A 283,326-nucleotide genomic window follows, 5' to 3' on the forward strand; every position below is an offset into this window, starting at 1 on the left:
TATCTATAGACTTCTGCACTTCATTGCATCGTGCCCTTATTAACGAAAACTAGATTTCTGCACTTCACTGCATCGTGTCCTTATTCACGAAATCTCTATAGATTTCTGCACTTTACTGCATCGTGTCCTTATTTATGAGATATCTATAGATTTCACTGCATCTGCCTTTATTCACGAAATCCCTATAGATTTTACTTTATGGCCAATTTACTGCCTTTGCCCTCAGGACACCACCTCTGCATGGCCCTTTCGCAACATCGTGCAGTTATTCACAAAATCCACTCCAGTAGTTCCGAACTGTCCTTCTGCATGAAATCTATATATAAATATTCCCGCATGGGTGGCCATTTTGATAATTCCGAATTTCCCTTGCCGGAATCCAAATACTGTCAATCCTGGTCTAATTTTAAGTATTAAATAATATGTTCTATATGTTCATAACAATGTTTAATTTGAAAAGCAACGATTTTGAAAAGAATCAATTTAGTCTCAAAGACCTATCTTACATATTCTTTATGAAATAGGTAAACAAAGAAAAAGTACTTGTTTCCTGCTTTCCCCGCAAAGATTGTGTTGTGATAAGTAGAAGAAAAATCCACACTAAATGTTTTAGTCAATTTATAAATGAAAGATGTTGGATATACCTAAATGATGACACATATAGTAAAGCTTTGTGAGTCAGTGTCACAAATACCTAGGGCAGTTACTTTGTTCTACTGTAACCTGAAGAGAGAAATCGTACACATTTGGCAAGCCTTACTCTCGCTTTAGTTTTTACTAATTACAGCCATATATCTGTGCTTGGTCGCGTCCCAGCTCAAATATTAAGCGTCGGTATGTCAAAGTTTAAACTTTATGATGATAGCTTTTTAAAAATTGTAAAGTATGATTAGGCCTACATTAATAAATTATAACAACTTTAACAATAAAACGTAAATATGTAGGCACTAGTTACTGAGTCAAGACTAAGGAGAATGATTTTTTACATCTTTTAAAATGTTGCGAGTGTTTTATGTTTTAAAAAGTGCTAGATATTGATGTAAGCATTTTATGAATGAAGTTGCGATAAGAGGCTAGATTTATTCTAGCCAGTGTGCTATACAATGCCTAAAACTTATAGTCCAATAAGGATTTCGTTGAAATAGTTGCCCCACCCCACCCCTGAAAGACAGAAAAACGTGGTCAGGCGATTGCTGCAACAGGGCTATTTCACTTCTTTCAGCAGAATTTGGTCCGAAAAAGTATTTTGGATGTTGTCTACTACTTCCTTTTAGAGCTCATAGTATTATAAAACAAGCATTGATCTCTTGTTGCTATAAAACGGAGGAGGCTAAGTGACCACGTGGTTAAAGTAGCTGATATGGAATCGCTTGCCCCTAACCGATGTGCGAAACTTCACTTGGGGTGTATAATTTTTCATGTGTGGAAGTTATCCACCAGGCTTTAAGAAGTTCGGTGGTACAACATAGGGGTCCGCCCATGCCTTAAACAATAGCTGTAGGGGCAACTGCGGTCTTCATTTGCCATTAAAGCTTCATACTACGATGTGGCTCTTAACGCACCACAAAATAAATAGATAAATAGATGAAAGAAAGAAAAAACGGTACACAGACTTCTATGGTATTAATTAGTGCCACGATTGTACTTGGCGGGAAAAAATATCAATAAATGAGCCGCGCCATGAGAAAACCAAAATAGTGCGTTTGTGACCAGCATGGATCCATACCAGCCTGCGCATCCGCGCAGTCTGGTCAGGATCCATGCTGTTCGGTAACAGTTTCTCTAATTGCAATAGGCTTTTAAAGCGAACAGCATGGATCCTGCGCAGCGGATGCGCAGTCTAGTCTGGATCCATTCTGGTCGCAAACGCACTTTGTTGATTTTCTCATGGCGCGGCTCAAATAATGAATAAACATACCTTTAAACTATATTCGCATGCAGCAAACACATTTTCAGTGCAAACTTTAGTTCTGTTACTTGATTATGTATTTGTAGTACAATATGCAAATGAGTCACTGGATATTCAGCAGCGTTATTTTTGTACATCAAATCTGTTTTGCGTTCCTTTATGCCAATCTGTATTTGATTGTTATAAATTAAACCTGCACATCAAATCAAGAAAGTAAGTAAAACAAACCACTGACAGCAATATTATAGCTTTTGTTAAAATCATATGATTTAATCTTTCTTCCCAAAGCTAAAGAAAAGTCTGAAAATTAAGATTCCATGTTGTTCGTAATACAATTTCTCTAAAATGTACAAATATTTCCTCCCCACATGCGATATGTTTCATCTTGTTGTAGATGCGACTGGCACAGTATCCATGTATCTGCTTTCCTTAAAGTCGGTATGTGAAAATATATAATTAATACAACGACCTCAGTAAATAGATGTTTATAATTTCGTATGGCCATCAACGCTTCAAGTTTTTCAAATGTGTCCGTGGTACACCGCGATTGTAGCAAACGACTACGCCCCTGCTTGAAAATCTCATCTAGTAACACCATATCTTCGTCATTGTTACAACAATATTAATATCCTCCCCGATAAAAAGAAACAACAGTTAACGAGAGCTTTATATCTAAATTATTTCCCAGGCAAACTGGTGTGGTACGTCGTTATTTTTATTTAATGTCCCCTTGGCCATAATGGCTGCCACTATACTAGTATACTGGCAAAAGTATCTACATCAAAGGTATGAACATTATTACTTGGATGTTTGTGCCTTTTGCCTAGTTTCTGATCTTACGTAGGACATACTTCAGACCATCTGTATTTACATTTTCTAGCATATTTAATCTTATTTATGTTAAATTAAGTTTTATTTGGTGAAAAGGTGTATACTAGTATAATATGAGCAAAATAAGCATAGAACTGTATATGATGAGATCAAAAACTAGACTGAAATCACATGTCTAGAGTTGTCCAACCGGTACAGACTTGAAAATGCTTGTGTAGGTCCACTCACCATGCAGTGAAATGGTTGAACGTGTTGAAAATGTTTTCATAAGTCTCGCTAAATCAAAAATGGAGACAAAATGAGGTAGAAAGTGATGGCAGAATGTGCTGGAATATAGTAACAAAATAGAAAATGTTGACAAAAATGCTAGAAAATTGTAACAAATATGCTTTATAAAAGGTGATGACATATGCTAGAAAATGGTGATAAAATATGCTAGAAAACGGTGATAAAATATGCTAGAAACTGATGACAAGATATGCTAGAAAGTGGTGACAAAATAGAAAATTGTGACAAAATTTGCTAGAAAGTGGTGGTAAAATATGCTAGAAAAAGGTGATAAAATATGCCAGAAAATGGTGACAACATATGTTAGAAAATGGTTATAAAATATGCTAGAAAAAGGTGATAACATATGCTTGAAAGTGGTGATTAAAATATTCTAGAAACTGATGACAAGATATGCTAGAAAGTGGTGACAAAATAGAAAATTGTGACAAAATTTGCTAGAAAGTGGTGAGAAAGTATGCTAGAAAATGGTGATGAAATATGGTAGAACGTTTAGACTAAAAATATGCTAGGAAATGTGTTGGAAAATGATTACAAAATGGTGAAAAAATATGCTACAAATGATGACAAAATATGCTAGAAGTGGTGAAAAAAATATGCTAGAACGTTGAGACTAAGAATATGCTAGGAAATGGTGAAACAATATGCTTACAAAATGCATTAGAAAATGATGACAAAATATGCTAGAAAATGGTGAACAAATATGCTACAAATGGTGACAAAATATGCTAGAAGTGGTGACAAAATATGCTAGAAATATGCTAGAAAATGGTGAACAAATATGCTACAAATGGTGACAAAATACGCTAGAAGTGGTGACAAAATATGCTATGAGTGGTGACAAATTATGTTAGAAAATGGGGACCAAATATGCTTGAAAGTGGTGATCAAATATGCTATCTTTATCTTTTAGTAGACATCTTTTCCTTCCGAGAGGAGAAGGAAAGTGCTTATTTTGCAAGAACACATTTGGCGTTAAGTTCCCTGTGACCATTGTTTGGATAAAACCTATATAGTAATGATATCCAGATTATATATTGTTGCGAATATATTGTAGTGAAATAGGTTGACATGACATTAATTAATATCATAATATGCGGTCATTTCCCCCTGTCTTCTTTTTTGTTCTTCCTGTAATAATAATAGTAGAAAATAATATAACAAGTTTTACAAATGCTCTTTAGTTAAATAATTAATTCTGCCCTGATATAGTAAACTTTATGCTCTGTGCTGAAGTCGAGAAGAGACTTTTTACCTCTTGCCGTTTTTTAAAACTAAGTAAGTTGAATTCGAGAAAATTTGGAAATGAATTCTACACCAATAGATGCGGTTTTCTTTTTTGCAATAGAGCACAACTTTTGTATATCACATTTAATAGTCGAAAACAATGCAAACTGGATGTAAAAATAGTGGTCGTTTTTTACTCTCACAAATTTAAAGTTTTGAAAAATAAATGATGAATGAATATAGCAAAGGCGTCCTAGTGTCGTAACCCCGAAAACAACGCGCAACATCGCTTCAAATATCTTTAGTATTGCTCATTATCTTAATACCAAAATGACCAAATGTGTTTTAGGAGCATTGCGCGGGAGGATACGCTGATATAACTGGTGTTTACCTGGTTTTGCACTTTAAAATGAAATAAAAATGAACCAAGTGCATCGAAAATTCAACCTTTTATGTCCGCTTCACAGTATTCTTTGCAACAAGACTGGTTTAAAAAAAGAATGATCTAAAACCCACTGCGATTAAATTTTGTTCATACCGTAACAAATGTCGATGCAATTAAGTTTTCTGCTTAACGTAATTAAGTTCTCTCCTTAACGTAACTAATTTTGGTGTAATTAAATTTTGTTCTTTACATAACTAACTGACAGACAGAGAGCTGAGTTACGGAAGGTCGGTGGTTCTACCCAGGAGCCCGCTTGTGATGAAATAATGCATGGAGGGGCACCTGGCCTCTTCCTCCAAAGTCGCCATATGACCTATAACTGTGTCGGCGCGACGTTTAACCCAACAAAAACAAAAAAGACAGATAATTGTATTTTTCACCCACGGTATTGTACAAATACAACATGCGGGTATGCAGATATGTTTGAATAAAGCCAAATGAAGTAATCAACTATATTATAATTTCAGTACATGTAACTATGTTCTTACCGTTACTCATTTCGGCGAAGAAAAAAAAATCTGTTCTTAAAGTAACTAATTTCGATGCAATGAAATTCTCTGCTTAACATAACTAATTTTGATGTAATTAATTTTTGTTCTTAACATTACTTAGTTCATAGCAATTAAATTGTGTTTTTAACGTAACATTCCGATGCAATTAACCGTTCCTACCGCAACTAATCTTGGTGCAATACGTAACTAATTTTGATGCAATTAATCTGTGTTCTTACCGTAACAAATTTATGTTTAATCTTCTGTTCTTACCATGACTTATTTCGGCGTAACTTTCTTCTGTTCTAAACGTAACTAATTTCTACGCAATGAAATTTCTGTGTTAACGTTTAGTTATAACTAATTTCGATGGAGTCAAAGTCTGTTCTACCATTATACCATCTACCTGTATTGTGTTGGTTATTTTAAATAATCATTAAAACTTTGTTTTGCCGCGAACATCTTAGTTTTTAAAAGCTCCTTTAAAACTGTTTCTGAAGAGACGGAAATGCAATGTTTCTCTTATAAATTGTATAAAAAAAGGAGGTAAAAACCTAAAAGACAAGTGTTACGTGACCTAATTAAAAACAACTACGCTGTTTTGAGGCGCGAATATTTCAAATATATGTTAAACGTGTTTGAAACAATTTTGTGTTTGTACGGACATGACTTTTGTTTACATAGGTACACTTGAACAGTTAAACTAGTTCTTATCTCGCAAAAGTAATAAAATATGGTCAGCAAACTTTGTCAATGTGGACATATATTATCTGATTAGAGCCCTTATCTTCTAAGGTACGCGTTATCTTACGTTACCAGGTAACGGTGAGATCTCGACTAGCTTTGACCACAACTTGTCCAAGGGCTAAATGACCACTACTGACATTATACATGATCGTAAACAGTTTTGATTGATGACATTGACCTATGGCGATTTTACTCGTGGACATCATAAACTGTACACGGCAATAAACACTATTACAAATATATGCCCGTACTTAGGTAAATATTTCCTAGAGTTAATGACATTTAACCTTGTTAACCCTGTTAACCTTGTAAATAACGTAAGATACTTTCAAGGAGCGCCAAAATAAATGGTGTTAAACTAGTATTGCGTAGCAAGCTAAGAATACATGTATGACTTTATATATGCATAATTCCATACTCCTTGTATACTTTTATCATATCTAAAAATACTGGATGAAAAGTGCTCCTTTTAAGCTGCAAACTAAAATAAGTTAATAACTTGTTAATATCTACCACCAGTTACATTTTCTGTTCCATGTTCGAATGAAATCAACTTTAAAATACAGAGTAAGGAGAAAAATAAAGAAATGAATATTAATTCACATCCCCTATGAGGTATATAAAACCAGTAAAAACACCAAATGTCTAAATCTGAATTTATACGGTGAATGAGACAAAGAGAATGTTTCCATTGTGTGTCTAAGTTTAAGTTACAACAAAAATGCAAATAAGCGTAAAGAGATTGACATCTTTCTTGTAGCAATTCACATAATTATGTAAAGACGATCGTATTAACTTATTTTGCCTTTTTGTTACTTTTAGGTAACGTTAACTAATATCAGCATAGAAGTTATCGAAATATCTGTAAGTTACATTTCTGAAGAAAATGCATAACATTAATTGCATAAAGTTACAATTGCGCATTAAATAATTTAAAGAAAGTAAGATTAAGGTACCTGATTATTTCCAAAGATTAACTGGTACTAATGAAATGTCCCTGCTCTCCATTCTCTGCGTGGTCCCATACTAAGTATTCACAAACAAAAATGTCGAGTACTATACATGAAAGGCCTGTACCCTTCTATTCCCTTATCACTGTCTTAACCGTAGATATGATACGCGTCCACTACCTACTAAAGTCCAACAAGCTGACCGTCACATTTTATGCTACGTCCACGTGGCGATAATGTCCACCTTTTCGCTTTGATAATTGCCTGTCCCCTTGGGGTACGCTATCCGCCCTAGCTTCATAGCTGTTATTTCTTCTCCCTTTAATTCATTAACGTCCTGTACTTAAAACAGGGAAACGTCGACGTAACGTGGGATAATTTATGTGTCTAGTCTTCCGAAAGTGGCCACCCTGAATATGTTACATTATGTGACACCGTTTGTAGACCGGAAGTCTGCTGCTTAAAAGAAAGTTCCGCGTACAAAGTCGCACTCCTTGACCATGTTTCATCTCAGAATTAATTAGACACTTTTCACACAGATTTTGTTTCATAATTCAAATATTCTAATATCATAAATAGACACATCTCTCGCGTTAAACCTTTGTTTGTTTTTAATGTTTGTCGTCCAACACTCTAAGTGGTCGTAAAACTAAAGGCTTACAGAAAGTTTTTCATTTCAAACATTTGAAAATAGACATATTTACCAAAAAAAGTAAACACACATACCTTTAAGATAAAGTGAAAACATCATGTAACAAGTGACAAGCGGCTTGCCAGTGTATGTAGCTGGCGGAGTGCTGTCAGTAAGATGAAAACTTTTATTTCATTTCCTCTGACAGTTTATTAATTACGGCGTCCTTTTCACCGTGCGATCTTAAACTCTGTCTTATAGTGACGGTTAAGTGTTATACTTAATAGATTTATCTTTTAAATATTCGGCTTTTAAATAAAATAGATTCTACAAATTATTTTTATACAGCTTTAGTTATATAAACTGCACTCAAATGAATATTACTGTACTTCAGTGCAAAAAAGTGGATAACTCCGTTGGCTTAAAGAAAGACTTAAAAAGTTCATTTTTTGCGCTAATATGACGGTATATATTTTTTACGACACAACTGGCCCGGATGGCGACATAACTGTCCAGTGAGACACAGAGAATCGATTCCAGAAACCTTTTATTTTCTATTGTGATGAAGTTTGCTTTATACAAATCATTTACATGCTTCGGCTGCAATCCAATAGCCTAATTTGGGAAACTGAAACACGTGTGTCATAGAAACGAACTATACTTTTTCAGTTCGCTTTAAAACAGTTCTGTATCGTACACCTTTAAAGTATAAAAGTAAATGCTTGATCAATAATAAATATTTGACTGATTGCTAACTTCTCAGCACTACAAAAAAAAAAAAAAAAAAAAAATTCTGCCGATGTCTAAGGCCATATAGAATGTAGCTGGTCATATACGTTTTTAAACAATTCGACCCAAAACGCCGGCTGCATAATGAACTCCGTTCACTTGGGATTTTTTTTTAGGAAGATCTTACCTTGTGTTAATCTTGCTATATGCCTTTGAAAGTTGTTCTATTCCAATAAAACCAAAAATTAAGAGAAAAAAGTCAGTTGTAAACGTAACCCATGTGTAAAGTAAAGCCCCGTAGTAATCTAGTAAACGTGAGCTCCATTTGTAGTATTGATAGACCAATATAGAATGATTCATTCACAGGGGGCTGTTAGCTTTCCATTAACTGTCGTCAAAAATGAAGAATATTCACGTTTGTTTAAGGTATAAAGGTAGGTAATTGGTTCAAATAATTACCGAACTAAAGATAGTTGAGTCGGTCACTAGAATTTTGCCGAACTGGTGCTAAGGAGTGTAGGGTTGTTGTACATGTTATGACCTTTCATGATCTGATTGCTATTTTTTTTTGCTTGGTTGCGTTCTGTGCTTCCATAAGAACTTCTTACATGAGCCGCGCCATGAGAAAACCAACATAGTGGGTTTGCGACCAGCATTGATCCAGACCAGCCTGGGCATCCGCGCAGTCTGGTCAGGATCCATGCTGTTCGCTTATTGCAATTAGAGAAACTGTTAGAGAACAGCATGGATCCTGACTAGACTGTGCGAATGCGCAGGCTGGTCTGGATCCGTGCTGGTCGCAAAGCCACTATGTTGGTTTTCTCATGGCACACATATTTTATTAACTGTCACAACAACCTTTAAGTGCCGTGTAGCAGCTGCAAAAGTCTCCACTAACTTGGACTAACTTAGTGTTGTCATATTTTTTGGGTCTTTGAAAACATAGAATCCATTCCATACATATTTTAATAGAATTCCGCTTATGGCTCTTATCAAAAGATTCTGCAATTATATTTTTCTTGTCACGGTTGTATTCTTTTCTTCCAAAGGATCGTCTTGATAATTTTTTGCACAATCTAGTTACAATATGGTCATTGTTGGGGAAGGGAAACATTAGGAAGAAAACATTCCATTCAAGAAACATAAAAGCATATTTCTAAACAGTATTAAACTAATAGATCTACATGATTTTATCAAAATAATTATTTTCATTCGTGTAATACCTGGCCATTTTACCAAATCTCCTCCCACTCATGCACACACATTCGTAAGCGCAATCACCCCCGTCCTTTACCATAATTGCTGTTTTTATTTATTAAGACTTCAGTACAGATATCAAGCCCCTGTGGTACTAGGCAAGTGACCCATTCAGTAATACTGACATTACTGTGTCACCAAGGAGTTTGTTGATATGACATTCTTTTATTTGATAATAAATTCACTGTGAAAAGAGGAGATAATATCGCATAATAACGGTGTATAAATTTTCCGCAACATTTTCCTCATACCAGTAGTAAACATAGTCTACAATTATTCTGGGTAAGAAGCAAACTTTAGTTTGGATATAGCGTAGAAATATTTCTTGTATCCACGACAGACACCCTCCAACATTATAAATGAATAAAGCAAATCAGACAAACAAATATTAAATAGAACTGTAATGAATATAGGAACAAGTCAGAAGCATGGTGTATAGGATCGAGTTAAAAATTGCACACGAAAGGTCAAGTGATATAGTTACGATAGGGCTTTTAAAACTTACTGATAAAGGTTATCGTGAGACAGTCTGAAATATTTATTGAAAATCAAATGGCTTTATTGATATAGTCACTGACCAAATGATAAAACACTGATAAGCGCCGACATAGCTTCTCTATAAGCTTCTACGAATAAATAGCCATTCTGTATATTAAAGCTACATACATGACATTGTAAATATGCAAATGGCTGTTCTACGTCACAATCCTCCTTTTGATATAGAAAGCACTATGACCATACACGTAATGACCATTCCATAACTAAAGTTCACATAAATGACCGTTTTGTTAGGTACTTAGTATACTCTAAGAATCTACATGCAAATGACCATTCTTTGAGGTACATAACGGAAATGACCTTTCTCTACATATAAACTGCTTACCGTAAATGACTTTCCTGTAGACACTGCATGTAACTGACCATTCACGTAAATGATCATTCTATCAACTACTTGCTTGTAAATGGTCTAAAGTGACCATTATATAAGGCACAAGTAAAACCATTCAATAAGCCAACTACAAGTAAATGACAATAACAGTAAAGTTAGCTATACGTAAATGACCATTCTATAAACTAACTACATGTAATGACCATTCCATAATTGAAATACATGTCACAAATGACCTTCCTGTCCGTTAATGCAAATGGCTATCCTATATAAATGACCATTCTATGGGGCACGTAATGAAAATTGCTTTTCTGTAAGCTATGTATCGTAAATGACCATTTTAAAAGAGAATTTCACGTAAATAACCATTCCATAAGTCAACTGTATGTAAATGACCATTTTTTCAGCTGATTGTACGTAAATGGTCATACACACTATAAGACTACGCATTGCACGGTCTCAAGATAGTACACTTCGCGGACAGATATTTACGCTTTGCACGGGATCAGGATAGTGAGCTTCGCGGCGAGGTATTTACACTTTGCACGGGCTCAGGATAGTACGCTTCGCGGCGAGGTATTTACGCTTTGCACGTGCTCAGGATAGTATGCCTCGCGGCGAGGTATTTACGTTTTGCACGTGCTCGGGATAGTACGCTTCTCGGCGAGGTATTTACGCTTTGCACGTGCTCAGGATAGTATACCTCGCGGCGAGGTATTTACGCTTTGGACGTGCTCGGGATAGTACGCTTCTCGGCGAGGTATGTACGCTTTGCACGTGCTCAGGATAGTACGCTTCTCAGCGAGGTATTTACGCTTTGCACGTGCTCAGGATAGTATGCCTCGTGGCGAGGTATTTACGCTTTGCACGGGCTCAGGATAGTATGCGGGTGCATACCAACACTGAGGCTCGGCATCAGATTTATCGCATGGTATGTATATAAATAGAAGGGCCGCCGGAGGTTGTGGCATGCAGAAGTAAAACAGTTGAATATGATCTTTTGTAGTATTCATTGATATTAACCCTTACCCTGCTAAATTTCTATAATGAACTTGTCCGTGTTTCATTTTGGACAGAACCATTAACAGTTAAAAGGGGTGTTTGCTGAAAATTTACTGACTGAATAGTGAACAGTGCAGACCATGATCAGACTGCACGGATGTGCAGGCTGATCTTGGTCTGCACTGGTCGCAAAGGCAAAGTCACTTGCCGCCAGCAGGCTAAGGGTTAATGACAACATAATTATGATGTGCATGCTATATCTTAAAGCAGTTATAGCTGCTATTATTTCATATTTTTGTGCATTTTTAATAATGTAAATCTATACAAAAATGTCACTAAGTCACTTTTTATTATTTAGATTTAAGTCATTAAATAAACCTAGTACAAATATGGACTTCCTGGAGTTATCTCAAGAAAACGGCGCCTTACTAAATCTATGTTTGATTACTTGTTTGATTAACTTGGTCTAAACAATGGGACATCCTTTGCCAAGTAGTGAAGAACGTTGCTCAGGGTATGTTACGAAGCTGTCCAGCTAGCTTACGGAAGGTCAATGGTTCAATCCAGGTGACAGCGTGTGATGTAATAATTCCCGGAGAGGTAACTAGGGTTTTCCTCCACCTTCAAAAGCTGGAAAAGTCCCATATTACCTATTATTGTGTCGTTATGACGTTAAACCAAGCAAAAAAGTAACTAACAACTTCTCCATACGACTCGGGTGTGGAGGACAATGACACACTGTCGTCAATGTCGTCAATATGCCTCGTACAATTTTCTCCCATTTCAGTAGTTTGATACATTGGTCCATTTTCTATCCAGTTTGCCAGGAACCCACATATTGTAAGAACTACTTTCAATCTCTTTCAGTGTGTGCACGAGTTGTAAAAGTTTTTAACAAGCTTTTAAAGTTGTCAGAACGGGCTTAAACAGTTATATGAGCCGTGCCACGAGAAAACCAACAACGTGGGTATGCAACCAGCATGGATCCAGACCAGCCTGCGCATCCGCGCAATCTGGTCAGGCTCCATGCTGTTCGCTTTTAAAGCCTATTGGAATTGGAGAAACTATTAGCGAACAGCATGGATCCTGACCAGACTGCGCGGATGCGCAGGCTGGTCTGGATCCATGCTGGTCGCATACCCACTATGTTGGTTTTCCCGTGGCACGGCTCATATGCCCTGTTTTTCGCCTAAAGTAAAACGGTTACCGCGGACATGCAAGTTCTTGAACGTATTTGAAATGACCATTCTATAAGACACAACATGTATATGACCATTCTGTTAGATAGATAACATAATGGAACATTCTATGAGCGAATAAAACGTTCCATAAAGAGAACTTCACGTAATGAACACTTCCGGCATGAAATGCATAGCAAAATGACCATTCTACAAGACATTACATTGGATGTCTTTGTCAAGAAACCTCTAAACAGTGTTCCCGGTCTTAGGTGACAAGTTTATCTATACAAAGTGGTTGTTTTTTTTAAAACCATGATAACATCTAACTACTGAACAATGTGTTCTGAAAGACTGTGAAAGTACAGTAGTATACAGTGTATAGATTAGAGTGATAATACCCTGATGTTTCAATTCTATGGGAACTGCATCAAAATCTGACATTGTTAACTGTTTGAGAGAACAGAAATAGCCCAAACCCCCAGTCGAAGGCCATATTTTTAACACATTTGGCATGATCTAAGTTTAAGACAACTTAAAATATGCTTACCTTAGAAAGAGCAAGATAAGTCTGTCAACGCAAGCGATCAATAATAGTTTCGAGTTGTTTCTCTTTATATCTGGTAAAAACTAACAACATAAAACGGGCATTCGTTTGGAGTCCATCCTTTAATACCTCTTTTCCTGCTAAAAATGAGAATAATAACTTTAGTGGAAAGGATTTTTTTTGAAATTTAAATTCATTACTGTACTTCCAGATACTCAGTATGCCATTTTGTTAAAAAAATAATTGTATTAAATTCGATTCCAAGTGCAACATTATGAAATTTTATACTCGTTCCCTTATCTAGGATGTCTAAGACTAAATTTTGCCAAATAGGACACACTTTATTACAGTTCTAAAACAAATGTATCAAAGCTAATGTCAATTCTTCTCAGAATTCCATATTGCGCATCATACGAGTCTGTTTGATAAATATTTTAGAGTTCAATCTATCTTATGTGAACACATGACGAAGGAATTTCTACTGAAATTGGGGCGCTTTTGAAGATGCAAACAATCTATACATGTTGTTTCATATACAATTTCAATTTATCATATAGATAATACTAAGTTTAATACTAAGTTTTTCCTCACATTTTGTTCCGTACCGAGATTGTTGCGCAAATGTTTCCTAGTGGTTGTTTAAAAGAAATTGTTTTGCCTTTTCTGTAAAACGTAAGATTTATTTTTCGATAGATATATCGGAGTTGCGTATATATCGGCTTTGGTGTATTTATAACAACCACATGTTGGCTATTCTCGTCAAGCCTGTAAGGAGACTTTACGTGAAACAAAACAAGAGCTTTTGGAAGACAGCAACACTCGACTGTTCAAAGGCTTTTTCACTAAAAAAAAACACATAAGCGATTTCTTCTCATGAGCCGCTTGGTGAATCTTCATCTACTTAGATCAGCAGCTTTTCTCATGTTAGAATTGATAAAGTAGTTCATAATGGAAACGGACAGACATAAGAAATAGAGAACTAACACTAATGTGTTTATGGATAATCTACAGAGGATTTAAAATGAGATTCTGCAAATCACAAGACAGTAACAAGAGGGTCATGATAGCCCTATATCGCTCACCTGTTAAACTTGGCCTTGGAATCATCAAGATAACATTCTTAGTTTCATGAAGATTGGGTCATAAATGTGGCCTCTACAGTCTTAATTAGCTTTTCCTTTGATCTGAGTGCTGACCTAGTTTTTGACCCCATATGACCCAGTATCAAACTTGGCCTAGGGAATCATCAAGGTAAACATTCTGACCAAATTTCATGAAGATATGGTCACAATTGTGGCCTCAAGTGTTAACAAGCTTTTCCTTTGATTTGAACGTGTGACCTAGTTTACGACACCATGTGACCCAGGTTTTGAACTTGGCATAGGAATCAGCAAGATAAACATTCTGACCAAGTTTCATGAAGATAGGGTTATAAATGTGGCCTCTAGGCTGTTAATAAGCTTTTCCTTGGATTTGACCTGGTGACCTAGTTTTTGACCCCACATGACCCAGTTTCTAACCTGGCTTACAGATCAACAAGATAAACATTCTATGCAGGTTTGTATCAAATCAAAGCACAAATGAAACCTCTATATGGCTGAAAGGGCCAAAATAAAAAATTTTGCCCCTTTCAGGAGCAGTAACTCTAAATTTTGGCTCTTTCAAGGGTCAATCAGGGGCTGTAAATATGGAACCTATGATTGGATCTGACAGATTCATCATGGAAACCAAGATCTATTATTGTAAAAGATATGTTGCAAGTTTGTATCAAATCAAACCATAAATGAAGTCTCTATATGGCTGCAAAAGCCAAAATAGCAAATTTTGGCCCTTTAAGGGCCCATAACTCTGGAATACATGATGGGATCTGGCCAGTTTAAAAAAAGGAACTGAGATATTATGCCAATACAAGTTGTGTGCAAGTTTGATTAAAATTGATTGCAAAATATGGTCTCTATCGTGTTCTCAAGCTGAAATAGCAAATTATGGCCCTTTAAGGGGCCATAACTCTGGAACCCATGATGGGATCTGGCCAGTTTTCTAACAGAACCGAGATATTATGCCAGTACAAGTTTGATTAAAATTGATTGCAAAATGTTGTCTCTATCGTGTTTACAAGCCAAAAATAGCAAATTTTGGCCCTTTAAGGGGCCATAACTCTTGAACCCATGATGGGATCTGGCCAGTTTTCGAAAGGAACCAAGATATTATGCCAATACAAGTTGCAGTTTCAGGTTGTAAATGTGGTCTCTAGAAATGGACTTTCAACAAAGGTTTTCTGTGGTTTAATCAAGGTTCTAATCAGGTATAAATGCGGCCTCTAGAGACAGGGTGCCCAACAAAGCCTTTCTGTCATTTCATCAAACCCTTAATCATGTTTCACGAAGATCATGTATACATGTAAATGTGGCCTCTGGGGTGTTAACAAAGTTTTTCTATGATCTTAGTGGTCTAGTTTTTTGACCCCAGATAACCTAGTTTCAAACCAGACCTAAATTTCATCAAGACAGCAATCTAGCCATTTTTTGTGCAGATCAGTTAGAAAAGTTGCCTATTGGGACAGAATGTAACCAACAGTATTTATAATCTGACCTAGTGACCTACATTTTGGCCTTACCAAGGTGAACCTGTTTTGAAACTAACTAAATTTCATAAGACTAACTAAATTTCATAAGACTAGGTTTCATGTATATCTGGTAAAGACTATGGCCTATGCAATGTTAACAATATTTTCACAACTTCACTTTACCTGTACATGTTCAAGATTTGACTGAGGCAAGCATTCTGACCTCGTTTGAGATTGGCCAACAATTGTGACTTTTAGAGTATTTACAGTAAATATGTAGATGACAGACAAAAGGCAGTCACACTCACTCAACCTGAGCACCATGTGCTCACTGTTCATGAGAGTTTAAATCAAATATACAATATAAACCAAATAAGTCCTTTTTATTACTACATAACATTTTCAAATGCATATTTCTTTTCATCAATTTTTAACAGAAGAAAATATCCGCACTGTATAATAACGAAATATCAAAATCTAACTGCAGATCCTTGGTATACGAGCTGTTATTAACCCTTAATTTCCTTCACAATTAGTATGGTTAATTATAAAACACCATGATAACTTATTAAATGTAATTTTCAATCTAACAAATTCTTCTGGCGTTGTTTTTCTTCTCTCTGTTCCTTAAGCACATGATAATGCAAGTATATTTCCGGGTATTTTGTGGGAGTTTCTTTACACCTGTCAGCTGTATAGGTGTTCTTAATCAAGTCTGACTGCCCACTTAGTTTAGCAATGGCAGCTCCTATTCCAAATACTGTACCGCCCATCAAGAAAAACTTCCATGTCTGCTCTGAAATAAAAGACCAAAAGTCTTTAAGTCTTAATCTTAAAAAAAATTCCAACAACACCAAATCATAGAAAGAAAGTGTTATTTTACATGAAATCAGAACAACATAATTATAAAGCATAAACATAAAACATGGTGGCCCTGTGGTCTAGTGGTAACAGCTTGACTGTCAATCCAGGGTTCGAAATCCTGGTCCTGGCACTGGAAATTTCTGAGATGCTCTTGAGTGTCTCCCACCTAACTAAGAGGCCAATACTGGTTCTTCCCAGGAAATGCGTCTTCGCGTGCATCGGTGCTATACACCTGGCATGTTAAAGAAGAAGACCGTCTATTTGCAAAGAACTAGGCTAAGCTAGCTGGACAGGCCTGTATTTAAAAGGATTTCTCTCTCTCTCTCTGTTCTGGGATGGTTTGTATCGCTCTGTCCGTCTGATCAGATCTCTCTGTTTCTGTACTAGTAGAGGATAAATTTGGCACCCTGAGTGGCTGCCTTTGCGCTATGTAAAGTGCCTTTGAACGTGTTTATCATGAAAAGGGTGCTGTATAAATCTGGTATAGTAATATAAATCTGGTATAATAATGTTTATTACTCTATAAAACAACTGTCAGTTTACAGATATACACTGTACTATGCATTGAATTCCGGAAGTTCATCGCCTTTTAAAACTCATCATTTTCAAGAACTGTTACATATCTTCATTTTAATGCATTTACAATAATAGTGCTAAAATTTCACATAGCTAAAGGGAACATAGTTTTCAGCAATTGTTTCTTTTTATTTCCATACAAATGGCATTCAAGTGTAAAGGGGGGACAACTTTTTGAGAATAACTTAAGTATCCAGTCATACAGGACAGTACGGTAGAACATGTATGGACAGGTAGATTCTTGGTAAAGAAATTGTTTATCAAATATTTCTATGTTTTGATAATAATTATACTCCTTAACCATAAGACCTTCTCATGTTGTTTACTGTGGATTTGGCAGTATCTTTGGAGGTTTTACTTTTCTCAGTAGTGTACCTCCACTAATGAAGAGAAGCATTAATATTTATAACAGCAATATGTCCAAAAACATGAATAATAATGAATAGAAAACAAATTCACACTGATTAATCAGTAATAAGATATGCAATTTCAATTCTAGAAAAATAAGTTGAAAAGTTACAACTATTTGATTTTGAGCAAACAAATCATTCTTAGTAAATGGCAATTTTAAACACAAGCCTATATATTGTCAAGTGTCAAAATAATGTCTAATAAGAAATCATTTTACCTGCACACTGACAGTTAAGAGTAACAATTTTGATAGTTTTATCTTATTTTGGGGGCATTAATCGAACGTAAAAACGTGTCAACAAAAAGGTTTAAGGGTCATTAAAAATGTCCATGACATGATCGTAAACGAAACATGTTATCATGGATGCATTTCGACTTTCCATAGATGCCTCAAAAAAGCTAAATCTAGCAAAGTTGCCACACTTAACTGCCAGTGTGAAGGTAAAATGATTAATCAGAAATCACTTTCCAACCTACAGTACAGTAGAAATGATGAAACACTAAAGTGGCATTAAACACTTTTATCTTAGATACCGGTATTATATTCTTTTTCTACAATAATGTTTTTATGAAAATCTAATACTTACTGAAAAGTACAGAGTATGGAAGAACTCCAGCATATGCCGCAGCAAAATGGTTGATCCAGTCATCCTTGTTACCTCTTAGACGACAAACCTGCTGCGCAGTTGCAACATACATACATCCAGAAAATGCTGTAACATAAATGTAGAAGAAAAATGTTCGAAAATTGATCAAAATCGTAGCTAGATGTGGTAAGTAAACATACTAACCTTCCTTGAGCTCTATAGTCTGTACCAGTATTAACTTCTCACTTTTATCAATTAAACCCTACAGGTCAGACTAAAATTAATGCCCTCCCATGCTGTAGGCAAAAATGGGGCATAATTTTGAAAATTTTCAACCAGTCAAATTAAAAATTTCAATAGCTTTATTTTGTTAGTTATCCAAACTGATCAATGACAGTATAATTTCATTTTTCTTTTCCAAAGTTATGACAAGCATAGTAAACTGACATTTGAAATCAATGCAGTTAAATCTAAAAACTAAATAATAATCAATGAATATCCTCTTAATTTTTGGTGCTAAAACGGTGCCCATTTCTTTTTTTCTTTTTTTTAGTAGAACTGGTGAATAGTTTTTGAACAACTTGTAATCATACTACAGTTTGTGTCAACTTTGTGAAAAGCCAAACCTATTTTCTACTCCTATGACAGCAAATAAAGAATTCACCCTGAAATTGTTGCTCTCCAATCTGTTACTGCAAATCATCACAAATCACCTTTTGGTTTGAGTGGCATCCCTTGATGTGATACTATATTTCCAATTATTAAAGTTTGCTAAATTCAATCAAGTTTGTGAGAAAAAGACAACAGACAGACAACTGACACCATACCATCCAAATTAGTCATCATCCTGGTCCAACAGTCTCATGTAAGCTAAACATTTTGATGCCATAACTCAGTGTAGCCACCATTACTAATAGCTCATCCTGAGTCTTTTGCTCAGGAAGGCTGAAAATTTGTAAATTTACATACCTCCTACCATAAAACCTTTAGATGTTGTTAGAAGTGCCCACATTTTTCTTGTATAAAGAATCTGTTCAAATGTTGTGTATGGTGTTAACAGAATATTGGCACATGAACCAGCTAGTCCTGCAACAAAAAAACCTGAATAAAATACAGAGATAAAAAACATTAGGTAACAATACTCTAAGACAACGGCTATTTTACAACAGATGTCAAAACAAGGCTCCGCAATAAATAGGAGCACTTGGACAGACACTGACTAAATTTCAGTTCTCCACTGAAAGATACCTAGAGACCTTACCGTCTAGTTTTAATAAGAGAAAAAATCATTAAAGTTTAATATACCTATAAATGATAAACAGCTCTTTATTATATAAATGACTGTTAAATATTCAATGAGATGGTATGCTGTTTCTGATTTTTCAATGTTTTTCATTTTAAAAAATTATTCAGTTATCCCGACTCTGATTAAAGCAAATATTCCCTAAATTTACAATGTAAATAGTAAACAATGGTCAGCTGGAAACATTGTTTACCCTCTAATACATCAGAGTCACCTGTTGAGATGACCCTGCTGGCTTTATTTTTATAACATGAAACATTCATTTTAATACATGAGCCGTGCCATGAGAAAACCAACATAGTGGCTTTGCGACCAGCATGGATCCAGACCAGCCTGCGCATCCGCGCAGTCTGGTCAGGATCCATGCTGTTCGCTAACAGTTTCTTCAATTGCAATAGGCTTTAAAACCGAACAGCATGGATCCTGACCAGACTGCGCAGATGCGCAGGCTGGTCTGGATCCATGCTGGTCGCAAAGCCACTATATTGGTTTTCTCATGGCACGGCTCACATGTAAATAAATACATTGATGATAGTAAGCTACCTTCTACAGTAGCACTTGTCTGCAACACTTCAAACTTGCACTAAAACTAATATAATGAGAGCGCCTGATATATCTAAATGGTCCTGTGGTCTAGCGGAAACACGCTTGACTGTCAATCCAGAGGTCCTGGGTTCCAATCCCATTCCAGGCACTGGGAGTTTCTGAGATGCTACAGTACTGGTTATTCCCAGGAAAATCTTTGCATGTACTGGTGCAAATACACCTGGCATGTTAAAAAACTACTGTCTATTCGCAAAGAGCTAGGCTAAGTTAGCCAGACAGGCCTGTATCTAAAAGGACTTCTCTCTGTTCCGGGGGGCTTTCTCTAACTATGTCCCTCTAATCAGATTGCTCCTAGTCTGTTCTAGCACACGGGACCCCAGGACCATCTCCTCTAATTACGCCCACAATATTGAACAGTTAATTGGAACATGTTAACTAAGTATCAGGTAGAAAATAATCAGTGATTGTACCAGAGTTAGTCTCCGATAAATTATGACCACACCCGTGACCTTGTGACCTTGTAATTTACTTGCAAAAGATCATATGTGTCCACTGCCCAGAGGAGTATATTTGCGACAATGCCAATGTTAACCATTTGTCAACAGTTCATATAAAATGTTTAATGACTTTCGAGTGTTCCTGTTAGTTAGACTTTTTAATGTTTGAATAATATTTAGTGTTCTATAGCCTATGATTGTTTTTAAGTACACAATGATTATTTCTTGGATGATGTCCGATTCATTTTTACACAGTTTTTGATGCATATGGCATGAAATATTGTGGTAAAGACCAGAAATACTTCACTGTGTTGCAGGGTTTCAGAAAACTGCAAATTTATTGGTAGCCCATTGGGCTACCAAAATTTTAATCTGGTAGCCCTAACATTTGGCAATGGCCATTTCGGTTTATTTACTATGTGCTTCTATACTACAGTGGATGGAATGATTAAATTATTAGAGGTTTCATAATTTTAGCCATACGCACATTGTTACATTGTTATAAATTTTGTTCTCTTAAATAGCGATTTTCATTACTCCTTTTAAAAAATAAAACTTCATGTATTTAAACTGAGAAATATTATCAGGAGTACTCCTGATAGCTATTGCAACATGGCAATATAAAAGAAATGCAAATCAATTTTTATAAACTTGCAAATTCGATCCTTAGAGCTGTATGAATTGTAATTTATCTCAAAATTATTTAAAGTTGACTTAATTATTCTGTCTGATTCTAAACATCTGTGTAGTTCAATAAACGGACTATAACTGCGTATATAACATCTCTCAGTTTCTTGGCACTGTGTATTCACTTAATATCCGAATTTATGTCTGTCCAAAATTCTGTACACTTTCTGATATTTTGCTAAATCATGGTCGCTTATGCAAATATTTAAATTGAAAAGCATAAACAATCAGTGTAAGCACTAAACTGAAATATCTGTTCTTTCTGATCGCTCGGTAAATATTGAGGTCAGCGAAACCGAAAGTACACTTTGGCAGGTGGCGCTAAAATGACGTAATTTTAAGACTGGTTTGCATATTGTTTTGAACAAAACCGATCAGCGACTTCAATGTTATTGGATCAGTCTAAAATCATTTGTGCACGTTTTTGTAAACATCTGCCTGAGGGTACGATGAAACGGTTAATTGTTTGCCGATCGTGACAGTAGGTGATAAGATAATTAAGCCTCGGGCGTGTATCTCTTGATAAACAAGGGGATTATAGACAACTGTCAAAATCGTATTTGAAGACTCCACTAAATTATTGATTTCCGGGCTACTCGATACAGAGTTTCAAGGTAGCCCGGCGGGCACACTCTGAAAAAATTAGTAGCCCGACAGAATTTTCTGGTAGCCCCCGGGCTCCAAACATAGGATTTCTGAAACCCTGCTGTGTTGCTTTTTGTTTAATATCGTTAAGTCGAATATCAAGTGCCATGACAATACAGGTGAACGGTATAACAATATGTTAAAAAATTTAGTCTGATGGATGAAAAAGTAATCAGCATGAATTTCCATGCACAATCATTGTTGTGCAAATAACATAAGTATTCAGCATGACTGTCGCACAAATAACGAAAATAAGTGGCACAACACTCATGAGGTCAAGGAAATCTAATGCCGTAACAGTCCTGCTGAATAGGAAAGATCGCCATGACGTCACGCATTAACATCTGTTTATCTGGTCATGCTGGTGGTGGGCAAAAACAATGTTTTTACATCGTCTGTGTATGGGATCAGAATTTTTAATAACTTTTTCGCTCATTTATGGATTTTCAAAATTTAAAAAGTTTTGGATGCCTACAATTTTCATATTTTCTTATTCAAATATCTTTTTTAAATCGATTTATAACCATTTTAAGTTTTAGTAGCGGCATAGTCATGATAGTGATGTTAAAAACTTTTAGAAAACACTGTAAGTTAAGCATTCATAATTAATCCATTTTATTTCGAAATGATAATTAAAAGTAATTAAATTGCTGGTTTTGTAACCTTTCCAATTTAATGATAAAAAAATATTGATAGAATTTGTATTTTAAAAAAGAATAGGCCGTTAGAAAAACATTACTGTTTACAAAAAACATGGACGTTTGGCGTCTGCCCACCCGATCACAGTCTTATCAGTTCTAAAAATAGAAAATACAACAGATTTGTATACAAACACCATCTCTGCTATTCTCGATATCGACATTATGGATAAAATCCCGTGTTCCGGTATAAACCACTAATAAACACCCGTTCCCGTTTTCACGGTGAGGGGGGTATTGGCCATTACGCTACATGGCGGTAGTGTTTAGATTATCCTTTTTTAAAGTTTTAAACAAAGAAAATGAATAAAAAAAGTATTGCAGATTATCATTAAACATTGTTGTAATTAAGATATAACAAAAATTAGTGATGTTCCGATTGTCGCCGATGTTCGATTAATCATCGCCAAAGTTTCAAAGTCGGCGACATCGATTCTGACCAAAAAGAATCGATTCTAGTCGATGATTTTGTTAAAAAATTAAAATCCCGCTTTCAGGACTTTTTCAGATATTCTCGCTGTTTAGCTTAAATACTTTTGCTTTTTTATAATCTTTGGGTTAGTATTTCAAAATATTTGCTCTTTAAATTGGAGAACGCTGTCAGACCAGCTGTCATGATCGTAACAATAATAAAAATTTGTTGCCCTGGCAGTAAAAAATCAGACGCCCTTAAATATTTTGGGTTCTGCATGAAGCCTGAATGCCGGGTGTTGGCTCCTTTTAAGGAAAACCTTGATACTACTAGAGTTGTTTGCAAAATATGCTTTAAAGCGTACATCAACGAAGGTACCCCACCCACTTTTTTCTCATTGGAAATAATTTTCAGATTTTATTTGTCAAGCTTTTATTATTCATTCAATACAAAATAGTGGATTTACTTAAAAAAAGATGATAAACTAATTCCAGACCTGCCAGCAATGTCACCAGCATATATTCCATGTCAAATTTGGCTGTGCATCTAGCATGACTTGAATCCCAGGCCTTGAGTCATAGATAAAAGATGAATTCTAGTTACTTTTGCATTTGGTCCAATAGTTCCTCCCAGATCGCAGTTCGGACTTATTTGTTCTCAACCTTTGAACAGCCGGTTAAGCTGTCGGTTGGTTAACTTTTAAGGCTATATGTCGACATTTTAGAAGAAGTTGAAAAACAAATCTTTGAGTTAAGGACTGCCTTTATAGTGAAATAAAAAAATCAATCAAGACAAATATTTTGAATCAAGATCTAACCAGCAGATAGGTTAACAGCCGGTTAAAGATTCGAACAACTGGGTCATAATTGCCCAGCAGTTGCTAAAGGCTGTACCGTACAGCAGCTGTGTCATAGAATTCTTCATAAAAAGTAATAAAAGTAGTCATAAAATAATCTTAAGGTCTTGAGAAAAGTTTGCTGTTACTACCATATTGCCACATTACCAAAGATCTTTCGGTTCCGATTCTTTCGATTAATCGAATCGGAGAGAGATCAGAATCGGACCGATTAATCGATTCTGCTTCAGCTGTCCGATTCTCATCACTAGCAAAACTATCCTCAAAGTTTACTTTATTTTTGAAATTTTATCTTTTACATCTACATCAACATCTACATCAGTACAATCAACAATCGATTTCCGATTATGACTGGTCGGCTTTTATTCTACACTGCCGCTTCCGTGGCTCGATACCGAAGGTGTGAAATTATTTGCATTTTTCAAGATAAACAGATTATTTTTGCAAAAAAAATGTTGCCACAGTCGTAGAATAGTATTTCCATTGTGAGAAAGTAAGATCTTTCATAAATTCTTATCTTCTGGCAAAAATAATCGCTCATTTTGTACACAGTCTTTATATCGGTTAATCTCGCTGACCCCCCTGACCCTATGTATGGAAATACCGGAAAACGGGATTTATCAATAATGTTGATATGGTCAATAGTCTTAAAATTGATTTTTATTCAGGACTCACAATATTCACGATATCGACATTATGGATAAAATCCCGTTTTCCGGTATAAACCACTAATAAACGCCCGTTCCCGTTTTCATGGTGAGGGGGGTATCGGCCATTACGCTACATGGCGGTAGTGTTTAGATTATCCTTTTTTAAAGTTTTAAACAAAGAAAATGAATAAAAAAAAGTATTGCAGATTATCATTAAACATTGTTGTAATTAAGATATAGCAAAAATATCCTCAAAGTTTAGTTTATTTTTGAAATTTTATCTTTTATTCTACACTGCCGCTTCCGTGGCTCGATACCGAAGGTGTGAAATTTTTTGCATTGTTCAAGATAAACAGATTATTTTTGCAAAAAACAATGTTGCCGAAGTCGTAGAATAGTATTTCCATTGTGAGAAAGTAAGATCTTTCATAAATTCTTATCTTCTGGCAAAAATAATCGCTCACAGTGTACACGGTCTTTATATCGGTTAATCTCGCCGACCCCCCTGACCCTATGTACGGAAATACCGGAAAACTGGATTTATCAATAATGTCGATATGGTCAATACAATTTCTTAAAAAAAAATGCAAGTGACAGTCATTTAAAATGGGTCCTGCTGCATGCTGCAGGCATTGGAAGTGTCTCAATATCATACAGAATAAAGAACAGCAGCTTTTTTTGTGGTATCATATGCCTAAAACCTATCCGAATACTGTAGCACCAGTTTAACAACAAACATGACCTTCAGAATCTCACCTATTTTGGCACCGATTCCAAAGCCGACAATCATTTTTTTTGATTGATTTATGTTGTCTGGCATAGCAAATAACAAATTGAAACTGCTATGTTTCTTTTCCCAGTCCTTGGGCACGACAGACGTCATTTTTGTATGTCTTGTATGCCGACGTCCAGAGAAATTTTTGTGCAGCGATTACCTCCCCTACCACTGCAGCTTAAGGGGAGATTACTGCGTAGGGCCAGACTAGGATAATTTCTGTAACGTACCGTGATACTTACGGACAATAACTACAGGCTGTACAGTAGTAAATAAATTTGCTACAAGTTCTATATAAAATTAACTACAATGTATCTTCTGAGAGCTGTAACGCATAGCCAGGCCCATTTCAAAGAAGATTACTAAAAGATATGTAAGGCCTTATGATATTGTATGACCTATAAACCACAAGAAACCACCAAGAAAAGTAGGATCTCCTAGAAGAGATTTTTTGTCTGACAGGTCAACACTATGGAAATCTTTCAAACTGACAGCTAAAATGTGGGTATGAACACATGAGTAATAAGGTTTGTTTACATTTCTATAAATGCAAAAAATCTCCTCGAAAATGCTACTAAAATGTCAAGTTTAGGCCCACAATGAAACAAAAACACGAACTGGCTTACATAAAACATGAAAATGCCACTTTAACTGGGAAAAAAATGAGGATTTTTTTCTTTCCGCCATTATCCGACTAGCCTGGAAGTGCTGCTTGATTACCTATTTAGTACTATTATGACTATATTAAGGTTGAACAGCATTAATTCAAGATAATATCAAATGAAGAAACCAACTGCTTGATAACATTATTTTGACATGTTCTAGAATATCAGATTTTCAGGTTCATATATTCCCATCAATGATTATTCCGTTTTTTGAAGGCCAGGTGTAAATTATATATACAAATTAAACCTTTCAGGATGGCTTCATATTTTATGATCTGATATTTCTTAGTTGCCACATTACTCTGACAGGACAGTGACAGTCAAAGTTATCACACTGTCTTCAAACATCATATAATTTGGACTACCATACACGTGACTCTTATCCAAAGTTAATAATACAAGTTGGAGGGTCAATCAGATTCAAACTCATGACCCCTGATTTCATAGTATGACAGTGTTACCACTCTCTCAATAGCTCAGTGGTAGTGTCTGCTTTGTGTGCGGAGGTCTGGGGTTCAATTACCGGCTGGTCATATCAAAGATGTGAAAAATCAGGTATGGGTATAGCTCCCTTGCTTGGCACTCAGCATTTAAAAGGGTTATACCAAGAGGTAAAATAAGCACAGGTAAGTACATGTATCTGTCACTGAATACCTACTTTGTAGTACAAGAGCTTTAATTGTAGCTTGTATTGTATGTTGATTATATGCGGGATTACTTTTCCTTTCACTTGTCCTAGTAAAATGAGTGTTAGCTTTGTTTTTCACAAGAAAGTTATATGTTTCATGAACTACAACTCTCTAAATTGACTGCTTATCTCTTTTGTTTTAATGTTATTCATGGTGTTAGAATTCTGCTTTGAACAAGAGAGTAAATGAAAAAGTTAAATAATAGGAGGTAACTTAAAAAGTTAGCAAGGCCGAGTCATGGTTCTTGTACACTGCACTTCCCTTCAATATCCTGTCTGTGAAATTTGAATAAATTTCCTTCAGTACTTGAAGATTTATGCCTCAATCAACTGTTAATAGAAAATAAAGCCGAGTACGATTTTTTAGCGTGGACTGTTTTAACAGATCATTTTAGTAGTTCTGGAGTTATGCTTTGAATGGAAGTTTTATGAGAAAATCAACCAAGGGAGATAATTAAGAGTAAGCCAGGTAGAGTTATATTTTCTGTACAATATACTTCCTTAAATTATCCTCTGTCATTTTTCGAGTTCTAACAATATCCCATTAATAGTGTTGGAGTTAGGTCAAGACAAAAGTGTTATTAGTAATTAAACAAGGGAGAGAAGTAAAAAAAAATAAGCAAGATGTGTTATTTTTCATGAACATTGTATTTCCTCTCAATAATCTCTGTCATTAACAAAATCTTTTCAAAAGGACTAGAGTTTTACTCAAGACAAAAGTGTTGTGAACTAATATCACAAAAACATGGAGATCGTTCAAATAGAAAGCAAGATGGAGTTACAGTTTTTATGCACTTGCTCTCAATGGTCTTTAGTCAGTCTGCGAAACACTTTAATAAAGATCATTTCAGTAGTTTTGGACTTTAGGTACATACTAGTGTTATGACCAAATCGACAACAGCTCACCGCCCTCTCCACTCCTTCTGTGGGGCAATTTACGCCCGAAGGGTCATATCTGAAGACGGAAGCAAAATTAAAGAAAAAGCAAAATTAAGTTTTTTTTTTGGTGGGCAGTGTTTATGGGGAGGAGGGGGTTGGAGAGTGGGGAGCAGGGTGTGTGCTTGGTGGTGGTGACAGGATACTAAAGGGCAAGAAGCTAAATGAAATTAAACAAGGACTTTAAAAGAATGCAAAGGATCAAGCACTTTATGAGAAGAAAAGTTTAAAGTATTCAGATTTTTAGCTCATCTGATCCAAGGGTTCAGGGTAAGCTATAAACAGATGGTCTGGTGTCTGTTGTCAACAATTTACTCAAACATTTTCTCTGAAACTACCCGTCAGAATCTATTCAAACTTGCTCTGTAGCATCCTGGCAAGGTCCGATCTTTATCTAAATGTGGGCACTTGGACTCTTTTAGGGGATGCTAGAGCTGAAAACAGAAACAAACATTTACAACTTCTTCTCATGAACCACTTGATAAATCTTTATCAGACTTAGTCTGTAGCCTCTTTCAAATTAATTCAAATGGGGCAGGGCTATAGGTCCCTTTTAGAGGTCACTAGAGCTATTAAAAGAAAAACCTTTAAACGGCTTCTTCTCATGAGCTGCTTGATGGATTTTCATAGAACTTTTCATTTTAAGGTTCCCTAAATTTGTAGATAATTCTGTAATTCTGTAGAAATATTGAAGTCTTCTCTCAATTTTGTTCAGATGAGGGAACATGGCCCCTTTTACTGGCTGCTAGAGTTATTAATAGAAAAACCTTCACATTTAAATGCTTGATGGATCTTCATCTTCATCAGTCTTGGTCTGTTGCAGCATTGTGTGCTCCTTTTTCATTTTTTATTTCAAATGGGCACTTGGCCCCTTTTAGGAGTGGCTAGAGTTATAAATAGAAAAACATGTCAACAACTTCTTATGAACAGCTTGATGGAGCCTCAACAAATTTGGTCTGTTTCATCATTGTAAGGTTCTCTCTCAATTTTGTTCAAAAAGGGACACTTGGCACTTGGATGTGCAGGCTGGCCTGAATCCATGCTGATCGCAGATGCGCTATGTTGGTTTTCTCATGATGCGGCTCTTTTATTGCACACAATGAAAGGTACAGGTGAAACAAAAGAAGTTAAATAACACAGCCCCCAAAAAGTGATTTTATTAAAGACATATGTTTAAATAAATAAAATATTATTTCTGCATTTTAAAAAGCCTTACCCATTACAAAAACTTAACAGCAATCACAAATTTAACAATATAACCTGTATTGTTTAGAAAACTTTTTCCTTAGTAAATTTTCAAAATCATTAGTGATTTGATACACAACACATAATAACACAACCTTTAACCTATAGGAGTAAAAGGCCAATTTGGAAAAACAGAGAATGGTGAGAATGGGTGAAAACTGTGCACACTGAAAGTAAAACCTAAATGTGGTAACATGTATCCTTTTCTTCCTTCAGCTATTTGTAAATTGTTTTACTCACAATGACATAAAAGTAAATATCAACAGAGTAGGTAAACAACATTTTGAGCAGCAGATTAAAGCAGATATTTCCAATACAAAAAGGAACAGTCTTTCATGAACACATATCTATTTTCCCCAATCCGCCAGAAAATGACTCTAGCAACTTCATATAATTAAATAGGGAGAATAAAAATATGCGGAGGAAAAAAATGCCCACACAATGAAAATTGCCGTCAACTGTCTTTTGACAAATTATCCAAGTTTTCTAATTCCGAGAGAGAAATGTCCACATCCTGATGACCACTATGATCTGCAGTAACTACAGGTGTAAATGCTTTTCTCACACTCTCCAACAGTTGACAGCTATCCTCTTCCTGGCAGTATGTCTTCAACGATTCTATCATCTGAAATATAAAAAAAAATAGTCATGCAATTATTTATCTATACACTGTCTCAATGCACCAACTGAAAAAAAAATGTAAATCAAGGCAGTCACACTAGGTCTTTTCCCGACGTAAGATAGTCTTGACATTTCTATTATTTTTGCTGTCCACCAGAAACCATTCTCAGTGATTCATAAGGTCACATGAGACCTGGATTTTTTACTTAAAGGCCATATACTACCTATCACAATCCAAGGATATCAAACAAACTATGGAATGGAATTTGCTGATTGTTAAGGTAACGGAATGGAATTTTTTGGCTGATAAGGTAACAGAGCTCCAAGGATATCAGACAAACTGCTGAATGGAATTTTTTGGCTGATAAGATAATGGAAATCCAAGGATATCAGACAAACTGTTGTATGGAATTTTTTGGCTGATAAGATAACAGAGCTCCAAGGATATCAGACAAACTGCTGAATGGAATTTTTTGGCTGATAAGATAACGGAAATCCAAGGGTATCGGACAAACTGCTGAATGGAATTTTTTGGCTGCTAAGATAACGGAAATCCAAGGATATCAGACAAACTGCTGAATGGAATTTTTTGGCTGATAAGATAACGGAGCTCCAAGGATATCAGACAAACTGTTGTATGGAATTTTTTGGCTGTTAAGGTAACGGAGCTCCAAGGATATCAGACAAAACTGCTGAATGGAATTTTTTGGCTGTTAAGATAACAGAAATCCAAGGATATCAGACAAACTGCTGAATGGAATTTTTTGGCTGATAAGATAACGGAAATCCAAGGATATCAGACAAACTGCTGAATGGAATTTTTTGGCTGATAAGGTAACTGAGCTCCAAGGATATCAGACAAACTGTTGTATGGAATTTATTGGCTGTTAAGGTAACAGAGCTCCAAGGATATCAGACAAACTGTTGAATGGAATTTTTTGGCTGTTAAGATAACGAAAATCCAAGGGTATCAGACAAACTGCTGAATGGAATTTTTTAGGCTGATAAGGTAATTGAGCTCCAAGGGTATCAGACAAACTGCTGAATGGAATTTTTTGGCTGTTAAGATTACGGAAATCCAAGGATATCAGACAAACTGCTGAATGGAATTTTTTGGCTGATAAGATAACGGAAAACCAAGGATATCAGACAAACTGCTGAATGGAATTTTTTGGCTGATAAGGTAACGCAGCTCCAAGGATATCAGACAAACTGTTGTATGGAATTTTTTGGCTGTTAACAGAGCTCCAAGGATATCCGACAAACTGCTGAATGAAATTTTTTGGCTGTTCAGATAATGGAAATCCAAGGATATCAGACAAACTGCTGAATGGAATTTTTTGGCTGATAAGGTAACGGAAATCCAAGGATATCAGACAAACTGTTGTATGGAATTTTTTGGCTGATAAGGTAACAGAGCTCCAAGGATATCAGACAAACTGTTGTATGGAATTTTTTGGCTGATAAGGTAACAGAGCTTCAAGGATATCAGACAAACTACTTAATGGAATTTTTTGGCTGTTAAGATAACGGAGCTCCAAGGATATCAGACAAACTGCTGAATGGAATTTTTTGGCTGATAAAATAACGGAGCTCCAAGGATATCAGACAAACTGCTGAATGGAATTTTTTGGCTGATAAGGTAACGGAGCTCCAAGGATATCAGACAAACTGATGAATGGAATTTTTTGGCTGATAAGGTAACGGAGCTCCAGGGATATCAGACAAACTGCTGAATGGAATCTTTTGGCTGTTAAGATAATGGAGCTCCAAGGATATCAGACAAACTGCTGAATGGAATTTTTGGCTGATAAGGTAACAGAGCTCCAAGGATATCAGACAAACTGTTGTATGGAATTTTTTTGCTGATAAGGTAACGGAGCTCCAAGGATATCAGACAAACTGCTGAATGGAATTTTTTGGCTGATAAGGTAACGGAGCTCCAAGGATATCAGACAAACTGCTGAATGGAATTTTTTGGCTGTTAAGGTAACGGAGCTCCAAGGATATCAGACAAACTGCTGAATGGAATCTTTTGGCTGTTAAGATAACAGAGCTCCAAGGATATCAGACAAACTGCTGAATGGAATTATTTGGCTGATAAGGTAACAGAGCTCCAAGGATATCAGACAAACTGCTGAATGGAATTTTTTGGCTGTTAATAAGGTAATGGAGCTCCAGGGATATCAGACAAACTGTGGAATGGAATTTGCTGATTGATATGGTAATGTACCTCCAATTATATTAAACAATGAAACATTATTTGCTGATAGATAAAGTAAATGATTGGCAATGTATCTTTTAAGTTTATACTTTTGGTATACAACCTTGGAAAGCCACATGCTTGATTGAGCTACATCAAACGGCTGAGGCATAATGAAACAGCATATACAACACTCCCATATACACAATTAAGAACTACATGGAAACTGTTTTGGGTTAGCATCATTTTTCAACAGTACTTCAGTTATATAATGGTGGGCAGTTAACCAAACCAGTGTTCCTGGACTCTGTACCAATACAAACCTGTTCTTCGTAAGTATGTCTTAACTTAACCAACATGAATCAAAGGTGAAGGACGAATGATTTCAGACACAGTCTTTAATCAATCAACACAAAGAACATACACCTTGCCTAAAGATCAAACTCGCAACCTTCTGAACTGTAAATTTGCCTCTCCCCATTTAGCTAATGGGGGCGGATACAGAATAATTACAATTTTTGCTATGCCTCACCTTTTCTAAAAAAGTAATTCCCCTTGATGAGCTGTATACTGAAGTAAGGTCAACTCTGTTTGGGTAGTTACTGTAGCTAGTTGCAAGATCCTGGGCTGTTAACACAATGTGGTTTATCTCAGAGGTGTCACAGGGTCTCGTCGTGTAACTAAACTTGTAAGGAATATCTGAAAATGTCAACAGTTCCCAAGTACTTGTATCTTATACAAAGATTGTTTTTGTTGTTTGTTTTTTGTTTTTTTTGTTGGTTTGGGTTCCGGTTAAAAAATCACCCCTCCAAAACCAACAAGGGGTCACAATAAGGGTTTTTAATGGGGGAACTTTCCCAAAAAGGCTTTAAAGGGTGGAGGAGGGGACCCAAGGGGTCCTCATGTGCCCATTATTTCATCTCAGATGGGAACATGGGTAAAACCACCGACCTTCCATAAGCCAGCTGGATGGTTTCCTCACTCGAAGAATTCAATGCCCCAAGTGAGCTCGAACCCACATCGGTGAGGGGCAAGTGATTCAAAGTCAGTGACCTTAACCGCCCTGCCACGGAGGCCCATTATACAAATCTTGTAAGATAAATTAAGATTGTATGATATAGTTATCAATAAATTACACAGTCTTCAATTTTACTTATATTACCAGAAAGATATGTTTGAAGTACTGTAAATCTGCATGCTGATAGTTTGTTTGTTTACTTGTGCTTAAATTAATGCTATTTTTCAACAGTATTTCAGTTATGCAACAGTAGTAAAATAACCTAACCAGTGTTCCTGGATTCTGCACCAGTAATGAGTTAGTGTCTGCAAAGAACTGTCAACTTCTCCACAAAAAGAATGACTTCAGAAACACACTGTCACCAAAAAACATATGTCATGCCAAGTGACTTAACTCGCATTGGTGCTGAGTTGATATAAACATTCTATGATCAACAGTGACAGAAAATACGGCAAATGTAACTGTAAATTACCAGTAACAATTTATTTAGTATGGCATGTCACAGCTTCTTTCTGTATATTTTCTAATGAATAGCTGTTTTTGCCAGTCGTAAGAGAGCCTTGTTGTGACATAAATTCTGTCAGGACCATTCATATTTCCCAAAGTTCGGAACCACAGATAAATTTAATGTAAGTAGATACATACTGCACCGAAGTTGTGGAAGTATCTCTTTACTAACAGTGAGGACATTCACTTCAGAACACATTCCAGAACTTCGCGGGTTGTACGGACTGACTATCACACCCACAAAATTACAACCACCTTTTGAAAACCAATTCTGCAAACAAACAATATAATATCTATTTAATAAAAAAACTTTAATGATGCAGCATTTTTCTGAGGCAAAATGAGGCTACTGTCTTGGTGTAAAAGCAATTTCATACGTAATATCAAATTACGTCAGCATGTCCAAGAACTTCCCTTCAAAACTGCGGTTAAAGTGTTTATCTTTCTTTCTGGCAACATCCCTTAACCTTGAATATACATTTAGAACTGCACAATTTTACATGAACTTCTCAGATAAAAAGTCATGTAACTTTCTGTCTTCAAATTAAAGGGTTTCTTCTTTGTGAAATAAAGTCAAACTTGACTTAAGCAGCTAGTCAAGGAGAGACTAGTGACCTTTAAAAACAGGTTGTTGCTAATACAGGTTATTTTGCTCTGCAAGTATAGAAATGGAAAATTGCAAATGTTGCTGCCTACAGTAAGTGGTAGCTAAACAGAGGTGACCGCTTACAGGTTTGACTGAAATACTCTATGTCTTGGTACTGAAAATGACAAAAATGATTTCCTAACAGTGTGAATGTTAAAAATTACCAGTTTGATTGAATAAACTTAACTTTTTTTTTAAAGTATGACACGAGAGCAAGGAAGAATGTTTGGTTGATCACAGCAGTTATTTATCATCTATTTTTTAATTGAAACAATATACCTGAAACTTGAGCTGTGTTTCAATATCTCTTACTGAAGGGTTTGGCACAAATGTAGGATGTGAGTGGTACCAGCCCACTACCTCCATACCCGAGCCCCTGATCTCCTCACTGGCCTGTGTCTGAGAAACTGAAATTGACAACCAAGATACACGATTATGAACAACTATATGTGACAGAACCAATAAGTATATACTAAATGGTCCCTCCAAAATTATTTTATTGAGCTTAATTTTTCACAAGAATTGCCCAGCAAACTATGCAAGTCGAGCTATGGAAGATCAGTTACCTCAATATATACTTTTTTGTTTTGTTAAGTTTAATGTCACACTAACAATTACAGATCAAATGGTGACTTTCCAGCTTTTGATGGTGGAGGAAGACCACAGGTGCCCCTATGTGCATTATTTCATCACGAGAGGGCACCTGGGTATAACATTAACTACCGACCAGCAAACTGGATGGCTTTGTCACGTGAAGAATTCAAAGCTCTGAATGAGGCTTGAACCCACATCAGTAAGGGGCAAGTGATTCGAAATCAGCCCCTTATCGACTTGGCCACAGAGGCACCTCTTTACATTTTAAACCTGAAAGTATCACACTATACAAAGAACTGCAGTATGCATACTCTTGAAGTTGAACAAGCATCGGTGAAATTCCAAAATCACAAAGCATTATTACAGAAAAAATAAAATCCTATGAGAAAAACTTACCTGGATCCATTTCACATTGCATTCCTGTACTAATGCTGTTACATGGTGTTGCCATGGTGATGATGAGTTTACCTTGTTCTGCACAGAACTTGCCTCCCAGCATGCCTATTACCTCAGTCTTAGATATATGGCTATGTATATCCATTACAATCAGTGCTGAACAGTGTACCTCCACCAGAAAAGGTGCCTGAAAAGTAGGCACAATAAGACATCCTATCTAAGACACTGTAAAAGGTATCAGGAAATTAATGCTTTATTTCTTTAGAAAGCTTTGAAACTTAATTACTGGCAGACTATATCATGTTAAGGAAACATACAACACGTTTTTACTAATTTTCATACTGAAAACGGTAAGTGTTTGTAACGCTTTACTCAAGGTAAACTGCCTTTATTATAAATAACTATATTTAATGGTTGTTAAATACATATTCCTCTGTGGTATATTGGTAAAGACAGAGGAAATTTTTTTATTGCCACGGCGGCTAGGGTTCGATTCCAGACTTGGGCATCTTTTTTTTCTTGACTTGGCAATTTTAAGACAGTTTAGAAACAAAAACTCATATTCTAATGTTCATAATATGATTAAACTTAACTTTTAAAGAAAGATAATTTTCAGCCAAAATCTGCAGATATAAGATAATACTCATTTTCAGTTTTTAAAAAAATAATTTGAACAGAGCTAGTATGACAGCTAAAAATCACTTTTATTTGTTTGTTTTGGGTTTAACGCCGTTTTTCAACTGTATTTCAGTCATGTAACGGCGGGCAGTTAACCTAACCAGTGTTCCTGGAAATTTTGTACCGTACAAACCTGTTCTCCGCAGTAACTGCCAACTTCCCCACATGAATCAGAGGTGGGGGACTAATGATTTCAGACACAATGTCGTTTATCAAATAGCACGGAGAACATACGCCAGCTCGAGGATCGAACTCACGCCCCCGCGATCCGTAGACCAACCTACTGAGCTAAGCGGGCGGGCTCGAAAAAAAAAAAAAAAAAAAATCACTTTAATAAGGTCTGTAAATCAGCAGTTTAGAAATAGTGTTTGTCAGTCAGGTGAGTGTAAAGATGTCTGTTTGTGTTTTGCCTTTGTTGGGTTATCATTGCATCAACACAATTATAGGACATATGGCAACTTTCCAGCTTTTCAAGGAGGAAGACTCCAGGTACAGCTCTGAGCATTATTTCTGGCATAGGCAGGCACGCGGGTAGAACCACCAACCTTCCAACTAGCAGGATCCCTTCTCAAAATGAAAAAATCTTACACCCAAAGCACTGTTTCAAACACAGCGGTGGAAGGTAAATGACATAAAGTCTGTTACCTTGAACCACTTGGCCACAGAGGCCCCTCAAAGGTGTCAGTATTAGAATGCTTCAAAGAAACTGACTGCCTTTATAAGCAATGCTTAAACCCTTTCGGGTATTGCAGAAAAAATAATATATTGTATACCTTAAAATATAAATCTGTATGAAAAAAATCCCAATTAAACGTTGTTTTGATCATGTTTACATTACACTTGTTACAACATAACATCACCTTAGCACAAAATCTGGATAACTGCTTCATTATGTCACTGCAGTTATCTAGTTTTTGAGTTGAGGTAATGATGCACTACCTTTCAAAGCATATTAAACTTACAGGACTCTCCTCACTAAATGAAAGACATGGTACCAGTTTGAAAGGATCATATGTTGTTTTTATCTGTTTTGGCTTTGCCTCTTTTGGCTGACTTTCTACCAAATTCCCATGCTGAAAAAAAAACGCCAAATAGATATATCAATGTTCATATTGTATTATACACATAAAAAGCTGCAGTATGCCTATGCTTTGCTGGAGCTATATTTATAATTTCCATCAATTAAGTATCAATAAAACATAGGTCATTTCCTAACAACAGTAGAGAGTGGTTGAAAATATCATGGCAACTCACTTCTAAATCATAAGAAGATCCACCAGTTTCTCTTAGTGGGGGATCAACCCATTTCTCCTAGAACAAGATTCACTTGAGCCATGCCATGGGAAAACCAACATAGTGGGTTTGCGACCAGCATGGATCCAGACCAGCCTGCCCATCCGCTTTTTTCGAACGGCTATTGCAATTAGAGAACCATTAGCGAACGCATGGATCCTGACCAGACGTGCGGATGCGCAGGCTGGTCTGGATCCTTGCGGTCGGCAAACCCACTATGGGTTTTTCGGGGTTTTCCTTTTTTTATGGGTGGCCAGTTTCCCTTTGGGTTAAATTTTTCTAAAAGGGCTCCCAAAGTCTCTTAGGGGGCTTCAAACATTTCTCTTAGAGGGGCTTCACAAATTTCTCTTAGAGGGGAAACTACATTTTTAGAGAGCGCTCCTTCAATTTCTCTTTTAGGGAGATCCATCCATATTTCTAACAAGGCAGACCAAGCCATCATTTTTATAATTTTAAATCCTAACATCTGCAGGAAATACAAGAACAATTTTACTGATGCAAAAGGAAAAGGATTAGTGCCTGTCTACCATACCTCGAAAGTCATTCCTTCAAGATCTTTTTCATCTATCCAAAATCCAAATGCATCTTTTACTTTTCTTTTCCTTGGCCTCTGCAATGAAAACAACATTTATAGTCTTCAATTATTGTTGTACTGTTACTTATCTTGCCAGCTCAAAATAAAGTTGATTTTATCTTTATTTAGTTTTAGCACTGACTTGGACATTTTGCATATTAAATCTCCATCAACAAAGACATACAAAAAAATTATGGTAGTTAAAGGACAAAGGCGAAGCCCTCAAAAGTAGAAACTTATCCTAAACCCTCTTTACACAAGGGAAACAATCTGTTTATAGAGTGACATTGTTGAGTGAACAGGGTTTGTCAATCCTAATCCTGTCTAATGCAATGAAAAAGTGACTAATCTATGCTGAATGCTATGTAAGATAACACAGTCAGGCATCTGACTGTCCTGAAATTGTTTTTTTTTGATTTTGTCATATTTCTATATATGTTCCCCATACTTTGACGCATATATATGGGTAGTAGAGATTGTTCTCTTCCCAGCAGTAGCTTTTTCAACATATCTTACCATGTGAAATTCTGTGGGTTTTCACTTTTTCAAAAAATCTGTCTGTTCGTTGACAAATTTCACAAGAAAAAAATATCATACCAGTACTTTCCCCAGGGCATTATCTGATTTGATTTTTACATAGTCTGTTAATCCTTGTAGTAATTATGTATGCTTTTTACATGACTAGAGGTAAACAGAGCATGGTTTACATGAGGTACTAGGTCAGTAGTCACCTAAGCCTACAATAAAGTCTTAGCAGAGTTGTCTTCATTTTTTCCAAAATTTTACCCAGGATCATTTTTTAAAGCTCAAATAACTCTTTCTCAAACAAGAGCACCGCCTTGCGGGTGCTGACGCTCATCTGATTTTTTTTTGTGTAATAGAAATATTGTCCTACCCATGATTTTCTAAGTCTAAAAAGGGGCATCATTCTTGCAAAAAGCAGGATAGAGTTATGTTTCTTGATGTTCAGTGTCCACTTATGATGGTGAAAAACTGTTGCAAGTTTTAAAGCAATAGCTTTGATAGTTTATGAGAAAAGTTGACTTAAACATAATACTCAACCAAGAAAATGATTTTCTAAGTCCAAAAGGGGCAATAATTATTGCAAAAAGCAGGATGGAGTTATGTTGCTTGTTGTACAGGGTCAGCTTATGATGGTAAACAAGTGTTGCAAGTTTCAAAGCAATAGCTTTGATAGTTTAAGAGAAAAAGTTGACCTAAACATCAAACTTAACCAAGAAATCTGATATTTTCTAAGTCCAAAAGGGGCCATAAATCTTGCAAAAAGCAGGATGGAGTTATGTTTCTTGCTGTACAGGGTCAACTTATGATGGTGAACAAGTGTTGCAAGTTTTAAAGCGATAGCTTTGACAGTTTAGGAGAAAAGCTGACCTAAACATAAAACTTAACCAAGAAAACTGATATTTTCTAAGTCCAAAAGGGGCAATAATTCTTGCAAAAAGCAAGATGGAGTTATGTTTCTTGATGTACAGGGTCTGCTTATGATGGTGAACAAGTATTCCAAGTTTCAAAGCAATAGCTTTGATAGTTTAGAAGAAAAGTTGACCTAAACATAAAACTTAACCAAGAAATCTGATATTTTCTAAGTACAAAAGGGGCCATAAATCTTGCAAAAATCAAGATGGAGTTATGTTTCTTGCTATACAGGGTCAGCTTATGATGGTGAACAAGTATTCCAAGTTTCAAAGCAATAGCTTTGATAGTTTAGGAGAAAAGCTGACCTAAACATAAAACTTAACCAGGCAACGCCGACGCAGACGCCGACGTTGACGCTGACAACCGCTCAAGTGATGACAATAACTCATCATTTTTTTTCAAAAAATCAGATGAGCTAAAAATGATATCTTAATCATCAGCTGCTACACATATTGAAAAAAGGTTGTGCCTACTTAAGTTTGTATTTTTAGTTCCACTGCCTACTAAAAGGGCTAACTATTTGTAAAATTCACAATGTTGAACATCTGTAATAGGCTTAAGAGAATTTAGCAGACAAAGGTGTTAAGGAAGGTGATCTGAAGCTAGCAACTGGCACTTCAGCTATATTTTACAGTAAACTTACCATGGCTTCTAACTTAGCAGAGTTTACTTCAAACGTTGAATCTTTGCTGACCTTTTCTCTACCTAGCAGTGAAAATATAGACCGTGGATGCTTGTATGCTGCTTGTTCTGAAATTACAAAAAAAAGTTTGGCAAGGAACAGAATTACCAGGGTACACTTTTGCTTGATTGCTCATTTGAATCTCTCTTGATCCATTTCCTGAGAAATTCAAGAACTGGTGTATATGAAGTGTACATCATCATGAGTGTTTTGTTCATCTCCACAACCTACCAACCAAGCAGCTGTCATGTTAACCATTAGACCACTGCTGCCTTTTTGCAAAAAGTTGTAGATTTATGTATTTTTAGCGTCCGCTTCTTTTTTTAGGAATTTTGTGCTTAACAGCCTCATTTGTGGTGCTAAGAATTAGCAAAATGTGTTTGTGTTTTAGGACATGATGCAGATTAATATTCATGAATGTTCTGAATTTGCTAGTGGCAAAAATAACACCATCACCAACTTTACCCAATCTGCAGTATTGAGTCAAAAAAAGTAATTTGGACAAACAGAAGTATGATTCAAATTACTATATGTCATATTAAAGAACCTGTTTGGAGAATAGCAAGGAATGCCCTGTGATAGTTTGCCTACCTGGTAGTCAACTTACCACAATCAAAGTTAATGGCCCCTATACATTCCAGGTATGAATGTACTCTGCCTATACTGTTAACATCTCCACAGTTCTTCAGTCCTGGTCGTACTGATGTTTTGTTTAAGTAACTTGGCCGGCATTTCTTCCTGAAACAATGTAGTCATATTTTTTTTTACTGTATACAGCTAGTAATATTATCCTTAATCACCCCCCTCACAACAGCCGCATTGTCTTACAGTTACCAGTGTACTGTATCTTTACAGATTATTAGAACTGGTCATGATTGCAGGGGGAATTTAATCAATTAAATTACAATTATTTTGCTTTTGAATTTTTATCAATTACATTGTGAGTTCCCAGTTTTTAAAAGTAATTGATTATGTTACAACTATTTCACCGATGTGTACTTTGAATACTTTATAATTCTAAACTCTGCATTAGTATGGCAGAGAAAAGAAGTTCAACTATTCACATCAGTTGGTCATTCATTTTTAGGTATGAGCAACAACATATATATGAATTAATCAAATAGTTTTTTCATATTTACTTTCATAAAAAGATAATCAGTCGATGATGATATTTCCATAAAATCCACATAAAAACTTTTTTTTAAAATTTAAAAACAAAATATTTCATAAATAATAGCTACATACCATGACTCAACAATGTAATTTCTAATTTTCAGATATCTTTCTGGTGTTTTAGACGGTCTGTTGTCAAAGAATTCTTTGAGAACATCTTTTTCCTGTTCTGTGATTATCTTTGGTTGAAGAGTAATTTCTGCAGTTGGCACCGAAAAATGCATGACTTCACCATCTTCTCGTACCACAGCATTTACTGAAAATTATAGTCCAAACTGCTACCAAGAAAACTTAACAAACTTCATTTCAGACAGCTAGTATGTCTGTCATACTACATATTCATTATTATTTCTTTGGCAACCACTAAAATCTTATTTACACAAAGTGGTTTTACATTATTAGTTAACATAGTATACAGTACTTTTTAAAAGCTGTGTGTTCAAAATTAAAATACACATGTGCTTCATTTGCCTACCAATAGCTTTTATACTGACTAAATAAATCTATCAATTTCATCAACAAAAGAAATCGTATTCATCTGATACACGTATCTTTAACCTTTACCCTGCTAAATTTCTAAAATGGACTGATCCATCATTCAATTTGGGAAATATCATTTATTTTTCAAATGGATGTTCACTGAAAATTTACTGACTGAAATAGCGAACAGAGCAGATCATGATCAGCCTGCAATGACGTGCAGGCTTATCTTGCTCTGTACTGGTTGCAAAGGCAGAATCACTTGCCGCCAGCTGGCTAACTAACACCATAACTGTTTAAGATTGGTTTAATGTGATACAATTACTGCTAAAAACAACAATAATCATTCACTTACCTAGAACCTTTTGAGAATCTATTTGTTTAACAGAAACCTCTTCCCTCTTAAAACTACTTTTTTCTTCCGATTTAGCTAAATTATTGTCTTTGTCCAAGTCCATGTTTGTATCATGTGAAACACTATTTGCTGTATATTCTTCCCCAGTTACTTCCACTTTATCAGCTGTAACTTTTGTATCAGTATCAACTTCTCCCTTAAGTTTTGTTTGAGATTCACAAGTTTTCCAATCTAGAAAGGTTTTGACAGAATTGTCTTTACTGCTCTCTTTAATACAATTTTTATCATCTTGCAGAACTTGCTCAACATTTTTCTCTTCACTACTATTTGTTTCATTTAAATTTGCTTCATTAAGTAATTTTTCATAAACAGAGTTTGGAGATGTAGATCGACCAATCAGAAATGGGTTACTATCATTATCATCATCATTTTCAATATCAACATGAATGTCATCATCGCTCTCATTGGTCGGCTTGGCTTCTTCATCATTTTCACCACTGATTATGTCTGCTACAGCACAAAATCCATCCAAATTTTCTATCAAACTTGGAGTTATGGTCAATTTCTTATCTAAAATAATCTCTGAATGTCCTGTGTCATGTTTTATTACTTGGTCAGTTTGTTTACTTACACCATTTACTTTACCATTCGCTTTTCCTTTGTATTTCAATTTTTTAATTCTTGAAATTTTCTTTGCAGTCTCAGAAACACTTGATTTAGTACTACAATTTTTTGATGGAAGAACTTTCGGCTTGGCTGATTTACGTTTCAATATATGTTTGTCTTTAGATGGTATTCTACCACGTTTCGGTACAATAGACTTTTTGGCAACTGCAACAGTAGGCTCTGCTGTGGTTACTGTTGCCATTGTGACAGTAAGTGGATCTTCACTATAGGATTCTGGAGAGCTAGTTGTAGAAGTTGTTGCTGTTGTTGCTTCAGATTTAGATGGTAAAACATCTTTGTCTTTACTCTAAAATTAAAAAGAAAAAATTCTATGAAATCATTATTCATGGGGAACTAATTTCAACGGATTTCATGTTTGTCATTCCATGAAATTAAATCATAACAAAGAAATGTAAGTCCCATTCATTTTACATGTAAAAGCTGAAATCCACAAAGTCATATCCCCATGAAATAGTTTTTTGGGTCAAAAACAGAAAATGTCATGCCTAAGAAATTAAATAATTTATAGTGTAAATATCTGTAGACAGAGTTTCAAAAGCAACCAATTGTAATGACAACCGTGTTTGAAATCCCCCAGAGACTCCTTTTGGAAAAAGCACGTATCCCAATACTGCTTCAGTGAATGGACATGCAATATTCAGTAATAGCACAAAAAAAGATATGCTAAACCTGGCCAGACTTGGTACAAAGTTTGGCTGAAATTCAATTTGCAGTTTCAGAAGATATGTCTTGACAAGCATTTGTGACAAACATATAGATGGACAGACTTGACTAAAACTGACACAACTTGCCTTGGTATTGTTTATTTCTATAAAATTTCATTCAAACCATCTAGACTGACATACACAGCAAGTAAAAGTACAACAGAATTCAAAGAAATAGCTATGCCATACTTACAAGTGTCCTGAACAACTGATGAGCAAAGTTTTTGATCTGAGTGCTGGTTCTTGTTGGTATTAGCTCAGCAATTTTTGTCCAGCTTCTTCCATATATCTCCTACAAACACATCAACCGATTTTTAATATCCATACCAGTCAGCATTACAACAGTAACTGTTCTTATGAAAGAAATCACAGTTTAATAGTTTCTTACCTTATTATTATGCATCATCTAAAAAGTATACAAACTACAGGGAAAACTAAATATTAGTAGTCCAGATTATTTAAAAGACTGTGAAAAACATTTCAATCAACTTCTGTTGGTTTGGCTCAATTAGAGAAGAGCATGAAACATCTAAGTTGTACATTATTATTTAACCTTTACCCTGCTAAATTTCTAAAATGGACTGGTCTATCATTAAATTTGGGCAAAACCATTATTCGAAAGGGTGTTTCCTGAAAATTTACTGACTGAATAGCAAAGTGTGCAGACCATGAACTGCACTGGTCGCCAAGGCAAAATCATTTGCTGCCAGCAGGCTAAAGGTTAAAATACACCTCAAAGAAAGGTCCCAGATTTGAACCACTCAAACTGCATCTCCCTACATGACACCAGGACTAATATTTTCAGAAAGCAGACTTGAGAAAGATTCACATAGAAAGCTTGATCATTAAAACGTATAAGCTTAACTAACACATGGCAATTTCCATATTACCCACCATTCCTCTGTGAAACATGTCCTTTTCTTCCTTTGTCCAAACAATCTTCTTTTGTTCTCCTTTTTTCCTTGCAAGTCCCACACCAACAGACATAGCCAACTGTTGCTTCCCTCTTGCTGACTTCCCACTAATGTAATATCTTAACCTTGGTTAAGGAAAATGCTAGTAATAAATCTACATAGTTGCAACTATTAAAGATGGTTCATCAGATTTGGTCAAGAAATGGATTTTTCCAAAACTATTGCATGTACTAACTCAAAAACATGGGAATGTTATCATTTTCCAAGTTTACTTAAAGGGGATACACAGAATCTGATGGAATAGTGCATGAAAAAATCAAATCGCCACTTTCTGTTTCCTTTAATTGGCTGAGTAATTTAATATTGATAAATCAACAGATATATGTCTTGAAAAATACCTTAGTATCCCATTAATGGAAATTATAATTTATGAAATGTCTAAAAGATCAAGAAATTCTGTGCTTAAAAGGTATACAGTAGTAAAATAAATCTGCTAAAGTAGGGGTCATGTATCTTCTAAGAGAGATTTTTTTGTCTGATAGGTCATTACTATGGAATATCTTCTAAACAGACAGCCAAAATGTGGGTATGAACACATTGTGAGATAAGGTTTGTTCACATTTCTATGAACGCAAAAAATCTCCTTGAACGTGTTACCAAAGTGTCAAGTATAGGTCCACAATGAAATAAAAACAGGAACTGACTTGAATACATAAAACATGAAAATGCCACTTATACTGGGATATTCTCTTTCAGCTATTATCTGACTAGCCCGGAAATGCTCCTTGATGACTTTTTTAGTACTATTGTACCTAAAGAGACTAACCTCAACTTTTGTGGTGAAAAATAATTGATCTCAAAAATCTATAAAACGTGAGTACTTTGACTAGTGGCAAACTTGACAGAAATTCAAGATATTCTTATAAATAACCAAAAAATATTGTGCAGAAGGCAGGTAGTACACTGTTGCAATGCTTTTGAAATAATGCAGAAAATTTACATTCTTCTTGCATTTTTACCAATATCTAACTTCTATTTTCACCCTCTTTATCATTTTTCAGTGTCATATATACATTCAATGCCAAACTTGGTGGAAATGAAGATGTTGAAAAATACCACCCAACCTGTGGGCGAGTAGCTTTAAAGCAGTACAGAAAATAAACATTATACAATTTTTAGCTTTAGTACAAGGATACTGTTCTTCTAAGAGCATTTTTTCTATGGTAGCTTTTGATTTCTCATCCATGCAACTGTTGTCTAGAGTCCAGCCCTGCTCCAACATCCAAGGAGGGTCTGTATATTCTGGCAACAAGTTGGCACTCTTTGATGGCAGTTCATTGCTGTCATACATGTTACTGTCTACCCTGAAATGATCATATTTTATGTAGATTACATAGAAAATGAAGCCTGTCGAGTGTAAGTAAGATTTTTTTTCATCTGACCTTATTTTGACTCATTTACAGATAAAGGGGTGGGGGTGGGAGTTACTGGAGGGAAGGAGGGGTATAATATTTATTAGATCATTATATTATGTTGTCTATTTGTGTTGTAAAGCAAGGGCCTACCAAGAGTGGAAGCAGTTTTCTTAGTCGGTGTTTGTGTTTACAAAATAAACAGGAGTCTGGAGAGAGCTGGTGGTGGTGGTGGTGGGGGGGGGGTGTATTTTGAGGTAAACAGAATTCACATGGAGTGGGTTTGTGTGTGTGTGTTGAGGGGAGGGGGAGAACAAATGCTGGCGTATTTGGCATGAGGCCTATGAATTGAATACTGTATAGACTTAAACTTACTTGTTCGGCTTTATTTTATGGTTGCCATCCCTCTAATCCTTACAGGTCTCTGTCTGCATTTTATTGTTAGGTAAACAAAGACAGTAAAAAACAAGACTGGGGATTGTTTCTCCTAAAGTAGACTTTGATAGTTAATAACTATTTTAAGTTTCAAGTCAAAAGCTTTGATAGTAACAGAGATATTTGACTATCAAAAACTTTAACCAAACAAGAGCTGTCTCCGTAGGATGACACATGCCCCCGATGGCACTTTGAATGAATAGTTATGGCCGATGTTAGAGTTTAGGACCTTTGACCTACGGAGCTGGGTCTTGCGCGCGACACATCATCTTACTGTGCAACACATTCATGCATAGTTATTTTAAAATCCATGCATGAATGAAAAAGATATGGACCGGACATGCCCATCAATGCACTATCATGAAAAACGATCTTTAACGTCTAAGTGTGACCTTGACCTTTGAGCTACGGACCTGGGTCTTGCGTGTGACACGTCGTCTTACTGTGGTACACATTCATGCCAAGTTATTTGAAAATCCATCCATTGATGACAAAGACATGGACCGGACACGCCCATCAATGCACTATCCTTTAACGTCTAAGTGTGACCTTGACCTTTGAGCTACGGGACCTGGGTCTTGCGCACTGCACGTCGTCTTACTGTGGTACACATTCATGCCAAGTTATTTGAAAATCCATCCATCGATGACAAAGATATGGACCGGACACGCCCATCAATGCACTATCCTTTAACGTTTAAGTGTGACCTTGACCTTTGAGCTACGGACCTGGGTCTTGCGCACTGCACGTCGTCTTACTGTGGTACACATTCATGCCAAGTTATTTGAAAATCCATCCAACGATGACAAAGATTTGGACCGGACACGAAAAATGCGGACAGACCGACAGACTGACAGACAGACAGACGGTTCAAAAACTATATGCCTCCCTTCGGGGGCATAAAAATTCTAAGTTAAAAAGGGGCATAACCTTTTCAAAATTCAAATCAGAGTTATGAGGATTGTTTCTCCGGGTGTAGACTTCGATAGTAAATAATATTTTAAGTTTCATGTCAATAACTTTGATAGTAACAGGGATATTTGACTTGACCAAAAACTTGAACCAACGGCGATGCCGACGCCAAGGCGAGTGCAATAGCTCTACTTTTTCTTTGGAAAGTCGAGCTAAAGTCATAAAATACTGGTCAGACTAACCTGCTCCAATAAATATCAACTTCAAATGAGTTGAATATCTACAGTCAGTTCTTTTTATTTGGCCATATAATACTACTGACTGAACAATCCTTCATTCACAAAATCAGTACCTTAGTTTATTTGGAATTCAATGATTATATATTTCAGATATGTTTATTTATTACATGTATTGTGTAAATATTAGCACTAATTTATTTTTGTCTTTGCCAAATAGTGGTTACTTTGAGTACAAACTTAAGACTTTTTATTATATTGTAATGCATCGAATATGGTGCTACATTTTTAATGTAACTTTTAAATTTGATGCAAGTTTTAAGGTCTTGAATTTATTCATCTTCAGCCGACTATGGTGCTTATTATTGTAAAAAAGGCCAAAGTTACGCTTTCTTTTGGATAACGGAAAGAAATAACTTGCAAAACTCTTACTTCACTTCAACAGTTTAGCAATAAAATGAGTTTTTACTAGATTTTAAAGAGAGATGCTTACTTATCTGCTAACCTCGACAATCAGTTTGTCGGAGGAAAATGACAGCGATACGTGGTACACCTGTGTGTGTTAAAAATTGATATTTGATTGGATCACAGATGTTTGATTGACACTTTTCACTATTCTTACGGGAGAACCGTAAGAATAGCCTGCAAGGCTATTCCTACGGGACCGTTAGAATAGCCACTTCCTCATATTATATTGTCCCCAGAAACTAAGTCAAAGTAATATTGGATCAAAACATAAAAAAATATTTCTGAGGGGTCTAAATGTCTCGGGGTTGAAATGTCTTTGGGGTTGAAATGTCCAAGGAAATTCAATTTTGTGTTCGAAATGTCTTAGGGTTGAAATGTCTTGGGGTCGAAATGTCATTCAGAGGACCAATAGTAGGCAATATGTCAATGACAGGCGGGACTAGTCAATTAGTTGAACTTCTAGACCTCTCGTCACTGCCGTTTTAGAATGTTGTATGAAAGGTGGAGAGGGGGATGTAAATGTGTTCGCAAGTGGAGGTAATTGGCCAGGTAATTTTCTTAAAAAACTGCTTCCTTGTGTGGGTGTAGATATAATTTTTTTGGAATACCCCATAAATTTTGAAGGGCTGTTCAGAAAGAAATGAATAAACATCTATCAATTTCCCTGTCATTTAAAGACTGATAGGGGATGAAAATCCCCGAGACGGTAACGTCCGTATATAGTTATTCGTCTTTGTTGTCTGCATATACTGAGGCAATTTTTTCGATGTTTTCCGGTTCCGGTTTATATACACACTGCAGACTGATCGTCTGCATGAGCATCCGAGCACCCTGAATCAGTCATAGAAATTCGTAAACCGCGCTAACATGATTATTTTACATCTTTTTTGTAATGAAAACTGCACATGCAACTGAAAAACACTTTTAAAACAGTAAGGAAGTGTAAAGGCCATCAAGTTTCTGCGTGGAGTGCAAACAAACAAAAAAATCCTAAAGCCAGTGCGAGAACGCTGAATGACGTCACCGTCACGGCTTCCCGTAAATTTTGCAAAGTATGATATTCGCTGTAAGAGGTATGATGACACTAAATGTAAACTACAGTTTAGAGCGAAGTTTCCCTTTCTTGAGCGTTGAATATTTCTTTCTAAGCAGATATATAAAAGATAAATCCCCATGCTAGGCGGTGCCTTAATTCATATTATTGGAACTGTTTTATCTGGTTTCATTGTCTTGTTTCTCAACATTTTTTGTGATAAATAAAGTAAATGGTTCTTTAATTACTCTAGTTTTAGATCAAAATCTCCAAGAACATCAATTTCGCCTTCCTCCGCCATTTTCGCCTAGCTTTATGAAATTTAAATTCGAAATTATTTTTTTTTTATCTCAGATGAAAGACAGCAATAAAATAACGGAAAAAACATTGTAATATCTAATGCTTAAATAAATTTAAGGTATAAATCGTATAACATTTGCCAAAGAGTTACAGTTACGTGCGGATTTTTTTCAACGAGATTGCGGCTTCATTTAGGTAAACAAGTGGGAAACACGTGTGTTGTGATTCTGTTATTATTTTCTACTTGAATCAGCAAATTTTAGTAAGGCAAATAAAGAAATGTGTAGAAAATTACTTATCCAATGCCATGAATTAGAATGAATATAACATGATAAATGGAAAACGCCATAATGTCTATTTGCTTCTGTTCTGTAGTATCTTTCGGACAGTACATTTTGGAATGCATGACTATGAGTGTTTCTTAATAATGTACAATTTAATAAGTTTCATGATTTAATGCAGCGGGCCAGGTTCCATTTTAATTTACATGAACACAGTCTGACGAATGCCACAAACACTTGGGGGGTACCCCTCCCCCTCCCAAACCGCCCCTGCCAACCTTCAGCCAGTATATTTTCGCCTTTTAAAACAAACTGAACACATGTCTCAATCATACAACAACTTCTGTTACAGTTTCAACTGTTTAAAAAACACCCATATTCTATTAATGCTCAGAAAAACAACTTTAACTCCGAGTGTTTCAGCACAAATTGCTTTTCCATTGCAAGGAATACAAAAATAGATCCGAGCTTGATGTTGCACACTGAAATTAACCAACAGTGCCGGGACACAGACGATATCATCAGTGGTTATCAGGGGGTTTTGGGAAAAGTACCCCTGGTTATATTGGGAATTTTTAACGCGGTTAATTGTCAAATTTGGGAAAATATACTGACAAAATTAAGTGAGTTTTTAATTCAATCTGACTAAAGTACTTGATCTTCTAAACGAAGATCTGAGAACGACCCATTCACATTCGTCTTCTGTATATTTTGGATTTCCAGTATTGCTATTTTTATCTTATCCAATCAGACGACTTGTTTGAATGTCAAAGAGTAAGAAAAATGTGCAGTCATTTCAGGGCTCGAACCCGGGACCCCTCGCTTATAAAGCAAGTGGCCTACCAACTGAGCTAACCGGCTATCTGATACATTATGACATAAGAATTATAAATATCAAAAGTCAAGGCTACAGGAAGATTTGCAAGATGTTGTAAGTTAGGCTCTGATTGGCTAGCGAAAGGGTCGTCAGAACGAGGCAATGAATAGGCCGTTCTCAGATCCTATGCGTAGCGTAATAGGATATGTACTTTAGTCAGATTGGTTTTTAATTAATAATATTAGTTTAAATCTTCAGTTTAAAATTTTACTGGTAGACAGTATCCCCTTGTGAAATTGAGAATTTTTTTTTCAGGATTGTTTTCCAATATTGCCTAAAAATACAGTAACTCTTCATTTGTCATGTTAAAGTCTTTGTTTACAGTTTGTTTTCACCAAAGTTATCAGGGCTCGAGCTAGGGAGCGACTTGAGCGAAATAGTCGCTTTGTAGCTCCCCACTTCGCTCTAATCTAACATCAAGTCAATTCAAGTCGCCCGATTTTTTTATTGACACACCTCCAGTTATCCGCTATCGGCCTGTTGACACTTGACTGGAATACACGAAAGCATAATTTAAGCTCCGCCTACTTCAGATTATGGAGAAGTGCAAAGGTGACACTTGTTTTGTAAACTGACTGTTGATAAACAAAGCAGTAGAGATTTATATTACATAAGCTTACACATTCTGTTTTGACCTTTAGAAAGTATCTTACCGTGACCAGCTCGAGTAATTTTCTCAAATCCACTTAATTTTACTCGTATTTTTCAAGGCCATTTTTCAAAACCCAAACTTTCGAAACATAATATTATCACTGACACTTTCTGTGAATAAAATAACGTAACTGAAATTTACGCAAATTTTTGACACCTGCCATCAGAAATTGGGTTAAACTAGTTTGACAACTGTTTCTTTTAATGTGTGCCGACACCAGCATATAAAAGAGACACCAGCAGATCAAAGAAGACGTGTATTCTGTGTGATGTCATAGTGTTGTCACTGCTATTGACATGTATTTAATTCATACTGTACACTGTCACTGACTTTGGGGGCTTGATTTATTTTTTGCTGATATGGAATTAACTTTTTTTTTTAAAATTCTTTTCATATTTAAAGGGTTTTCTTGGTTTGGGCAATCATTGCAAGGGTGAAAAAAAACTTGAATTTGCAGTTTAAGCACATTAGATTCACAAGGTTTAAAATGATAAGAAAACAAAATCACTGACATTTTCAGTGAATTTGTTATTTACTTTAAATTAATAAACAAAGACAGGAAATAATAAAAATAGTAACTTATATTAAGCATAATTAGTTCCTTTTTATACGCCCGTTTGAAAAACGGGACGTATTATGGGAACGCCCCTGGCGGGCGGGCGGGCGGGCGGGTTGGCGGGCGGGCGGGCGGGCGGCGTCCACAGACCTTGTCCGGAGCATATCTTCTACATGCATGAAGGGATTTTGATGAAACTTGGCACAGTTGTTCACCATCATGAGACGGAGTGTCATGCGCAAGAACCAGGTCCCTAGGTCTAAGGTCAAGGTCACACTTGGAGGTCAAAGGTCAAATTCAAGAATGACTTTGTCCGGAGCATATCTTCTTCATGCTGCAGGGATCAGCCTACAAGGCGATTTGAGCGATATCGTCGCTTTAAAGTCGGCCACTTCGCTTAATTATCGCCTCCGGGCGAAATCCAAATCGCCGAGTTTTTCAGCGAGTTATTATCTGTTTACTTAAGTTGCAAAACTTGATGCATATTCTAGATTAAATTATCGATAAATCCATAGTCAACCCCGCCTACTCGCCTGTCAAACTTCAGCCAATCGTAGCGTTAATATCTAACAGTGTCAATCAATAATATTGTAAGCCGCCGCCATTTTGAAAATTTTCAATCGGCGTGTAAAAAGCCGATAAACTTAACGAGAGCATGATTTTATGCAACAATTGTATATTATTCTTTCATTTTATTAAAGATTACTTCAAAAATTATTTCAATTACCATAATTACGGTCAATTTCTGTAAATGAACGGCACGGGTACTGTGGATAAAAAATGATTTCGCGGACGTCAGAACTGCCGTACAAAATATTGTAAAAAGATCGCCATTAACTACGAGTTTGGTATTATTTTCGAAAAAAATAATAAATGAATAAATTAAATGTATAAATCTGAACAAATTGGTGCAAAAATCGGGCATTATAAAAGTACGAGAATCGAAACATTAATGAAAATTTTCACGCCGTTTTGATCGTGCACCTGTTAAATTTACTAATTTCGGACATGTAAATTTCGGATAAAAATTTAAAGGCGACTTTTTCATAGCTAAGTTTATACTTTATTTAGAAATTCATGAAAATGATAATGCAAGAATCAATTTCCTTAAATATTTACTGTTTATAAGTTACAGCTAGACCCACAGAAAGTGGATATATATGGGCAGGAAACTGAATGCTATGCCGATTCTTCTCCTTAAATTTCTCAACTTCTCCCTAAATTCTGTGGAGGGAGAAGTCACTTCTCCCTAAAATTTTGACCTAGGCTGATCCCTGATGCATAGAGGGATTTTGATTAAAGTTGGCACAATTGTTCATCATCATGAGAAGGAGTGTCATGCGCAAGAACCAGGTCCCTAGGTCTAAGGTCAAGGTCACACTTAGAGGTCAAAGGATACAAGAATGAAAACTTTGTCCGGAGCATTTCTTCTTCATGCATAGAGGGATTTTGATATAACTTGGCACAAATGTTCACCACCATGAGGCGGAGTGTCATGCGCAAGAACCAGGTCTCTAGGTCTAAGGTCAAGGTCACACTTAGAGGTCAAAGGATACAAGAATGAAAACTTTGTCCGGAGCATTTCTTCTTCATGCATAGAGGGATTTGATATAACTTGGCACAAATGTTCACCACCATGAGGCGGAGTGTCATGCGCAAGAACCAGGTCTCTAGGTCTAAGGTCAAGGTCACACTTAGAGGTCAAAGGATACAAGAATGAAAACCTTGTCCGGAGCATTTCTTCTTCATGCATAGAGGGATTTTGATATAACTTGGCACAAATGTTCACCACCACAAGACGTAGTGTCATGCGCAAGAACCAGGTCCCTAGGTCTAAGGTCAAGGTCACACTTAGAGGCCAAAGGTCAGATACAAGAATGACTTTGTCCGAAGCATTTCTTCTTCATGCATAGAGGGATTTTGATGTAACTTGACACAACTATACACCATCATGAGACGAAGTGTCATGCGCAGTTCCCTTCTTTAGAATTACTTCCCTTTGTTGTTACTATAAATAGCTTATATTGTAACTTTTTCATTACTAGTCGTAGGGAAAAATCGAGACCACTTTTCTGTAGTACAACATGCATGCTACATCCAATTTTGAGGTGTATTTGACCAGTCTCTACCTGGTAAAGATTTTTGTGTGGACTTACAATTTTTTTTTTGATTTTTTTTTTTTTTTTTTTTTTTTTTTTTTTTTAAGATTAACTTCCCTTAGTTGTTACTATAAATAACTTATATTGTAACTTTTTTATAATTGACCGTAGGGAAAAACCAAGACCACTTTTCTGTGGTACAACATAGATGTTACTTTCCAATTTTAGGTGTATTTTAAGGTATCTCTACCTGGTAAGGAGTTTTTTTGTGGACTTAGAAAAACAAAACACTTAGTTATTACTAAACAACTACAAAATTAAAATTCCATTTGCAAATACAGGTGCTAGAGTAAAGAAATTTGCTGTGACGGGCGTATATTGTGACATTCTTGCACTCTTGTTCAACTTGCATGTCATGGTGCTAAAATCTTTCCCATTTTCCCTAAAATCTCGCCACTTCTCCCTAAAATCTCTCCACTTCTCCCTAATCTTAGCTGAGGGAGAAGTGACTTCTCCCTAAAATCTTAGCCTAGCTTAAGCCCTGAAGTTATAACTGAAATTATCCAAAAAGTAGAATGGCAAAGTGGGTGTATTTTCGAGTGCAAAAACTGGGTCGCGAAAATATGTGGCAATTGATTTTAATGGTGTAAGAACTACCTGTCAACATGTTTTGGGTACATTTTTCAATTAACATTTGTGTTTTTATGCATTTTGAGAGGTTTTTGCATACAAATCATACATTTCTTCAGCAAAATCATGTAATTATTTTTTTGCCGAGGTTGCAGACTGTCATGTTACTAAAAATAGAAACAAGTTGGTTTTTCCAACATTTTGTTTGATTTCCTTGGCAAACAAAACTAACTGTGCAAAAATTATCTTTGAAAAACAGAAAATAACTGATTTCAGTTGGGAAATTTTTCATTGGATTGGGAATTTTTTGCTCCAGATTGGGAAAAATAGAGCATATTTGGCATTGGGAATGGGGCCGAATATCGGCCCCGTGAGATAGGGTGAAAAAGTCCTGGTTATATTAAAAATACTCGTAATGAAAGTCAGCTTAATATCGCAGTGGCCGAGAGGGCAAAGGCCCCTTAGAATACTCTGTTTTTTGTCAGGGCGTGGGTTCGCTCCCCGCTATGGGCGATCCTTTTTTTTTTTTTTTTTTTTTAAATGTAAAGGGACATATTATGTTATACCCCCGGTGTCGTCTGTCTATCCGTCCTTCTGTCCGTTAGCAGTTTCAAGTCCGCTCTGTAACTCTTGAACCCCTTGAAGGAGTTCAAAGAAACTTGACACAAATGTTCACCAAACCGAGACGACATGCAGAGTGCATGTTTTGGATGTCTCTCTTCAAGGTCAGTGTCACATTAGGGGTCAAAGGTCATATCAGTTTGTTTCATGTCTGCTCTGTAACTCTTGAACTGCTTGAAGGATTTCAAAGAAACTTAGCACAAATGTTCACCATACGGAAGTGACGTGCAGAGCACAAGTTTTGGATGACTCGCTTCAAGGTCAAGGTCACACTTAGGGGTCACTGGTCATTTCCGGTACAATCCCGGACAATCCGGAACGGATCACATGTATGCATTAAAAAAAAAAAGATTGTCTATAGCGGGGAGTGGACCCGCGGCCCTGACAAAAACCTACAGTAATATGTACCAGCGCTTTAGACCTCTCGGCCATCGCAGCAGATGATGGAAATAGCGAGTATTTTTATCATAACCACTGATGATATTGTCTGTGTCCCGGCTCTGTTGGTAAATTTGACTGTGCAACCAGAGCGATTCTCGTATTCCTTGGACAAGCAATTTGTATTGAAACAAATAGACAAAAAGACGGACAAATACTTTATCTGTTCAGTAATACAATTTCACTGGGAACTATAAATGGATAGCAAGACTGGTTTGTATTGTAAATATTGTGCCCAGCATTCGATTTATCAAGTAATATTGCTTGATACAGATGTTCTGTGGTGCATAAAAAGCACCGGAGTCTGGCAAAGAAGTACAGCAACAATGTAACTAGGCAAAATAAAAAGCAAACTTATATCACAAGCAAATTCAATAAATGAGCTGTGCCATGAGAAAACCAACATAATGGGTTTGCGACCAGCATGGATCTAGACCGTTCAGTCTAGTCAGGATCCATGCTGTTCGCTAAAAGTTACTATAATTGCAATAGGCTTTGAAAGCGAACAGCATGGATCCTGCCATGAGAAAACCAACATAGTGGGTTTGCGACCAGCATGGATCCAGACCAGCCTGCACATCTGCGCAGTCTGGTCAGGATCCATGCTGTTCGCTAACAATTTCCATAATTGCAATAGGCTTTGAAAGCGAACAGCATGGATCCTGACCAGACTGCGTGGATGCTGGTTGCAAAGCCATTATGTTGGTTTTCTCAAGGTGGTCTCAAATTGGTATTCCCTGTCAAACAAGCTTCATGCGTAAGCACATCAAACTGATGAAAGCAAATAAGATTTATCAAAATGGATGTCAATATCAAAATTATATCTTAGATATACTAGTAATGTCCCAAAATACAGTTTCCCCAGATTTTTCAAATATAGAGAGTGTCCCTATACATGTATTTATTGTGTCCCAAAACTTAAGATAAAATATAGTACTGCTCATTTTGTACTTACAAACATTCCTGTATGTAAGCTTATAATATTATTACGTAGTAGAAGGCTGTGATAATAGTTTGAAACAATCAAGCTGCTGCATTGAGACCACTCTTGTTCAGGTATGTCACTAATTTTGTATCCCTAATTTACCTGGTAATAGGCTTTTTCTTTTCTTTCAGACGTCAAGATGACTTCTCTAGCAAAGCAGCTACAGCGTCTTGCCGTTCCCCACACCCAGACTATACTTGGTGAAGACAAAAAGAAAGCTTCTTTACTTTTTGACCCAAAAGAAGCAGCCTCTATTGACAGGGAAACATTCCACGCTCTTGGTATGTTTGTAATATATGTAATGAATGGTTTATCGGTTGATACTTGTGAGATGATTGTTTTATTTGGCATTTAGGAAAGTTAATTGATTTCATTTACGGACTGTATATCAGCATAATGAAGTATCATAAATACTTATGCAGCTACTATCTCCACAACAAATGCTTGCCTCAGTCTTTATTAACTGCAGACTTTAAGATTTCTGATATTCATTTATATTATGGAAGTGCATTAGTACTACATGTAAGTACACTGCATACACCTTGTGTACTGTGATGTTCTATTTTACATGGGTATAAACATGTGTGCTTTAAGCAAAAAAAAAACAAAAAAAAACCCTCTTATTTTTGAGGATCACAAAATTATGGACTTCAAGTAAAATAAGTGCCAATTTCATTCATTTGTTGGGATAGAATTTCCTGAGCAATGCAAGCAGTAAATTCATGAAAATTAGCAGAAATGATTATTTATGAAAATTAGCTCTCTATGAATACTGTGGAATCATTAATATTCGTGGGGGACTAATTTTCGTGGATTTCGTTGTCTAGTCAATCCACGAAATTTAATCCCAACGAACAAGTACAATTCCCATTTATTTTATGTTCAAAAGTTGAAATCCAAGAATTCATATCCCCACGAAATTGAGGTTTGGACCAAAACCACGAAATTTCATGCCCATGAAATAAAATGATTTTACAGTAGAAGTGATTTCTCATGTTTTAAACTTGTAAGGTACCATTAGAAAATTTAAGTGTTATGTAAATTTCAGTGCGGCAAAGGAGACAAATAATAAATTTATTTTTATATTTCAGGCTATGGAAATGTTTTTGGGTAATGCAGTGTGAACACTTGAAAAATATTTCATTGAGCATTACAAAATGTATAAGCAAATTAAATACCAGTGAAATCAATGTAATCTGAATTCAATAGAGAATCTCCTTAATATTTTTTATTTGACAGGTTTGAATGGTTTGGAGGAGCTGGAGACTATAGATGAAGATTTCAGTGACTTTGAGACAAGTTTGTTTGGAGATTCCTCATTGATGTTTGAGAGATCAGTCCAGACAAAAGATGTAAATGCAAAACTGGACAAAACCATACAAAGATTTCTGATACATGTGTCACCATATTGTCTGCTTAAACCTGCACATAAAGCTCTAGAATGGCTTGTACATAGGTAAATGTATCTAGGTTTAGTTATAGTCCCATCCTGGTTGCCACTTTGCCACTAGGGACAACTCCTCCAGAAGAATATTATTGATCTTACGTTCTGGAGACCAGTGCATGATGCAGCAGATTGCTCCAATGCCAGATATTTCCCAAGGTTCTATAACTTGCTAGGTGTAAAACACTTTATATGTAACCTGGACTATACTGAGTATATATTAGCGTTATAGTATGTTTGGAAAGATTTGGGGGTTTTTTTAGCTCACCTGTCACAAAGTGACAAGGTGAGCTTTTGTGATCGCGCGGTGTCCGTCGTCCGTCGTCCGTCCGTACGTCCGTGCGTCCGTAAACTTTTGCTTGTGACCACTCTAGAGGTCACATTTTTCATGGGATCTTTATGAAAGTTGGTCAGAATGTTCACCTTGATGATATCTAGGTCAAGTTCGAAACTGGATCACGTGCCTCAAAAACTAGGTCAGTAGGTCTAAAAATAGAAAAACCTTGTGACCTCTCTAGAGGCCATAATTTTCAATGGATCTTCATGAAAATTGGTCAGAATGTTCATCTTGATGATATCTAGGTCAAGTTCAAAACTGGGTCACATGCAGTCAAAAACTAGGTCAGTAGGTCTAAAAATAGAAAAACCTTGTGACCTCTCTAGAGGCCATATATTTCACAAGATCTTCATGAAAGTTGGTCAGAACGTTCACCTTGATGATATCTAGGTCAAGTTCGAAACTGGGTCACGTGCCATCAAAAACTAGGTCAGTAGGTCAAATAATAAAAAACCTTGTGACCTCTCTAAAGGCTATATTTTTCATGGATCTGTATGAAATTGGTCTGAAATGTTCATCTTGATGATATCTAGGTCAAGTTCGAAACTGGGTCACGTGCCATCAAAAACTAGGTCAGTAGGTCAAATAATAGAAAAACCTTGTGACCTCTCTAAAGGCCATATTTTTCATGGATCTGTATGAAAGTTGGTCTGAATGTTCATCTTGATGATATCTAGGTCAAGTTCGAAACTGGTCACGTGCGGTCAAAAACTGGGTCAGTGGGTCTAAAAATAGAAAAACCTTGTGACCTCTTTTGAGGCCATATATTTTATGAAATCTTCATGAAAATTTGTCAGAATGTTCACCTTGATGATATCTAAGTCAAGTTCGAAAGTGGGTCATGTGCCATCAAAAATTAGGTCAGTAGGTCAAATAATAGAAAAACCTTGTGACCTCTCTAGTGGCCATATTTTCCATGGGATCTGTATGAAAGTTGGTGTGAATGTTCTCTTGATGATGTCTAATCAAGTCGAAACTGGTCACGTGTGATCAAAAACTAGGTCAGTAGGTCAAAAAAATAGAAAAACCTTGTGACCTCTCTAAAGGCCATATTTTTCAATGGATCTTCATGAAAGTTGGTCTGAATTTCATCTTGATGAAATCTAGGTCAAGTTCGACACAGGTCATGTGCGCAAAAACTAGGTCAGTGGGTCTAAAAATAAAAAACCTTGTGACCTCTCTAGAGGCCATACTTGTGAATGGAACTCCATAAAAATTGGTAAGAATGTTCACCTTGATGATATCTAGGTCAAGTTCGAAAGTGGGTCACGTGCCATCAAAAAGTAGGTCAGTAGTCAAATAAGACAAAACGTTGTGACCTCTCTAGAGGCCATATTTTTCATGGATCTGTATGAAAGTTGGTCTGAATGTTCATCTTGATGATATCTAGTCAAGTTTGAACTGGTCAACTGCGACTCAAAAACTAGGTCAGTAGGATCTTGAATAGAAAAACCTTGTGACCTCCTAGAGGCCAGATACCCTTGAATGGATCTCATGAAAATGTCAGAATAACACCTTGAGATATCTAAGGTCACATTTGAAACTGGGTCACGGCCTTAAAAAACTAGTCACATAGGTCAAATAATAGAAAAACCTTGTGACCTCTCTAGAGAACCATAATTTCAATGATCTTCATGAAAATTGGTCAGAATTTTAATCTTGATATATCTAGGTCAAGTTCAAAACTGGTCACATGAGTTCAAAACTAGTCACTATGTCAAATAATAGAAAAAACGACGTCATACTCAAAACTGGATCATGTGGGAAAGGTGAGCGATTCAGGACCATCATGGTCCTCTTGTTTAGCTCAAATGAGCACAAAGCCCTCTGAGTGAGCTATTGAGACAATCACTGTCTGATTTCCATCTATCTGTTGTCCACACTTCATCAGAAGATGTCTCCAAAACCACTTGGCAGATTTCAGTCAGAAGTGTTCGTGGTTTAAAGAAACTCATTCCATGCAAAAGTCTGGTTTCCCTGGCAACAGACAGAAAGGTAAAAGGTTAAAAATATTCTTGCCAGATTTCAAAGTGGTCACCCAAGAATTTTCAGATTTTCCTTATTTGTCAAAAAGATAGCCAGTAGGGGGCATGATAACTTCATTCTATATGTATGTAGTGGAAGATTTAAAAATCTTGTCAGAAACCGCTATAATTTTGTAAATAATTCGATGTAATTTCGTACAAATATTCGTTTTGCAACCCTCTACTAAGAATTTTCATATACATGTACATGATAAAGACTCCTACTGTCTTTATTTTATTGGGTGTTAATTATCTACTTTTAATGATTATTTCAATAAATCATTTAACTCATTATTACAATTTTCTAGTAAATATTTTGATCTTTATATGTTTTTGGTATAATAAAATAAATATTGCATTCCTGAGAGGGTGATATGAAAATGTTCATCTCGATATGTATTAATATCGACCGAGGCATATATTTTATAATATAAATGTAGCTAACATTTAAAAATGACTTTGTATCTTAATATTATTTGTATTTCACACTTCTAGGTTTCATATTCATTTCTACAACACTGATGAACTGTTGCTGTGTTTCCTACCATACCATGAGAGTAAGATATTTGCAAGAGTTCTTCAGCTGATCAAATTTGACTCAAGGATTTCCTCAAAATGGGATTTCTTGGAACCTTTACAGGTATGAAAAACATTACCACACAGTAGCTTCTTTATTCTTAAATCAGTATCTCAGACAGACAGACGTTTTGTCTTTTAAAGAAACTGTTGTTGCCTTATTTCAACAGTATAACAAGAGTTTGTTAACTGGATTTAGAAGTTGAACTAATGTTTCATAATTTTTCTAATTTCATTGCTTATCAAAGTTTATTACATTTTATGAGAAACAAAACATAATGGAAACCAAGAGTATCTGCACTGACTTTCTGGTTAAAATAAAGGAACATAAGCTTTCATACTAGACCAGATATATTATGTTTAAAATTTTATTACTGTAACTTTTTGACCGAGCTGTTGAATTTTGATGAAAACCATACTGTTACAGTGTTTATCTATATTTTTAGAAATCCGGTGTTCATCTTTCAAGGATGACTTTAGTAAATCACTGTGCCACTGATCCAGCTTTCCTGTCTTTTGTTTGTGAGATGGTTCCAACAGCTGTCGAGGTTGGTTCAACTTTTAGTTGAAAATGTATAATAATGAAACATTCCCAGAAATAAAAAAAATGTCACATTTATTGACAGTTTCCTATGTCTGTAACATGTATGTCTTACAATTTTGAAAACATTGCTGATTTGTGATTAAAACTTACCTGTTAAGCTAGGAGTTTTAAAGTCTCTTCATATCTAGGAATGCAACAAATTCCCCAGAATATGTTTAAAATCATGTTAAGAAAAGCTTTTAAAAAGTAGTCAGTTTAGGTGTTGTGGCAGTTTTGCAGTTGGTGGTGTTGCCAGCGTATGTGTTTGTTTTGTATATTTTGTATGTTATCAATTACACACTAAATACTTTTATTACCTAGGTATTAACTGAGAAAGGAGAAGTCCCGAAGTGTAGAGTATTATTTTCCTTCTATGCTACAACAGTGATTGGTGTCCTTGAGACGACCTCTGTGTCAGAGGTCATCTTGTCAACCTTACTGCCCCACCTAACTACTGGAATGAAGTCTGCAGTGCTGGAATACAAGGCTGCCTCATATATGATATTTGCACAACTTCTCCACAAGACAAAACTAACTCCAGATCTTGTCAAATCTTTGCAGCAGATTTTAGCTAAGGTTTGTTATCAGTAGTATTGGGCATAAGTGTTAAATTTCCATGTTGATTAATCAGTACAAAAATACCAGATATATTTTCAATTCACCTTGATGAAAAACAGACGTAGCCCACCAATGTAAGATAAAAAAGCTAAAGTTTTCAAATTTGGGCAGTAACATGATTCAAGTTTTTTTTTCAGCAATTTCGAACACAACATCCAGGTATTGTTGATTGTCGGTATTCTGTGTATTTGGAAGACGATTTTAGTTCTGAATATTTACTTGCCCAAAAACATAATGTTACTAGTATACTTGTAGAAATGCATCCTTTCTAATGGATAGATTAGCTAAAAACAAAAACTTGTGTTTTTGACTGAATACCTGGTCAAATTTCTTGTTAATTTCTTCTTTGAAATTTCTTGATTTTCACCTAGTTTAGGATTCCTCTTGTTTGCATTAAGTTTAATGTCTTGTGGACTAATGGAAAGCACTTGCTTTTTTTTCAGAGTATGGTACCAGACTTGTTAGGAGAGGCTGTTTCATGTATGATACTCATGTTTCAAACTCAAGATGTCAGCAAACACCGTATCACTAAAAAGTAGGAATTCATATACATTGTACTTTATTCTGCATAGATTGTTACCTACTTCATTTTGCATAAATTTTAATGTCTGTTTTTTTGTTGTTGTTTTGTTGTATGTTATTATTGTTTGAAGGCTACTGTAATTTAACTGACAGTTTCAAAATATATGATAAGGGGAGTTCTTAGCATAAGAAATTACTTTTACATTTAGGGGACTCTGTGGCCAAGTGGTTAAGATCACTGACTTCAAATCAGTTGCACCATGCTGATTTGGGTTTGGAACCTCTCTTGGGCATAGAATTTTTCATGTGAGGAATCCATCCAGCTGGCTTACGGAAGGTTTGTGCTTCTACCCAGGTTCCCGCCTATGCCTGAACGACTGGTCTGAGGGGCACCTGGGGTCTTTATCACCATGAAAAGCTGGAATTATTACCATATAACTAAGATTGTGTCAGTGTAACTGTAAACAAGACAAAAACAAAAAATACTTTTAAATTTGTTGTGTTTCAGTCAGAATGAAACTAACCTATAGTATTTTATTTACATGATCGGCAGAGTGAGGCATGTGCTGTTGACAAATAATGAAGTTTTTTCTGTATGTTTTCAGGACATTCAAATACATGTGTCGGCACTACACTGTGGTAGATGTTATAGGCCAGCTTCATGCACAGTTTGAGGCCTCACAGTTTCTAACGTATTTCCTAGATAGGTTAATTCCTGCAGCCTTCCAGCATGCTGTTGGCATAGCAACAAGTGGAGAGAGTAGCGAGTCAGAGTCCTCTGGGGGCTTGAAAGAATATATGTCCATGTTGCACAGACTCTTGTCATCTGTCAGTCTTCCAGATGAAACAGCTGAAAATGCTGCTTAGTAAGAAGTTTTGTCTCGTTAATCTAAGAACTGTTTGATCTCTTTTTAGCTCGACTTTTTGAAGAAAATGTAGAGCTATTGCACTCGCCCCCGCGTCGGCGTCGCCGTTGGTTAAAGTTTTTGATAAAGTCAAATATCTCTGTTACTATCAAAGCTATTGACTTTAAACTTAACATAGTTATTTACTATCAAAGTCTACACCAGGTGAAACAATCCCCATAACTCTGATTTGAATTTTGACAGAATAATGCCCCTTTTTAACTTAGAATTTTTGGTTAAAGTTTTTGATAAAGTCAAGTATCTCTGTTACTATCAAAGCTATTGACTTGAAACTTAAAATAGTTATTTACTATCAAAGCCTAAAACCAGGAGAAACAATCCCCATAACACTGAATTGAATTTTGACAGAATTATGCCCCTTTTTAACTTAGAATTTTTGGTTAAAGTTTTTGATAAAGTCAAATATCTCTGTTACTATCAAAGCTATTGACTTGAAACATAAAATACTTATTTACTATCAAAGTCTACATCAGGAGAAACAATCCCCATAACACTGAATTGAATTTTGACAGAATTATGCCCCTTTTTAACTTAGAAATTTTAGTTAAAGTTTTTGATAAAGTCAAATATCTCTGTTACTATTAAAGGTTTTGACTTGAAACTCAAAATAGTTACATACTATCAAAGTCTACACCAGGAGACACAGTTCTCATAACTATAATTTGAATTTTAACAGAGTTATGCCCCTTTTTAACTTGGATTTTTTTTTTAGCTCACCTGTCACGAAGTGACAGTGTGAGCTTTTGTGATCGCGCAGCGTCCGTCGTCCGTCCGTGCGTAAACTTTTTCTTGTGACCACTCTAGAGGTCACATTTTTCATGGGATCTTTATGAAAGTTGGTCAGAATGTTCATCTTGATGATATCTAGGTCAAGTTCGAAACTGGGTCAACTGCGGTCAAAAACTAGGTCAGTAGGTCTAAAAATAGAAAAACCTTGTGACCTCTCTAGAGGCCATATTTTTCAATCGATCTTCATGAAAGTTAGTCAGAATGTTCATCTTGATGATATCTAGGTCAAGTTCGAAACTGGGTCATGTGCGGTCAAAAACTAGGTCAGTAGGTCAAATAATAGAAAAACCTTGTGACCTCTCTAGAGGCCATATTATTCATGGGATCTGTATGAAAGTTGGTCTGAATGTTCATCTTGATGATATCAAGGCCAAGTTCGAAACTGGGTCACGTGCTGTCCAAAACTAGGTCATTAGGTCTAAAAATAGAAAAACCTTGTGACCTCTCTAGAGGCCATATTTTTCAATGGATCTTCATGAAAATTGGTCAAAATGTTCATCTTGATGATATCTAGGTCAAGTTCGAAACTGGGTCACATGCGGTCCAAAACTAGGTCAGTAGGTCTAAAAATAGAAAAACCTTGTGACCTCCCTAGAGGCCATATTTTTCAATGGATCTTCATGAAAATTTGTCAGAATGTTTATCTTGATGATATCTAGGCCATGTTCGAAAGTGGGTCACGTGCTGTCCAAAACTAGGTCAGTAGGTCTAAAAATAGAAAAACCTTGTGACCTCCCTAGAGGCCATATTTTTCAATGGATCTTCATGAAAATTTGTCAGAATGTTTATCTTGATGATATCTAGGCCATGTTCGAAAGTGGGTCACGTGCTGTCAAAAACTAGGTCAGTAGGTCTAAAAATAGAAAAACCTTGTGACCTACCTAGAGGCCATATTTTTCAATGGATCTTCATGAAAATTGGTCAGAATGTTCATCTTGATGATATCTAGGCCATGTTCGAAAGTGGGTCACGTGCAATCAAAAACTAGGTCAGTAGGTCTAAAAATAGAAAAACCTTGTGACCTCCCTAGAGGCCATATTTTTAAATGGATATTCATTAAAATTAGTCAGAATCTTCATTTTGATGATATCTAGGTCAAGTTCGAAACATGGTCACATGCTTTCAAAAACTAGGTCAGTAGGTCTAAAAATAGAAAAACTTTGTGACCTCTCTAGAGGCCATACTTTTCAATGGATCTTCATGAAAATTGGTCAGAATGTTCACCTTGATGATATCTAGGTCAAGTTCGAAACTGGGTCACGTTTAGTCCAAAACTAGGTCATTAGGTCTAAAAATAGAAAAACCTTATGACCTCTCTAGAGGCCATATTTTTCCATGGATCTTCATGAAAGTTGGTCTGAATGTTCACTTTGATGATATCTAGGTCAAGTTCAAAAGTGGGTCACATGCAGTCAAAAACTAGGTCATTAGGTCTAAAAATAGAAAAACCTTGTGACCTCTCTAGAGGCCTTATTTTTCAATGGATCTTCATGAAAATTAGTCAGAATGTTCACCTTGATGATATCTTGGTCAAGTTCGAAAGTGGATGACGTGTGGTCAAAAACTAGGTCATTAGGTCTAAAAATAGAAAAACCTTGTGTCCTCCCTAGAGGCCATACTTTTCATGAGATCTTCATGAAAATTGGTCAGAATGTTCACCTTGATGATATCTAGGTCAAGTTCGAAACTGGGTCATGTGCCTTTAAAAACTAGGTCCTTAGGTCAATAAATAGAAAAACCTTGTGACCTCTCTATGTACTATTCATGAGATCTTCATGAAAATTGGTGAGAATGTTCACCTTCATGGTATGTAGGTTAAGTTCGAAACTGGGTCAAGTGCCTTCAAAAACTAGGTCATTTCGTCAGAATATAGAAAAACCTTGTGACCTCTAGAGGCCATATTTTTCAATGGATCTTCATGAAACTTGGTCAAAATGTTCATCTTAATGATATCTAGGTCAAGTTCGAAACTGGGTCACGTGCGGTCCAAAACTAGGTCATTAGGTCTAAAAATAGAAAAACCTTGTGACCTACCTAGAGGCCATATTTTTCAATGGATCTTCATGAAAATTTGTCAGAATGTTTATCTTGATGATATCTAGGCCATGTTCGAAAGTGGGTCACATGCGGTCAAAAACTAGGTCAGTAGGTCTAAAAATAGAAAAACCTTGTGACCTCCCTAGAGGCCATATTTTTCAATGGATCTTCATGAAAATTGGTCAGAATGTTCATCTTGATGATATCTAGGCCTTGTTCGAAAGTGGGTCACGTGCGATCAAAAACTAGGTCAGTAGGTCTAAAAATAGAAAAACCTTGTGACCTCCCTAGAGGCCATATTTTTAAATGGATATTCATTAAAATTAGTCAGAATGTTCATTTTGATGATATCTAGGTCACGTTCGAAACATGGTCACATGCTTTCAAAAACTAGGTCAGTAGGTCTAAAAATAGAAAAACTTTGTGACCTCTCTAGAGGCCATACTTTTCAATGGATCTTCATGAAAATTGGTCAGAATGTTCACCTTGATGATATCTAGGTCAAGTTCGAAACTGGGTCACGTTTAGTCCAAAACTAGGTCATTAGGTCTAAAAATAGAAAAACCTTATGACCTCTCTAGAGGCCATATTTTTCCATGGATCTTCATGAAAGTTGGTCTGAATGTTCACTTTGATGATATCTAGGTCAAGTTCAAAAGTGGGTCACATGCAGTCAAAAACTAGGTCATTAGGTCTAAAAATAGAAAAACCTTGTGACCTCTATTGAGGCCTTATTTTTGAATGGATCTTCATGAATATTAGTCAGAATGTTCACCTTGATGATATCTTGGTCAAGTTCGAAAGTGGATGACGTGTGGTCAAAAACTAGGTCATTAGGTCTAAAAATAGAAAAACCTTGTGTCCTCCCTAGAGGCCATACTTTTCATGAGATCTTCATGAAAATTGGTCAGAATGTTCACCTTGATGATATCTAGGTCAAGTTCGAAACTGGGTCATGTGCCTTTAAAAACTAGGTCCTTAGGTCAATAAATAGAAAAACCTTGTGACCTCTCTATGTACTATTCATGAGATCTTCATGAAAAATTGGTGAGAATGTTCACCTTCATGGTATGTAGGTAAGTTCGAAACTGGGTCAAGTGCCTTCAAAAACTAGGTCATTTCGTCAGAATATAGAAAAACCTTGTGACCTCTAGAGGCCATATTTTTCAATGGATCTTCATGAAACTTGGTCAAAATGTTCATCTTAATGATATCTAGGTCAAGTTCGAAACTGGGTCACGTGCGGTCCAAAACTAGGTCATTAGGTCAAAAAATAGAAAAACCTTGTGACCTACCTAAGGCCATATTTTCAATGATTTCATGAAAATTTGTCAGAATGTTTATCATGATGATAATCTAGGCCATGTTCGAAAGTGGGTCACATGCGGTCAAAAACTAGGTCAGTAGGTATACCTAAAAATAGAAAAAACCTTGTGACCATCCCTAGAGGCCCATATTTTCAATGATCTTCATGAAAATTGGTCAGATGATTCATCTTGATGATATCTAGGCCTGGTGTTCGAAAGTGGTTCACGTGCGATCAAAAACTAGGTCATAGGTCTAAAAATAGAAAAACCTTGTGACCTTCCCTATGAGGCCATATTTTTAAAATGTATTCATTAAATTAGTCAGAATGTTCATTTTGATGATATCTAGGTCACGTTCGAAACATGTCACATGTTATTCAAAACTAGGTCAGTAGGTCTAAAAATAGAAAAACTTTGTGACCTCTCTAGAGGCCATACTTATCAATGGATCTCATGAAAATTGGTCAAATGTTCACCTTGAAGATATCAAGGTCAAGTTCGAAACTGGTCACGTTTAGTCCAAAACTAGTCATTAGGTCTAAAAATAGAAAAACCTGTGACCTCTATAGAGGCCATATTTTTCCATGAATCTTCATGAAAGTTGGTCTGAATTTACACTTTGATGATATCTAGGCAAGTTCAAAAGTGGGTCACATGCGGTCAAAAATAGGTCATTAGGTGCTAAAAATAGAAAAACCTGTGACCTCTCTAGAGCCTTAATTTTTGAATGGACTTCATGCAAAATATGTCAAAATGTTCACCTTGATGATATCTTGGTCAAGTTCGAAAGTGGATGACGTTGGTCAAAAACTAGGTCATAGGTCTAAAAATAGAAAACCTTTGTGACCTCTCTAGAGGCCATACTTTTTCATGAGATCTTCATGAAAATTGGTCAGAATGTTCACCTTGATGATATCTAGGTCAAGTTCGAAACTGGGTCATGTGCCTTTAAAAACTAGGTCCTTAGGTCAATTAATAGAAAAACCTTGTGACCTCTCTATGTACTTTTCATGAGATCTTCATGAAAATTGGTGAGAATGTTCACCTTCACGGTATGTAGGTCAAGTTCAAAACTGGGTCAAGTGCCTTCAAAAACTAGGTCATTAGGTCAGATAATAGAAAAACCTTGTGACCTCTAGAGGCCATATTTTTAATGGATCTTCATGAAACTTGGTCAGAATTTTTATCTCGATATCTAGGTCAAGTTCAAAACTGGGTCACATGAGCTCAAATACTAGGTCACTATGTCAAATAATAGAAAAAAACGACGTCATACTCAGTTCAAAACTGGGTCATGTGGGGACAGGTGAGCGATTCAGGACCATCATGGTCCTCTTGTTTTTTACTGGCAAAGCTCAAATTCAGAGTCAAGCACTGAGAAAAGTCGGGCGCAATGTCTTACGGACAGCTCTTGTTAATATTTAAATGTTGGGGTGAAGTTAGTATTGTGTCTCCCAAAATAAATTACCAAAAACATTGGATTATGATATCACCCATTAGGGACAAACCATTACCCAACTGTAGAATTTTTATTGTATTCAGTTGATTCTTTCGAGGTCATACTCTTGTGCAGAATGTGTATAACTTTAATATCTAGGTCAAGCTATATATCCAGCAAGTCAAAACAAATGTCCCAAAAGTATTGTCCTTGACCTCAGAATTGCCTGAAAAATTAAGTGTCAACTGGCAGCTCAGTATCCTGAAAACATGTTATGAAAATGTCCACGGTTGACCTTAGAATTATGGGATATAGGAAGTACCAAGTGTCTGCACAATGACTCGAACCAAAAATGTGTAGTTTCTAAGTCTAAATTTAGTTTATTTCAAACAGTTGTAGGTATGTACAAAATATTAATTAACATTAAATAGATATATCTGTGACAGTTGATAAGATCCAGAAGCAAAGGCTTATTAACCTTTGGCCTGCTGGCGGCAAATGGTTTTGCCTTTGCGATCAGTGCAGACCAAGATCAGTCTGCACTGTTCGCTATTCAGTTAGTAAATTTTCAGTGAACACCCCTTCAAATAAAAAATGGTATGGCCCAAATTGAGTGATGGATCAGTCTGTTTTAGAAATTTAAGATGGTAAAGGTTAAGGCCTTTCCCAAAAATATAGAATCATGAAGTTATAAATGGCTGAGTACAATTATGCACATGTCTAAAAGCATATTGAATTGCTTAATTTTACTAAGAGTAACATGTTATAAGGTGGACTGCAAAAAAAAAGAAAATTATCTCACTGCAATATCTAGATTTAGTTTATTACCATTTCTGCAAACAATGGCATCTTCCCGATAACACTGTATCTTCATCATTATGCAGAATTTGTACATTCTATGTCTTTGGGTCATTATAGTCAAATGGTCAAGGTCACAGTGGGCATTCTTACAAAAATGAGTCTACTTTAAGTAGATACCAAACATCAGGAGAAATTGTTTCATAAGTGATATGAATTAAATATGACTGAATCAATTCTGGACTTTTACAGCAAAATATGTTCTGTATTAAAAGATTTCCAGCATGTTTCTGTCCTGATTAAACAGGTTAAGTTATATCTGTAATATTACTTAAATTTAATTTTTACAGCACATTCCTGGGTGTCTACATCAAGCATGGCAACAAACATCTGGATAATGACGTTGATGATAGAATCAAAGACAGTTTACAGGGCATTGTTAGGCAGCTGGAAGGAAAGTTAGTAGTTTTAGAGTTTTCCACAGAGTAATGTATTTTCTGTAATTTATGAATGACAGTAGATTATTTCAGGAGTAAGCAGATCATAGGTTAAGGGTTCAGTAAAGCTCATCTGTAAAGTGGTTTGTAAAGTTCACCTATTAAGAGATTGACCAATCACAAGTTTGCAGTTTGATTATGGCCTACAAAATCTGTTTTATGGTCCGAACTTTAATAGGTATAAACAACTAAACTGGAAGTCATGTTTATGTCTTGTATAGAGTAAAACTTTTTTCTGAGTTTACAAGTTCTACAGGTGCAGGAATGACAAGTTCTGTAATAATATACTGGTATGTATTTCAGACATTCGGCAGCTGTGGACAGGGCTGTCAGTAGAACACTGAAGGGATGTAAGAAATCCCAGGAGAAGAACCTTGTTAACGAGTTCCTCAACTTGTATGTGCTCTCGGTACCACATCAGCTGGTTACAGACAGTGAAACTAGCCTGGTTCTCTCATTGAACCACAGGCTACAATCCGTCAGGGAAAAGGCTGTCTCTATGCTTATACAGAATAGAAAGGGGGTTTGTACTTTTTATTAGCTCACCTGAGCAATCGCTCGATGTCTGGTGTCTTGTTGTGTGTCTGTCGTCTGTCAACATTTAACTTGTGTATGCGATAGAGGCTGTATTTTTCTACTGATCATCATGAAATTTTGTCAGAATGATAACCTTGATGAAATCTAGGCAAAGGTCGAAAATGGGTCATCTGGGATCAAAAACTAGGTCAAATCAAAGAAAAACCTTGTGTATGCGGTAGAGGCTGTATTTATGTCTCCCCCCCCCCCCCCCCCCCCCCCCCCCCCCCTGTTTTTGCCCTGTCCGTATGTACGTACGTCACACTTCATTTCCGATCAATAACTGTAGAACCATTTGATCTAGAACCTTCAAACTTCATAGGTTGTAGCGCTGCTGGAGTAGACGACCCCTATTGTTTTTGGAGTCACTCCATCAAAGGTCAAGGTCACAGGGGTCTGAACATTGAAAACCATTTCAGATCAATAACTAGAGAACCACTTGACCCAGAATGTTGAAACTTCATAGGATAATTGGACATGCAGAGTAAATGACCCAGTTAATTTTGGGGTCACTCTATTAATGGTCAAGGTCACAGGGGCCTGAACATTGATAACGATTTCTGATCAATAACTTGAGAACCTCTTGATCCGGAATGTTGAAACTTCATAGGATGATTGAACATGCAGAGTAGATGACCCCTAATGATTTTGGGGTCACTCTGTTAAAGGTCAAGGTCACAGAAGCCTGAACATGGAAAACAATTTCCGATCAATAACTTGAGAACCACTTGACCCAGAATGTTGAAACTTCAAAGGATGATTGAACATGCAGAGTAGATGACCCTATTGATTTTTGGGTCAGTCTGTTAAAGGTCAAGGTCACAGGGGCTTGGTCATGTTAAATCATTTCTGGAAAATAACTTGAGAACCACTTGACCTAGAATGTTGAAACTTAATAGGATGATTGGACATGCATAGTTGATGACCCCTATTTATTTTGGGGTCTATTGATCAAAGGTCAAGGTCACAGGAGCCTGAACAGTGACTTGAGAACCACTAGGCCAAGAGTGTTGAAACTTAGCGGGATGACTGGACATGCCAAGTAGATGATCCCTATTGCAGCCAACTGTCAGTGTCTCTTTGACTTTCGCTCCTGACCCCTATTGACTTCTTGCCTATACGACTGCATTGGGGGAGACATGCGCTTTTTTACAAAAGCATCTTCCAGTTTTCAATTGATCTTCATGAATTTTGGTTAGAATGATTACCTTGATGAAGTCTAAGCCAAGTTCAAAAATGTGTTATCTGGGGTGAAAAACTAGGTCACTAGGTCAAATCAAAGAAAAACCTTGTGTATGGGATAGAGGCTGTATTTTTCAACTGATCTTCATGAAATTTAATCAGAATGTTTGACTGGATGAAATCTAGATCAAGTTTGAATATGGGTCATCTGGGGTCAAAAACTAGGTCACCTGGTCAAATTAAAGAAAAACCTTGTGTACACAATAGGGGCTGCATTTTACACAGGATATTCATAAAATTTTGTCAGAATGATTGCCTTGATGAAATCTAGGTCAAGTTAGAATATGTGTCATCTGTGGTCAAAAACTTGGTCACTAGGTCAAATCAAAGAAAAACATTGTGTATGCGATAGAGACTGTATTTTTCAATTGAACTTTATGAAATTTGGTCAGAATGATAGCCTTGATGAAATTAAGGTCAAGTTTGAATATAGATAATCTGGGATAAAAAAACTAGGTCTCTAGGTCAAATCAATGAAAAACGTTTTGTATGCAATAGAGGCTGTATTTTTCAATTGAGGTTCATGAAATTTGGCCAGAATGATTGCCTAACATGTTTACACTGTTACGGTGTGTTTCTCAGGTGAGTGACCTAGGGCCATCTTGGCCCTCTTGTTTAATATAAGATTTATTGCTTATGCCGGAAAGATTACTTTTTGGATTTTGATTTTTTGTTGGAAGCCCGCCTGCTTAGCTGAATAGGGAGAGTGCAAACCCACAGATTGCGAGGTTGTGAGTTCGATCCCTGGGCTACAACTTGTAGGCATATGTTCTCCGTGACGATTTAAAAACAGATATAGTGTCTGAAATCATTCATCCTCCACCTCTGATTCATGTGGGGAAGTTGGCATTATTCGCGGAGAACCGGTTTGTACTGGTACGGAATCCAGGAACACTGCTTAGGTTAACTGTCTTGTCTTTACATAAATGAAATACTGTTGAGAATGACAATAAACCCTAACCCCCCCCCCCCCCCCCCCCCCCCACTTTTTATGCCCCAAAAGGGAGGCATATTAGTTTTCAACTGTCCGTCCATTCGTTAGTTCATCACAACGTTAATTTTTGCATGAAGGCACTTTACTCATGAACCACTGCACCCAGGACCTTCAAACTTCACATGCTAATAATACTTATTGAGTACACGACCCCTATTGACTTTGGGGTCAAAGGTCAAAGTCACCAGGTCAAAGGTCAAGTAGCTGCGGGGGCATTTGTCACCATTAGTGACAGCTCTTGTTTTAAATTTAACTTTTGATATATTTTCTGTTGTTTACCTGTCTTAATATCAAGTGGCTGAATTCAATGACTTGAGCAGTATTTGCTTGTCTTTTTATTTTGTTTAATACCAGCAAAAAAAAACAACACAAAAAACCCATATTTTGAAAAAAAGAGTGAAAAGAAGGAATGAATTCTAACTAGTAAAAAAACATTTCCTGTATTCAATGATTAAAATTTCAGCTTGAAGAAGAGACATTTCTGAAGGACTCCCTTACTTTACGACTCAAAGACGAGAGTCCTGGAGTTGTACAGGCAGCTTTATCTATTGGTCAGGTATGTATTAAATTGGTTTTGTTTGATTATAAATTTAGAAAATCCAGAAGCAGATCTTTTTTTAGATATGATCTTGAATCTCCTGGATCTAGAAACATTTACCTTGGGGATAAAAGTTCAAAATTTTCATAATAAATGCACTCTTTGGTTGCCAATTCTGTTGTAATATTTTAATGAAATCCATCAGATATGTTATGCCTCAATTTGTAATGAAATTTGAATGACAGACTTTGTTGAAACAGTAAATTTATGGAAAATAAGACACGGTGAAAATGTTCAATTTATTTTTCATGTTTTCATAAAAAAAATTGTTGTGCTAAAATGGCTATTTCAGGTGGATATAATTGCAGATTTCATCTTTTGAAGATAAAATGAACGGGAATTTTATTTTTATTTTTTTGGATTTAATTTCTTGGATTGATGCAACCACAAAATCCACATAAATTAATCTTCCAGTAATTTGTAATCAAGTCAATTCAGTTTCTAAGTTTTATTAGTTTTAAGCAGTATATGCACTGTCAGACATATTTCAGGAGTTATGGTCAGTTGTAGGGGATGATGTACAGACGGTGAAACTTCTGCAGAAACCTATCCTGAATGGCCTAGATGATAAGCAATGGTAAGTGGATATAGGTGCTTTATTTAATTTGTTCAGAGTTTACTGTAGATTGGTTAATATTCATGATGATTTTATTCAGAATATTTGAATATTAATCTGCTTATGTCCTAAAATAATATTTTTAAATTTCTATAAATTTTATATGGAAATAAAAAAGTGTTTGTTTCTGTGTAATAATATCAAGGACGGCCCTTTCCCCAGGATTGCCTGTGCAGTCTGACATCATTCACAAAAACATTTACAAAATGGTGTAGTTTGAAAAAAAGATTTTTGAAGATATAAATATAAGAATTGAATGCTATTTTTGTGCATTTATGTGGGTATAAACCACATTGGGACTTACTGTAAATTATCCAAGGATTGCTAGCACAATTCATGGATGTGCAAGAAGTCCCAGTTTGGTTTATACCCGTATAAACACACAAAAAATAGCATTCATTTCTTAAATACTTGTGTTCCTCAAATTCTCGACAATGTGAATAAGGTTGCTAATCTTGAAAAAGCTAATTAAAGCATGTATGAAAAATACCCAATCTAAAGTGAATAAAAATATTGGATTTCTTTATGTAAAATGAAATAGCAGTTTGCAGGACTGTTATTTTCTATGAAAAAAAAATATATTAGAGGCTCAGTGGGGTAGATACAACAGTGCAATTGTTTGTTTGTAATCTAGAGGTCGCAGGTTTGGACTGTAGTTAGATTAAAATTGTATTGCTGTCTCCGCAACTGTTTTTTTCCAGCCTGAAAGCGGGTCAGAAATTTAACATAATTTGATATTGAATATGTTTAAATTAAAGTAAACTGATAAAGTTTAAACCATATAACTTTATTTTCTTGATTAAGGTGTTACCTATAAGGGTTTTTCTGGGAAATATTGTTTCCCAAAAATGAAACATTTCTGCTTTTTAATTCTGCGTTCACATAGAAGAAAGAAATTCGCGTTTTTTGCAAGGGAGGTATTCCTCGCTGTTAGGCTTGTGAATGATAGCTTGAAACAATAAACTAATTAGAATGTATAAGTAATTCATTCAGGAATACATTTTGATATAAAACATATGAATAAATTATCTCACAACAATTGCCAAACAACAACTTTAAACTACGATATCGGCATACATTCACTATATAGTTCTAATAAGTTCAAGACTTCACAAGGATAATAAACAATAAATTCCTCAGTTTATTTCATTCACAAAGAAATGTTTTCGAGGATTAACGTTAGGACTTGTTGACCATCACACTAATATACCATTCGTAATTGCGACGTAATTTCCAGATTGACGCATTGAACTTCGGTTACTAGGACATACGTGAACAAGTGGTGAAAATAATGCAATTTTTGCTTTTAAATATTAATCTTTATTTATCTCTTTTGCAGACATCTATTCAGTGTACAATTACAACAACTATTGCAACATTCTATTTAGAGTTTAAGAACTACAAATATAATATAATTTCTGTACATATCATATAAAATATTCAAATAATTTACAGTTAAGATTCATAAATAACATGAATATTTTAAATGTTTGTTGGTGATATTCTTGAAATATATTTGCGATTCACAGAGAGTAGAAATCAAGTAACGAAATAGTTACCCATAGAACTATCCGATAAAGGTATATTAGATCAAAGATTTTCTAATGTAAGAGTAAAAGTTACCCAGGAAAACTCAAACATGATTCTGTTTCCAGGGAGAAGTCAGCATGTTTAGCAGCAGAGATATTAGGGAGTTACTCTGGTGACCTTGACATTGAAGTATTTACAAGTTGTCTCCCTTGTTTATTTGTGACTCATGAGTCTAAGGTGTCTTTAGAGATAATAGGGCTGTTGTTGAACTCTACGCTTACATCAGATCATCCAGTGCTAATGAAGATCAAGAAAGGTAAATGAGGAACTTATTATATACCTATGTACATTTGTATACAAGTACTGACATCAGTAGGTCATACAGAGCTTGATTAAACCTTCATCGTTTCACAATTTCATTCTTTAGTGAGCTTGTTGTGAGCGGTTCAGTGCCCATGTTCATCAACATTTAAATTTTGAAACTTAAGACTTAAAAATCGCAAATATTGAATTAGCCATAATTCTTTTGGTATGAATTTTCAAGAGTTATTTGCTCTTTATTTAGCAGAGGATCTTGATTGTAACATTTATTTAAAGTATAACACATGTATTACTATTTAAACTTAAAAATTTGATTTTATCTTAAAGGTTTTACTGCTTAACATTTACGAATATATTTCTCCCAGATTTTGTTGTTGTGATGTGACCAGATATTGCATATCCATATCATGCTGGGTAAATGAAATGGTATGTGGAGACATGCACCTTTTTCATGTTTTTGAAAAGCAGTCTCTAGTTATATATTAGAATTAGTACTGATGTGTTGAACAACCAGAATTTATAACTTCCTGTTAATTTTATACATGTGAATGATCTCTCCAAACTGAGTAAGTACATAGCATTTATCTTCCTTTTGTTTAGAATGGAACACTGTTTCTAAAACCATGAAGAAACAGTCAGCAGATGTTGGACTGTTGGATACCAGTACAGCAAGGTGCCTGGCTGAAGGTCTGTGTCAGGCTGTCACACAGAATCAAATTCAGATTGTGAGTAAAGATTTACTTCTTATTATTGTAAAACAGTTCAGAAAATGTATCTCCCTTTTTTCTGATACCAAGTATGGATGATTATGGATCTGGGCCCATGTTCATCGGTATTATGTCCCCCACCACACAGTGGTGTGGGAGACATATTGATTTACTCAGTGTGTGTCCGTGTGTCTGTCACAAATCTTGTCCGCGCTCTAAGTCCAATATTTCTTATCCGATCTCCACCAAACTTGAACAAAATATATTTGCCAATAAGTCCTTGGCCAAGTTCCATAACTAGCCAAATCGGCCCAGGCACTTCAGAATTATGGGCCTTGAATTACCGAAAATCGCTCTGTACCCACTTGTCCGCACTCTAAGTCAAACATTTCTCTTCCGATCTTCACCAAACTTGAACAAAATGTGTTTGCCAATAAGTCCTCGGCCATGCTTGATAACTGGCCAATTTGGTCCTGGCACTTCAGAATTATTGCCCTTGATTTACCAAAAATCGCTCTGTACAAACTTGTCCGCTCTCTAAGTCGAACATTTCTCATCCGTTCTTCACCAAACTTAAACAAAATATGTTTGCCAATAAGTCCTCGGACAAGTTCGATAACTAGCCAAATCGGCCCAGGCACTTCAGAATTATGGCCCTTGAATTACAGAAAATCACTCTGTACACATATGCCAGTGATACATCTATTGGTGCATGGTTGACTCAGATACATACCTATTCAGATGATTAGGCAGTTGTGGGAGACATGCGCTTTTCTCAAAAGCAGCTCTAGTTTAAAGTACGAATCTTGGACTTTAAACTGTTGTATTTTCATTTTGCTCTGCCCGTGGCAAATATGCATAGCTTGCAAGGAAACTTTGTAAGCTTCTTTATTCTGCAGTTTTTGATGATTCAGCAAATTATCCAGGGTTGAGCTAGGAGCGACTTGAGCGAAAAGTCCGCTTTTAGCTCCCCACTTCCTCTAATCAACATCAAGCGAAATCAGTCGCCCGATTTTTATCCACACACCTCCAGTTTCCGCTATCGCCTGTTGACACTGACTGGAATACACGAAAGCATAATTTAAGCTCCGCCTACTTCAGATTACGAGAAGTGCAAAGGTGACACTTGTTTGTAAACTGACTGTTGTAAACAAAGCAGTAGGATTTATATTAATAAGCTGCACATTCTTTTTTTACCTTAGAAAGTATCTTACCGCGCCACTCGAGTAATTTCTCAATCCAATATTTTACTCTATTTTTCAAACCCAAACTAAAACTATATTACACGATGTTCTGTGAATAAATAACTAACGAAATTTTATGCAAATTTTTGACACCTGCCTTCAGAAACTGGTTTAAACCTTTTACAACTGTTTCTTAATTTGCACACCACATATCAAAGGACACCAGCAGATAAGAAATGATTCTGTGGATGTCATATGATGTCACTGCTATTGACATGTATTTATCATAACTGTACACTTTTATTAAAGTGCAGCACTGGAGCTTGATTTATTTTTTGCTGATATGAATTAACTTTTTTAAATTTTTTTTCATATTTAAAAGAATTTCTTGGTTTGGCAAACATTGCAAGAGTGAAAAAAAACTTTGAATTTGCAGTTTAAGCACATTAGATCACAAGTTAAAATGATAAGAAAACAAAATCACTGACATTTTCATGAATTTGTTATTTACTTCAAATTAATAAACAAAGACAGGAAAAATAAAAATAGTAACTTATATTAACATAATTAGTTCCTTTTTCAACCCTAAAATCTCGCCACTTCTCCCTAAAATCTCTCCACTTCTCCAATCTTAGCTGGGGAGAATGACTTCTTCCTAAAATCTAAGCCTAGCTTAAGCCCTGTTATCAGCAGTATGGATTTGCTCAGACAAAGTTATGGCATATTGAAGATTTGCCGTTCTTTAGTCTAAGTGTTCAGTAAAGTATAAGTTTCAGACTAAAATGTTCATGGATATTGGCACAAAACATATAAGTGTATAGTGATTCTGGCAAAGTATCACAGAATTACTCACTAGAATCAGACAATTCATTGTCAGGTACTAAATCTGAATTTGACCATGTCTTGTAGTTTATTAGCGACTTGTGTTGTCTGAACCTTAAAATGATTTTACTTTCTGAGGACATTAAGTGTGTGTAGGAAATTTATGTACATAAGGAATCTTAAAAGTATCATTTCATGTTGAATGAAAAGTGTTTATACTACAAATATATAATCATATGATTTAGGAAAACAACATTTGTTTTTATTTTTAGGTCAAAGACTGGACTGAACTGGCTGGAAAAGCCGATAGTGCAAGAATTGCATGTTTGATGCTGGTAGTACTTGACAACCTTGTCTCCATGGTTACTGATCCCAGAAAGAGGCTAGAGATATGTTTGTTACAGTTACAGCTTGTAGATAGTCTTCAGAAAGCACAGGTATGTTCCAGTTTTCAATGTTACATAGACAGTAATGATTAGAGGTTAACATCTGTCAGTCCATTGCCTTCTAAACTTAACTTTATTAAACAATGGGATAGAATCTAGGCTTTTTTTTCTCAATTTGCAAAATGTTTCAAGGTAGTTGTGTCTGTTGATTCAAATGTATTTTAGATGAAAAAAAATGTAAGATTTTCTTTCTCTAGGCTGACTGTAAGTAAAAATATTTTCTTAGTTATTATTGGTCTGATAGGTAGATGAGGTTATAATTAAAAAAAAAAAATAATCTAAGCTTTAATGAGATGACATACGACTGATTTTAGGTGGTCAGACACCATGAAGTGGCTATGACAGATATTCAGAAGAGTTGGGATGAAATAATAGCTAGTGATCATAAAGTAACGAAGGCAGTAAGACAGGGTCAGGTATCTAGGTTACTGTGTCAGAAGGCAGTTGCTGGTCTTGTCCAGGTGTTAAAGATTCCACAACAGCTGATAAAAGGTATGTATTGGTATTGCGGTTTCCATGTCCCCTTGTAGGGTTTGAGATTTAAAATTTTAGTCATATTATTTTCTTTGTTATATATGCAATCTGTGTTGATTTGTGTAAGTACAAGAACAACAGTCTAACCCTTATCATGCTGGATAAGACTGGTTCTGCCTTTGCAACCAGTGTAGATTATGATCAGCCTGCACATCCATGCAGTCTGATCATCATCTGCACTGTTCGCCATTCAGTCCATATCTGTTTGGTAAGCACCCCTTTTAACATTTAATGATACTGTCCAAACTGAAAGATGGACAAGTTCATTATAGAAATTTAGCATGGTAAGGGCTAGTGTTCTATGTTGCTAATGATTTGTTGATATTACTAAAAGTTCAAAAAAGTGTTCATTGTGAAATCATTTGTCAATTGTAATGAACCGGTAGTATTATCTACAATTGATTTATCAGCAGTATTTCAAAGGTCATTAGCTCGACTATTCAAAGAAAAGTAGAGCTATTGGACTCACTCATGCGTCGGCGTCTGCATCGGCTGGTTAAGGTTTTGTATGTAAGCTGGTATCTCAGTAACCACTTGTGGGAATGGATTGAAACTTCACACGCTTATTCACTGTGATAAACTGACCTACATTGCACAGGTTCCATAACTCTGTTTTGCTTTTTTACAAAATTATGCCCCTTTTTCGACTTAGAAATTCTTGGTTAAGGTTTTGTATGTAAGCTGGTATCTCAGTAACCACTTGTGGGAATGGATTGAAACTTCACACACTTGATCACTGTGATAAACTGACCTACATTGCACAGGTTCCATAACTCTGTTTTGCTTTTTTTTCAAAATTATGCCCCTTTTTCGACTTAGCAGTTTTTGGTTAAGTTTTTGTATGTAAGCTGGTATTTCAGTATCCACTTATGGGAAAGGATTGAAACTTCACGCACTTGTTCACTTTATGAGCTGATAAGCACTGTAAAGGTTCCATAACCCTTTCTCCCATTTTTACAAAATTTTGCCCCTTTTTCGACTTTTGTATTCATTCAATTGACAAGGCTGTTGAATAGTCGAGCGTTGCTGTCCTCTGACAGCTCTTGTTTTTTATGTTGTTTTGTTTAAATTATTTATATTACCGGTACTGGGTAATGAATATTAATGAAAGAAGTTCAGGCAGTGCATTTGTAATTTCTATGTGTTTGATGTAATTTTTTTGTTTCTGTCAGTTTGTATTTGTTTAAAAATACAAGCTTTATTTTCTGCTGACAGTATATAGGTATATTATAAATATTTAAGCCAAAGGAACAAGCTCGAGTAATCATAATTTTATGTACATGTGTTGTAAACGAGATAATTTACATGAACTGCATACATCATGACTAGCACTTGTAATAGACTTGCATGACTTGAAACTTTTATAGCACTGGTATGGCAGTTGCAAGGGGATGACAGTGAGGGTGACCTGTTCCTGCGTGTTACAGTGCTTCTGTACAGACTTCTGGTTACTGAAGTTTCGAGAAAAGATGGACAGGTGTACAGAATGTTGTACCAGTCACTGCAGAAGGTATAGTGGTCAAATATTATTGAATTTCAGTGTTTTAAATTGCTTAAATATAATATATATTGTCAAAAATTTTATCACTGCTGTCTAGATGCTGTATTATGAAAGAATGCATTACTACATTTCTAAGACTAAGATGTTTGGATGTTGATATTTTCATGTATTTATGTGTCAGATTACTGTGAAATCATTAATATTCGTTGGGGACTAAATATTGTGGTTGAGTCAATCCATGAAATTTAATCCCAACAAACAAGTAAAATTCCCATTCATTTTATGTTCAAAAGTTGAAATCCACGAATTCATATCCCCACGAAATTGCTGTTTTGACCAAAACCACAAAATTTCATGCCCATGAAATTAAATGATTTTACAGTATTAGGATATGCTCAATTAAACGTAAATCATTTGTAACTGTTAAGAAAATACTCATTTCAAAAAACTTGTTTCTATACCCTGGCCTGTCATTTGCTGATATTCATGGAGAGGTTATTGGCACCACTTACCTGCAATCTGGCTGCATCCCACAACTTTTACCACCACTTTTTCCTGTACAGGAAAGGTAAAAACTGATAATTCTTCTTTTGGGAGATGGGAGTGGGAGGGGTAGGTAATTTGTTGGGGAATATAGATTCTGCCTCGTCTGTCTGTCCATTCCAAAATCATTGTCTGAATAACTCCTCTTATAGTTTTATATGACACTATGAAATGAAGGTGTGCATATTATTGTAAGCACATGAATGTACCTTGCGAGGTTTAGAAGTTACGGCCCTTTGAAATTTTTAACTTTATATCGTGCAATACTCTTATCAGCCTTGTCCTTGTTTTTTGTGGAGCCCGCTTGCGGAAGCGAAGACATAGTCGTCCAAATGGCTGTTTGGTGTATGTGCGTGCATATGTTGAGACAGATTAACAAGCGTTTCATCAAAGTTCCTAGGATTTTTATTGTAGGACCGCTCCTAGGATCTTCTTAAGATTTTCTTAAGTGCGTTTCAACAAAAGTTCCTAAGACAAAATACCGACTTAGGAGTTACTCTTCCGAAGGAAGTAAAATCAACGGACCCCGTTGAAATCAACATCCAGTGTTAAGATTATAGCTCTAACCCAAATATATGTAAAAAATATATGGCTGATTTTGAGGTGACATACTTTTAGTTTACCAATAAATGTAGATCTAGATTCTACGTAGATTATACTATGATTGGGAAACTTGGTTTTTTTCTGGCAATTTAGACTAGCTCTATATTTATCAGAATATCTTTGTGTCGGCAGATTGCAGTCTCATTATTTTTTCAACCAAAATTATACAAAAATATTGTTTAATAATGACAAAATAATAATAAGTAGCTCTACTCGGAAATTATTGCAGCCGTTGGCGTTGCACTTATTCGTGACTAGACAGAGTTGTTTATGGCAGATTTATCTCCCTGGACAGTTACTCTCTGTATCGATTTTCCAGGCAGGTGTAATGAAGTATTTCGACCCCCATAGAATAATGACCCCCTGGTCATTATTCTATAGAAAAAATGACCCCCCGGTCATAGTATTATGACCTCCAGATCATAATACTATGACTCCCCCATGTGAAGTAAACTGAACCTCACGAAGAATATTGACTCCCATAAAAAAACGACTCACGGTCATTTGGTCAAATTTAGTGATAACTCATGTATCTAAGGCCTAATTGCTGTATTTTATGCCCCCACTCAGGGGAGGGGGGCATATAGATTTGCCCTTGTCCGTCCGTCTTTCCGTTTGACCATTAGCCCCAGATACCATCACTTGACACAGAAATCAGAGCATTCCGCAACGGGAAAAGGGATTCTATTTCTAGACGCTGTATCTTGGTGTATACATTTTTTTTCAGGAAAATAACAATTCACAATACGTTCACAAAACACACCAGTGTCAATAATCCCTGCAAACTTCGGTATGATGTAATTCTTCAGAAGAAAACTTCACAAGAAACTGCTAGCATAGAACTGAGTATTAATAGAAGTTGCAATACTTAGCAGTGGCAGTAAAGTACGGTCGCAGCAACAATAGAAAGTAGTAGTAGTAGTAGTAGTAGTAGTAGTAGTAGTAGTGGCAGTGGCAGCGGCAGCGGCAGCGGCAGCAGCAGAGGAATAAGTGACAGCAACAACAGCAGCAGGAGAAGAAGTGGTAGATGTCAAGACGTATAAGTGGAAGCAGGTATAGTAGTATCAGTAGTAGCAGTTGTAGTAGTAGTAGTAGAAGTAGTAGTAGTAGTAGTAGAAGAAGAAGAAGTACATGTAGTAATAGCAATAGAAGTAGCGACACCAGTAGTATTAGTACAATCAAAATGTTAACTATTGGCAATGAGGGTATTAGAGTTGTAGATCCAGTAAAATTGTCCGTTAGGTTTGGTGGGAATCATTTTTTAATAGATATTATCATCGAAAGTCTTTTTAGGAGCTGGTGTTTTACACGGAAAGAGTAACTTTTTTAAATAGAATAATGTCCGGGAATCGATATTGTATGAGAGTTCGAATGTAGTAATTTTGGCAGTGAGTATTTTATATGGAAGGAGTCACTTTTTCTATAGAATAATAACCGGGGTCGTTATTCTATGAGATTCGAAGGGAGTCAGTATTTTACTTTGAGGGGTCAGTTTTTCTATAGAATAATGACCGGGGGGCCGTTATTCCATAGAGTTTTCAAAGGGAGTCAGTTTTTTATAAGGGGAGTCAATATTTTACAGGAAAGGAGTCACATTTTCTATAGAATAATGACCGGGGGGTCGTTATTCTATGGGGGTCGGAAAACTTCATTACACCGGCATTAGGGGTGACCTGTCGCTTTTTAATCCCCCGCCATGGCGGAGGGATTATAGGAATGGTCTGCGTCCGTCCGTCCTTCCGTCCGTAACAAAATCATGTCCGGTCCATATCTACTAAACCCCTTGAAGGATTTTCATGAAACTTGGGTCAAATGATCACCTCATCAAGACGATGTGCAGAACCCATGAGTCAGCCTTGTCGGTTCAAGGTCAAGGTCACAGCTAAAATCAAAGGGTTACCCCTTTCACTATCCATAGCAGTGGCGGGGATTTAGCTGTCTTTCAGACTGCCTTGTATTTTTAGATTTGGATTTTCCAGACTGTTCCATTTATTAAATAAGGGTTTACAAGATATTTGACTTATTTAAAACTATAAATAAATTTTGAATACTCAGTAGATCGAATTCGCATTGATAGCTCAGTTGGTAGAATTGAGGGATCTTACTAGTGATTCAACTTTTGCGATTAAGAGGCTGTGGGTTCAAATCTCAAACAGGGCGATTTGTTTTATGATTGAATTTGTTTTATTTATATTTTTCATGTTTTTTATTTCATTTTATTTTATCATTTCAATTTCATTTTTCATTCCATTCATACAATTTCAATACATTTCAAACACACGCACCCAATGGAGCATCCTTACACTCGCTGGCGGTGTCGGTTCCCTCCGAGTAAGTGTCATCAGCTAGTCGAATGACCGAACTGTCAAAGAGCTATGTCAACCATGTTGAATAATTCACAAACAAAAGGATATTTGAAAAACCTATGTTATAAGCGAAAATAGCAAAATGATACAAGTAATGCAATTCAAATACATCTTTAACATTATTATCATTTTAAATGTATGTTACCAAAACATAAAATGAAAAAAAAATAAAAAAAATATTGATCTCCATTGGAATTCGAACTCACAAAATTTAGATTCTAGAGCCGTCACGCTTACCTCTGCACCACTGCGTCTCCATCTCGAAGAGGCAGTAATTTAAATATTTATTATAGAAATAAGTTATAAAAAGGTAGGGTATCCCTTTACTGAAGTGGTTTATTCCAGTAACCTTTCAAATCTATTAATAAAAGTGACAGGTCACTCCTAAATGCTAGTAGCTACACTAACGCACGGTGTATTACTGCTTCGCTGTTTTTCCAAGATTATAAGAAAAATGATAAATTTGGAGGCGCCATCTTTTAAAGCATTTCTGACAAAGCTGAAGCTCTAAATAGTATTCCATTTTTATTAGAAGAAGACAATTAAAAAAGCCCTAATTACAAGTAATTATTGTGTAGATGTACTTAGCATCCAACAATGCATCAGACTTAGGATATAATTTGCACTTAGGATAACCCATGAGCACTCCTAAGTTAGGACCATTTTTGCACTTAGGAAAAACTTTAGGAATTTTGATGAAACGCATTTTGGGCAAAATGTAGGACTTAAGATGAAATTTTGTCCTAGGAACTTTAAAGAAACGCGCTCCTGGTGGTTCCTATCTCAAAGGTCAGTGTCACGGAGGTCAAAGGTCATGTCAGATCTTGTCCGGCCCATAACTTTGACATGCACTGAGGAATCTTGTCTATATTTGGCATGTATGTTTAACTCAATGAGACTGAGTGTCATGTGCAACCCCCAGGTTCCTTTCTCAAAGGTCAAGGTCACAGTTAGGGGTCAAAGGTCATTTTAGAACTTGTCCAGGCCATAACTTGGGCATCTAGTTTTAGCTTAGTATATTATTTAGATGTTCATGCACTACCATATAACCCCAATATAATTGTCCCACTGATGAATGCACCCCCCACCATTTATTTTACTACCCGAAATTCTACACAAGAAACAACTGCAATATTCACAGTTTACTACATGTTTATTTGTACATTTAGGTATTATGACATTCACATAGGCTATACTGATTATAGGTGCATATGATACTACAAGCAACAACTTCTAATTATGTAATTCATACTTATATATGAAAGTTATTATAAATAGTATGGCAGAGTTTGGCCACTCCATTGTTTGTAGTAACCCTGTCGACCGGGAGGAAACCAGACGCGCCTGTAAAGCACCACATCATTACTCCACGGTTTGCTGTGGAAGCAACAGTCAGCACCACGCGAACGCAAGGGATACCACAGTACACCTAAGTAAACCAAACCCCCATAACTCGACGGTTGGCTGTCAAAGTAATGAGGAATATTTAGCGTACCAACGGAGCCAGGCAACGTACTGTGATTCTAAGCAAAGCGAGCAAGGCTACAGTACACCACAATATTTAGCGGACCAACGGAGCAAGGCAACGTACTGTGATTCTAAGCAAAGCGAGCAAGGCTACAGTACACCACATATTTAGCGGACCAACGGAGCAAGGCTACAGTACACCACAGTAAATTAAACATTCCCCATAACTCGACGGTTGGCTGCCAAAGTAATGAAGGAATATTTAGCGGACCAACGGAGCAAGGCAACGTACTGTAATTTAAGCAAGGCAACTACACTATAATGAGCAAGGCTATGACATAAGCAAGGCTATGACACATTTAAGCAAGGCTAGTCAGATATTGCCAAAGCACTAGAGCAATACCTTTTACACAGTAACATCCATACTATGACAACGTTCGTAAGCATGCCCGATCGCCCCCGCGGTCGACCAGAATTTTCTCGGCCCTTAATATATTAGGAGTGACATCAGTATAAAGATAAAGAAGATTAATTTGAGTTTTAGATTCACTTTAAATAAATTCTTATCAGTATAACTAAAATGTCTATATTTTTCTTTTTTCTTTTGGTCCTCAATGCATAACTTGGTAAATTGTCATCTAGGTTTCTCATCATCAGCCATCTGGAAAAAGTTAATACCAAATTGGATTTGTCTGTTTCACGATTGATTTGTAGCCCAGGAATCTGTTCAATTTTGTATCTGTGTAAGGTGCCTGCATTCTGTTCACTTCCGATGTTAACATCCAAATGGCAGCATATCATCTGTAACATAAGTACTTCACAGAACAGTCAGATTGCAATAGCAGAATTTAAAATGCGATAATATAATTAGTTTTAGCATAACAACAGAAATTTTTATTATTGGGGTGTGGCGGGTGGGCAATTTAACATCGATCTGAAACGCTAGCCAGTACACCTTAAATTCAACTGTGAATATTGCACGTGATCCGAAGTTAATATAACGCTTGAGTGGTTCCCAGACGCTAAGGCGTTCATCATTACTCTATTGTGTTTAGACAGGTAACCAATAAATCACAAAACCAGATTACTTGACAACAAGGATAGTTTCTAGTTTACACACCTAGCAACAAGATATCCATTCATTTCGTGAGAAAATAAATGTAATTATTTTTAGGCAAAATAATTTTTATTATTTTACTATGTATTTATATAATTACTTAGTACACTCCCTGAGGCCAGCATTATTCATGGAGCATACATCAGCTCACAGATAGCTTTTGTTATTCGTATTCATAGATTTATAAACTTTGTTTTGGTATTTTTTGCCACAGACATGCTTCACTAATGCAGACATATACCTGAAGTTTTTATGCCTACTATGGACACAGCATGCTAATGACCAGGCCACTGACCTTGGACTGACCTTGACCTTACAGGCAAGGTCATTACATCTGGGACTGGCATTTGTGAAAAGTTTAGCAGGAAAGGAAAGAGAAAGGTGTTTGCAGTTGCCAACAGGTATACACTGTATTGAAGTATAGATTTGCTTAATCCTTTCTTCTAATATTCCTTTCTATCTTTATGTGTCTCAACATTCTTTATTTGTGTGATCATCGTAGTTAACTTCTTTGGCAAATTTCAGTGTTGTTAAAAATTATATTGTATCAGAAGTTTATGTTATAATATGAAATATCTTATCTGTAGGTTTCAAGCACATCAGATACAAAGAGGAAAACCTTTATTTCATCTTACTTCTTCAAAAATTTAACTACCAGTAATTGAAGATTTAGTTCCAAGCATTATTATGTTATAACTTGAGAACCACTAGGCCCAGAATGTTGAAACATGGTTGGATGATTGGACATGCTGAGTGGATGATCCCTATTGCAGCCAACCATCAGTGTCTCTTTGACTTTTGCTCCTGTCCCCTATTGACTTCTTGCATATTACTTCTATGCATTGGGGGAGACATGTGCTTTTCTACAAAAGCATCTTCTAGTTTATTAAAAAATACTCTGAAAGTCTTTGTAAATAGTTAGAAAAGCTTGTGAAAAGTGACACATAAAAATGAGCTGTAGAAATGAGCTGCAGAAATGAAGAAATGTAGAAAAAAAACTTTGCTGTACTTTTCTAAGAAAAACAAGGAAATTAAAATGAAGTTGCATTTCAAAAATATTCACAAGTAAAGATGTGGTACAGATATGTAACTATAACTGCTTTAACTTTTCAGTTGTGTCTAGTGTCCTGCTTTTACTTACAAGCGAGCAGGCTCACATCAGGCAAGCCGGGATCCAGTATACACAGGAACTACTTTCTAAGGCCAAGAAAGACAACTCGATGTTCTTTTCCCTCCTGAAGAAAGTAATTCGTTGTGAAGAAGAAATTAAGTCCGATTCATTGTACATTAATCAGGTTTGTATGGCTATGATGCTTGTTCTGCTGTCGTTATACGCCCGTCTCTGAAAGAGCGGGGCGTATTATGTGAACACCTGTGGCGGGCAGGCGTCGTCGAAAAGCATACATGTCCGCTTTCTAAGTTGAACAGTTTTCATCCGATCTTCACCAAACTTGCTGACAATGTTTTTTGGCATAATATCTCGACCAAGTTCGATAACCAGCCAAATAGCCCCAGGCACTCTTGGATTATGGCCCTTGAATTACTGGAAAAACTGTGAATTTAGCCTTCTGATCTTTAACAAACTTGGTGACAATGTTTGTGGGCATAATATCTCGGTCAAGTTCGATAACCAACCAAATCGCCTCAGGCACTGTTGGATTATGGCCCTTGAATTACTCGAAATCTACGAAATAAGCTTTGTCAGTTCAAACAGTTTGTCAATTTCATCACACATGGAACTGCACATATACCTTGATTCCGTCTTACCCTTTTTTTGGGTTAACAAGGTATATAACATCAACATTATTACCTTTATGATACGTAACTGAATATTTAGACCAGCGTATTTTGTGACGGTCTGGCACTCTTGTTTTATTTGACATATGCTGCGTTGTTCATATTATCAGATGGGTTGGCAGAGGATTTATAGGTCCCAGATGGGCACTATGTTCAGATGTAGATGGTCTCCATACTAGACATGTAACATTTGATGTTCAGTGTGGCATAAAAATCTACATTTTTTATTCGTCTTTTTTGTAAAATATTATGTTTTCAGAAAAACAAACAAGTTTTGGCCAAAATACATCTCACTATAACACAGCATTAAGGCAAAATGTTAGTCAGCCATTTTAATTGAAATTTAACCTTAAGTTGTGCAATAGGCAATCTAAATTGAAAAATACCTTTCTTATACTAATGCAGTGAAGGTGGTTAAACTGAAGTAGGAAAATTTCTTTAGTGTGTAAGCAGTCTCATATTTGGGAGTCTGTCGACCAATGGCAATTTAAGAAATTGATTCCAGTAAATATTCATTGATAGATGATGTGTAACAAGATATCAAAAGTTTTCACTATTTATTTAGTTTGTAATTTACAAATTTCAACTGTTTTCTTTAATCTGTTCTATTATGCAGCTAAGTAAATGTACTTATAAAAAAAATATCATTGATCATTTTCCTGTATTTTCAGATAATTGGTTCACACTTTAAACATACGCAACTGACAGAAGTTGTAGCCAAGAAATCTAAACAGAAAGAGAAAAGGAGATCAATGGATGGTGTGCAAGAGAAAGATGGCAGACAGTTGGCTCTGAAGGCGATGTTAGAATTGATTGTTAACCAGTCTACACCAGAATACATGCAGTACAAGATGTTGTACATTTTCTCACTGCTCAATAATAAGGTGAGTTATCTACCCTAGGCAGTATTCAGAAATCTATAGTATTTAGCAGGTTTCAGCAAGGACTAATTTAATGTACTGGATATATTTTATAAAACCTGTTAGTTGGAGGATTGTCTGGCAACTTGAATTTAATCATCTGCATATTTGAAGGAAAATTGTCATAACATTCAGAAGAAAGCCTAATTAGCTGTAGGTAGGAAACTTGTAACATAAGAGGATTTTCATATAGCATGTTAAGTTGTGCATGCCGGGTTCTGTTTTGGATTTCACTCAGCCAGACCAGAGTTATAGCCCTGAACTTGGTAAAAAAATATGCTTAAAGGGCTTAAAGGTTTGTGTCACATATGTCTCAAAAATATTTGAGCTAGAGTCATGAAATTATCCAGCATGTGAATTTGTGCACCTGGGATTTTGTTTGGGATTTCACTCCACAAGGCCACAGTTATGTCCCTTGACATATTCAAAAATATGCATTTAGGCCCTAAACGTTAATGTCCCACGTATCTAGAAGTGTTTGACCTGGAGCCATGAAACTTTATAGGAATGTTGTTCAAGCCTGTGAAGTTGTGCACCTGAGGTTTATTTTAAATTTAAACTTTCTACCCTTAACAATAAAAAAGCACTTTTCCCAACCCAAAATTATAATAAAAGTTTTCTTAGTCTTGACATTGTAAACAAGTAACATATGACACTACAGTGCCAGGAAGTGGGGGCACTAGTGTGCTCTGGACACACAACTTCCAGTAATTCTTTCTGAAATTATATATTTAAATATATATACAGAATTTATTGGTGCTTTTCAGGAAGTTTTAGATGCATTGATACCACTAATGGACAGACTACTGACTCAGCCCATTGACAGTATGCCAGAAATAGCCAGCAAATGTTTGAATCTGTTGGTTGAAAGGTTTACACTGGACACAAGTGATTGTCTGTCTAAGGATTCACAAGGACTTCAGCTGTTCACAAAGACACTAAAGCTACATCAGGAGGTTTCCGAGGGCAGTCACACTTCACAGATGGTTGCAGTTACTCAGGTTTGAATCCTTTTGTTAAAAGAGTTGTCCAGATGAGACAGTCTGAACAGTGGGGTACCGGTTCTCCTCCAGGAACCACTTGACCAGGGTTCCCAAGGTGATGACCTGAATCACCTGTTCCGTCATCCTCTGACATTCTAGTTTCTGAATATAATTGTGGTAATAGGTATGTTACAGTTGGCCTCTCAATTAAATCACAACATTGTCTTTTCCACTCATAAACTAGAGAATATGTTCTTGATTTTGGCTATTCAGAATATGTTTAGCTATAAAATCTAGGTCATGTTCAGTAAGTTTAACCTGCTAGTCCTGACCCCTTTTCCATGTTTATGGCCCTTGAATCAGTCAGGGCAATAAGTAAGGTATTTTAAAAGTCAAAATTAATTTGCTGTGACTGACATATATTCTGATTTCAGCAATTTAAGGGTTGATATGCAGGTCTTGTTATTCATGTTATTAAGAAAAACGATTTTTATCAACTGGTCTTCCAGTCAGAGAGGGAACGCAATTTTACATTTAAAGCCTTAAGAAGTGACTATGTTTAGAAAAATCTTTTTTTCAGGTAACAAAAGAGCTGTTCAGTGCACTAGAGGATGATTCCCAACATGAAATATTGAGGACATTGTTTGATGTATGTGTGGATACTAAACATCTTGTAGTGGCTAACCTTGTCAGGAAAACACTCAAACATGTAAGTTTTAACATAATTCTGTATATTTTGATAACTTCCTTTCTACACTAAAGAATTTGATTTAATCCTGATTTTTAGCACTCTAGGTAGTGTACAACATTGTTAACACTATAGAGATGAGTTTTTCTAACAGATTTTCGTGAGTTTTGTCAAAATATTTTTCTTAATGAAATCTAGGTCAAATACTGTGAAATCATTAATATTCGTGGGGGACTAATTTTCGTGGATTTCGTGGTTGAGTCAATCCACGAAATTTAATCCCAACGAACAAATAAAATTCCCATTCATTTTATCTTCAAAAGTTGAAATCCACGAATTCATATCCCCACGAAATTGCCGTTTTGACCAAAACCACGAAATTTCATGCCCACGAAATTAAATGATTTTACAGTATGAAGCTAGGTTTTCTGAGGTAGAGTCTAATTTACTTTTTGTAACACTCCAAAAAAACATGTTTTCTACCAAATCTTTTTGAAACTTTGTTAGAATAATTGTCTTGTTAAAGGATACTCAAGTTTGAAGAAGTAAGGAGGTTAGTAGAGCAATACAGGGGGCTTTATGACCCTCTTGTTTATTTTCATTTCAGCTGTCAGTAAATGGTGAGCATATAGAGAAAGAGTTAAGAAAATGTCTACACCAACCAACTGCTACTACTGTCAGGGAGGCAAAAAGGCTGAAAAAGTAAGAATTAGCAGTAGTGTTCACATTAAACATGGAAGTTATTTTTGAAAAGTTCTCTGAAGAAAATTTTGCATTCTTGTTTCATTGATGAATGCCATTATTTACATCTTACCATAAACATTTTCATTTCACCTGGAAATATTTTGTTCCTGATCTTCAAGAGACCTGACTGCATCGGTAGCCTGGTGGTAGAGTGCCCGCTTGGAGTGCAGAAGGTTGTGGGTTCGATCCCTGGTCGCATCATACCAAAGACATAAAAAATGATACTAGTAGCTTCCTCGCTTGGCACTTAGTATTAAGAGGATAGTGCTAGGACTGGTCAGCCCGGTTTCAGTATAATGTGACTGGGTGGGGTATCATGTCACGTGTCTACTGTGTGATATTCCAGTGAGGCAGCCCTATAAAGTTGGGCATTGTGCTCATTGCTACAAGTAGACACCGTCAATTATATGACTATAAAATTGTCGAAAAAGACATTAAACCCAAACACACACACTTTAAGAGACCTGTCTGGAATGTTTGTCTTCATGAAGTCTACAAACAAGTTTGGAACTTGGTCATCATGACATGTCCAGGTGTTAGTATCAAGACTGTAATGGCCCTCTTGGGTGTCTTGTTTATGTATATGGCCAGGAATAACAAACAATGATTATAACAGCTTAACATAATAACCTGGAATAAAAAGAATTGACTTAAGATAAATTTCACCTTCAGAAACTGTTGTGGTATCAGTGAATGGAGATATCTGTTCATCATGTTAACGGGTAACCCTTATTTTGCTAAATTTTATAAGGAACGTGTCCATCTTTCAATTTGGACAGTACCATTAACTGTTAAAAGGGGTGCTTACCAAAAAAATGATGAATGGCAAACAGTGCAGATCTTGATCAAACTGCATGGATGTGCAGGCTGATCATGATCTACACTGGTCGCATAGGCAGAATCGATCGTATCCAGCATGTTAAGGGTTAAAAGGATGTTTCTAACTCATTTAGACATACAAGAAAATAGAGCTGATCTAACCTCGTTGACAAATTTTAGACTGACACATTAACCTAACCAAACTTAAAAGATACATGTATAAGAAATATCAAACAATGGGCTCATTTTAATTCAAGAAACCAAGTAAAACTTTGTATATTGTTTCAGACCTGACCCAACTCCAGAGGCTGCAGGAGACACTGAGTTTGACTCCCGTACTTGGCAGAGAGTCACTGTTGTACTTGAGACTGTTCAGAATAAGAAGAAAATACAGAATTATACATGCCTGGTACCTGTGTGCTTTCAGCTAATGTCCAGGTAACTTCCATATTCCTGTTATATTTTACTCAGATGTGCCTTACTCTCAATGAAAAAAAATAGGCTGTATGGTAAAGGTTTATGAGTTTGACCTACTTGCTCTTCACTGTTGTGAAATTGAAACCTCCGACAGAAGTAAGTTCTACCCAGATACCCCTTATTGCCTAAAGTAATTTCAAGCGAGGATCTTATGGTCCTCTTACAGTGTTGAAAGCTGAAAAGCTGCCATATGACATAACCGTGTCTGTATGATGTAACACCTATGAAAAAAAAAAAAAAAACAGTGAAGAAGACTTAAGTTATTCATTTTCAGGTTGTCACTTTATCGTCAGCATTGGCATTGATTAAAATTTTTGTATAGGTCTGCCTTTTCTAAAAAACTGTAAGAGCTACAGCTTTGAAACTTTGCTCACTTGTTTACCATTATTGGGTGACTGTGTAAGACAAGAACCATAGCTCTGATATGCATTTTGTTAGCCTTATGGCCCTTCTGTACTTAGAAAATTTGAATTCCTTGGTTAAAATTTTTGTTTTTGGTCAACTTTTCTCAAAAACTATAGGAGCTAAAGCTTTGAAACTTTGCACACTTCCTTATCATCATTAGCTGATTGTGTAGCCCAATAGGCATAACTCTTAGCCTGCATTTTGTCAGAATTTTGGCCCTTTTTGTACTAAGAAAATCTGAAGTATAACTCTTTTCTTACATACTGTCCAGCACTTGCAGACGAGCAATGGCACATGTAGGCGGTGCTCTTGTTTTCTTTGCTGATTGTCACTAATCCTTACAAATAGCCATTTCCAGTTGATGTTTTTAGAATAGTATGTTTACTGGATATGTTGATTTATCTACTCTCTCCTAATTTAAATCATTTAATAATGTAATGTCCTTTTATTTAGTGGGGCATTTATTTGGGTATGTTTAGGAATACTCGTTCTATAATCTGATCCCAAACACATTGTACTGCTACATTGTATTTAGTTACTTTTATCAAACTTATATCACATCTAAAAAATTGTCTGAAATAACCAAGGACACAGCTTGAGGTACATAGAACTAATGCTTATGTTTTAATTCTTGGTTTATAATTCAGATGAAACAGTTAAAAAAAAGATTGAGGAAAGGAAATCTTTATCATCAATATTCTAAAGCTTGTTTTCTAGGTCTGATTTATGTCTTGTTTGATTTATGTGTTGCTTCATTTATGCCTTGTTTGACTTCTGTCTTGTTTGATTTACGTCTAGTTCTGATTTATATCTATATCTGATTTCAGCATACTAGAGTCTGACAACCATGTAGCTGTGGAATATATAAAACAGCTGATTCTTGCCTTACTCTACAATATCTGTACCAGAGTGGATAAACTGGAGGACAGTATGTATAGTTCTAAAATTATACAATGCCTTTGTTGGAAGGTTTTATACTGCAGCCCTTTTAAAGACACTTGCTGCAGTTCCTTGTATGAGAGATGGGGCAAAAATTTCCCAATTATAGAATTTGTTCAAACTTTGTATATGAATACAGTTTCATGTTAGAATTCTTGTTTAGGAGTTATCTGCCCTTAAAACTGGATTTTTCTTCAAATTTGCATATTAAAGGGCAGATAACTCCTGAACAAGCATGGTGACCTTAGATTTTGTGTTCATAATTCTGTTTCTAACATGACACTGTGTTCATATACAAAGTTTGAACAAATTCTATTACTGGGAAATTTTTTACCCCAAACTGCAGCATACGTCCTTAATATAAAAACTGTTTCGTAGAATTATTTTTGCTAGTTTTATTTCTTTCTAAATGGGATGGTGCTGTGTACTGTGCAGTCATGGACGAATCTGTTGTAAACTACTGAAAAAAGAAGCACTTGGGTGAAAGTACCATATTTGTAACTATTTGGATGTTTTCAGTAGATTTCTTTATATGCAGTTGCATTTGTGATTATTTAAGCGTGAGTAAACAGACTGACGTTTATACATTGCAGGTGATGTAGTACCAGAACAGCAGTTTAACATGGATTTAATTATCAGCTGTATACGTTCCTCTGACAATCCACAAACACACCATCATGCCTTGTTGTTACTTACTGCAGCAGCCAGAATATATCCTGTAAGTGTAGAGGTTAATTAGGACATAAATTTTAAAACATTTGTTCCTCTTGTTCCACTAGTGTCAATAGAATATTCTAACACTTTTAAGATTTTCTTTTATATAAACAAAGAAGGATTTTACTGTGTATTGTCTTGTTGATTAAAACACATTTCGCAAAATGACCTACTTTTGGCTATTTCGGTTTACTGCATCCATTTACGCCTGAAAAAGGATTCCAGATTAGTATCCCTTCCTTGTGTAATTCGAACGTGTTAGAATCGAAATAGATTTTAGTTTTGCATGCTTTGTTGGCAAATAAAACATGTTTTTTCATTCAGATGCCTTGTAATTGATCACTCAGGCATTCGGCCTTTGTGATTAGATTACTATGCATTTGAACTTGAAACCATGCTTTATTTGCCAACAGAGCACGCAAAACCAATATCTGTTTCCCAGATTAATTAGGGCATAAAATGTTTGTTTCCTTTTGTCCCATTCTTGAGGTTGTTGTGGGAGACTTAACATACCCAGTTTCTAGTCATAGTTAAGAAAAAAAGTAGTTGTCCAATGGTAAAGGGATAGGTACATTCAGGTTTTTTAGTGGAAAGAAGAATTTGTGTTAAAATGATATTTGATTCATCATGCTTTTATATATGCAGGGTTCGCACAGACCTTGAAAAGTCCTTGAATTCAATGGTAGTCTTTGAAAATGACATAAACCCTAAAAAGCTTGGAAAAGTACTTGAATTTTGAAAAAAAAACTGATTTTCAGTTAGACTCCTTGAAAACATTCTGTCTACTACATTGCTTTGCAGAAAGAATAACTAAAGGTTTAAATAATCGGAGAAAATGGTAATAAATTTTTGAAAACACTGGATTGGGTCACAAATTGATTTCCTCGTATGCTTTGATAGTGGTCTGTGGACGCATTTTATTGAGATTTACACAGTGTGCTATTATAATCTCTACTATGTCACTGTTTGTATATTTCTGTTTCTGTTTTTAACTGAAACACAGTGATTGTGATAGTAAACGTTAACTTGCAAATTTAAATTGCGAATGATTTCAATGAATAAAATGAGTAAAACCAATACATGAGTTTACTCTATAACAAGTGGGATACAAGTGACGAATATATACAGCGGCTGAAGCCATTTAAAGCTGACTAAACAAAGAGTATTTTTACGTCTTGTGACAAAATTGTGGAAATATCCAATCAGGAGAGAGTGCGTTTAAAAGCCACATGAAAAGTGTTTAACATCAGCAAAATAGTTACGAAAGCAATGCTTTTGTGTTGTTACTTTACACATGTTCTTATATAGCAGCCTTAAGTATAAAGCCATGCGTTTGGTCTGACAAGTGATGAGTATTTGCTGATACAATTTTGAATGTTGTTTAACTTTTGCATTACCATGATGAAAAAAATAGTCCTTGAAAAATTGTAAAAAGTCCTTTAAAGTCCTTGAAAAGTACTTGAATTTTGTCTCAGATGTTCTGTATGAACCATTATGTATATCATTTTCCATACACTTGAATAAAATAATATTACAGATTGTTAAAATGCAAGATTAAATTTTGGATCTGGGCAGGCAGATTGATTATTTCAGGTCAGGTGCCCACTTACGCCTAAATTACTGTCTATAAAGTGCATTCAAATTATGGGTGTCAGTATGAGAATTGTTTTTTCCAATTACAGGAGCACCTGTTACATAACATGATGTCTGTGTTCACATTTATGGGAGCTAACATAATGAGACAGGACGATGCCTACAGTTTTCTTATCATCAGTAAAATACTGGAGACAGTTATACCTGCACTTATCACTGTAAGTAGTTTCTTATCTTCAGTAAAGTACTGGAGACAGTTATACCTGCACTCATCACTGTAAGTAGTTTCTTATCTTCAGTAAAGTACTGGAGACAGTTATACCTGTACTCATCACTGTAAGTAGTTTCTTATCTTCAGTAAAGTACTGGAGACAGTTGTACCTGCACTCATCACTGTAAGTAGTTTCTTATCTTCAGTAAAGTACTGGAGACAGTTGTACCTGTACTCATCACTGTAAGTAGTTTCTTATCTTCAGTAAAGTACTGGAGACAGTTATACCTGCACTCATCACTGTAAGTAGTTTCTTATCTTCAGTAAAATACTGGAGACAGTTATACCTGCACTCATCACTGTAAGTAGTTTCTTATCTTCAGTAAAGTACTGGAGACAGTTATACCTGCACTCATCACTGTAAGTAGTTTCTTATCTTCAGTTAAATACTTAAGAGTTATACCTGCACCTGTATGTAGTTACTTATCATCTGTGTACCTGCACTCATCACTGTAAGTAGTTCTTATCATCAGTAGAATGCATTGGATAGTTATACCTGTAAAAAGGTTCCTTATGATCAATACTTGAGACAGTTAAAACTTGACATATCATTGGAAGAACATGTATAACATGTCTTTAATCTTCAGTCTGCTGATGTCAAGTGATTCTGCCTTTGTGACCAGTGCAGACCATCCATGCAGGCTGATCATGGTCAGGTCTGCACTGTTCGCTATTCCGTCAGTAAGTTTTCAATGAACACCCCTTGGAATAAGAAATGGTATTTATCAAATTGACTGATGGACCAGTCTATTTTAGAAATATAGCTGGGTTAAGGTTAATATAACCAAAGGTCTCACAGTAATGTATTTACTGTATAGACAGATGTTGCTGATACAGGCCTGTCTGTCTGGACATAAAATCAATTCCTTGAACTGCTAAAATTTGAACTTTACATATACATTATCAAAGTGACACATCCAGATTAACTATACTTCAAGCACTTTTCTCTAAGTTACTGCTTTAACTGCGAGAGATTTGAATTTACTTAACTAGTTTTAGTCTGTTTTGACAAATTGACATTAATATTTTGTTTGTTACAAGTTTTTGTTCATTTACAGGCTTGTGAGCAGAGAAAACGTGTACCAAAAGGAATCACAAATGACCCAGATGATATAATCACCATGGTGATACAGGTGTTTGTCGACTCGTACCCGTATATACCGGAACATCGACGACACCTTCTGTTTAACAAGCTGTTGACTGTAACAGGAGAGGATAGGTACCTCTGGAGGACACTGTTGCTCATGATGAAACATGTGGTTACAAAGGGAACGTTGAGGGCGGAGCTTACCACAGATTCGCAGGAGGTAATCAAGCATAACTTGCTTGTACTGTACTTGTATATTTGGGAAACAGTAAATAAATTATGCAAAGATTGCCTTCAGCATAGCAAAAACCAACTTGATCATTATAGAGAATAAAACATGCTCACCTGGAACAAAGGCCTCTTCAAATATCATCTCTTTGTTTTATGAAATCTTTGATTTTATGTGTCAGTCACTATTTTCAGTAATAGTTGCAGCCTAGAGCACATATGTCATGTGGCTTTTCACTCAGATCATGTTGATTTGGTTAAAAGTTTATAATTGCACTGGAGGCCTCTGTGGCCGAGTAGTTAAGGTGGCTGACTTCAAATCACTTGCCCCTCATAAATGTGGGTTCAAGCCTCACTCTCGGTGTTAAATTCTCCATCTAGCTGGCTTACGGAAGGTCGGTGGTTCTATCCAGGTGCCCGCTCGTGAGGAAATAATGCACGGAGGGGCACCTGGGGTCTTCCTCTACCATAAAAAAAGCTGGAAAGTCGCTATATGACCTATGATTATGTTGGTGTGATGTTAAACCCAACAAAATAAATAAATATAATTGCACTGATTGTAAATTGAACTGAGGAAATGTAAGAAATGGCTGGCTTAGATTTTATTAGGTGCATGGGCAGATAATCACAGGAATTACCTACCAGAGTATAATTCTTTCCTACCACAGAAAATACGCCCAATTCAAAGTTGAGCCCTTCTGCTGCACTTCATTCAAAATGTGTATTTGTATACTGCAACACTTAGCTCTAATGACGAGTTTATATATTTTTTCTATCTCTAGGTATCTAGTGACACAGAGTTTTGTCTGACAATGTGTGCAGAATTTACATCTGCTGTGCAGTTGTCGTCTGCTAGAGAAATGATGGAATATCTGCTTAAACTGCCTGATGACAAAGATGATGGTAAATTTTTGTTCTTTTCACTCATTTCTAAAACGAAGTCTTTGATGCTATATTACAAAGCGCAAATAATCTTAAATGTTTTTGAGAGTAGAGTTTTAGCTCACCTGTCATGAAGTGACAAGGTGAGCTATTGTGACCGCTTGATATCCGTCGTCCGTCAACAATTTCTAAAAAAAAATTTCTTCTTGAAAACCACTGGGCAGAATTACACCAAACTTCACAGGAATGATCCTTGGGTGGCCCCCTTTCAAAATTATTCAAAGAATTGAATTCCATGCAGAACTCTGGTTGCCATGGCAACCAAAAGGAAAAACTTTAAAAATCTTCTTGTCCAAAACCACAGGGCCTAGGGCTTTGAAATATGGTGTGTAGCATCATGTAGTGGTCCTCTACCGAAATTGTTCAAATTATCCCCCTAGGGTAAAATATGGCCCCGCCCCGGGGGTCACATGGTTTATATAGACTTATATAGGGAAAACTTTGAAAATCTTCTTGTACAAAACCACATGGCCTAGGGCTTTGATATTTAGTATGTAGCATCATCTAGTGGTCCTCTACCAAGATTGTTCAAATTATACCCCTAGGGTCAAATATGGCCCCGCCCCAGGGGTCACATGCTTTATATAGACTTACATAGGGAAAACATTGAAAATCTTCTTGTACAAAACCACATGGCCTAGGGCTTTGATATTTGGTATGTAGCATCATCTAGCGGTCCTCTACCAAGATTATTCAAATTATCCCCCTAGGATCAAATATGGCCCCGCCCCGGGGTCCCAAGTTTTACATAGACTTATATAGGAAAAAAAGTTTAAAAATCTTCTTGTCTGAAACCACAACACTTAGACCTTTGATATTTGGTTTGTAGCATAGTCTTATGGTCCTCAACCAAAATTGTTCAAATGGTACCCCTTGGGTGAAAAGAGGCCCTGCCCTGGAGGTCCCAAGTTTTATATAGACTTATATAGGAAAAAGCTTTAAAAATCTTCTTGTCTGAAACCATACGACCTTTGATATTTGGTATGATGAATTGTCTAGTAGTCCTCTACCAAAATTGTTCAAATTATGCCCCTGGGGTTAAAAGAGGCCCCACCCTGGGGTCACTTAGTTATTATGTGAGTTATATAGGAAAAATACTTAAAAAATCATCTGATCCTATTTCCAAGACTGTTTATTTATAATTACCTGATGACCCCAAGTAATATGATGTCATTTGACTGTGACCTTGACCTACTGACCTACTTTCTTGTTTTTTAAGATACAGCCTTGAAATTTTGATGACATACACAGATTTGCACACAAATCGTAAAACTGAATTTCATCGACCACGAATGTGACCTACTGACTTTCTTAATATTTAATCATCAGTTTGACATTTGAAACATGTAGCTCATATTACTCAGGTGAGCGATCCAGGGTCATCATGACCCTCTTGTTATATCTTCTGAGAAAGTTGTCATTTTTGTGCACCCAAAACTTTAAGGGGTGCACTTAGGTTTGGCCTTGTCTTTCAGTCTGTCCATCTATCCAAATTTGTGTTGTGCATATCTCAAAAAGTATTTGACCTATAGTCATCAAACCTCACTGATTGTTATTCAGCAAGTGAAGTACTGCACCTGGTGTTTTAACTGGGATGTCACACAGCAAGACCAGAGATATCCCTAGACTTACTCAAAAATATGCATACAGTAACAGGAGTGGAGCACCAGTGTCCTGCAGACACACATGCAGTTTTGATTCAGATAAAAAATCCATTTTTCATTTCATTTAACACCAGACATGGTATTTTAAAAAGACAATATAAATTTGAATTTTGATTTCTGAATAAATAATACTTTAATGTTTCTGTTAAACTAACCCTTATTATGCTGGACACGATTGGTTCTGCCTTTGCGACCAGTGCAGATCATGGTCAGCCTGCGTATTTGTGCAGTCTGATCAAGATCTGCACTGTTCGCCATTCATTCAGTAACATTTTGGAAAACACCCCTTTTAACAGCTAATAGTACTGTCCAAATTGATAGATGGACAAGTTCATTATAGAAATTTAGCAGGGTAAGGGCTAAGACTGTTTTACTGTGAAATGTTACAGATGCTGCAAAAACAGTCAGGAAAGGACAGAAGGCTCAGTCGTTTGGGAAACTTCATAAAGAGGATGCCCTTGTCTTCAATGTAGCTGTACATACAGGGAAACAACTACGACATTTTAAATATGCTACGATAAACCTGCTAGTGAACCTGTTCACAAGTACTGACTTTTTAATGCAGGTAAGTTTTCTAAACAAATGTCATTTTAGTATTTGACATGTTGAGATGATTCTATTGATTCTGTAATCCACGGAATGATTTTAAAAATACTTATCATAAATGTTAACCATAACATACCGACATATTACAGTTTAGACCGGTCCAAGAAAATAATATTACTGTATTATTTCAGAAATTACTTTTTCTTTTAACTATATCTTGATTTTTCTCACTAGCTATCTGAAAATGAGGAAGATTTGAGTGGAGTATTCCAGATGGTGCTTGAGACAGCCCTTAAGTTAGTGTCACATGTCACACATGCTGCTAACAGATCTAACACTAAACCTACCGCTAAATACTGGAGAGCCCTGTTGCATAAAACACATGACATGCTCGACAAGGTAATATAACTTGAATAGTTGTTTTAAGGTAAAACAAATTATAGAAATTTTGATACAGTAAATCACCTGGTATTCTCTACTTGGAGGAAAACTGTAGTCATAATGATATTATTGATATTATTAACCCTTACCCTGCTAAACTTTCAGTTTGGACAGTACCATTAAATGTTAAAAGGGGTGAATACATAAACATTGCATCAATGTTGTTTATGGTCAACTCTAAACTGAAACCATGTATCAATGTTGAAATGATATTATGTGCCTGATTGGCATTTATGGCCAGTTGAAGATGGAAACCATTATTATTTTGAATTCCAATAATGGCCATAATATTTGTATTCAATTGTATATTGCCTTTTTCAGTTTGTTTCCCTGTTACCTGACGGTTTGTTCCTCACTGTGATTGGTGGATTATTGTCACATGACCTTGCAACTATACAGAGGAAAGCCATGGATTTACTCAACACTAAGTTACAGCAACAGAAGGAGATGAAGGAGTCTGAGGTAACTCATTGATACTTTCCATACAAAATGTGCTGACTCGTGTACCAAGTTTTGAACCAGGTTTTTCAAAGATTAAAATAATAGCCATTTAGATGCCATAGGGTCAAGGTCGTTACAGTTACTAAGAACTGCATTCTTTTCCACTGGGATCATCCGAGTTGCTTTCTGGTTTATGAATTGAGTTAGAATTGACAATTTTTCAGACTTGATGTATAGCAAGCTTATATGAAGAACTAGATTTGGGTTTGCTCTTACTAAAATGGAAAAATGATTTCTGCTCAGTAAACTTGTTAGAGGTGAGATATTTCGATGGAACTTTGTATGTCGGTAGCTTAATAGTACAGAAAGGTTGGAGATAGATGTTTTTATGGTCTCTAGTTTCAAGGCCACTGTTAGGTCAAAAACACTGTTACACAAAACAGAAAATAATCGAAAATCTAGGCTTTGGGAGAATTTCCAAAACAACTATTTATGTCTCCCACACCACTTTGGTGGGAGACATATTGATTTACTCCTGTCCGTGTGTGTGTCTGTCTGTCACAAATCTTGTCCGCACTCTTAAGTCGAACATTTCTCATCCAATCTTCACCAAACTTGAACAAAATGTGTTTGCCAATAAGTCCTCGGCCAAGTTCGATAACTAGCCAAATCGACCCAGGCACTTCAGAATTATGGCCCTTGACTTACCGAAAATACTGATGCCAGTGATACAGGTCTTGGTGCATGGTTGAGTCTGATACATAATGGAGAAGAAATGCCAGTCTAGATGATTAGGAAGTTGTAGGAGACATGCGCTTTTCTCAAAAGCAGCTCTAGTTGACCCTTAATTTTGTCAGTGTGAGGTAAAACCCATCAAAAAACAAACAAAAAATAGCAAATTCAGACCCTCTCAAACTAAAAAACAAGACAGTACTGTATGTGAACAGTTAAAAAATATTAGATTTGAATTTTAGATTGGTTTGAATTATTAAAGTGCACATCCATGCAGTCTGATCATGATCTGCACTGTTCGCTATTCACTCAGTATCTTTTTGGTATTGCACCCCTTTTAACAGTTAAAATGGACCAGTCCATTTTAGAAATTTAGCAGGTTAAGGGTTAATTGTTAAGATGTATATCCACTGATATATACATACCAAGTATTGCCAAAAAAATGGTTTTAATAATAAATATATGCTTTACTATTTGTAAAGGAAACGTCTTAACTTTTCAGGCTGAAGCCATGTTACCCCTGGTAGATCAGCTGAGAGAACTGGTAACACAGCTGGCACTAGGTGGCACTGTCACCGAGGAGGGCTCTGTCAACTGCCAGACTGCATTTATCTCCCTTAAACTGCTGTGTAGACATTTAGGATATAATCACAAAGGAGAATTCAGTCAGGTAAAAAAGATTTTACGGGACACTCCTCAGAAATTGCTTGTCAGAATTCTACATAATTTACTTTTTATGGGCATTTTGGATCTTTACAAAATTTAGTCGTTAGCATTCAGATTATAGAACTCTCTTAAGCTGATTCAAAATGCAAGGTTTTTCTTTACAAGAGAAAAGCCATTTCAGAATCAGTAATGAAAGTAAATTTGAACTGACCTCTTATGAGTTACATAACATTGTCTAAAGAATATTGCACATACAGTCAAACTTTGTTAACTCGCACTCGGATAATTCGTACACCACCTTTCTCTTGAACTCGTCATCAGGTCCTGGAAAAATTCCTGTATAATGAATTTTGTTCAATAACTCGAACAACCAATCACTCGGACAACTTTTGCTGGTCCTGTCAAGTTCGAGTTAACGAAGTTCAACTGTACTTGTTTTACTGTAATGTTGTTGTTCTTCTTGTTTTTTTGCTGCACTTCATATCGGAATTTATGATTACCTTGCAGGTTTTAAAAACAGCTGTAGCTGTATTCCAGCACACCAGTACAAGTGTGCAGGTGTCATCTTGTGCACTGTTATGTATTGCCGAGGTTGTCTCAACATTGAAGATGCATGTTATACACCAGCTTCCAAAGTTCATGCCAGCACTGATAAAAGTAATGGCTGACAGGGAGAAACTGTTCAGGTAAGAATATATAATTGATATAGAATTGATCACGCAATGGCAAATAGCTGGCCTGCTTGACTCAATAGGAAAAGCACAGATTTACGGATTACAGACATGAGTTCAATGTCCGGGCGAGGCATATGTTCTCTGGCGACGGTTGATAAAGACTTGTATTTTTCTGCTTTTATTGTTATTTTACATAGGTACTTTGTATACTGGATATGAACTTCAAGTATATTTTAAGTTATCTTTTTTAAATAACCAGGTTTTCTCACTGAGTGGTACAAGATTGACTTGAACATATTTAGTTATAATAATTTTTTTTTTTTTTAAGCTCTGATAAATGTTTATTGGCAGAATAAAAATGTGTTTGTATTTCAGGAATGAGTTATATGTGATGAGTGTAGTAACAGCTGTGAACAAAGTTGTGGAAAATCTGTCCAATTTCCTCAGTCCCTTCCTGCATGATATACTTGTGAATGTAAGTTCTACCTTTCTATGGCATTCATACACAAAATATACTGGTAACAAAGGGCCTCTGTGAATGAGTGGTTAGGGTTGCTGACTTCCAAGTGGCCCCCAACAATTCAGATTCGAATTCCAGCTTTTGATATAGCATTCTTCATTGTGGGAGGGGGCTTACAGAAAGTCAGTGGTTCTACCCAGGTGCTTGCTCATGCTAAAAAACAATACTCAGCAGGGCACATGTGGTATTCGTACACTATCAAAGCCTATAGCCTGGATTAAAGCCAACAAAAACAAAACAAACAAATATAACAAAAAACTACTTTTTGATTTGACTGTGCATTCATTATTATAGATGTACATGTATTTTCATGCCATGTTCAAGCAAAACCATCAAGGAAAAGCATTTTACAAGAGTAAACACTTTAAAATTTATAAAGATTGTACAGTATTATTAGTTACACTGCTTGTTGGTGACAGGATATGGGATATATGCTGTCGTGGAAATCCATATCAGGCAAGATTTTATCTTGCCGACTACCTTTTACATCCTTGCTGTACTGATTGACACAATTTTTATAATGATAAAGCTACTTACAGTTACAGTGCAGACAGGAATCCTGAAATCTTCTCTGGTTTTCATGCTTTAATTATAGTTGATTAACACCAGCCATAAAATGCAAAATGAACTGTATTTTGACAGAATCACAAAACACAGAAGCTCATTTATACAGGTCATGAACTGGTTTTGAAAAACTTTTAATTTCCATCCTTTCGAAAAATCAGCTGATACACGATGTCAGAAATGTCCTAAAACTTCAGCTTTAGTCCCGTTTCCCAATAATTCCTTTATCTTGCAGGTAGATTAAATGATCCTACAACAAACTGCTGTCTTTCAAATGTGCTAATTCCTTTGCTTTTCGATGATTTAACTAAAACAACATTTCAACCTGTCAGTCGCGGCCGTGCGATACAGAGTTACTGTTCTTCTATATAATTTCAACTAACTTCACGAACCTTAATTAGATAGGAAAATGAGAGTGGCAAGAAAACACTAAATTCTTTTATCTCTGAAATGATATCTATAGCTTAGGCTCATGATCTGACTTGTTTGCTCGACTATTCGAAGAATAGTCTAGCTGTTCTACTCACCCTGGCGTCAGCGTCGGCGTCACACCTTGGTTAAGTTTTTGCATGCAAGTACATACAGCTATCATTTAAAGGCATATATCTTTGAAACTTATTTATTCTTTTTCTAGGTCAATTACCAACCTCACTGGGTCAAGTTCCATAACTCTAACATGTATTTTGAGCAAATTATGCCCCCTTTTGGACTTAGAAAATCCTGGTTAAAGTTTTACAATTTATACAGAATGTACAATATAACTAAGTGCATGTCTTATATTCTTATTATTTGAGATGCTTGGAGAAGAACTTTGATTAAAGCCTTTGCAACAGTTACAATTAAAGTTTAGTTTTCACGTTACATGCATTTATAGGTGTGTATGTTGTCAAGTGAGGCTTCACAATATGACATTCTACAGAAACCACAAGTGTCTCTTCGACTGAAAACTATCAGGTGAGTACATTGTATCACTATAACTTAACCCTTACCCTGCTAAATGTCTATAATGAAGTTGTCCATCTTCTAATTTGGACAGTACCATTAACTGTTAAAAGGGGTGCTTACCAAAAAGATACTGACTGAATGGCAAACAGTGGAGATCATGATCAGACTGCATGGATGTGCAGGCTGATCATGATCTACACTGGTTGCAAAGGCAGACTCAGTCGTGTCCAGCATGATAAGGGTTAAGTTCAGGTGGAAATGGCAATGCCATAAACCATTTTTCCAGGTAAAATGAGGTATTGCTTTCTAATTTTTTTTGTTTGAAAGTGTTTTTGATAGGGTAGCTTTTATTATGGCATTTTGTTACCAGAAAAAAGTACCTTTGCAAGAGAAATTCTTTTCTGCTGCTTATATTATATTTACTATATACTGTGCAAATACTGTGGAGTAACACTCCCTTGAAGACTTTATTGTAGGGAGCTTATTGCAGCTAAGAGGTTAATTAACTAAAGAAATGGGTCCAGTTTGAAAGAAAATATAATTATTGTATGCTTTTGTAGGGAGTTATTTTGCCTTCTAGAGATGCCATTAACAGAGGCCTGTCTTTATACAGAGTAATTTGCCCTCTAGGAGTGCCTTTGTAAGGAGGTAAGTACTCTCCAGAGGTGCCATGAACAGAAGTCTTGCCTTTGTAGGATTGTATTTTGCCGCTTTGAGAAGCCAGCATAAATCTGAGGTTGCGCCCCTTTACACACATCAAGCATTGTTGATACAACTGACATTTCAATCCTGAATTAAGAGTATTTTCTGTCTTTGAATTGTAGTCTTTCAAAGACTATTCAGTATTTGCTCTTGCAATTGCCGGGCAGATGGATCCTGCTTATAGAATATCTCTAAGAGAAAAGTTTAATGGATTACATTATTTTTGTTTTCAGGACTACATTGTCCACCAATATACCAACAAGAGTTTTGCTTCCAGTTGTTACGACTTGCTATACCAGCCTTGTAAAGTCAGATCTGGTAAATATAATCATATAGAATATGGAAGATACAATTTTTATGAATACTGATTTTTGTAAAATTTAAAAAAAAGATACTTTGCACATTACATTATACTGCATTTGCAGTCCCGCTGTTACATAACTGAAAATACTGTTGAAAAATGGAGGTAAACTCAAAACAAACAAACAAAGCATTTACAGTATTCATAAAAAAAAAAAAGAATACCTTGTATGGTAGAGGAAAATTTCCTGATAGAAAAATACACCATTCTGTAAGTAAAACTCCTCAGCATTTAACCATAGGAGTAACGGTTTCTTTAAAACAGTAGAATTTAGACTATTTTCTAGCCAAAACTACTTTAACTGACAATGTTAGAGGCTTTATTCCAGTAATAGTAACTGCAGTATTTTATACAATTTAGATGAGTGTGTCATCATTGATGTCACTGTTTGGCGAGCATGTGTCACATATTACACGAGAAGATCTCACCAGCCATCTCCCACAGCTACAGACGTTCTTCCTACATTGTCTAGATATACGCATAGACTTCCCACAGGTTGGTATATAGAAACCTTTTTTGTTCATTGAAATTTTTGCTGTTTGGTTTCATGTCATTTTCAAAAGTGTTGAATGAAAACTAATTGTCTATAAAACCAGTGAACCTTGATATCACATAAAAAACAAAACTTGTATTCAGCAAGTAATTGACAGTTTACCTACATGAAACAAAGGTAGATGTACTATCTCGGGTATATAACTTCCCCGCATGAAGCAAAGGTAGAAGATGTATACCTCGGGTATGTAACTTCCTCGCATGAAGCAAAGGTAGAAGATGTATACCTCGGGTATGTAACTTCCTCGCATGAAGCAAAGGTAGAGGATGTATACCTCGGGTATGTAACTTCCTCGCATGAAGCAAAGGTAGAGGATGTATACCTCGGGTATGTAACTTCCTCGCATGAAGCAAAGGTAGAAGATGTATACCTCGGGTATGTAACTTCCTCGCATGAAGCAAAGGTAGAAGATGTATACCTCGGGTATGTAACTTCCTCGCATGAAGCAAAGGTAGAAGATGTATACCTCGGGTATGTAACTTCCTCGCATGAAGCAAAGGTAGAATGTATACCTCGGGTATGTAACTTCCCCACATTAATCAAAGGTAGCAAATGTTTTACCTCAGGGTATATCATCTCTCATCGTTCCAGGCTGCATGTGTATGAAACTACCTTAAGAAAACTTGTGCCTGTAAAAGCAGTTTTCTTCTGCTTGCTCATTTCAGACTAGAATATTTGTTTCAGAACATTTATTATGATGTATTTAATATTAAGAAATGAAAAAAACCTCTAATTTGAATGTTTTAAGTGGATATTAGCAGAAATTTTGCAGAGGTTCTGCAGAGGTTTAACATCAGGAAAGATCTAGTTTATTGATATGTTTTCAGCTAAATCAAGAAAAGCTGGCTGAGTTAGAGAGTGTTACCATAGAAACGATTATCACCATGGTGATGAAATTGTCAGAGTCAACATTTAAACCTTTCCTGTTCAAAGTGAGTGCTTTACATTACAGAAAAATGATTGTAACAATTGCTGAATTTGTTAATAAAGTTGTAAAAGTTTCTTCGAATTTATGGCTGTTTTACTTGTATAACAGGGTTACCTTACACTTCTAAATTTCTATAATGAACTTGTCCATCTTTCAATTTGGACAGTACCATTAACTGTTAAAAGAGGTGCATACCAAAAAGTTACTGACTGAATGGCGAATAGTGCAGATCATGATCAGTCGTGTTCAGCATGATAAGGGTTAAACAACAAACATTGCCCTTATCAATAAAAATGTAAGTTTAAAATTCTCTAAGGATTGCTTTTACTAGAAATAGACACCTACTTAAATTGTTTAACCTTAGGAATATTGTGCTATATCAAAGTTGATTTTATGCAAAAACAAATTAGAAGGACATTCCATTTCCCAATATTGTAATGCACTTGCAATTTTCTGTTGAATACAGTTAAATTGAAGCTTATTGCTAATAAATACATTGTTGGTAGAAAATGATTTGTTTTATGCTACAGGTATTTGACTGGGCTACCACTAGTGAGGAGTTCAGAGAAAGAATACTGGTGTTCTACAAACTGGCTGAAAGGTAATGTCAGACTGTTTGAAATAATCCACTTGCTCCCTGAAAATTATTGATTTAATTTTTTACCTATAGTTCCTATTATTATGCACCTTTTCTAATTCATTGCATGTGGAACATTGGTGGTTCATCCCTGGTGCCCAGCCTTGCCAGAATTAATCACGAAAGGTGCACCTGATGCCATAGCTGGAAGGTAGACATTTGACCTAATATTTCAGTGTGACCTAAAACTCAAAAGCAGATCATGCATGAAATGAATATTTTGTATTGCAGATTGGCAGAGAGGCTTAGAAGTTTGTTCACATTGTTCGCTGGTCACATTATAACCCATGCTGCGAAAATGCTGGATGAAAATAACAATATGAAACAAGGTAGATTTGATGCTTTATATTAAGCTGATTTCAAATTCATGTGTTGATGTCTTCTAGTTTGCATGTGTAAGTTGTAACATGTAGATCCTGTATGAAATAGACTCAGGGAAATTGTTATTCAAGTATTGATAGTATGAATTATTATTCATTGGGAACTATTTTTATATGCGTAAAGGAACATAACATGTGATGGCGCTGGTCACCTGTCTGTTAGCAATTTCATATACCGTACCTTCATTAACTAGAGAATGCTTTGACCTATGGTCCTGAAACTTGATGTGCCATTAACTAGGCATTGATTTACCCCTTTTTAGCCCACCTGTCACAAAGTGACAAGGTGAGCTTTTGTGATCGCGCGGTGTCCGTCGTCCGTCGTCCGTCCGTCCGTGCGTGCGTGCGTCCGTCCGTAAACTTTTGCTTGTGACCACTCTAGAGTTCACATTTTTCATGGGATCTTTATGAAAGTTGGTCAGAATGTTCACCATGATGATATCTAGGTCAAGTTCGAAACTGGGTCACGTGCCGTCAAAAACTAGGTCAGTAGGTCTAAAAATAGAAAAACCTTGTGACCTCTCTAAAGGCCATATTTTTCATGGGATCTGTATGAAAGTTGGTCTGAATGTTCATCTTGATGATATCTAGGTCAAGTTCGAAACTGGGTCACGTGCGGTCAAAAACTAGGTCAGTAGGTCTAAAAATAGAAAAACCTTGTGACCTTCCTAGAGGCCATATATTTCACAAGATCTTCATGAAAATTGGTCAGAATGTTCACCTTGATGATATCTAGGTCAAATTCGAAACTGGGTCACGTGCCATCAAAAACTAGGTCAGTAGGTCAAATAATAGAAAAACCTTGTGACCTCTCTAGAGGCCATATTTTTCATGGGATCTGTATGAAAGTTGGTCTGAATGTTCATCTAGATGATATCTAGGTCAAGTTCGAAACTGGGTCACGTGCGGTCAAAAACTAGGTCTGTAGGTCTAAAAATAGAAAAACCTTGTGACCTTTCTAGAGGCCATTTATTTCATGAAATCTTCATGAAAATTGGTCAGAATGTTCACCTTGATGATATCTAGGTCAAGTTCGAAAGTGGGTCACGTGCCTTCAAAAACTAGGTCAGTAGGTCAAATAATAGAAAAACCTTGTGACCTCTCTAGAGGCCATATTTTCCATGGGATCTGTATGAAAGTTGGTCTGAATGTTCACCTTGATGATATCTAGGTCAAGTTCCAAAGTGGGTCACGTGCCTTCAAAAAAAAGGTCAGTAGGTCAAATAATGAAAAAACGTTGTGACCTCTCTAGAGGCTGTATTTTTCATTGGATCTGTATGAAAGTTGGTCTGAATGTTTATCTTGATGATATCTAGGTAAAGTTTGAAACTGGGTCAACTGCGATCAAAAACTAGGTCAGTAGGTCTTGAAATAGAAAAACCTTGTGACCTCTCTAGTTATTTTTAGGTTAGCATGTCAAAGGTCATTGTCGCAGTAACTGTTAGTAAAACAAAAATCCACTGAACAGCCTGACCTACATTCTCAAACTTCACAGGCACATTGTTCATGGTAGTTTATGACAATGATTTTGAGAGTAGAGACTCAAAGGTCAAGGTCACAGAAAGTGTTAGAACTAAAACCATTTCTACTCGATATCTTTAGAACTTCAATGGTCTAGTATTCTCAAACATGGCAGGCAGGTTGCCTTTGGGCAATGCATGACATCTATTGATTTTGAGGTATGTGGGTCATCGGTCAAGATCAGAGTGACTGTTAGTACAAAAACTGTTTTCACTGAATATTTTTAACCTCTTGACCTGCAATCCTCTAACTTGGTAGACACATTGCTCATGGGTAGTGTGTGACCCTTATTGATTTTGAGATTAGTGACTACTAAAACCATTTCTGCTCAGTATCACCTTAGCCTTCAGTCCTTAACTTGACAGACATCTTGCCATGGATGATGTATGACATGACCTGTTGATTTTGATGTCAGTAGGTCAAAGGTAATGGTCACAGTAACTGTTTGTTCAGACCATTTCCACTCTTAGTCTGCACTGGTCGTAAAGGTAGAATCACTTGCCACTAGCAGGCTAATGGTTAAAACGTGAACTTCATGCATTATATCCTAAGTATATAGTTCTATTGTCTAAAACCATGAAATTTTATGCCAACGAAATTGCCATTTCGCAAAGCCAAAATATAAATTGTCTTATATTTTTCAGAGGACAAGTTTTTCCAAGCTGATAATGCCAAGTACAGTAGATCATGCCAGTTATTGGAGTTTATACTTGACTGTATCAACAAGTGTTGTGTTTATGATACTGAGGGTTTTATCAATAAAGAACGATTTGATCTGCTGATGCAACCTCTTGTAGATCAGGTAGGAACTTGTTTATATACTTGCAATATTAAAATTTATATATTTCAACGATAGGACACTTTACACACGAATGTGTTAATATTCATACAAGCAGCTAAAATGAAAACAGTTCTTGGTATACTGTACACCTTTAAACCTGTATCGGGCAATATTTATAAAACATGAATGTGTTACATTACAAAGATAAATGTATTTTCCAGTGTCTTGAGCTTTTGTAATTAAGTTGTGTTCATTTGAATTGATTGAGGCTTATGCATGCTTAGGGAACAAGAGCTGCTTATTATTAAAATTAATCTTAGCTTACCTGAGCACAATGTATACTATTGTGATCACTCATTGTCAGTCTTTCCACATTTTTCTTCAAACAACATCTCTTCCGAAAGCATTTGGTGGAAGTTGAAAAAGTCAAAATTTGCCCTGCCCTTAGGGGTCACTTGTTTTACAAAAGACTTCTTGTCTAAAAGATGTAGCATTGTGTAGAGGTCCCCTACCAAGAAATTATGTACCCTTCTGAGTCAGGTGAGCAATGTAGGGCTATGATGTTATTCTATAGTATGTATAGAAAGTCATGTACTGGTTTTAGGTAAACTGATACCCAGGTGTCTTTTAGAGCATTGATTTATCTGTTACAGTTGGAGAACCAGCAAGGAGGTGAAGTGATGTACGAAAAGAGAATAAATGAGCATCTGGTTCCCTGCATTGTACAGCTATGTGTTGCTGCTCAAGATGATTCCTTATGGAGGGCTCTTAACTACCAAGTCTGCCTCAAAACCAGGAACCAGCAATCTACAGTAAGTCTTAGTTTGAGTTGAAGTTCAGTTTAAACACAGTCTGGTAGAACCACCAACCTTCTACAAGCTATTTGAGTCATTTCCACACTTGAATAACTCAAAGTCACAGTCAGAGGGGCAAATGATCCAAGTCAGTTGATCAGTCACAAAAACCCAACTCTAAGGTTAGTTTCTACACAGTGGCTATTAACTTTGTGTCAGTCTTAAAGTCACTTACTAGGCAAAATATTATTTTTTTATGTACCGGTATGTCTGGCTGCTGGTATGCCTTGTCTGCTGGTATACCTTTTGGTCTCCTATCAATTACTGGAAATTGATAATTAGGTCTTTCTTAATCTTAATTTTAAGAACCAGTATTTTACTTATTTAACTGATGGACTTTTAATAATCGATGATATCTTATATTTTAGTTTGTTCGTATTGATGTATGTATATAATGTATGTCCTGCATAATACTTCTAAATGCCAACTAGTTATTATGTGCTATGTTAAGTCGGTTCTAAAAGCTCACTAGAGCTTATGTTATTTATTATATTTGCACCGACTTTGTAAATAAAATTTACTTGACTCGACTTGACTACATTGTTATCATCAAGCTTCATTGATATGATGGTTGCTGCTGATCAGTAAATGTTATTTTTGGGTTAAGGTAGTTCTGCACGTTTGAAAAACACGAAGTGATGGCGTAACGTCATTTATCCGGAAAACGTAGAATAAAGCCTGGGTTCGGCGTACAAAAATGAAAATCAGTTTATGAATAAATCGAAACCTGTGCGTAAATTTATTACAATGGCACTGTTTCTATATTTCTAAAGTCAAAATATGATATTAAAATATAATGGTACGTTAAAATATTAAAAATAATGTCTTAAAATCAACGTGAAATGTCCGGTTCCCTTTAATCATGGTCAGATATCTCAAAAATAAGCACACAGACCTATACATTTTATTTCACCAAATTATAGGCTGTGTGTTTATTTACAACTGTGAAAAGTTTCATCAAAATCTACATTGTAGAAAAAATTCTATTCGCGAAAATGTTATGAAACTTATGATTTTCCCATAGACTCCCATTATGAAATATTGTGTGAGGTCCAAATTTTTCAAATCGGTCTAGCAAAAAATCAAGCACACGACCCTATCTTTTTTATTTGCTGAATTTTCTAGGTATATTCTGAAGTTTTAAAAAAATGGAGTTTAATCAAATTCTACCATGTAGAAAAAGTTTTGATCCAAACGTGCAGAACTACCTTAATAGATCAAAGGTCAAGGTTACATTGTACTTGAGACACTGAATATAGCTTGGGCTTTCAGTCATCAAACCTCATAAGATTATTACCTTTGGTCAGTAGATGACCTGATTGTTTTGGGGTTCAGTAGATCATGATATTGTCCTTTATATGCATCAGTTCACTAATATTTATTGATATAATTTATTTTGTGATTTCAGGTGAAACAGTCAGCATTGATTACTCTAGATATATTACACAAAAAGTTGGGCGAGGATTACATGCCTTTACTTCCAGATACTATACCATTCCTTGCTGAACTTATGGAAGGTATGGCATACATCTTAATAGTTTGGTTATACACTTTAAATCTAAATTTCAGCATAAAAATGCTCTGTGTGTACTCGGTATCAGTCTAACACATGTATTTAGATTTAGACAAGCTATGAAGCATAATCTGGAAAACACTGGTACTATGGTAGAGCAGGGGACCCCAGATCAGAGGTTTCAGATCTGTTCAAATCTCGGTGAAAGTAGAATTAGACTGTGTCTCTACTATACAGTTCCATACCACAGTGTAAGCATTTGTCAGAAAATGTAGGAAGCAGTCATTGAGCAGAAATTGTGAGGACTTTCTTTTCAGTTGATGAAAATTGAACAGGTTAAAATTAATTTCAGTTTATTGATTAAAAGGAAACTGATAAATGTTGAATATGCTCCATTTCAGATGAGTCAGAGGATGTTGAGAAGAAATGCCATGAAGTTATACGAGAAATGGAAAAAACTCTAGGGGAGCCTCTGCAGAAATACTTCTAGATTAGAGAACTGTTGAACAAATCTTTGGACTTCATATTATAATAAAATACCAAGAAACAACATATTGGCTGCAGATCCAGGAGTAATTTTGAAGATTTGAAAGAATAATTTTTATGTCTCCCCCAGGAGACATATTGTTTTTGCCCTGTCCGTCCGTCCGTCTGTCCGTCCGTACGTCACACTTTATTTCCGAGCAATAACTGGAGAACCATTTGACCTAGAACCTTCAAACTTCATAGAGTTGTAGGGCTGCTGGAGTAGACGACCTCTATTGTTTTTGGGGTCACTCTGTCAAAGGTCAAGGTCACAGGGGCCTGAACATTGAAAACCATTTCCGATCAATAACTAGAGAACACTTGACCCAGAATGTTGAAACTTCATAGGATGATTGGTCATGAAGAGTAGATGACCGCTACTGATTTTGGGGTCACTCCATCAAAGGTCAAGGTCACAGGGGCCTGAACATTGAAAACCATTTCCGATCAATAACTAGAGAACCACTTGACCCAGAATGTTGAAACTTCATAGGATGATTGGTCATGAAGAGTAGATGACCCCTATTGATTTTGGGGTCACTCCGTCAAAGGTCAAGGTCGCAGGGGCCTGAACATTGAAAACCATTTCTGATCAATAACTAGAGAACCACTTGACCCAGAATGTTGAAACTTCATAGGATGATTGGTCATGAAGAGTAGATGATCCCTATTGATTTTGGGGTCATTCCGTCAAAGGTCAAGGTCACAGGGGCCTGAACATTGAAAACCATTTCCGATCAATAACTAGAGAACCACTTGACCCAGAATCTTGAAACTTCATAGGATGATTGATCATGAAGAGTAGATGACCCCTAATGATTTTGGGGTCACTCCGTCAAAGGTCAAGGTCACAGGGGCCTGTACATCGAAAACCATTTCCGATCAATAACTAAAGAACCACTTGACCCAGTATGTTGAAACTTCATAGGATGATTGATCATGAAGAGTAGATGACCCCTATTGATTTTGGGGTCACTCCATCAAAGGTCAAGGTCACAGGTGCCTGAACATGGAAAACCATTTCCGATCAATAACTGGAGAACCACTTTAACCAGAATGTTGAAACTTCATAGGATGATTGTACATTCAAAGTAGATGACCCCTATCGATTTTGGGGTCACTCCATTAAAGGTCAAGGTCACAGGGGCCTGAACATTGAAAACCATTTCCGGTCAGTAACTTGAGAACCACTTGACCCAGAATGTTGAAACTTAATAGGATGATTGGTCATGCAGAGTAGATGACCCCTAACGATTTTGGGGTCACTCTATTAAAGGTCAAGGCCACAGGGGCCTGAATATGGAAAACCATTTCCAATCAATAACTTGAGAACCTCTCAACCCAGAATGTTGAAACTTCATAGGATGATTGTTCATACAGAGTAAATGACCCCTATTGTTTTTGGGGTCACTCCGTTAAAGGTCAAGGTCACAGGGGCCTGAATATTGATAACCAGTTCCGATCAATAACTTGAGAACCTCTCAACCCAGAATGTTGAAACTTCATAGGATGATTGAACATGCAGAGTAGATGACCCCTATTGATTTTGGAGTCAGTCAATTAAAGGTCAAGGTCACAGTGGCCTGTTCATGTAAAATAATTTTTTGGAAATAACTTGAGAACCACTTGACCTACAATGTTGAAACTTAATAGGATGATTGGACATTCAGAGTAGATGACCCCTATTTATTTTGAGGTCACTTGATCAAAGGTCAAGGTCACAGGAGCCTGAACAGTTACTTGAGAACCACTAGGCCCAGAGTGTTGAAATTTAGCGGGATGACTGGACATGCCAAGTAGATGATCCCTATTGCAGCCAACCATCAGTGTCTCTTTGACTTTCCCTCCTGACCCCTATTGACTTCTTGCCTATAGGACTTTGCATTTGGGGAGACATGTGCTTTTTTACAAAAGCATTTTCTAGTTTTCTCAATATTTAGGACTATTTTTAGCTCACCTGAGTATTTTGAATTACACAAAACTTGGTTTCCATATTTGGAAACCCCTTGTTACGAAAAAGATTAATCAAAACAGTAGCGTCAACGTTGTTAAGAAGGGCAATTTGTATGATATCATTTGGTTGTTAGGAATGTTTTATGTTAATGAAATGAGTAGACAATAAATTTGATTATTAAGCTAGCTGGTTTTAGATTTTACTGTCATGGAGTAATAAATATCAGTGTGTATATGTAGATCTATATGACATAACATGTATATGACATACACTTCACCAAGCCTCAAAAATAGTACACATACTTTCAAGTTGAGGTTAATCCTGTTGTTGTGAAAAGTGAGTTATACCACTTGTACAGTGTTTATTTTAGCTTCATTAATGGAATAAAGGTTTCTGAATCTCAAAACAAATCTAAGGAAAGGCAGAAACATTGGATAAAGAAACATCTTCAAGCAAAACTGTATACATTTTACAGTTTTGACATTCCATCTGCATTTTTATGCCCCCTTTCAATGAGGTGAGGGTGTATTGTTTTGCGCAATGTGGGTCAAGGGCACTGTATCATAGAGACAAAAAATGGTTTCCACTTAACTGAAGAATGGGTTGGCTTACAGTCGTCAAACTTCACAGGGTATTTGCCTGTGAACAGTAGATGACCCCCATTGTGTTGGGGTTATGTTCAGTAAGTTAAAGGTGAAGGTCACAGTGACCTTGAGACTGAAATTTCCACTCAATAAAGAAAGTTTTAGACTTTATAGGATGCTTGCCTGTGGTCAGTAGATGACTTCATATTGTTTTTGGGGTCTCTAAGTCAAAGTCACTGTGACATCTAGATTAAAAACTATTTCTGTTTAATAATTAACAAACACTTTTGGCTGTAAATCGTCATAGGATGGCTGTATGTACTGTAGGTAGTAGATGACCCCTGTTGTTTCTGAGGTTGTTTGATCAAGATCAAGGTCAAAACATACAAAGTACACACCCACTTGCGTCAGACAGGTCATTATGGAGGGCATATATATTTTACAAACAGTTCTTATTTTGATAATGCAAAGTGCCAAATCTACAACTACATTTTTCTTCTTGTTCCTTCTGCATGTAATAATTGATTAGACTTTTTTGGAGTTAGGATTTTAGTGTTTACAGTATACAAAATCCCTATCATTTAAAATTGGTTTATACTCTGCAAAAACAAAACCTAACCATGAGAAAGATTGAGAATGAATGAATCTAATCAGATTTTCGTGCCAAAGGCTACATGTATTCAGCTAGGGTGTGGCCCTTCATGATGTGGTCAGACAAAAACTATAAACCATTACACCTCAATAAGTATGTACATGTAGCATGAATCATTTTCACTGTAGCTTTACCACAATTACAAATAACGTGCTCAGTTTCACAACTAAATTGAGTTTAAATCAGTTTTTAACTACTAATAGACTTGTATTGCAAGAAAAGGTCTAATGAGGGTTTATTATTATACCTTATTTATATAGCAGTCTTTTAATGTATTATTTACATGTTCATAATGTACTTTCTAGAATACAGTCCAAAACAAAACAAAAATTGGGTTAAAATTTTCAGGTCGACTAAACATGAATATCAAACACATTTAGATATGAAATATAATCTAAAACAGGATTAAAACTATTTTACATTTTCATATGACAAGATGAATCAATCAGTTTGCGAAATGTTGCACAAGGAAATGGACTTCTTGCAGACTTAAAGATAGTCATTGTGCTTCTTTCCTTAAAATATGTTGATGAGAAGGGAGTCCCAAAGTCTAGGAGCATTGTAAGCAAAGATCCAGTTGCCATAGATCACTTCCCAGTTTGTACACTTTTGTCATATCCACTTTGGAATGATCATGTAGAGCCTTATAAATATTGGTCAGACTTCTGTACTGTGCTTTGTTTTTCATGGATAACCAATAGAGCTCCTTCAATATGGGGGTAATATAACTATGGCTGATGTGTTCTTGACATGTTGCAAGTTTTGTATACAACTTCACGGAATTTCACCAAACCTCCTGTGTGATGCATATTATGGTCATTTTCTAATTAAATGATTTTCAGAGTCATGACCCTTGGTTTGTCAAATTTTTGATCTGTGCTACTTCACTGGTTGGAATTCCACCAATCTTCACAGGAGTTATCACTTATTATTTAGCATGTGAACTTATGCACCAAATGTTCTGTTTAGGATTTCACTAAGCTAGACCAGAGTTACTGTCCTTGACTTAGTAAAAAATATACAAATGCTTAAAAATGTGTGTTGCATATGTCTTAAAACTACTTCACATAGAGTCATAGAAACATAGAAAGCGTACATGATTGTGCCACACCTCCCAGGGAAATCTCAGTCACCTTTGCAAAATAAAACAGAAACAGATTTTTTTAATAAGATATTGTAAAAAGTCACTATGTACAAATGTGCAAATTAAAAAAAAATATCTTTCTACTGATTTAAGGTAATTTCAAAGAAGGGTTCCCTATGTCGTTTACTTTACTTGAGGACGACAAGGGGCGTTTTAACTATAAATCGGTTATAGATACACTTATTGACAATCTAATGCATTAAGTTTTGCCTTCACTACGCTGCGCTCCATTTCAGCAAACTTAATTGCATTAGAAAGATCTATAACATTTTTATCAGGGCCTCACTAAAACTATATACGTTTATTCTGAAACTAAAAAAGGAGCACTTGTGCAAAGTTATTCCTTTAAGTGACAAGTAAAAATTGGTTCAAGATGTGGAACAATATCTACAAGTTTATTACCGCTAGAAGATCTGCGTAAACAAAGCAGATTTGCATATCAAACTGATATGTCACGTATGACTTCAGGTAATATTTGTTTCGTGACAAAAGAAGGATCCTTGAATATATACAAATAGATAAATATCTGAACAGTATTCAGTGTGAAGCTAGAGGTTATAGTGAGAAATAACACAACAAGTCTTTGTCCTCTATTGTTAAATGAACTTTAATTTGATTCGATCAAGTACAAAATAAATTTATGCATTTCTCACTCCAGGCAAACTTCAACCTTGAACATTTAAATAAACAATTTGCACATGATGTACAGTATATCCTTTATTTAACTTTTCATAAGTGAAAAGGCTTTTGAACACCAATAGTCGTGCCATGCCGTCCTCCGATAGCTCTTTTCTAATCTATTTATAATGCAAAGCTTATGAAGCATTCGACATTTGATTACTAACAAGGAACCTATGGTCACATTACATTTAGAATACAAGCTTGTGTCAGCTACATTAAATATGAATAAATACAAGAAGATGATTTGAGGCGTGCCATGAGAAAACCAACATAGTGGGTTTGCGCGCAGTCTGATCAGGATCCATGCTGTTCGCTAACAGTTTCTCCAATTCCAATAGGCATTAAAAGCGAACAGCATGGATCCTTGGTTTTCTCATGGCGCGGCTCATTTAGTTTCCTTACTATTAAAATTTCAACGCACTTTTATGGTAAGGGCGTATTGTACCTTTCGCTTATTTATGCTATGTAAATAATTTGTACTGTTTATATTTAAACATCTGTAGGGTTTGAAAACAAAAAATATCAATTAAATATCAAAGACTGATTGCAGCAAATGGCCAATTAAATGAAATGTCATCTCTTGCAGAATGACATGAAAAAAAGATAATATTTTGTCAATTTTATGCAAAGAGCTATAAAAATAAACGAGCTCACGCGAGATTACAGCCAGTTGCCATTCTGTGTACTTTATACTTCTTTGTTTTATGTTAACAGAATTTTGCATTAGTTTCTGCGAACGGCTTCAGCATTTAAGAAAATGTCGCTCATGGTTAAGAAAGAAATTATTTGAACTTGCTGATTACTTAAACTTTACCCTGCTAAATTTCTAATATGGATTGATCCGTCATTCAATGGGTAGTACCACTTGTTTATCAAAGGGGTGTTCTCTGAAAATTTACTAACTGAATAGCGAACAGTGCAGACCATGTCTGCTGATCATGGTTTGCATTGGTCGCAATGGCGGAATCACTTGCCACCAGCAGGCTAAATGTTAATGGACAATACCATCTTTACATGATATTTAACTAACATGCAAAGCATGAAAACATAAGTAGAACATAAAACCATAGGTCATTATGTGTCCGTCCTAAATTTCATTACATCCAGGTTATATTGAATAAGTCTTAAATCTGGAAGAAAATAAAAAAGCCAGTTCCATGTCTCCTACGTATAGTCTTTTCAGTACCCAATTCCGACTTCAACTTCTGGATACTGAGTAGGCGTCAAGTTGGTTTGTCTGGTTCACAAAAAGAAAACTGGAAAAATACGCTTTATCTCACGCTGAAGTAGAGGGATACAGACAGTGGGAGTTACTGTCACAATTTATGAGCACTGCCACAGCACATACATGAACAAAATATTGTAGCTGATGACTTAGTTTATATTTTGAAAGAAAATCACTTGATAACGATCCAGCCGCTCTCAATGTAGATAAAACAATCAACTGTCCTCCACGTTCAGTTCTTCAATACCACAGTCATTACACGCAGCTGGCTGTTTTTCCAGGGGCATTAACTCTTGGGATGGTGAATTTGGATCCATATTTTTATTTGTGTTATTTATAACAGTCTCGCAGTCTCCGGCACAGACAGGAACTGGCTTGAACTCTTTATGCCAGGCTAGGAGGAAGTAGCCTAGTGCTATACCCAGTATGGTGACGACAAAAACCCACACACTGTACGTCATTACAATGAGCATGAGGAGATAACTCACTAAGAACTCTGTCACGTATAAAACAGTCTGCAACAGGTGCTCTTTGCTCTTTATTGAGTGACTACAATAGAAAAAACTATGATGAATGGACATGAATTTGTTTGTTACTATTGGTGGAGATAAATATTATGCTGAAGCACTTGAGATCTGTCTTTGATTTTCAATAAACCCGATTTGGGTACAAAATAAGCTCCTGTTAGGCAGTTGAGAGATTTTAACTGAACTGTAAGATACCGAATTATTACGTACTCGTTTTCACTCTCAGTTAAGTTACAATGGAACCGGAAACGTCAATATTTTTCCATGTTGACGTCTGAATTTCATATCGGGTGCTTGACGTCGTTAAAAAAAAGATTATAAGCGTCGCATCGAGGAATGTGCACTCGTTCTTTAGATGAATATTAGTCTGCTCCAAAAGTTGCGCAATATTTCAGCTGTAGAACTCGTGTTTAATTCACGATACAAAGCTAATAAGCAATAATTATTGATACTATTTACTTACATTCTTCCTCCATAATGAACATGTAAATATTGTCTTAACCATTTTGTACCCTGGTAGCCTATTGCCAGAACAAACGTGCACAAACACGCCAGGAATATACCTGAAATTTATACATATCAAGTCTTGGCCTTTTCTTTACTCACAACTACAGCAAGCTTGGTTATAATGTTAAAGAAAGTGTTTTTTTTTTTGTGTTGGGTCGCACCGACACAATTATAGGTCAGATGGCGACTTTTCAGCTTTGATGGTGGAGGAAGACCCCAGGTGCCCCTCCATGTATTATTTCATCACGAGCTGGGTAGAACCAACGACCTTCCGTAAGCTAGCCGGATGGCGTCCTCACATGAAGAATTCAACGCCCCGAGTAAAGGCTCGAACCCACATCGGTGAGGGGCAAGTGATTCTAAGCAGCGACCTTAACCGCTCGGCCACGGAGGCCCCCAAGGAAAGTTAAATGCAAATACATGTATATGGTGTTTCTTGCGAAATCTAAATCCCCATCTTTGTAAGATAAAAGTGTAAAGTATATACTTCACCATCTCACAAGTGTATTTTATGATAATTTAATAGATGCATGAGCGGCTAATGCAACATTCCTTGTCAACAAGGATATGCAGCTTGAATATATTAACAAATGATAGTTTATATCTTTAAATGAGCCACATCATAGTGCGGCTCAATTATACACTATAAAGGTGAACTAATGCATAAAATTTGCTTGCCATTTAGTATAATCATAAAGCATTGTACCGAATAAGCAAAAAAATACACGTCAACAAGTTGAAGCTGTTTATTTGTTTACACTATTAAATTTTAACTTTCTCGTTTTTGTTGAAAAGTACAAGTTTTTGTCACGAGCGCTCATGATAAGCTATATTAATAAAATTTTTGCTTTCATTAATTTACATTTAAACGTCTGTTTTAGTTGATAAAAAACTATAATTTAGCATGTACATGTACCAAAAATTGTTATCTGCACACTCCTATAATTTATGTTGTGCCCTACAATATCAGTTAATAAACAGAATAGCAGAAAAACAGGCGTTACTTTTTATAAATTGTCTTATTTAACAAATTCATGTCCGTTGACAACAAACATTTTGTACATAAGAAGCATAATTCCGTTGTATTTGCAGTATGTTTTGCTCTATTTCAAAGACTACTGAACGCTCTATGTTGCTAAAAAATAAAACAGGAAAAGTTAAGTGTGTGTTCAAGTGTCCCACAGTCGTGGGGCATAAAGTTTAATACATAAACTTTACTATTTTCTGTTTCTTATGTTTCAAACTGCAATATTTACTTACTTCCTTTTGTATCTAACACCCAATTCTCAAACAATACTGTTGCATTCAACTTAGTATGGAAAAATGCTTGGTGGTCCTGAAAATAAATACGATATACATTGTATATTACAAAATATTATCTTATACTTCATACATCTCATATATTTTTTCTTTTTATTTTCAATCCTTACAAACTTAATAATATGTGACTTTATTGATGTTAAGCAACTTTTTTTATTTATTTTTTTCGTTTTTCATATGTTTTAATGTTTAATTAGAGAAATTTCAATTTAGTGATAATGAATCACAATCAGTAAATTAATGGTAATAATTATAATCAATTAATGCATTAAAATTAACATACATGTGAACCGTGTAGAGAATGATGGTCATGTGACTGCTCGTTTGTCACGTGGTACACGTGCTGATCTCCCTGATGATCCACGTGATTCTGATGGCCTATATGATGTTCATGTCCATCGTGCGTATGGTCCAAATGGGTGTGTGATGAATGATCCATAATCAATATAATATAAATCTTTGTCTGTGAGTTTCACCAAATCACATCTAGTGAAATAGTGTCAGAACTGTAACATTACAAAGAATCTATTGCCGTACTTCACATCCGACACTCACTGAAACTGCAGAAACGTTAACAGAATGAAAATTAAGTCAATACAATATTTTCTGGTAACACCGTAATGCTTAATACTGGCTAAATCAGGCAAATGCAGTATATATCATATAAATTTGACTTTGATTTGGTCGACTGATCTTATAATGTATCAACCTTCACAGGCTCATAGGCATTCGGCACATTTGTTTGGTCAATAATGATGCTACATATGATAATAAAACATCAATAGCCAGTCCAGGACCCAGAAATAAATACAGCACCCATTTAAGTTACTGCACGTGGTTGAATTTCATTTTTAGAAGCTTTTGAATGGCTGTTTAGTCGTGACATTCGAATCGTCACGATCGTTTTCGACTGACGTAATGGTCAAACTTTGTCAATGTTTAAAAACTCATTTCTCAGAAACAAACCGTGACATTTAAATGATCTACCCGGAAACTGAAAGATACATGCAATGGGTGTTATTGGCATGTGGACATTTGGTCTTATCCTTTTTGACTGAAAAAAATGACAGAGCTTGAAACGAAGGTCGATCGCCGTGAAATGCAGCATATTACTGCCGAATTATATATCTTTGATTCAAATAAAATATAGTAAATGAGTGCTGGATTTATTTTTGGGTCCCGGCCTGTCTATTGTTGTTTTTTTTTATCATGTATAGCACCATTATTGACCAAACAAATGTGCCGATTAACACCCTAAACTGGCAAACTTTAGAACAACGGCGCATACAACCTTCTCTCATCTATTTTTACAAAATCCGAACGAATCATGTATGCGTCGACCATAACCATCTAACTCCGACCAGAAACCTGAACTACCTAATTCCACAGTCCCGTACTCAATACCACATGAACTCCTTCTTCCCCCGTACAATCAGACTATGGAATGGCCTTCCTCAATATGTATAGTCCAGCCCCAGCTTCAACATATTTGCTGAGCAGCTGGCTACTGTACATCTGCAGTAACTTCCTTCACTATGTTTTTAATTTAGCACCTGTAATAATTTTTATTCTTTGCACCTAATGAGTTTTCTCATTTTTAACACTGCCCAGACAAGCGCCTTCCAGTCATAATCGTTAATGATTGTTGGAAGAATCATGTAGATGTAGATGAATGCCTATGCACAGGCGGACATGAAAACAGATTTTCCTCGTGAAAGATCTATGTAAGTCGCATGAAATCGATGCTCATAAAGCAAAAGCTAGGAAATTCGCCTCACTGTTTATATCACAGGCAATCGGCGTGTGACTATGACCCTTATGAATGATGACCCCCACCCTTTTCTCTACAACCCAATCCCCAACTAATAAGAAAAACACATTTCAAAAAAAAAAAAAAAAAAAAATGCTATTATAATAAAAATAAAGTATGGTACTTTACGGCAAATCTAAGGACAAATGGAATGGCCTCGTAACGATTCACTGCGTACACAATTTTTGGTCGATTTTTGAAAATCTGGTCTAATCACGCATAAACATAAATCTTAACGGTAAACATGCACTTTGGTCTGAAGGACGCATCATTTTGATGCAGCGAGACCTATCTTGACAAAATCATCTGTACACGAAGTGGACCTAACCGTATTTCTGTTGCGCAATAGACAAGTCAATGGCAAGCCACCTATTCCTTCGTTATTTCCAAGCACAATCGTGGCCAGACTTTAAGAAACATAAATAATTAGTCGCTTACCTATATTACTCGTCAGTTTCCGTCAATAACGATGCATCCAGCGCTGGGAAATTTCTCTCAAAACATCGCTGCCATGTTTACGGCGACCGGAACTGGTTTTTACTACGTAGCCTTTTTGCGATTGGTCGATTCTGGAGGTGTGTTCTCCACGTGAGCTGGTTTAAACATGGCAGCTGATGTTTTGAGAGAAATACAGCGTTGGGAAATTGACTGGATGCATCGTTAATGACGGAAACTGGACGAAGTAATTATAGGTAAGCGACTAATTATTTATGTTTCTAAAGGCTGGCCACGATTGTGCTTGGAAATAACGAAGGGAATAGGTGGCTGCCATTGACTTGTCTATTGGCCCGAGAAATATACGGGTTAGGTCACATCGTGTACGAGATGATTTTGTCAAAGAATAGCGTCTCGCTGCATCAAAATGATGCAGCCTTGAGACCAAAGTGCATGTTTACCGTTAAGATTTATGCTTTATGCGTTGATTAAGACCAGATTTTCAAAAATCGACCGAAAACTGTGTACGCAGTGAGATCGTTTACTGAGGCCATTCCATTTTTTCCTTAATGTTTGGCCATAAAGTACCATACCTTTATTTTTTTTATATATAGCATTTTTTTTTTTTTTTTTGGAAATGTGTTTTTCTGTTATTATGTTGGGGATCTGGGTTGTAGAGAACAGGGTGGGGGGTCCATCATTCATAAAGGGTCAAAGTCGCACGCCGATTGCCTGTGTTTATATCAGCTAGGAAATTTTATTTCTGGGTGAATGCACGTAAACGAATTCAGAATGAATTATATTTTAATTTCCTTATATATTTCCCGCTTACTAGGGACAGTAATAGCAGCCAGGTCACAGATGTAATTACAATACACTATTATGCTAGTGTCATTGTGAGAAACCTAAGTCAGCTGAGAGACGGACGTACGGACAAACGGAAAGTCTCCACTGGATTACTACTGGGCAAATATTAAAGCGTTCTGATTTCTAAAATATGTAAACTATAAACACTTAATAATACGTGCCTTCTGAAACACATGTGTTCCTATATCTAAAAAGCAATTATCGTCTGCACATGTGTTCCTATCAAAAAAGAAAGCAATTAGATTTCTATCTTAACGATAAGAAAATAGGATCACTGTAAAATATGTTCTGACATAGTATGAATCATCAAGAAATACAACATAAGTAAGTAATGTAAATATTTACTTACTTTCTAGTTTCTAATAACTATTCCTTCCATATGCGATGACGTATTTCAAAGATGTGCGTCAGATTTATTGATTTCAGATAATATGTTTTCTCCTATACTGAGCTACGGTACATCACCATGATCACAGGCAGTCTAGACAAAAGTGCACTGTTCAGTTACGCTAGGAATAAAGTTTCAGTGAAAAGTTTCGAGTTTCAAATTGAGTGAGGAAGCCTTGACCTTAGTCTGGCTACAGACTAGATAATCTTTTTTAACTGTTTTTCAGTCATTACTCATATATTCTGTCTAGTCTTTCTTGGCTCTGATTATCCAATGTTTTGAGAAAAATAGGGACATAATTATAGAACAGAACAGAACAGAACAGAACATATATTTTGTTTATGACTTGTACGTACATACATTGTCATTAGATAAAGAAAATATAATACACACATAGTCACGTATTTCTAATTAACAATAACATTTTTTTTGACATAGATATCGTTCTAGGTAAATCATTTTTAAATAAATGTGGTAACAGCTAATTCAGGGATAACTTATCACAAAAGCTCAAACCTGCATAATTTCATATCCGACTATTATGAGGATGAACTGCTATACACTTTTTCGTTTCTTATTGTTAATGCTTCCTTAACATATCTGGCTAATCTAATAAGCATGGTCTTATTTTCTGATTTAAGCAATTCTATAAATTTTAACATTGACGGTCGGTTGAAGAAGTACTTTTTAATATATTGTTTTCTTATTTGTCAGTTACAAGGGCAAATCAATATGAAACGGTATTCGTCCTCGATATCACGTAAATTAGAACAGTCACAGTAACGTTCATTTCTTGGTGTTCTGTTTCTATCATATCTACCTGTATGTATTTTAAGAGAATGGGCAGACAGACAAATTCGTGATAAAAAAATTCTTAAAATATTTGGTAGTACGTCAAGGTACCTTTCATGAGAGAAATCATTTTTACAACGTTCATATAGTTTCTAAAACGGTATTATTTTGTATTGAATTATGCCAGTCTTGCAAATAATCGTCAAAAACCGTCTGCTTAAATATTTTAGGAAATACATTAAAGTCTACAGATTCAGGATTTGAAAAAAACGTCTGCAAAACCATATATACTAAGTAACCTTTTAACATTAGCAGTCCAATTATTATAACCTTTGTTACAATCATTTAAACTTTGTTCATAAACCTTTTTCAAAATAATATTATCTGTGTACAATAATTTACACCAGTATTTTATAATCCTAACATATGTTACATTATATAAAGGATAACGCTGCAATTCACCATAAACACCTGTGCTGCTGGTACCTGTTCTAACATTTAATATCCTTTTACAAAACTTCAAATGAATACGTTCAATTTCCTCCGACTTTGAATATCCCCAGACTTCGCATGCATATCTTAATATGGAACCAACAAAGGAATTAAATAGTTGACATTGTAGTTTTGGCTTTAATTAAATTAAACTTTTTCCAGTTACACATTAATACATTCAGTACTTTAAGTGCTTTTCCGCTTAGGTGTTCCTGGTTCATTGCAAAATTACCAGTATAATTAAACACAGGACCTAAATAATTAAAGTTATCTACTATTTCTATCATAAACCCACTTTTCATTATACAAAATTTGAATAGCCTTTAGCCTAGGAGTTATCTCCTGTGAACAAAACATAGGGTCTGAACACAGACTACCTTGACCTTGAAATTATGACGTGCGAAATGTCTTCGATTAGCTAGCTGATGTAGAACTGCCATTTTTGCAGGGATCTATGTAAAATAGAAATACTATAGTAAAAACCCGGTACGGATGACGCGAACTTAAGCTTTCCCCCCCCCCCCCCATTTTACGCTTGCTGCTATTACTTGCTGAAAATTTCAACAGCGGTCTGAAAATGGTCAAATTGATCTATTTTTGGGTGATCAGATTTCGATACCTGGGGACAAAGAGCTATATAAAAATAAAGTTATACTTCGATCTTTGCTGGAGAACACAAAATTCAGGGCAAAGTGAAAACTTGATGGTCGCTGATCCTGCTGTGTCATAACCGTTTACTTTTTCACCAAATTTGAACTGAATCTGGATGGATGGATGGATGGATGGATGGATGACCGTTTCTATTTCGTCTGACTTCCGTTACCTCAGGTTAGATTTTAGACCCGGCCGTCTACATGGAGCTAGGAAAATTGATTCAAGTATTTATTTATTTTACACAATAATTACTCGTACACAGGAATCTTTAGTCCTATAAACACTATAAATAACCAGTTGAATATAAATGCCTTTAGAGTAGATCTACCTACTTAGTTTAAAGAACGTACCCGGGCCATATACGAAACTGGCCCTGCCACTTTAAGTTAGAGACCACCAATTGTTTTCCCATAGACTTACATTGTAACATTATGGCGTGTACGGCCTTCCATACATCGAAACATGTATATCTAAATTCAAGTTTTTCAAGAACTATCTTAGTTCTACCAAAATATCGGACGAAAAACATATGAATAGTGATACTTTATTTAAGTAATTTTCGTGTGAATGAGATGACCCCCTGTTTACATCATTGACATGGCGGGAGAAATTCGTTTGATAAAACTTTTTTTCAATACACATAAAATGTAGCAAATTTTGTCAGAATGTATAATAAAATACTGTAAATGCAGTGAAAAAATATCAATTTTGAAAAAATCATCACTTCCTGGGTTTGTTTACATGACTGACCAATCAGAACGCACAGATGTTACCTTATTCCCAGGTATACATTTACCTCTTTCCCAGTAAGTTCCCTGTACTTTTTTGAATTGGTGGTCTCTGACCTTTAATACACAGGTCCATTTTCATTGTAATAGAGCGACAAGCAGTTTAGATACAGCATGGTCAATTGATTCACCGTCAGTTTCATGTTTCTGAAAGGGGTATATAGATCTTGCGCAATTAAGTTCTACAAATGAGTGAAATTCTGGAAAGTAAGCAAAAAAACCCTGTGTTAGAATGTTACGCTTATACATAAAGAGCGGCATATCTTAGTGGTATATTATTCGTATAATCAAATCATAGTATCGTTAAATGCAAGATTCAGTAATTCTTTTCATTAGCAATAATGTTGACTAACAGTGTGACCGCACGTGGAATGTACTGTTCCATATTGAGTATCAATGTATGTAAGTTAATTCGAAAAAAAAACTGTTTACTGGGCTCCTGAACAGTTTAACGACAACGGGCACCTACGACTTCTACAAACAAACCAGTTTTATGATCATGGTGTCATTGTGAAGGTAAGGTGACGACCTTTCCACCAGTATATTACATTTGGCATTTGAAAACACATAATCGATAGTAAAATGGCAACAAAATCTGATAAGAACGAATCAAATGTCAGTTGGACAGATGAGCAAGAATCTTTCGTCATATTGACAAATGCTTGAATATCTAAGAAAGTAAATTGCAAAATACATGTCTACGTGGATCATTGTGACTGAACATAAGCTCCACCATTCCCATTTACAACATGGTTTTACATCCTAGACGCACTTTCATAGCATATCCTTTTCATAGCAGTAACGTACAAAAACGTATAAGCCTCTGGTGGCCCTTTCACGCTGCCGTAGTTTTAAAGCATGTGACCAGACAAAACTACTGGTGTGTCATAACCGTTTACTTTTTCACCAAATTTGAGCTGAATCTCGATGGATGGATGACCGTTTCTAATTCGTCTGACTTCCGTTACCGCAGGTTAGATTTTAGACCCGGCCGTCTACATGGAGCTAGGAAAATCGATTCAAGCATTTATTTATTTTACACAATAATTACTCGTACGCAGGAATCTTCAGTCCTATAAACACCATAAATAACCAGCTGAATATAAATGCCTTTAGAGTAGATCTACCTACTTAGTTAAAAGAACGTACCCGGGCCATATACGAAACTGGCTCTGCCATTTTGATACTCAGGTCTATTTTCATTGTAATAGAGCGACAAACAGTTTAGATACAGCATGGTCAATTGATTCACCGTCAGTTTCATGTTTCTGAAAGGGGTATATAGATCTTGCCAAATTAAGTTCTACAAATGAGTCAAATACTGGAAAGTAAACACAAAAACCCTGTGTTAGAATGCTACGCTTATACATTACATAAAGAGCGGCATATCTTAGTGGTATATTATCCGCATAATCAAGTCATAGTATTGTTAGATGCAAGATTCAGTAATTCTTTTCATTAGCAAAAATGTTGACTAACAGTCTGACTGCACGTGGAATGTACTGTTCCATATTGAGTATCAATGTATGAAAGGTAAGTGGAAACAAACTGTTAACTGGGCTCCTTAACAGTATAACGAAAACGAGCTCCTACGACTTCTACAAACAAACCAGTTTTATGATCAGGGTGTCATTGTGAAGCTAAGGTGACGACCTTTCCACCAGTATATTACATTTGGCATTCGAAAACAGATAATCGATAGAAAAATGGCAACAAAATCTGATAAGAACGAATCAAATGTCAGTTGGACAGATGTGCAAGAATCTTTCGTCATATTAACAAATGCTTGAATATCTAAGCAAGTAAATTGCAAAATACATGTCTACGTGGATCATTGTCACTGAACATAAGCTCCACCATTTCCATTTACAACATGTTTTTACATCCTAGACGCACTTTCATAGCATATCCTTTTCATAGCCGTAACGTACAAAAACAGTTAGCTTGGACTTACAAGAATCATTTTGAAGTGATTTAACAAATTGCAAAATCATCTATGATTTGGCTAACAAACACATTCTTAAAATTTTACAGATTCAAATCTTTGGACGTAAAAAGTAAACTTGGCTTACGCGCTAGTTAAGCAACAGACAAAATTTGTGCTAAATTACTTTTTCCATTTACTAATTTTGATCCTTTCTTTCTGCTTCCTTCCTAGTATTAGAGACGTATGATCTAGGATCTTAGCATTTTAACACAAATCTGTTAACTTATTTACATAAATCGTGATAGTTTCTTTGTTGACTCCTCTATTAACCCTTACACGCCTCATTAACAGATTTATTTATAATCACCGTTTATCATAATTATACCGTAATTATTTATAGGTAATCTGAAATAAAATCAGGTAAATGAAAGTTAAAAAAGCCTTTTATGTTAATAACAAGAGTTATCAGGTAATTATAATCATTTCTTAAGGATTATTCTTATTCATATGTGAAAGTAATGATAACTGTTAATTGATAATAAGGATTCATATTAAGTTACAGTATATCGTAAGCAGCTTTCAAATATTTGTACATTGAAGGAAGATTAAAGTATCATTTGATTGAAAAAATGTTATATGACAATAAGAAACATCTGATCAAATTTATACATTCATTAAAGTAATTGATTCATAATTCTTGATGACAAATCATCATTCAACTTTAAGATATGCAAACTTTGCAACGTAATACAAAGTTGTACTAGATGATTAATGATACTGTGTGCAACCGTTTACTTTACAAATTTGCTGAATCTGATGTGATGACCTTTTATTCGCTGATTCCGTTCAGTTAATTTTAGACCCGCCTCTACTGGAGTAGAAAACATTCAACATTATTTATTTTACAATAATATCGACGCGGAATTTCAGTCTATAAACACCATAAATACAGCTGATATAAATCCTTAGATAGATCTACCTACTTAGTTAAAAGAACTACGGCATATACGAAACTGGCCGCATTTTGATATCAGGTCTATTTTCATTGTAATAGAGCGACAAACAGTTAGATACAGCATGTCATTGATTACCCGTTCATGTTTCGAAAGGGTATATAATCTTGCCAATTAAGTTCTACAAATGAGTAAATACTGGAAAGTAAAACAAAAACCCTGTGTTGAATGTACGCTTATACATTACATAAAGAGCGATATTAGTGGATATTATCCGTAATCAATCATAGTATTCTTAATGCAAGATTCAGTAATCTTTTCATTAGCAAAAATGTTGATAACAGTCGACTGCATGAATGTACTGTTCCATATGAGTATAATGTAGAAAGTAATGAAAATGTTAACTGGGCTCCTAACAGTATAACGAAACGAGCTCCTACGACTTTAAAACAAACCAGTTTATGATCAGGGTGTCTTGTGAAGCTAAGGTGACGACCTTTCCACCAGTATATTACATTTGGCATTGAAAACAATAATCGATAGAAAAATGGCAACAAATCTGATAAGAACGAATCAAATGTCAGTTGGACAGATGGCAAGAATCTTTCGTCATATTACAATGCTTGAATATCTAAGAAGTAAATTGCAAATACATGTCTACGTGGATCATTGTACTGAACATAGCTCCACCATTTCCATTTACAACATGTTTTACATCCTAGACGACTTCAAATACCTTTTCATAGCCGTAACGTACAAACTAAAGCTCTGGTGGCCTTTCACGTCCGATTTAAAGCAGTTGACCAACGAACTGGTGTGCATAAGTTACTTTTACCAATTTGAGTACTGATGGATGGTGACCTTTCATTGTGCTTCTTAGGTAGATTTTGACCGGCTCTACATGAGCAGAAATCTTCAACATTTATTTATTTCCAAATTACTGTACCAGAATCTAGTCTATAACAAAAAAACGTTAATATAAAGTTTTAGAGTAGATCTCTACTAGTTTAAGAACGTACGGCCATTGAACTGGCTGCCTTTACACAGTCTATTTCATTTAAAACACAACGTTAGATAAGGCAATTATTCACCACATTCGTTGAAAGGTTATATTTGCAATTAATCTACAAATGAGTGAATCTGAAAGTACAAAAACCTTGTTAGATGTACTTAATAATAGGCGCATATCTGTGTATATTATCGATAATCAATCATAGTCGTTAATGCAGATTCAGTAATCTTTTTTCAATAATTTCTACATTGACGCTGGAAGATTCCATATGTACGTTTATGTAAGTAAGTGAAAAACACGTTAATGGGCTTGAAAGTATACGACAACATCTAATTTACAAAAAACCAATTTAGAATTGTCATTTGAACTAAGTGACACCTTTCATCATTTTAAGGATTTGAACAACAATAAGAAGTAACGGCACAAATCTGATACGCAAATCAAAGTCATTGACAATGGAAGAACTTTAGCATTTGACAAATGCTTGAATATCTAAGCAAGTAAATGCAAAAGTTTACTGGCATTTGATGACATAAGTCAATTTCCATTTACAAATAAACCTGACGCACTTTCATAGCAATCTTTTATGATAACGTACAAAACATAAGCTCTGTGCTTATACGCAGCCGTATTTTAAGCATATGACAACAATACGGTGGATAACGTTATTTTTCACCAAATTTGAGTAATTGGATGATGACCTTTTATCGTCTGACTTCCGTACCTCTAGATTTTAACCGCATTACATGGGCTAGGAAGTCGATTCAAGCATATATTTTACCAATAATTACTCTGGAAAATATCTAGTAATAAACACCATAAATAACAGGATATAAATGTCTTTAGAGTAGATCACTACTAGTTTAAAGAACTCCCGGGCATATAGAAATGCCCCAATTTTAACGGTCATTTCATGAATAGCGACATTCATTTAAACGATGGTCAATTGATTCACCTCAGTTTCATGTTTCTGAAAGGGTAAAATCTGCAATTAAGTTCTGTGTGAAATCGGAAAGTTAAACAAAAAACCCTGTGTTAGATGTTACGCTTTACTTTAGACGCAATTTGGGATATTATCGATATCAATATGTATTTAATCAGTCAGTAATTCTTTTCATTAGAAAGTTGACTAACAGTGTGCACGTGGAATGTATGTTCCATATTATATCAATTATGTAAGGAATTCGAAAAAAAAACTTAACGTCAACAGTATAAGAAACAGCTCTAGATTACAAACAACCATTTTAGACACGGGTCATTGAAGGTAGGTGAGACTTTCACATATATTAATGGCATTTGAAACACATAATCGATAGTAAAATGGCACAAAATCTGATAAAGAAGATCAATTAGTTGACAGAATTGAAAGTTACTCATACTGAAATGCTGAATCTAAAAATAAATGCAATACATGTATGGATCATTTGACTGAAATAAGTCAGATTTCCATTACAAATGTTTTTACATCTAGGACTTTCATAGCATCTTTCAGAGTAACGTCAAAAAGTATAAGCTAGGTGGCTTCACTGCCGTAGTTTAAGCAGTGACCAACAAAACTACTGGTGTTCATAAACCGTTTACTTTCACAATTTGAGCTGAATGGAGGATGGAGACCTTTCATTTTCATTGTTTCCAGTTAGATTTAGACCGGCCAATGGTGAAAACGATCAAGCATTTATTATTTACACAAAATACTTAGCAGACTTCAGTCTATAAAAATAAATACCGTAAATATAAATGTCCTAGATAGTCACCATTATTTAAACGTACCCGGCCATATACGAAATCTGCCATTTTATACCGTATTTCATGTAAAACGAAACGTTTAGTACGCTCGTGTCAATTGATTACCGTCATTTCATGTTTCTAAAGGTTATATTTCCAATTAAGTCTAATGTGGAATTGGAAAGTACCAAACTTGTTATGTAGTTTAAACAGGCGGCATATCTTAGGTAATATCGTCAAATTATATCAATGTTAATGCAAGTTCAGTAATCTTTTCATTACAATAAATGTTGACTACAGTTGACTGCACTATTAGTCATATCGGTATCAATATGAGGTAATAAAAAAACTGTTACTGGCCTGAACAGTAAACGACAACGAGTCCTACGACTTCTACAACAAACCAGTTTTATGATCAGGTGTCATGTGAGTAGGTACGTTCCCAGTATTAATTTGGATTTGAAAAACTATCGTAGAAAATGGCAACAAATCTGATAAGAACGAATCAATGTCAGTTGGACAATAGCAAAATCTTTAGTCATATTGAAAATGCTGATTCTAAGAAGTAAATTGCAAATACATGTTAGGATCATGTGACTAACATAAGCCCACATTTCATTTAACTGTTTTTAATCCTAGACCATTATGATAATCCTTTTCATAGCGTAACGTACAAAAGTATAAGCCCTGGTGCCCTTTCACGCTGCCGTAGTTTTAAGCATGTGACAGACAAACTACTGGTGTGTATAACCGTTTACTTTTTCACCAAATGAGCTGAATCTGGATGGATGGATGACCGTTTCTATTTCGTCTGACTTCGTTCCTCAGGTTATTTTAGACCGGCTCTACATGGACTAGGAAGATCGATTCAAGCATTATTTATTTTACCAATAATTACTACGCGAATCTTTAGTCTATAACACCATAAATAACCATTAATATAAACTTTAATAGTCTACCTACAAGTTAAAGAACGTACCCGGGCCATTACGAACTGGCCCTGCCATTAATACACGGTTATTTCATTGTAATAGAGCGACAAAGTTTAGATACAGCAGGCAATTGATTCACGTCAGTTTCATTTCTTGAAGGGGTTATAGATCTTGCCAATTAAGTTCTACAAATGAGTGAAATCTGAAGTAAGCAAAATAACCTGTGTTAGAAGTACGCTTATACATAATAACGCATATCTTAGTGGATATTACGATAATCAAATCATAGTTGTTAAATGCAAGATTCAGAATCTTTTCATTAGCAAAATTGACTACATTGACGCACGTGATTATGTTCCATATGAGTATCAATTAGTAAGGTAATTCGAAAAACAACTGTTAACTGGCTCCTGAACAGATAAGACAACGAGTCTACGACTTCACAAAAAACCAGTTTATGATAGGTGTCATTGTGAAGTAAGGTGACGACCTTTCCACCAGTATATTACATTTGCATTTGAAAACAATAATCGATAGAAAATGGCAACAAATTGATAAGAACGAATCAATGTCAGTTGGACAGATGTCAAGAATCTTGTCATATGACAAATGCTTGAATCTAGAAAGTAAATTGCAAAATACATGTCTACTGATCATGTGACTGAACATAAGCTCCACATTTCCATTTAAACTGTTTTTACATCCTAGACCATTTCATAGCATATCCTTTTCATAGCGTAACGTACAAAAACGTATAAGCCTGGTGCCCTTTCACGTGCGATTTTAAGCATGTGACCAGACAAAATACTGTGTTCATAACGTTTACTTTTCACCAAATTTGAGCTGAATCTGTGGATGGATGACCGTTTCTATTGTCTACTTCCGTTTCCTCAGGTTAGATTTTAGACCGGCCTTACATGGAGCTAGGAACGATAGTATTTTTTTACACATATACTGCGATCTTCCTAAACAAAACTAAACTTATAGATTCTACTAGTTAAGATCCGGAATCGAATGGCCTGCCATTACAGGTCTTTCATATGCCACGTTTATCCATGCATATCCGTAGTCAGTCAGGTATAGCTCATATAATGTATATGATAAACACAAACGTGTAGATCACATACATTAAGCGCATTGTCTGCCGTAGTTTTAAAGCATGTGACCAGACAAAACTACTGGTGTGTCATAACCGTTTACTTTTTCACCAAATTTGAGCTGAATCTGGATGGATGGATGACCGTTTCTATTTCGTCTGACTTCCGTTACCTCAGGTTAGATTTTAGACCCGGCCGTCTACATGGAGCTAGGAAGATCGATTCAAGCATTTATTTATTTTACACAATAATTACTCGTACGCAGGAATCTTTAGTCCTATAAACACCATAAATAACCAGTTGAATATAAATGTCTTTAGAGTAGATCTACCTACTAAGTTTAAAGAACGTACCCGGGCCATATACGAAACTGGCCCTGCCATTTTAATACACAGGTCTATTTTCATTGTAATAGAGCGACAAGCAGTTTAGATACAGCATGGTCAATTGATTCACCGTCAGTTTCATGTTTCTGAAAGGGGTATATAGATCTTGCGCAATTAAGTTCTACAAATGAGTGAAATTCTGGAAAGTAAGCAAAAAAAACCTGTGTTAGAATGTTACGCTTATACATAAAGAGCGGCATATCTTAGTGGTATATTATTCGTATAATCAAATCATAGTATCGTTAAATGCAAGATTCAGTAATTCTTTTCATTAGCAATAATGTTGACTAACAGTGTGACCGCACGTGGAATGTACTGTTCCATATTGAGTATCAATGTATGTAAGGTAATTCGAAAAAAAACTGTTAACTGGGCTCCTGAACAGTATAACGACAACGAGCTCCTACGACTTCTACAAACAAACCAGTTTTATGATCATGGTGTCATTGTGAAGGTAAGGTGACGACCTTTCCACCAGTATATTACATTTGGCATTTGAAAACACATAATCGATAGTAAAATGGCAACAAAATCTGATAAGAACGAATCAAATGTCAGTTGGACAGATGTGCAAGAATCTTTCGTCATACTGACAAATGCTTGAATATCTAAGAAAGTAAATTGCAAAATACATGTCTACGTGGATCATTGTGACTGAACATAAGCTCCACCATTTCCATTTACAACATGTTTTTACATCCTAGACGCACTTTCATAGCATATCCTTTTCATAGCCGTAACGTACAAAAACGTATAAGCCTCTGGTGGCCCTTTCACGCTGCCGTAGTTTTAAAGCATGTGACCAGACAAAACTACTGGTGTGTCATAACCGTTTACTTTTTCACCAAATTTGAGCTGAATCTGGATGGATGGATGACCGTTTCTATTTCGTCTGACTTCCGTTTCCTCAGGTTAGATTTTAGACCCGGCCGTCTACATGGAGCTAGGAAAATCGATTCAAGCATTTATTTATTTTACTCAATAATTACTCGTACGCGGGAATCTTCAGTCCTATAAACACCATAAATAACCAGTAGAATATAAATGCCTTTAGAGTAGATCTACCTACTTAGTTTAAAGAACGTACCCGGGCCATATACGAAACTGGCCCTGCCATTTTGATACTCAGGTCTATTTTCATTGTAATAGAGCGACAAACAGTTTAGATACAGCATGGTCAATTGATTCACCGTCAGTTTCATGTTTCTGAAAGGGGTATATAGATCTTGCCCAATTAAGTTCTACAAATGAGTGAAATACTGGAAAGTAAACACAAAAACCCTGTGTTAGAATGCTACGCTTATACATTACATAAAGAGCGGCATATCTTAGTGGTATATTATCCGCATAATCAAGTCATAGTATTGTTAAATGCAAGATTCAGTAATTCTTTTCATTAGCAAAAATGTTGACTAACAGTCTGACTGCACGTGGAATGTACTGTTCCATATCGAGTATCAATGTATGTAAGGTAAGTCGAAAAAAAACTGTTAACTGGGCTCCTGAACAGTATAACGACAACGAGCTCCTACGACTTCTACAAACAAACCAGTTTTATGATCAGGGTGTCACTGTGAAGCTAAGGTGACGACCTTTCCACCAGTATATTACATTTGGCATTTGAAAACACATAATCGATAGAAAAATGGCAACAAAATCTGATAAGAACGAATCAAATGTCAGTTGGACAGATGAGCAAGAATCTTTAGTCATATTGACAAATGCTTGAATATCTAAGAAAGTAAATTGCAAAATACATGTCTACGTGGATCATTGTGACTGAACATAAGCTCCAGCATTTCCATTTACAACATGTTTTTACATCATAGACGCACTTTCATAGCATATCCTTTTCATAGCCGTAACGTACAAAAACGTATAAGCCTCTGGTGGCCCTTTCACGCTGCCGTAGTTTTAAAGCATGTGACCAGACAAAACTACTGGTGTGTCATAACCGTTTACTTTTTCACCAAATTTGAGCTGAATCTGGATGGATGGATGACCGTTTCTATTTCGTCTGACTTCCGTTACCTCAGGTTAGATTTTAGACCCGGCCGTCTACATGGAGCTAGGAAAATCGATTCAAGCATTTATTTATTTTACACAATAATTACTCGTACGCGGGAATCTTCAGTCCTATAAACACCATAAATAACCAGTTGAATATAAATGCCTTTAGAGTAGATCTACCTACTTAGTTTAAAGAACGTACCCGGGCCACATACGAAATTGGCCCTGCCACTTTAATACACAGGTCTATTTTCATGATAATAGAGCGACAAGCAGTTTAGTTACAGCATGGTCAAAATATACCGGGTGATTACTTTGAGCTTTCACAAAACGTATCCGTATAGGGCTCAACGTATATGAGGACCTCTCATGATATTAAAAACCTTAGTAATTCATGCTACTGTGACCTGAGACAGCTTTCACAAATCGCATCCGTATACGACTCAACCACATGAACGAAAATCGTATTACAAGCCTGTTTTAGTCCCGGTCTACAGTGCCTTATGTGTTTGTCTCTCCCGGTCATTAAAGGTAAGATTGTGATCTACTATTTGAGGGTTTACATTGCCGATTCGGTGCTTTGGTTAGGGCAGGGTGACTATATTAATTCGGTGTAAAATTATATAGATCTATTTACAGAGCAAATGTTTTCTATACGTTGCTTATGAAAACATATTGTACCAGGTGATAACATTGAGCTATCGTATATGAAAGATATATGGTACCGGGTGATTACTTTGAGCTTTCACAAAACTTATCCGTATAGGGCTCAACGCATGGACGAAACTCGTATTACAAGCCTGTTTAAATACCGGACTACAGTGGCTTATGTATTTTTTCCTCCCTGTCCTGGAAGGTATATCTTTGAAGGTAAGATTGTGATCTACAATTTGAGGGGTGACACTGCCGATTCGGTGCATTGGTTAGGGCAGGGTGACGGTATAAATTCAGAGTAAAATTATATATTTACAGAGAAAATGTTTTCTATACGTTGCATATGAAAAAATATATGGTACCGGGTGATTACTTTGAGCTTTCACAAAACTTATCCGTATAGTGCTCAACGTAAATGAGGACTTTACACGATATTAAAAGTCTTAGTAATTCATGCTACTGTGACCTAAGAAATATGTCACTAGTTCATATTTTTCAGCTTTCAGAAAGCGCATCCGTATACGACTCAACGCATGAACGAAAATCGCATTACAAGCCTGTTTTAATCCCAGGCTACAGTGACTTATTTGTTTTTCCCTCCCTGTCCTGGAAGGTTAGGGACCACCAATTGTTTTCCCATAGACCTACATTGTAACATTATGGCGTGTACGGCCTTCCATACATCGAAACATGTATATCTAATTACAAGTTTTTCAAGAACTATCTTAGTTCTACCAGAATATCGGACGAAAAACATATGAATAGTGATACTTTATTTAAGTAATTTTCGTGTGAATGAGATGACCCCCTGTTTACATTATTGACATGGCGGGAGAAATTCGTTTGATAAAACTTTTTTTCAATACACATAAAATGTAGCAAATTTTGTCAAAATGTATGATAAAATACTGTAAATGCAGTGAAAAAATATCAATTTTGAAAAAATAATCACTTCCTGGGTTTGTTTACATGACTGACCAATCAGAACGCACAGACGTAACCTTATTCCCAGGTATACACTTACCTCATTCCCAGTAAGTTCCCTGTACTTTTTTGAATTGGTAGTCTCTGACCTGGAAGGTATATCTTTGAAGGTAAGGTTGTGATCTACAATTTGAGGGGTTATATTGCCAATTCGGTGCATTGGTTAGGGTAGGGTGACGGTATGAATTCGGAGTAAAATTATATATTTACAGAGGAAATGTTTTCTATACGTTGCATATGAAAAAATATATGGTACCGGGTGATTACTTTGAGCTTTCACAAAACTTATCAGTATAGGGCTCAACGTAAATGAGGACCTCACACGATATTAAAAGCCTTAGTAATTCATGCTACTGTGACATATGATATACGTCACTTCTTCATTTTTTTCAGGTTTCACAAAACGCATCCGTATACGACTCAACGCATGAACGAAAATCGCTTTACAAGCCTGTTTAAATCCCGGGCTACAGTGACTTATGTGTTTTTCCTCCCTGTCCTGGAAGGTATATCTTTGAAGGTAAGATTGTGATCTACAATTTGAGGGGTATATTGCCAATTCGGTGCATTGGTTAGGGTAGGGTGACGGTATGAATTCGGAGTAAAATTATATATTTACAGAGGAAATGTTTTCTATACGTTGCATATGAAAAATATATGGTACCGGGTGATTACTTTGAGCTTTCACAAAACTTATCCGTATAGGGCTCAATGTAAATGAGGACCTCACACGATATTAAAAGACTTAGTAATTCATGCTACTGTGACCTAAGATATATATCACTAGTTCATTTTTTTCACCTTTCACAAAACGCATCCGTCTACGACTCAACGCATGAACGAAAATCGCATTACAAGCCTGTTTTAATCCCGGGCTACAGTGACTTATGTGTTTGTCCCGCCCTGTCATTGGATGACAAGTTTCTACAAAACCCGGTAAAGCCTGCTAGTTTCAATGTGTTCCCACGATTACCAGTATCAATAGACGCATGCAGTATTTAAACGGCATTACTTGAATTAAGTTGGTATAGCCTGTTAACTTTCCGCCCCACATACACATCCCTTATTAGATGTTGTGCGCATGAGATAAGATGTCTTGCGCTCGAGATAAGATGCCAAGCGCTCAAGATAAGATGTCGTGCGCATGAGAAAAGATGTCGAGCGGTCGATATAAGATGTCTTGCACTCTAGATAAGATGTCGTGCGTACGAGATAAGATGTCGAGCGCTCGAGATAAGATGTCGTGTGCTCGAGATAAGATGTCGTGCGCACGACATCTTTTATTTAAAAAATATTTGCATGTCCTAAACATACCACCGTACGAAGCTGCTTTCCTGCAAATTTTCTATTATTTTTAAAGTTATAGACCCTATCTGGTTCAAATTTCTGCTGATATATCCGTTTTGATTTATATATAGAGAGCTGTATAAAGTCTATTAAATGGAGGACAGTAACCTGCGAATAAATTAAATGACATCTAGAAGTACACTACGGCAAACATAAGCAGATTCCCATATTGAATACTGAAATTTGAAACATATGGCTTCAGGTAATTTATTTAATAACAAAAGAAGAATAGGTGAATATAAATACATTGATGTATATCTGAGCAGTGTCCTATGCAAAGTAAGGGAGGATTGTGATACATAACATAACAATGCTGTGAACATGTATTTGATTTGATCAGTATAACAACTTTGTTACAGATTTGTTGCTCCAGGCAAAATTACCCTGAATATTTAAATGAATCATATAAAATCTATTCGCATGATATATACAGTATTTCCTTACTTAAGTTTCAAGAGTTATATCTTGTATCAAACGTATTTATCGAAGTGCTGGAAAAAGTAGATTCTTCTCAACAGTTAAGGCCCTGCTCCGCGGCTATTCAAATTCTATTGTGTGTGTATGCAACCCATGATTTCAATAGGTAACAGTTAACGGCCACGTGCCACACTTTAGCACGCAAAACCACAGGTATTTTATATAGAATTTTATACAAACAGACTCTATTTTGACAGGCATCACTGTTCATAGTCAGGATTTTCATGCTTTTTCAGTGACAATTTAAGATTAAAAGGTAGGACTGGAGCAGGTCTTTAAGTACGGCTCCGTCAAGATGGTAGGAACATTTTACTGTCGACAGGCAACCCTGGTTCGATTCCAGACTCGTACATCTTTTTCCTTGATTTAGCATTTTTAATATAGTTTGGGACCAAAAGCCATGTTCTAATGTTGATGAAATGACCAAACTTCAAGTTCAAAGAATGGTCATTTCAAACCAAAATCCGAAGCTCAATCTCTTTAAGATCTTTTAAAATATCCAGTACCTTGTGGAACAAGATATTTTTGCGGACTTACGGTTCCTTGCTGAAACATTAATTACAGTTTAACTAGTCAACTGCAATTCATCTGCGCTTTGTTAGTGCAAATTTCAATGTCTTTAGCAGGCCCCATGTTCACAAAACGTTTTGAGTTTGGTAGAGAAACTTTATTTTTCATTTAAATCTAAATTGCATGTTTAACATTGTATGTTAATTTAATGACACTTTTCAAGTGACTAATCAGTATTGATGATCAGTTTCAGTTTGGAATTTAATCTTGAAGTTCTAGTAAAATTTGCTATCAAAACTTAGCTAAGGCTGAAAATGTTATGGGGACATGGGGTCAGGTCAGTAAATTATCTACTAATATAACCTTGAATACTGTAACACAAGTACTTCCCGACAGTTATATGTCAATTAAACTTAACATATTGTTGCAAAATGTTTTTATGCAAATGCAAGCAAAAATTTTTAATGCTAAGGCTATGCAGGAACATTACAATCAGAGATGAAACCTCTTTAGAAATAAAAAAACACGATGATTAAAAAAAAATACTTCCAATCTTTAGATTTATAGAGAAAGCAGCAAATAAACTAGAAAAATATAAGCAAATAAAAAAATATTCACAACACTTGAAACTGATGCTTTAGTGTATGTTAGTGATTATTAATGTACATTTACAAAACTTAATCAGCCTCGCGGCTGCGCCGCTCGTAACTAATTAAACTTTGTAAATACCCATTAATAAACACTAACCTATACTTAGAACAAGTATATTTTGTAAATCTAATAATTTGCAGATAGGACAATATATTACTGTCAAAATTTATGAACACCGTAATGAACACAGATATTGTAGCTGATGACTAGGTCTGTATATGAGCCGCGCCATGAGAAAATCAACATAGTGGCTTTGCGACCAGCATGGATCCAGACCAGCCTGCGCATCCGCGCAGTCTGGTCAGGATCTATGCTGTTCGCTTTCAAAGCCTATTGCAATGAGAGAAACCAATAGCGAACAGACAGCATGGATCCTGACCAGACTGCGCGGATGCGCAGGCTGGTCTGGGTCCATTCTGGTCGCAAAGCTACTATGTTGGTTTTCTCATGGCTAGGCTAAATTATCTTCAAACAAAAAAGCACTTTACAAAAATCCCAGCACTTGCATTGTAAACTACACTTTCAAATATCCTCCTCGTCCAGTTCATCAATACTTTCAATATCGCAGCCATTACACGCGCCTGACTGTTTCCCCAGGGGCATTAACTCTTGTGACGATGAATTAGGATCCAATTTTTTATGGTTCACAACAATCTCACAATTTTCAGCACAGACAGGAACTGGCTTGAACTCTTTATGCCAGGCTAGGAGGAAGTAGCCTAGTGCTATACCCAGTATGGTGACGACAAAAATCCACGCATTGTACGTCATTACAATGAGCATGAGGAGATAACTCACTAAGAACTCTGTCACGTATAAAACAGTCTGCAACAGGTGCTCTTTGCTTTTTATTGAGTGACTGGAATAGAAAACGAACCAGAATTAGGTTTTATATTTGCTCAGGGAGTTTGAACTTCTTTTTATATCAAACTAAAACATATTATGTCTGCCTTGAGACCAAGCAAGCCAGGATCGTATCTACAAAATACCACGCCAGATTTTCTGCATGTATTGTACAATAATCACCCAGAATAGATAATACCTTATTTCTGGAGAATGTTCAATGCTCAGATTACATACATGGAATTTTGTACAGAATTATATTTACTTACATTTTTCCTTTGTAGTGAACATGTAAATATTGTCTGAACCATTTTGTACCCTGGTAGCCTATCGCCAGAACAAACGTGCACAAACATGCTAGGAATATACCTGAAATAAATTGTACAACTTCTCATCATAAGTGTGTTTTATTTAACTATAATCAAAGGCGCTTGAGGCTCTATTAATAAATAAATATGCATTATCATACCCACCCAATTAATATACTATGAGATCTAACCTATATATTTTATTGATTTGGCTTCAAACACCTGTGCTGTAGTATTAATGAAAATAAAGTATTTGCCTTTTTTCTCACAACTGCTGCAAAGATTGTTTTTTGAGGTCAATGACAGTCCATGTATAAGGAGCTGTTTGCTGTTCTGGTCTCGAGTAACCCAACGTAACATATTGTTCTAAATAAACAAAAAATGTCATCTGAAAATAGCACATTACATTCGCCATCTTTTAAGAGTATCTTATAATGACACTTTTCTCCTCAACTTCATATTATGAACAATGAAATGCAGCTAGAATACATTTAGAATGATAGTTTGTGTCAGCTACAATGAATATGAATGAATGCCCAAAGTTACTTAATTGTCATTTAATGTTTGTTTGTTTGTATTGTTGAATTTAAGGTCACACCGATACAAGTTTAGGTCCGATAGCGACTTTCCAGCTTTTCAAGGTGGCGGAAGGCCCAATTAAGGCACCTCTCCAGAAGGGCAGACTACATTTATACTACATTGTCAGTATGTTTGCCTAATTTGAAATACGGTCACCTTTGGTCAAAACTAGGTCACAAAGTCTTACCATGGAAAAAAAACTTAAAAGTATTTCAGAAAACATATCCAGAAAACCTTGTCACAAAATTTGACTTAGTGTTTAAACCTAGATCATCTTGGATAAAAACTAGGTAACTAAGTCAAAACATAGTAAGTTTGTCAGACGCATTTTCTGCCTGATCTGGATGAAACTTTTTCTTCGATATCAAAATGAAATAGGATCATACTGATTAAAAACTAAATCATTTTGTTGAATCATTAAAAACTAATAATTACTCCTTAATGACATACAATATGACGGTCAGAAAGTTATTTTTATTTGATACTTTATTTATTTTCTTATTATTTTAACTTGATACTGCTGCTTCTTAATTTAATTTAATGTGAACTAGCTTAGTGTTACATGTGCATTTAATGTAGTCGCTTTTATGTGACGTAATTACTCAGTATATTGTACTAAATACTATATATTGCATTATACTGTTAATGTTTTATGTATGTATATCTTGGCCATCTGAAATATTGTTTTGTAAATGGTACTTGGTCAAAATATAGAAACACATTGTAAACCTACGGTGGCACAGAGGTGATATAGGTGTTTTTATACCAATACGTTCGCACGTAATAACTAATAACAAATACGTGCGCAAGTATTAGTATAAAAAAACATCACCGCACATAAAGGCCCGGTCACACCGCCCGAACTTTGTTGGAGCGTTCCTTCAACGGTAGGGAGAGGGGGCGGAATTTAGACAACGCTCGTCACCGCGCACAAAATGGGAAAAAAATCGAAACACGGGCGTTGCCTTAGAGGTGCACCGCTGAAGCCGGCGTTGCTTTAGCGTTGGTTTAACGGTAGCGAGTGGTAGCGAGCATTGGTTTAGCGGTGACGCGAGCGTTGATAGAGCGGCGTTCCGCGCATGCGTGCGTTGGCTCGGCGGGGTTTTAAAGTTGGTTTAGCGGCATACCGCTTTTGACTACGGAGCTGAACGGATCGCTTTGATAGAAGTTCTGATAGATTTTTTTTTATAGAAGTCGATAGTGAAGTTCGGTCCCGCTCCGACACCTCCATACCAACGCCAAACCAAAGTTCATCACCGCAATGGATCGCTGCTTCAACGCCCGACACCGTTCCAGCAATCCCATGTCCGCTCGTAAAATGCTTACAACTGCTCCACCAAAGTTTGTTCAACGTTTAATCACCGCCTGGGCAAAGCTGGCGAAGCAGCGGTGGTCCAGCGTTCAAGATTTCTGCGTTGGCCTAGCGGACCCAAGCGTCCACGAACTTGCGTCTAGCGGTGCCAAACTTGACTGGGCGTTGTTAGAGCGGTGGTGAACTTTGCCGGAGCGGAAAATTGCCCGCTCCTCACCGCTCGCAATATTTTGTGCAGCTCAAAACTTTCGGAGCGGTAGGAGGGACCATCAGCGGTGGCCGAGCGTATACGGCGTTGCCTTAACGGGGGCCAACTTCTGTTAAACGGTGGTGAACGGTAACGAGCGGTGATGAAATTTTTTCACCGCTCCAGGAACGCTCCAACAAAGTTCGGTCGGTGTGACCGGGCCTTAAAGTAGAGAAAACATCTGCACATGTATAACTTATTGCGTGCGCACGTATTAGTTTAAAAAATATATGCGTACGTATTGGTATGAAAAACATATGCGCACGTATATCTTATAACGTGAGCACGTAATAGCTATTACGTGCGCACGTATTACTTTATACGTTCGAAGATGTTTTTATACTAGTACTTGCGCACGTACTGATATGTGCGGTGATGTTTTTTTTATACTAGTACGTGTGCACGTATTAGTTATTACATGCGCACGTATTAATATCAAAAACGTCTATGTCACCTCTGTGCCACCGTATAAACCTATTAGAAATAAAATTTTGTATGGATCTTACTAGTACTCTATCTAGTTTCATAATACACACAGTTGTTGCACTTATTGAAACAGCGCGTTATGACATTTTTTCAAGGTCAAATTGTGAAGGTCATGTGAACGATTTAGCGCAATCTTGACCCTCTGGTTAAAAATAGCGCTGTTTGTGTAATCATATGTTTATTTTTATGTTTGCATTTTGTAAACCGTAAATGAACATTCTTTTTTAACACGTACAGTATAGTAAATTAAAACAACTACTGTGAAACAACAAAAGGCTGCGTTTGAATTATGTGTCTTGTTATTCTAAGCAGTTGTGGCATGGCTGGGTTTGAACCTATGACCTCCCTGGATTTAGCTGAAACATGTTATTTTGATGTTACAATCTGCAAGAATCACTTACTTCCTTTTGTATCTAAGATCCAGTTCTCAAATAGTACTGTTGCATTCAGCCCAGAATGGAAAAATACTTGGTGTCCCTGAAAATAACAACGGTCATGTTACAAACTCTTTTCTTACACTTTCATGCCATATATTTTCTTTTTATTTCTGGGTTTTTACCTTCCCTTTCTAATAACCAATAGATGATTTTCTTCATTTGACTACAATATGCTTTGGTTCTATGTAAATGTCTTAGAATATCACTTAAAATATTTACAATTGCAGAATCAGCTTTTAAACCTCAGAAAATATTCATTCATATTTCACTGGTTAATGTTTTGCTTTCTCATGGCCATCTTCATTATTTTGACACAGTAAAGAAGTTGGAATAATAAATGTCAGTTTAAAGTTTACATCCAGTTTTCACTTAAATAAGTTTTGACATGACATCATAAATTACATTGTCAAGACAGACGATGAAACATCTATCATTGTATGTTTTGTTGCTGTCATCTTTCGTTTTTTTATCTGCTCTATGTGCCTTTAGTAATATGTATGAACATTTCATTGAGAACATAGGGGAAAAAATGAAAATCTGCCTAGCCTAGCTAGCCCAGATTCTAGACACTTTTCCATAATGACAAACCTAACTAATTCGGTAAGTCCTAGTCTGTGTTCAGATCTCATGTTTTGTCCACAGGAGATAACTCCTGAGGCTGTTCAAATTTTGTATTTTTGCTGTTCAAATTTTGTATTTTTACGTCCCTTTCCTTCTCAAAAACATAGATAATAAGAGTTAAGAAAGATCGGTCTGAATATATTAGAAGAACAAATGGAAAACAGAGATTATCTAGTCGGTGGCCGGGCTAGGTAAGTCCGATTATTTTAGTTTTCCAGCCAAAAATTTCTTATCTGAACCAGTATGCCCTTACGGCTAGACATTTTAAACTATGTTTTACTTCATTTAGATTAACGAATAACGAATATTCGTTACATTATTCTTAGAGTAAATATAAAGAAATCTATAATCTTTCCCTTTAACCAAAGTTTGCCTTGTAGCATGAATATTTAACTAAAGATATTTTAATCAGATAGTTTAGTTTAAACATATTTTATTGCAAACGAATCAATATATGTTTATAATACAAATAAACACATGGATTTTTTAACAAAGATTAATGAAAGTTTGAAAAGCATGTTACGTAATGTATACATTGAAATCAGAAGCAAAAGGGTTGGGCCACAAGTTTTCCCAACATAAGCGACGGCCCTTCCCCAAGAGTAGGTTAAGGTAACAGATGGATCTAGAATTTAGTATAAACATATATTGTTATATGATGATGATACAAAAAATACAAAAAAATCAATGTCTAGTTTAATAAAGAAAGACAAAAAGCTGAAGAAAGAAAAAAAAATATTGAAGATTTTGAAATTTGATCACCCTCGATTTCTCGTGCCTCGTGTGCCCCCGCAGTTTACTATATTGTTTGAAATCAACGACTAAGTAGTACTTACAATTATGGTAAGGTACATAAAGATAGTAATGATTTATAATCAAAGTAGAATTTAGATACATTGTACTTTAATGAAAACATTTACTCTGATATTAAACATGATTTACTTACATGTTCACTGTGCGAATGATGGTCATGTATATGCTCGTTTCCCACGTGATACACGTGCTTATCCCCCATGTGATCAGTATGACCCTGATGATCCACGTGATTTTGATGGTCCACGTGATTATGATGGTCCATATGGTGTTCATGTGTATGTGCTGAATGATCCATGATTAAAGAAATATCAGGATTTTTAAAATGATATGATCCAGTTGGTTTCTGTTTCGTGTCACAGAACCACAGTTACTAACAGAGCTTGTATTTAATCACATTTAAAACACACTTTTATAACAGAACAAGAAATCCACGTCATCGATCGTAACTCGCGAAGATGTCGCTGAAACAAGAAATGAATGACAAGTATAAAAACGATATACTAATATGATGATTAGAAAAATTGGCTTAATCCAGACAACACAACTACGTATAATATGGGAAAATCATGTACATTATTTAGTATAAATCGATGGATTGACGAACCACAAACTTAAATGTAAAACAACCTTTACATGTGTACATGATTATATTACCTGTCAACGAGGAAAAAGACTTAAATCCTACATATTTTCCTCAAGCAAGATGTATGTAAATATCACATTAACAAGCCGGTAAAACTGTGTTCTTATCAGGAAGTTTGCCTTACTGTTTAGAACAATAATCACTATTGTACCTCTATAAATATCAACTATAAGCGAACGAGTGTTGTTTGGTAATAATAAGATCCTTTTGTTTTGCCTCTGGGCAGATGCACGTTAACTGGATATCATACTTTAATGATATATTGGCGTTAAATTTAGATGACAGTATAGTAATTAACCTTTATTTTCATATCAGTGGTCACAATAATAAGACACGAGGTCTAAATAGTAACAAGAAAATTTTATTAATACCTGTTCACCGTGTCAGGAAAAAAAACTGTCTATAAAGACCTCCTTTTTGAGCGTCAAAAAAGTGATCTTTATTTACAGGTGGTATTTAAAGTGAGGTTAAAATACACTGTAAATGTTTATATCTAATGAAAATGAAATTAGCGGTCTTTAGATCCAGGTAGATCGCGGGTACTCCTTAGCAGAAGTTTGACTGTATTTACTTTAGATAATAAGTTATCAAGGGATTTAGATAAAAAAAAGAAGACAGCTTTCCCATATGGAGGAAATAGAGCTTCATATTTCCGTATTTCAAACTGCTGGCTAACCGTCATGCAAAATGAGCCGCACCATGAGAAAATCAACATAGCGCATTTGCGACCAGCATGGATCCAGTCCCAGCCTGCGCATCCGCGCAGTCTGGTCAGGATTCGTGCTGTTCGCTAAAGGTGTCTGTAATTGCAATAGGTTTTGAAAGCGAACAGCATGGATCCTGACCAGACTGCGCGGACGCGCAGGCTGGTCTGGATCCATGCTGGTCGCAAATGCACTATGTTGGTTTTCTCATGGTGCGGCTCAAATATACTTTATGAGGCCCACATTAAGCTAGTAGATTCGGTGATTTGTGAGAACTAAGTCCGAGGATCGATATAATACATATAGACAGATAGACAGACAGGCAGATGGACACAATGAAAATATCTCCGAAATCGATGTTGGACGGACATTGTATCCGTGTTCTCTTCCAAAAGAAATCTGAGCTACATGTATATTCATGTATACTTAATTAAACTGTTTACTTTACCCTGTACGTAGTAATGATCCAGTTTAAAAGCACATGTGTTATCAATTTATCGTGGTAAGAAATAAAATCCTGGTGGTATTTTCTCTGTTATTGTTTGATTAATCTAGTACAAAGTCTTGCTATAATAAAACATAATAATATTGAAAATATTCCTTTCATAATTATAACGCGTAACTGCACAACAAGCTTATTGATTTTGTATTTAGATCATCAAAGATTAGCCTCTATACTACAAGCCTGGTGATCGATATGTCGTTCATTTTTGCACTTTTTCATAACTTCTGGTATATATAAAACTGCTAGAACTTCGAAACAATTTATTTAACTTTCCAAAATAATCATCTTTGCAACACAAGTGAAGGGACATAATAGCATACAATTTAAATAACTTCAGGAGTTATCTCCCATGGATTGAAAAAAAAAAACACCATTAGTTATCATTAGACAAAGTATAGCATTTCATGACCTTGAATAACTGCCTATTTAAATTGCACTATCATTTTGTAAGCTAAATCGCCAGTCCGAAACTCAGCTACAACTTTCATTTCAACGAATTTTACACAAATATAAGCATGATAAGAGGTCGGCGAGCTCAGTTGTCAGGTCTATACATTAAAAAGTCGGGCACTAACTCTAACCATAACACTCCATATCCCAGCTATACTGTTTAGACCATTCACAATGAAATGTTGCACAATCACAAATGTTAAGCATGATGAAGTATGTCCAGCACAATCTTCTTGACTTAGATCTATGCCTCCAGTGTTAATTCTGGGGAAGAGCACTGGCTATCCCTTATCCTGTAACTCATTGTTTCATCCATAACATTTAAATGATTCGAGTGATTCTAATGAAACTTTAAGCAAATGGTTTAGCGGAATGAGATGTGTCGCGTCAAGGAAATAGGCAACGGCAAATACTCATTCCCTAATCCTGAGTGACAGGTGTCCTTCCTTAGCCACTTTTGTCACGCTAATGCATTCTTTTTGTTTAATCTTGCATTTCCAAGTTTTCAAGTTTTTGTTATATTAACTTCTCAGTATGATATAATATACATAGATCACATTCATAATAAAGACACTGAATAGCACACAATTTATTCATTGTAAATGAATAATTATAAAAAGAACACGTGATCAATATGAGGAACAACTCTTATTCAATAAATTTTAGTTTATTATTTTGAGTACAAATATGTATGTGATAATGACATAATTTGCTTATATTTTTGGAGAAAAAATACATTATATACAAGATTGACTTTTCAGGTTGACTTTCATGAGAAAATGTGGCAATAAAGGTCCGAAATGAATATTTCTGTTGCAAAAGTCATCGACATGGTTCCTAGTTATTGCATCTGATATTATTTTATCATCACATAATTAAATACGTCTGTGGATAGACTGTATACACGGATGCAGTAATTCCACCCGTCAGAATATGAAATTTGCATGGTCACCATGGTGTTATACAAATACCGCGGGAAACATTCGCCAGCTGACAGGTTACATGCAAATAAATATGCAGGAAGGCCACAACTATACAATGGTGAATAACTGGACATTGACCATGTATTTGGTCTAAATTGGTACCCGTCTTTCTTTATACCTATCTCTTTTGCTATAACTTGAAGAGAAACCTCCTCTCACTGAAAAACATAGACAACACCGATAAATTCTGATTCTTGTTGTGACCAAAATTAAATTACACACAGAAATCTAACTTTTAGACAACCCTTGCATACCAATGAAGAACTTGACCATCTTATAAATTCTTGGGAATTTGATAAGCTCCATTTTTGTTGCATTATATATTTATGCACTGAATGGAGCTATCAGTAAAACAAATGAACCAAATTGTTAATCAGGATGTCAGTTACTATATAAGTAAGAACTCACTCTTCCAAGTAATCTGACTAACATTGGGATAAGACTCCCGTGTGGGTGTTGTATACCTGGCACGCTAAAGAACATTGAAACTTCTTCAAATGGAGTTTTCTGTATCTTGCACTATCCTTCAACTAAAATTACTAACAGTCTCATGCGGGTGTTGCCCAGGTGGGTTTCCAATGGCGATAGCTTACAAACATTCAACAATGGCAGTTAGTAATTAGCAGTCAATTACTGTTATATGCGGTAAGCAAAAGACTGGTTATATTGATATTAACGGAAATGTACTTTTAAAAAAACTGATGTATGTGATGAATTTCATTGTCTGTTTATATGTTAAAAACTGCTTTTTAGTTTACTTGTTATTTATTTATAAGGTACGTATGCCTCTGTTATTTACTGTATCTAGTGATGAAAATGTTTACTTTCGTGCAATGTGATATAAATGGTTAAAATCAGAGTTAAAAAATACACATGACAAAACCGTTATCAAATTTATTCAGTTCATTGAAAACTCTGGAAATTTGGAAGCTCGAGAAACAACACAGATCTAGATTATTGTGTTGTTTTTTATTTTCACACAATCAACATAACATGATAATTTTATTGAAGAAAAGGTCATAAAATAGGCATGTATAATTTGAGCTTGGTTTTGCTCTGCTTATTAGCAATGGTTGATTTATCATACATGTCCGAAAACATGGAAACTGAAAGTATACTGTGCGAGTCTAGACTCAGCATTTATAACAATTTGATGTGAAAACTTTTTTCCGACAGAAGTGGAATATACAACATGCTTCAGTCACAAGCATGCGTACACATTCATTCTGAAATTATACTGTGCAAGTCTAGACTCAGTATTTATATTAGGTTGATGGGGGAAAAATTTCCGACAAAAGAGGAATATACAAGATGTTTCAGTCATAAACATGCGTACATATGAACAGGGTTGACTTTTCCCTGACTAAACCATACTTTTCACTGACCAATACCACCAGATTTTTTTTCGGCCTTCTCTTCCCCTACATCCGTCCAATCCACCATTAACAAATACCAAAATTATATGAGTGTAAACATTATAATGATAATATTATTCAGTGACAATAATTGAATATACACAATTACACCAAAATGTGTTTGGAAATACTTATAAATACTGCTTGAAGACTGCCAGGGCCACTGGACATTTTAAACATCGACCCATAATTTCATTTTTCCCTGACTTTTCCCTGACTTTTCTAAAATTTCATTTTTCACTGACCATTATGAAGATTTCTCTGACAATTCAATGACCTTGAAAAAGAAATCATTTTCCCCTGACTTTTCGAGGTAAGTGGCAACCCTGATGATGACTGAAAATATACTGTGTAAGTCCAGATTCAGTGTTTACATGAGGTCGATGGACAACATTATTTTTCCTGACAAAACTGGAATATACAAGTTGCTTCAGTCACAAACATTCGTACATTATGCATCAAAAGTGGCAATTATCAGCTCATGGAATGATGCAGGCCAATAAATAAATAAATACAAATATAAATAGCAAAGAATTAAATTTGAACGTTATAAAATGTTTTTAAAATATATAAGAAGGGTTTGATATTTTAGAATGGAGGAATTTGTATTCTAGTCAGACTGTAAAAGAAGGACAATCCATAATTTCGTATATGCTATAAGTAATTGTAACTTTTCTTACTAAATCATAAAAATAAAGCATATTTTAATGACAAACATTTATAACAAATCAACCCTATACAAACCTGGACATTGCATGTTGCATTTGTACATACAGACTATACATGTATATATAAACATTTAAGTAGACAGGGAGAACACAAAAAGAGCACCGAAAAGTAGCAACATCATTATTACATTATACAATCAAAGTACTGATATTACAGTACTGACGGAAGGTGGTTTATGCTAGTACGTGTATGAGAACAATTCCTTCCAAAACTGGCACAAGCCCTAATAGCGCTTTGATAGTAGGAAACCCAATACATATAGGACCATATCATCAATATGATACAGCGATTTAGTGATACATTGTATATAAAGATCCTGTAAAGTAAAAAGATGTTAAGTAAATGCATGCAGCCGATAGTTATTTCGTAGTAAATTACTGCGCCATTGGTATATATTCAAAGTATGTTGAACTATTTTTACTGGGCATGAGTACTTGTAAGTCTGTGATCAAGTCCACGGCTGTCTCAAAGGTGGTGATAGAGTAGGCCAAATTTTCCGGTCTGTAACGATAATGACGTCAAAGGTTGTAAGTTATTCCGCATTGAACTACATTGTACAGCGGATAGATACGAAACAGTCTATTCCTGGTTAAATTCTGTGTGGTTACATAGACATCACCTTCCAAAAATTACGCAGACAGATTTATGAAAAGCACACTTCCCCAGCAAACTATACCTTTCAAACAGTCAAAAGGGTGGTTTTTCGAAATGGATAGAGTTGTAATACAACTCAAATGCTTACGATATAAGAAGTACTTCTGCAAATGAACCAAGTCCTGTAAACTACATGGCATGCCGAAAGACATGTCGGCCCGTCGTGAAAAAAAAAATACAACGGAATATGATTCTTTGTTTACTGGTTGGGAACCAGTAGCCAGACTGTATGCAGATTTGAAAAGATTGCGCTCGAAAGATGAATGATTTTATAAATGAATGATTCATTCAGAACAGCTTATTTACTCGTTCTTTAAACCTGTAGATGCTTTGCTCCTCATCTCTGTCGGTTCAAGCGCTGTTCATGACGCCATGTGAGGAAGCCATCCGTCTGGGCTGAGAGAGGTCGATGGTTCTATCAAGATGTCCACCAATACCAGCAAAAATGCAAAGATGGGATCCTAGGCTCTTAACAAGCCTCTACCATTTAAATAAGACTTAAACTGTATTTCGTTTTGACAAAACAAACAAATGTGGAACATTATCAAGTGCGACCAACCGTTTCCACCGAAGCTTAAATTCACACCGTATACAAGAATTCAAGGATGATGTTATTGCCTTTGGATCACATGTTTATTAATTTTCTCCACGACTACGGCAATATTCTGCTTATACAGCCGCTCATTGCTCAGGTCTATGTAACTCAGTCTGGCCAGAATCTTGCGGATTTGATCTGGAGCACTCTCTATAGGAGAGAACCGCAATAACACGGGTATTATAGGCTTATTGAAAGTCTCTGCAAGCATTAAGTCTTTTTTACAGTTATCACTTTGCAAATATTTTGGCGTGATACAAGTAAGCACCACGGAGGAAGATTTCATGTTACGTTGTATCAGTGACTGCAGGGTATCGCTACTGCCGTCATGTGCTGCCGTACTGCTCCGACCACTCTTACTGCTGTGTGTACGGTTTGGTTGCGGCGCCATATTGATATCAGCCCAGCAGTTCAATCCATTGGCTTCAAGAACTCGTTTGATGTCCTCTACCTTAGCTTGCATGTCCCACTGATAACTGATGAATACTTTGGGCTCACCGTCTCCGATGTACATGTTCTGCATCCCATCTGTAAACATAGTTATTTCCATACAACAAAACTTTGCAATAACGTATATTTCAGATGAATTTGATTGGTCAAAATGAAATAATCTCTAAAATATCTTTTCAAACATGTGAATGTTCTAGAGGCGTTTGGTGAAAATATATACTGACGTGTATGTCGCAAACCTAGCCTCACTGTTAAGTAGTGTACTAATAGAATGCTGATCAAAATTAACATTCGGCAATGGGGTTTTAACTATAAACGAGGGGGTGGGGTGTGTGTTTATTCTGCTTATCTTCAGGTAATGTACATGTTTATCACTTAGTGCAACAAATCATCCCTTAGCGACTTATAAACTTATAATTTATTTTACTGAAGTGAAAGCTTAATTAGGTGTGAACAAATACATTAATATGTCAACTTGAAGGACACAGTGTAAAATGTGTATTAAGGCAAAAGCGAAAAGAATCTTTTACTTCTTGAGTATGCCAGTGCTTCTAGCGGCTTCAGCCCATCCGCCATTTTGTTAAGGTATGCTTGCTCTAACACGACGCCAGGAACCCGACGGAGCGGCTTGATATGGTGCTCGAGCACGTCCAGACTCTCGTTGTACATCTTCGTCTCAAAATCTATTGCTGGACAGTCACCTGGAAACAATGACATAAATGTACATTACAAGCAGGCGACCATTTCATAGGTCGGCCTGGTCAGGCTAGAACTAGAACAAAATCGTTACACCTGACACGATATTAAACTTAATTAAGTCAGTCTATTGCTTCTCAATTAAAATTTATAGATTGTATATTTCTATGAACTGGTTTCGCATTCAAAGCATGCAAGTACAGTCGACCTCGTAGTCGCGACATTCGCGGCCAAGTACTTAAAAGCTTCCGAACTAAGTAGCAGACAAATACAAAATATGTAAATTTTTTGTGTATTAAATATTATAAGTAAATATTTACCGTTAACACATATTTAGTAGAGTGTACCAATAAAAGGTATGACGCTGACACCTTTTCAACAATAATCACTTCAAGTGCTTGTGGCGGAAGCCCAAATTAATTATTATACATTAAGCAGTAATAGACCTGGGTGATTTTAATGCCAAAATGCAATCTGAAGTGTTTGACATTTTATTGATAAGTCAACGTGAAGAGGTCGCAATGACAATGAAATATAATCAGGAAAGACTATTCAAATATTTATTTGAATATCATAGGATTCTGCTAACATAATTTCAGGGCGACGGAACCAAGGTCACTATTTAACTTAACAAACCCTGTCTAGAGAGTTTTTGGTAGGGTTCTTAAAGAATATACAATTAATGCATAGACGTATATTTTAAAAACTGGCAGTGCTCACCTAAAACAGCTTTGAGTGAAGGTCTTAACGTCGGCCAAATGTTTTTGAAGACGGCAGAAACAAGCTTCTTGCCCAGCCAGTCGGCAAATAAGACCTCGTGAAACACGAACGGTGATGACGAAGCTGCTTCGGTTATTAAGACAACCACGTGGGTCGCTGTCGCCATCTGGGGACCGTTAATCTCGAGAAACTCTTCTTTCGATTTTCCCAGTTTTATACTGTCGTGGTGAATTACCTATAGGAGAAACAAGTGTGTTTAATTTAATTTCTGAGAGAAAAAAAAAGTTTACTAAATAAAAAGTTTCGTAATGAATAGAGAGAATGCGTATTCAACAGGTGTTCATATAGTATACATGTAATCCCGAAATTTTAGTGCTATATATACCTTTGTAGAACAATATCGATGAAAAACCTGGAATATATTTTACAAAATACAAAATGTATGTTATTTCAAGCAGGTAAAATTTACCATGAGGCTTGCCTAGCTGGAATGGCAATGTTAGCTTCAGAACATGTGGAGGGACTCTTTTCATCAACGTAGTAATGGGACGCCTACTTAAGATAAAAGTTCAAACTGGTAAAAAAGTGAAATCTGGCAATATCATAGTTTTGTTACATGAACAAGTCTTATATAGGTTTTTCAAGTGTTTGGTAATCATAAACACCCAAATATAAACGCATATAAAATTTCAGTGTTCTGAAGTTGACATGCATAACTGAAAAATTAACATAAGAAACTTTTAGCATAACCGAACACGTATGAAATCTCAACCTCTTGTGAAAGTAACATCGTACAGATCTTTGTCAGTTACCAATCAGACTAGAATAAAGTGAAACATGAACAAATATGTTGATTTCAAATAGGGATGGAACTACTTTCGCTGTATTGTGAATGTTATGCTGTTTGGTCCATCATTGTTTTATCCCAGTAGATTGGTACGAGCGAAAGTACGATAAAAGGATACAAGAACGCAGGGATACGATGCGATGGTACGATGATACGACGGGAAATCGCAAAAATACGGGGCGAAGGCACGATATTAATACACCGCTTTTACGTCGTGTTTTCAAGTTTTTGCATCGTCTTATCGTAATATCACTCCTCGACGTGCATCATCGTAATATCACACCTCGACGTGAAAGCAATATTACGATTAGAAAGCACACCATCGTACTTTTGTAATATCGCCCTCAGAAGTGCGAAAATGAGTTATTCATACTGCATACCATCGCACTGTCGCCCTCACCAGTCTACAGGGCAAAACAACGAAGGCCTTAAAGTAACACAGTATTTGTGGAACATGTTAAATGCTATTGAACAAACAACTTGAATGTTACAAAAGCAAGAATATGTTGATTTCACACATGAACAATATCTAGAGTAAAGGTAACAAAAAGCTGAAATTATTTGTTGTTGTTTTTTAAATGTAAAAAACCAGCACCATTTCGCTACAAAATTAAAATGCATGTTGCATGACTATACTTTATCATTTTAGTATACACAGACTATAAACAGAAGATGAAATGTAAATTTAATCATAATGTACAGATTTGAAACTACCATACAAACGTGACAAAAACAACTAGGAAAGAGACACAATCCCAGAATAAACGGGAAATTCTGACTATAAAAGAGTAACTATCAAACATGTAAAAGAGTAACTATCAAACATGTAAAGCAAAGAGTCTATAGGCATTAAACATCACGCCGCGGCAGTGGCCACGCATGCGGCTGTGTGACATTCGCGCTAAAACGGGACATTCGCGCTGAAACGGACATCGCGGTAAAACATGTATCGGTACACGCGGAAAAATAATGAATACGCGGTAGGCCACACACCCGTAGCAGAGGCCGCGAAAAATGGAAGTTGAATTAGCGACAAATACCACGATATATATGGTATGAGTTACGTTATGACAATAAAAGAGAAAGAGATAGATGAAGGGAGGGAATGCTATATATATTCATGACTATAAGTTTACAAGCGATAGTCTTCTCCGTGTTGGATACCTTGCCATCCTTTGGAAACTGTCGACAGAAATACAAATACGTATGATATTCTAGTACATATATTTCACTAAAATGAAAGAGCAGTTTAAACAAATACACTCCAAATATTGCACGGAAGCATAAGTGTACATTTTGATTTCAGAGTTTGCAATTGATTCCTCAGAGTTTGCAACTGATTCCTCAGAGTTTGCAATTGATTCCTCAGAGTTTGCCTCGATTCCATGTAAGATATATTCTTAATCAATGTATGTAATAATGTATGATTTCAAGTATCATAGAATTGTATATTGTGTATTGACCTACTAACATATGGGTGACAGTTTAACGCTGAAAAGGCTGAAATAAAAATTCTGAAGATTTGAGTTGTTTTACGCAGTCACAAATGGAATTTTTTATCATTTCTCTATTGTCGTTTATTGCAATTTTGAAAGTGTCACATGTGTGTAAACTGCTCTCTTCCATGACAGATTATGTAGGCCTATTCCAAGATAAGAGTATATCAATATTTACTTTGTTTTTTGAAAGCAAATGTATTCTTGACATGTGCAAATAATTATGTTTGATTAAACATTCTGATATATAAGACTTCGATACATAAATTTGCATTTTATATACGATCCACTTTGATAGACGCCTTACCAAGCCTCCATTCAATTTTTCCCCCTATTCAGTTTGGGGACCCTTTATATTGAATTAAGATATATCATATTACAAGTTTCAATTTTGAATTCATTTGATTTAGGTTTATTTACATAATAATGTCTAAAATGTTACCATTGTAGCACTATAAAGTTAACTTATGTTCATATATGAGCCGTGCCATGAGAAAATCAACATAGTGGGTTTGCGACCAGCATGGATCCAGACCAGCCTGCGCATCCGCGCAGTCTGGTCAGGATCCATGCTGTTCGCTAATGGTTTCTCTAATTACAGTAGGCTTTAAAAGCGAACAGCGTGGATCCTGACCAGACTGCGCGGATGCGCAGGCTGGTCTGGATCCATGCTGGTCGCAAAGCCACTATGTTGGTTTTCTCATGGCACGGCTCATATACTTTTGTTTTTCATAAAATGGTACTGATTAATATTTTAGGTCCACTTACAGACTATTTCTAATTCTCTTTTCATTAAAATCCTTAATAATTTCCCTCATATTTTGTTCATTTTAAATATAGTCATCGACATTCTGATTAAAAATAACCTATAAAATGTACTTTATTTAGTTTGTTTGAAATTAATTGCATTCTCTATTTAAAAAAAAAATGCAAAAAAAAAAAATCAAAAATTATATAAATTGTTAAAAGTCATTGGAATAATATTAGTGTTCGGCGATTACACATTTCCATATAAGAATCGCTAACAATACACATCGGTACAATTTTTGAAATTTGACTTTTCATTACAATTTCAGCTAAAATTGTCCAAAAATGTTCTTAAAATGTGGGCTATTTTCCATAGACGTACTTTTTTGCTCCGCCATCAAGTTGCAAATCTCAGTAAGGTTTGGTATATTCTGAGTCAGTGTATCTGATATTTTCCATGGGAAAAATGTTATAAAGAAACTTCTGAAGAAATTTTTAAACCACAATAAATTTAAAAAAAATTATTTTAATGTTAACCTACTATATTAATAAGATATATATATATATATATCTTTTTAAAGCTGAAACTAGAACAGCTGATTTTGAATACGTTCTTATAATCACTTACTGATAAAATCTGTAAATCCATATAATGAAAATAACATTATATACCAACAATTATTTCGCTAGCTACTTACAATCGGATTAAAATAATCCGAAATATTTTTAATCCTTTCAAAATTTGACTTTCAAATTTGTTAGTCAGTATTCGCTGAAATTATTAACTTAATACATGTCGTCCCTGATTTAGTAACGATTTTCATCTTAAATATTTAATGTTATGGAAGATTACACATCGTTGTCATAATCTGTAATAGTAATCTACAAAACATAATACATGTATACATGTAGCCCTGGCCATCTAGTGACAGTCACACTTTATATTCTTGTCTATCAAAAACACACCCCAATAATCATGTTAATATATTTCTTTAAAATTTCTGCACCCTATATTTATTCTTTTATTTTGTCCATTCTTGTTTAATGATTTTCCATGTGCATAGCCCTTTTATGTCAAGTCATTGCATTGTAAGAGAGGAAACCATTGCGGACCCTTTCAATGTAACAATGGAAATTGTAAAATTTGCCGCGGCTTTCAGTCATGTCTAAAACAGAGTCCTGTATGTGACATCGATTGTAATAAAAAGAACTGTTTGCGCAGAAATTCCATTACTTTAACAACTGCAAACATTATTTATCTTGTAGAAAAGCATGTCACTAAATGGATTATCCGATCTTGGACTGACAATGGAATAACTAGATCACGAAGGCAAGCAAATCCGGTTTGGGGAAAGTTCAATATCCTTTCAATTGATGATACAACGTTTATCAATGATTTCCATACAAGTCCAATCAATTTGTCATTCATATCCACTGGTTTCAATAGATATTTGGATACATACGCATTCATTAATTTCTGCCGGATAGGCAAGCCTATTATCAATATGGAAATTTTAACACATTTATAACGAATTAAATACATCTATATACTTCTAAAGGTAATTACTCTAAAGAAATCGAAATTGTCGTCACACCAAAAATAAGTACTTCCAGTTTCTAAGCATATTTGTATCCATGGCATTAAAACTGGAAAAAACCTGCACCTTTCAGTTCTTAATATTTTAGCTCAGTTACTCAGTCCCACCCTCTTTAAAGGCACTGGCCTCCAGATCGTACGACAACAACAAAAATAAGGTATCAGGAAATAAATGCTACAGTTCTTAAGAAAGCTTTGGAACTTAATTACTGACAGAATCATATTCATATGAGAGTTGATTGTTTTACACGTAATTTTATTGCCGCCGCGGCCCGAGTTCGATTCCCGACGCGGGCATTTTTTTTCTTGATTTGGCATTTTTAAGATAGTTTAGAAACAAAAAACTCATATTATAATGTTCATAATATAACCAAACTTCAATTTTAAAGGAAGATCATTTTTAGCCAAAATCTGGAGGTTGAATGTTGAATTTACGTGGGTGCTTATTTTTGTGTTTTTGTCCATGACATTAATGCACTAAGTCAGAAATGTAGCAGTTCTATTGAAACCATATTGCAAGAGGTCAATGTAATAGAAATCATCTTTTAAAAGAAATAATTTGATAGGAATAACAGTGTTGTTTAGAGACATTTATTTTCATTCGGTATGTTTAAGAACATAATTAACTGTAATTTTGATGTCTGTGGGTATGGGGTAAACAATGTTATGGCTGAAATTTAATCGCTTTAAACAGATCATTTTTATCTCTTTTATGTTTTCAAAATTCGATAAATCGATCGGTTTTACAACTATTTTATAATTTAACAAAGTAGGTCATTCCTCAGTGATATCGCTTTCGGTTAGACATTTCGTTTTTATTTCCATTACATGAGAAGAAATGCTGCAAAGTGGCTATAGCTAGTGATACCACGGGAAGGTACCTTGTACCATACAGAGTCCTTGCGTTGACTGATCTAACCGAATAACTTTGACCGTAAATTAGAAACATTTATCATTGTGTTTAAGCACTTACAGTACGTTTAAGCACTTAAAATCCCTGTTTAAATAAGAACCTACGGGGAATTTATCAAGCATGTAGATTACAGATAGATAGTTCATTGTTCAAGTATATACATTAACAATACCTTTAAACTGATAGAATACAAATCATAATTTATACATACAACGAATGCCATATTTTATAATGTTGAAGATTTGTTGAAAGATTTTATAACTTAAAACCGATAGATGTTTTAGATTTTTTATGTTATGTGCTTAACAGGAGTGAAGCATGCGCTATATACACCCTAAATGAGGTTCTTGAAAATCGCTTAAGGAGATTGTACGCCCAAGAAAAAGTATTAAGGAACTATTGAAACACATCTGTAAATCGTATCAATAAGTGTTTACTTAGTGCCTTACAGTCGTATTTTTATAAGGTTTATATTTACCTTTACATTAGTCATTTTTGAGTAATCATTTTTAAGTTTACTTATCTCTAAAGCCTACCATTGCAGACAGCTGTTTCATTAACATTTTCAGACAATATGAAAATACAAATTTCGCTTTGTATACCTGCAGATTCTTCTTCCTCAGATCCATTTTCATATTCTGTGCGAGCCTAACGTCCGCCGGGTCGTAAATCATATACACAACGTCTGGTTTAGGTCGCTGGGATCGAGCCCGCAGGTGCCAGTTGTCGGGTATCTTGTGTTCTTTGTCCAAAGTCAACAAAATACTCTGCATTATTTTCTTCCTGACCACCCTACTGTCTATACCTAGTTGACTAATCATGTCGTGATCTGTGAGTGACATTAATAAAAACCCATCCACCATATTTTCCGCCAGACTCTGTCGGTAAAATTCTTTGATCCCAAGTTTATATAACCACTCTTGTAAGTCACTAGTGTCCCACTGGCATATTTTCTTTTTCTTATAATTTCCTGTGAATTCATTGTCCAGAGAAGTTATTTGTAAAGGAAGGTTCATCAACGCGTATTTTTCCAAGCTCTCCATGATAGTGCCGATCACTACTGAAGTTTTTTCGGCTAGACTTAATTTAGAGTAATCTCCTGTCACGTCTACAGCTTGTTTCATCATGGGAATAAATTCTTTCGGGGGCTCTGATTTTTGTATCGAACTGAACAAGATAGGAAATATTGCAACAGAATGGGGATTAGCTTTAGTCCGTTCTAGCAAGGTCTTACCTTCGTACACTGACACGGGACATAGAAAGTAATTATCTGACAAAAACAAAATAGCCGCCCGGCATTTTTCAACTGCTTCCATTCTCAATGAAAACCAGCACGGACTTCCCGTGTTTCCCTCATCCTTGTCAAACCATATATCCTCAGCTAGATTATTTTCCTTCAGCTGTTTGATTGTTTCAACAACAAATTTTCTTTCTACAAAACCCGCATCCGGTGAATAAGACACAAAAACACTTTTCTTTATTTTCTTTGGTTTTTGCGATGGCTGTCCTGACGGTGTCTGCTGAGGATGAGATGCCGGCGACGGCGTTTGGTCTGTATTCGGTAATTTTATAACTTCCTGTCGTTTAGAGGTCGGTGGATTTTTTTCTTGCTTTCCATGGTGAGAAACAGCATTTGATACAGAATCGAACTGATCTATATCTTCAGGGTCCTTTCCTTCAATATCACCATGAATGTTTACATTAGAAGTTTCTCCCGCATCCGCGTTCCCAACACCATTTTCCGGTTGCTGCTGGTGATTACCACCTGTGTTTTCTTTGTCACGACTTCCGGAACGCTCTCCAGCGTCTTCTTCCGTCTGAGCATTCGGGTTTTCAGCCCCCGTCACTGCCATATCCCCGTTTACGTTATCCTTATTATTGTTTACGTCTCCCGATTGAGGAGCGGTGCCTTGTTGTTGTTCGTCCTTTTCCGGGTCCACAGCTGTTAAATTAACTTCCTCCGCAGTCCCGTTTTCGGGAACTATATTTTCACTGATTTGATCAGTCATATTGTTTACTCCATGGATTTATGTCTTGTCATAGTTAACATTAATATCATATTATTCTCTTCACGTATTGAACCACCTATATCCATGTACACATTTCTAAAGACGCGCATAGAAACCAAACATTCAATCGCTTATGTCGTTCGATATCTACTGTAGGTAAAGTTTATTACACTCCTGGGATATATTGTCAAATATGGTTCTTAAAAGTTTCAATAAACCCGATAAAATTCCAACTTTTAATGTAATGCATGATAATATTATTCATTAATGAGAAATTTTGTTGTCTGTCGTTTGAATATTGGATATTTTAAGCTATATCTTTTTTACCTTATTTGTTGAAAGGATTAACGTATACCTGATTAATGCGTTCACACGAACCTACCGATAAAAGACTTTTTGATAAACCATGATCAACTTAAGAGATTAGTTCAGCGCTTAAAACATTAATGATTTAAAGATCGAAAACAAAATCGTTACCAGAGACAGTAAAGTGAGTTATACATTAAAGGGAAGATAATTAATCGTCTCTAGTGACGATTCGAAATGACTTTGATAGGGGCCAAAATTAAGTTCAAGTTAAGGGTGCATTTTGAGATTACGACTTCTATACTCAGGGTCACATTTTATTCCCTTAGATGCCTAGATCTATATCTCTTCTACGCCTTAATGACTATGATCCGTTTGGTTTTTTAAGAGATATTTCCAAAAAATTGTGTAGGTTAATATGCTTTCTGAATAGTATAATATATAAATAACACAGACCAGCGAGGGTGATATGGGATACTGTCAACCTGAGAAAAGTAATAAAACCCGAAACGCTATATCCCATATTACCCTAGCAGGCCTGCATTATTTGTTTTATTTTACACCAAAAAACAAATCTTGAGAAATTACCAAACGAAAAAGTTACCATCTTAAATCATTTGTTTTCTCCGAAATGGAAGGACTCGTTAGGTTTAGGTGTGATGTTTATAAGCGTCTCAAATGCCTTGTGACCTCATTGTAACGCCTAACGTCAAAGGGTTTTTTTAAACGAATATTACCGAGGATGTCATTAAAAAAATCGTCTTCTCCGTTACACCATCAAATCGTAGGAAGGGCTTTGGAAACGAATAACACCCGACCGGAAGATATTATAATTATAAACGATTATTACATCTTGATAGTGTTCGAAATTGAGTCTTTACTCGAGGTATAATAAAATGGATACAAACCTTTGAAGATTTTAGCGCAGGAATTTAAGCAAACAGTATTCTCGCAACCTTAGATGAAGTGAGGAAATTTCGGTTCAGTAGAACAAACTATATGTTAAAATAACAAAGTAGTAATGAAGTATATTATCAAGGAAAATTATGAAAGTTTGTAAAATATTAGCATTTTCGTAATTAGATATTCATTCGGTGTTTTGAGATCTACGTTTTACATTATACAATGTATACAGGCAAAGTTAAGAAAACAGTTTGTCAGAATATACCTATTGTAAAGTTTGCAACACCACGCTCTTCTATCTACAGAATGATTTCACAGTTTTACATTTGCGCAGTTTGCCGATTCCGTACGTTTGAATATAACAAGTTAAGGTGTTGTAAATACAGAAATTTACATTTTTCTTACATTGCCTTCCGTTTGAAATGAAAAATGTTTTGGTGACGCCATGGGCGATAAACATTCATTTTCAATTTCTTTTCTTCACAGGCTGAAGGTAGTGAGCAAGTTCCTTTATTCGATTCGTATATAATCTACTACAGTATACTACAATCACATATATAAATGTATGGTGGCTGATTTCTACCAGTGTCGTTCTTTTGTACCCCCGCCAGAACGAAAGAACGACGTTTTCACACTTGGCGTTGTCTCGTTCTGTCGTTTTCCTCTTTTGGCGTTGTTTCGTTCCCTTGTTCTGGCGCACCCGACATAACGAAGAATGCAACGCGACAGAACGAAAGAACGACACTTACAAACTTTGCCCCCAAAAAACGTCGTCTTGGCGTTCTGTCGTTTGTGAGGATTAATAATAGTAGCTACCTGTACGCAAAGTACACAGCGGCATGGCCATCAATGGAAACAGAGAGGGATAAAAATGCAGTTTAAACAGTGATGGGACAGCCTAGAGTATACTTGTTATATAGCTTAACCCGTTCCGGTTGCTTGCCGGAAGATTTATTTACACTATACCAGCAAACTTTAAATATGACATTGCATGGGTTAGTGAACCATTGAATCTCCTAGCATTTGTCTTTTAACAACACTCTTCCTTACGTTTTGTCAGTTTGCATGGTAGAGGTTTCGAAATGATGACCGCTCGATCCAGATGCTTTTCAAGTGACTAAGAAATTCGTTAACTATTTTCATATGTTAGTATCGTAGAGTAAAAAACATCTTTTTTTTTTCATTTAGACAATATGTCAATGGGCTTGATAGTTTTTAGCTCGACTACTCGACTATACGAAGTATGGAAAGCTGTCCTACTCCATCCGGCGTCGGCGTCCTTCCCCGTCCGCACTTTGGTTAAAGTTTTGGTGCACTTTCTCTTTATCTCTGTAATTACTTGATGGATTTGTTTCAAACTTAAAATAAATATTCCTCATCATCACCCACATCAAATGACACAAGAGCCATAACTCTTGCACCAATATTTCATGAATTATCCTCCCTTTTGACTTCGAATTTAAGGTCAAAGTTTTGGTGCACTTTCACTCTATCTCAGTTATTACTAAATGGATTTGATTCAAATTTAATATAGTTGTTACACATCATCACCCACATCATATGACACAAGGTCCATAACTCTGGAACCAATTTTCCATGAGTTATGCCCCCTTTTTTAACTTAGAATTTCAGGTTAAAGTTTTGGTGCACTTTCACTTTATCTCTGTTATTTTTAGTTGGATTTTATTCAAACTTATAATAGTTGTTCCACATCATCAATCACATCATATAACACAAGGGCCATAACTCTTGCACCAATATTTTATGAATTATCCCCCTTTTTACTTAAAATTTCATGTTAAAGTTTTGGTGCAGTTTCACTCTGTCTCAGTTATTACTAAATGGATTTGATTCAAACTTAAATTAGTTGTTCCACCCAAAGAACTATAAAATACATTATTTATTTTTATAGCTCTTTGTTCCACCTTATCACCCATATCATATGACACAAGGTCCATAACTCTTGCACCAATATTTCATGAATAATGCTCCTTTTACATAGATTTTAAGCCTTAATTTTGATACATTTCCACCCGATCTCTGTTAATTATTACAGAAAGGATTTGATTTAAACTTAAAATAGTTGTTCGGCATCATTATTCACATCATATAACACATGGACCATAACTCTAGCACCAGTATTTCATGAATCACCTCCCCTTTTTGCTTAGAAGTTCAGGTTAAAGTTTTGGTGCACTTTCACTCTATTTCGGATATTACTAAATTGATTTGATTCAAACTTAAAGTAGTTGCTATCATATGACACAAGGTGCATCACTCTTGCGCCAATATTTCATGAATTATGCCCCCACTTTGCTTAGAATTATACTTATTTAATGTTTTGATACAAGTTATCTTTATCTTTACTTAATTCTTTTTTGGTAATAACTGTAATGCACGGCAATATGTTTTCTGTAATCTTTCCTTGAAAATATACTTTCTGAAATTTAGGGGTAGATTCTATTTGATACTTCAAAATTAGCTCATTTGAAATTGTATTGTTTACTGATTTAATGCTTCCAAATTGCACCATAGAAGTTTAGATAACAAAAACTTTATCGGGGAAACATACTCCCAGACCCTTCTAGGTATTTTTGCGTACCCATTCTAGAAGCCCCCTGATTATTGTTGTAGTGGGCTGTGCTGAACTGGCTGGACATGTTGTTGAGTTGCATGTGCTTAAAGTTATAACTATGTTTTCTCTTTTTTAAAAAAATTGAAACTATGCTTAATAAAACGTAGATGCCCTTATTATTTCCATCTCTCACTGCCTTCTGCGTCACAATATTATGTGCGTATCCTGCATAGTTACTTCCCTTTATCGTCATTACGCCATTTGTCCCAGAGGAAAGAGTGGAAATACAAGTTATATCGATACCTGTTATGAATTTTACAGTTTAACTTGATATATTTGTGTCACATTTCCGCTGAAAATGATTCAGTATGTATGTTCCAATTATACCATGTTTTACTGAAAGATAACTGGACAATGAAAACAGGAAATGGCTGAGGTAAATTTGTACCAACATCACTGAACATAGTAATTTGTCTAAAATTTAATACATGCTATGCTGTCTGTTTTATCAAAGAAGTATAGTTATTTTTATAGCTCTTTGGTTTTATACAGGTCTAGGATTTTGTTGTTTTAAAGACATTTTGTAAATAAACATGCAGACAACCCTGAGATTTAAAGATTTTTACATTTTATTTTCAATTTGCATTGTAATCGATAGACGTCAAAATGTAAAATATGTTATATCAGGTCTTATTTAAAGGAGTCATAAGGACTACCTATAAATCATATAATTTTAAACTGCCGTTTTTAGTTAAATTGTATTTTCAACAGATTTCATATAGAGTCTGTATCCTCGAAGTACCAGTTTCAGTGACCCTAAGAATACCACTGAGAGAATTAGATAAATTCTTGGAGAAGAACTAGTCTCATTTATGGATTACTATAGTGTAATCTTTCCACAATTCAGATGATGTAAAATAAGAGTGGAAAATCTTTCAGCAAAATATTTGGTACTGTTTATCACAACATTTACCAACCCTGATCTGCCTTTAAGTTACAGATTTTCTGTGGCCACTACCTTATTTCTAAAATAGTCAAGGTAGCCAGTAATTGGCCTTTCGTCAATGTTAACTTACACAAACTGAACAACAAACCAAGTAAAAACAATGTTAGGCCTTGTTCATAATAAAGTACAGAGGAAAACGGTTATACTGGTCATGCAACATAAATATTCTATAAATTATAAGGGTGTGAGGTCTGAAGACTGGGCATTATATGCAAATCTGTTGGTAATATTCAAACATACTGTGTTGTATTATTCAAGAAGATGCTGTTTATCTCATTTAATAAAATATGGAAACACTGGCCACCTTATGTCAACAGTATAAGAAGCGAAAGTTAGTTGTCATTTTTCAGATTGGCTCAAATTTCTGGTTAAAAGATATATAAGCCAATCATGGATTTCAAAGCTGTATATTTCCTAAAAGTAATTGTTGGACTGTTTATCTGCATAAAAATCAGACAGAAAACAAGATGACATTTGCATCAAAACAGAAAATAAATCAAAATGTTACTTATAACCAAAGAGCTAGATCAGAATTTGAGGGCATAAAAAAGTAATAAGAAAAATGTGTCATAATTGGGGTTACCATGGAAATAACAATGACACCAAACTGTCATTGTCAGCACAACATTTTCTTTGAGTGTATCGTACTATAATTAGTTGCCTACAATATTGCACTTGGAAATGGCAGCAGATTTTCAGAAGGTCACTGGCACAGGTGCAATATTGTAGGCAACTAATTATAGTACGATATATATGTAGCTTGTATAAAAGTTTTTGAATTAGAATCGAGTTTTATGTTTACAACCTTGAAAAAAAACTTTACACTGTATACATCAAATCTGACAATTGTACATAACTAGTAGTTAACACATATTAAGTAAAAGAGAGATGTTGTAAAGTTGAACATATTACATATAACATGTCTAGGATTCTGCTGTTTTTACATTCTGTGAATATACGGACACTCCATAAATTTAAAGATAATTTATTGTAGGAGGACCTGTTTCAGCCAACTTATTATGAATTCATTTTTCTTAAAATCCTATACTGAAACTATTGATATTATTACACATGTACATGTAGATTCTCATATAAAAATTTTTGAACTTCTTTGAAATGTTACTACTACATCAGAACATTGTGTTATCATTTATCAACTCTTACAGTTTCCATCAAACTGAAATGAAACTTGGTACACATCATCAACATGAAGTGGACATGCACATATTTTCAGGACTTCTCTATCCAGTTATTTTTCTGGAGCTATGGCCCACTTGTGAACATTATTTATTCATCTATCAAGCTTTTACAGTAGCAGTGACTATGTATCATACATTGTTGACATCATTGTTGATGTTTAAAAAATGCTCCATGCAATCATTATAAGGCAAGAATTATCAAAACTAAACTTGACAGAATTATATTTAAAATAATGAATTTGTTTGTTATCATTTCCCCAAAATGTGTGTCTTTATTATTAAACATTTTCAGGCTAATGAGTTGTATGTATGCAGTGTGTCAGATCTTGGTACCCGAAACAGAAAGAGGATCACAGTGGCCGCCAGAGACATTTTTATTGTGAAAGCCGGGGATCAGTTTTATGCTCTTGATTCATTCTGTTACCGTGAGTAAAACAAAATATAATATAAAAAATGTATCTAGAGGATTTTTTTTTGTGTTTAACCCTTAGCCTGCTGGTGGCAAGTGATTTTTGCCTTTGCCACCAGTGCAGACCAAGATCAGTCTGCACCGTGCACGTCCGTGCAGGCTGAGCATGGTCTGCACTGTTCGCTATTCAGTAAATTTGTGAGTGAAAACCCCTTTAAATAATAAGTGATTATTACGGCAAAGATTTAGATTTTTATTATTACATTTATTAGTTTACAGTTTGTTCTTTAATAAGATAGACTTAAAAAAAATATTTTTTTTAGTTAGTCAGTTTGTCATTTTAATACCAAATAGCCTAGATTTTAATATGTTTGAAATAGCACATGATTTGTCTTCATTTTTACGATTTCAGATGCAGGTGGACCTTTGTACAATGGTGATATTGAGGTGAGATCCTGCAGCTTGTGTATAAATCAGCATTAACCCTTAGCCTGCTAAATTTCTAAAATGGATTGGTCCATCATTCAATTTTGGCAATGCCATTTATTATTCGAAGGGGTGTTCACTGAAAATTTACTGACTGAATAGCAAACAGTGCAGACCATGATTACCAATGTGCAGGCTGGTCTTGGTCTGCACTGGTCACAAAGGCAGAATAACTTGCCGAGCAGGATAAAAGGTTATAATGTCAAATATATGGAATTTTGTAAACATTAACATGTACAAAGCTTTAAAAACTTTTAAATGAATTTTGTTTTTGTTGACAGTGTAAGTTTTCAAGAACACTTACTGTTTGATATACACTTTGAGTGTTCGATGACTAGCCAAATCGGCCCAGGCACTTCGGAATTATGGCCCTTGAATTACCAAAAAACATTCAGATTTCTTGCGCATTTTTGACCTCAAACCTGCGCCTATACTACTTTTATAAGTAGTATAGAGGTCATTTTGATGTCATGCACATCTGCTCTAAGTAAACAGTACTGACTTACTAATTAGATGATTAGGCAGTTGTGGGAGGCATGTGCTTTTCTCAAAAGCATCTCTAGTTTCATAGGAGATAGAAACTAGATAATGTTTGAAAATCATGGTTAGATATTTAGACATAGTATTCAGAATTCTATGTACAACTTAGAACTTGCATGAAATTCCATGTGCAGCTTAACACTTGCACAGAATTCTATGTATATCACAAAACATCCATGAAATTATAGTTATATATAAAAATGAAATAGACAGCCTAATGGATATTTAAAGGCAACTGCCCCGCAATTGGGAGGTTGAAGATTCGAGCCCTGTCAGAGATGGGTCTTGTTACTGAAGAGATAATGAATGTGAGCCACCAGCTAGTTAGATAATGGTTACTGGTTGCCTGCCTGCCTGGTGCCTGGCATTAAAAAAAAATGGAATCTGGAAGTAATGCTGTTCAGTGTATGAAGGTGTCTCATAAGCCAATATGGCTGGCCCTTTCAGTAGTGGTGACACCATAATAAACAAACACTTTACTTTTTACTTTTGTTATGGTTTCTATAATGATGTGAACAAGTGCCTTGCTACACTGATTGAATGAATGGAAAGTCAGGTAAGATACATGTATTTACAGTTAAAAGGGAAGGTAATAAATGAGCCGTGCCATGAGAAAACCAACATAGTGGGTATGCGACCAGCATGGATCCAGACCAGCCTGCGCATCCGCGCAGTCTGGTCAGGATACATGCTGTTCGCTAACAGTTTCTCTAATTCCAATAGGCTTTGAAAGCGAACAGCATGGATCCTGATCAGACTGCGTGGATGCGCAGGCTGGTCTGGATCCATGCTGGTCGCAAACCCACTATGTTGGTTTTCTCATGGCACGGCTCAAATGAATATTAATTTCAGGATTTGGGTGGTAGAACATGCATGGTATGTCCATGGCACAAGTACAAAGTTTGTTTAAACACAGGACAAAATTATTACCAAGTAAGTTCATGATTTCATCCTTAAAGTTTGTAATTGTTGGCTGTCCAGCTCATATTTCATGTTTGGAATGTAACTCAACTGTTTAAGGTGTTGACATTAAACTTGGCATTAAGTAGATGGTGATGAGATGATGCGCAGAGCACATGAACCAGGTCAGTGGGTCAAAGGTCAAGGTCAGAAATTGAGCTTACAAGTCAATTTGTCCCTCATATTTCATGTCTTGGGCCTACCTTAGTAACTATTCGAGATTTTGAGTTTAAACCTGGCAAAAAAAGTAGTTGGCAATGAAATGAATATCTCACTTCTAGGTCATCTAGTAGAAAATTCTTGTGAAAGGGATAATCCTATCTTTAACCTTTAAATGCCTTTTCATCAGATGGATATTTGGTGAGCAACTATAGACCATTTCCCAATCCATTTGTTTGAAATATCTCAAAGAACTTTGGGCACAAATAACATAATGGTCTTCACACAATTGTCTGTCATATTTTGTATCAAGGGCATAGTTTAATAACCATACAAATTATTGTCGTAAAATTTGGCATATAGATAGGTGGTAATGACACGATGTGCAGAGCACATGGACTGGGATGGTAGGTCAAAGATCAAGGTCACGTGTTAAGTTCAAATCTGTCCATTTCATTTTTTGTCTGAAGCACAACTTTAAAACTAATCAAGGTACTGACTTCAAATTTAAGATATAAGTGGGTGGTGATGAGACAATTTGAAGAGTGCAACAAGCCACAATACTCTCCCCCCAGCCCCAACATGCACATTAATCTTCTTCCAAACACCCCATCTTTCTCCCCACCCCCACCCCCCGCTCCCCATCTTCTAAAAAATCACTTTAAGCCTTTTAGTTTGTGCCTTAGTATTCCATCACAGCCACTGTGCAACACCCCAGATCACCTACCATCCAAAGATTTTGAAAGTTTAGTTCTTCCTGTGGTCTAGACAGATTATTACAAAGTAAGTTCCTGATTTTATCTATTGTATTAGTTGACTGTTCGGATCTGTTGTATTAGTTGACTGTTCGGCTTACCGTCAGTGCTATCAAGGACCATTTGAAGGCATGAGAAAACTCCTGTAAGTGTACATAGATGACTGTGTTTAAAAACTTTGGATAAAAATCTGCAGCCATTGAAATCTCTGAATATTATTTTGATATTTTTCTGTTGATTAAAGCATATGGGAAGATGTATACTTTTATCAACAGTATCAAGTGATTTACCATACTTGTTACCACAAAATGAGAAACAAAATTGCGAGTAATCAAATGTCCATTGGTATAATATTTTTCAATGGAAATGGCTATTTTTGTTTTTACATAAATTTGCCTTTTTTGAGATATAAATCTTATAAGATCATTTGAAAGTATTATTTCTTTTGGCCCAGTTCATGTATATTTTAACAGGATTCCTTTTTTGTAAAGGATTTTGTGTCCCTTAAAACATTTTTACTTACGCCATGTAAAGAAGTGCTAGTTCACATTAAAGACAGGAACACACTGAAAATTTGATAATTTTTAGGAAATAATTTATATATATTTTTGCTACTTATTCCACTCCTCCCCTTTAATTTACCTATCTGTTGATATGCATGTTTTAAATTGCAAATTTCATGTAACTGTCCTGTGAACACATTATTCCAGAACTTCTTGTTTCCAGTACCCTATTCAAAGATATTGTATTGACAGAATATAAACTGAGACTTTATAAATTCTAATTTGCTTGTTTCTGTTAAAACACGCTTATGCTAAAATGACATCATATTAACAGGACATCAATGTTTTTGTTGTGACCAAGAAAGAGCACTACTATATTTTATCTTCTGCTTTAAGTAAAGAGCACATTAGAATTGAAATCATGTATAGCAAAATTGTGTCGACTTCAATTAGTACACTGAAAATCAGTTATATGTTGCAAGAATAATATTCACTCAGGCTACGCCCCTGTGAAATAATTACGCGGATGTATACCTCTTTTTCATATATTAATAACATTAAAACAAGATTTTTCTATACATTATTTCTTAAATAACACTATTCACAATCAGCTATCATAGTGCCTTATGTATTACAGTCTGTTGATCCACACAACCTGGATAAACCTCCAAAATGGACTGCTGGTGAAGTAAGACAGAGAACACACACAGTTACCGTCAGAGATGGAAATATCTATGTGACACTTTCATCATGTGATGGCACTCTTGACTCTGATCACTATAATAAACATAAAGAAAAATGAAGAATAACCAAAATTGTGATAGTGGATATGAAATGAATGTAAATTTAGAAGACAAAAATGTTGAAATATTTGCACTGGTTATTCGATAAATTCATTTATAATAGCACTTACATTGTTTATACAGTATTAGATTAGATCATCTATGGACATATGGATGCAATAAATGTTTCTCTGGATGCAATTTAATTGTCCGCTAAGACTCTTTGAGATTGAGTTGACTGTCCATTAAGACACTATGACATTATGGTTATTGTGTTAACTGAAGCTTGTTTACTTCGTCCTGAACTGTACTTAATCATCTGCAGTCACATTTTCTTCTTTCACCACATTAGCAGACTTTATTATATGTATTTAGTATAATGAATTGATTAGTGATTAAACAAGATACTGAATTATTTACTGACAATTTTTGGTGACATTGGAACAGAATTACTGGAGTATTTTTTTTTTATCCCCTGCTGAAGGTTGAGGGATATAGTTTCGGCATTGTCTGTCCAGCTGTTTGTCAGTCCAAGTTTGCTTCCCTTTGTCCATAGACATCTGTATGTCACTACAGGGTGTGCTGTGTGTACAATTTTGTTCAGTATCATTGCAGTAACTTCAGAGTTATTGCCCTTTAATTGTTATATCTTTCAAGATACAGTCCCCTCATTCACAAAATAACCTATTCTGCGGGGGATATAGATTCACAGAATTCGTGTGTTCAAACCCATCCTTTGTAAACCAATTTTTTAGACAAAATTTTAACCAGTTTTACGAGTAGCATTCTTTTCATGCATAAACACGATGAAAAGAGTGGATGAATGAGTGAATGCATATAGAAGTCTTTCTTAATAAGTTGTAGCCTTATATCTCTGTACACAATTCTTCGTTATGGAAACAAATGTTTTTGTTTATTTTTGATAAGTTTTAAATACCATTTTTCCTATTCAGTATTTACAGAGAATATAGTATGTTGGCCACATTTCATAAATATGTATTATGATTCCCACAGGAAATGTTTGTACCCCTGAAAAGTCACTTCTTGGAATAAGTGGTCACAAGTCTTAAGCAGTCAATTTGGCAATTTTTCTTGATAGGTTGCTTAACGCAAGTTTTAATATATATGATTAATAATGAATTTGTTGAATTGAATGAAATATACAACCGAACTCACTTTATACAAACTCATCAGGACCTGGGAAATATATTCGTATAAAACGAAATTTGTATTAATGCTTGTATGACTAACAGGATAATTTGTCCGAGCAAATTGGGCAGTTAAGAATAGCTTCCGATATATGGAAGTACAGTAGTGAATATATGTATTTTTAAACTGATTAAGTTAATTTATTCAAATTGCAATGAAATTACTCAACAAAAGTCATACTTAAACACCTAAAACTGTATGAAAATTAATTCTAAATGTTCAAATGTCTTGAAATTTTGCCAGACTTAGGCATAGCCATTTTTGTTACATGAACTTAGGGACATAAATAGATATCTATTTATGTCCCAAATGAACTACACTGCATGGTCCTTAGACGTACAATGAGAATATTTTTCATGGACAGTTGTACATAAAAAGTGAACTTCGCTCGATTGACATTATTACGTGGACTCGATTGTAATAAGTAAGATAACTGACTACATAGAGTTAATCTCATTATTATGTATTTATCGATTACAGGTGATAATCACATCGATTAAATACCAGCACTGTACAGTTTCAAACTATTAAATGATCAAGCGAAACAAGGGCAAAATGGCCGCCGACTTCTAAAATTAGTTCGTATCAAAAGATGGAAAATTATTACATTTAATCTAATTGGGACTTCCAAAATGTGTTTGTTTCTGCCGAGTATTTGTATAAAGCGAGTTCGCTATTACCAAAATAATGTTACAAAGGAAATAGAACGACTCGGTCGGGGAATCTGAATTTTGTTCATTATATCCGAAAGTTTGTATCAAGCGAGTTCGTATTAAGTGGACTTGACTGTATTTGCTTTATTAGTGCTTTGTCTATTCCCAGACTCTAAAGTCGAATGTAATAACTATGGCCTTCAAGCTTTGCACAGTGAGTAACACTGGGCCTGTGGCTGCATGGTCACAGGGACCCAAACTTGCTTTTTTAGTTTCTTGACTACTTAAAAGGAATCTTAGCTACTGCCATCTTGAATGCAGTTGCCTTGGTCCGTGGCTGTATCTCACCTATGCTTGAACTCTTTTTGAAGTCATTCCAAAATCCATATCAGTCTATGGTTTTGCTGATGATCATATAGCAAATAAAAGCTTTCATCCTACATCTGTTTCCTTAGAATCACAAGCGATCGGAGAACTTGAAAGGTGTGCAGTTATAATCAATGACTGGATGAATAGAAACAAACTGAAAATGAACACTTCCAAAACTGAATTTATTAAATTTGGTAGCAGACCTTAATTGAACAAAATGTTTTTTTTACAAATTCCATTAACATTGCTGGTGATGATGTCAAATGTGAAAGCACAATTAAATATCTCGGTGCATTTCTTGACGAAACCTTGAACTTTAAAGATCATGTAAATCACGAATGTCGTACAGCCATGTTGAATTACCTACGAATTAAGAACATACGAAAATACTTAACAAAAGCAGCCACTGAAATTTTCGTTTTGTCTCTAGTTATTTCACATCTGGATTATTACAATGTCATACTGTATGGTGTAGCTAACTGTGAGGTGCGTAAGATGCAATGTATTCAAAACATGTGCGCAAAACTTGTCCTTAACAGGAGGAAATTTGACAGATCTAAACAAGCATTGTATCACTTACATTGGTTGCCGGTGAAAGCAAGAATTGAGTTCAAGATACTTTCTTTCATGTATAGCTGTCACACTAGCAGAGCACCTCTGTATTTAACATAATTGCTTACAGAGTATATTCCTAGTAGACAAGGTTTGAGATTGTCTGAAAATTCTGAATGTCGTTATGTTGTTCCATACAACAAGTGCAAAACATTCAATGATAGAAGTTTCTTTACTATTGGTCCAAAACTTTGGAATAAACTGCCATTAGAACTACGCAAAAGTAAATCTGGATGCATTAAAAAAAAATCTTAAGACTGTATTTCAGAGATTTGGCGGCATTGTTTTAAATTTTTTGATAACTGTTTATTATGCGAAAACAGCAGGTGATACCGGTACCATTTACCGGGGGTGGGGTTGAACCTCTATATGCAGCTCATCTGGGCGTACCATGTGATGCTTTAAGCACTGGTATTCACAGTAGGGGTAAAATGACCTCAAGGGGAGTGGTGCGGTCATGACTGTTTGTTACAATAAGGCTGTTACTATTATTATTGTCATTATTAATATTGTTATAATAATAATTATTATTATTATGTACAATGCCATTAAATATGTCATTGTATAAAAATAGGCATTTAATCAAATTTTTCAGTTTCAGTTTCAGTCACGTAGATCAAGGTCACACTTGTAGGTAAAAGAGCAGAACTACAAAAGTACAGATGTTTCTGAGAAATTTGAAATATATATTGGGTATTATTAACTCTCAACTTTTTCAAATTATCTCTGTTTTTATACTTAATATTTTCTTGATAATGTCTTTACAACTGCTGGAGAAATTTTAATGATGGATGGCAATACCGATAAGAGGGGGTGCAAAATGTTAGTAATCTTTTCTTAAGTAAGTGCAGTAAGAATTCTCATTGGTACATGCAGTTTTAAAAGTATTCCTGTCACAAAGTGCATAAGGTCACTTGACAAAAGCCTGTGAGGGAGTACCCACTAGTTCCACAATTAACTTTGTTTACATGATGTACTGCACAAGAGAATTAGACAACAATTATACATTTAAAATTGTTTTGATTTAGCAGTATCCTTTGTATACTAGTTTTTCAAGTGTCTTCCTAGTCTGTTAAAAAATAGTTTGCATAGTAAAATTTGTGGGAATACTGTTATTATGTAATAATTAATTCCCTTTAATTTTGGACTTGATATCTTTTCCTTCATTCTGTCTATGATAAATATCAAATCTCTGTAACCATTTGGTGTCAGGCTTGTAAATTCACCAAAACAAAATGAGTCTCTCGTCTATGTCTTGGTCACTGATTCCATAATATTAAGTGTGGACTTTGTACACAATGTAAACATCTTTTGTTTCTTGCTGTTTTACTTTAAGGTAGTTCTGCACGTTTGGATCAAAATTTTTTCTACAATGTAGAATTTGATTAAATTATGATTTTTCAAAACTTCAGAATATACCTAGAAAATTCAGCAAATAAAAAAGGTAGGGTCATGTGCTTGATTTTTTTTTCTAGACTGATTTGAAAAAGTTCGACCTCATGCAATATTTCATAATGGAAGTCTATGGGAAAATCATAACTTTCATAACATTTTCGCGAATAGAATTTTTTCTACAATGTAGATTTTGATGAAACTTCTCATGGTTGTTAATACATATATGGATTATAATTTGGGGAAATAAAATGTAAAGGTCCGTGTGCTTACTTTTGAGATATTTGACCATGATTAAAGTGAACCGAACATTTCACGCTAATTTTAAGACATTATTTTGAATTTTTTAACGCACCATATGTTTTAATATCATATTTTGACTTCAGAAATATAGCAACAGTGCCATTGTAATAAAATGACTCACAGGTTTCGATTAATTCATAAATTAATTTTCATTTCCGTACGCCAAATCCAGGCTTTATTCTATGTTTTCCGGATAAATAACGTTACGCCATCACTTACGGTTTTTCAAACATGCAGAACTACCTTAAAGAAACATAATTTTTAGTGACCTACCACATTATCAGACAATTGGAAACCTGAAAACATAAGAAACTACCTGCTGTACATCATCTTTTCCCCTGCTTCATGCCTCCTTCCAATTTTTAGCTCGTGAATTTTTGAAAAAAAATGGTGAGTTATTGTCTCCTAAACTATCAAAGCTGTTGCTTTGAAACTTGCAACACTTGTTCACCAGCAATAGCTGACTCCGTACAGCAAGAATCATAACTCTATCCTGCTTTTTGCAAGAATTATGGCCCCTTTTGGACTTAGAAAATCAGATTTCATGGTTAACTTTTATGTTTAGGTCAACTTTTCTCCTAAACTATCAAAGCTTTTGCGTTAAAACTTGCAACACTTTTTCACCATTAATAGCTGATTCTGTACAGCAAGAAGCATAACTCTATCCTGCTTTTTGCAAGAATTATGGGCCCTTTTGGACTTGGAAAATCAGATTTCTTGTGTTTAGGTCAGCTTTTCTCCTAAACTATCAAAGCTATTGCTTTAAAACTTGCAACACTTGTTCACCATCAAAAGCTGACTCTGTACAGCAACAAACATAATTCCATCCTGCTTTTTGCAAGAATTATAACAGAAGGTATGACAATATTTCTATTATAAAGAGACAAAAAAAAAATCAGATAAGCGTCTGAACCCGCATGCGGTGCTCTTTGTTTGGAATGTTGAGGTAGTAGGGTGAACATTTAGATTTACCTTTGTCCGTATGTCAGTCTTGATGTCTATCTGAATTTGAGTTGTGCATATTTTAAGAAGTAATTGACTTAGGGTCTTGTGTGTGTGTGTGTGTGTTCGGGTTTAACGTCTTTCTCAACAATTTTCAGTCATATGAACGACGGTGTCTACTTGTAGCAGTGAGCACAATGCTCAACTTTATAGTGCTGCCTCACTGGAATATCACGCCGTAGACACATGGCATGATACCCCACCCAGTCACATTATACTGACACCGGGCTGACCAGTCCTAGTACTATCCTCTAAATGCTGAGCGCCAAGCGAGGAAGCTACTAGTACCATTTTTTACGTCTTTGGTAGAACGCGGCCAGGGATCGAACCCACGACCTCCCACACTCGAACTTAGGGTCTTGATTTAGCTTGTGAAGTTGTGCATCTGGTGTTAAGTTTGGGATTTCACTCATCCAGACCGAAATTTTGGCCCTTGTCTTTGTAAAACATATCCATCAAAGACTTCAATGTTTATGTTGCATATATCTCAAAAATATTTGACCTAGTCATGATCTAGGAACACAATTGCATTTTGCAAGACCAGAGTTATGACCCTTGACTTAGTCAAGATATGCATAAACGCCTAAATATTTTTTGTCTCATATTTCTAGAAGTATTTGACCTTGAGTCATGAAACTTTAAAGGGATGCTGTTTAGCATGTGAACTTATGCACCTATGTTTCTTTGGGGGGATTAAATCCCCTTCTGTCCCTCATCAAGCGTTTTTGATGATGTTTTATAGTATCTATACCACTCTTCCCATCTTATGACTCGCACCCCGAACACAAGCTAATGCGAAAGTTTACTTAGGCTTACACTGTCAACATATGACAGGGAGTTGGAGATAGAGTCCCTAAAGGTACACTTCTAGTTAAGGTGGCACTTAGATGAAAATCTATAGAATGTGTTTTTTAACAGAATTACGACTTTGATAGTGTAGACAGCAACATGGATGCTTTCCTCTTGGATGAAGAATAGAACGCCTCCTGCCTCTTCCAGTTATGTAGCTATCTCCGTCAACATTTGCCTTGTGAACACTCTAGAGGCCACAGTTTTGACCTAATCTTTATGAAACTTGGTCAGAAAGGTCAAGTTCGAAACTGGGGGGTCAAAAACTAGGTCAGTAGGCCAGATCAAAGGAAAATCTTGTTAACACTCTAGAGTCCACAGTTTAAGTTTGAAACTTGTGACAATTGGTCAGAATGTTTGCCTGGATGACCTCTTGGTCAAGTTCTAATCTAGGTCATGTGGGGTCAAAAACTAGGTCACTCGGTCAAATTAAAGGAAAAGCTTGTTAACACTGTAGAGGCCACAATTATCACCCTATCTTCATGAAACTTGGTCAGAATGTTTATCTTGATGAACTTTCGGCAAAGTTCGAAACTGGGTCATGTGGGGTCAAAAACTTGGTCACCCGATCAAAAATCAAAGAAAAACATTATGTTTGCAATAGGAGCTGCATTTTTCACGGGATCTTCATGAAACTTTATCAGAATGAAATCTAGGTCAAGTTCGAATATGGGTCATATGGGGTCAAAAACTAGGTAACCTGGTCAAACCAAAGAAAAACCTTGTTTATGCAATAAGGGCTGCACTTTTGGCTCACCATCTGTCTGTCCACACTTTCCTTTAAACAACATCTCCTCCTAAAGCACCAAGCAAATTTTGATGAAACTTCACAGGGATGTCCGTTGGGTGGTCTTTTTTAAAACTTATTGAAAGAATTGAATTCCATACAGAACGCTGGTTGCCATGGCAACCAAAAGGAAAAACTTTAATAAAAATCTTCTTGTCCAAAACCACAGGTCATAGGGATTTCATATTTGGTATTTAGCATCATCTAGTGGTCCTCTACCAAGATTATTCAAATTATGCCCCTGAAGTGAAAAGAGGCCCCACCCAGGGGGTCCCAAGTTTTACATAGACATATAGGAATTTTTTTTTAAATCTTCTTGCCTGAAAATTCAAGGCCTAGGCCATTGATATTTGGTATATAGCATTGCCTAATGGTTCTCAAACAAGAATGTTCAAATTATGCCCCTGCGGTGAAAAGAGGCCCCGCCCCGGGGGTCACTTGTGTACGAGTTATATAGGAAAAAGTACTTCAAAAATTATCTGATCATATTTCTTAGACTGTTTACTTTTAATTACTTGATGACCACAAGTAATTAGGGGTCACTTGACTGTGATATTGACCTACTGACATATTTTCTTGTTTTTTAAGATACAGCCTTGAAATTTGGATGACATATACAGTTTTGCACACCGATCTTAACACTTTTAGTGACCATGAATGTGACCTACTGACCTACTTTCTTAATATTTTAGCATCAGTTTGACATTTGAAACATGCACCTCATATTATTCAGGTGAGCGATCCAGGGTCATCATGACCCTCTTGTTCACTCAATATTCGTGCAAATAGGGGCTGCATTTTTCACTAGATATTTGTGAAATTTGATCAGAATGATCTTGATGAAATCTAGGCAAAGTTCGAATATGGGTCTTCTGGGTTAAAAAACTAGGTCACCTGGTTAAATTAAAGAACTACTTTAAGTATGCATTAGGGACTGCATTTTTCACTGGATATTCGTGGAATTAGAACAAATTGTTTGTCTTGATCAAATCTAGACCAAGTTTGAATATAGGTCATCTGGGGTCAAAAACTAGGTCACTGTCACATCAAAGGAAAACTTTGTGTATGCAGTAAGGGCTGCATTTTTCATCAGATGTGCATGAAACATGGTCAGAATGTTTGTCTCCATGAAATCTTGGGCAAGTTTTTATCTGGGTCACTCAGAGTTAAAAACTAGGTCACCAGGTCAAATCAAAGAAAAAGCTTGTTTACACTCTAGCATTTGGATTCAGTCTTCATAAAACTTGGTCAGAATGTTTGTTATCATAAAGTCTTGGATTATTTTGAATCTGGGTCACGTGGGGTCAAAAACTAGGGTATATTCAATATTCAATAATATTTTATAATGTAGACGAGGCTTCAAACCAGTTACACTACAGTTCATCGTAGTCCTGATAAATGTTATATGTAACCGTACATTGTATTCATTTATCAGTCATTGACATGTTTTATGATAAGATAACTTCACAATCAAAATTTTGTGAAAATCCAATTATGATTTCATTTTTTTCTATTACATGCATTATGAAGTCAGTTTTTAAAAGGATTGGATATATTTCTCATTCCCTTAATGTCATGTCATGTGTTTAAACATTGTGTTCATAATATATGTAAAAGATGATGGAATTATTATCTGACAGAGTTTCAATGAATAATTCATGCTGAAGTTTTAGTTCGATACAATTTACAGATGCGTAAGTAATTGCTTCTGTTTCTGTCTTTGGTCTTGCAGCTGAAATCGGGGATTAAGAGGCTTGGAATAACTTTCCCATACAGTTTGGGTTTAAACACTGCTTAGGATGTAGGACGAAATTACCCGATGAAACTAGCTAGCGGAAGGTCGATGATTTTCTACCCCCTCCATTAAAGCAGAAAGTCGACAATTGTGCCGTTGAACTAAAATACGTCGCTGTAGTACAGTCATGATCAGTGATTGGATCAGAGTGGGTCCTGGCCGAATCGAATAACATTTGTTTTGTCAGTCATGTATGTTTACTTGTATCATAGCTCGGTGTTTTTTCTTAACAAATTTGGTGCAGGTAATTCGTATACACAGTACAGGGTGCGGTAAAAAAAAGTGTGCAGGTATTAAATACCCGCACGCTAGTTACCGCACTGTTGGATAGGAAATTATGCCAACGTGTCTGGAAAAGTAGACAACGAAGTGTATTTTATTGATTTTCTGCTCTAGCATTGGTTTATTTTACCTGGGCTTTACCCGTTTGTAAAGCAAGGATTTTAAGTACTCACTGAACTGCTGTATATGGCAATATACGCCCCCTCGTACAAATCGTTTACCCTCGAGTTTCAATGCTCTTTCTATTACTTATTCTTCGAGAAATATATGAGCCATGCCATGGGAAAACCAACATAGTGGGTTTGCGACCAGCAAGGATCCAGACCAGCCTGCGCATCCGCGCAGTCTGGTCAGGATCCATGCTGTTCGCTAACAGATTCTCCAATTCCAATAGGCTTTAAAAGCGAACAGCATGGATCCTGACCAGACTGCGCGGATGCGCAGGCTGGTCTGGATCCATGCTGGTCGCAAACCCACTATGCTGGTTTTCTCATGGCGCGGCTCATATACAGTACGAGTACATTTAAAAATATTCTATCCTAGTTATGTATAAAATGCGACTCTCGGAAAAAGTAGGAATTGTTAGTGTCTAAACGTTCGAATGAATCGGACAGTAAAATTCGAACTAGCTGAAATTGAATAAAAGTTTATAAAAACAAATATGGAAACACTAATTTATAAATGCTACTTTCTTTTCATACAAAAGGACATAAATGGAGGAAGTCGAATTTTGAACCTGATGAAGTACCATCTAAAGTGAGATGTGGGTGACTGGTTCCTTAGTTTTGATTCTAACAGCGGCTCTCGTAGGTATGACAACCAGTCCATCTGACTATACAGTTGCCATCGTAGACTGCGCTTGCGCACCGCTAGAAAAAACTTCAAATGCCATCCTTACTGTTCTCAATGCTGCGCTAGATTTCACAGTATCGCCCGTTTTCATTTTGTCACAATTCGGGACGACATTCTTGGATTTATGTAAAGAGCTGTGTACAAAAATGGCGTGCTCGTTGCTGGACTTCGTAGAGTATTGTTTGCGAAACATTGTGGTTGCCCTACAAACTGTTATTAGTTACGCTACAAACTTAACACTGAAGGCTGCCAAGAAATTGGGTGCTGTTAAGACAACCGTGACACCAATTGTTTCGTTTAGTGGTATTGCACAAAAATATTGCTCGTCTATCAAGATGTTATTCGACCATATTCTGTATGACTTATTCATTCAGACATATATCAAAACATGCCTGATTTATATTTTTGAAGCATGCCATATTTTAACATCTTTTCCACTGTTGCTAATCAGGTACACAATGGACAAAGTCATAGTCGTTCTTAAATATCTTATAGCACTGCCATCCAGATGTTTGTTAAGTCTCATAAAGTATGTTCTTTACAGTTTTTTGCACCCTTACGTATGTGTGATATATTCCTCATGTACTGTTGGAATATTTGTTCTTGTGATTCCCGTGCTTATGCACGTGTGCAGAGTGAGAGATATCCGACCCCTTGTACGATGGCTGTGCACGGTGGCAATGAACTCGGAGTCTAGAAACAGAGTTTTGGATATTCTCTATCGAATGACAAATGAAGAGATCTCGAGAAGAGATGTAGGGTATATGATTGGCCAATCAGAAGACGCCATAGAAGGTGTAGTTCCGGAACCGGAAACTCGAGAAGAATGCGCAGTGTGTTATCAGACAGAGCGTCTCTTGAAAATTGTTCCTTGTGGCCATAAAACAACTTGCTTCAAGTGTTTGCAAGAAATTGGGAAAATAAATAATCGATGTCCAATGTGCAGAGAGCATATACTGTTTACGGTCTAACATATTTCACAAATAGACTATGTGTAACTATTAAAAGGAAATAAGAAATAAGGCAAGAGTAAGGATGTAGAGCGAAACAAGTCTTCGGCTAACTGTAGATGTATTTTGTTATTGTAAAATGATAGTAAAACGATAACAGTGAACATATAATAATTATTCTTATGTACATAAAGATGTTTCAGTAGCTCTTGTCTACAGTACCTTTAAACACGTGCCTGCTTCACTTGACATCAGTGAGACCATGGCGATTAAAACAAATTGGCATTACTACTGTCTTCCCCACTGTGTTATTTTTTTTTGTATTTTTTGTTGAGATATTGCTCAAGCAGTTATATTTTAGCTCGACTATTCGAAGAGTAAGTAGAGCTATCTTACTCACAACGGCGTCGGCGCCGGCGTCACACCTTGGTTAATTTTTTTCGTACCAGTCCACATTTTGACAAAGTCTTTTGAGATAAAACTTTGAAACTTTCAACACTTTTTTACCATCACCATGTCCACTTTTAGGCAAGAGTACATAACTCCATCAATGATTTTGGCTGAATTATGGCCCCTTTATTAAGTTACAAATCTTGGTTACTAGTAAGTTTTTCGTACCAGTTCATATTTCGTGTGAAGTGTTTGACATACGGCATTGAAACTTTTATCACTTGTTTTTTATAACAGTCTCTATCTGTAGGCAAGAGTACATAACTCTGTCAGCTATTTTGGCTGAATTATGGCCCTTTTTAGACTTGGAAATTGGTACAATTTTCGTACAAATCAGCGTTTTGTCAAAACTATTTGACATGTGGCTTTGAAACTTTGAATATTTATTTATCATTATGATTTCCATCTATGGGCAAGATAGCATAACTGTGTCAACTATTTTGGCTGAATTGTGGTCCTTTTTGGACTTGGAAATTGGTTCAGTTTTCGTACAAGTCAGCGTTATGTCAAAACTATTTGACATGCGGCTTTGAAACTTTGAACACTTGTTTATCGTCATAATTTCCATCTGTAGGCAAGAGTACATAACTCTGTCAACTATTTTGGCTGAATTATGGCCCTTTTTGGACATAGAAATCAGTTAAATTTTTCATACCAGTCAGTATTTTGCCTAAGATATGGCTTTGAAACTTGGACGACTTGTTTACCATCATAGTCTACATATTTAGGCAAGACTACATAACTAGGACAATGACTTTAGCTCAGTTGTGGCCCGTTTTTGACATTGAAATTAGTTAAGTTTCGCATACCATTCCATATTTTGTCTAAACTGTTTGATATATGGCTTTGAAACTTGCTTACCATCATGGTTACACATTGCCATATAGTGCAAGACTTATCCAAATCCACAAATACAGGTAAATTGTTTGTCTTATCTATTACTTTTCTTTTGTCTAAAAACCTCTGGTAATATTTTGGCCCCATACTTCCATCAATTCTTCGAATAGTCTAGCGCGCTATCAACAGACAGCTCTTGTTCATGAGTGTTCATACCATCCTTATTAATATATATGTTCATTGAACTATATTAAATCCATAAATGTCGTTTCTTAGATGTCCCCAGTTTTTCTTTTATCAGACTGTGTATCTGTCTGTCCGAAACAGACTTACTTATACATTTGACCAGTGACCACTTGCGTGTATCTATAGCATGAATGAAGTAAATCAAGCCTGTCCCCTGATTCAAACATTCACAAAGCCTCGCACACGTGGAATATACTTCCAAGTCTCCGACTTTATAGCGGATACATGTATTTGTTTGCTTGAGAGCAAGTTTGTAATATCGTCCACCAAGTGAATGCTAAATGCAATTATTGCAAGAGAGGCATAGCCACGTGTGAAAATGCAATATCTTGTGTTCATCAGTGAAACAAAGTATTGATCTTATAATTATGTAAAATAACCGCATTTCCTTGTTATTTCGCGTCTTTTCAAAAAGCTTTAATTTTTTTTACCTATTTGACCCTCGCATCCAATGAAAAAAGAAACTGACATTAATTAGATATATTTCGCTTTTGTGTATATAAAAAGTGATATTTTAGGTCGGTTTTGAAAATACATTCCGTTTCCGCCGCATCCATGCAGGAATAATGAATTGCCCGTGCATATATCGAGAACTCAACGCGAAACTAGTCTATCTGCTTCTATTTCTATGTACACTTAGACTAGTTTCGCGTTGAGCCCTCGAAATATATATAATATGCACCAGGTACATGGAATTTTGTTGTGATCGCAGCTGCAAGCTGAATAATCTGCTATTTATTTAATCACCAGAAAGAATCGACGAAACCTTTTTGCACGAGACGCCGTGCCTGGATTACAATACTGGTACCAAATTAATCAAAATCAAATGTATGAATTTCTCTCACTCAGATTTTTACAAATGATTTTACATTGACGCTCAGTCAATTTGAACCGCAGCATGACTTTAAATTACGTAAATGTTTGGTCCCTGATGCATTGTCTGACTGGTTCCTAAACCGATGCTAGCTGGCCATTCTATATTGTTCATGTCTTTCCGCTCTGCGTCGCATAATTCTGAAATTTGAAAAATAAAAAATGTATTACTCAACAGTATTGCACAAGTGAAACTTTATTGTTGTATCTCTAAAGCATCGTGTATATTTAATATTGTGACACATTCACATATATTGCTAAGCTTCTAATATCTTCGCAAGACCTAATGTCAGGTATGATTCTTTGGTACTATTCTTACCCAAAAATGCACTACTACCAAGAACAAGCGCAATACTGTAACAGTCATGAACTATTTAAAATAGTGGACCTATGAGTACTTCAAACTTTTAGTTTCACTGTGTGCAACACTTAACATCATAAACAAATGACAGACGATATATATACCTCTGTACTATTGTTGCCACGAGCACAGTGAGTGCAATGCTTGAAAGTATTATCACACCGATCAGCCACACTGGAAACGCCTTTTCCTTTTCCTGTACGTTGTATTTTTGAGATCCTGTAAAACAGAAAACCCGTTTATACATACAAACATTTCGCAACATTAGTTCATTTGAGTGACTTTCTGTTTCGCTTAGCAAAATCTATATAAACACAAGTAAAATATCAGTCTAAGTTGAAAAGTCTCTTTCAATAAAACTATCATAGATGTATTACTGAAAGGAAATTCGTACTGGGCCAAAAAAAAACAACAACGAAAATTAAACATTCTTTTACGTATTATATACATACATTTTCCCTAAGTCAAAACCACGCCATTTGATCTTACTTGGCATACCGTAGCTGCTTAGTTCATATTCTTCCATAAAATATTGCTAATCTACTGTACTGACTGACGTTTTCAGCTACTTTCGCTCTTATTTAATTAAATTGTATAAAAAGACCCGTAGCATACACCTCCCACTGGTCCACAGGCACATCTCTTATACAAGATAATGTCCGCATGCATGTTAAAAATGCATGTAATTACTTTGCTATGCATTACTCGTCTTGTACATTAGAGTGGGGCTATAAAGTGTGATATCGATGAATAGTAACCATATGCAGAAAAAGACTTATTAACCAGAGTCATCAAGGGGAAGAGAATTAATGCCAGCACTTGGCAGAAAACAGTAATGATCGTGCATGTTCAGCAATGTTACCTTCTAAAGATGTCTTGATGCTGCTCTATCATGTAGGCTCTTTTTGTATTTAATCTTTACCCTGCTAGATTTCTATAATGAACGTGCCCATCTTTCAATTTGGACAGTACCATTAACAATTAAAAGGGATGCTTGCCAAAAATATACTGACTGAATGGCGACCAGTGCAGATCATGATCAGACTGCACGGATGTGCAGGCTGATCATGATCTACACTGGTCGCAAAGGCAGAATCAGTCGTGCCCAGCATAATAAGGGTTAAATAAAACTCTATGATCATTGTCGTAAAATAAGATTTCCCATCATAATGGCCTGTTGTATAGATATAATTAGAGATTATGCCAATTAGGCTAAATACCCAGTAGCCCACTGAGCGGGATCAATAATTTGTTCATATATGCTTAATATAACTAACTTACCAGTTGGGCTCGATGTGGTTGTATTTGCAGCGAAAACATCTGAAAAAATAAATGATTGAATAATTGAAATTCTATTTATATATATTCAAGTCAATCAAAGAAAAAATGCAGCTAATTATGATGTTTTAAACATGAATATGTAACGAGGTCAAACTCTTATAATAAAATGTTTCCCTTTTTATGTGACGGATAGAGCTTTATGCAACCTTATTTGCTAAACTTTTCAAAGGTATATATATTTGAATTATCCTTGGAAAAAGTCTCTGTGTACATACAATAAATTGATCATTGAGCCTATGACTATTAAAATATACGAGTCACAAAATGAGCCGCACCATGAGAAAACCAACATAGTGCATTTGCGACCAGCATGGATCCATACCAGCCTGCGCATCCGCATACTTTCTAATATGTTAATCATAATTATAGTCAAACCTATGACAAATATATGAGAAAACAATTTAAACATTGGGTTTAACAAGAAAATAATATATTTTATGTTCATAACAAAAAATGTGGCAGTCGTATTTTAATCAAAGGCATTATGACCAGTCAAGACAAAAAGCAACCAGAACTACGCAGCTACTTACCAAAGAAGACATGTACAAACAATAGAGCTCTGTACAAGTAATGCCTGAATTGTGGAAAATCCATATTCAGACAGAAATCTCCTCAAATATAATCTTCAGAGAAATTAGGCGCCTACACGTCTGTTGTCCCGAGACAATTTCTTCCTCTTTTCACATGTTAAGAGATTATATACAATGTAAGACACGATGAATTTGTGAAATAAAATTGAATTATATTGTACCTCAGTTTTACTCCTCTATTTTAACTTCCCAAATGATTTTACAAGAACATTATCAAGTCTTTTGCATTTCTGTAACGAAACCGCATATGTAGTTATTGCCGTTGATTTATTGTTGTTTTTTTCTATTTCACACCAACTTTTTTTATCCGCTTATCCAATGGCAAAATTTTATTTTTCTATCTCTACAAATGCCCTTCTAAAGTTCTCTAAACACCATTCTAACTATCTCTTTTTAGTATCCCATCGTGATACAATTTATAGTCCTATTTTGGCTTTACAAATATATATATAATAAGTTGCAGATCAAATTTTCTCAAATACAAACTCTTTTTCAGATGATCCCTAGCTACTGTCTGACATTAGCTCAGTATATTCGTTTTATTATTACTACTATCCCCGCTCTTTAATGAAAGCTCGACATACACACTTGAGAATATTCCATACCATCTGACGATTTAAAGAAATAAAAGAAATCTATACACAATATTCGGTGGAGCTCCCTTGCTCCTACTTCTGTGACAGTCTCACACAGAGTTTTTATTGACAAATATTCCAAATTCTCATTCGGTTTGGCACAGATCTGTACTCCTCTCAGATAAAATCAATGGCTGGCATAGAACTGTCTCCGGGCGTTGAGACTACGTGCATATTCTCGTACATGGAAGCCGATCAACTTACAGGCCAGATCAAATGTTTTGAGATTAAGAGACCGTGTTAATCTGATATTTCGGGGATCAATGGATTATACACATGTAAGATTACCAAATGTAAAGAATATGTTAACAGAAACTATTGATTCCTTATACGAAATAACTTAATGAAGAAAACTTTAAGTAAAAATTAAGACAAATGCCGAGTGTTAACTTTTTCTTCTTCATATATTGAATACTATTTTATTTTTCAACATATAGTAGCGCACTCGAAGCGGGATAGTTAAAATAAGAGAGGGGAAAATTATTTAATTTTTGCAATTTTTATACTAATTTTTCTCATACGGTCGTGCTTTATCATTATCGTTATCATGCGGATTCAACGGCACAGACTGATTATTTTTTTCCACACTTAGTGCAAATCATCACATAAAAATGTGCCGATGTATTGATATTAGTATTAGGTCTATTATTATTACTTTTATACAGCTGAGGGAATAAGGCGAAGCAAAACTTAATTATATGATCGCAAATACAGAACTGACATTTTTTCTCACTCTGCCTTAATAGTTACCATGGTTTCCGTGACGACCAACTCCTATTAATTCCTTCTTTTCAAATGCTAGTACGAACGATATATAACATTGAACGAAGCAAGCGGGATGTCTTTCTTTTCTGTCAGCTACATATCTCATGCTGATAGCAAAATATTTGATTTTTCCATATTTGTTGGGAAATGGAAATATATTTGTTGGGAAATGGAAATATATCTGTTCTTCATCCTGTAAATCTGTAAAGAAGCGTATTAGATCTAAGGAGAGGTTAAAAGTTTACTGTACGAGGATTTGTAATCCTGATGTTATTATAACAAGGCTCTATATCCAGAATTCATTAACATTGTTATTAATGTATCATTCTACTGCAGTCTTACCTCAATTAGCAATTAGCCGGTTAATTAGCGGACAAATATACAATTACGCCCAGTTACCTCCACGTTTCTAGAATCATAATTACATCTAGGCGAACAATGCAAGTCATTTATTAAGTTTATCTATATAAATATACATAGAATAATTATAATATTATATAAGTCTAAACATGATCTGACCGGTGACTGACTTGGCTAAAAATGATCTTTTTTTTTTAAATTGAAGTTTTATCATATTACGAACATTAGAACATGAGTTTTTGTTTCTTAAGTATTTAAAAAAAACGTGTGTGGAACGGGAATTGAGCTCACGTTGCCTCGGCAATAAACTTTCCTTTCATCTTGACAAACACTAAATGTGATTAAGGTAGTTTACCTTCGAGAACCCGTGATTCAGAATGGAAAAGTTCATAACCTTCTAGTAGCCGTCTTAAGAAATATGTCAATAAATTCCTGATATTTTTTTTATTGTCGTACGATCTGGAGTTCAGTTCCTTCGAGACGTTCAGATCAAACTGGTGGACAATTTTAGCAGATATATAATAATACGCAAATATGAAACCGTACGCGTACACGTATTCTGTATTGTTCGTTTGAATGCACGTTTATACTAAAACTTCTTTTTGGACATGTTTATCAGATCCTTTAACGAGTTATTTAATTTTGTTATTACCTCCCTTTTAGAAATGTTTTTCTCTAATGCTATTGCGATTATCTACACTTCTAAAGATCAATTTATACGAAGCTGTTTTCATACTCAGACAGTCCGTTCTAAAACATCAGCTGAATATTTTAGCTACTTTATATTTGTAGGCCTACAGCCAACAGAGGGAAGGTAAACATTTTCAGACAAAGATCAGCCTGCACGTCCGTGCAGGTTGACAGTGGTCTACACTGTTCGCTATTCAGTCCGTAAATTTTCACTGAACACACCTTCGAATGATAAATGGTATTGCCCAAACTGAATGATGGACCAGTCCATTTTAGAAATTTAGCAAGCTATAGGTTAAAAGTGTCGAGTCAAGAAATATCTGAAAATTTTGCTGCCGTCGTTTCAATATTCTTATACTCCTATACCCAAAGTATGTTTAATACATTTATATTTCATTCTGTCTTGGTTTTACCGGTTATATATTTGTATATATCAGACAGTACTATCATGTTAAAGCTACTCGCCCACAGTTTGGGTGAAATTTTTGAACATGTTCGTTTCCACCAACTTGGCATAAAATGAAAATTGATAATGAAAAGTGATAAAACGAATGAAAATAAAAGTTAGATACTGGTAAAATTGCAAGAAGAATGTATTTTTTTCTGCATTGTTTCAAAACCGCTGCAACGGTTTACTACCTTCTGCACAATATTTTTGGTTATTTATAAGAATATCTTGCAAAAGTCTTATGTTTCAGTTCTGTTGGTGGTGCTCTCTAGTTTTTCTTGAGTCCAGAAAAAAGGTCAGCTTCGCGGACAAACCAAGAGTTACTGCCAATTAGAAATCTGGCCTAAATATCCCAAGTTATAGTTGATTTATTTATTTTATTTTGTTGGTTTTAACGCTTTGATAGTGAAGTAAGACCCAAGGTGCCCCTCCGTGCATTATTTCATCACGAGCGGGCACCTGGGTAGAACCACCGACGTTCCGTAAGCCAGTTGGATGGCTTCTTCACATAAAGAATATTCAACGCCCGAGTGAGGCTTGAACCCACACCGATGAGGGGTAAGTGGTGAACCCACACCGATGAGGGGTAAGTGGTTTGAAGTCAGCGACCTTAACCACTCGGCCACTGAGGCCCCACGTTCTAGTTGAGGATTCTCATATTTAAATACAATGTATGCTTCAAGTAATTCCGAAGCACTGTGGTTAAAGCCTTTTTCATTCGGTTTGCTGTAATTCTCTTTTACCATTTTTTTCGGGGCGTTTTATTTAAACCCAGCTGGGACCACTATTATTGTCCCACCTTTTTTCCACCTTTAAAACATTATTCTAATTGATTGTTGCACAAATTTATATGAACAACAACAACAACAACAACAACTTTTTTTACAAAATGGTAAGGATATTGAACATGGATCTACTATGAAAAATCTGGTAATGGTTGATCTGAGGTCTGATTCTTTGAAAATCTAGGAAGAACTTCTGATTTTTTAACGTAATGGGTTGTAATATAACTTGGCCTGTAGCATTATAAGGTCCTCTCCAAATTTTGTTTAAATGATTGCACGTAAGAACGACTTCCTCTAATCTTTTTATCATTTTAAATTTATCGCATTGTATGCCATCAAATAAAAATAATAATAACAATAATGATAATAATTATAATGATGATGATGATGATGATGACAACGACGGCGACGACGATAATGATGATAATAATTGTAATAATAATAATTGTTATAATTATTGTTATTAATACTATTATTGTTATTATAAAAGTATACATGTATTTATAAAATTGCATTTCAAGTATTTCAGATTAATGTATTAGTTTTTTTTTAATGTAGGCTAAATCTGTCTGTATATATTTCCTGACTTCCAAATGAATAACCCATAGAAGCATTCATGCTAACTGACATCCCGAGAGCCTGAAAAAATGTCATTATTTGATGAGATTAGCTGTCTGAAGTATTTCTTATTGTAGTAGATTCTATTTGCAATATGGAGTAGGCTGCAGAGTTGCATTCTTCTTTCCCCGGAAACATTAACTCAAAACCCTTTTGATGCTTGCATGGTCGGTCCCGTTTTCGCATATCAACATCAAACCTAAAGTCCGAAGGGTTCGGACATTGGAAGACATTCAAGCGAAGTTTCTGGGGCAAGATTAGTGATTCAGTCAGTGACCTTAACCGCTCGGGCACGGAGGCCCCACTCAAGTTTTGGGTAGCCCAGCTAATCTGTGTTGAGAGACAGACCGGTCAAGGACCGGCAATACATATATGAGTTTTTAGTTGAATTCGATTATGAATGTATCACACCTTTTCCATGCAGTATAAGAATAAGGGAGGTAACTGCAAAATACTTCCGGGAGTATATACACAAAGTTGTTGTGTCTCGTGATATATCACAAATTTCCGGAGAAAGATGAGGAGGAAGTGGAATTTCGTCGAAACGTATCGAATCATTGTGTAAATGGCTGACTTTACTGCGGATGTTACATTTCTAAACTGCTGCTAACGACTCTGTTAAAATACGAAAAATTAAACGGACACAGCCAAAGAGCAGTTTGTTTACACTTTATATACTGTTCGAAAAAGGTGTAGATACAAGTTTAGTGACCATGCTCGAGACTTTGACCTGGAGAAGATAAGATAAAGATAGTACAACCTTAGTTTAATGAAGTGTTCAATGAAAATGGGAGCTTACAATTTCCTCCTCTGTTTGACGTTAACTTCGTTTGGGGTGGCGTTCGATTCCCCGTGTGTTCCACGCAGTTTTGGTCAAGATTCAATCGTATGTGTATGTAATGCCACATATTGTGACACATTTGAAAACAAGGAGCCGAAACAACCGGGACCGGCAAACCCGATCCCGTACTTCGATGCTGTTGTTACCACAAGGGACGGACTTCGGATGGTGCGGCGGTCGGGATCTTTTGGGGCGCCACCCAGTGAAGAGAATGTCTTTAAAGTTGGAACTACTACTGGGCAGACGATTATTGGTTTTGGTGGGGCTTTTACAGACGCAGCAACAATCACTATGAACAGTTTGTCTAAAGCAGCTCGGAGTAATCTCTTATCCACATACTTTTCATCGGCGGGGAATGAATATAATATAGGACGTATTCCAATGGCAAGTTGTGACTTTTCTAAACGTATCTATTCTTATGACGATACTGAGGGGGATTTGACACTTTCAAATTTTACTCTCGTCGACGAAGACGTTTTATACAAGATTCCGGCTATCAAGGACGCTATGTCTTTCAGTAAAAGAAATATTTCGCTGTTTGGAAGTCCTTGGAGTTCACCTTACTGGATGAAAACTAACAACAATATGACAGGCAAGGGGACTATCAAAGGCGAACCTGGCGGACCATATTTCAAAGCATGGGCGAACTATTTTGTGAAATTTCTGCAAGCATATAAAAGCCATGGTATAGATATTTGGGGTCTGACGGCCCAAAACGAACCCTTTGACGGTATGATTACCGGATTCTCATTCCAGTGCCTCGGTTGGACCCCGGAGCTTCAGAGAGACTTTATCGCAAAAGATTTAGGCCCTGCTCTCGAGAAAAATGGATTTGGACACGTGAAATTGATGATTCTTGATGATCAGAGGATTTTCTTGCCGCTTTGGCCGGAAGTGGTATTGAAAGATCCGAATGCAGCCAAATATATATCCGGAATAGCCATCCACTGGTATGCGGACTTATTTATTCCTACGTCAGCTTTAGACCTGACCTACCAGAAATTCGGACAGGATTACTTCATTTTGAATACAGAGGCTTGCGAGCAAGATTTAGTGAATAAGAACAAATCCGTTTTGCTGGGAAACTGGTACCGCGGGGAGCATTACTTCTATGACATCATGCAAGACTTAAGGCACGGAGTAACGGGTTGGGTGGATTGGAATATGGCACTTAATATGCAAGGCGGACCCAACTGGGAAAACAATCGTGCCGATAGTCCGATCATTGTCAATGCTGCTAAAGATGAATTTTACAAACAACCGATGTTCTATGCAATGGGACATTTCAGCAAATTCGTGGAGCCCGGCATGAAACTTCTTCACCATGAAGCAAATGTGACTGAAGATTCCGGGGTGGAAGCGTTATTCTTCATCCGAGATAATCGTTTCGTAACTGCCAACTTTGTAAATATAAATGAATTGGGGTTGAATATCACTGTAAGTGATCCACTTACAGCAGGGAACAATTTTAAGTTTGAAATTCCGCCTAAAAGTTTCGTAACATTCCGCTGGTGGAGGTATTGAGGTCGGATCTGCTCAGTATTATTAAAACTGTGATAAAACCGACCTTTTTGATATTTTAAAAACATTCATCCACAGTTCGCTTTCTAAAATGTTGTGACTTCTTATCTGTATGATAAATGTTATCTTTTTTAATTTTGACTTTTCAGCAATACAAAATGTTAAAAGTTCAAGCCGATTTTATTTCTTTGCTAGTGGTACACACTGTTCCAAATTTATTCTTTATTTATTTACGCTGATCATCTCTCATTTTAACTATATATTTTGTCAACAGAAACAGTGTTTGTATTGTTGCAAACAATCTCCCGGATAAAACCGGGGGAAACATTGGCGTTCTTCTAGCTCTTCGATGTCCGTCCGCAAACTGGATCATGTGGTAACTTTAACAATACATAAAGTATTTAACTGGAACTTGGTATTGTAATTAAGAACCACACTGACATTGTTCATGCCCTTTAGTTTAGTTGCTAGGTCGAAAATATGTTGTCATGTTTAAAATTATGACTGTTTGTGATAATTGTTTGTCTGCGAAAGTTTGATCCTATACTGACCAGAAAAGTGTATGAGAATTAATGAAAAGCCCATAAAAGGCATAAGCTCGTCCTTTTATTTGATTGCTATGTAAACAAATATAGTTGCTATAACAACAAGTACTAGTACCTTAAATATGAAAAAAAATGGATCCTATCATTACTTAGAAAATGAAAGAAATTGTTTCATGCAATATGGTTCAGAGATAGGAGGCAATATGTATAGAGAGTATATATACGGCTGTCCGTAAAATGTTCGTTCTTCAATCACAAAGGGTGTAATCTGCCTGAATTTAAGAAAAATAACAGTGTTATATTTTATAAACCTTGTTTCTGGGTAGAAGGAGATATAAAGATTATATGCATCACTTAATTTTGCTCATATTTATATCTGTTGGTCGGTTTGCCTGTGTATGTCTGTCAGAAAAGATGGATCCTGAGATATTTGTAAATTACATTCGGAACCGTTTTATGCTCCACCTTTATTTGTTTTTCTGGAGGAGAGGCACTTGGAGTTGACTGTGTCCGTCCGTCCGACCGAATTTGTGTCGTGCTTATCTCAAAAAGTATTTGACCCATAGTCATCAAACATCGCAGAATTATCATTCAGCATGTGAAGTTGTGCATCTGGTGTTTTTATTTGAATTTCACACAGTCAGACTAGAGTTATGGCCCTTGACTTAGACAAAAATATGCATGAAAAGGGGGCCAAAAGTTTGCGTCGCATGTATCTCAGAAAGTATTTGACTTAGACTCATAAAACATCAAAAGATTGTTATGTAGCACCTAGTGTTCTGTTTGGGATTTTACTCAGCAAGATCAGAGTTATGGTCGGGTCATCCAACATCGACTTCTAAACAAATACACATTAAGTGCTTAACAGTTTGTATTGCATATATCTTAAAACGCATTTGTCCTAGTCTTGAAAACATGCGCAGTGACACGGAAAAGCGGATGGGGTTTCTGTGTCAATCTAGTTTAGAAGGCAATCTAGAGATCTAGAGGTATGTCCGCCCTTTAGTCACAGAGATATATCCTGGTATAACTTCAAAAGAGATTTATTTATGAAACCAGGTGTGCAATTTGGAAAATATGCAGGTCCCTTTTGAAAATGGAAATATTCTGAGTAAGCATTTTATAAAAATTTTGTAACACCTAAAATTGGTGGCGCAATAGCAACAAAAACTATATTCCGATAGGGGATTTCAGTTGCTTGGTAATAGTATTGTCTTTCGGAAGATGCAATTAATCCGTAATGAATTATAGCATAGTTGGTACAACACTTAGATCATCAGCAATGTCTTTAACACACAAAACATGGTGATTCAACATATACGTTGATGCACGTTTTACAGTATTAACTGTAAGCAACTGAAATTATTTAAATTTCATGGTCTACTCTACTTTTTTCAAGGTCACCGAACCCCTATCGACGGGGGAAGAGTGGGGTGGCGTACACCCCATTCTGCAACGTCGAAAATTCGTATTACTCCAAAACGACATACAAGCCCTTTCAGATTTGCTTCGGACAAAGTTAGCCTCTCGCTACGACCCCGGTTTTGTGTTGTATTGCTTATTTAGGTCGACTTTTCGTTGTCCGATAGTCCGAGCTATTCTACTCACCCTGGCGTCGGCGCCGGCATCACACCTTGATTAAAGTTTTGCATGCAAGTGCGTATATCTGCCATTTAAAGGCATACAACTTTGAAACTTATTTTTTAGCTCACCTGAGCATGTGAGTTTTTCTGATCCCTCGATGTCCGGCGTCTGTCTGTCGTCTGTCTGTCTGTCCGTCAACATTTAGCTTGTGTCAAGTTGACTTTAGATCAAGTTTGAATGTGGGTCATCTGGGGTCAAAAACTAGGTCACTAGGTCAAATCAAAGGAAAACCTTGTGTATGTGATAGAGGCTGTATTTTTCAATTGATCTTCATGAAATTTGGTCAGAATGATTGTCTTGATAAAATCTATGTCAAGTTCGAATATGGGTCATCTGGGGTCAAAAACTAGGTCACTAGGTCAAATAAAAAAAATACTTGTGTTTGCTCCAATTTTAATGATACTTAGTCAGAATATTTTTTTCCATGCAATCACTAGGTCTATGTTTACACTGTAATGGTGTATTATGGTGTGTTTTTCAGGTGAGCGACCTAGGGCCATCTTGGCCCTCTTGTTTTCCCTTTTTCTAGGTCAATGACGATACTCACTGGATCAAGTCCCGTAACTCTGACATGTGTTTTGGCCAAATTATGCCCCCTTTTGGAGTTAAAGTTTTGTATGCAATCTCCAAAACTAATGCAGATATTGAATTAAAACTTCACATGTGTCTTTGGGGTTATAGAACTAGGTGATGGCATCAAGTCCCATAACTCTGACATGTATTTTGGCCAAACTTTATGTTACGGAAACACATGAGAATTTGCTGTTTTTACTACTTTTTACGATGAAAATCGAAAAGCGTTTGTCACGCTTTTACTCAAGGTAAACTGTCTCGATTATAAATATCTATATTTTGAAGTCATTATTCACTACTTCAGCTACAGCGGTATAGGTTACGACGACGCGAAAATGTCTTTATTACCGCGGCGGTCCGGGATTCGATTCCCGACGCGGTCATCTTTTTTTCTTGATTCGGAATTTTTAAAATATTTTAGGAACAAAAATTCATATTCTAATGTTCATAATATGACCAAAACTTCAATTTGAAAGAAAGATTATTTTTAGCCAAATCTGAAGGCATGCTGCTTTAAAACAAAAACAGTGATGTCACCGCACATTAACGTGACGTCATTCTAGAGTAAGAGAGTTTTAACAGAGAAAATCATATTAAAATCTGCGATAAACAACGGTTGGCGCGAGGACTGGTAAGAGAGCATTATGACATCAATTATGATGTCAAAATGCGACATGACGTCTGGTTCATTACAACTCGAATAAATGAAGCCCAGCATATTTTACCAAAATATTTCTATGAACATGTAAGACTGAAAATAATCAAGGCCTTCGAGTGGTTTGTCATATCGCGGTTCAGAGTTTAGATGCGCTGGAATTGAACCACGAGGGCGTTAACACACACAGTTTGCGTCTGCTGTTTAGCTCACCTGAGCAATGAGTTATTGTGATCGCTCAATGTCCGGCGTCCGTCGTCTGTCTGTCGTCCGTCAACATTTGGCTGGTGTATGCGATAGAGGCTGTATTTTTAACTGAACTTCATGAAATTTTATCAGAATAATTATCTTGATGAAATCTAGGTCAATTTCGAAAACGGGTCATCTGGGGTCAGAATATAGGTCACTAGGTCAAATCAAAGAAAAACCTTGTGTATGCAATAGAGGCTGTATTTTTCAATTGAACTTCATGAAATTTGGTCAGAATGATTGCCTTGATGAAATCTAGGTCGAGTGTGAATATGGGTTATCTGGGGTTAAAAAGTAGGTCACTAGGTCAAATCAAAGAAACCCTTGTGTATGCGATAGAGGCTGTATTTTTCAATTGATCTTCATGAAGTAAAATCAGAATGATTGCCTTGATGAGTTCTAGGTCGAGTTCGAATATGAGCCATCTGGGGTCAAAAAGTAGGTCACTAGGTCAAATCAAAGAAAAACATTGTGTATGCAAAAGAAGCTGTATTTTTCAATTGATCTTCATAAAATTTGGTCAGAATGATTGCCTTGATGAAATCTAGGTCGATTTCGAATATGGATTATCTGGGATCAAAAAGTAGGTCACTAGTTCAAATCAAAGAAAAACCTTGTGTATGCAATAGAGGCTGTATTTTTCAATTGATCTTCATGAAATTTGGTCAGAATGATTGCCTTGATTAAGTCTAGGCCGAGTGTGAATATGGATCATCTGGGTCAAAAATTAGGTCACTAGGTCAAATCAAAGAAAAACATTGTGTATGCGATAGTGGCTGTATTTTTCAATTGATCTTCATGAAGTTTGGTCAGAATGATAGCCTTGATGAAACCTAGGTCAAGTTTGAATATGGGTCAACTTGGATCAAAAACAAGGTCACTAGGTCATATCAAAGAAAATACTTGTTTAAACTCGAGAGACCACATTTTGGTCCAATCCTAATGAAAACTGGCCAGAATATTTCTTTCCATGAAATCATTAGGTCAAACCTGTTTACACTGTTATAGTATGTTTCTCAGGTGAGAGACCTAGGGCCATCTTGGCCCTCTTGTTTTAAATAGGAAAATAAATCGTGTCGCATTTTTTGTAAATTATTTCATATAATTCAACTTCGTTAAAATGTTCTTATTTTGTTGATTTTTATTGAATAATGCTGTACAATACTGTAGGCCTACGGTTATATAGATGTAAATGTATGTGTATTGCAACTTATATATACACATAATATAAGTCCCCTGCTGGTGTTTCGCTGGACGAGACCTGTCATCCGTCAGTCTGTCACACAAAGTAGTATCCTGCGATATGTGTAAAAGTACAAGCCATCTTTTCATACAACTTATTTAATGCGTAGAAGGCATCATGGCAATTTGGAGAATATGTATGCCCCTTTATTTTGTTACTATGGCAAAAATGTGGTTAGATTCTACTGTGGCAACAAACAGTAAAAACTATGACAAAAAAGAAACAGAGAGTGCGATTCTTCGGTAACATTATTGCTTAGCGAGTGTTGCTATATTTATACTCCAACAACAGTAGTGTTGAATATATTACTTTATTCTATACCTATTTTCTTATATTTTTGTATTGTATTGTTGTATTGTATTGTATCGTATCGTATTACACCACTGTATTTCATTGTATTGTGTTACATATTAACGACGTTGTTAAAGGTTTTCATGATAATACATGACGCATCATACACATGGTATACAAAAAGGCCATGACGTGTTTAATCAGCTAAATGGATCGGATATTTTTAAACACGCAAAACTTCACATTGTTGCCGTTCTCTGAAACAAAAAAAAAAAACTACAATGTATTGATCATTCTCGAAACCAGTTGAAAGTTACGAAACTTTTTGCAGGTATATGGAAGTCAATATTTCCCACCATAGTTGGGTCTATAATGGTTATATCCCGTCCTTTTTCGTTTGTATTCACGAAGTTTGCAATCATGGACGTCTCGCCTTGTAGAAAGAACACTCCGTCGACACCTGATTCTTCGCTAGTATTATTTTCGTGCGAAATCACTTTCGATCCTGCTGGGACAAATTTGCTGAAGTGTGCCATGGCATAAAACATAGGCTGCTTATAGAACTCGTCTTTTTCTGCATTGACAATGATGGCACTGTCGGCCCAGTTTTCTACTAAATTAGGTCCTCCCTGCATGTCTAGGGCCATATTCCAGTCCACCCAGCCAGAGACTCCATGCTTTAAGTCTTGTATAATATCTGTGAAATAATGTTCACCACGATGCCAATTTCCGAGTAAAACTGTTTTATTCTTATTTAACCAGTCTTTTTCGTCTGCTTCTGTGTTAAGAATGAAAAACTTTTCTCCAAACTGTTCGTATGTAAGGTCAAGAGCAGTCGGAGGAACGAACAAATCCTCAAACCAATGCACGGCTATTCCCGATACATACTTTGCAGCCTTCGTGTCATTTAAAACAATTTCAGCCCAGTATGGCAAGGACGCTCTTTGATCATCAAGAATCATGAGTTTCACGTGACCAAAACCACTAGCTTCAAGAGCAGGTCCAAGATCTTTGGCTATGAAATCCCTCTGAAGTTCAGGTGTCCAGCCAAGACATTGGAATGGAAAATCCTTGAAATTCCCGTCAGTTGGCTCATTTTGCGCTGTGAGGCCCCAAATGTCTATTCCGTGGTCCTTGTACGATTGGAGGAATTTTACGAAATAGTTCGCCCAAGTCTTATGATAAACGCCCCCAGGTGCCCCTTTTATCTTCCCTTTCCCGGTCATATTATTATTAGTTTTCATCCAGAACGGTGAACTCCAAGGGCTTCCAAACAACGATAATTTTCGTCTGCTTACCCTCATTGCGTCCTTAATCGCCGGGATTTTGTAAATTAAGTCCTCTTCAGTAAGATTAAACTTCTCAAGTTTTAGATCTCCAACTGAATCATCGTATGAATAGAGTCGTTCAGAAAAGTCGCAACTGGCCATCGGAATACGTCCCAAGTTATATTCAATTCCAGTTTCCGCGAAGTATGCTTCTATAAGTTTATCCCGAGCCTTTGCTGACAATTTGTTCATATTCATTGTTGCAGCGTCTGTGAAAGCACCGCCGAATCCGAGAATTGACTGTGCAGTCGTATTTCCAATAGTGAACACGTATTTATCGTGTGTTGGGTGGTCGCCGAACGACCCGGATTGTCTGCTAAGCCGGAGGCCATCTCTGGTTGTTACCGTTGCATACCAGTAAGCGTATGGATTTGCCGGTCCCGGAGTTGGTACCGTGTTTTCGAATGTATCACAGTATGTTGCATTGCAAACGCAGACGACAGAATCTTGGTCAAACTTCCGGGCAGCACATGGTATGTCACAATCTACTGCTCCTTGTAAAATCAAGAAAACAGCAAAAGAGTACTGAAATAATAAACAACCACTCATTTTAACCGGTTAGATTTCTGCACTGACCAGATATGAATAATATCTATGGTGAAATACAATATTTTTGGTAACCTTACCATGAGATTAAAATATGACAGAGTCAATGTCAAGTCAATAAGATAATAATAATTTATCTGACTTTTAATGATAATCTGCTTGCGTAAGACGCTTTATTATTTTACAAAATGGCGTGTGCAATTTTAGAATCTATATTAACGTTGTTAGCACTCAGTGCATGCTTAGATAAAGTGACAGCTGAATCTGGGATACTGCCGTGTGTTCCCAAGACTTTTGGCTCGTCCTCAGTCGTATGTGTTTGTAACTCAACTTACTGCGACACAGTTGAAACCGAGGACGTGCTTCCTCCTGATAGATTTGCGGTGTACGTGACGACAAAATCTGGCAGCAGGTTAAAAAAGACGGTCCTGCATAGACAGAAGTTTACTGGGGAACAAATAGCAGCAGACGCCAGCAAAAGTGTGCTAATTTTTAAGGTCGATACTTCCCACGTCAGACAGACGATAGTCGGTTTTGGCGGCACGTTCACTGATGCGAGCGGAATGAATATTGCAAGCCTTTCTAAAAGTGCACAAGAGCATTTGATCAACTCGTATTTCGGACCAGACGGTATCGAATACACATTAGGCAGAATACCGATAGCAAGTAATGACATGTCGACGGACATTTATTCTTATGATTTCACCAATGGCGACACTGGCTTGTCTAAATTCACAATAGCTGGCTATGACCATTTGTACAAATTACCGTATATAGACCAAGCGGTTGTAGCGAGCAGAAGAAATGTGTCACTTTTTGGAAGTCCGTGGAGTTCCCCGGATTGGATGAAAACCAACGACAACATGGTTGGTTATGGAACAATAGCCGATGGCATGGCAAAGGTGTATGCCAATTACTTGGGCAGATTTTTACAGGAATACGAGTCTTTCATGTTTCACGGCAGAATGTGGGGAATTACTCCACAGAGCGGTCCTGTAAGGAGCTGCAACATCTCTAGTCAGCCTCAGTACCAGTCTCTGTGCTGGACTGCTGAAAATATGAGTGACTGGGTTGTGCGCGATCTGAAACCTTCTCTACGTGAATACGGATATGATCACGTTAAACTGCTGGTAATGGACGACAACAGAGACCAACTGCCGCATTGGACAGAGGCATTTCAAAGTGTGGCTAAACGAAATGACATTGATGGATTCGCAGTCCAGTCTCACCATGACGGATCCTCAAGCCCGTCATTACTAGCGGACACACATGCGAAGTTTCCGGATAAGATTATAATTGGATCCGAATTCAGCCTGCATAGGAAACCGGCAGTAGATTTAGGAAGCTGGGAAAGAGCCGAGACACTGGCAAGTAGCATTTTCCAAGATTTACAAAATTTTGTGTCAGGATACACGCATTACAACTTGGCATTAAATGCATCTGGAGGGCCTAGCTGGATCAACAACAACGCTGACTGTCCAATCATTGTCGATGCCACGAATAAAGTATTTTACAAACAACCTATGTTCTACATTATGGGCCACTTCAGCAAGTTTGTTCCACCTGGTTCAGTTGCAATAGGATTAAAATCAGACGGTCCTATTTCAGTAGCTACACCAGCTGTTGCGTTCCTGCGCCCCGACGGGTCCATTGCGGTTATCATGGCAAATATGTCCGAGGAAGAAGTGAAAATACAGCTGGTCGATGGAACGTTTGTTATAAAATATACTCTTGAGCCATCATCTATTCAGACACTTGTGTGGTGGAGCTAACTTGACACACTGTTTGGACTGATCCTATATTTTCAAACTGACTTATTAACCGTCACACACTCCATTTGAAATATGTGTTTGCTTCTTAAATACCAATGTATATCCCACTCAGTTTTACAGTGCAAGTGCAATCACATCAAATTTTCCCAGTTATAATAATTTTGGTCCAACCATAAATAGGTACAAATGGCAGGCTTTAAAACTGACAATTGGGCATATCGGTAAAACCATTGGATGCTCCCTGAAAATTGCACTCCTTCCAACGGATAATGAAGAAATTATGCACACCTCCTTTTTAGAGTGAAGCATCTTGTGAATTTTTGCTAAATTCCAGGCACTGGTTGCTGAGAAATACTCCTGACTATGATGGTGCTATAGTTTACTAATGTATAATCAAAGGGCAATAAACTAGTGAAAAACCATCAAACTGAAACAAAAAGATAATACGCACGTCTCCTGACGATAGTAAAGCTTCCTATGAAGTATGGCTAAATTCCAACCAGTGACTCCGGAAAGGTCAAGGTTACAGTATACTATATACCAATTAACCAGATCACAAATGGGGCATCTTTTTACAAATCAATTATTAGGACTCTTTTAGTACTTGTCTGGGTATTTAAAACAAGGAACATTGCTGAGAAGTTATTTCAAAATTGGGCCAGCCATTTCCGAGGGAAAGATTTTTAAACTTTTCTTTTTGGATGCCATGACAATCAGAATTCTGGATTGATAAACGAGTCTGCAAGAAGACCACCCAAGGAATTTCTGTGAAGTTTAGTTAAAATTTGCTTGGTTGTTTAAGAGATGTTCTTTCCAGAAATTTTGGACAACAGACATACAGACAAAGGACATTTAACGATCCTTAAAGTTGCAGTGAACTAAAAAGTCATGTCAATTTTTTACCATTTTATTTCACCTTTGCACCTTGTACTCAAATACATATATTATTACACCAATAAGCTTTTAAAAAGGAATTATTCCAATGCTGAAATGTGTTATTTTTCCAAAGAATTTGAAAATCTTCTATTTGACTTTATCTTGAGTTAAGAATATATTACCATTTTGAATATACTACTAAACAAGACTACGTTTAGTTTTCAGTTTCTTACTTGTAAAATAAAGTAGCATAAATACTTGAAAATGCACGTCAATTTGAACTGAAAAAATAGTAGTCCTTATTTTTTTAGATGAAAGACTCATTTAATTTTCAATGTTTTTTGACATCTCAAAACCACCTTTGTTGAAGGTTGTTTGTTTGTTTGTTTTGGGTCTAACGCTGTTTTTCAACAGTATTTCAGTTATGTCACGGCAGTTAACCTAACCAGTGTTCCTGGATTCTGTATCAGTACAAACCTATTCTCTGCAAGTAACTGCCAACTTTCCCACATGAATCAGAGGTGGGGGACAACTATTTCAGACATCATGTCTTTTATCAAATCGCCAAGGGTTAAAACTCACGACCCCGCGATACCTAGATCTGCGCTCTCCCTACTGAGGTAAGCAGGCGGGCTATTGACTTTGGTACAAACAAAACTTCTATCACTAGTATCTTTTGCAGTTAAACAGTAATTCAGTTTTCTTTTTTTTGTAAATAAATATTGATGTATCTCAACTATCAACCACATCATTTTCCTTTCTTTTTCTTATTTTTCTTTCCTTGTTTTTGCGATGACTGCTCCTTTAAATCCGGTGCATTTTTTAACATTGCATGTCCTGTTTCTTTTATATGTTGAAACAGTTTAGATCTTGATTGAAACTCTTCATGGCATATTCCGCAACTGCCCTGAAAAATACCCAAAAAGAAACAAACTGTAAAACAACAAATACATCACCGTTATTTTATAAGGCAAATATCTCATTTAATATACGACACATATGGCACATATCATAGTTATTATCATTTTTTAACATCATTTTTCAACAAATTTCTGTTACAATCACAATAAATTCAACGAATAATATTTCTTCTGTTGTCTATCTAAATTCTTCACTAAAAGCTGGCAACTTCTTCACAGCAAACAATCATGAAGTATGAATGAGTTTCATCAAGGGGGCTTTCAATGCAAATTTACCTTCACTTCTGAGATTTAATACTAGTAGTTATACATCCTCTGAAACATAATTAACAAGAGGGCCATGATGGCCTAAATTGCTCACATGACATTCTGAGCATGACTGAATACTTTGAAGGAATGCGGAAGGGGGTCACCCAAGAAACATTCCTGTGAAGTTTGGTTGAAATTGGCTTGGTGGTTTATCAGATGTTCTTTAAAGAACTTGTGGAATACAGATGGATTAATATCCAAAAATACTTAAGCTCACAATGAGTACCTTGTGCTCAGGTGAACTTAAAATCATAATAACATTAAATCACAATAAGAAACTTACAGGCTTTTGACTTGGATCTGGTTTGTTTTCTTTCTTATTCTTTTTAGTTTGTTTTTCAGCAAATTGTTCTGCAGGAATGTTTTCCGACTCTAATTCAGGGGCAGCACTATCAGTTTGTAAATTAACACACTGGCTAGACAGATCTATTTCAGTAAGTCTATCACACACTCCTTCTATATGTTCACTGTCTTTTGCCTGTTCACTTGTTTCTGTATCAGAATCCAACACTTTTGTTTCATCATTGTCAACTATATTGTTTGTTACTTCTGTTTCCATATCCCCATTAACTGTCATCTCCTGTATCAAAGAAAAGAAAACTTAACTTATTAATTTTACACCAAGAAAGAAGTACTATACACAACCTCAATGTGTGTGCTTGGGCTTAGTATCCTTTTCTACAATTTTTCAGTCATAGAAATGACAATAACTACTTGAAACGGTGAGCACAATGCCCAACTTTATAGCACTGCCTCACATGTGTATCACACAGTAGACACATGACACGTCACCAAATCCAGCCACACAATACTCACCGGACTGGCCTGTCCTAGAACTACCTTTTTAATGCTGAGTGCCAAGCAAATGAACTACCCTTTTTTTTTTATTTCTTTGGTATGGAGCCAAGGAGCGAACCCCTGACCTCCTGTACTCGAAGTGGTAACTCTACAACTAGGCTACTGGGCTGGTCTTATCAAAATAAGAAATCTTAGTCATTATATTTAGATTGCTGGACTGATTTTTCAATGACTTCTATTAGAATATGTACAAACTTATCATTAAACTGATCAATATCAAGTCCAGCAATAACACAATATAACATGTATATCACCTACCAAAGAAGGGGAATAACTTTACAACAGGTACCCTTTTTATCTATTCCTGATAAATGTTAAAACATTATGTTTTGCATGTATCTAGGCACTAGAGCAAATTAAAGTTAAATTATAACAGTACCTCTTCATCATCAGAGTCTAACAGAAATCGGTTCTTTTTCTCACGTCTCTTTTCTCTCTTCGATCTGCTGTAAAAAAGTATGTATATGGTTACAAGTAAATGCTATATGCAAGACAGAGTTATGATTCTTGTCTAACTTAATCCCCTCACGCATACTAAGGATCCTAATGAGATAAAAGTAGTTGTAAGAATTGTTATAGAAAACAATGAGCTGCATTCAATAAACGCTTGATGCCCCTGGTGGCATCCTGGTTGATAAAAAGCAACCTTAGTCCAAAACAAGGTCAAGGTCAAACTGAGGTCAGGTGATGTTTGAAGATGAGGAATGGTCACAGGTTACATCTGTATTAGTATCAATTCATTCTTGTAAGCGGTATTGATGCTAGACGAAATGGTCCCATTTGGTTAACCAAGAGATGGCCCATATAAAGCAACGTAAGTCCAAAATGAGGTCAAGGTGAAGGTCAAACTGAGGTCAGGTGATGTCTGCAGATGAGGAATGGTCACAGGTTACATCTGCATTAGTATCAAGTCATTCTAGTAAGGGGCATTGATGCTAGACGAAACGGTCCCATTTGGTTAACCTCATACGGACGGACGAACGGACAGGACAATCACTATAATTACGCCTCCCGCATCAATAGATGCCGGGGGCATAAAAATGTTTTGGAAGTTAATAGCAGAGAACATGATCTATGTAAGTGTAAGAAATGTAAAACATTCTTTTCTGTTGGAAGGTGGGGTGCAGAAGGGGACGAATGGGAGAGGGGTGCAGAGGCAGTAGGTGTATGAAGGAATCTAACTGATGACACCATAGGCAAAAATTTAATATAGTCGAGCTAATAAACCAATATTATTAGTGTTGTAATAGCGAAAGTAGTTTCCATTTACTGAAATGGCAAGAAATTGTAAAAACTTTTTAAGCTAGAAAATGTGGGGTCGAGGTCCAAATGGGTAAAAAAATTATGCATTACCCATGGAAATCTACAGTAAGTCTTGGAAAGACTAAAAAAAGTTGACCTAAACAAAAATCTTTACAATCTTTACTACTGCTAATGCTCAAGTGACACTAACAATTCCATACTAGAAAGCAGTTTTTGCAATTTAAAGGGACTATTTAAGTTTTGTTTTTTTCCAACACAAACAAAAATATGCAAGTGTTACATAACATACTTTGCAATAGAGTTCTTACTTTTTGTTAGTGTTTTCTTCTACATTTAGATCACATTTAGTTTCTTCTAAATTATCACTTATGTCAACATTGTCAGCCTGCAAAAAAGGAAGAATCTTTTAGAATGTTTTTACATCTTTCTAATTCATCATTTCAAGAAAATTTAATAAATATTTGAAACTTAAATAATTTTTGTAATCTTATTTCTTATTTAACCCTTATCATGCTGGACAATTCTGCCTTTGCGGCCAGTGCAGACCAAGATCAGCCTGCACATCCATGCAGACTGATCATGGTCTGCGCTGTTTTCTATTCAGTCAGTATATTTTCAGTCAACACCCCTTTGAATAAAAAGTGGTACTACCCAAATTGAATGATGGACCAGTCCATTTTAGAAATTTAACAGGGCAAGGTTAAGTGACTTCATTGCTGAAACAAAAACAATTTGTAGAGCTTGTAAACCAATATCGTTATCTTAAAGTTTCAGATCATTGCAATTACTGTTAAATATAATAACCCAAATGAAAAAACTCACTTCTGCTGCATTCTTCTGTTGTTTTCTTTTCTTTTTCTGCTTCTTTGATAACCTTCAAGAAAGAAACATAATCATGATATCCATGGGGTTGGTAGTTGTACAGCACTTGTGTATGACAATACTGTAAAATCATTATTATTCAAGGAGGACAATTTATGTGCAGATTTTGTGGTTCTGTAACTCAAAGATATTACAGTGCTTTAAGGTAGAGCAGATTTTAGGGTATATTTTAGGGTTGATAAATTTTGTATTTAGTCCTGAATTATTGTATAAACTTTCATATCATTCTTTTACTGGCATGCAGACAAACATTCTGACATACATTTTAAATGTTTGCTTCTTATGTCATCAAATGAAAATCGAAACTATCCTTTACTGACTAAATCAATATGTATGTAAAAAACATCAGGGAATAAAAACTATTTGATAGAAATTTAAAAAGCTGAATGTTTTTGAAAAGAGAATGCATTATTATTCTGATTTATAGTAAAAAAATCTTGGGAAGTTTGTTTAGATGTGGATTTTGAATTAATGATGGAAAAAATGACCAAATCTATCCTGTACACCTTAAATCAGCGCATATGTTAAACAGTGGCATGGAGAGAAAAAAACACATGGATTTTTATTAAAAGTTGAATGTTTTGAAAAGAATAGCTCTTTTTTGTCTGATATACAGAAAAAAAAAACAACTAAATTTCTTTCTTTTAAATTGGAATGCAGGAAAAATCAGTTAGCTAATACCCTAAAACACTGTAATGATCTATATGGATACCCAATTTACACAACTGTCAAAATGAACACTTATGTTTCGTAATTTTCATTTGTACACAGATGAGTACCTTTATTACCTTTTCTGGGTAGTTATGTTGGCATGGATTTGAAGTACATGTATAATTTTCAACTTTGGAAGTGATATAATTGGCGTGTTAGTGGCAATTACCTGAAACCCAAGGAAATTTCTGTGTGACATCTAAAGTCTTAAGATTTTACCATATCAATTTGTAAGGATGGTCCTGGTGTAATAAGTGAAAACGAAGAATGCCAACTGACAAAAACATGATCTTTTCAATTGCCAATGTAAAATGAGAAAACATATCTTTTCACTGAACAATGCCGACTGACATTTTTACAGACTTGGTAAAAAGTTAATTTGCTTTACAGCAAATATGTAATGACTCTAATTCAAACCTTTGTGGGGCATTATTCTCCTCAAGTTCCTCCCCCTCTTCTAATAATTCAGCTGTCAACCTGTCTGTGCCTCCGTCCACTTCTTCTGACAATCCCGCCTCTTCTTCAGCCATATGCGCTTTTATAATAGCGACAAACTCTTTATGTTTCTTAGATTTTTCATGATTCTTGTAACTACAAATTTAAAACAACTTATCATTAGCATTTGCCATAGCCTAAGACAAATCAGTAACTTAATAGACATTAATGTCCTCTAAACAAACTAAGTTCCTTGTGAATTATTGAAAATCACCTCTACAACACAGGTGTGGCTCACCTGGACATACATGTCCCTGAAGCCCAAGTTTTTCTGGTTAAGTATCATAGAAAACCCATGTCCAAAGCTATGGCTTAAACTCCTGACCTCTAGTTGGTCGCAAGAAAATCCACCTTCTGCAGATAGTGAGAAATTCCAACTTCTCTAGACTGGTTTGTCAAAATTTAGGCACCAATATACCAACTAAGTTTACATAGACCTTAGTTATAAGATAAAGCTCTGTCCAACCAATCACAATATTTGCTGAATAAACTTCTGAACTACCTAAACTGAAGTTGTGAGATCGACTGAAATTTGGTTCATTTCTTTTGAAGTGTAAATCACACTGCAGAAATTACAACATTATAAAACTCTTGCTTATTTCAAATAAACAAACTACAAAAGTAATTGGTTACAAAAAATTAGACGTTATTTCTTACGTTTTCTCATTTTTAAACATTCTATCACAGGCTACACAATACAGATCATCATAGTATATTTCTTCCTGTTCATCTTCATCATCACCATTACCTGTAATATGAAAGGAATTACCAAAATGTGTAACAATGCATCAATTACAATTACATGCATGAAACAGGGGAATCACTGCATGAAATTTCAGTGGCAAGTAACAACTTTAGCCAACGAGGGTGGCCGAGTTTGGAATGAGCTGTAAATTAATAAATTTTCTTAATTTACTTTTTCCATGCAAATTATGGATAAGTCCTCCACATAAAACAAGATTTAGAAATAGGGTAATAAATTAAATTACTACATACTCATTTTAAGACAATGGAGCCTCAAATGTCAGTATTTTTTTCATACTGACATTCAAAATTCATATTGGATGAGTGACATCGTTAGTTTCATGTGTGTTGTCACTTGAATAATTATTATAAACAAAGATATTTTCAATTATATTCAGGCTAAAGAACAAATTTTATATAATTTATGTAATAGTTATATAAGTACAGATGTGCATGTACTAAAAAAGATTATTATAATATTATTTGCTTCCAGAAATATGTGCTTGTTCTTTTACAAAATAAAACTGCACCCTTAATATCGCGTAAAATTTCCACTGCTGACCCCTGCATATTAAAAACCTATGAAATGTCATGGTGACCTCACATGTCAAGCCTCTCTAGACTGGTAGTCTGAAACTACCTTCTGAGCTATCTAGGCAGGCTAACCTAAACAAAGTTTCTTTTATTATTTCATTCCTTTTCAATGGTTTTACCCAAATTCTACCCTTTTTGGAGTTCCCTACCTAAAATAAACTATATTATTTCATTGTGAAATCATCATACCATTTCACTATCATATCTCAATAATTTCCTGAAAAACATATAATAAAATATTTGATATTACCCATTATAAACATATAAGCAACCTGTATTTGTATCACAACCAGTAATGACAATAATCTGCATTATGTTTTCATCATTCATCTGTACAACAAGTCCTGATTATTATACATATACAGTAACACACAGATCAGTCAAAATCACCAGTTACCACAGGTTTGAATGATTCAATCATAGAATGTCTAAGAAAAACAGCTGGGGATCTTGTGAACTGCTCAAGCAATCAATGTTTCACTGTACTTACTTTCATTCTCCTCTCCAAACTGTTGGTCATATTTCGCCTCCAGTTCCTTGTAATGGTCTTCCAGACCTGATGCCGATGACCATTCTGCTTCTTTGTAATTCTCCATTTTCCTGTAAAAGTACACAATCTCAACACATAACAAACATTTGTGTAGTTTTATATGTTCATTACTGTTAGATTCACAGATTTGGTGACACCTGTAACAGTTCTGGACTTTCTAATTTTGCATGAGCACAATACAAATTTTACCTAATCCTAAAAGTTTCTAGAATGATAAGGAAGTTCATTGAATTCCTTCAATGTCTTGACTGGTTTAATTTCATGGCAAAAAAGTGTAAACTTTAGCACTGAAGATACTGATTTTTTTAAATTTTGAAACATTTTACTTTTACGGTAAGATGTAAGTTTTTTTTTTAAAGAATAGCATTAAAGTTGTGTTCATTGGTTTCTAGAGTGACTGGACTTTACTTTGCTAAATCTTCAAACAATGTTAAATGCAGATTTAGCAAACGTGTTACGACTGGTAAAATTTATCACTCATTAAGAAGGATCATTACATCAGTACAATGAATAGCTTGTTATACACTGAAAATATTACAGACTCGTTACTTACTGGCATGTTTACGAAATATAAAGCGCATTCAAAATTTACACTGAGAAACTAATCTGGATTACTACTTTTCATTTCTAATCACTGACTTTTATATATTACTCCTACATTTCCATATTAACATTGAATTTCATCTTTCCTTTTTTTTTTCTTCCTTTTTTTTATAAAAAAAAAAGACTTTAAGGTAAAGGACCCTTAATGATAGTTGACAATTTCCATTTGAGTACATATTCAGGTTAGGTAATTCAGCATTCTTTGTTTGTAAAATAAAGCTCAACCAACACACGGCTTTCCGTGAAATGCCGAAATGGAATATGGAGGATATATTATTTACTGAATGTCATTAATGGGTCCACTGCCTTCGGGCTATAAGAATTATACTCAACTTACTTTCTTCCCTCTTCTAGATGCCGCTCTCTGTGCTCCTTTGCCTTCTGCTTTATTTCTTCTGCTCTTTCTTCCAACTTTTTCTACAATAAAGTAAAATGTACAGGTAATGTTACATTATTTTGGAATTTTTTATGCCGAAGTGCTGTTTCTAAAAGTATCAACACATGCTAAAAAGTTAACTATGTACACATGTTTGCTACCTATGCATAATAAACTTTAGTTACATGACTTTTTAATAAAAATTGTTGGTCCATTGTTTGTGTCATATGACTCATCTATATACAGCACTAAATTTTGCTGGACTAAAGTTAATTTTTTTTTAAGTTACAAAAAATTTATTTCTGATGTCATGTTATAAAACACTTGTTGAATAGCTTATCAGTCAATAGTCAAAACTATTTGCCTTCAGTCCTTTGGACTTCTGGCAATAGTTCTGACTACTGACCAGCAAATATTTAAAGTCCAGTGTTAAAAATATTATTTCAAGGTAGTTACGTTTATTTCTTGTCCTTAACTGGACATGTCCGACAGTCAATATTCCCTAAGTATTAGTCTCTGTTTGTGAAAGACTCAAGAATTTCCTAAATGATGCTGTGGGAAGAACTAAATTTTCATTTTATGACAAAGTCCATGAAGTCTGTGGTAAGATATCCCCACACAACCTATTTTCAACCACAACCTATTTTCGACCGCCTAGGACTTTGTATGATAAAAATCTTTACAAGCCAAATTTATCAATTGTGATTGTTTCACTGTTTACAGCAGAGACAGAACATGTCAGGAACCTATTCTCCTTCAGTTTTGGTACTTGGAAGTTTATGTAAATTCCATTTATATAGCAGTACCATGTTTTCATGAGGTTTTTCTTATTACTAAAAAACCTGCATGTTTCCTTGTCTACTACCTACTCTTACTTACACCAATATCAGTATTTATATATCTTTTGCACTAAATGTATATTCCTTAACACATGTTTACTATCAGAATTGTGAAGCATACTATTATTAAATTATTTTGACAACGCAATCATGATGCTTGTCTTTGCAACAGTTTTCTTCATTTTCTACGCAATCTGAAATATTCGGATTGTCAAAAGCTTAGCAATAATATAATACAGTGTCATCTGTGACAGCTATCAATGTAACAGGTGTGACACCCTGGTTCTCTGGAGTAATTGAGCACATGATACAGTTCTTTAGATAAAGCACTAACTTTTGTCTGCCATTTACTTTACCCTACCCCTTGTAATCTAGGTGCCAATTTAGGAAAGTGTTCCTACATCACATTGATCTGCCATGTTGGTTTTGGTGTTTGTTGCCAGACTTGATTTGTGAGTGTTCTATGTTTGCCATGTTGTAATGAAACTAAAGTAAAAGTTTAGTGCTGTTTCTTTTTGCTGGAAGGAAAATACCACCTGTGGTCGGATTTACGCTGTAAATTTTCAGCATGACTTCCTACTGACGGCTTTCAAAATAATCATGCCAGGGATTCGATCAGTAAGAAACTTAAAACTTAAATGGTATGCTTTTATAGCACTTATGCTGATAGAAAGTGTGAGACAATAAACCAAAGATTTGGACTTCCTTGCATTTGTACAAAACTGGACAGAAAACTTGTTAAGCGGTTGAAAACTGGTTGTGCTGGGATACTATAAGGTTATAATGATAAAAATTTTCCTGAAACATTGTAAAACATGTTGTCATATTTGAAATGGTCATCTTTATAATTTCTCTTTGGGTTATGCTGATTTACTGACATATACCCACTTCAGTAAAAAAAAAACCCAAACTTTTATGCATGTATATTAATTCATTTACAAACTAAGAATTCATTTCTAAACAAAACATTCTTTTTTTTCAACAGAAACATGTGAAGGTTCTCCAACTGAAGTTACTCTATGCATTTACCATGTCGAAAATAGGATGTGTTACCTTATATTCCTGCACTCTTTTATCTCTCTTTTTCACATACTTTGCTAATGCCTGAAGAAAGAAATAAGACATAAATACACAAATGTTAAAAGCTTTACAGACAAAGAAATTATAAACCTGTATAGATTATGAGTAACCTTAAAAATAATATTCTATCGAAACAGAGGCTATTATAACTTAAAGGTCATATTCCCTGTTTATACATTCTCTTCAATTCTTCTTTCATGACATTATACCTACAAATCATGAGTGATTCGAGTCAATCTTCTCAAACAAGGAAAAAAGAGACTAACACATATTCTAAATTAATGGATGGGGAATCACCCTTTGGAGAGGAGCATAAAGAACCAAATCTGAAAGATTTACCCTGATTTCTTCATTTCTCTCTTTCTTTGCAGCATCTCTGAGTTTCTTGTTTTCTGCCTCCATCAGTCTGCGTACCCTTCGTTCTGGAGCTTCTCTTGTATCATACTTCTCCACCCATACGTAAGACTTGGCTGTGCAATAACTCTCCCAGTAATCGTAAAATGGTTTCACTACCTGTTAAAATATCAACTCAGAAAGTAGTAGCATCACATTATTTTAATTCAATCATTCATTTTTATGTTACTTACAGATGACATAAAAAATGCATCTTAGAATTTGTGATATCTAAACGTATGTGCTTTCACTTTTGTTAACATTAACAATTCACTTAGTCAAACTTTGTAAAAATCATACATTATTTCACAGTGGAAATAATGGAAAGAATTAACATAGAAATTTAATTTTGTTGGCATGAAATTTCGTGGTTTTGGTCAAAACGGCAATTTCGTGGGGATATGAATTCATGGATTTTAACTTTTGAACACAAACTGAGTGGAAATTTTACTTGTTCATTGGGATTAAATTTCGTGGATTGACTCAACCACGAAATCCACGAAAATTAGTCCCCCACGAATATTAATGATTTCACAGTACAATGTGATACTGACAAACAATGGCAATGACAGCATACTGAGATTCTAGCTCTGACATTCATATACAAAGTGATATTGACAAACAATGGCTACAACAGCATACTGGGATTGTAGCTTTGATTTTCATATACAAAGTGATATTGACAAACAATGGCTACAACAAGATACTGAGATTCTAGCTCTGATATTCATATACAAAGTGATATTGACAAACAATGGCAATGACAGCATACTGAGATTGTAGCTCTGATATTCATAAACAATGTGATATTGACAAACAATGGCTACAACAGGATACTGAGATTGTAGCTCTGATATTCATAAACAATGTGATATTGACAAACAATGGCTACAACAGCATACTGAGATTGTAGCTCTGATATTCATAAACAATGTGATATTGACAAACAATGGCTACAACAGGACACTGAGATTGTAGCTGTGATATTCATAAACAAAGTGATATTGACAAACAATGGCAATGACAGCACACTGAGATTGTAGCTCTGATATTCATAAACAATGTGATGTGATATTGACAAACATTGGCTACAACAGGATACTGAGATCGTAGCTCTGATAATCATAAACAATGTGATATTAACAAACAAAGGCTACAACAGGATACTGAGATCGTAGCTCTGATAATCATAAACAATGTGATATTAACAAACAATGGCTACAATAGCATACCGAGATTGTAGCCCTGATATTCATTTACAATGTGATATTGATAATGACTATGACAGCATACTGAGATTGTACCTCTGATATTCATATACAATGTGATATTGACAAACAATAGCTGTGACAATATACTGGGACTGTAGCTCTATTTTCATATACAAAGTGATATTTTCAAACAATCACGATGAATGCATACCGGGACTGTGAGCTATAATGTTCATTTACAATATGATATTTGGCAAGCTGAAGCAGAATGAAAATCTTATCCTTTATATTTAAGTCATGGAAATTAAACCTAGACATTCTTCTTCCCTTTTATCCCTTTTCACCCATAAGGAAAAGGCATTATCCGGTAATAGTCCCCTCTACGGAATGAAGTGTGTTATATCCACCTCAATCCCTGACTACCACCCCTAAGAGTGTCTTAAACTTATAGATATTTAATTGACATTCAGAAAGGTTTCTAAATAAACATATTCTTTACCTCCCTTTATTATTTTTATTCATTCCATATACAGAGGGGACTATTACCGGATATTGCCAAGGAAAAGTAGATTGTGTCCACAGAATGCAGGTGTTCCAACTTGGGGTCAATGTATTGTTAAGGTCTTTAGTGTTTATTTTCAACTAAATAATGGGCTATAACTATGGTGTTGTTGAATGAAATCCCAGACAAAACCCTTAGTGCACAACTTCACATGCTGTACAACATTCCTACAGTTTCATGACTCTAAGTAGAACACTTTTTGAGTGATGTTTGAGAGAAACTGAGTCAGACTGACAGACAAAAGGCAAATCTAAGCGCACCCTCTCACAAACAACAACAAGAGGACCATGATGGTCCTGAATCGCTCACCTGTTCCCACATGACCCAGTTTTGAGTACGACATCGTTTTTTCTATCATTTGACATAGGGACCTAGCTTTTGAGCTCATGAATGTGACCCAGTTTTGGACTTGACCTAGATATCATCAAGATAAAAATTCTGACCAATTTTCATAAAGATCCATTGAATAATATGGCCTCTAGAGAGGTCACAAGGTTTTTCTATTTTTATACCTACTGGCCTAGTTTTTGATTGCATGTGACCGAGTTTCGAACTTGACCTAGATATCATCAAGATGAACATTCAGACCAATTTTCATGAAGATCCATTGAACAAGAGCTGTCCGTAAGACAGCCAAGCTCGACTATTCGAAATATTGTCACAGAAGCAGGAAATTATTACCCAAAATGTTAAATATCAAAAGAGTTTTAAGTTCGAAAGGGGACATAATTTGACTAAAATACATATCAGAGTTATGGGACTTGATGTTATCAACTAGTTTTATAACCCGAAGAAACATGTTAAGTTTCAATTCAATATCTGCATTAGTTTTGGGGATAGTAACTTGCATGTTAAACTTTAACCAGAATTTTCTAAGTCCAAAAGGGGGCATAATTTGCTCAAAATACATGTTAAGAGTTATGGAACTTGACCCAGTGAGGTTGGTAATTGACCTTGAAAAAGAATAAATAAGTTTCAAAGCTATATGCCTTTTGGTAATAGCTGTATGTACTTGCACGCAAAACTTTAACCAGGATTTTCTAAGTCCAAAAGGGGGCATAATTTGCCCAAAATACATGTCAGAGTTATGGGACTTGGTGCTATCAACTAGTTTTATAACCCCGAAGACATATGTGAAGTTTCAATTCAATATCTGTAGTAGTTTTGGAGATAGTTACTTGCATGTAAAACTTTAACCAGAATTTTCTAAGTCCAAAAGGGGGTATAATTTGCCCAAAATACGTGTCAGAGTTATGGGACTTGACCCAGTGAGGTAGGTAATTGACCTAGAAAAAGAAAAAATAAGTTTCAAATCTATATGCCTTTTAGTAATAGCTGTATGTACTTGCACGCAAAACTTTAACCAGAATTTTCTAAGTCCAAAAGGGGGCATAATTTGGCCAAAATACATGTCAGAGTTATGGGGCTTGACCCAGTGAGGAAGGTAATTGATCTAGAAAAAGAAAAAATAAGTTTCAAATCTATATGCCTTTTAGTAATAGCTGTATGTACTTCCACGCAAAACTTTAACCAGAATTTTCTAAATCCAAAAGGGGGCATAATTTGGCCAAAATGAAGGTCAGAGTTATGGGACTTGGTGCTATCAACTAGTTTTATAACCCCAAAGACACATGTGAAGTTTCAATTCAATATCTGCATTAGTTTTGGAGATAGTAACTTGCATGTAAAACTTTAACCAGAATTTTCTAAGTCCAAAAGGGGGCATAATTTGCTCAAAATACATGTCAGAGTTATGGGACTTGACCCAGTGAGGTAGGTAATTGATCTAGAAAAAGAAAAAATAAGTTTCAAATCTATATGCCTTTTAGTAATAGCTGTATGTACTTGCACGCAAAACTTTAACCAGAATTTTCTAAGTCCAAAAGGGGGCATAATTTGGCCAAAATGAAGGTCAGAGTTATGGGACTTGGTGCTATCAACTAGTTTTATAACCCCGAAGACACATGTGAAGTTTCAATTCAATATCTGCATTAGTTTTGGAGATAGTAACTTGCATGTAAAACTTTAACCAAAATTTTCTAAGTCCAAAAGGGGGCATAATTTGCTCAAAATACATGTCAGAGTTATGGGACTTGACCCAGAGAGGTAGGTAATTGACCTAGAAAAAGAATAAATAAGTTTCAAAGCTATATGCCTTTAAATGATAGCTGTATGTACTTGCATGCAAAAACTTAACCAAGGTGTGACGCCGACGCCGACGCCAGGGTGAGTAGAATAGCTAGACTATTCTTCGAATAGTCGAGCTAAAAATATGGCCTCTAGAGAGGTCACAAGGTTTTCCTATTTTTAGACCTACTGACCTAGTTTTTGACCGCACATGACCCAGTTTCGAACTTGGCCTAGATATCATCAAGATAAACATTCTGACCAACTTTCATAAAGATCTCATGAAAAATGTAACCTCTAGAGTGGTCATAATCGAAAGTTTACGCACGCACGAACGGACGGACGCTGCGCGATCACAAAAGCTCACCTTGTCACTTTGTGACAGGTGAGCTAAAAAGCATAGTTTTGACCATGGTTCAACTCTGACAATGGCTAAGCATAAAACAAACACTCTCTTAATTAGTAATACAAACCTCTTCATATACAGAATTAGAATCCCCAAAGTCGAACACTACAAAATCTTCCTCTTCCACAAACTGCCTATCTTCTTCAGCCAATGTTTTAAATACCTCATCATACACTGCATAAAATCCCTTAAAACAAAAATTATTCATGTTAAAAATACAAAGATCTCAATATCTGATCAGACCATAAAACCTATACTACAAGTTACTTTTTTGACAATGCAAAAAAACACTCTTGGAACATGTTAAACAAGGAGCTGTCAACTCAATCTTTGCAACCGGCCAAGTTAGGTTCTGGATGCCTTTTACCAGTACTACATTTCGGATTTTCCGTCAACAGCACTCTCAACAAACACAAATGGAATTAGCACTTTTAATTAAATCTTGAAAAACGTTTCACATGAAATATGACATAGATCATCTTGTGAAACATAATCTGACAACACTTTGATCAGTCTTAAACCAAATATAGTTTAAACAGAACACAGGTTGTTCAGAATATACATTTCACACATATACCAATTTTAATTAAGTACTCAAAATGTTACTGCTGAGCACTGTAAACAGACATAAATATTGTATAAATTCAACAACCTGTGGTAAGAAAACTTTGAATATATTACACAAAATATAAACTAGAATGTGTCTGTAAGACACAGGGTGTGCCCCCACTGGTACATTTGTCACAAATAAGAGGCAATAATTCAAAACATTGCAGTCTTAAGGGGCTATAGCCTCAACAAACATTTTTTTATAAAGGATTCATTATTCTAGGCCATACAGTAAAAATAGGAGGTGCGCAAGTTCGCATCATGATTAAGACTCCTGCAAGGTTTCATCAATTTATATGAAATACTTTTTGAGCTAGGCGAGTCACAAGGTGAAAATGTGCATTTTTGACTATTTCAGGTGCCATAACTCTAGAAATAAGTGGTGGAGCCAGACGAAAAATAGGAGGTGCGAAAGTTCATATCATGATAAAGACTTATGCAAGGGCTCATCAATTTACATCAAATACTTTTTTAGCACAGACTTTTCGGACGGATGGACGGACGGACGCACAGACAAGACCAAATCTATATGCCCCCATCACTCATAGTGGGGGCACAAAAAGCGAATTTCTAACCATGTGTATCGAAGCTATAAACCAAGGTCTCACTTTAAGAAAATAGGAGTTTCTGTAAGGCCAAATAGACCACTTAAGAATTATTCTCAACAGCCCTGTGAATCTTTAATACGAATGAAAATTTTAGTGTTTTTTTTTTACCTCTTTATCATCTCCAAAGCCTTTATAACAAGATGAGTTGAAATACTGGAACACATCTAGGCAATTGTCCTCATATTTATCACCATGACCATGTCCTGAAATATTACAGTAACCATGTTATTCATAATTCTGTTTACAAGTGCATACATTTTGATTTTATTCGAATGTTTACCATTCCTAAAATCTACTAGCACAAGTAGTCTACTTAAGACCAGGAACTACAGCATTATTATATCTATAGTAAAAGCAATCATTCATTAAATTTGTAGAAATGTTGTTTTGGGTAAAATCTGTAGGCGGAATAACAGGATAATGTTGTTTTGGGCAAAATCTGTTGGCAGAATAACAGGATTTTAGCTGTTCTTTAAACCATAAGACAGTATAACATTATGTCAATAATAATGTACTCATACACATCTTGTAATTATAACTGCTTAAAAGACGTTATGAATCTGTTTGTTTTTTTATTTATAGATGTAGGCTGATGCTGCTATACCAGACAACTACTTAACATTTGAAATCCACTGAAAAATACAAATCATATATTAACCTCCCCTGAGTATGGCTTCTCTATGTTTGTCATACCATGCCCTCTCCTGGGGATCTCCTAACACCTCATATGCCTGCTGGACCAAGCGGAACTGTTGTGTACACTCGTCTATGTTATCAGGATTCTTATCTGAATACATAATTATGACACCATAAATATAATATGCGATATACTTTTCTTTTCATTTCTTTATCTCAGTAAGTAGTTACTACTGCAAGATCATTTGATTTCTTGGGCATGATTTCTTGTGATTTGGACCAAAACAGCTATTTTATGGGGATATGAATTCATGGATTTCAAATCCTAACAAGAGCTGTCCGTAAGACAGCCAAGCTCGACTATTCGAAATATTGTCACAGAAGCAGGAAATTATTACCCAAAATGTTAAATATCAAAAGAGTTTTAAGTTCGAAAGGGGACATAATTTGACCAAAATACAAATCAGAGTTATGGGACTTTGTGCTATCAACTAGTTTTATAACCCCGAAGAAACATATTAAGTTTCAATTCAATATTTGCATTAGTTTTGGGGATAGTAACTTGCATGTAAAACTTTAACTAGAATTTTCTAAGTCCAAAAGGGGGAATAATTTGCTCAAAATACATGTTAAGAGTTATGGAACTTGACCCAGTCAGGTAGGTAATTCATCTAGAAAAAGAAAAAATAAGTTTCAAATCTATATGCCTTTTGGTAAGAGCTGTATGTACTTGCGCGCAAAACTTTAACCAGGATTTTCTAAGTCCAAAAGGGGGCATAATTTGCCCAAAATACATGTCAGAGTTATAGGACTTGGTGCTATCAACTAGTTTTATAACCCGGAAGACACATGTGAAGTTTCAATTTAATATCTGTAGTAGTTTTGGAGATAGTTACTTGCATGTAAAACTTTAACCAGGATTTTCTAAGTCCAAAAGGGGGCATAATTTGGCCAAAATACATGTCAGAGTTATGGGACTTGACCCAGTGAGGTAGGTAATTGATCTAGAAAAAGAAAAAATAAGTTTTAAATCTATATGCCTTTTAGTAATAGCTGTATGTACTTGCACGCAAAACTTTAACCAGAATTTTCTAAGTCCAAAAGGGGGCATAATTTGCCCAAAATACATGTCAGAGTTATAGGACTTGGTGCTATCAACTAGTTTTATAACCCGGAAGACACATGTGAAGTTTCAATTTAATATCTGTAGTAGTTTTGGAGATAGTTACTTGCATGTAAAACTTTAACCAGGATTTTCTAAGTCCAAAAGGGGGCATAATTTGGCCAAAATACATGTCAGAGTTATGGGACTTGACCCAGTGAGGTAGGTAATTGATCTAGAAAAAGAAAAAATAAGTTTTAAATCTATATGCCTTTTAGTAATAGCTGTATGTACTTACACGCAAAACTTTAACCAGAATTTTCTAAGTCCAAAAGGGGGCATAATTTGGCCAAAATGAAGGTCAGAGTTATGGGACTTGGTGCTATCAACTAGTTTTATAACCCCGAAGACACATGTGAAGTTTCAATTCAATATCTGCATTAGTTTTGGAGATAGTAACTTGCATGTAAAACTTTAACCAGAATTTTCTAAGTCCAAAAGGGGGCATAATTTGCTCAAAATACATGTTAGAGTTATGGAACTTGACCCAGTGAGGTTGGTAATTGACCTAGAAAAAGAATAAATAAGTTTCAAAGCTATAAGCCTTTAAATGATAGCTGTATGTACTTGCATGCAAAAACTTAACCAAGGTGTGACGCCGACGCCGACGCCGACGCCAGGGTGAGTAGAATAGCTAGACTATTCTTCGAATAGTCGAGCTAAAAACTGTATAACTTTAAGCAGAAATTTTCATGAGGGTTTAATTTTAATAGCGAAACATGCTCAAAATTTCAAACTCGCAAAATTCTGACCCAGCAAAAATATGTGCTCTTACAGTGTAAAGTAAATCGGAATTTTACTGGTTTACTGAGATTTAAGTTCATGGATTCACTCAACAATGAAATCCAAAAGACATTTCAACACAAAGCAATGTGTTCAACTTAGTAACAACTAAACCAATATCTTCTAAAATGCAACATTTTTATAGAAAAAAACATTTCTATTTACTGGACAAATTTACCCCTCCAAAGTACAGCCAACCCCAAAATGCAAGAAAAAAAGCACTGCCATCTTTGTCGAAATATTTCCCAAGTACAAGCTTGACCAATATCTCATAAATTTCTGTTTTATAACTGCAACAAAAATAATAAAGGCGTTACCTGGATGCCATTTCAGTGCTAATTTTCTATACGCCTTTTTGAGATCATCTGCAGAGGCATCTCTTTGAACTCCAAGAACCTCATAATGACACTTCATAGGAGACATGTTTCTTCACATCTACAGAGAAAGGAAATTGTTTTAAATCTAATATACCGATACTGTAAAACAGGGCCTCCTCTGCCATTCGCCAATGTGGCAAAATGCTACAAATTCAAAGAATTGGCTACAGATTTTTGAAAGTGACGACAAGAATTTTATTAAAATGTGGCCAATGTTCAGCGACTCAAAACACACCTTTCTAGCCTTCCATTATAGCAGTGACTAGGAGCCATGCATTTATAAGGACCTAAAGGTCTGGTGAGTGAATCTAAACAAAATCTGTAAGAAGACCCTTTGGAAGCACAGAATGCAAAAAAACAAAACAAAAGACTTTGTTTGACAAGAGTCTGTTTAAGAGAGATAGTGAAGTGCAATACCCCTAATAATGGTGAATAATGCCCCTTAGCATAATTAAGCTTAAAGCCCCAACTTTTACTACCCTGGCAGTAAATTTTGTAGGAGGAGCCTGTTAAATAACAACGCTTCTGTAGGCTAAAAATAGCTCACTTTCAATTACTTGCAAGCAAATGTAAACAATGGGCAGTTGAAGAAGAAAACTTGATGAACTTGCATGTTTTCAGGGTTGCAAATTAATATTATATATATTTTGTGCATCTTTACTAGAATCATACTTATGATTAGTTCATAGTGAAGACTGGCATTCCTGACATTAAAACTTTTCATGTAAATTGAACAGTGAAACTTCAAAATCAAATAGTCATTAAGCTTTTCTGTCATAACTGATAGGCCCATTAATTGAGATAATCTAGCAATCAGCAGGCTGATAACATTGCCCGACCGTGCTTTCGACATAAAAACTAATATTTCTTGAAAAATAATGAAGATATTTCTTTCAAACTTGGTCCATTTATTAAGCATAACATATGATGCATATTAAGATAGAAATAATTTTGTTGCCTTCAGTTTTGTTAGAATTACTTCCCTTTTTCAGATTTTTATGATGCATAATTATTGAAGTCCAAAATCATTATGTTCCCTCCCTGTTTTAATGCAATGTTTAAAACAGAAAATGCTCTAAATCTTTGCGCTAGTATGCCTTATTCCTATCGATTTCGTGGTTCCTATCGATTTCGCTAGTATGCCTTATTCCTATCGATTTCGTGGTTCCTATCGATTTCGTGGTTATAGAAACATCGCTCGTGCGAGCAATCCGCGTCTCCGAAGTCCATGCAAGTTTTCCGGAAACGCACATACAGTAACTACGAGTGCAAAATATGCTATAAAAACAGGTAATTTAACGTATTTATTATCTAATACATGTAAAGTTGCTGATAAGTTTCCATTTTCATTGAAATACAGTGAAAAATACGCCCAATAATAAGTAATATCTTCAATATTTGCCGATATGTTTGACAGAAATCCTACACAGCATCCATCTTATGACGTCACGAAAGGTAGTCAGATACTAAATTTTGCCCGGCATCATCTTTAATTCACGAAAAAAAGTTGAACGACACTTAAAATATGGAAACCAATTAAAACTCAATTAGCTCAAATATGGTCATTTGGGTGCATCTGACTCTGTGCACTGACGTGCATATTGTGAGGAGACACAGCACTTTTCAGTGCCTTTACTGTGTAGAATAAATGCGTATATATACAATAAAGTACTACAGTGTAAATGTGTTGGTTTCATACTTACTTGAAACTGTTAAAGCTTGTTTAGAATCTATAAACATTTAAAGCAACTTTAAAAATCATTTTCCTTCTACTTAAGAAAATAACAGTACCTATTTGAATACATCATTTATCTGAAAGAAACAAACCTAGAATTTACCAAATTTGCACCATTAATAGTAGGGACCACAAACTTTTTATTGCGCAGTATATTTTTGGATGGATAAATCCGTGATGCTATTTATAGACGAGCCAATCGCAGCCATGAAATCGATAGGAAAGCATCTGTGTGATTCTGTTAATGGAGACCTGTCACAGTTTAAAAGGTCAGTAACCTTGATAAAAACGATGTTTTTGTTTGTTTTCGACGTTCAACGTTCTCAGTTAATTGTTTTGCTTCACTATTACAAAAAAATGAATTTGACTGACTAGATGTGCAATGCGCATGCGCAAATTAAACAGTTAAGAGCCACGAATTCGTAGGAATAGGGCATACATGAATGTATACATTTTACTATGCTCTCACAACATGGGATGTAGAACAATACAAACAAATTAGCAAGTGTTTCTGTGATAATGTCTTAAGAATGGTAAGTTATTTGATATCAATATGTACCAATTCGGCATGTTGCGTACACAACCGTGTCCACCTTGTGATGTCAACCTTCGCGAAAATATATGTTAAAACATAAATTTAGGACTTATCCAATCAATGTTAATTTAAAATTATTCCGATTTAGTAGGAAAATATATAAAGATATCACAATATATTTTTCAAAACATTTTAAAGACAAATCATTCTGAAATTTCAATACATACAAACATTTCACAACCTGTCAGCAAATCAGGGGAGGTAATATTAATAAATCCAAATTGAACAAGCAAACCAAACGATTCCTTTCTGCGGAAAGTAAATATTTATCAAAAATAATCTTTGATATAACTGAAGATAAAAGGTAAGGTAAAAGGTAAGGGTAGACTTCCCGGAAGCATAGAGCACCCCAGACAAAGCAATAAACCTTGAACATGTCTCGCCCTAGTTATCCTGCTAACTCAAGTTTTAACCTTTTATTTCACCAAAGTTATTTTTTTAGTTTCTTCCACTCTAAATTTTTATCACTATATTCTTTCTCTTTATGATTTTGACGCGCAAAACGTCTACGTCACCGCAAGGGGTTCGACGGTTATGGAAGATAAAGCCATGTATCGCAAAGTAGGCTTACATAATAGAAGCTGTAACGAAAAAATATTGCGGACGGGTTGCTTCAAAAACACAACAACAGGTAAATTTTAATCATATGTAAAATACAGAAAAGGTGAGTGTGTGTGTGTGTGTGGGGGGGGGGGGGGGGGGGGGGGGGGGGGGGGTAGCAAAACATTTCGACCCCAAGACATTTCAACCCCAAGAGACAATTCAACCCCAGGACATTTCGACCCCAACTCTTAAATTTGCTTTGGACATTTCGACCCCATTATTGATAATGATTGTAAACTTATACTTTACGCTGACGACAGTACGATTCTTTTTACTCATAACGACCCCGATTTCATCTCACAAAAACTTGGTATGGTCTTAGAAAAGTGTTCTGATTGGCTGGTTGATAATAAGCTATCTTTGCATCTGGGAAAGACAGACTTGTGCTTTTTTGACCAAAGACAATGTTACGTAAACACGAAGAATTCTTAATCTCGTGTAATGGTCTTACGCCTCCATATTGATGACTTCCTGTCCGGTGATACAATGGTTAACAACGTGATATCAAAGGTTAATGGTAAACTTAATTTTTTTATATAGGTACAATAAGTGTTTAGATTTTAATATTAAGAAATGGTTTTGCTCTGCTTTTATACAATGCCACTTTGACTATTCTTCTTCATCGTGGTTTGAAGGTCTGGAAAAGAGTCTTAAAAAGAAACTGCAAATAACACAAAACAAAGTAAATTAGGTTCCTCAAAGGCTATAGCTCTAGAACTGCCATTACATTTAAAGAGTTCCAAGATGTTAATTATTTGAATGTAGAAGAAAGAGTTAGACAATTAAGAATGAACCAGATGCATGGCGTATACTACAGGAATAGTCCTGTTTATCTAAGAGAAATCTTTACTTTTTGTAATGAGGCTAACATTCGCTCCAGTAGTTATAACTTTGTTTTACCTCGTTGTAATTCTTTAATAAAACAAACTTTTTTATCTTAATGGCATTAAAGAACGGAATGCACTCCCTTTAAGCAGTAGCTTTAGAGGCCTAGTTTTTCCTTCTTCTCTCCTTCCTAACCTGTAAGAATTCGCAGTATCGAGATTATCAATTCCTATACTTGGTGCTATTCTAGTAATCAACTCCTCATCAAAAGTTTTTTCTCTCTATTCAACTTTTTTCAGTACTTTCTTTCACATTGAAGCATACCACATTCATCTCTCTTCTTCTGTCCTCCATTTCTTTTGTCCGTTCGTCAACATACAACCGCATACTCTCAGTAACCCTTTTTTCTAAGTCCGTTTCTGTAACTTTCAATACTTCATCAATATACTGTTTATTACCACCTTCCACTAACTCTAACCTCTCTTCCAACTGTAATAATCTCATTTCCTGATTTTCCTTTATTATTTTCATAGTAGCACTGATTTCATCTAAAGTAGGTGATGTGGTTCTACAACTTTTACATGTCCATGTGAAGTCCTCAGTTTCCCGGTAATTAATTTGTAGGCTTCTGGTGATATTCCCGCACATTTTAGACAAAAATTTAATTTACAACCTTTGCAACACATAATGCTATCAACCCAAGCAAGGTCCTTATCACATTTTGCACACTTTTTATACAGGCCAGGGCTATTTAATTGTTTTCTCTTATTCACATTTGACACATTTGATACAGGTGTACCAACATCTGGAAATATACTCCTGTCCTTAGCTGACTGATGCCTAAATGGAGTACTATGATCATACCCACTATCCATAGTTACTAAATTCTAATGCAATATCACAAAATAATGGTCTAATTTCTATTTACTTATTTATCTATTTAATTGTTAGTTTATTTCTCAACTGTAATAACATCAAGTACACTAATTTAGTAAGTGTCATAATCATACTAGTTAATCATGTGACTAACAGATGATGTATATATACGGTCACTATTCTTACGTAATTCCTAGTTATAATTAAGCTAACTAAAACACTTAAATAATCTTGCCAATTTAAAAAATGTTATTCTTTAATTTAATGATTGAAATGAAAATGTCTGTGGTAGGGCAGTCCCCACACTCAGACACTTATGAATCTAATTAGCAGTAGAAAGAATTTTATACAACCATTTCCTAGCCACTTATGGGTGGTAGAAAGAATTTTATATAACCATTTCCTAGTCACAATACTATTGGGTGTACGCCGTCCTTCAAGAGAGACTGATGATAGACGTATCTGTTACACTGTTTCCTTCCTGGCCTGGACTGTTCGTTTTGTCCTCGTGTGTTGGTATTGTGTGCGAGCGTGTGTGTGTGTGTGTGTGTGTGTGTGTGTGTGTGTGTGTGTGTGTGTGTGTGTGGTGTGCACGTCTGCGTGCTGTTGGTTTCGTTTTGGGGAGGCTGCGTTTTTGGTATTCCGTGTTTGATATTTGTCTTTGTTTTTTACTAAATCGCAGCTAAATCTCGGCGATTTTTTCCTTAATTCAGTATTTACTTCTTGTATCCTTTTAATGAGGGCATCAATCTGCTGATGAATTTCCTTGTCATCAATAACCTCCCAATGAGGATCTCCTTTATGCCTATTCCATTCTCTTGTGAATATTGGTGGAATTTCCAAAAGCCCTAAATCTAATTCGGGATTCTCCCTTTGTATGGACTTCAAATAATTGAAACAGGAACCAATGAAGCCTTTTATAGATGAGCTTACCTACTATGTGCGTCACGTCACATGTAAAGTACCAAAAAAGTACTAAGACTTTCCCCAATGGTTTGTCACTCTGTAATAATTACCGAAGATTTAGGACACCCTGCTCAGATCTTCTTCCACTTAGATTGCGCCACACCAATTATAGATTCTGAATCTGTAAATTTTCTTCTTTTGTCCTCAAATATAAACCTTCTTATAGTTTCCGTTACAAATAAACTCCTCCTTATCCTGCAAAAAAATTTCTACTTTTCTCAACACTTTGGCCAAATATTATTACTTAAAGTGCAATTGACAAGGTGCAATCAACAGGATGACAGGCTTACACTCATAATAGAAACACGATACAGGCTCATGAAACCTCATGCATGGTGCAAAGTTCTGTTAAATTTGAAGCTATAAAATATGGAAAAACACCACCTATGAGTAACTCTACAAAGCCATTATTTTACTAATGCTCTATTTATTCATTTAATTATTTTATTTACTAGACTTACATTGTACCAGTTGAATGGACTATAGTATTATTGATGAATACAGTTGGAGAAAAAGCGAAAGAATAAGGATTTCCTGTTGTGGAAGTACTGTTAGATACTGTTAAATGATATCATACTCACAAGGGAATTCAGCAATGTGCTATAATCAATTCTAATATACTTTTCTCTGTTAAAACACTCTTACGCTTGAATGACGTCATGTTAACGTGCGGTGACGTCAATGTTTTTGTTGCGACCAAGAAAGAGCGCTACTATATTTTATCTACTCTTTTAGATTAAGGGCATATTAGAAGCGAAATAATTTATACCAAAAACAAATTTTAACACTATTTATACACTTGGGCGGTAATATGTCATACAAATAATTTCACTCGGGCTGCGCCCTCGTGAAATTATTACGCCCGACGTATAACCGCCCGTCGTGCATAAATAAGTGTTAAAACACTCTTTTGCTATAAATTATTTCTTAAATAAACCAAAGTCCCACTGTACACTACCTCCACCCAAAAGAAAATAATAATAAAAAAATTTAAGAAAAAAAAACACGTTAGCTTCCTGCTAGCTCAAAAACACACCTGAAAAACAAAACCTCACAAAGGAGACAATAACTGATTATATACACAAATTTATACTTGCTAACACATGTACAGGTGTGGTATCAGCCATTGTACTGTAGTAGAGTTTATCTGTCAATCTAAAGCCAGACTCTCTAAGCTCCGCCTACATATTATATTTCATTGTAGTATGAGTAAGATCTTTATCAGAGTTTAATCAACACGCAATCGTAGCTGATCATTAAAATATATATTATCATAAACAGTCTTTATTCATTTAATCTTCCCATACAATTATAACTCGGACACTTCAGAGCCATGAATAAATAACACCTGGAACCGGTAGGCTAGTGATAAATTCACATCACGTCCTTATAATTGAGGCTCTGAAAATGATTTTTTTCCTACTCCTACAAATGCCGTGATACCTGAAGGTCGAATTATCAAAAATATATAAAAAAGAGTTTGTGTACATTTATTAGTTTGCAGTGTGAAGAGCCCTTAGACTCTTCCACGCGTTAGATACTACATATTAACGACTGTTACAACCCAAGAACTATGACGCACCAGGTATAAAATTAGTGAAAGATAGCAATCGCTGATTGGCTGAGTGTATATATCGATGTAAACGTCACGCAGAGCTCCCTTTTATCTTAGATCTCTTTTTTTGTCGGCTGCTAGATGGAATTTACAAAAACATAAGATATTTCTTTAAAAAATTAAAAAATAAATAAAAATAAAGAAAGTAACACACAATTCAGTATCCTTAAACCCAAAAAGTTGAATGTGTTAGAAAAAATAAATGATGGAGATACATTAGTAATTTGACCACTGGATATGGAAAGTCATTAATTTATGAAGTTTTGCAGCAGAAGATTTCAATTAGTTATACCTAATTACAATTCTATTATCAATACTAGATACCTGCGTACAAAGAGAATGATTTATAGTAAGTTACCAGTAGATCTAGATTTCTATACCTATTCTACAATATGGACAATATAGCTGACTGGAAGCGCTTATTGCAATGTGTATTGTTTAAACCTTCATAGTTGTAGGTTTAACTTTTTGTGTTATGTGATTGAACAATCCTTTCAACATTAATAAGACAATGTACATGTACTATATGCATTCAATACCAAGGTTTAACCCGAGCTAAACATTTCTCTTTGGGAAAGCCTGACTATTTTTAAATTAGCATTCGCGCGGTGGATTATGGTATTCGTACAGAAATCTGTACGTTTTTAATCGGCTTGTAACTGACTCTGTATTCGATAAGACAGATCAGTGTAACAGACTAAAGAGCCCTTTCACGAATTTATGCGACACTAAGGTACTTTTCGAGCATTAGTTCACGTTGAGTTAATTTTGAAATTTTGCGACATACGGAAAACGTCGAGCGTTTTGGGGAAAAATAACGAAATTAATGTTGGCGTGTCCGCCGGCAAATATTATTCATCTGTTTTGACATATATCATCTGTTTTTATTGTTAATTATGTCTTGCATTTACTAGGTATTTCTATTTAGAAAAAAATGTCGGACAAAATCGAAACGAAGGTTCTGCAGGTGTCGAATATCGCACCCAACGCTAGCAGAGACCAGATGAAAACGCTCTTTAGCTACTTAGGCAAAATAGATGAAATCGAGATGTACCCTGCAGAGTAAGTAATATGAAATTATAGGGTTTCCTATCTTACTGAAAAATCTGTGTGCAATATCTAGTTCTAGTCTGTACTCGCGAACAATCAATTAAGATTATGACTGGAAGGATTTCACACTCACAGACTGACATTAACCGTATATCTGCCTCTACGTTAGTCCAAATAATAAGACATTTCGGGACAGCATGATAACTTTTGACTGTTGCTGTCCTGTCACGTCCAAACTCCCGTCGAGTCCAAATTTATTTGCATATTTCTGTTAGGAAATCCCCAATGAAATCTGAATTCCGAAAGGGATGACAACAATAAAATATCAGATCATAAAATAAGTCATCCCCATAAACCAAATGAGTAAGGCTACCTCCAAACGGGTCCGACACGTGTAGGTCACCTTAATATGGCATAATAAATAGTCCTAAGGCACTGGGGGCAAAAACATTGGTCAATAGATATATAACTGTGACCAGGGAAATTGCTCTCTATGGACCCTTCAACTACCTCACTCAACAAAACCCCAAAAATTTTTTAACACGCTTCGTTGCATCCATTGTTTCTCTCTGTGAATTACAGGGCTATGCATTGCCACTCATGAAAACACATAACTTTAATCCATGCCTTAAACGATGTTCATTTTGTCAAGCTTTGTATGTCACAATAACGAATAAATTTCAATCCATTTACACGCGTTCGTACACACGGAATGCATCAGTAAAATGACTCTTGAACGCAAATTGTCGGTAAAAAATTGCTACAGTCCGATAAACAAACATATTTACTAACACTCACCACAAATGTTATACAGTGAAACACCGCTTGCTCGAGCATCGATGACTCGAGCACCCGGGCTCGCTCGAGCAACTCATGTGGTCCCGGTCGAATTCCTTCTATTTTCTATGTGATATTACCATGGCTGCCTCGAAAATCGATAACTCGATCGCTCGAGCATGACACCTGGTCCCAGTGTATTAATTTACTCTTTGTTGCTTCTGGCTAACTCGAGCACAGGTGTCAAAATTTTTCACACCTTCGGCGGTCAGAATGTATCGGTTAATTAACCCTTTCCCACACGGATACGTTTATCACCGTATCTATCGATTACCGAACAGAAACGTATTGACCCGAGTCTATCGGTTCCCCGATAGAAACGTATTATACCGACTAACGGCCATTTGAACAGAATCGTTTTATCCCGTGTCTCATAATCAATCGCTTTATTTTCGTTCTTTTCCTAAAGAAACAAATTCCGGATGTTTACTAACTCAAAATATGGGATTTCGTCATCATTATTTACGTACAAGATCATGTGGTTACTATTTAAATTTATCGAGTACTTTGCAAAGGAAGACACCGGGGTTTTTTCCTACATGTGCACGACGCTACGTCATGGAAAATTACTGAGAAAACTGCTTGCAACTGGCCGGTTCGCGGGCTTTCCTCGTTCTAAAAATAACAACCATTTAACATCAAAGTATTTTTAAATGTGTTAGGTCATGAAGGTCACGCGTGATACATGCGGATTTCCCCTAAACAACAATTTGTGTATACGATGGCTTGGAATTTATGGCCTTACATAACGGGAAGTGTTAATCAAAACAGAAGGACCGCGGCTTTCAAATATTTTATGACACCCCAAGAGTTAATTGCTGCGGAAGTCACCCGTGATGTACCGACGTTTGATCATCAAAATATTACGTAATATTATCGTAAAATTTTTAATTTTTAGCACAAGAATACTGTAGTCGGTTACGAGTCTCGATCTCAGCGATCTTTTTGCACTTTCAGAAATTTTATGATCCGTTTTTTTGTAGTGTTATTCAGTTTGATGGTCGTCTTTTTTTTATATAATTACTTACCGATTCCGATTCGGAAGATAAGTCTATTAACTATAAATCAAACTTTCAAGCATCAAAATGAAATTGTATATGAATTTCAATGTGAAAGTAATCCAAAACAGAATTTTATGCCTAAAAATATATATTCCCGTACTTTAACACTTTATATCTTCGAAACTCAAAGAGAAACTACAATAAATTTTGTATCATCGGAAAGAGAATTTAAATTGCTATAAACTTTATATTGACAAAAATAATGTCAAACTTACAGAAAATATTAAAATAACGACATTTTTAACATAAGTGTGTGTAATCACAAAATAATGCCAACACCTCTGTTCAGATAAGACAGTCACCTTTATCAGCCATATACCGATTATTGATTATTGATTATCACTTATCAGTGTTATGTAAAAGAGGTTACTTTGGCTTCTGTTCTGTGTGGTAAAGGGTTAAACATTTTCACACACCGTGAGAATTGTGTAGTCTATTCTCATCTTAAATGTTTGTTTGTCGGTATATTCGATATCATGATGAGATTAATTATTGATAAAAGCTTAAAGAAAAGTTTATTTCTGCGGGATCGAGATCTTAGTAATTTAATCAGCGGTTATTTGCATGCAAATGAAGGAATTAATATAGCCGTTTCATAAAATTGAGACGACAATTATAATATGCACTTGTTGATGAATAAAAATTAAATGTTTCTTCGCAAATACAAATTACATATTGAAACGTCTATCAATAGATAACGTTTGTAATACGTTTGTTTTCGAAAATGTCACAAGTATGTTGTTATTATTACGCATGACCGGTCCCGATGACCGTAAACTTTAGTTTTCTTCGTATGTTGGTCAATGTTTGGGTCGCTCGAAACCATGGATAACTCGAGCATTTTTCTCATCCCCTTGCGACCTCGAGCGAGCGGTGTTTTACTGTATTTATATTTTACTTAAAACAGACGAAAATCAGTTTCAAGTAAATTTTAAAAATATTTCACCAACCATCCTCCATCTTAACTGGCGCGTGCTATTTGACAGAACCGGTGATGTAACAAGTGATTTTAAAGCGCTTAGCCAATCAAATCATTTGTTACATCACCGGTTCTGTCAATAGCACGCGACATGGAAAATGGAGTATGTTGGCGAAAAAATTTTAAAATTTACTTGGAACTGATTTTTGTCTATGTTAAGTGAAACAGAAACATTTCAACAGTGGTGAGTGTTAGTAAAATATGTTTGTTTATCGACCTGTAGCAATTACTCGCCGATAATTTGAATTTAAGATTCATTTTACTGATGCATTCCATGTGTACGAACGCGTGTAAATGGATCGAAATTTATTCGTTATTGTGACATACAAAGCTTGACAAAATGAACATCGTTTAAGGCATGGATTAAAGTTATGTGTTTACATGAGTGGCAATGCATAGCCCTGTAATTCACAGAGAGAAACAATGGATGCAACGAAGCGTGTTAAAAATTTTTGGGGTTTTGTTGAGTGAGGTAGTTGAAGGGTCCATAGAGAGCAATTTCCCTGGTCACAGTTATATATCTATTGACCAATGTTTTTGCCCCCAGTGCCTTAGGACTATTTATTATGCCATATTAAGGTGACCTACACGTGTCGGACCCCTTTGGCTACCTCTACCTCTCAAGTAGTTGGGATCAAAACTGTGGTGGAAATCGACACGATTTAAACTTCATGATTTATAGTTTTACCAACACATCGAGTGAGTGAGGTTTAAAAATAAGCCGATCCGTACACGATGAACACACACACAGCTTTACATGACTGAGGTAGAAATTTAACAGTTTAAGTGGAAAACACGCTGACATACATGGAGTTTAAAAGTGTTTTTGCCTTCAAAATGGAGGTTATTTCATTAGTTAGGAAATATAAATATTATAATGATTGTATACTTGGAATGAGCTTTCCGGACATCTTTTTAGTGTGAAAAATTTGGTTTAAATATGTATTTGAAGCCTCTAAAGTTAGCGACATGACTTGCGCCACTGGTTATACTGCATTGTTTTGAATGGTAAGTGGGTTGTGCGCAGAAAGTGTTATAGTCTCTATAATAATATCAAAGAGCCCTTTGCACACAGTTAACTGGGCTAGACAATGACAGGCATTTTAGTCGAGTTTTCTTTTGCAAATACCTTTTAAAAGTGAAAAAAAGCGTTAAAAATCAAATAAATATGTCAAATGAGTCACAGACTCTATAATTTGTCCGTTTTATTCTACCGTTTTAATCAGGATTTTTCCTGAATTTGCAACTGACTTTGCAAATAATCATATTTTATATAAATGATTAATACTTCATTCTAAGGTCAGTAGAATTGGTACTATAAGCTTTTTTAATGCAAAAATATTATCTGACAATAATGTCAATATTTTGATCAATCTCACAAGATACATGGTTCTATTACCACTCTTGGAGTTCTTTAGAATAATGTAAAAAACGAATGGTATTGTCTTATATTTAAAGATTAATCAAGGAAACGTTACAGAAAAGGTATTGCCAGGCCTTCTATTTTAGGACTGAGTGATTGAAGCGTGTAACTGATTGTCTGATTCATTTGAGTGCTAAACAATTGGAATTAGAACAATTGTAATTAGACAAAATTCTAATTGCTTTTAACTGATTTAGTGTTGTTTACTGATGATTAAGTGAATGAAATAACAAATATCTGACTATAATGAAAGCTGAAATGATTTCCGTTTTTGTTGCAATGGCCTTCTGAAAAGTGCCCCTTTGATTCAACTGCACCATGCCACTTTTAGGTCCATAAAAAAAACACTACCCCTGTAAGCGTCTAAGCCCACCTGACCAATGTGTTCTTACTTGACATGAATGGATAAATTTTCCTGAAAATCCTAAATACAAGATAATTAGCTTGTTTCAGTGGTTCTGCTTTGCAGGTATTATTACGTAGAAATAATAGCGTCATTGATCTGATACAAGTCATAAATTTACATTGTCACTGGCTTAAATTCTAGATCTTTTTCTAATGTATTCATTATCATTTAATATTTTACAGGTCGTCAGAGCTTCAAGTTACTGCCAAAGTTTGCTATGTGAAATACGATGACTGTACCAGTGTTGGAGTGGCCCTGCATCTTACCAACACAGTCTTTATTGACCGGGCTCTTGTTGTTATACCTGTTATGGAAGGTTTGTATTATTTGGTTTTTTAGTTATTTTTGTTTGTTTTTCTACTTGACATGTGTTTTTCTTTTGTAGTAATTTTTGTTTCTGTTTTTATTTGACTTGATTTTTTGTTTGGTAGTAATCTTTGTTTCTGTTCTTACTTGACATTGTTCTTACTTGACATTTGTTGGCTTTAGAATTGATTACAGTCATTGATTTTTTAGCTCACCTGTCACATAGTGACAAGGTGAGCTTTTGTGATCACCCTTCGTCCGTCATCCGTGCGTCTCGTGCGTCCGTCCGTGCGTCAACAATTTCTTGTCTGCACGATAGTGGTTTCATTTATGATTTTATTTTAACCAAACTTGCACACAACTTGTATCACCATAAGATCTTGGTTCCTTTCTTGAACTGGCCAGATCCCGTTATGGGTTTCAGAGTTATGGCCCCTGAAAGGGCCAAAATTAGCTATTTTGACCTTGTCTGCACAATAGCAGCTTTATTTATGTTTTGATTTTTACCAAACTGGCACACAACTTGTATCACCATAAGATCTTGGTTCCTTTCTTGAACTGGCCAGATTCCATTATGGGTTCTAGAGTTATGGCCCCTGGGAGGGCCAAAATTAGCTATTTTGACCTTGTCTGCACAATAGCAGCTTCATTTATGATTTTATTTTAACCAAACTTGCACACAGCTAGTATCACCATAAGATCTTGGTTCCTTTCTTGAACTGGCGAGATTCCTTTATGGGTTCTAAAGTTGTGGGCCCTGAAAGGGCCAAAATTAGCTATTTTAACTTTGTCTGCACAATAGCAGCTTCATTTATGATTTGAATTTAATCAAACTTGCACAAAACTTGTGTCACCATAAGATCTTGGTTCCTTTCTTGAACGGGCTAGATCCCATAATGGGTTCCAGAGTTATGGCCCCTGAAAGGGCAAAATTTACCTATTTTGACCTTGTCTGCACAATAGCAGCTTCATTTATGATTTGATTTTAACCAAGCTTGCACACAACTTGTATCACCACAAGGTCTTGGCTCCTTTCTTGAACTGGCCAAATTCCATCATGGGTTCCAGAGTTATGGCCCCTTAAAGGTCCAAAATTGGCTATTTTGGCTTTTGCAGCCATATAGAGACTTCATTTATGGTTTTATTGATACAAACTTCCAAAATATCTTCAACAAGAATAAATCTTAGATTCCATGACAAATCAGATCCAATCGTAGGTTCCAGAGTTATTTTATATCTGATTACCCCCCCCCCCCCCCTGATTGTAATCAAAATGGATGTATATCAGTAAGTACTTATAGGACTTATTTGAAATTTCATAATTGTCATTAGCTGGACTGAGGCAATCAGGGTAGATAACTATGGACTGATTTTATGTCAAATTACCTCCCTTTATTTCAAATTAAAATGGGTATATCTCCGTAACTAATGAAGATACTGATCTGAAATTTCATTTATGTCAACAGATTTATTTGGCAGAGCCTTCTTTTGTTCACTTACAATATTTTTTTTTAATTACTTCCCTTTTACGTTACTATAAATAGCTTATTTTTAGGAACTTTTTTATTATTGGCCGTAGGGAAAAACCGAGACCACTTTTCTGTGGTGCAACATGGATGGTACCTCCAATTTTTAGGTGCATTTTGACATATCTGTACCTTGTAAGAATTGTTTTTTCTTTTTGGTTAAATTTCTTCCCATTGTTGTTCCTGTCCTTTGGACTTAAATATTTTTACTGAGGACCTTCTTGTCCTCAAGTGCAATGATAACAGGTGAGTGATATAGGGCCATCATGGCCCTCTTGTATTTTGTTGTGGTTTAGATAATATTTATTAAATAAATTATAAAAGGAATTGATTTCACAAAATAAAAAAGAAAACACTACAAAAACAACTAAATGCTAAATTGAAGATGACTGACCCATTAATTAGTATTTGCAGTTACTGAGAAACTGTTGTTAAAGAAATAATGAATACATAGAAAGGAGTTTCAAACATAAAAAAGGTCTTGTGACAGGTATGAGGTTAACATGGTGATGCTAATGACCACCAGATTTAAATTCAAGTATTTTGGGTTGAAAAAAACTGGCGGGTGGGCTCAGAGCAGGGCAGGGCAAGATGTTGCAAAATTGGTAAAAAGTGAACTTCAAGAAACCCTTTCAACTTTAACTTCAATTTAAGGGAAAACTATTCAGGGGTACTGTCTCTAAATGGCATTTATTGATCTCTTTTTGCTGAAAAGTTATTCGAGTCCAGTGACGTACATGAGGTAGTGAGTATATAAATTATGGACTCTACATAATAAGGGAAATTATATGATCACATTTAATAACTTTTTATCATTTATAAACATGAAATGCCTCTAAAATGTAAAACATGACCTTTTTAACTAATTTAGAAAAAAAAAATCAAGTACAAAAGTTTGTTAATGTCAGGAAATATGAATTTCAGAATGCTTGTCTGTTAGTAACAAAATAAGAGCAGTTCTGTTATATCTCAGTACTTCTATAAAAAGAGGGTGTCATCAATGAAACACCTTTTATGAACTTCTGTACATGCCTCCAACAACCCGGCATATAGTGGTTCATTATATGATGAAAATGCATTGTACAGGAAGATCTACTTCTGGCAAGACTTAAGACTTTGAACTTTGGTGATTTTTTTCTCAATATAGCCTGAGCTTTATCTTTATTGTACTGCATAGTAGAAAGGAAGCTTCACCTCAGAAAAAAGTTAATGTTTTACAATCAGATGGCATTTTAGCATAATTTTTAGAATTTACAAATTTATTTATTACCATTGTTGAAGATTATTTGAAATTAATGTTGCAGCATAATGTGTTTTTGTTGTTAATTCGTCTTAGAATGGATTAAGTGCATGAAATTTGAGTTTAGTTATGCATTTTTAGCTCATCTGATTTTTTGAAAAAAAATGATGAGTTATTGTCATCACTTGAGCGGTTGTCGGCGTCGGCGTCGGCGTCTGCGTCGGCGTTGCCTGGTTAAGTTTTATGTTTAGGTCAGCTTTTCTCCTAAACTATCAAAGCTATTGCTTTGAAACTTGGAATACTTGTTCACCATCATAAGCTGACTCTGTATAGCAAGAAACATAACTCCATCTTGATTTTTGCAAGATTTATGGCCCCTTTTGTACTTAGAAAATATCAGATTTCTTGGTTAAGTTTTATGTTTAGGTCAACTTTTCTCCTAAACTATCAAAGCTATTGCTTTGAAACTTGGAATACTTGTTCACCATCATAAGCAGACCCTGTACATCAAGAAACATAACTCCATCTTGCTTTTTGCAAGAATTATTTCCCCTTTTGGACTTAGAAAATCAGTTTTCTTGGTTAAGATTTATGTTTAGGTCAGCTTTTCTCCTAAACTGTCAAAGCTATTGCTTTAAAACTTGCAACACTTGTTCACCATCATAAGTTGACCCTGTACAGCAAGAAACATAACTCCATCCTGCTTTTTGCAAGATTTATGGCCCCTTTTGGACTTAGAAAATATCAGATTTCTTGGTTAAGTTTTATGTTTAGGTCAACTTTTTCTCTTAAACTATCAAAGCTATTGCTTTGAAACTTGCAACACTTGTTCACCATCATAAGCTGACACTGTACAACAAGCAACATAACTCCATCCTGCTTTTTGCAATAATTATTTCCCCTTTTGGACTTAGAAAATCATTTTCTTGGTTGAGTATTATGTTTAAGTCAACTTTTCTCATAAACTATCAAAGCTATTGCTTTAAAACTTGCAACAGTTTTTCACCATCATAAGTGGACACTGAACATCAAGAAACATAACTCTATCCTGCTTTTTGCAAGAATGATGCCCCTTTTTAGACTTAGAAAATTATGGGTAGGACAATATTTCTATTACACAAAAAAAAAATCAGATGAGCGTCAGCACCCGCAAGGCGGTGCTCTTGTTATCTGATAAATGAGAACTGAGAGAGTTACTTGAAAGTCTATGGACTCTATATACATTCAACAGGAAATGAGACATTGCATGTAAGAGACAGAGTATTGCCTTCCTTCATTGTTTCAACTAAAATGTACTTGTTAATGTATAAATTTCTCATCCTTTTATGTGAAAACACAGAAAAGAAACACACAGAAATTTATTCAACAAAACACAGAATATTTTGACCGCAGAAATAACCTGCTGTACGGTAGTTCCTTTATTACACCAAAAGGAAGAGTAAATGTTAAAAATGGTGTTTTTAGCTCACCTGTCACAAAGTGACAAGGTGAGCTTTTGTGATCGCGCGGTGTCCCTCGTGCGTCAGTGCGTGCGTGCGTCCGTAAACTTTTGCTTGTGACCACTCTAGAGGTCACATTTTTCATGGGATCTTTATGAAAGTTGGTCAGAATGTTCATCTTGATGATATCTAGGTCAAGTTTGAAACTGGGTCACGTGCCATCAAAAAATAGGTCAGTAGGTCTAAAAATAGAAAAACCTTGTGACCTCTCTAGAGGCCATATATTTCACAAGATCTTCATGAAAATTGGTCAGAATGTTCACCTTGATGATATCTAGGTCAGGATCGAAACTGGGTCACGTGCCGTCAAAAACTAGGTCAGTAGGTCTAAAAATAGAAAAACCTTGTGATCTCTCTAGAGGCCATATATTTCACAAGATCTTCATGAAAATTGGTCAGAACTTTCACCTTGATGATATCTAGGTCAAGTTCTAAACTGGGTCACGTGCCATTTAAAACTAGGTCAGTAGGTCATATAATAGAAAAACCTTGTGACCTCTCTAGAGGCCATATTTTTCATGGGATCTGTATGAAAGTTGGTCTGAATGTTAATCTTGATGATATCTAGGTCAAGTTCGAAACTGGGTCACGTGCGGTCAAAAACTAAGTCAGTAGGTCTAAAAATAGAAAAACCTTGTGACCTCTCTAGAGGCCATATATTTCATGAGATCTTCATGAAAATTGGTCAGAATGTTCACCTTGATGATATCTAGGTCAAGTTCGAAAGTGGGTCACGTGCCATCAAAAACTAGGTCAGTAGGTCAAATAATAGAAAAACCTTGTGACCTCTCTAGAGGCCATATTTTTTATGGGATCTGTATGAAAGTTGGTCTGAATTTTCGTCTTGATGATATGTAGGTCAGATTCGAAAGTGGGGCACATGCCGTCAAAAACTAGGTCAGTAGGTCAGATAATAGATAAACCTTGTGACCTCTCTAAAGGCCATATTTTTCATGGGATCTGTATGAAAATTGGTCTGAATGTTCATAATGATGATATCTAGGTCAAGTTCGAAACAGGGTCATGTGCAGTCAAAAACTAGGTCAGTAGGTCTAAAAATAAAAAAACCTTGTGACCTCTCTAGAGGCCATACTTGTGAATGGATCTCCATAAAAAATGGTCAGAATGTTCACCTTGATGATATCTAGGCCAAATTTGAAACTGGGTCACGTGCCTTCAAAAACTAGGTCAGTAGGTCAAATAACTAAAAAAAACTTGTGACCTCTATATAGGCCATACTTTTCATGGGATCTGTATGAAAGTTGGTCTGAATGTTCATCTTGATGATATCTAGGTCAATTGATTTGAAACTGTGTGGTCAAACTGGGCGTTCAAAAACTTAGGTCAAACGAGTAGGAGTCGTAAAATACTATTATAAAATCTTTGACCTCTCTAGAGGCCATATTTTTCATGAGATCTTCATGAAAATTAGTGAGAATGTTCACCTTGATGATATCTAGGTAAAGTTTAAAACAGGGTCACGTACCTTCGAAACAAGGTCAATAGGTCAAATAATAGAAAAAACGACGTCATACTCAAAACTGTGTCATGTGGGAAGAGGTGAGCGATTCAGGACCATCATGGTCCTTTGTTTATTTATGTTGAAATATTGCAACATAGTGTATTTAACACCAAAAAAATGTTGTCTTGTTATTTCTATCAGTCTGAATTTAGTTCTCATGCTAACAGTTGTTTATTTACAGGTGAAATTCCTGATGAACAGTCTGCATTACAAAGGGCACCAACTGCTGTAGCTGGGATGTTACCTGGGCAACCTACATGGCCCAGTAATGTCATGAGTCAGGTACTGTAATAATTAAAAAATTTCTTAGAAAGAAAGATGATATTGTTTTATTTTTGCAATAGAAACCTGCTTTTTATACGCCTGAAGGGACGTATTATGTTATACCCCCCGGTGTCCGTCCATCTGTCCGTCCGAGCACATGATTGGTACCTTAGGTGGTAGGAGGTGTGTCTGAGCCCACAAATGAACATTTGTTGGGTACAGAGAACAATAGGTAACAGTAAATTCTTTTCATTCCGTAGTGTTTATTGGGTACTTTTTGTCGCTTATTGGGTACCTTTTAACAAAAGAAATACCCAATAAAGGTCCATCTGTGGGAACGTCCGTCCGTTAGCAATTTCGTGTCTGCTCTGTAGCTCTTGAACCCCTTGAAGGATTTCAAAGAAATTTGACACAAATGTTCACTACACAGAGACGACGTGCAGAGCGCTTGTTTTTAAGATGACTAGCTTCAAGATCAAGGTCACGCTTAGGGGTCAAGGGTCATATGAGTGTGTTTCGTGTCCGCTCTGTAACTCTTGAACTGCTTGAAGGATTTCAAACAAACTTGGCACAAATGTTAACCACACTGAGACGACGTGCAGAGCACTTGTTTCGGATGACTAGCTTCAAGGTCAAGGTCACACTTAGTGGTCAAAGGTCATACATGACTTTGCTTTGTGTATATTGCTCTGCATTGCAGTGCTCTTGTTTTTATTTGGCAGATCCCTTTTTTGTTCTCTTGCAATAATTTTTTTTGTATTGCTTCCCTTTTTTGTTACTATAAATAGCTTATTTTGAAACTTTTTTATTATTGGCCGTAAGGAAAAACCGAGACCACTTTTCTGTGGTACAACATGGATGGTACATCCAATTTTTAGATGTATTTTGACATATCTTAACCTGGTAACAATTTTTAACCAGGTTTTCAATGAAAACCTGAGTTATTAGATTGGGGTAGATGTCGGTCGGGCGGGCGGGCGGCGGCGGCGGCGGCGGTGGCGGCGGTGGCGGCGGCGTCAAACTGGTGTTTCCGGTCAATAACTTTTGTTTCGGTAAAGATATTTGAATAAAACTTGGTATGTATGTAGCTTATATCAAGACAAAGGCTGGGATTGATTTTGGGGTTTCTGGGGTCAAGGTCAAGGTCACTGTTACTTAAAATAGAAAAAGGGTTTCCGGTCAATAACTTTTGTTTCGGTAAAGATATTTGAATAAAACTTGGTATGTATGTAGCTTATATCAAGACAAAGGCTGGGATTGATTTTGGGGTTTCTGGGGTCAAGGTCAAGGTCACTGTTACTTAAAATAGAAAAAAGGTTTCCGGTCAATAACTTTTGTTTCAGTAAAGATATTTGAATAAAACTTGGTATGTATGTAGCTTATATCAAGACAAAGGCTGGGATTGATTTTGGGGTTTCTGGGGTCAAGGTCAAGGTCACTGTTACTTAAAATAGAAAAAGGGTTTCCGGTCAATAACTTTACTTAGGAATGAGCTATCGTGATGAAACTTGGTGTATAGCAAACTTATATAAAGTTGTAGCTTGGGATTGATTTTGGGGTTTCTGGGATCAAGGTCAAGGTCATTGTTACTAAAAATAGGGTTAGGGTTAGGTTAGGGTTAGGGTTAGCATATCTTCTACATGCATGGAGGGATTTTGATGAAAGTTGGCACAATTGTTCACCATCATGAGACGGAGTGTCATGTGCAAGAACCAGGTCCCTAGGTCTAAGGTCAAGGTCACACTTAGAGGTCAAAGGATACAAGAATGAAAAGTTTGTCCGGAGCATATTTTCTTCATGCATAGAGGGATTTTGATGTAACTTGGCACAATTATACACCATCATGAGACGAAGTGTCTTGCGCAGTTCCATTCTTAAGAATTACTTCCCTTTGTTGTTACTATAAATAGCTTATATTGTAACTTTTTCATTACTAGACGTAGGGAAAAAGCGAGACCACTTTTCTGTAGTACAACATGCATGTTACATCCAATTTTGAGGTGTATTTTGACCAATCTCTACCTGGTAAGGATTTCTGTGTGGACTTAAAATTATTTTTTTTTGTATTTTTTTTTTTTTTTTTTTTTTTTTTTTTTTTAAGATTAACTTCCCTTAGTTGTTACTATAAATAACTTATATTGTAACTTTTTTTATAATTGACCGTAGGGAAAAACCAAGACCACTTTTCTGTGGTATAACATAGTTGTTACTTTCTAATTTTAGGTGAATTTTAAGGTATCTCTACCTGGTAAGGAGTTTTTTTGTGGACTTAGAAAAACAAAAGAATTACAGTGATTACTAAACAACCACAAAATTAAAATTACATCTGCAAATACAGGTGCTAGAGTAAAGAAATTTGCTGTGACGGGCATATATTGTGACATTCTGGCACTCTTGTTTATTCTTATGAAAAGTGTTGAAAACCTGGTTTCGTGGCATTGCCGCGTTTCTTGTAAGTTCTTTAAATTTTGCTCCCATCCTCTGATGTAACCCTTCGGACGTATATTGCCCCACTTGGCGGCGCTCTTGTTATAGCCAGTGTCAGTGACCTACCACTGCATATAAAATATTATTACAAAAATAATGGTACCAGGGCTCCAGATAATGTTTTGGCCTAAGAGTATTTACTCATCAAAATCCTTGTGAATGAGTAAAATGGTAAAATCTGAATTAGACTAGAAGTAATTTTACTCCTGAAAATTTGTAAATGAGAAAAAAACAGAAATCAGTTTTATAACATAGATTTTTCTATTTATTGGGTGTAACACCTATGAATTTGTTTGCAGTTCAGTTTCAATTCAGCATTGTTTTTGCTCCTTTTTCTCACTTGGCTTGCTTTGGCTTCACACCCACTACCAAATCCAATATACCTGTAACAATGTTTTAGGGATAATTTTTTGTTTTGGTTTAAAGAATGCGTAGAGCGTTTGTTCACTTTTTACATACTTAGACAGAGACATTTTGTTTTTTACTATACACCAGAAGTTGATATTTTAAATTGACACCACTTTAAAATACACTACTGTTACAATCAGTATTAATTTCCAACTGTTTGATTTACGCACGCCTTGAGTGTATGATATAGTTTAGCCTGGGTTTATAGAGTACAATTCAATGCGTGTGTACGTCCAATGTAGGAGAATTAATGCCGACCATGCTCTGTTACGTAAAGCATCCAGACGATTCAGGTTTTGTTTAAGCTAAAAAAAGTCATTGCGTGCCTTTCTGTTATTTCATATGCGTTTTTATATGCTAAAAAATTATCAGACATGCGTATATGCATTATTTCAAAGAGTAATTTACGCTAATACACATCTTATCTGGAGCCCTGGGTACTTTTGTATCTGGTACACATCCAAAGTAAACATTTCCTAAAATTATACTTGAATTATTAAATATTTCAGTTTAGGAAGATTTTGTAGTTAAATCTTACTATAGTAAGCAAGGCATCATATTGCCAGCATGTGTCAAAATGTTTGATTACTTATTTCATCTGTATAATATAGTCTTTAGATACAGATTCTTGCTGATTTTTTTAATGCTAACATTTGTTTATGTTAAACTTTCTACTCTATTTTTTTGAAACTTAGTTACAAAGTATTGGTGGCTGTCAAGTGATTATCACCAATGATCCTAGATTAACTGCCCTTGGATTGTCACAGTATCCTCCCTTGCCAAGTAACACAGATCCCTCCAAGATTGAAGAGATCAGACGAACAGTTTATGTGAGCAACCTTGACCCAGCTGTAAGTTGTATTTAATTTCTTCTTACACTGCATGTCAGACGTTTATTTATAGAAAGATCTAGAGATTCTTTCATGAAATAGTTACATGCTATATTTACCATGTCATAGGACAAGTTCTATTTTGATGAAACAACTTTCTTTCATTAAATCAGCAGTCATAAACTGTGCTACTCATACATGTGCACTGTGGATTTGATTCATGAAAAAATCTCTGTATACCATTTAACATTAATTAAGTAGAATGAACTAAGTTTTGCCTTCTGAAATTGGCTTCTTTATTCATCTTAAATCTTCAGATGATACAGGCTTTAATCACCGTTTTTAAGTTTTTGAACACTTAATTTGAGGAGTTTCTTGATATTTTATACAGATAAGTGGTGAGCAGATCATGACATTTTTTGGTCAAATTGGTGAGATAAAGTACGTGCGGATGGGAGGTGAAGAGGTTGAAGGCGGAAAATGTGCATACGTTGAGTTCACTGATCAACGTTCTATTGCCACAGCTCTAACATACAACGGGGTCATGTTTCAGGACAAGCCTTTAAGGTGAGTAGTATATTTCATGATTTGTATTTAATTCAGCTTAGGTTGTCAAACTACTTTTCTGTCTAAAGAGAATTTTTGTGTATACACTTCACACCCACTGTGTTGCGACAAACAGGAGTCAGAGGATCAATTCGTGCTAACATCAGTGGGCAGCATAGGTACAGGTTCCCACTATGGCGGAAATAAGTATTCACTTGACATTATTTAATTAACAATTCATACAATATACTTGAGTGTAATCATTTATGAAACGGTTGAAATACTTCTTCTGTAACAATTTTTATCATTACATTATCAGTAAAGAAAATAGATTTGTGTCATTTTTAGCTCGACTGTTCGAAGAATAAGGGAGTTATCCTACTCGCCCCGGCGTGTGCGTGAGCGTCACACAAATATTAAAGTTTGCGTACCACCCCAAATATTTTCAAAGTCCATTGAGATATTGCTTTCATATTTTGCATACTTGTTTACCATCATGACCCCAGTCTGTAAAAAGGAGGAGGCAACTCTATCAAGCATTTTGACTGAATTATGGCCCCTTTTCGACTTAGAATAATGTTAAAGTTTGCATACCACCCCAAATATTTTCAAACTTCATTGAGATATTGCTTTCATATTTTGCATACTTGTTTACTAACATGACCCCAGTCTGTAAAATGAGGGAGGCAACTCTATCAAGCATTTTGACTGAATTATGGCCCCTTTTCGACTTAGAATAATGTTTAAGTTTGCGTACCACCCCAAATATTTTCAAAGTCCATTGAGATATATTGCTTTCATATTTTGGATACTTGTTTACAGTCATGACCCCAGTCTGTAAAAAGGAGGAGGCAACTCTATTTAGCATTTTGACTGAATTATGGCCCCTTTTCGACTAAGAATAATGCTAAAGTTTGCGTACCACCCCAAATATTTGATATTGCTTTCATATTTTGCATACTTGTTTACCATCATGACCTCAGTCTGTAAAAAGGAGGAGGCAACTCTATCAAGCATTTTGACTGAATTATAGCCCCTTTTCGACTTAGAATATGCTTATTGTAATGTTAAAGTTTTACTCATAGCTTATATTATACTATCAAGCACTGAGAATAGTCGAGCGCGCTGTCCACTGACAGCTGTTGTTGTCATTACATTATCAGTAAAGAAAATAGATTTGTGTCATTTTTCAAATTTCCATTTAAGATGTCATGTTCGGATATGGTCTAAGTTATTGTTAAAACAGACGTCATTGTGGGAAAGCTGATAAACTTAAAAGGACATTTATACAAATGAATATTAGTATTAAACTTAAGGAGAGAAAAATACTTATTTCTGCTCGAGAATTTTTCTTCACAGCCAGTGACTCCTAGATACAAATAAAATATATGAAATACACATGGAAACATAGTAAGGAGATTAAGTGACATTTGCCATAATTTGTTTTCTGTTTGGATTTAGGTGTAATTGCCTGGCTTATGTTGCTGAGTTGTCTAGTTTGTTTCTGTATTAGAGTTGACTAAAATCAGAATTTTTATTTGCATTTAGTGTTGCCCACTCCACATCTGCTATAGATAAACCTAAGACGAAGATGCAGGAGGCAGCTCAGAGGGAGATTGAAGAAGCAATGAAGAAAGTGAAGGAAGCACAGTCATTGATCACCGCTGCAGCAGATTCAGGTCAAGTATCATTTTTAGCTCGACTTTTCGAAGAAAAAGTAGAGGTATTGCACTCGGCCCCGGGTTGCCGTCGCGGTTGGTTAAAGTTTTTGATAAAGTCAAATATCTCTGTTACTATCAAAGCTATTGACTTGAAACTTAAAATAGTTATTTACTATCAAAGTCTACACCAGGAGAAACAACCCCCATGAATTTTGACAGAGTTATGCCCTTTTTAGCTCACCTGTCACAAAGTGACAAGGTGAGCTTTTGTGATCGCACGGTGTCCGTCGTCCGTCGTCAGTCCGTCCGTCCGTGCGTCCGTCCGTCCGTAAACTTTTGCTTGTGACCACTCTAGAGGTCACATTTTTCATGGGATCTTTATGAAAGTTGGTCAGAATGTTTATCTTGATGATATCTAGGTCAAGTTCGAAACTGGGTCACGTGCCATCAAAAACTAGGTCAGTAGGTCTAAAAATAGAAAAACCTTGTGACCTCTCTAGAGGCCATATATTTCACAAGATCTTCATGAAAATTGGTCAGAATGTTCACCTTGATGATATCTAGGTCAAGTTCGAAACTGGGTCACGTGCCATCAAAAACTAGGTCAGTAGGTCTAAAAATAGAAAAACCTTGTGACCTCTCTAGAGGGCATATATTTCACAAGATCTTCATGAAAATTGGTCAGAACATTCACCTTGATGATATCTAGGTTAAGTTTGAAACTGGGTCACATGCCTTCAAAAACTAGGTCAGTAGGTCAAATAATAGAAAAACCTTGTGACCTCTCTAGAGGCCATATTTTTCATGGGATCTGTATGAAAGTTGGTCTGAATGTTCATCTTGATGATATCTAGGTCAAGTTCGAAACTGGGTCACGTGCGATCAAAAACTAGGTCAGTAGGTCTAAAAATAGAAAAACCTTGTGACCTCTCTAGAGGCCATATATTTCATGAGATCTTCATGAAAATTGGTCAGAATGTTCACCTTGATGATATCTAGGTCAAGTTTGAAAGTGGGTCATGTGCCTTCAAAAACTAGGTCAGTAGGTCAAATAATAGAAAAACCTTGTGACCTCTCTAGAGGCCATATTTTTCATGGGATCTGTATGAAAGTTGGTCTGAATGTTCATCTTGATGATATCTAGGTCAAGTTCGAAAGTGGGTCACATGTCATCAAAAACTAGGTCAGTAGGTCAAATAATAGAAAAATCTTGTGACCTCTCTAAAGGCCATATTTTTCATGGGATCTGTATGAAAATTGGTCTGAATGTTCATCTTGATGATATCTAGGTCAGATTCGAAACAGGGTCATGTGCGGTCAAAAACTAGGTCAGTAGGTCTAAAAATAAAAAAACCTTGTGACCTCTCTAGAGGCCATACTTGTGAATTGATCTCCATAAAAATTGGTCAGAATGTTCACCTTGATGACAGCTAGGTCAAGTTTGAAACTGGGTCACGTGCCTTAAAAAACTAGGTCAGTAGGTCATATAATAAAAAAACCTTGTGACCTCTCTAGAGGCCATACTCTTCATGGGATCTGTATGAAAGTTGGTCTGAGTGTTTATCTTAATGATATCTAGGTCAAGTTTGAAACTGGGTCAGCTGCGATCAAAAACTAGGTCAGTAGGTCTAAAATTATTAAAATCTTTTGACCTCTCTAGAGGCCATATTTTTCAATGGATCTTCATGAAAATTGGTCAGAATGTTCACCTTGATGATATCTAGGTCAGTTTCGAAACTGGGTCACGTGCGATCAAAAACTAGGCCAGTAGGTATAAAAATAGAAAAACCTTGTGACCTCTCTAAGAGGCCATATTTTTCATGTGATCTTCATGAAAATTAGTTAGAATGTTCACCTTGATGATATCTAGGTAAAGTTCAAAACAGGGTCACGTACCTTCGAAGACTAGGTCAATAGGTCAAATAATAGAAAAACCTTGTGAGCTCTCTAGAGACCATATTTTTTAATGGATCTTCATGAAAATTGGTCAGAATTTTTATCTTGATAATATCTAGGTCAAGTTCAAAACTGGGTCACATGAGCTCAAAAACTAGGTCACTATGTCAAATAATAGAAAAAACGACGTCATACTCAAAACTGGGTCATGTGGGAAGAGGTGAGCGATTCAGGACCATCATGGTCCTCTTGTTTAACTTAGAATTGTTTGGTTAAAGTTTTATAAAGTTTTTACTAGCAAAGCTCTAATTCAGAGTCAAGCATTGAGAAAATTCGAGCGTGCTGTCTTACGGACAGCTCTTGTTTATGATATACCTATTAATTTTCTGTCTGAAATACAGCCTATATTTTACTATACAAAACCCTGTATCCAACCATTGGATACGGAAAAATAGTTACTGGTGGAACTACATGTTTTAGTTGCTACATTCCATGGGTCAAAAAGTTTACTGTCTTAAACAAGTCTTCAGCCTTATTTGTCTAAAACTGTTGCCCATTTGGACTGATATAACAGTAGGAATGGGTATATATGTATAATAAAAGGTCATTAAGGCAGTACTGTGATCTGCAATGATTTTGGCTGTCATGGATTTTTCCAGACCAGAGCACAAACGTCTCACGGGATCGAGGCCTGGTAAAATCCACTCAAGCCAAATACAAGATACTGTGATAATAACCCTATTATATTTTGTTCTTTTTGCACGTTTTAAATAAAATGTACATAGCATTATCATGAAATTTATACCAGAAGTTATTCGTCATTTTTCTCTATCTCATAATAATGTAATAGAAAATTCAAAAACATTTTTGGTCTCGTTTCTGAATAAATCAGATTGTTCCTCAGAAAAAGGTGAATAGAAATGAGGGCAGTATTGACCATTACATAAAAATAGACCGGATCATACTAGAAAAAAGGCCAGTATTTGAAAACAGGGTTAAGTTGCAATGATTTTCATTTTACACTACAGGTGACTTGAACATTGATAAAGAAGTGTCAAAACTAGCTTCAAGTAAGTATCTACAAGAAAAAACATTTAATTTAAGAAATAACCAGTTCTGCTGGATTATTCAGGATTGCACCATGGTGACTACAGTCACAGAGTGGAAAAATTAGACTAATTTCTTTAAACTTTAGCCTGCTGGCGGCAAGTGATTCTGCCTTTGCGACCAGTGCAGACCAAGATCAGCATGCACATCCGTCAGTAAATTTTCAGTGAACACCCCTTCGAATAATAAATGGTATTGCCTAAATTGAATGATGGACCAGTCCATTCTAGAAATTTAGCAGGCTAAGGGTTAATTTATTGTTCTTGGTAAATCACAAAAGATTGTTATAATTTCTGATACAAAGTTTGATCAAAATTTTAACTTCCTGTAAAAGACTTACCAACTTATAAAAAGGAACAGATTTTGCTCATTTATTAATCGGGATGTAACCAGTATTTGTGTAGAAAAGTTGTCATTTTCTAAGCCACTATAAGTCTGGGCATAAAACAACTTTCTTTTAAAAATACCAAAAGTATCATCAAGTTTGTTGATTTGCATATTTTTACTATTTTGCCAACTGAAGTGAAAAAAATATTGTTCTGTTCTGTTGCAGGCTTTGGCAGGAGTCGATCAAGGTCTAGGTCACGTTCAAGACGAAGGCGAACTCGTTCTAGATCAAGACGGAGGAGTAGATCTAGGTCTCGTCATCATAGATCACGTTCGAGGCGCAGGTCGAGATCACGGAGAAGATCAAGGTCTCGAAAGAGGTCAAGGTCAGGATCAAGGAAAAAGAGGTCAAGTTCTAGGTAAAGGCAGTACAAATAAACTCAGATAACTTAAAACGTTTGCATACTGTATGATGCTAAACAAATGGGTTTCATTTAGGGCCTAGGAACAGGTATATCTCCCTGCTGTAGTAGTCTGAAACCCCAGCTACTTTCTGTTCTGAATAGGGCCTCCAGTTCCCCACTGCAAATTCTACCTACTTCAGCAATAAAACATGTCCTTGAAAATATTACAGAAATTCTTTTTTTTTTTTTTTTTCCAACAGTAACTATGGATTTGTTTTGCTTTTTCCTTGAGTTACCATGTTTTATATTAGTGATCCTATCATATGACAGTCCCTTCTATCTTGTTTTCTTCTATCTTGTTTTGTAAGAGACATAGCCGTTTCTTCTTCTATGGAAGTTGTTCAAACTAGCACATCATATTTAGGTCTGTTAACAATGTGATAATATTTTTGAATTATTGTTTATATTGTGACAAATTTCATTTCGTAAATAACCTACCTGACATTACCGTAAGGATTATTCCGTTCGGCACGGCTTTTAACCCGCTCTAAACCGGAAGTAAAAAACTTGACCTTCACGGTCAAATGTACTTCCGTTAGAAGCACCATGCTTCAGTTTTCTCTTTCGGCGCAAACAAGTCGGACGTTTTTCTACTCGCTCTTAGTATTAACTTTTTTTTTTAAAGTTTGTTGTTTGAGGATAGTGAATGTTTCGTGTCTGGGAATGACCGAGTTAGAGGTCAAACGTTCTCGGATGGATATTGCCTCCGAAGATGAACACATTTCGGACGTTTCTCATTCGGAAACAAATTCGGTACACCTTCCACTGGTAATAAAGGTAAGCGTCGTTCTCGCTATGATATTTTAGAAGCGGAATGGAATGAAAAAATTTGGCAATATGGATGGTCGTTTGAATGTTTAGACAGTAATAATTGCCAATGTCAATAAGACTGTGGAAGGTCTAGCAGATTTGATTAAAAGTTTGAAATCTGACCAATCACACAGACGGTCAGTGTCTCCAGATTCTTCCCCTTCACACAGACAGAATGACCGATCACACAGACGGTCATTGTCTCCAGTTTCTTCCCCGTCACACAGACAGGATGATTTCTCGTCACACAGACAGAAAAAACAGTCTCTGTCACACAGACAGAAAAAGAAAGTTTCGTCACACAGACGGAAACATTTTTCAGATCATTCTGAAGACAGTGATTCATATGCTTCATCAAATAACTCATGTGAAAATGATGATGCGCTGTCAGTACGGTCTAAAAATGACAATATGTTCACAGAAGAAATTTCTGATGACAATCAACAGTTATCACAAACAAATAAAAAGTGCTTGTTTGATTTGTTTGGCGAAGATGCTACAATCAAGAAAAATGTCAAACAAGAGGGCATTTCACTCGATGCTTCGCAAAAGGAAGTGATAGAAAACAGTTTTAGGTCAAAGACACCTAGATATTTATCTTCATTTGCAGAAGAAAACTTTGAACTTTTTCCAGTTGATGAAGAAACCAATGAATTTCTTCAGGTGCCACCACTAGACACCCTTATTGAAAGTTGTTTAGTTAAACGGCATGGATCTAGGCCTCATTCAGTAAATCTCGTTCAAGGTCTTTAGTTACTCAGCCTTGTAAAAAAGTGGAAACAAATAGCATATAAAGGTCAACAAGCTGCTAGGCTAGGCATCGTGATGACTACATTATATTCAACAGAGTCTTGCTACATTACTTCAACAGTTTCAAGATGATTCCTTTGACAAAGAAAAGGCTATGAAGCAAGTCAAGGATATATTCGCAATGACAACTAAATCCCTAGATCAAATGGGAAGGTCTGGTGCTTTTCACCATGTTATTCGTCGCACTGTAGCCATGACCGATTCTGCACTTTTTGAATTAGACGATGCTAATGAGCTGGCCAATCTCCCTCTGTCAGGAAAAGGTGTTTTTGGTCCAGACTTTGAAACCTTTCTGAAAAGTAGGAAAGAGAAAAAGAAACAAATAGAAGACATTGTTCCAGATATAAAAAGGAGAGATCTTAAACGAAAACAAGGTGCTATACCAGCTCAGGATCATACTTTTAAAAGACCTAGATTGGAACAACGTCATAATACTGCAGCAACATCTAGCACTGCAGACCGTACTTTTAACAATTTTCGGATCCCCAAGGTATCCAGAGATCAAGACAAGTTCAGTCACAAACAGAAAAGATCTAGCTTTCCCCACTTTAAGAGATCTTCCCAGAGTACCGCCACTAAAGGAAGACTGGGAAAAGCAGATGAACAATGACAAGGTATGTACTATAGCAAAACATCCGGAGATTCCTGTTGGGGGTCGACTGTCTCATTTTTCTACCAGCATGGGAACAAATTACTCAAGACAAATGGGTACTAGATGTAATAAAAAACGGTTACAAACTGGAATTTTTAAAGAAACCTTCTTTTTCGGGCATCAAAACTACAAAAGTGCCTTCAAACCATATTCCCTTCATAAAAGAAGAAATAGACAAGCTTTTACAAAAAAATGTCATTCAAAGAGTAAAAATGAACCATGCAAAAGAAGGTTTTTACAGCACATTATTTCTTGTCCCGAAGAAAAATGGGGAAATGAGACCAGTCATCAACTTGAAACCTCTAAACAGGTATCTCCGGAAATTACATTTCAAAATGGAGACAATTCAAAAGGTTTTGCATTTAGTAGAAAAAGGCAGCTGGAGTATAAATCTAGATCTGAAAGATGCCTATTTTCACATAAAAATTTGCAAAAATCACAGAAAATACCTTCGTTTCGCTTTTCAAAACAAAATCTATCAGTTCCGAGCTCTCTGCTTCGGACCAACTTCAGCTCCGAGAATTTTTACAAAAATAGTTTCAGTTGTAACAGCACATTTACGCAAACATGCAATAATACTGTCAAATTATCTGGACGACTGGCTAGCTCTGAAACAAAGCAGAGAAAGGTTATTACAGGACAGAACTGTAATTCTCAATACACTTTTTCAGCTGGGGTTCATGATAAACAAAACCAAATCTCAATTGAATCCTGTTCAGAATCCAACATTCATAGGCTGCCTATTTCTACTAAATCATGGATTAGTGTACCCTACTCAAGAGAGAATAGTAAACTTAAAAAAAGCAGTTCTCAGTATAATACAAGGGCAAGCAACTGCAAGACATTTCCTTATTTTATTGGGTCGGATAGCATCTTGCCTAGAACTTATACCCAATGCTCGTCTGTTCATGAGACCACTCCAACTTCATTCGTTGAACAACTGGAGTCCCTCCAGAATGGCTTTGTCATACCAGATTCCTGTTACACCAGACCTGTTGAAACATTTAGAATGGTGGTTACAGGATCAGAACATTTTGAGGGGTCGCACACTTGTGACAGAGTTATTTCCAGTCACAATTACGACAGATGCAAGCTCGACATGGGGGTGGGGTGGTCACATGAACCGTTGTACAGTGCAAGGCCGTTGGTCTCCGATTGGAGGTTGCTACACATAAATTGTCTGGAAATGAAAGCTGTATTCATACAGTGGAACATTTCTTGCCGAAATTACGGAACCAGAATGTTCTGATCAGATCAGACAACACGACTGTTATCCAGTACATAAACAAACAGGGGGGTACCAAATCTCAACAGTTGTGTCGTCTGACTGGAAGCTATGGAATTTAGCTCTACAGAACAATATCAAGCTGAAAGCAGCCTTTGTAAAGGGGAGTTTGAACACTCTAGCAGATGCTTTGAGTCGGAACTTAGTCCGAGAAACCGAGTGGTGCTTGAACAAAACAGTAGTGTTTCAGATTTTCAACACTCTGGGGGCACCTCAGATAGATTCATTTGCAACAGCACAAAACAAACAAACACCAGTGTTTTGTTCTTGGACCGCACATCATCAGGCATTTGCAGTGGATGCCCTGTCAATATCCTGGATGAACATGTTTGCTTATGCATTCCCCCCAGTCCAGTTGATTCCCAGGGTATTGTCACATTTTCAGTGTCAAATGAATTGCAGACTAATCTTGATTGCCCCCTGTTGGCCAAGACAGTTTTGGTTTCCCCAACTGTTACAGTTACTGATTGCACAACCAGTCAGACTGCCATGCAGGAAAGACCTATTGTTTCAAGGGGTGAACAAACTTGTACATCCAAACCCACAAACTCTCAGTCTGACTGCATGGCTGTTATCGACAGAAACTTGTTATCAAAGGGGTTTTCAAAACAAACTAGAAATTTACTGGCCTCCTCCTGGAGAAAGGGAACCCAGAAAGATTATCGCTGCAAATTCAGACTGTTCAGTAGTTGGTGTAGTCAACAACAGGTTGATACGTATGCAGCAACTTTAACTGATTGTGCAGATTTCTTGTCCTTTCTATTTTTTGACAAAGGTTTAAAATATAGGACAATTAATGGGTACAGATCCATGTTATCTTCAGTGTTACCTCAATTGAGGGAAAACCTGTAGGTCAGCATCCTTGTATTATTCGTCTACTAAAAGGTATTTTCAATCAAGGACCACCCATAAAAAAACTAATACCCGAATGGGATTTACCTCTCGTTTTAGGTTGTTTGAGACGGGCTCCATTCGAACCTATGAAGGATGCTGCTTTGAAATTTGTTACTTGGAAAACCTGTTTTTTGATCGCTGTCACCACTTTCCAGAGATGCAGTGACCTACAATCTTTACAGCTTGGAGAACAAAATGTAAATATACAGAAGAAAGGTGTCACATTTCTTAGAACTGGTTTATCCAAGACTGATAGACCCAGTCATATAAAAAGGTCAATTTTCATACCTGCATTCACAAGAGATAAATTTGTGGATCCCAAAAGAGCTCTGACATATTACTTAATGAAAACTGAAAAGTTTCGTAGTGAATCAGACGTTTCTTTGAAATTATTCTTGGCAATCAACAAACCTCATAAGCCAGTTTCATCCCAGACAATATCTAGATGGATATACTAGTACTATTAGATACTGTTATAAAAAGTCCAATAAGTCAGTGGGTTGTGTAACTGGACATTCTACACGGAGTATAGGACCTTCGTGGGCAATTTTTAAAGGAGCATCTTTTCAGCAAATTATGGAGTCAGCGGATTGGTCAAAAGAGACCACATTTGTGAAACATTATTTAAAACAAGTTAATGTTAATTATTTGGAAGTTTAAATAAACTTTTTCTGTGTTATCTCTTCCGGCGGGTTGCCTGGATTTTGAACAGTGTTTTATTAAAACCAGTTAACTTAGGATTACAGACATGTATATAGGGGATATTACAGTAACTGTTGTATAGTAGATGTAAATAGTGGGAAGAGCATGGTGTTTTATTCTTCGATGTCCATATAAACTGTAGAGTACAGATGAAGATTAATTCAGGTAAATAACTTAATTTATCTGTTGTTTAATACTTATTTTATATGATTCAGATGTTTTTGGGGTTGGAAACAAATTTCCCTCCTCCCATGACATTGCTTTGGAATCTAGAAAATCCTTACGGTAATGTCAGGTAGGTTATTTACGAAATGAAATTTGAAAATTTGTATTCAAATTAGAATTTTATGAGTAAATAATACCTACCTGACATTACATTTACCCTCCCATCCTCCCCATTAATATCTTGTTTCCAGGCGACTTGTTTACGCCTACAAGGAAACTGAAGCATGGTGCTTCTAACGGAAGTACATTTGACCGTGAAGGTCAAGTTTTTTACTTCCGGTTTAGAGCGGGTTAAAAGCCGTGCCGAACGGAATAATCCTTACGGTAATGTCAGGTAGGTATTATTTACTCATAAAATTCTAATTTGAATACAAATTTTCAAATTTTAAAGCTATTTTACTTTTCTTTGACAGGACTGCAGAGGCTGCTAAAGCTGTTATTGGGTATGTTTATTAAATTGCTCCTGCTCTAAATCGTAGAATAGGCTTAATATTTTAAACCTTTACAGTGGCAAGGTAGTACTAGTTGCTAAAAGTTATCAGCATCAGTGATGTCTAAACACTGTGTATGGATCTATGTGTGACCATCAGAAAATAAAAATTGCATCAGTTAAGTTATGGTAGCCAGAACTAGGTAGGTAGGTTAACACCCACATAGTACAGAGACTGTAAAATGCGTTGTAGGCAGAGGATAAATTTCAGTTTTGTGTTATCAAACAGTATATGTTTATTTGCGACTTCCATGGCTGGTGTCATTGACCATACAGTTCTTTTGTACTGTGTTTTCTTTATGTTCGGAGCTAAACTGATGAGAGTTTAGGTAAGGTGGTGGTTATGATCAGAAATAACAGGAACTTTAAAGACACTTGCTGCAGTTTCTTGTATGAGAGATGGGGCAAAAATTTCCCAATAATAGAATTTGTTCAAACTTTGTATATGAACACAGTTTCATGTTAGAAACAGAAAAATGCAAAAACAATCATAAGGGTACCGTGCTTGTTTAGGAGTTATCTGCCCTTAAAACTGGATTTTTCTTAAATTTTGCATAATCAAGGGCAGAATCCTGAACAAGTATGGTGACCTTCGATTTTTTTTCTTCATAATTCTGTTACTAACGTGACACTGTGTTCATATACAAAGTTTGAACAAAAAAAACTTTCTTTTGCTGGACTAGCAGATGTTTTTTGTTTTCAAGTATGATCTGTAACATCCTATGAGTATCTTTTGTCAGCTTGTCTGGGTAACACGCAGTTTAAATAGTACTTATTTTAGTTTTTAATTGCTTGTCTGATCTGTGAAATAAATAGCAGATGTCTTGGTGGTTTTGTTTAAATAGTTTTCAAAGGGATGCAGTAGGGCAGGTGTGTTTTAATTTCCTCAGGCAGCCAGAAAGTTTTTGTGTGCATATGATACATCGTCATTGAAAATATGCCTAAAAACCTTACGACATGTTGTTTTACTTGGATTCAGTGTTGTTATATTTTCTGGTCCTTTGGGATCATGGAGTCCATTCAATATCTTTGTAATAGAATTCTGCTTAAGCCGGTGCTAGAGGGCGTGAGAGGTGTTGCATTTTCCTTTACCTCTCATGAACAGACTCAGTGAAACCGAGTCTGCTATTATTTTGCTTGGTTGCATTCTATGCTTCCAAAGGATCTTTTTACAGATTTTATTAAGAATTTTAGTTAATGTGTCATGATGGAATCGGTATTCCCTGCGTTCATATCTGAGCATTGATTTAGGAATGGGATATATATTTGTTTGAAGTCCATTTGTCTTTGGTCTTTGTGTTGGTAATTAACCATACCACTTATTGCTGATCTGTTTTATTATCTGTTGCTCTAAGTATATGATTCTTATGACTACCAACTCAATCACCTTAAATATTCTGCTTAAGACTCTAAATCAAGACTATTTTGGTCCACCTTGTTAATCAGTTTTGAAGTTAATTTTTGTCTTTAATTCATGTTTAATTGAATATTTTGCATGAGTAGAAAGACGGAAGTACCTGTTCCGGTGTTTGGGTATGTATTGCAGTATAGTCAAAGTATATAATGTAAATCTTTCAAAAGTTGCAACCCCACCGGAGTGTATTGTTTATCTACTCATCATTTGCACAGAGCTTTATTCATTTTTTGGTTGCTACATTGAAAGGTACGTGTCAAGGTATGTTTCAATTAAGTTTTAGATATTTGGTTATGAGATGTTTTTACGTCATATATAGTTGTAAATTGTTTGCTTTTGTAATCATTTATGCCTTGTATTGTTAATAAAGGTGTAATGCTTACAATTTACTTTGCAATTTTATTGACATTTGATTATGCATTTTGTTGGAGCATAACTTTGAAGATACACAAAAGTTTTTAGCTCAGCTATTCAAAGAATAAGGATAATTGATATCTAGGTAGCTTAATAGGACGGAAAGGTTGGGGGAATGTTTCTGTGACCACTATGAACATGGTTACTGTTAGGTCAAGGTTACAGTTACTAAAAATAGAAACTGTTTCGAAAAAAAAAAAATCCCTGGTTTTCATAGAATTTCCATGTCACTTGTGGTCAAATACCAAACACAAGCTCCCACCCACCTCTCTGCTAATGAATTTCGGTTATAACCACTATTTTCTACTGTTTTGTCTTCTCCATTGGCATATATTTTTGAACAGTTGAGCTCTTGTTTCACTTTAACTATCCATTCTTGTGAAACATAAGAATGCATTTAGCACCTAAATGTTTAAAGTTAGTATATACCTATAATGAAGAATGAAAAATTCTCTTTTTCTACCACTGAAGCTATTTGGTCTTTAGATGTTACACTGGTTATACTGGTAGTGTAAGGGGCCTCCGTGGCCGAGTGGTTAAGGTCGCTACTTCAAATCACTTGCCCCGGTGTGGGTTCAAGCCTCACTTGTGGCATTGAATTCTTCATGTGAGGAGGCCATCCAGCTGGCTTACGAAGGTCGGTGGTTCTACCCAGGTGCCCGCTCATGATGAAATAATGCACGGAGGGGCACCTGGGGTCTTCCACCACAATCAAAGCTGGAAAGTCGCCATATGACCTAAAATTGTGTTGGTGCGACGTTAAACCCAACAAAATAAATAAATATACTGGTAGTGTATGTTATAGCAAAGACAATAAGGTAAATGATACATCATTTTAGCGTGCATTTCATGTTAGTAGGCCTGCTTAGTGCATAATCAGATTCTGTAAAAATATGTACACTTGTTGACAGGATAGAATGTAAGCATATGCATGGGCACCTACAATGTAGAACATTTCTGCTAAAACTTGAAATTGATTGAAAGCATTGTTACTGTACTTTGTGCTAAATGGAGCACCTCTTTTTAGGTCTGTTCGCTTAAACTTATCAGTCAGTGAATTGTTGTGACTGTTAATTGCTTCTAAATCCAATAAGTTGCTTTTATTCACTTTGTTTTAGAGTAGACTAACATCAGCAAGTATTGAATCATTCGAGTTATTAGTTCCCGGTCCAACCATGGTAATTTCATATAGAAAATATAAGGGGCCTCCATGGTTGAGTGGTTAAGGTCACTGACTTCAAATCATTTGCCTCTCACAGATGTAGGTTTGAGCCTCACTCGGGGGGTTGAATTCTTCATGTAAGGAAGTCATCCAGCTGGCTTATGGAAGGTTAGTGGTTCTACCTGGGTGCCCGTCTGTGATGAAATAACACATGGAGGGGCACCTGGGGTCTTCCTCCACCATCAAAAGCTGGAAAGTTGGCATATGACCTTTAATTGTGTTGATGTGATGTTAAACCCAACAAAAAAAGAAAATATAAAGAAAATGGCTGGTACCATATAAATTGCTCGAGTAAGCTAGGCACCGCAAGCCACAGATGCTCGAGTGAGTGATGTTTCGTTGTAGTTGATATGAGTTTCAATTTAATTAGGAAAACTTGTTTATAGTGAGGAATATTTTTACCTGAAACATTTGAAGTCATTATAGAAGATGGTATGCCTTAGTCCTTTATTTGTAGGTTATAGGTAATTTATTGACTTTCTAATGAAATTAAGCTTTGCTGTAATGGAGCACAGGGAAGTGAAAGCCATAACATAATTTTTTAGAGGCTCTGTATAAAGTTATCTGTAACCTATTTATGGTTCTACAAGTAAAACTGTAGCAACTCCCATCTTCGACAAAAAAATGTCTACTAAATGCTAAATGGATAAAAAGACTAGTTCAATTATAAATACATGTATATTGAAATTATCTCTATTGTATAGAAATGTCGTTGAACAGTCTTGTCACATTTTTTGTTATCTTAAGTTTTAATGTTTGTACTTTTTATTGTGTACTCTTTTATATATGACATGATGTTAAACTGTAGGGAAATGTATTTTTGCAGCTAAATGTTTACTTTCATTTTGCATGGAATATATTGCTTTGGTATTAAATGGATCATAGTCCACACATTTTAAAATTGATTTCTTCCAAGTCATGTTGTTAAGATGTTCTTATGTCCTGTTTTTCGTATTCACAAAATTAATTTCAGACATAAGTAAAAATACAGAAGGTATATAAAATGTGAATTTGTAGTATTTTCTGTATGGGTTCAGGCGTAGAACATTTTGATGTGATTCAGTTTTGAAAAGTTTATATGCATTGAAGTTGAAAACTAATTACAACATTCTTGTTTCAGGATAAGTGGACTGAAGAAGCCAGGGCCTGGGTATGCATGTTTAAATACATTAATACATTAGCATACAAATTCTTTCTAGTTGTCAATATATATAGGTTCAAACAAACTGTTTCATCTTAACCGTGGTTTGAAAATGGTGTCATTAATCCCCCGCCGTGGCGGAGGGATTATAGGAATGGTCTGCGTCCATCCGTCCTTCCGTCCGTCTGTCCGTCTTTCCGTCCGTCCTTCCGTCCGTAACAAAAGGTCAAATGATCACCTCATCAAGACGATGTGCAGAACCCATGAGTCAGCCATGCCGGCTGAAGGTCAAGGTCACAACTCAAGGTCAAAGGTTTGAGCCTTCCATTTTGTGTCCGCTCTATATCTCTTAAACCCCTTGAAGGAATTTTATAAAACTTAGGTCAAATGATCACCTCATCAAGACGATATGCAGAACCATGAGTCAGTCGTGCCGGCTCAAGGTCAAGGTCACAACTTAGGGTCAAAGGTTTGAACCTTCCACTTTGTGTCTGCTCTATATCTCCTAAACCCCTTGAAGGATTTTCATCAAACTTGGGTCAAACAATCACCTCATCAAGGCGATGTGGAGAACTTATGAGTCATGTCTGCTCAAGGTCAAGGTCACAACTGAAGGTCAAAGGTTTGAGCCTTCCATTTCGTGTCCTCTCTATATTTCCTAAACCCCTTGAAGGAATTTTATAAAAATCAAACTTTGGTCAAATGATCACCTCATCAAGAACTCATGAGTCAGCCATGTCAACTCAAGGTCAAGGTCACAACTGAAGGTCAAAGGTTTCAGCTCTGTATCTCCTAAACCCCTTGAAGGATTTTCATGAAACTTTGGTCAAATGATCACCTCATCAAGACGTTGTGCAGAATTTATGAGTCAGCCATGTCAGTTCAAGGTCAAAGTCACAGCTAAAATCAAAGGTTTTACCCTTTCACTATCCATAGCAGTGGCGGGGGATTTAGCTGTCTTTCAGACTGCCTTGTTTATAAATGTTATAATATTTATTATAACACTTACTAAACAGGTTTTCAGTCAATAGAAAAATCTATTTGTGCCGCACCATGAGAAAACCAACATAGTGCATTTGCGACCAACATGGATCCAGACCAGCCTGCGCATCTTCGCAGTCTGGTCAGGATCCATGCTGTTCGCTTTCAAAGCCTATTGCAATCAGAAAAACCGTTGGCGAATAGCATGTATCCTGACCAGACTGCGCGGATGCGCAGTCTGGATCCATGCTGGTCGCAAAACACACTATGTTGGTTTTCTCATGGTGCGGCTCATTTGCTGGTGTTGCAAAGGACCAAAAGCCTGTAGTTTTGACTATGTGTTTATTTACTTAACATGAGAAATAAAATATCTAGTTTTGTAATGAAATTAATTATGCTTAAATATGGGCTATAGATGTTTAGTTTCTGTACTAAAGGTGGTATATCTTTTATCTTAGAAAATACATCTTGGGTCTCGAGCAACTTAAATAATTCTGAAACTAGTTCCCCACAAGTTGCATAGTAAAGTGGCCAGTTGGATTAGTATGAATGTCAAAAAACAAAGTTATTAGTTTCCTTTTAAAATCTGGTTAATTTTATAGCCTGATATGTTTTGCGCTAGGATCAGAACTTAAAACTATAACTTTTACCTTAACTTTAAAAAAATTTGAAATTTAATTCCCGGTCAGGTCAGGAAGGGGTCAGTCATTACAAGGACATCCTTTAAGTTAACAGTTTCTTTGTGAAATCAAATTCCAATAATGGTAATACAGTGAACAGTGTATATCTGGCTAGGTATATGACTTAAAATTGTATGTTTCTTTTGTTACAGAATGCCCGGCGGACCAGGCACTGGGTAAGAAATTCAAATTCTTTTTTGTTGGATATCTTTATTGTCATAGATACTTATATTTAATCTACTGTAAATATTTCCTTGTGGCTACAAGTATTATCAGACTTATACATTGCATTTGGTTAAAGGTTTGTGTAGAAAATGTACATTGCATCTGATTAAAGCTTTACTTTATGGTCTTCCCAGTAAGCAGATTTTTCAAACTTGATTTAGTTTAATTTTGTAGAAAGATAATTTTACACTGTTAGTAACTGTTGTAGTTAAAGTTCTGCTGAAAATGGTTGATCATAGCAAAATGAGTAACATAGTAACAAATGAGTAACTGAATTCAGTATTACTAGAGTGTACTGCTTTGGTGTGGTATTGATGTAGTTATTAGTATTTTTGAATATTTTAGGAGGAAAAGGTCAAGGTCATCATCAAGAAAACGAAGCGGAAGGTCAAGGTCACGATCCAGAAGAAGAAGGTCAAGGTCTAGGTCGAGGAGAAGAAGATCCAGGTCAAGGTAAAAACCACTTGTAATCTGTTCCTTTATTATGAATTTTATTTTTAAGATAAGAATTTATTTCATAAATGTGTCTGTAATTTAGCTTTTATTTTGTACATGTAATTTTAAAAGTCTTCAAATGAAAAGTCTTATCACTATTTTTATCTTTTGTTAAAAGGTCAAAGAACAAGGTGGTCAGGTCAGTATATTTAAAACATGATGGGGTGTTGATACCAGGTTTTCATGGCCAGTGCTGAAGGCACAATTTAAAAAATGTTTTTTATTGCCTTTTTAAAGAAAATATGTTCATAGAAGTAAAGAATGATGCAGATTCAAATACATGTAAATGGTGAATAGCCAAAGCTAGAAGCAGAATTGGTTGATCTTAAATGAATATTGATTTTTGTCTTTTTTCAGTAGAAATATTATAGAATTTTAAAAAGCATCTAACATCTGAAATAAAGTGTATATATATTTTCAGCAGATTCTATACTTTACTAGCATGAATAAAATAAACAATTTTAATAGAAGGATAATACATTTTCTTGTCTGTATATTTTAGCTTTCAGTATTTCTTACAAAAACTTATTTTAAAGTATTAAAAAGAAGGTAACAATTTTGAAAACTCTTGGTGTCAGTGGTAAATTGAAGGAAAAATTGCTGGAAAAGTTTATATGCTTAAATAATTTAAATGAAAATGCTTATATATTACAAGCTCATGTGATTTTATACCACTGTGTATTAGGAATTAACAGTAGATAGTTTCTAGAGGTGCCCTTGTAGCAAAGTGGTTAAGATCGCTGCCCCTCACCAGTGTGGGGTTGAAACCTCACTTTGGGTGTAGAATTCTTCATGTGAGGAAGCCTTCCAACTGGCTTTTGGAAGGTCAGTGATTCTACCCAGGTGCTTGCCCATGATGAAAATTATTATCATCAGGGACAACTTGGGTCTTCCTTCGCTATCAAAAGTTGGAAAAGCTACCATATGACCTAAATTGTCTGTGTGACTCAGACTGGCTCTAAATACAACAAAAACTGAAGTTTCCTTAAATAGATATCACTGTACTCCTAGATGTCACTATTAATTAAAATTGGAAATGCATGTAAGTCTATTGGGGAAACACTTGTTTTGTGAACTTTGATTTGGCAAGAAACTACATGATGCCAACTAAAAACCTTGTCTTTGAAATGATTTTAGCACAGGATTCTTTGAATATAAATTCCTTTCATGATTGTAGTTTCTCTTTTTCACTGCCAAGTTCTTCTCCAGTATTGATTTGGATGTCTGATTGATTAATAGCACCCAGTAAATATTTCAAGCTGGTATTTAGTGTATTATTTTTATGTATTGAAGATTTACAATAAAGTTAGATGAATCCATTAGTTCTTCATTCATTTGGTATATTTTATTTTGCAGGAGGAGGTCACACAGTAGGCCCAGAAGGTCAAGGTAAATATATTAAGTATCTGTAAAATTCCTTTGGACTTGTATTAAAGTATTTCAGCAAAATGACATTAATTCCCTTCACCAGATTAATAAATGCTAGTTAAGAAACACAAATTTAAAGTTAACGTATTGTATAATGTGATATTTGTTTGTACTGGTATGTGTCATGCTACAAAATTGTAAGTCTATAAATACATTGTATTAAAGCTTTAAAAGATATGCAAACCTTGATAGATATTTATGTCTCCCACCACACAGTGGTGTGGGAGGCATATTGATTTACTCCAGTCTGTGTGTGTGTCTGTCTGTGTGTGTGTCTGTCACAAAGCTTGTCCGCACTCTAAGTCGAACATTTCTCATCGGATCTTCACCAAACTTGAACAAAATGTGTTTGACCATAAGACCTCGGCCAAGTTCGATAACTAGCCAAATCCGCTTAGGCACTTTTGAATTATGGCCTTTGAATTACTGATTGGATCCATTCGTCCAGACCATCTAATTGTATCCACTCTTCTGGACCATCCAGAGAAACTAGTCATTTTTCATTGGGCAGTTGTGGGAGACATGCGCTTTTCTCAAAAGCATCTCTAGTTCAAAATTGATTCAGATTTGCTTGTAGTAATGTATTGTATATATATTGTTGCAGAAGCCGCAGGAGAAGTAGATCCCGGCGTAGATCTCGTTCCAGGAAGAGGTCTCGCTCTCGTTCTGCGTCACCCCCGAGGCTGAGACGTGAAGGATCATACAAAGGATCCAGCAGGTAGTGTGTTGTTGTTACACTTACGATGTATTCATTTGACGTTCGCTTTTCACATTTGCCCCCGACTTGTTCATTTTGTGATCAGCTGTTCTGTAACTTTATGTGTGCATTTATTTTTCATTTATTGCAATGGAAAAAAATAAACAACAAAATTGCATATAATAATGATGTGAGAATTAAAGAATATATATAGACGATTCACATGTTTTTTTTTTTGTTAAAACACCATCAGATGTGTTTGCATTTTGTAAAATAGGCCCGAATGTTTAACAAATTTTGGAACTTAAAAATATGAAACATGGAGTGCAGCAGTTGACAACAAAGTGTATAAAGGTGCCTAACTCTTTCTGTGTGTTTTAATGTTTATATACATTACAGATACTTCTAACTGGATAAGGAATGTGCTGTAGACAGAGTATCTTTGTTGTTCTTTTAATTGTAATATTTTGGTCACACTAGAATTTAAAATGGGAATAAAAACCAGCATGAGCTAGTATCTCAAATATATTACCAGTTTGTGGCGCTAATTATAGCTGTCGACTGTCAGAGAACATGCAGTAAAAACTAGTCTGAAAAATACTTTATCTACAGCATGAAATTTGTAAACAAGAGGCTTGATTTCACATTGAACTCTCTTCACAGCCAGGATATAAAACATGCTTGGTAATGTAGCTGTTTAGATTTTGTTTGGATCATACTTACATAGAAAAAGTGGATTGAATTGTCAAAACCTAAGCTGTTTCTCACAGTAGTTCACAAAAGTATGACTCGAGATCAGTTCTCTTTATATAAGAGGCTTAAGTAAACAGGATTTTTTTTAGCTCTGTACAGTAACAGTTGTAAAAGGAACTTTGAAAAGCAAAAAACTTTGTTTGAAGTATATCAAATGATTTTGGAGCACTAATTTGAAGAGTTGAATTCTCAAAATGATGAGTTTTTGTGTGCTTTTTGCTAGTTTGAAAGTATATAATATTATTTTTAAGACAAATAATAAATGTAATATAGTCTTTGAAGTGAGTAAGTATATTGATGCAGTGAGAATAATGGATGTTGAACCACACAGAAATTATTTACAATACCTTTTCATACAGATACATATATCAGGTAGTCTGAAGCCTATTGTTCTCACTGGGCTCAAGATTTGTTAAGGGTCTCCAAGGTTACTGAGTGGTCAAGGGCGATGACCTTGAATCCTTTGTTCCTCTTTGCTATGGGTTTGAAATGTTGCTTAGGACATAAAATTCTTTCATGTGAGGAAGCCATCCAGCTGGCATATGGAAGGTTGGTGCCTGCTTGTGCTTTAAGTAGTACCTGGAGGGGCACTTGGGGTCTTCCTCCACCGTCAAAAGCTGGAAAGTCACCATATGACCAAAAACTGTCAGTGTGGCATTAAACCCAACAAAAACAAAAATAAAGATGTGTAAATCTGAAGTTACATAGATAACCATTCTCGTTGTGTCATAGGTTCTATCAGTGAAAATGAAAAAAGTACAAATCACTAAATGTAAGTCAAAAATGAGAACATTTTCTGGGATATATAATTGAACTTCTAAACAGGATACTGTTACACTTTCATGAAGATATTTGCATTATTGCAGTGTAATGCATTTAATATGCCATGTGTTATTTTTACCATACATGTATATATTTTGTAATAGGTATTAATGAAGGTTTGTTTTGTCTATTTAGTGTTGGCAAACCTACTGAAAACAGTTCAAATCATAGAAGGTAAATTATAAACTCACAGTCCATGCTATGTTTCTTATTGTGTGATATTAATTATTATTGTATCATAAGGAACTTAAGTTCCTAAACAGTTTCTTACATAGGTACTCATGTTTATGTGCCGAGAAAAAGGTATTATTTTGCAGGAGTTTTTTGGCAGAATTTTTCATCTGTATGCTTGAATTTTTTTGGAAGAATTAAAAATGAAGATTTTGAAGTTTTATCAACACATACTTTTTTTTGTATGTTTGTTTCATTTTTTGAATGACCTGTCTGTATACAGGTGAGATGAAAACAAATGATAATTGAATTTTATTTGCCCTTTGTAAACTTCATTTAAAATGTAAAATACTGGAATGGACATTTTTTTTAGGGATAATGAAATTTTTTACATGCATTTTGTAATAGGTATTAATGAAGGTTTGTTTTGTCTATTTAGTGTTGGCAAACCTACTGAAAACAGTTCAAATCATAGAAGGTAAATTATAAACTCACAGTCCATGCTATGTTTCTTATTGTGTGATATTAATTATTATTGTATCATAAGGAACTTAAGTTCCTAAACAGTTTCTTACATAGGTACTCATGTTTATGTGCCGAGAAAAAGGTATTATTTTGCAGGAGTCTTTTGGCAGAATTTTTCATCTGTATGCTTGAATTTTTTTGGAAGAATTAAAAATGAAGATTTTGAAGTTTTATCAACACATACTTTTTTTTGTATGTTTGTTTCATTTTTTGAATGACCTGTCTGTATACAGGTGAGATGAAAACAAATGATAATTGAATTTTATTTGCCCTTTGTAAACTTCATTTAAAATGTAAAATACTGGAATGGACATTTTTTTAGGGATAGTGAAATTTTTTACATGCATTTTGGAGTTGGGAGCTGTGGTCTAGTTGTTAAGATATCAGCCAATAAACCTGGAGGTCATGGAGCTCCAGCTCACATTTGATTCTTAAGTAACACACCAATATTGGTTTTACCAGGAAGTGGACCGGAGAGTGATCTAAATAAGCCTCAAGCTTTTGCCACAATCAAACTAGATATACCGGTATTTGTATGAAATAATCAGTTTATTTTGTGCATATAAACTACGAAATATTTTTTTTTAAATATGTCTTGTAGAGAAGAATTTAGCATTTTAAGAGTATCTAGCACATATACTGTTTTATTTGTTTGGGAAAGACTAATTTGTTTGCTCTTGGAACATAGTTATTCCCACAGTCTTTATGAGATATTGTTCTTCAGAATTTTTGGCCAGATATATTGTCAGCTTTTGATCTTGACAGTTGGTGATAAATCTTAGTTCACAATGGTCATGTAGCTCTTTTTTTCAGTTGGAGAAATTATCAGATATGAAGTCGTTAAGAATATGGCATTGCAAATTGTAGTTATTATTATACCACCCAGATGCAAAGTATGTTGGAGTCACCCTTGTCCAGCCATCCATCCCCCTGTTGGTTCGTCCATATTTTTGTCCTCTCCATGTCTTCTTAATCGCTTGGCAGATTTTCATAAAACTTGCATCAATTGGTAACCTCTTCAAGATGACATGCAGAGTGTACAGCCAGATCATTAGGTTCAAGACCAGGTCAAAGGTCATGATCACAACACTGTATCAATGTAGCATTTGGGGGTATTAATCACCATTAGTTGTAGCTCTAGCTTAGACATAATTATATTTTACAACTTTTTTAAACTCTAGTTCTTATCTAATCATGTCTATTAACACTAATTTAAAAAATAATTGTGTCTGATTTAATTTTAAATAAATTGGTCAAGTCAAATTTTGTCTGTGAATTAGTGAAGATACAGATCCTTATCAGACATCCTTCATTCTGAGTTGCTGTCCTGGAAAAGTTTTATGTCCCTGGTGTCGAAGACCTTGGAGGCATTTAGTATTTGAACTGTTTGTCCATCTAACAGTCCATCAGTCCTCCTGTTCATCAAACTTTCTTGTATTCAACTCCTCCTACAGTTTCCATCTAACTGAAATGAAACTTAGTATACATCATCAACATGATATTGGTATGTGAATGTTGTTGGTTTATATTTTCTGGAGTTATTGCCCTTTTTGGACTTAAAATATTACAGCTACATCAGAATATAGTGTACTAAAGTCTTTCTACAGTTTCCCTCAAACTGAAGTGAAACTTAGTATGTATCATAACATGATGAAGACATGCGCATGTCTTGCAAACTTCCTTGTCTGTTTATTTATTTTAGAGTTACAGCCCTTTTTTGACTATGAAATATTACAGTTAGGCCTACATAAGAACATTGTGTACTCAACTCCTAAAAGTTTCCTGTTAATTAAAATGAAATTTGGTGAGGAAGTCATCTAGCTGGCTTACGGAAGGTCAGTGGTTCTACCCAGGTGCCCGCTCGTGATGAAATAATGCACGGAGGGGCACCTGGGGTCTTTCACCACCATCAAAGCTGGAAAGTCGCCATATGACCTATAATTGTGTCGGTGAAACATTAAACCCAAGAAAAAATATCACCATTTAGGGTGCAAGAATAACAGAAAATGTTTTGAAGACTGATATATGTGAACTAATCATGTACTGTTTATTGTGTAAAATGATTATAACCCTAATTTCCATTATTTTCTTAGTTCACCTGTGTCGAAAAGCAAGACGTCTGATAGAAAGAGGTAACAATAGAACTTAGTCTGATGTAAACATACTGTCATGTCAGCTCAATACTGCCGTATCTGTTTCTTTATATACAGTTACAGTAGTTTTGTGTTGATTGGACTATTCTTCAGCTTTTACTAAAAAACTTTTATTATACAAATGTGTAAGCTTTTTATGCACACTAGGTTAATGTGTTTAAGATTTTGATAATTAGATATATATATATGAGATGAGACAGCTAGCCATTGATTCACAGGTAAATGATACATGGAATGTGCATTTTTGACTGGGAAAACTTTCCTAAAGTCGCTATGGGTTGACCTTTGACCCTAGCAGTGAAACATGTAAGGGGACTTAAGGTTTTGCCTGCATCTGTCCATCAATCCGGGAAGCAAGGGGAAAAATAGTGTAGCTATGGCAACAAATAGTTGAAATATATCACGAAAAGTGACAAAGTGGAATTCTGTGATAACTTTAAAACTGCAAGGTATTTTTCACGAAACTTGTTACATAGATAGATGATAGCATGGAGAATAAGCACAATATTTTTTTTTTATACGCCCAAAGGGACGTATTATGTTATACCCCCAGTGTCCGTCCATCCACCCATTCGTCCGTTAGCAATTCCGTGTCCGCTCTGTAACTTGAACCCCTTGAAGAATTTCAAAGAAACTTGACACAAATGTTTACCACATCGAGAGGACATGCAGAGTGCATGTTGTGGATGGCTTGCTTCAAGGTCAGTGTCAAACTTTGGGATCGATATTCGTATGAGTGTGTTTTGTGTCCGCTTTGTAACTCTTGAACTGCTTGAAGGATTGTAAAGAAACTTGGCACAAATGTTCATCACATGCAGACGACGTGCAGAGCGCTTGTTCTGGATGTCTCACTTCAAGGTCAAGGTCACACTTAGGGGTCAGAGGTCATCACTCTGTAACTCTTGAACCCCTTGAAGGATTTTGAAAAAACTTGACACAAATGTTCCCCACATCGAGACAATATCCAGAGGGTATGTTCTGGATGCCTAGCTACAAGGTCAAGGTCACACTTAGGGGTCAAAGGTCATACCTTCGGCATATAATGCTCCGCATTGCGGTGCTCTGGTTTTTGTTTTTGTTTCAATAACAACAATTAGTCCAAAAATATGGATCTAGTGATAACTTAAAAGTACAAGATATTTTTCATGAACCCTGATACATTTATAGATGGCAATGTGGAGAATATGTATTTATTATGTTAGTATTGTAACAAATGTGGTCATTAAGGCAACAAATAGTCCAAGAATATGACAGAAAAGTGGATTCTGGGGAAACTTTAGAAGTATAAGAGATTCTAAATGAAATCTGAGATTGCATCAGTTTACAAAATAAAATTCCCATTTAGCTATTTTGGTGAATACCACTAAATTTGTGTTAGAATTAAATAATTTTTAAGTGTCTTAAATTTAAATTCAAATCACAATTTTGGGTTTAAAATTTCTGTCTTATTTTGAAAGAAACAGAATTGTGACATACTCTTACTGTCTACAGCATTCATCAGTCAGGTGCTTATGAAGTTTAAATAATTTGCATATTTTTTTTAATGTGACTCCAATATTTGTATATTTAAAACAGAACATAGCTAACTAAGCTGGTTGCACATTAATAGAACTATGTTTGCAGCATTTTTAAAATTCATATTCACCATTTTCACAATATTAAGCTTTGACATCAAGGCCAGTATAAAAACCTGTTTGAACATGGTCATCTCTGAGAATGTTACCCTGGTATTATTACAAATTTAAAATGGTCTGAATGCAGCAAATGCCCCACTATTGTTCTGCTCATGTCAGTCTGTCAACAGTTTCGTTTCTGATCAGTGACTGAGGATTCTTTGTCCTGCATTGATCAATCCATTATAGGATGATTGCATGTACATGTATTCAGTAAATGACCCCTACAGTTTTCAGGTCAATAGGTCAAAGGTCAATGTCACAGTGAACAGCAGTCTGTATTGGTTTCCAACCATTAAATCTAAAAAGCTCAAGCTTACAGTAGCCAAACTTAGTAAAATTGCATTTAGTCATTAAATGTGGATTTGGGGTCAGTAATTTTAAGGTCAAAGTCACAGATTTCTGATCATTAAATGGAAAATGTTTTTGACTTAAGTAGTCAGTAGATGACAGCTATTATTTTTGAGGATCAGTAGATGAAAATCTTAATCAATAGCTGGAAAATGCTTGTCCACAGTCCTCACACTATATAACATCATTTTCTGTGGTAAATAGATAACACCAGTCCTGTTGTTTTCAGGATCAGTAGATTAAAGGTCCAGGTCACATTAACTTTGAGACCTAAAATGATTATGATCAGCGTATTTGAAACTTGGCAATTACCGGTACTCATCCTCTTACCAACTGTTGTGGGTAGCAAATGCATTTTACAAACAGTTCCTGTTTAAATTAGTAATCTATTGTAGTAGATTTTCATTTGGTACTAGAATATATTCAGTTTAGATAAAGAACATATTAACAATTACAAATTCCTTTTACAGATCATCGAGCAGAGGTCGGAGCAGGTCACCAGTGAAGAAGAGCAGGAGATCAAGAAGTAGGAGCAGAGGGTATGTGATCATGTTGTACATTCAAGATGGTCAATAAAAGCTGGAAACAGAGAATTGGCTTACTTATTTATGATTGAAGACTATTCTGTTTTTTTTATGCCCCCGAAGGGAGGCATATAGTTTTTGAACCGTCTGTCGGTCTGTCGGTCTGTCAGTCTGTCGGTCTGTCAGTCTGTCCGCAATTTTCGTGTCCGGTCCATATCTTTGTCATCGATGGATGGATTTTCAAATAACTTGGCATGAATGTGTACCACAGTAAGACGACGTGTCGCGCGCAAGACCCAGGTCCGTAGCTCAAAGGTCAAGGTCACACTTAGACATTAAAGGATAGTGCATTGATGGGCGTGTCCAGTCCATATCTTTGTCATCGATGGATGGATTTTCAAATAACTTGGCATGAATGTGTACCACAGTAAGACGACGTGTCGCGCGCAAGACCCAGGTCTGTAGCTCAAAGGCCAAGGTCACACTTAGACATTAAAGGATAGTGCATTGATGGGCGTGTCCGGTCCATATCTTTGTCATCGATGGATGGATTTTCAAATAACTTGGCATGAATGTGTACCACAGTAAGACGACGTGTCACGCACAAGACCCAGGTCCGTAGCTCAAAGGTCAAGGTCACACTTAGACATTAAAGGTTAGTGCATTGATGGGCGTATCCAGTCCATATCTTTGTCAACCATGGATGGATTTTCAAATAACTTGGCATGAATGTGTACCACAGTAAGACGACGTATCGCGCGCAAGACCCAGGTCCGTAGCTCAAAGGTCAAGGTCACACTTAGACGTTAAAGGTCATTTTTCATGATAGTGTATTGATGGGCGTGTCCGGTCCATATCTTTGTCATTCATGCATGGATTTTAAAATAACTACGCATGAATGTGTGGCACAGTAAGACGACGTGTCGCGCGCAAGACCCATCTCCGTAGGTCAAAGGTCCTAAACTCTAACATCGGCCATAACTACTCATTCAAAGTGCCATCGGGGGCATATGTCATCCTATGGAGACAGCTCTTGTTTTTTTAAGAAAAGTTTGTTTTATACGATTCAAGTCCAGTCTGTCATATATGACTGAAGACCAGTCTGTTTTAATTTATCAGCATTAACTGTCTTGCCATCGTTAGCTAAAAACTTACCAATTGTTCTTGCCAATTAAATATTATACTAAATTCAATATTATTTATTTTTCAGAAGAAAAAGTACAAAGAGCCGTCACCGCAGCAGAAGTTCTTCTCGTAAACGTAGGTCACGCTCGCGTAAAAGATCAAGGTCTCGTAGCGGATCTAGACACAGGTACACTTTCTTATTCACTACATTTCAACTACATCTCCCTTTTCTAGAGTGCAGACAAATTATTTGTAACTGCAGTCTGTCTGACTTTCACACTTTTCTTTGAAAATTCCTAATGTTTTAGTCAAATTTTGATCATTTTTCTATATATGTATATATACACTGCAATAAAAAATAGTCGTAAAAAGAAAGCTGTTCGATTAATTTTATTATTATTATTATTTCTTGAATATGGTATGCAAGAAAAAGATTCCGTCACTGGTTGTAGCTACAGATGGGAATATCCGGCTCTCGGGGTAACTGTTATGTGGTAACTCAGCTAGAGTCTCATTACCGCCTAAACAGTTACCCTCGAGGCCGGAAATTCCCATCTGTACCTACAACCAGTGAAAGAATCTTATAAACTAATATAATCTAAAATTCTGAGTCCTGCGTTTTTCAGGTCAAGGAAGGATAAGAAAAAGGAAAGAGAAAGAGATCGGAGTAGAGACAGAGAAAAGAAAAAGAAACATAAAGAGAAGGACAGAGACAGAGAAGAGAAGAAGGAAAACAAAGTTAAAAGAGATTACGACGAGGAAGAAAAAATCCTTTACGAAGAGGAAGAGAAAGCCCAGAATAATAGGAAGAGCAGCAGTGATGAAGATGATGATGATGAGGATGATGATAAAAGTAGAGGAAGTAGTCCGGAACCTATACCGACACGTATACAGACACGTATAACAGCTAATGTTGATACAGATGATTTACAACAAGTTGATATGGACATGAGTGATTGAAAAACTTTAAAACTATGACTTACGCTCTGAATTATTGTCTTAGTAATATTTTTCTAATCAGAAAGGGGAAATTGTTATGATTTATGTTGTTGCTACTTTTCTGTATGAAAGATATAGTCTGTTAATTGAAGTAACAAGTAAAGACGAACAAAAGTTTAAGTAAGAGTAGAACTGATCTTTTATAAATAAATCTGTGAAAATACACAGAATGCATGCTGGGCTGTAGGGAGCTATTCAAATAAAGTAAAACTATGTTGATATGAACAGAGGTAAGCAAGCTTCATGATTATCAGAGCCATGAGTTACGGTATGATTGTAAATTTTGGTCTGTTCACTGGGAGCAGAATTATGCTGTTAAAAATATGTAGAATGTAAATTTGAAGTAGCAAGTTAGGAATTTATAACAGAATTTTAAGTAAGGACACAACAAGTTGTAAAGTTTAAAGATTAAATTTCTCTGATTGTTACATTCAGCAGATATGAAAGTAAGAGAAAATATTTGCAGATAAAGTGGCATATAATCAAATAGATGTTGTTTCTTTACAATGTCTATAAGATTTTTTTAGCATATTCATATTGTGTTGACAATGTAATGGCTGTTCTGTTCTGTTTTGTTCTGTCTTTAATTGGATTAGGCTTTGCTTTACATATTAAATGAACAAGCATAAATTGACCAATAAAATTGCAACTGTGGTACATTTCACTGTTCTTAATGTCCCATGTATAAGAAGAGCAAAAATAAGTATACTAGTATCTTATGCCAAGCGTGCTTGGTTGCGTTCTGTGCTCCCTAAGGATCAGATGGATTCTATTGCTTGCCTTTCTCTTGAATCTCTTTACCTTAATTGTTATGATAATAATGTTCAGGTCTGCCTTTCAAGCCATGTCCTGAAAATCGGTACTTTGTCATATATGTTATAAATGAATAATAACCGAGATACATGACCTTTACGTAGGGCAAGAACCAGAGTCTGATGCTAGAGAAATCCTGCAGAGGTTATTTTCACCACATATTTTTAAATCCTCCACCATGTGTGCTCTTGTCTGGAGCAAAGAACCAATGTGTTCAGTAAGTAATGCAACACTTAGTATTACACTGAAAAGGTTACCCAAAATTTTTTAATCCCCCGCCACAAGTGGTGGGGAGTTATAGGAATGGTCTCCTTCTGTCTGTCTGTCCGTAACATTTTGTGTCCGCTTTGTATCTCCTAAACCCCTTGAAGGATTTTCATGAAATGGGTCAAATGATCACCTCATTGACTGTGCAGAGCCCATGAGTCGGCCATGTCAGGTCAAGGTCACAACTGTAGGTAAAAGTTTTGAGCCTTGCATTTCGTGTCCGCTCTGTATCTCCTAAACCCCTTGGAGGATAATCATGAAACTTGGGTCAAATGATCATCTCATCAAAGAGGATGTGCAGAACTTATGAGTCAGCCATGTTGGCTCAAGGTCACGGTCAAAACTCGAGGTCAAAGGTTTGAGCCTTCAATTTTGTGTCTGCTCTATATCTCCTAAACCCATTGAAGGACAATCCTGAAACTTTGGTCAAATGATCACCTTATCAAGACGATGTGCAGAACTTGAGTCAGTCATGTCAGCTTAAGGTCAAGGTCACAACTCTGGGTCAAAAGTTTGAGCCTTCCATTTTGTTTCCGCTCTGTATCTCCTAAACCCCTTGAAGGATTTTCATGAAACTTTGGTCAATTAATCACCTCATCAAGACGATGTGCAGAACTCATGAGTCAACTTTGTTGGCTCAAGGTCAAGGTCACAACTCCAGGTCAAAGGTTTGAGCCTTCCATTTTATGTCTGCTCAGTGTCTCCTTAACCCCTTGAAGGCTTTTAATATGACTTGGTTGTAATATTCCATTTATCAAGACAATGAACAGAATTCAAAATTCACCCCAGCCAGCTTAAGGTCAAGGTCACAACTTGATTGTTTAATGGTTCCACCCAATACCATAAACCCTTTCACTATCCATAACAATGGATGGGGATATAGCTGTCTTTCAGACTGCCTTGTAAAACTTACAATCTTACAGAAAGACTAACTGGTTAAAAAAAAGGACTGTTCTGGATTTTTTTATGCTCCCTGAAGGGGAAGCATCTAGTCGCCGCTTGTCTTGGTGTGTCTGAGTATTTCTCGGCAACCATTGGTTGGAATTTAGCAAAACTTAATAGGAAGTTTCACTGTCAATAGAAGATGCCCATGTAGTCTTCATGTTCAGGTCAGACGATTTTTCACCAACTTATTGCCCCTTGATTATTCAGCATTAGTATATTGTAGTATATTTCTTGTCC

At 35.8% G+C, this 283,326-nt stretch overlaps 13 protein-coding genes across 29 annotated transcripts; 6 read left to right on the forward strand and 7 right to left on the reverse strand.

The window, feature by feature from the left end:
- Positions 1 to 16,051: 16,051 nt before the first annotated feature.
- Positions 16,052 to 25,383, reverse strand: LOC123524683 (uncharacterized). The gene is made up of 4 exons (XM_045303043.2): positions 25,176 to 25,383; positions 19,095 to 19,211; positions 18,126 to 18,251; positions 16,052 to 16,483 (listed from the first exon to the last, which is right to left on the reverse strand). Exons 1-4 carry the CDS (start codon positions 25,300 to 25,302, stop codon positions 16,269 to 16,271), a joined length of 585 nt encoding a protein of 194 aa, XP_045158978.2. The 5' UTR covers positions 25,303 to 25,383; the 3' UTR covers positions 16,052 to 16,268.
- A 3,239-nt stretch (positions 25,384 to 28,622) lies between these two features.
- On the reverse strand, positions 28,623 to 48,521 carry LOC123524681 (histone H2A deubiquitinase MYSM1-like). Of its 2 annotated transcripts, none has more exons than XM_045303042.2 (15): positions 48,435 to 48,521; positions 44,887 to 45,054; positions 43,671 to 43,809; positions 42,970 to 43,068; positions 41,386 to 42,358; positions 40,623 to 40,806; positions 39,985 to 40,115; positions 39,339 to 39,445; positions 37,217 to 37,294; positions 36,354 to 36,464; positions 34,714 to 34,900; positions 34,003 to 34,130; positions 33,216 to 33,348; positions 32,085 to 32,251; positions 28,623 to 29,353 (listed from the first exon to the last, which is right to left on the reverse strand). In XM_045303042.2, exons 1-15 carry the CDS (start codon positions 48,485 to 48,487, stop codon positions 29,183 to 29,185), a joined length of 2,829 nt encoding a protein of 942 aa, XP_045158977.2. In that variant the 5' UTR covers positions 48,488 to 48,521; the 3' UTR covers positions 28,623 to 29,182. The 2 variants fall into 2 exon arrangements, with proteins under 2 accessions (XP_045158977.2, XP_053394594.1); XM_053538619.1 differs by lacking the exon at positions 48,435 to 48,521 and adding an exon at positions 47,179 to 47,414.
- Positions 48,522 to 48,657: 136 nt separating this feature from the next.
- Positions 48,658 to 117,382, forward strand: LOC123525743 (HEAT repeat-containing protein 1-like). Of its 3 annotated transcripts, XR_008370234.1 has the most exons (46): positions 53,811 to 54,853; positions 55,757 to 55,906; positions 56,865 to 57,081; positions 59,926 to 60,070; positions 60,453 to 60,554; positions 60,911 to 61,165; positions 61,651 to 61,742; positions 62,335 to 62,595; positions 69,375 to 69,482; positions 69,825 to 70,044; positions 72,797 to 72,889; positions 73,423 to 73,508; positions 75,203 to 75,393; positions 75,999 to 76,123; positions 78,384 to 78,548; positions 78,872 to 79,049; positions 80,459 to 80,601; positions 86,903 to 87,089; positions 87,802 to 87,983; positions 89,157 to 89,369; positions 90,173 to 90,406; positions 90,969 to 91,097; positions 91,684 to 91,778; positions 92,928 to 93,077; positions 94,349 to 94,449; positions 95,054 to 95,178; positions 96,857 to 96,985; positions 98,097 to 98,345; positions 99,136 to 99,256; positions 101,349 to 101,524; positions 101,740 to 101,904; positions 102,268 to 102,408; positions 103,622 to 103,789; positions 104,293 to 104,471; positions 104,835 to 104,934; positions 106,418 to 106,497; positions 107,424 to 107,508; positions 107,912 to 108,046; positions 108,932 to 109,036; positions 109,563 to 109,633; positions 109,901 to 109,998; positions 112,215 to 112,372; positions 113,005 to 113,163; positions 114,614 to 114,722; positions 115,120 to 115,319; positions 117,168 to 117,382. XR_008370234.1 is itself a non-coding variant. In XM_053538617.1 (45 exons), exons 2-45 carry the CDS (start codon positions 55,765 to 55,767, stop codon positions 115,206 to 115,208), a joined length of 6,456 nt encoding a protein of 2,151 aa, XP_053394592.1. In that variant the 5' UTR covers positions 48,658 to 48,748; positions 55,757 to 55,764; the 3' UTR covers positions 115,209 to 117,382. The 3 variants fall into 3 exon arrangements, 2 of the variants coding, with proteins under 2 accessions (XP_053394592.1, XP_053394591.1); XM_053538617.1 differs by lacking the exon at positions 53,811 to 54,853 and adding an exon at positions 48,658 to 48,748 and having other exon boundaries at positions 115,120 to 117,382; XM_053538616.1 differs by having other exon boundaries at positions 53,812 to 54,853; positions 115,120 to 117,382.
- A 2,786-nt stretch (positions 117,383 to 120,168) lies between these two features.
- Positions 120,169 to 127,503, reverse strand: LOC123524680 (high affinity copper uptake protein 1-like). Its single transcript, XM_045303041.2, has 5 exons — positions 127,299 to 127,503; positions 124,121 to 124,397; positions 123,778 to 123,853; positions 122,474 to 122,573; positions 120,169 to 122,032 (listed from the first exon to the last, which is right to left on the reverse strand). Exons 2-5 carry the CDS (start codon positions 124,274 to 124,276, stop codon positions 121,699 to 121,701), a joined length of 666 nt encoding a protein of 221 aa, XP_045158976.2. The 5' UTR covers positions 124,277 to 124,397; positions 127,299 to 127,503; the 3' UTR covers positions 120,169 to 121,698.
- Positions 127,504 to 144,212: 16,709 nt separating this feature from the next.
- LOC123524678 (high affinity copper uptake protein 1-like) lies at positions 144,213 to 153,067 on the reverse strand. 5 transcript variants are annotated; one of them, XM_053538620.1, is made up of 5 exons: positions 152,811 to 153,067; positions 150,508 to 150,838; positions 148,905 to 148,980; positions 145,841 to 145,940; positions 144,213 to 145,587 (listed from the first exon to the last, which is right to left on the reverse strand). In XM_053538620.1, exons 2-5 carry the CDS (start codon positions 150,670 to 150,672, stop codon positions 145,251 to 145,253), a joined length of 678 nt encoding a protein of 225 aa, XP_053394595.1. In that variant the 5' UTR covers positions 150,673 to 150,838; positions 152,811 to 153,067; the 3' UTR covers positions 144,213 to 145,250. The 5 variants fall into 5 exon arrangements, with proteins under 5 accessions (XP_053394595.1, XP_053394596.1, XP_045158973.1 ...); XM_053538621.1 differs by having other exon boundaries at positions 152,805 to 153,067; XM_045303038.2 differs by lacking the exon at positions 152,811 to 153,067 and adding an exon at positions 152,173 to 152,747.
- A 1,545-nt stretch (positions 153,068 to 154,612) lies between these two features.
- On the reverse strand, positions 154,613 to 166,898 carry LOC123524677 (uncharacterized). Of its 2 annotated transcripts, XM_045303035.2 has the most exons (5): positions 165,124 to 166,898; positions 160,933 to 160,950; positions 158,922 to 159,156; positions 158,036 to 158,206; positions 154,613 to 157,583 (listed from the first exon to the last, which is right to left on the reverse strand). In XM_045303035.2, exons 1-5 carry the CDS (start codon positions 166,528 to 166,530, stop codon positions 157,072 to 157,074), a joined length of 2,343 nt encoding a protein of 780 aa, XP_045158970.2. In that variant the 5' UTR covers positions 166,531 to 166,898; the 3' UTR covers positions 154,613 to 157,071. The 2 variants fall into 2 exon arrangements, with proteins under 2 accessions (XP_045158970.2, XP_045158971.2); XM_045303036.2 differs by lacking the exon at positions 160,933 to 160,950 and having other exon boundaries at positions 165,124 to 166,897.
- A 3,672-nt stretch (positions 166,899 to 170,570) lies between these two features.
- Positions 170,571 to 181,065, forward strand: LOC123524676 (Rieske domain-containing protein-like). Its single transcript, XM_045303034.2, has 5 exons — positions 170,571 to 170,750; positions 172,812 to 172,944; positions 173,341 to 173,375; positions 174,807 to 174,887; positions 176,969 to 181,065. The coding sequence occupies exons 1-5, from the start codon at positions 170,742 to 170,744 to the stop codon at positions 177,131 to 177,133; spliced, it is 423 nt and encodes a 140-aa protein (XP_045158969.2). The 5' UTR covers positions 170,571 to 170,741; the 3' UTR covers positions 177,134 to 181,065.
- Positions 181,066 to 185,721: 4,656 nt separating this feature from the next.
- On the forward strand, positions 185,722 to 188,214 carry LOC128555640 (uncharacterized). Its single transcript, XM_053538622.1, has 2 exons — positions 185,722 to 185,983; positions 187,073 to 188,214. The coding sequence occupies exon 2, from the start codon at positions 187,128 to 187,130 to the stop codon at positions 188,187 to 188,189; it is 1,062 nt and encodes a 353-aa protein (XP_053394597.1). The 5' UTR covers positions 185,722 to 185,983; positions 187,073 to 187,127; the 3' UTR covers positions 188,190 to 188,214.
- Positions 188,215 to 197,610: 9,396 nt separating this feature from the next.
- LOC123524675 (lysosomal acid glucosylceramidase-like) lies at positions 197,611 to 199,702 on the forward strand. The gene has a single exon (XM_045303033.2). It carries the CDS (start codon positions 197,937 to 197,939, stop codon positions 199,530 to 199,532), a length of 1,596 nt encoding a protein of 531 aa, XP_045158968.2. The 5' UTR covers positions 197,611 to 197,936; the 3' UTR covers positions 199,533 to 199,702.
- Positions 199,703 to 204,899: 5,197 nt separating this feature from the next.
- On the reverse strand, positions 204,900 to 206,679 carry LOC123524672 (lysosomal acid glucosylceramidase-like). The gene has a single exon (XM_045303031.2). It carries the CDS (start codon positions 206,604 to 206,606, stop codon positions 205,020 to 205,022), a length of 1,587 nt encoding a protein of 528 aa, XP_045158966.1. The 5' UTR covers positions 206,607 to 206,679; the 3' UTR covers positions 204,900 to 205,019.
- An 86-nt stretch (positions 206,680 to 206,765) lies between these two features.
- Positions 206,766 to 209,459, forward strand: LOC123524673 (lysosomal acid glucosylceramidase-like). The gene has a single exon (XM_045303032.2). It carries the CDS (start codon positions 206,792 to 206,794, stop codon positions 208,373 to 208,375), a length of 1,584 nt encoding a protein of 527 aa, XP_045158967.2. The 5' UTR covers positions 206,766 to 206,791; the 3' UTR covers positions 208,376 to 209,459.
- Positions 209,269 to 230,885, reverse strand: LOC123524671 (dnaJ homolog subfamily C member 21-like). Of its 3 annotated transcripts, none has more exons than XM_045303029.2 (16): positions 230,861 to 230,885; positions 228,290 to 228,407; positions 226,050 to 226,178; positions 225,500 to 225,594; positions 224,242 to 224,361; positions 219,815 to 219,988; positions 219,449 to 219,499; positions 217,518 to 217,597; positions 216,518 to 216,627; positions 215,347 to 215,437; positions 214,612 to 214,785; positions 213,424 to 213,475; positions 212,910 to 212,986; positions 211,718 to 211,784; positions 210,764 to 211,060; positions 209,269 to 210,158 (listed from the first exon to the last, which is right to left on the reverse strand). In XM_045303029.2, the coding sequence occupies exons 2-16, from the start codon at positions 228,393 to 228,395 to the stop codon at positions 210,000 to 210,002; spliced, it is 1,782 nt and encodes a 593-aa protein (XP_045158964.1). In that variant the 5' UTR covers positions 228,396 to 228,407; positions 230,861 to 230,885; the 3' UTR covers positions 209,269 to 209,999. The 3 variants fall into 3 exon arrangements, with proteins under 3 accessions (XP_045158964.1, XP_045158963.1, XP_053394598.1); XM_045303028.2 differs by having other exon boundaries at positions 230,847 to 230,867; XM_053538623.1 differs by lacking the exon at positions 230,861 to 230,885 and adding an exon at positions 230,644 to 230,666.
- Positions 230,886 to 236,344: 5,459 nt separating this feature from the next.
- Positions 236,345 to 281,718, forward strand: LOC123525742 (probable splicing factor, arginine/serine-rich 7). Of its 7 annotated transcripts, XM_053538624.1 has the most exons (22): positions 236,345 to 236,626; positions 241,503 to 241,636; positions 247,595 to 247,695; positions 251,268 to 251,423; positions 251,794 to 251,969; positions 253,497 to 253,627; positions 256,534 to 256,575; positions 257,166 to 257,358; positions 263,195 to 263,224; positions 264,775 to 264,804; positions 267,442 to 267,471; positions 269,276 to 269,299; positions 269,694 to 269,801; positions 269,962 to 269,982; positions 271,200 to 271,232; positions 271,876 to 271,989; positions 273,679 to 273,717; positions 274,154 to 274,192; positions 276,333 to 276,371; positions 278,887 to 278,955; positions 280,151 to 280,252; positions 280,692 to 281,718. In XM_053538624.1, the coding sequence occupies exons 1-22, from the start codon at positions 236,499 to 236,501 to the stop codon at positions 281,023 to 281,025; spliced, it is 2,073 nt and encodes a 690-aa protein (XP_053394599.1). In that variant the 5' UTR covers positions 236,345 to 236,498; the 3' UTR covers positions 281,026 to 281,718. The 7 variants fall into 7 exon arrangements, with proteins under 7 accessions (XP_053394599.1, XP_053394603.1, XP_053394602.1 ...); XM_053538628.1 differs by lacking the exon at positions 274,154 to 274,192; XM_053538627.1 differs by lacking the exon at positions 273,679 to 273,717.
- Positions 281,719 to 283,326: the final 1,608 nt, after the last annotated feature.

This window comes from Mercenaria mercenaria, chromosome 3 (assembly GCF_021730395.1).
Source record: "Mercenaria mercenaria strain notata chromosome 3, MADL_Memer_1, whole genome shotgun sequence".
Classification (NCBI taxonomy): domain Eukaryota; kingdom Metazoa; phylum Mollusca; class Bivalvia; order Venerida; family Veneridae; genus Mercenaria; species Mercenaria mercenaria.

Bases quoted from the DNA above. Each gene is read 5' to 3' on its own strand.
- LOC123524683 (XM_045303043.2), bottom strand. From the start codon at position 25,302: ATGACGTCTGTCGTGCCCAAGGACTGGGAAAAGAAACATAGCAGTTTC. The intron at 19,212-25,175 runs GTGAGATTCTGA...TTTTTGTTGCAG, and splicing joins TGGAATCGGTGCCAAAATAG to GACTAGCTGGTTCATGTGCC. The intron at 16,484-18,125 runs GTAAGTATTAGA...CTTTTATTTCAG, and splicing joins TCCATACTCTGTACTTTTCA to AGCAGACATGGAAGTTTTTC.
- LOC123524681 (XM_045303042.2), bottom strand. From the start codon at position 48,487: ATGGCGGAGGAAGGCGAAATTGATGTTCTTGGAGATTTTGATCTAAAA. The intron at 40,116-40,622 runs GTATGTAGCTAT...ACATTGTTTCAG, and splicing joins AATTACATTGTTGAGTCATG to GAAGAAATGCCGGCCAAGTT. The intron at 34,901-36,353 runs GTAAGTTTAATA...CCTACTTTTCAG, and splicing joins CATTTAGTGAGGAGAGTCCT to GCACCTTTTCTGGTGGAGGT.
- LOC123525743 (XM_053538616.1), top strand. The intron at 57,082-59,925 runs GTAAATGTATCT...TCACACTTCTAG, and splicing joins CTAGAATGGCTTGTACATAG to GTTTCATATTCATTTCTACA. The intron at 87,984-89,156 runs GTTTGTATGGCT...CTGTATTTTCAG, and splicing joins ATTCATTGTACATTAATCAG to ATAATTGGTTCACACTTTAA.
- LOC123524680 (XM_045303041.2), bottom strand. From the start codon at position 124,276: ATGGATCATTCATCACACACCCATTTGGACCATACGCACGATGGACAT. The intron at 123,854-124,120 runs GTATGTTAATTT...ATTTATTTTCAG, and splicing joins ATTCTCTACACGGTTCACAT to GACCACCAAGCATTTTTCCA. The intron at 122,574-123,777 runs GTAAGTAAATAT...TATAAATTTCAG, and splicing joins GGTGTTAGATACAAAAGGAA to GTATATTCCTGGCGTGTTTG.
- LOC123524678 (XM_053538620.1), bottom strand. From the start codon at position 150,672: ATGGATCATTCAGCACATACACATGAACACCATATGGACCATCATAAT. The intron at 148,981-150,507 runs GTAAGTAAATCA...TGTTATTTTCAG, and splicing joins ATCATTCGCACAGTGAACAT to GGACACCAAGTATTTTTCCA. The intron at 145,588-145,840 runs GTAAGTAAATAT...TTTCTATTCCAG, and splicing joins GTTCACTACAAAGGAAAAAT to TCACTCAATAAAAAGCAAAG.
- LOC123524677 (XM_045303035.2), bottom strand. From the start codon at position 166,530: ATGACTGATCAAATCAGTGAAAATATAGTTCCCGAAAACGGGACTGCG. The intron at 158,207-158,921 runs GTGAGCACTGCC...CATTGTTTCCAG, and splicing joins TTCACTCAAAGCTGTTTTAG to GTGACTGTCCAGCAATAGAT. The intron at 157,584-158,035 runs GTAAAAGATTCT...CTATGTTTACAG, and splicing joins AGCACTGGCATACTCAAGAA to ATGGGATGCAGAACATGTAC.
- LOC123524676 (XM_045303034.2), top strand. The intron at 173,376-174,806 runs GTGAGATCCTGC...TATTAATTTCAG, and splicing joins TGTACAATGGTGATATTGAG to GATTTGGGTGGTAGAACATG. The intron at 174,888-176,968 runs GTAAGTTCATGA...TATGTATTACAG, and splicing joins CAGGACAAAATTATTACCAA to TCTGTTGATCCACACAACCT.
- LOC128555640 (XM_053538622.1), top strand. From the start codon at position 187,128: ATGTGGGTGACTGGTTCCTTAGTTTTGATTCTAACAGCGGCTCTCGTA.
- LOC123524675 (XM_045303033.2), top strand. From the start codon at position 197,937: ATGAAGTGTTCAATGAAAATGGGAGCTTACAATTTCCTCCTCTGTTTG.
- LOC123524672 (XM_045303031.2), bottom strand. From the start codon at position 206,606: ATGAGTGGTTGTTTATTATTTCAGTACTCTTTTGCTGTTTTCTTGATT.
- LOC123524673 (XM_045303032.2), top strand. From the start codon at position 206,792: ATGGCGTGTGCAATTTTAGAATCTATATTAACGTTGTTAGCACTCAGT.
- LOC123524671 (XM_045303029.2), bottom strand. From the start codon at position 228,395: ATGTCTCCTATGAAGTGTCATTATGAGGTTCTTGGAGTTCAAAGAGAT. The intron at 213,476-214,611 runs GTTTGAATTAGA...TCTTTCTTGAAG, and splicing joins GAGAATAATGCCCCACAAAG to GTTATCAAAGAAGCAGAAAA. The intron at 211,785-212,909 runs GTAAGAACTCTA...ACTTTTTTACAG, and splicing joins GAAGAAAACACTAACAAAAA to CAGATCGAAGAGAGAAAAGA.
- LOC123525742 (XM_053538624.1), top strand. From the start codon at position 236,499: ATGTCGGACAAAATCGAAACGAAGGTTCTGCAGGTGTCGAATATCGCA. The intron at 236,627-241,502 runs GTAAGTAATATG...AATATTTTACAG, and splicing joins ATCGAGATGTACCCTGCAGA to GTCGTCAGAGCTTCAAGTTA. The intron at 273,718-274,153 runs GTAAATTATAAA...TTGTCTATTTAG, and splicing joins AACAGTTCAAATCATAGAAG to TGTTGGCAAACCTACTGAAA.